General features: G+C 38.6%; 3 protein-coding genes and 1 pseudogene across 5 annotated transcripts; 2 read left to right on the forward strand and 2 right to left on the reverse strand.

Moving 5' to 3' along the window:
- Positions 1–32359: 32359 nt before the first annotated feature.
- CDK19 (cyclin dependent kinase 19) lies at positions 32360–210461 on the reverse strand. 2 transcript variants are annotated; one of them, XM_082669055.1, is made up of 13 exons: positions 210282–210461; positions 149036–149111; positions 82697–82807; positions 81094–81234; positions 56366–56423; positions 50703–50834; positions 46587–46730; positions 46349–46418; positions 42106–42178; positions 41614–41711; positions 40770–40848; positions 39890–40156; positions 32360–36679 (listed from the first exon to the last, which is right to left on the reverse strand). In XM_082669055.1, exons 1-13 carry the CDS (start codon positions 210407–210409, stop codon positions 36548–36550), a joined length of 1509 nt encoding a protein of 502 aa, XP_082525181.1. In that variant the 5' UTR covers positions 210410–210461; the 3' UTR covers positions 32360–36547. The 2 variants fall into 2 exon arrangements, with proteins under 2 accessions (XP_082525181.1, XP_082525182.1); XM_082669056.1 differs by lacking the exon at positions 39890–40156.
- Positions 68362–68835, forward strand: LOC309831794 (proteasome maturation protein-like; the record flags this gene model as incomplete). The annotated part of the gene is made up of 1 exon (XM_082669142.1): positions 68362–68835. The coding sequence occupies one exon, from the start codon at positions 68362–68364 to the stop codon at positions 68809–68811; it is 450 nt and encodes a 149-aa protein (XP_082525268.1). The 3' UTR covers positions 68812–68835.
- Positions 210462–226297: 15836 nt separating the features above from the next.
- LOC309831795 (small ribosomal subunit protein uS5-like) lies at positions 226298–227577 on the reverse strand (annotated as a pseudogene). Its single transcript has 2 exons — positions 226856–227577; positions 226298–226476 (listed from the first exon to the last, which is right to left on the reverse strand). The product of its transcript is annotated as a small ribosomal subunit protein uS5-like (transcript).
- A 28067-nt stretch (positions 227578–255644) lies between these two features.
- Positions 255645–282388, forward strand: AMD1 (adenosylmethionine decarboxylase 1). The gene is made up of 9 exons (XM_082668622.1): positions 255645–256063; positions 271954–272040; positions 273035–273161; positions 274988–275090; positions 276104–276146; positions 276245–276389; positions 276502–276594; positions 276675–276830; positions 277253–282388. Exons 1-9 carry the CDS (start codon positions 255954–255956, stop codon positions 277391–277393), a joined length of 1005 nt encoding a protein of 334 aa, XP_082524748.1. The 5' UTR covers positions 255645–255953; the 3' UTR covers positions 277394–282388.
- Positions 282389–288300: the final 5912 nt, after the last annotated feature.

Consider the following 288300-nt stretch of genomic DNA (forward strand, 5'->3'; position numbering starts at 1 on the left):
ATTGAATGATTAATAATGTAATTTAATGAAATTATTGATAGGATTGGATTACGTCTATCATTTTGCTCTTTAATTCCTATATATTGCAGATTTGTTTTGTTCTTCTGTTGCCCTTTTACTCTCTTCTTTTGTGTTAAATATTTTAAGTGTAACATCTTTATTGCTGATTTTTAAACTATTTTTAAAATGTATTTTATTAATGATTGCTCTAGGGATTAAAATATACCTCTTACCTTGTCACAATCTAGTTCAATCTTAATTCCAGTAAAATACAGCAACTTTGCTCCAATATAACTCCATTTCAACCCTTCCTTTATGCTACTATTGTTTATATATTATATATATGTATAATAAGCTTAAATATAGTGTTATAATTACAGCTTTACAAACCATTATGGTTTTTAAAGAAATTAAGAGAAGAAAATAAATATATTTATAAGAACTTTATATTTACTGACGTATTTACCATTTCCTGTGTTCTTCATTCCTTCTTTGGATTCAAGTTACGATCTGGTGTCAGTTCCTTTCAGCCTGAAGAACTTCCTTTAGTATTTCTTGTAAAGCTGGTCAGCTAGCAACAAATTCTCTCAGTTTTTATCTGGAAATATCTTTATTTCATTTTAATTATTAAAGAATAGTTTTACTAAATATAGAACTCTTGGTTGACAGGTGTTTTTCTTTCAGCAATTTGAATATGTGATTCTACTCTCTTTTGGCCTTCGTGGTTTCTGACAAGAAGTTGATCATTAATCATATTGTTCTCTTGTACATGATGAGTCATCTTCTCTAAGTGGTTTCAAGATTTTCTCTTGTCTTTGCCTTCCAGTAATTTGACTATGATGTGTCTAGATGTGGATCTCTTTTTATTTATTCTCCTTGGGGTTTGTTGAGTTTCTGTGGTCTGTAGATTGTTGTTTTCATCAAATCTGAGAAATTTTCAGCCATATGTCATTAAATATTTTTCTGCCACTTTCTCTTTTAGCCTTCAGGGACTCCAATGACATGTATGTTGATACGCTCATTGTTGTCCCACCAGTCTCTGAGGCTCAGTTTATTTTTCCTTAATCTTTTTCCTTTCTGTTCTTCAGATTGAATGATTTCTAATGAGCTACTGGGCTGGCCAAAGAGTTCGTTCGGGTTTGGTCTGTCAAATGTTATGGTAAAAGCCCGAACGAACTTTTTGGCCAACCCAATATGTTCAAGTTCACTGACTCTTCTATGACCTCCTCTCATAGATTATTAAATTTCGGCTATATATATTTCAACTCAATTTCCGTTAGCTTCTTCCTTTATAATGTCTGTTTCTTTGTTGAGATTCTGTTTGTTGAGTCATTGCCGTTACCCAGTGCTTTAATTCTTAAGCATGGTTTCCTTTAGTTCTTTGAACCTATTTATAATAGCTGCTTTAAAATCTTTACTTGCTAAATCTAAGTCCTGGGCCCTCTCAGAGTTAGTTTCTGTTGTTTGCTTTTTCCCCTGAGCATGGGCCATATTTATTTTGGAGTATGAATCAGATTTTGTTTCTTCACATCTCATAATTTTTGTTGAAATCCTGATATTTTAGATAATATACTGTAGCAACTCTGGACTCTGATTTATTTTCCTGAGGTGGTTATTATTGTTTTTATTAACTTGCTTGTACTTAATCAGCAGAATCTGTGTCTCTGCAGTGTGATGCTGAAAACTTGGCCTCTGTGAACTGGTGCCAAATTGAATCTTGGAGACAGAATTTTGGGTGAAGTAGAAAAGAACAGCTTTATTGCTTTGACAGGCAAATGGGGACACAGCAGGCTCGTGCCCTTAAAAACTGTGTGTCCTAACTTAGGGGGATTTGGTGAGGAGTTTTATAGCAATGGTTCAAGGGTGGGGTTGTTGATAAGGATCAGGGTGTGTGCAGGGCCTGCATCCCTTTAATTAGGCCTCAGGTGGTCTCCTGATGAGCTTCTGTGGTTCTCAAGATTATCAAACTGTGACCTTCTCTCTGGAATGAAGAATGCTTCATCAAGGAGTTAACATCTTCCATTTCTTGGGGGTTTTAGTTCTGCAGAAGAGCTCAAAGATATTGTTACGTGTGTCCCTTGAGGGGGAACCAGGATCCTGTCCCAAGGCTGCACTGTTGTTTCTTGACTGCTCCTCCCTTGTCTCTGCATCCCCTCCCTTCCCTGATTAACAACCATTTGAACCTGCCCTTTGGAACTCAGGGAAGGTCTAGAAAGGGGGACCCAGAAAGGCTTTCATGCCCAGGAGCCCCACAGGGTCCTGCTCGGTTTCAAGTGTATGGCCACTAATGTCTCTGCTCAGTTGTTTTGTTTGTTTGTTTTAAGTTCTTATATTTAATTTTTAGCCTGGCTGCCTAGGGGTTGTCCCCTGTGTCTGCATAGTTTAGTGGTCAGCCAATGATTAGGCAGAGATTGTGCTCAAACACCATAAGTTTATAAGATCCATCCTCTGCTGATGGACGTGTGTGTGGGTTAAGGAATTCATTCAGAGTTCAGTCAGTTTTCAAGGCTGCCTGACTTGTACTTTCTTCCAGGCTCTCTTGACTCTCCCTTGCATAGACACATGCATAGTTTCCTGGTCAGCCAGGGATGCATGGAGAGATTATATAGCTTTTCTATGGCTCTCTCATTTCTAGGATTTCCCCTTTACATTTCTGGCTCGTCAGAGGCTCACTTCAACCAGGACTGCAATTTCAGGCTAGGAGAGCTGTGCGTTTTCCTTTTCAATTCCTACTGAGTTTGCTACTTTTACTGACAACACTGCTGGTTGTGGGTTTTCACCTTCCATTCCAAATCAAATCCACTCCACCTCTGATAGTGAGGCTGCTGGTTTTCACAGCCAGTATTGCCCTGGTAAAATCATCAGGCTAAATGTGCTAGGGGCACAGGGGAGAAAGCAGCTCCAGGCAGGAAAGCCACAGACTCATCATTCTTTCATAAAATTTTATGCAGCTTTTCATGACAAAATGTTTCTCAATTTGTTATTTCCCTTTGGTTGATTTCCAAAGCCTTGAAATTGTTTCTTATAATTTTGTCCAGTTTTATATTTTATTTTTGGGGGTGAGAATTTGCCAACCTCTTCATTCTCCCACAGCCAGAAGTCTTACCCAATATATAGTTTTAAAATGCAACCACACTGCACATCCTGTTTTCTACACTGAAAAGTCTAACTATTCTAGATTTTTAGTTTGATTTGTGCATTTGATAATTTGGCTTCTTTTTATTGATTTTCTAAATTCCCAAATTGGACTTTTGGGATCATTCCCTCCTTTGACCCAGAATCCCTTTAAAAATTCAAAGAAATCTTAAATGATCATGTAGTCAGGAGATTCCTAACTTGGGCACCTTAAACCCTAAGGGTGGGAGAAAGTAGTAACAGAGACAGGGAGGAGCAATCAATACATTATTTTCAATGTTTGAAAAACTCCCCAGGGAAATTATACAATTATCAGAGATAAGGCTAAGCTAACCACAATGTCCCATTTCTAAGTTTTGGGCTGAAATTACTTCAACTCAAAATAAGAATTCTGGTAATCTTATGCTGATCAGAGGTTTTTGTTGGTAGTTATAAATAGCACCGGTTGTACCGGTTAACAAAAGTGGGATGGTAAGCCAATTATTACCTAATAAAGCAGTTTATTTTAAACTTGGGTGTGGGTCCAAGGGAACAAAGTAACAATCAAAGGGATCCTTGGAGATAAAATAGGTGGAAACCTATGATGTGGCCCAGACCCGCCCTGGTACAGATGAGGGAACCTGAAGCCAGTCCAGTAGGCAAGTTGATGGCAGGACCCAAACCTACATCTATGGGCAACTCAACTTACCCTTTAAGCCTGCAAACATATTACGGCACACAGTACCCGACCACTGTCAATTAAGTCCTATGATTTAAATAATATAAACCATAGACCAGTGCTGTCTAACAGAACTTTCTGCAATCATGGAAATGTTCATATTGTACTATCCAAAATAGTAGCCACTAGTCACACGTGGCTATTGAGTGCTTGAAATATGGCTAGTGAAATTGAGGAACAGAATTGAATTTCTAAATTTAATTTAATTACAGTGGCTAATGTTTTGGAGAATAAAGATATAGACATATGTGTCATTCGTAAAACTAAATTCCTCCTCTAAGCTATTCCAAGTATAAAGCAGTTATTTTCAAACTTTAAATCACAGAATACCTTCTTAAAAAAAAAAGTGTATATATATATATATATATATATGGGGGTGGGCACCTTGGGCACCTCCTCAGAACCCCCAAGACTGCACTGAGCACAGTGTGAAAATCAACAAAAAATGCAGGAGACTAGAGCAGCAGCAGGTATTTCCCTAACAAATATTTACTGAGCAGCAGCTGGCACCAGACACTGGTCTACAGGTTGTAGGAGGAACCTACACAGGAAATATGACCCCTGCCGTGAAGAAACCAAAAAGACAACAATGTTTATCAATAACATCTCAGCCAGGTGCTGACCACACCTTATCTCATTTGGTCATCATATCAGTCCTATGAAGTAAGTGTTATGATCCTCATTTCACAGCTTAGTACACAAGGCTCTGAGAGAGAAATTATTCACCCGAGGGCACACACACAACTGGTCAGGAGCGGTTGGGACCCACGTCGGCCTGACCCAACCCTGCGTTATGCCCCTCCAGAGCTCATCATCCAGGTGGGGAGGTTGTCTGTGCCTGGAGGCTCAAGTGAGCTCTCTTGGGAACTGGAAATGTGAGAAATAATATTACTCTATGGGGGTTAAACTGTCAATGGATCAAAGAGGAGATATTTACAAAATAGGTCCCAGGCCCAGAAGCTTCTGTGGAATATATTCAATGTCCAATAAATAAACTCAGGTGGGGCTAGGGGTGGGTCAGCCATGAAAGAACAGAAAAGGAGAGGCCAAGATAGATTAAAAAACAAGACAGACACAGGCATAGTCAGGGACCAGAACTTGGCCGAGGAGTTGAGTATTTCTAACCCAGACACAGGCTCCCAGGGCATCCAACTGTGAGATGAATACATCAGTGTGATATTGTGATGTAATAAATATATATTTGGTCTTCATTCTCAGTTCCTGGCACAGAGCTCCTAAAACCCTTGTAGTTTTCTGAGTGATAGGGGCAATAGTAACATCTTTTGTTATCATACTTGGTCTTAGTCCCTGGTTCCTGAAACAAGAGCTTCTGAGAACCTTGGAATCTCAAGAGTGATGAGTATCTTTTTGTATGGTGTGAGGTGACAGATGGCTGGGGGCCCTTAGATAGTTTCAGGTTAGGGGCTGTTCACCAGAAAGACCGAGGCATGATTTCTGCCCCACTCTCCAACTTCTGGGGAGGGGAAAGAGCCTGGAAATTGAGTTAATCACCAAATGTCAATGATTTAATCAATCGTGCCTACATAATGGAACCTTCATAAAAACTGAGCAGGAGGGGCTTCCCTGGTGGTGCAGTGGTTGAGAGTCCGCCTGCCGATGCAAGGGACACGGGTTCGTGCCCTGGTCTGGGAAGATCCCACATGCCGCGGAGCAGCTGGGCCCGTGAGCCATGGCCGCTGAGCCTGCGCGTCTGGAGCCTGTGCTCCACAACGAGAGAGGCCACAACAGTGAGAGGCCCGCGTACCGCAAAAAAAAAAAAAAAAAAAAACTCAGCAGGGTTTGGAGAGCTTCTGGGTTGGGGAACACACCAAGGTGTTGGGAAGATGAGGTGCTCAGAGAGGGCATAGAAGCTCCACAGCCACCACTGCTCCTGCGCCAACATACCTTGCTCAGTGCTTCTTTTCTGTTTGGCTGTTCCTGTGTTGTATCCTTTATAATAAACTGGTAGTAGTAAATAACAGTTCTGTGAGCTGTTCTATCATATTATCAAACCTGAGCCCAGACATTCAACCGGCCCTGAAGTGGGGACAGTCTTGTGGGACTGAGCCCTCAAACTGTGGGGACCTCACTAACTCTAGGTAGTTACTGTCAGAATTGAATTAAATTGTAGGACACCCAGTTTGTGTCTGCAGAAAATTGAAGAATGGCTTGGTGTCAAAAACCTCCCATTTGGTGTCAAAAGTGTTTTGAGTAGAAATGGATCATAGTTTCCAGCCTCTTGAGCTTGAAGTCAGGGAATCCTCTGTGTCCAGGCTCACTGTACCCTCTCTCATGGGTCCCCTGCGAGAGGAGGAAGTGCCAGAGAGGGGACACTTTCTTTCCTCCTTGGGGATGCTGTCATTGCAGTTCTTCCGGAAGACCCTGACGGCTGACTCAGGCTACTCAGCCGTGGTTCACACGTCCTTCTCCCTCTAGGGCCCTCTCTCCTTAGCCGTTCCAACCCCAGAGGAGAATGGGAATTGATAAGTAAGGCCTTAGCCTGAGAGGTTTCTATCCTTGGAGAGGGAGTTCTCATGGTGAATTTTAAAGGTAGCTACTTACAATGACATGGTTTCCCTTGAAGTTTTGACCACAAGGAGCAAATATCCTGATTGAACATTGAGATGTGAGATTCAGGTTTGGGTAGTTGCCAGAGCTCATTGACTCTGAGTGGGCCCAGAAGTTAGCAAAGACTTCAAAGCACCTATTACGAATATGTTCAAAGAATTAAAGGAAACTATGATGATAGCGATTCAGTACATAGTGAGTCTCAATAAAGCAGTAGAAATCATAAAAAAGAACCAAATGGGACATTCACTTATGGCATGGAGTGAGGAGGTCAACACATCTTCTCTCAGAAATTATAAATCTGGAAAAAAAACCTGTCAAAACATATATAACATTAACTTCCTAAAACTAAGGAACCCTTTGTTCAAACAGAAGAATACATGGAACTCACCTGGTAAATGGAACAAATGGAAAACACCTGAGAAAGAAGCAGACCGACCACCCTCGACTGCACCCCAGGCCCCGACTTGCTGCCTTCTTTGATGGGTCTGCAGCTCCCCCTTGAGAACCATGGGGTGAACCAGTAAACTGGCATCATGGGGTTAACTCAGGCTCTCAGGGCCTTTAAAGCTGAGGGTAAGATTCTGGATTATCCAATAATAATCCCATCTTCAGCTGGCCTTGGTTTAGCTCAGCAGATCTCACTAGAACCAATACCTCCCAGAGGGCTTTTGAGAAATTTGTGGGGATTTTAGGGGTTATCTAATGATTGGGGCTTATTGCTGGCCTGCAGTGGACAAGAGCCAGAGTTGTTGGGCCTGCTAAAATGTTCAGGACTGTGCCCCACAATGAAGAATTGTCCTGCATCCCTTGCAACTTTTGAATATCCTTTCAGTCATTCATAAGGTGAAAAACCTGTTTATAATTATTTGAACTTAGAACTAAACTTACTTTACATATAAACAGAAAGTATTTTTGCATAGTTTTAATACATGCTGAATTGCTAAGATTGAGCCTACCACATACATCAAGGTAGGTTGTGTTTTGGCTTTTTGTTTTTTAACTTCAGCAAATTTTGTTCATCCTTTCAGAAAGTCACATCACTAATAGCACCATGATGTGTGGTATTTGAGTTGTAAGACATCTTGTATCAGTCTGCATTTTCTCCATAATTCATTGTGGCTTCTAATGCAATGCAATCATGTCAGTCATTTACATATTGAAATAGATATTACTTTATCATAAGTTACTTTCCTATTCTCTTTTAAACTACAGCTAGGGCATTGTATTGATATATTTTGAAATTATATGTGTAGGTCAGTTACCTTATCTATGAATTTCATAGATAGATGGCATTACAAAAGTATTTCATATAAAAAGGGGGTGTTGGGTCTGACAGTTGAGAACCATCAACTTAGACAATATTCTTATCACTTCCACCTTCTCTCTATTACTTTTCATTCAACAGAGGGGCCCAGATAAAATATTAACTAATAAGAGAAACTATGGGGTGAGTACAATTAAATGCCAAAGTAAATGGTTCAGACTGGGCATCTAGGAATAATTCTTTGAGAAGGTTGCTTAGTGGAGGCTGCAGGAATTAGGGAGGTTTCACAGAAATGAGACTCAAATAGGACTTTCATGGGGGAGTAAGGCTTGGAGGACAGGGGAGGGGAACCTCACCCAGAGCTTTGCACACAGGGAGGACTCTACGCAAATGTGTTGAACACAAAGGGGAGAACAGTCTTAGCCCTCACGTGGTGCAGCACACACCAGGCCACCACAGAGAGACACGGGGCTGTTGTGCACGTTCTGCTCCCTAAGAGGCTCTGAGGGATTTCATCGGTTGGTTATGGATTTCGTTGTTGCAGCACTTCCATGATTAATTATCATCATAGCCCATTGCGGTTGCTAAGGAATAAATGTTTAATTTTCTAATTTAGTGACACTAAAAATGTTGATATTAGAGTCATTCATTTAAATATAAAGATTTCAAATCCCAGTAATAATGGTAGGAGATGCTTAATTTGAAATAAGCTACTGCTTTTCAACAATTAACATTTCCAAACACATATTTTGAATGTTCTGTACTTGTGCCAGTGGTATGAAGGTTCTGACTTAGGTTTAGACCCCCATACCTGGATGATTTTAACTGCAAGTATTTAAAACAAACAAACAAAGTGACTTTTAAAATAAGGACATTTATAATGTCCCAGAAGAGAATTCCAAAGATAGAACAGTTGCAGAGCTGGTAAAATCAGTGATTCGATCCACTCGAGGATTCTGGCTCTTTCCATCTTCTCAGTGATCTTGGGTGTTTCAGCGTGCCTCTGAAGCTGGCTCTCTCCATGGTCCCATTGGTGGTCACAGTTGCCAACTCATATACAGAAGTCCAGACAGAGAAAATGGAATGTTAGTGTCTTAGTTTTTGTTTTTTTTTTAGTTTGAAACAAATCCTCCTAGAAAACTCCCCAAAAGGTTTTCCCTCAAATTTTATCAGCCGGAATTGCATGACATGCTCATGCTTGAACCAAAGGGAATGAGATCAAATGTGTTGGTTTTGGTCTCATCACTGTCCATCCTCTGGAGCTGAGGAGGGACCCAGCCTCTATGGAAGGCTAGAATGAACCAAACAGGCTTCTGACAGCAAGGAGAAAGCAGGGGAAGGTTGTGGAGGAGGCCCGTAGTGTGTCACTACTAGGGATTTCCAAATTGTGTTCTATAGAGCATTCTTCGGAGGTGCAGGAAAAAGGAGTTCTTTGGTCAAATAAGCATGGAAAAGGGTGCACTATATCAGTTCCTGAAAATTCACAACGTCTTCAGCATATGAAAGCCTCTGAGAAAGCCTGTACTTTGTGTTTTTTTTTTTTCTTTTCTGCTGTTTCCCCAATATTTGGGCAACGAATTAAGTAACCTGTGTGTATGGTCAGGCTTCTCAAGATGGCTGTTCTCTTGCTCTCTGTACATCCCCTGCCTGACCAGTGCCTGTTTCACCTAAACCTTATACACAACTGATCTTCCTTTGTTCTTGTCCTGGGCCCCAGCTGGTGACTGTTCTTATCAAAGGGGCGGTGAGGGGCGTGCCATTCCACTGGTTTCCCTCGTAACTAATGAGCCCACCTGACATCAATTCCCCTATAACTGGTAATCTTCCCTCCCCCGCTCACCAAGCAAGACTGCCACCATGTCCTGCCCACCGTCAGCTGAACACAGTGGGGTGTCACTCCAGGACTTCGCTTCAGACATGTAAGATTCCTCTATCAAACCATTGATGTCTCTGCTTCTGACTCTGGCTCTTTCTTCAGTCTTAAAGCTGGACAAGTGCAGGCCTTGCAGGCCTGTGGCGTGCAGCCCAACAACGTGAGTAGGCATCAAGGGCCCCTTTCACAAAGAAGAAACACCTGGCCTCAGGTGGGTAAAGGGCCTTGACCTCAGCTGGTGATGGGAGGAGCCACGGTGTATCACCCACCACTCCACCATTCTCCTTCCTTTCCCCACTTACCCAAGGTTTTCCCTGTATACGTAGAATCAGGAGGCTGCAGGATGGCTGAGAGCCTTTCCTTTGGTGGCTAAAGGTGGGGCACCAGTGACTAAAGCCCTGAAATTGAACTCCAGGCGTGCACCCACGTTCAGCAAATCCAGGAGGTAAAAATTTAACTTTGCATTGGCTTTTAATGGCTTCGTTAACCCAGGATTTAACCAGGTCTGCTGCTTTTGTTTTTCAGTCTTTACTTTGGGTTTTTCCAGTGATTGTTTCCCTTTATGATGGGAGAACGGTAGAAAATAAGGATAACAATCCAGTTTATGAAAGAATCACATCAACAAGCGAATTTTCTAGCATCGCGTTTGCAATCACTCCTAAGAATGCATCTACCAGATGAAAGGCTAGCGGGCTGGGGTGGGCGCGGAGCAAAGCCTCGGCAGCATCTAGGTAACCCGGTCCATGGTCCTCTAGCGCTCTGCGCCGGGGGTTCCTCCCCTCCTCCCGCTGGTGCAGCACGGAGACGCGCCCCCGGGTAGCTCCGAGCGGCCGTGCCTGCCCCTGGGGGTTATGTAGACCCCCCCCCCGCAAGTGCTGCCTCAGCTGGGGAAGATGGGGTTAGGGGCTCCCGCGCAGCGCCAGGCGGAGAACCAGGTACTTAGGGGAGATAGGGAAGGGTGCTGTTGTTCAGGGAGAAGCACCCGAGTGTTTTCCAAGCATTTGGCCATCAGATCGTGCACTCAGCCAGCGTATAAAATCGTAACGTGGGGCGGCGCTTGTATCCCCGACTTGGCTGAGGATGTGGCGGCTGTCTAGGCGCTGTTGTTCAATGCAGGCCACTCCTCCCGCCCGGAGGCCCAGTGCCGGTATCCCAGCCCCGGCCTGGCTGGCCTAGCGCAGAAGCTGCTTGCAGAGGGCAGCGCCAGCTGTACTTCGTGTTTAACCTAGAATTTTTCAGGTGTATTTGACCACGTACGGACATGTTTTGTTTGTGAAAATGTACGAAGTAGTGTTCCATGAAACACTGTTTGTGAGACACTGAGTTGAATACTGGACCTTCATTTGGCTTTCGTAACTATTTTAAGTTAGGTGTCAGTAAGTTTTATGTGCAGGTACATTTAGAAGAAGAATTTTAGACAGCTTTAATTTGGAGCGTTTTGCTACTTTTTTTAAGAGCATAAAAACGTTGCAGAATTCATTTGTTCCCTTCTCTGAATTAGAAAGGGTTTGGCGACCAGGGCAGGCTGGAGACTGACTTGTTTGCTGAAACTAGATCTGGTGAAAAGATCTAGATTCTAGGTCCGTTGTTTTCATTCCTTAGCCTTTGGAGCAAACAAAAGTTAATTCTGTTGGCCAGGGTGAGTTCCAGATAAGATGTCCAGCCTTTCTATTATTTTGTTTTCCCACAGGACACAGGGACAGGAACAATCCGAAGAGACTATCCAAGTCATACGGATTAAACCACCCTAAGGGCAATGTAATGGTTAATAATGTCCAACAATAAGGGTGTGTGGCCTCACTTAGGTCACTAACCAATTTGAAAAGTTTCCACTTAGGAAGTTATTCCATGTGCCCAACCTGAATCTTCCATAGCTCACTAACAGTGAAATTGGACATTCCTTATATTGACAAGGCCCTGGGAGATTCAAAGATGAACAAAATCAGAAACGTGGTCCTTGCTTTAACAAGCGCTATTTAGCTGGTGTCAAGATACAAGTCCAAATGTTAAAATAATAGGAGAGCAAAATGATGTAGGGAAATTTTAGAAGAAAGTCACCAGATAGTATTAAGGCTACATGAGACAGACACACCCTGAATTTCTGCTTTTAAAAACTGATTTTTCTTTGTCCAACCCTCACTAGAAAAAAAGAACATGTTACAAACAATCATACAAGAACCATTCACGTAATTTAGTTGGCAGGAGCCCGTACTTAACTGGTGGTTCTCTTTTGGATTATCTTCTTCAATGAAAGTTCCTATGAATTGCAAATAAGTAATTATACACACACATATATTACAATCAAAGCTAAGCTCCTTGTTCATGACAAAAGAGCTTTTATATACATAGTGTGCGTGGAGAAGCAAATATAAATCTATTCCTTATACAGAAAAATGTATGGAACTTTTAAAACCAATGGTACATCAAGAAGGTGGGTATTTTAAAAAGATTTTTAGATACGTGAGTGGAATTGAAATGCTCATCGTTTAAAAAGCTTAAGTTTCGGGCTTCCCTGGTGGCGCAGTGGTTGAGAGTCCGCCTGCCGGTGCAGGGGACACGGGTTCGTGCCCCGGTCCGGGAAGATCCCACATGCCGCGGAGCGGCTGGACCCGTGAGCCATGGCCGCTGAGCCTGCGCGTCCGGAACCTGTGCTCCGCAACGGGAGAGGCCACAGCAGTGAGAGGCCCGCGTACCAAAAACAAAACAAAACAAAACAAAACTTAAGTTTCTACAAATAGGTTAGGGAAAAAAAATTACTTTGGATTTTCTGGACCCACCTCTCCTGCTCCCTCCCGTTTTCATTTGGACCTGCTCTTTCCTTTGGCCTTGCTGCCCCTGCCTTGTTCAGTTTGGATGATGCTTCCAGTAGTTCCTCCTAAGTGCAGGAGTTTTTGGAAGGGAACTTTGTTTTATTGGTTTGGAGCTTGGGCCCAGACTGCTCCAACTCCATCAGCCCTTTTCGCAATGGCACTCACTGGCAGGCTGGAGTTCTGGAATGGCCAGACTCACCCACTACGGGCTGCTCTTCTCAGAGGGACTCCTTGTGTGGTCACAAAGAGAGGATCTCTTTCTCTTTATTGCTCCCCTCCTCTCCCCTTAGTGGGCCGGACCTTCCAAACCTAGCCTATAGGGGCTAAAAGGCAAAACTTAGGAGTTATTTTTGTTCCTGGAGATGTTTCACATGTGAATGGTACGAAAGTATTGGTAGTTGAGTTTTGCCCATTTCTGGACCATGTCTTTATGAGATTTGATCACTCGGGAGTTGGAAGTACAGGTGCTAATTTATGAGAACCACAGTGGAGAAATGGAGGAATTATGTACTCTTTGGATCCAGACTGGGTGGGTGGCTTCTGATTCATGTTGCAATTGCTTGTCCAGAAATGAGAGTTGCTCTCATTGGTATAACTACAGCTATAAATGGTATGGAAACACAATTTAATGAACTTCTTGTTGAGGTAGAAAAAAAAAAAGAGGTGATGGGTGAAGTTACCAAAACACAAGGAAGGAGTCCCTCATTTTTTGATAGTTTCATTAAAGAAGCTAAACCCTGGTGCCCGTTACATAACCCTCTGCTTGTAAGAGCGCTCCTTGGCATGAAGGGTGGTGTCCTTCTTGACCTGCAAGTGGCCGACCTAGTAGTCTGCACAGACGTAGATGGCATCTCTCAAAAGAGAGATCATCAAAGGGTATTAAACATATCATTTACACTAGAAACACACATTCAAGCACAGAGAAATTGCAGAGGAAAGAGAAAACCAATGGCATCCATTTATTGAGTGTCTCCTATGGGCAAGGCACTCTGCTGGGCACAACACATATTATCTTATTTAATCCTTAAACTGTGAGATAGGTGCTATTTTTGGCACTTTATAGATAATAAAACAGGATCAAAGAGGTTCAGTAACTTATCCAAGGCCACACATCTCAGAGGCAGAAGGGCTGGGTTTCAAGCCTAAGTCTGTCTCCAAAATCCATGTTTTTTCTGTTATGCTGTGTTGATATGGCTGATGTGGAGGTGAATATTACAACTCAATAATTATTAGGGACCATAGTAGGATTAGCCCTGTGAGATTTAACCAGCTCAACGTCTATGTGCTTTTCTGCAATGTGGTGAAAATATAATGGGAAACACCATGAAATCAATTCATGGGAACCCTTGTTAACCAAGGGTTTTCTGCTCTTGGACATTAGAAAGGTATCCTCTCTCAAAAAAAATCTTGAGATTGGGGATTAGGTCCCCCAAACACTTTTGAAGCTATCACTTGGGGTGACTACAGATCTTTGCTGCTCCTGTATCATCCCCACTGCTGCTCAGCACACTGGCACCATGATGCAAAGTATTAATTTACTTCCTATTTGCTTCTCCCTACTCCCAAAGAATGAGATCGACTTAGGACTCAAGCTAAGCACCACATGGTTGCCTGGCAAGGTCAGAACTGTTAGGGTTGATAACCCCCCAAAATGGAAGGTCAGTAGAGCCAGAAGCCATGCAGAAGAAAGGAAGCCCAAGCAGAACAGGAGAAGGGGCAGAACCTGTCTCTCTCATTGGAAGGAGGATTGAAATACTTTTTTAAAGAGACAAGATACTACTCTTTGTCTATCAGACTGGTGTATAAAGATTGCTCACAGTGAGGTTGGTAAGGCCGAGGGATATGGACACTCTCATTCACTACTGGTAGAAATAAATTAATAGCCTTTTCGGAAGGTAATTTGGGAATATGTGTGAGAAGAGTATGGTATAAGTCAGTGGTTCTCAAACTTTTGCATGCGTCAGAATCACATGGAGGCTCATTAAAACACAAATTGCTGAGCACCACCCCCAGAGTTTCTGGTATTGTGATATGGGGTGGAGTCTGAGAATTTGCATTTCTAACAAGTTCCCAGAAGATGCTGATGATGCTGGTCCAGGGAGTACATTTTGAGAAGCACTGGTGTAAGTGGTTAGGAGCTTAGCTCTGATGTTTATCAGCTGTGTGACTCATACAAGTTACTTAACCTCTCTGTCTCACCTGATTTTCATTAATTAGAAATGGGGACAATAATAATACCCACCTCATACAGTTGTTGTGAGAATTAAATGAGTTAATATATGCAAAGTGTATATAGCAATGCTCACTAAATGTTAGCTCAATAAATGTTGTCATAATTTAAAACACTCATTCCTTTTGACTTGACAGTTCCATGTGTAAGTATACATCTTAAGAGAAATAGTTACAACTTAGATGAAATAAATTCATTGAAAAATACAACTTAAAACTGACTCAAGAAGAAATAGAAAATCTGCACAGCTCTGTATCCTTTGAAGTAATCAAACTTGGGATTTAGCTGGTGGTCCAATGGTTAAGACTTTGCCTTCCAATGCAGGGGGTGCGTTGTTTGATCTCTGGTCAGGGAGGTAAAGATCCCACATGCCTCACGGCCAAAAAACCAAAACATAAAACAGAAGCAATATTGTAACAAATTCAATAAAGACTTTCAAAAAATGATCCACATAAAAAAAAATCTTAAAAAAAAAAAGTAATCAAGTTTATACTTAAAATTCTTCTCATAAAGAAAATTCCAGGCCTCAGGCCTCACTAATTTCTTCTACCAAATACTTAAGGAAGAAATAATACAAATATTGTACAAAGTCTTTCAGATAACAGAGGAAGAGAGAACATTTCCTAAATAATTTTATGAGTCCTGCATAACCCTGATACCAAACCTGACAAAGACATCACAAGAAAATTATAGACCACTATCTTTCATAAATATAGATACCAAAATTCTTAACAAAATATTAGCAAATAAAACCCAGCAAATTATAAAAATGATAATACATCATGAACAAAATCTATAATAGTTTCCTATGATTGCTATAACAAATTATCACAAACTCAGTGGCTTAAAACAACAAGAATTTATTCTCTCTCAGTTCTGGAGGCCAGAAGTCTGAATTAAGATGTCAGCAAGGTCACATCCCCTCCAGATGCTCTAGAGGAAATTTTATTCCTTTCTTCTTCTAGTTTCTGGTGGCTGACAGCATTCCTTAGCTTGTGGCTGCATCACTCCAATCTCTGCCCTCATCTTCACATTGCCTTCTCTTCTGTGTGTATCCCAGAAGTGCAAGGTGGTTTTAACATCAAAAATCAATCAACGTAGGCCCCAATGTACACACCTTGTATAATTCCCTCACTTGAGCAGGACTTGTGAATATGATGGAATAATCATATCTGTGATTACATTATATAAAACTCCATTGTAGCAGACTAGAGAGAAATTTTCCTGATGGCCTTGAATAAGCCAACTACCATGTTGTTGAGAGGGCAAGATGGCAAGGTACAGTGGGCAGCCTCTAATAGCCCTCCACTCACTGCAAGCAATTCTACAACAACAGGAGCTGAATTATACCAACAATTAATGATCTTGGAAGAGGACCCCAAGCCTTAGACAAGACTGAAGTTCCAATTACTGCCTTGAGATCTGGTGAGACCCTGAACAGAGGATCCAGTCAACCCACATGACCACACTCTTGACCCACAGAAACTGTGAGATAATGAATTTGTGTTGCTTAAAGCCAAAACAACAACAACAACAATAACAAAAAACAATGTTACTCATTACATTAACAACACAAAGGGAATAAATCATATAATCATCTCATATACAGAAAAGTCATTTAACAAAATTCAGCACCTGTTCATGATTAAACTTGTCAAAATAGGAACAGAAGGAACCTTCTTCTATTTGATAAAGGGCAACTATGAAAAATTGTATCTAACACCTTTATCTAATACTTTCTCTCCAAGATTGAGAACGTTGTGAGGTATTCACTCACACCAGTTTTATTCAACATTGTATTGGAAGTGCTAATCCATGCATTTAGGCAAGAAAAAGAAATGAGAGTTAATCAGATTAGAAAGGAAGATGTTCAACTCTCTTATTCACAGATGACATGATTGTATATGTAGAAAATCTAAAGGAATCCTCCCCACCCCCTGCCCCAAACAAAAACTACTAGAACAGTGAATTTGGCAAGGTTGCAAAATATAAAGGCAATATGCAAAAACCAAGTGTATTTCTATATACTGGCAATGAATAATTAGAAAATGAAAAATTTAAGGTGCTATCTATACTAGCAAAAAAAAATTTAACAGAGATGTTCAGATTCTACACTGAAATTTGCAAAACATTGCTAAGAAATGTTAAGAAGAAAAAAAGACCTATAAGTGTAAAGGTATATCATGTTCATGGGCCAGAAGACTCAAGATACTGACTCATCCCAAATTGATTTATAGATTCAGTGCAATTACAATTAAACCCAGCAGGTTTTGTAGAAATTGACAAGCTAATTCTAAAATGTATATGGAAATGTATAGAATCTAGAGTAGCCAAAACAATCTTGCAAATAAGAACAAAGTTATAAGGTTTCTGCTACCTCATTTCAAGATTTATTATAAAACTCTAGGAATTAAGATAGTGTGGTATTGGCTAGGACAGACAATAGTTAAATGGAACAGAATGAGGAGTCCAGAAATAGATCCATATATGCACAGTCAATTGATTTTTTTGACTAAGACACAAATGCAGTTCAGTGAGGGCAAGAAATTTCCTTTTATCAGATGGTACCTGAATAACCAGATATTTTATTAAAAAAAAAAAAGATCCTTGACCTCTACCTCACATCTTACACAAAAATTATTTTGAGATGGATCACAGACCTAAAAATAAAAGCTAAAACTAAAATCTATTAGAAGAAAATAAAGGTGACTATCTTCACACCTTGGGGTAATCAAGGGTTTCTTAGGATATATATATATACACACACTAAAAATGGAAAAATTGGAGCTCATCAAAATTAAAAATTAAAACAAAAAGTATTTGTGATGCATATATCTGACAATGGATTTATATTCAGACTATATAAAGAAGGCATAAAACAACTTAAAAGTGGAAAGAAGTCTTAGACACTACACAAAAAGATGATACTAATGATCTTTCATGTATTAATAAGCACATGAAAAAATGTTCAACATCATTGGTTAGCTTGGAAATGCAAATGAAAGCCATAGTGAGATACCATTGCATATATATTAGAATTGCTAAAATTTTTTAAAAGATTGACAATATTTTAAATATATGTTAATTGAAGTATAGTTTATTTACAATGTTGTATTAATTATTGCTGTACAGCAAAGTGATTCAGTTATACATATATAATATATATGCATTCTTTTTTCTATAGTCTTTTCCATTATGGTTTATCATAGGATATTGAATATAGTTCTCGTTCTATAGAGTAGGACCTTGTTGTTTATCCATTCTGTATATAAAAGCTTATATCTGCTAACACCAACATCCCACTCCACTCCTCCCCCAACCCCCATCCCCCTTGGCAACCACCAGTCTATTCTCTATGTCCGTGTTTCTGTTTCATAGATAGGTTCATTTGTGTCATATTTTAGATTCCACATATAAGTGATATCACATAGTATTTGTCTTTCTCTTTCTGACTTACTTCACTTAGTATGATAATCTCTAGGTCCATCCATGTTGCTGCAAATGGCATCATTTCTTTTTTTTAATGACTGACTAGTAGTAGTCCATTGCATATATGTATCACATCTTCTCTATCCATTCATCTGTCAATGGACATTTTTATGTTGTTTCCATGTCTCGGCTATTGTGAACAGTACTGTTATGAACATAGGAGTGCATGTATCTTTTTGAATTATAGTTTTGTCTGGATATATTCCCAGGAGTGGGATTGCTGGATCATATGGTAATTCTATTTTTAGTTTTCTGAGAAACCTCCATACTGTTCTCCATAGTAGCTGCGCCAACTTACATTCCCACCAACAGTATAAGAGGGTTCCCTTTCCTCCACACCCTCTCCAGCATTTGTTAGTTGTAGACTTTTTAATGATGGCCATTCTGACTGGTGTGAGGTGGTACCTCATTGTAGTTCTGATTTGCATTTCTCTAATAATTAGTGATATTGAGCATCTTTTCATATGCATATCGGCCATCTGTATGTCTTCTTTGGAGAAATGTCTATTTAGGTCTTCTGCCCATTTTTTTTAAGCTAGTTAAGATTTATTTAAGCATTTCATGAGTAAAACAAATCAAATTTAGTCATACCTTGAGAAGAGGGCATGGTATTTGTTTTTGTTTTTTAAAATTTTTATTGGAGTATAGTTTATTTATAATGTTGTGTTAGTTTCAGGTGCACAGCAAAGTGAATCAGTTATACATATACATATATCCACTTTTTAAGATTCTTTTCCCATATAGGCCATTACAGAATATTGAGTAGACTTCCCTGTGCTATACAGTAGGTCCTTATTAGTTATTTGTTTTATTTATAGTAGTGTGTATATGTCAATCCCAATCTCCCAATTTATACCTCCTCCCCTTACCCCCTGGTAACCATAAGTTTGTTTTCTACATCTGTAACTCTATTTCTGTTTTGTAGATGAGTTCGTTTGTACACTTTTTTTAGATTCCACATATAAGTGGTATCATATATTTGTCTTTCTCTGTCTGACTTATTCACTCAGTATGACACTCTCTAGGTCCACCCATGTTGCTGCAAATGGCATTATTTCGTTCTTTTTTATGGCTGAGTAATATTGCATTGTATATATGTACCACAACTTCTTTATCCTTCTTCTGTTGATGGACATTTAGGTTGCTTCCATGTCCTGGCTATGGTAAATAGTGCTGCAGTGATCATTGGGGTGCATGTATCTTTTCGAATTATGGTTTTCTCCAGATATATGTACAGGAGTGGGATTGCTGGATCATATGGTAGCTCTATTTTTAGTTTTTTAAGGAACTTCCATACTGTTCTCCACAGTGGCTATACCGATTTACATTCCCCCCAACAGTGTAGGAGGGTTCCCTTTCCTCTACACCCTCTCCAGCATTTACTGTTGTAGATTTTTTGTTGATGGCCATTTTGACCAGTGTGATATCATATCTCATTGTAGTTTTAATTTGCATTTCTCTGATAATTAGTGCTGTTGAGCATCTTTTCACATGCCTATTGGACATCTGTAAGTCGTCTTTGGAGAAATGTCTATTTAGGACTTCTGTCCATTTTTTGATAGGGTTGTTTGTCTTTTTGTTGTTGAGTTGTGTGAACTGTTTGTATATTTTGGAAATTAATCCCTGTTGGTCTCATCATTTGCAAATATTTTCTCCCATTCTATATAGGTTGTCTTTTCGTTTTGTTTATGGTTTCCTTTGCTGTGTAAAAGCTTGTAAGTTTGATTAGGTCCCATTTGTTTATTTTTGTTCTAATTTTATTGACTTGGGAGGCTGACCTAAGAGAACATTGGTACAATTTATGAAAAGATTGACAATATTAAATGTTACTGAAAATGTAAAGCAACTGGAATTCTCATGCACTACTCACAGAGTAGAAAATGATACAAAATTAGAAGACTCTTCGGCAGTTTCTTTTAAAGAGAAAACCTATCCTATGACCTAATAATTCCATTTCTAAGTATACCCATGAGAAATGAAAATGTATGTCCACAACAAAACTTCTACAAAAATATGAGTAGCTTTACTCATAATAACCACAAAGAGAAAACCACCCAAATGTCCATCAACAGACAAATTACTAAATAAATTATGGTATATTTATACAGTGGAATATTATTCAGCAATAAAAAGAAACAAATTAGTGATATATCAAATATGGGTGATTCTTAAAAACATTATGTAGTGTCAAAGAATCCAGACACAAAAGAGTACAAACTGTATGATTCCATTTAAATGAAATTCTAAAAAGACAAAACTAATACTTGTTGATAGAACAGTGGTTGCCTCTGTGAGTGTGGGGTATTGACTGGAAAGGAGAATGAGGGAATTTTCTGTAGTGATGGAAATGTTCTGTTTCTTGATTTGGGTTTTGTTACATAGATACATACAGTTCTCAAAGTTCGTTGAACTATACACTTAAGATCTCTGCATTTTACTGCTTACAAATTATGCCAGTAGAGATTTAATCATGCATTTTCAACTCAGATATGGCACCTGCAGCTGAAGTCAGTCAAATCTTGAACATCTTGTTTATAATTTAAGATCTATAGGTTTCAATTAATTTAGGTTGATCTTGCAACCAAAAGAAAAAGCTTGGTACATGACAGCATTTTCTTGGAGGACCAGATCTTTCAAAGGTGGGTGACCAGGACCAACCAATGCATGTAAGAAAATGAATGCAGAGGACAAGACCAGAGGAAGACAAAAGTCTGAAAATTTTTTTTAATTTATTTATCTTATGCAGATTTTAATTTATAATATGTAATTAAGTTATAGAAATACAGTAACAAGTACACAGGCATAAATTGGTTCTGAAACAAGCATGACTTTCAGAGAGTATTCTCTACTTCCTTGGTCTGAGTTACGTGCCCTCCTCTATATTTATTTATTGTTGGTTGCGTCGGGTCTTGTGGCACACGGGATCTTTTGTGGTGGCACATGGGCTCCAGAGCGCATGGGCTGTGTAGTTGCGGCACATGGGCTCAGTTGCCCTGCAGCATGTGGGATCTTAGCTCCCCAACCAGGGATTGAACCTGTGTCCCGTGCCTTGGAAGGAGGATTCTTAACCACTGGGGAAGTCCCCGAAGTGTTTAAGGTGCGTCTTCTTCCGCCTCAGTATGCCTTGCAACATGCTTTCTGTGTGTTGGACCTACCCAGTCCATCTTCCCCACCACTGCAAGAGAGAGCTTTTTTTTTTTTTAACATCTTTATTGGAGTATAATTGCTTTACAATGGTGTGTTAGTTTCTGCTTTATAACAAAGCGAATCAGTTATACATATACATACGTTCCCATATCTCTTCCCTCTTGCGTCTCCCTCCCTCCCACCCTCCCTATCCCACCCCTCCAGGTGGTCACAAAGCACCGAGCTGATATCCTTGTGCTATGTGGCTGCTTCCCACTAGCTATCTACCTTACGTTTGGTAGTGTATATATGTCCATGCCTCTCTCTCGCTTTGTCACAGCTCACCCTTCCCCCCCACCTTATCCTCAAGTCTGTTCTCCAGTAGGTCTGTGTCTTTATTCCTGTCTTACCCCTAGGTTCTTCATGACATTTTTTCTTAAATTCCATATATATTTGTTAGCATACGGTATTTGTCTTTCTCTTTCTGACTTACTTCATTCTGTATGACAGACTCTAGGTCTATCCACCTCATTACAAATAGCTCAATTTCGTTTCCTTTTATGGCTGAGTAATATTCCATTGTATATATGTGCCACATCTTCTTTATCCATTCATCCGATGATGGGCACTTAGGTTCTTTCCATCTCCGGGCTATTGTAGATAGAGCTGCAATGAACATTTTGGTACATGACTCTTTTTGAATTATGGTTTTCTCAGGGTATATGCCCAGTAGTGGGATTGCTGGGTCATATGGTAGTTCTATTTGTAGTTTTTTAAGGAACCTCCATACTGTTCTCCATAGTGGCTGTACCAATTCACATTCCCACCAGCAGTGCAGGAGTGTTCCCTTTTCTCCACACCCTCTCCAGCATTTATTGTTTCTAGATTTTTTGATGATGGCCATTCTGACTGGTGTGAGATGATATCTCATTGTAGTTTTGATTTGCATTTCTCTAATGATTAATGATGTTGAGCATTCTTTCATGTGTTTGTTGGCAGTCTGTATATCTTCTTTGGAGAAATGTCTATTTAGGTCTTCTGCCCATTTTTGGATTGGGTTGTTTGTTTTTTTGTTATTGAGCTGCATGAGCTGCTTGTAAATTTTGTAGATTAATCCTTTGTCGGTTGCTTCATTTGCAAATATTTCTCCCATTCTGAGGGTTGTCTTTTGGTCTTGTTTATGGTTTCCTTTGCTGTGCAAAAGCTTTGAAGTTTCATTAGGTCCCATTTGTTTATTTTTGTTTTTATCTCCATTACTCTAGGAGGTGGGTCAGAAAGGATCTTGCTGTGATTTATGTCATAGAGTGTTCTGCCTATGTTTTCCTCTAAGAGTTTGATAGTTTCTGGCCTTATATTTAGGTCTTTAATCCATTTTGAGCTTATTTTTGTGTATGGTGTTAGGGAGTGATCTAATCTCATACTTTTACATGTACCTGTCCAGTTTTCCCAGCACCAGTTATTGAAGAGGCTGTCCTTTCTCCACTGTACATTCCTGCCACCTTTATCAAAGATAAGGTGTCCATATGTGCATGGGTTTATCTCTGGGCTTTCTATCCTGTTCCATTGATCTATCTTTCTGTTTTTGTGCCAGTACCATACCGTCTTGATAACTGTAGCTTTGTAGTATAGTCTGAAGTCAGGGAGCCTGATTCCTCCAGTTCCTTTTTTCGTTCTCAAGATTGCTTTGGCTATTCGGGGTCTTTTGTGTTTCCATACAAATTGCAAAATTTTTTGTTCTAGTTCTGTGAAAAATGCCAGTGGTAGTTTGATAGGGATTGCATTGAATCTATAGATTGCTTTGGGTAGTAGAGTCATTTTCACAATGTTGATTCTTCCAATCCAAGAACATGGTATATCTCTCCATCTATTTGTATCATCTTTAATTTCTTTTATCAGTGTCTTATAATTTTCTGCATACAGGTCTTTTGTCTCCTTAGGTAGGTTTATTCCTAGATATTTTATTCTTTTTGTTGCAATGGTAAATGGGAGTGTTTTCTTGATTTCACGTTCAGATTTTTCATCATTAGCATATAGGAATGCCAGAGATTTCTGTGCATTAATTTTGTATCCTGCCACTTTACCAAATTCATTGATTAGCTCTAGTAGTTTCCTGGTAGCATCTTTAGGATTCTCTATGTATAGTATCATGTCATCTACAAACAGTGACAGCTTTACTTCTTCTTTTCCGATTTGGATTCCTTTTATTTCCTTTTCTTCTGATTGCTGTGGCTAAAACTTCCAAAACTATGTTGAATAAGAGTGGTGAGAGTGGGCAACCTTGTCTTGTTCCTGATCTTAGTGGAAATGCTTTCAGTTTTTCACCATTGAGGATGATGTTTGCTGTGGGCTTGTCATATATGGCCTTTATTACATTGAGGAAAGTTCCCTCTATGCCTACTTTCTGCAGGATTTTTATCATAAATGGGTGTTGAATTTTGTCAAAAGCTTTCTCTGCATCTATTGAGATGATCATATGGTTTTTCTCCTTCAATTTGTTAATATGGTTTATCACATTGATAGATTTGCGTATATTGAAGAATCCTTGCATTCCTGGGATAAACCCCACTTGATCATGGTGTATGATCCTTTTAATGTGCTGTTGGATTCTGTTTGCTAGTATTTTGTTGAGGATTTTTGCATCTATGTTCATCAGTGATATTGGCCTGTAGTTTTCTTTCTTTGTGACATCCTTGTCTGGTTTTGGTATCAAGGTGATGGTGGCCTCGTAGAAGGAGTTTGGGAGTGTTCCTCCCTCTGCTATATTTTGGAAGGGTTTGAGAAGGATAGGTGTTAGCTCTTCTCTAAATGTTTGATAGAATTCGCCTGTGAAGCCATCTGGTCCTGGGCTTTTGTTTGTTGGAAGATTTTTAATCACAGTTTCAATTTCAGTGCTTGTGATTGGTCTGTTCATATTTTCTATTTCTTCCTGATTCAGTCTTGGCAGGTTGTGCATTTCTAAGAATTTGTCCATTTCTTCCAGATTGTCCATTTTATTGGCATAGAGTTGCTTGTAGTAATCTCTCATGATCTCTTTTATTTCTGCAGTGTCAGTTGTTACCTCTCCTTTTTCATTTCTAATTCTATTGATTTGAGTCTTCTCCCTTTTTTTCTTGATGAGTCTGGCTAGTGGTTTATCTATTTTGTTTATCTTCTCAAAGAACCAGCTTTTAGTTTTATTGATCTTTGCTATTGTTTCCTTCATTTCTTTTTCATTTATTTCTGATCTGATTTTTATGATTTCTTTCCTTCTGCTAGCTTTGGGGTTTTTTTGTTCTTCTTTCTCTAATTGCTTGAGGTGCAAGGTTAGGTTGTTTATTCTAGATGTTTCCTGCTTCTTAAGGTGGGCTTGTATTGCTATAAACTTCCCCCTTAGAACTGCTTTTGCTGCATCCCACAAGTTTTGGGTCGTTGTGTCTCCATTGTCATTTGTTTCTAGGTATTTTTTGATTTCCTCTTTGATTTCTTCAGTGATCACTTCATTATTAAGTAGTGTATTGTTTAGCCTCCATGTTTTGTATTTTTTACAGATCTTTTCCTGTAATTGATATCTAGTCTCATGGCATTGTGGTAGGAAAAGATACTTGATACAATTTCAATTTTCTTAAATTTACCAAGACTTGATTTGTGACCCAAGATATGATCTATCCTGGAGAATGTTCCATGAGCACTTGAGAAAAATGTGTATTCTGTTGTTTTTGGATGGAGTGTCCTATAAATATCAATTAAGTCCATCTTGTTTAATGTATCATTTAAAGCTTGTGTTTCCTTATTTATTTTCATTTTGGATGATCTGTCCATGGGTGAAAGTGGAGTGTTTAAGTCCCCTACTATGAATGTGTTACTGTCGATTTCCCCTTTTATGGCTGTTAGTATTTGCCTTATGTATTGAGGTGCTCCTATGTTGGGTGCATAAATATTTACAATTGTTATATCTTCTTCTTGGATCGATCCCTTGATCATTATGTAGTGTCCTTCTTTGTCTCTTTTAATAGTCCTTATTTTAAAGTCTATTTTGTCTGATATGAGAATTGCTACTCCAGCTTTCTTTTGGTTTCCATTTGCATGGAATATCTTTTTCCATCCCCTTACTTTCAGTCTGTATGTGTCTCTCGGTCTGAAGTGGGTCTCTTGTAGACAGCATATATAAGGGTCTTGTTTTTGTATCCATTCAGCTAATCTGTGTCTTTTGGTGGGAGCATTTAGTCCATTTACATTTAAGGTAATTATCGATATGTATGTTCCTATTCCCATTTTCTAAATTGTTTTGGGTTCGTTATTATAGGTCTTTTCCTTCTCTTGTGTTTCTTGTCTAGAGAAGACCCTTTAGCATTTGTTGTAAAGCTGGTTTGGTGCTGCTGAACTCTCTCAGCTTTTCCTTGTCTGTAAAGGTTTTAATTTCTCCATCAAATTTGAATGAGATCCTTGCTGGGTAGAGTAGTCTTGGCTGCAGGTTTTTCTCCTTCATCACTTTCAGTATGTCCTGCCACTCCCTTCTGGCTTGTAGGGTTTCTGCTGAGAGATCAGCTGTTAACCTTATGGGGATTCCCTTATGTGTTATTTGTTGTTTTTCCCTTGCTGCTTTTAATATGCTTTCTTTGTATTTAATTTTTGACAGTTTGATTAATATGTGTCTTGGCGTATTTCTCCTTGGATTTATCCTGTATGGGACTCTCTGTGCTTCCTGGACTTGATTAACTACTTCCTTTCCCATATTAGGGAAGTTTTCAACTATAATCTCTTCAAATATTTTCTCAGTCCCTTTCTTTTTCTCTTCTTCTTCTGGAACCCCTATGATTCGAATGTTGGTGCATTTAATGTTGTTCCAGAGGTCTCTGAGACTGTCCTCAGTTCTTTTCATTCTTTTTTCTTTATTCTGTTCTGCAGCGGTGAATTCCACCATTCTGTCTTCCAGGTCACTTATCCGTTCCTCTGCCTCAGTTATTCTGCTATTGTTCCCTTCTAGAGTTTTTAATTTCATTTATTGTGTTGTTCATTGTTGTTTGTTTCATCTTTAGTTCTTCTAGGTCCTTGTTAAATGTTTCTTGCATTTTGTCTATTCTGTTTCCAAGATTTTGGATCATCTAAAGATTTACTATCATTATTCTGAATTGTTTTTCAGTTAGACTGCCTATTTCCTCTTCATTTGTTAGGTCTGGTGCGTTTTTATCTTGCTCCTTCATCTGCTGTGTGTTTTTCTGTCTTCTCATTTTGCTAATCTTACTGTGTTTGGGGTCTCCTTTTTGTAGGCTGCAGGTTCGTAGTTCCTGTTGTTTTTGATGTCTGTCCCCAGTGGCTAAGGTTGGTTCAGTGGGTTGTGTAGGCTTTCTGGTGGAGGGGACTAGTGCCTGTGCTCTGGTCGATGAGGCTGGATCTTGTCTTTCTGGTGGGCAGGTCCACGTCTGGTGGTGTGTTTTGGGGTGTCTGTGGATTTATTATGATTTTAGGCAGCCTCTCTGCTAATGGGTGAGGTTGTGTTCCTGTCTTGCTAGTTGTTTGTCATAGGTTGTCCAGCACTGTAGCTTGCTGGTCGTTGAGTGAAGCTGGGTGCTGGTGTTGAGATGGAGATCGCTGGGAGATTTTCGCCGTTTGATATTATGTGGAGCTGGGAAGTCTCTTGTGGACCAGTGTCCTGAAGGTGGCTCTCCCACCTCAGAGGCACAGCACTGACTCCTGGCTGTAGCACCAAGAGCCTTTCATCCACACGGCTCTGAATAAATGGGAGACAAAGTAGAGAGAAAGAATTAGTAGAAGTAGGAATAAAGAAAGAAAGAAAGAAAGGGAAGGAAGGAAGGAAGAAAGAAAAAAGAAAAGAAGGAAAAGAAAGGAGGGAGGGAGGGAGGGATGGAGGGATGGTGGGAGGAAGGAAGGAAGGAAGAAAGGAGGGAAGGAAGGAAAAAAGAAAGAAAGGAGGAAGATAAAGTAAAATAAAATAAAATATAATAAAGTTACTAAATTAAAAATAGTTATTAAGAAAAAAATTTTTTAAAAAAACAAAAAAAAACGGACAGATAGAACCTTAGGACAAATGGTGGAAGCAATGCTATACAGACAAAATCTCACACAGAAGCATACACATACACACTCACAAAAAGAGGAAAAGGGGAAAAACTCATAAATCTTGTTCTCAAAGTCCACCTCCTCAATTTGGGATTATTCATTGTCTAAAGGAGGAAAGGAAGGAAAGAAAAAAAGAAAGAAAGAAGGAAAGTAAGATAAAGTAAAGTAAAATAAAGTTATTAAAATTATTAAGAAAAAAAATTTTAAAAAAAAGGACGGATAGAACCCTAGGACAAATGGTGGAAGCTAAGCTATACAGACAAAATCTGACACAGAAGCATACACATACACACTCACAAAAAGAGGAAAAGGGGAAAAAATCATAAATCTTGCTCTCAAAGTCCACCTCCTTAATTTGGGATGATTCGTTGTCTATTCATGTATTCCACAGATGCAGGGCACCTCAAGTTGATTGTGGAGCTTTAATCCGCTGCTTCTGAGGCTGCTGGGAGAGATTTCCCTTTCTCTTCTTTGTTCTCACAGCTCCCAGGGGCTCAGCTTTGGATTGGGCCCCGCCTCTGCGTGTAGGTCGCTGGAGGGCGTTTGTTCTTCGGTCAGACAGGACGGGGTTAAAAGAGCTGCTGATGCGGGGGCTCTGGCTCACTCAGGGCGGGGAGAGGGAGGGGCGCGGAGTACGGGGCGAGCCTGCGGTGGCAGAGGCCGGTGTGACGTCGCACCAGCCTGAGGCCCGCCGTGCGTTCTCCCGGGTAAGTTGTCCCTGGATCCCGGGAACCTGGCAGTGGCGGGCTGCACAGACTCCCCGGAAGAGGGGTGTGGATAGTGACCGGTGCTCGCATACAGGCCCCTTGGTGGTGGCAGCAGCAGCCTTAGCGTCTCCCGCCCGTCTCTGGGGTCCGCACTTTTAGCCGCGGCTCACGCCAGTCTCTGGCGCTCCTTTAAGCAGCGCTCTTAATCCCCTCTCCTCGTGCACCAGGAAACAAAGAGGGTAGAAAAAGTCTCTTGCCTCTTTGACAGCTCCAGACCTTTTCCCGGACTCCCTCCCGGCTAGCCGTGGTGCACTAACCCCTTCAGGCTGTGTTCTCGCAGCCAAACCCAGTCCTCTCCCTGCGCTCCCAAAGCCCAAGCCTCAGCTTGCAGCCCCGCCTGCCCTGGCGGGTGAGCAGACAAGCCTGTCGGAGTGCCGGTCGGCAACGATCCTCCGTGCGGGAATCTCTCCGCTTTGCCCCCCGCACCCATTGCTGTGCTCTCCTCCGCGGCCCGAAGCTCCCCCCTCCGCCACCCGCAGTCTCCCCCCACGAAGGGGCTTCCTAGTGTGTGGAAACGTTTCCTCCTTCACAGCTCCCTCCCACTGGTGCAGGTCCCGTCCCTATTCTTTTGTCTGTTTTTTCTTTTTTTTTTCTTTTGCCCTACCCAGGTACTTGGGGAGTTTCTTGCCTTTTGGGAGGTCTGAGGTCTTCTGCCAGCATTTAGTAGGTGTTCTGTAGGAGTTGTTCCACGTATAGATGTATTTCTGGTGTATCTGTGGGGAGGAAGGTGATCTCCGCGTCCTACTCTTCCGCCAACTTCCCCTCCGCCCAAAGAGAGATCTTTTAAGAGCAATTTCGTTGCTCAAAATTTCTACCTCCTACAAAACACTAGAGCACAGTTCAGCTAAGTTCTTTGCCACTTTGTAACAAGGATTGCCTTTTCTCCAGTTTCCAATGACCTGTTTCTCATTTTCATCTGAGAGCTCAGCAGAATGTCATTTAATGTCCATGTTTCTACCAACATTCTGTTCATGATTATTTATGTTCTTTATCCTAAGAAGATGGAAGTTTTCTCTCCAGCTGTCTTTTCTTTCTGAATTGCCTTTTTTTTGTTTTTTTTTTTTGCGGTATGCGGGCCTCTCACTGTTATGACCCCTCTCCCGTTGCGGAGCACAGGCTCCGGACGCGCAGGCCCAGCGGCCATGGCTCATGGGCCCAGCCGCTCCGTGGCACGTGGAATCCTCCCAGACCGGGGCACGAATCCACGTCCCCTGCATCGCCAGGCGGACTCCCAACCACTGCACCACCAGGGAAGCCCCCTGAATTGCCTTTAACACTTTATATTTCTAGCATGCACATCTTTCAGCTTCTACCCACTACCCAGTTCCCAGGCCCCTTCTACATTTTTAGGTGTTTGTTACTGCAGCACCCTACTTCTTAGTCCAAAATATGTATTAGTCTGCTCAGGTTCCTATAACAAAATACCATAGACTAGATGGCTTAAATAACAGAAATTTGTTTTCTCACAGTTCTGGAGGCTGTGAAGTCCAAGATCAGTCTGGCAGGGTTCAGTTTCTGGTGAAAACTCTTCCTGGCTTGCAGATGCCACCTTCTTAATGTGTCCTCACATGGTGGGGAGGGGTGGGGTTGGGGGGAGAGAGAGGGAGAGAGAGGAGGGAAGAAAAAGAAGGGGAGAGAGAAAGAGTAGGGAGAAGGGAGTGGGGAGAACGAAGGGAGAGCATGAGCGCATTCTCTTGTGTCTCCTCTTACTGGGATACTAATGTTATTGGATCAGGGCCCTACCCTTGTGACCTCAAACATGGACCTCATGTTTATGTCCATAAACATCCCATCTCCAAAATAGCCACACTGGGGATAAGGCCTTCAACGTAAGAATTGGGGGGAGGACACAAACATCTAGTCCTTAATAGCATCTTTGTGTGACAGAAATTCAGTAGTACCTTGCACAAGTCTGAAGAGCAGAAAGTGTGAAAAATCAGGAGGAATGTGCTAAATATATATTAATGTTTTAAGTCAGTATTTTCATTTCTTTCCCCTATATTCTCTCATTTAGATCAAATGAACAAACTTTCCTGTTATGTTTGTGTGTTGCTTGTCCAAGCTGGCTTTCCGCTGCCTGCTAGATAAATGCTATGCGAGGCTTTAAGATGCCCTCCTCTAGGAGGACCAAAGGAAAGATGGCATCTAAAGAAGATGGCAAATATGACTAACTTGGCCTAATCTTTTATTCAAATGCAGTTTGAATTGTTTGTTCCTCTGGGGTGATATTTTATTATGACTTTGCAGCCAAAAAATATAAAAAATGAACCTATTTTAAGAAAGTAATGCCCCTAGGGAACCCTGTACACTGTAAATTGGTGCAGCCACTGTGGAAAACAGTATGGAGGTCCCTCAAAAAGCTACAAAATAGAACTACCTTATGATCCAGCAATCCCACTCCTGTGTATATATCCAAAGAAAATAAAAATGCTAATTCAAAAAGATACATGCACCCCAATGTTCATAGCAGCATTATTTACAATAGTCAAGATATGGAAGCAACCTAAGTGTCCATCAACAGATGAATGGATAAAGAAGATGTGATATATATACACACACATATATATCCCATTTTATATATATATATATATATATATATATATATATATATATAATGGGATACTACTCAGCCATAGAAAAAGATGAAATTTTGCCATTTGCAGCAAAATGGATAGGCTTGGAGGGTATTATGCTTAGTGAGACAAGTCAGACAGAGAAAGACAAATTATGTTATCACTTATATGTGGACTCTAAAAAAATACAACAAACTAGTGAATATAACAAAAAAGGAAGAAACTGACTCACAGATATAGAGAACTAATGGTTACTAATGGGGAGAGGACAGGGAAGGGGAGAGGACAGGAAAGTGGCGAGGGGCAAGACAGAGGTAGGAGATTAAGAGGTACAAACTACTCTGTATAAAATAAATAAGCTACAAGGATATATTGTACAACACAGGGAATACAGCCAATATTTTGTAATAACTATAGAGTATAACCTTTAAAAATTATGAATCACTATGTGGTACATCTGAAACATATATTATACATCAACTATACCTCAACAATAAATAAATAAATTTTTAAAAAGAAAAAAAATAAAGTAATGCCTATTTCTAGCATTTTCATTATTCATGGAACAAAAATATATTGGTTCATCCCTGTCCATATACAAATACAGCATATCAAGGAATTCTGTGCCAATGTACAAAACTGATGCTAATGACTCGCCATGTTAATCGTCTGCTCTGTGCTGGGCATCATGCCAGGTGCTAGGAGTGCAGGAGGAATAAAATCCAGACCCTTCACAAAGAACTTACAGTTGGCTAGGGAGATAGACCCATACTTTCAAGCTATTTTCCCAGGAGTGGTAAGGGGTTTGTGCAGTCGTCTGCTCTCTCTTACCCAGGTGGCTGCTTAGAAAGGCAGCTGTGGTCAAAGAGGTCTTCCAAGAGAAGCTCTACCCTGTAAGTATCACAGTATTAAATATACAATCTGTGTCAAGCAGTGAAGCATTTGGACATGTGCAATATCTATTTTAAATAGAAATGAAGTTTTGTGTTTATGTCACTTAAACATTCTTCAGTTCACTCCATGATGCCTTTAACCATTGGAATAACCATAGAAGATTCATCAAGTAAGTTTTAAGAAGAGGCAGCCAGGTACAACAGAATGTCCTTATAAAAGGAGAAACTCCCATTGCCATTCTACCCACAAAATGCTGCCTACTTGTTTTTTCTAAAACATTCTAATTTTCTTTTTTTTTAATTAATTAATTAATTTTTGGCTGTGTTGGGTCTTCATTGCTGCACGTGGGCTTTCTCTAGTTGCGGCGAGCAGGGGCTACTCTTCATTGCCGTGTGTGGGCTTCTCATTGCTGTGGCTTCTCTTGTTGCGGAGCATGGGCTCTAGGCGCACGGGCTTCAGTAGTTGTGGCACACGGGCTTAGTTACTCTGCGGCATGTGGGATCTTCCTGGACCAGGGCTCAAACCCCTGTCCCCTGCATTGGCAGGCGGATTCTTAACCACTGCGCCACCAGGGAAGCCCCATTTTTTTTTTTTTAAAGGATATTTCCCCTAGAGATGTTTTAAAAAACTGTCATTTTGCTTCTGAGGTATTTGCAAGCCTTGCCTCTTTGGTTTTTTGATGTCATAAGCATCCTGACTAAAATAACATACTGTAGCTCACAGGGAGACTTTGCATCTCTGCAGGACAAGTGTAATCTGAAAAGCTTCGAGGCACACACATAAAAATTTAACATTAAAAGTTGTTGTAGCAAGAGTTTTTCCTATATTTAAAAAATTCACACTGAAACAAGTCAATTAAATTTTATTACAACCAAGAATATAAAATAAATGCAATGTAATTTATTTTTGTCTTAACAGTCATTTCAGGAAGGATGTCAGGACAACTCAAAAGCGGGAAACACTCGGCTGCAAAGCAGCAGCTCATCCTGCAGCCCGCGGAGCAAGCCTCGCTGGAAGGCAGGGTGCAGGGGCGGGGGGCAGCTGGCTCTGAGTGCACACCTCGCAGCAGTGTGTGGAAAGCACACACAGTCATGTCTATAATCGTATAAAGAGGGACGCGTGCAGAAAATGACTGAAAAAAGAGACGACGACAGGTACACTTCACAAATAGGAATCATGGGAAATACAAACTAGGCAGTTTAGAGAGGATATACTACATAACATATATAAAAAGTACTTTAAATTGTTAAAAAGGACATCTTCAGTCCAGATTTTGTGTAATACTTTTAGTGTCTACACAGACAAATCTTTAAAAAAATTAAATAGTATTAATTTACTAAATATTTAAGAGATAACAGTGCATTAAGGATTTTTTTTTTCATATAATACATACATATCACTCCTTTGCAGTGATAGCACAGAAGAGTAAGTATGGCCTTAGGTACAACACATTTTAAAAAAATCCTAAAACAATGAACTTTGCTTTATGATATTTGTGACTATTCTTGAAGATTAAGGAAACCTAAACAGCTATGTTTTATATAAAATATTATTTATACTTGAATCCTTCAAGCCTCCTTTAGTCTAACTGCCATTTCACTGCCTTTCTCCATTCCCCAGAAAGATAACACCATAGAGGTTAGGATTCATAATTTTCATAGAATATTCCTTCATTGTATAGTTTCTGTTACATACAATTATTCAAAGCAGATTAAGCTGCAAGTCTTATTGTCCAACTATTTTTTCTTTTATCTTTAGCAGAGAAAACAGCATCCTTTTAGAGGCATACAACTAGCAGTTGCTTCACCAGGAATGAGGCAGTGAACACGTAAGCAAATGCCATCCCTTTCCATTCTTAAATGTAAATTGCGTTTACAAGAGCAAAGAGTAGTGCAGAAGTTCAAAGTTCTAAGTACTAAAGTTTTAAAACCACACAGATATAAAAATATACATGTCCTTGGGTTTTGTATGTTACTGCATGATCTACTTCATCATAAGGATTGTTTCAGCCTCATAGTATCAGTCCTGCCACCAGGCTACCTTACCCTTGACTCAGCTGTCCTGAAACCCTAGAATCCCTTTTCCCAACCACACAACTTACCAGAAAGAGCTAACTCGGAAACTGATTTGTACTGTGGAGCGCAGAAGACCTTCACTTTGCTTGCTTCCTTCCTTCCCATAACCTCCCCTGGTTTGGAAGTCCACCCTGCATTCTCAGGGGACATTGACGGTAATAAATTTTTAAAGAGGAATGGGGTCATTTGGGGACCAAAAAGGTAAATTTTAACCTCAAAAAGCCTCACAGGTCTCCTTCGAGGTCCCCCAGTTTTAGGGCCCATAAGTATGTTAAAGGCTTTGTTCCCCTTTACAAGGAAAAGGAAATTATGAACCAAAATTATTTCAAAGGGTAATGAGCACCAGTGGGCATCACCAACTCTCAGGCAAGAGCACAGGAGGAAAGGGCCAGTACCAGGGCAGTGACCAGAAACCCAGTCACACGTGTAATTGGCGTATCTGGCTAGATCCTGTGTGGAGAACACCGGGAGCAACTGAAAACATCCCCTCACGGTTTCTGTATCAGTTCTGCCACTAAAATTCACTACATACAAGGAAAGCAGGGTAGTCCCATGATCATACAAGCGCATATCACAAGGATTTATATCAAAGTTGCTTATAAAGTATTAAGGGGCATGATATTTTGGTTCATGCACATATTTGGGTTCGTCTTTTACTAAATGTAAGCTCTCCTTGAGGGCAGGAACAGAGCTTCTATTTTCACTGTAATTTCCTACAAACACTTAGTTGTGTTCTGCCTACAAGGGCCACCCAACTATTGTTGAAAGGCTGCTGTGAACATTTCAAATATATGTTAATGCCTGTGGTGATATTAATTGCTGGCTTTCTTGAAGGCAGACAAACATAGAAACCTCTCCATGACACTTGTTTATTACAGAGCAAAATTTGGAATAATAACTCTCTCTAAGTGGGTTTAGAAGTAAACGAATAGACCTTCATGTTCTAAGATGGTTTCATTTATGAGCCTGTCATCCCAGGAAAGCGTCCTGTCATGGAATCAATCATAACCTCTTCAAGGACAGAAAGTAGGTCTTGCCCTTTGTGTCTCACCCCCCAGCATAATGCTGGGCACGAGGTAAGGGTGCAGTGAGCATCTGATGACAGTGAGGCTTCAGGTCACAGGACAGAACTTTACTTGGGTAGCTACGTTATGCAGAGGGCTACTAATTTCTCATTTGCAAAAATGGAAGGGGTAAATTACTATGGAGACAATCAGAAATTCCTTCCAGTGGAGCATGTCAACAGTTTCATCTTCAGTGTTGATGAGTGTCACTGTATAGTCTTTGTTATTAATAAGCATTATTATGCTGAGATCAGTAAGGTCCTTGCTGGCTACAGGATCACATCAATAGTGCAAAATGTATACTGGCTTCTGTCTAAAACTTATTTTACTTGTATATGGACCCAGAGTATCATAACCAGGTAGATAAGTTCACAAAGAAGAGTTAAAAAATGCATATAACTTGCATATACAATAATCAGCTATTTCTTCTAGCTCAAGAAAACATTAAAACGAGGCTGGTGCTGCTAGTAGCATTTAGAAGAACACAAGTTTCTTGCCCCTTACATTACAACGGGAGCTCTAAGTCTTTACATTTCCTTGTGACTCTGCTGAGCGTCCTTACGTTGGCTAAGAAAGAGCTCAGTCTCTAAGTCATAGATCATAGAAATGCAAATAGCACTTATCTAATAGGTCGTATACTATCTGCCCATAGTTTAGGCACAATTATTAAGTTTTCTCCTAGGGGCAAAAGAAAGCATTCAGTGCAATGAAAAGATTCTTGATAGAATTAAGTTTCAGTAATAACAGCAAAATTATGCATACATAATACATACTTTAAACATGAACAAAACCTAAATTTTTAACATGCTTTAAAAATAGTCACTCTATGTCTAATGCAAATACGAATGGAGAACACTGCTCTTTATTTTAAAAGCAGATTAATTTGCAGGCTTCTATTTGAGTACCCTTGATTATGTAAGAAAGTTACTCAAACTGACCCAGATGTGAAGAAACCAACAGTTCTTTAGAGAAGCCAACTTTATGTACAATACACACTAAAAGCTTTTCCTTCCCTTTGATCAACATTACTCCTTAAAGAAATCCTAGTGCAGTTAATACTCTCTTCAGTTTTCTGGTGTGGGTCACCAGAGGACTGTGTTTCATCAAAGCTCTTGAAACCCTTTTTAAAGTAGACGTAAGCTACATGAAGGTTAAAATTATAATTCTTAATTACTGGATACTATTCAGAATAAGATGATTCTGGGAACTAAGTTCCATATGAATGGTTATATAAAAATTACCACGTACTTTAGTTCTTCATAGCATAAAGCATAGTAACTGCAAAGATCTAGGCTGTTTTTGGTTGCAGGTTCCCTCTGTACCACCATTTGTCTTTTTATTAGACCTTCCCTGAAACTAGAGAAATAAAAACGTAATAGTAAAGTACTGTGGGACAGTAACAGTTCCCATTTAAGACTTCCATGAGCAAAAGAGTTATATTCTGTGAAAACAACATAGTGCTTTAAAAGGTGCATATTTACCTGTGTTGCTAGATCAGTTCATGAAGTACAAAACTATACACCACTGGAATCCTGTTTCTAAAACATTAAAATCCTAGTAAAAGAGCTTTGAAAAGATAAATCATAGAGATTGCTACAGCATGAGAAAGGTGCACCAGGAAATCCTCCCCCAAAATGCTGAAGGTTACAGAAGTTAAGTGCTGGGATTAGATCAGACGCTTTATCAGAGAAGTCACAATGGAACACATGCAGGGAAAGGGTGCTGGGGAAACCACAAAAATCTTCTTTAAGTCAATAAAGACATCAGTCAGTCCTGCAAAATGCTCAGTAAATAGTTTTCCTCCTAAGTGGATGAGTTTTAAACAGCATCAGAGTTTGCATTTTTGGTTCTCTTCAATGCAGACGTCATATTGCTGGAGTCTGTGCTCTGGCTGTAGCGGGTCAGTAGCGGTGGGCCTGGTGAGATGGGTGGTACTGTGCGCTCTGCTGAGATGAGGAGGAATAGCCTAGTGAGCTCTGCGACTGAGAGGATCCCTGAACACTGCTTTGGTAATTCAGGCGCGAACTGGAGTGCTAGGAGAAGGAAACGGGAAAAGGGAGTGACTGATGGAGGAAGGGAACAGCTCAAGATGCTAATCACAACAGGACGGAGAGATGAGCCATTCTCATCAGAGGCTCCCGGTTCTGACCCATCGTAGCGACAGTTAATTTAGTTTGTTATTACATTTTGCTGACTTGACATCACAGCCTGCCACCACTGTTCTGGCATGCACGAAAGTTGGCTGGATTTCTTTGGGAGATAAGCTACACTGGCAACGAAAGGCAGAGGAGAAACTTAGGCTAATTCTGATTAGTTTCTCTTTGCATAACTGAGATTTGCAAACAGGAATAATCAGTTTGGCATATTGAATCGGTGGTGTTCATAATGTATACTGATGTGCTGTTAGTTTTCTCATTATAAATAACAAAGTTGTTGTGATTAAGAAAAGAGTTTTCAGAGGGAGAGGCTAGAGTGGCTCCAGCAGCTTCACCTACATGACAGAGCCAGGCGAGGCTGGGTAGGGGTGGCAGCAATAAGTGCTTTTTATAAACTTCAGGTGACATTTATTTTTTTAAAATTAATTATTTATTTATTTGGCTGCACAGGGTCTTAGTTGCGGCACCCGGGATCTTTAGTTGTGGCATGAGGGATCTAGTTCCCTGACCAGGGATCGAACCCAGGCCCCCTGCATTGGGAGCGTGGAGTCTTAGCCACTGGACCACCAGAGAAGTCCTTCAGGTAACATTTAGAATTTTAAAAAATTTCATATGTGAAAATTCTCTCAAGAGAAGGCTGAGACAAATGTATTTCAGTTCAATGTATTTTTATTACCTTAAGTGAAACATTCATCTTCATAGTACCAAGGGCAAATATGAAAAAAAATATGTAAAAGAAAAATTCACCTATAGAATAAGAACAGGGTGCCTGGTTAAATATAAGCATAGCTGGAACCAGTGTCTTTGGCTATGCCCAGAAGGCTGGTTCTTCCTGTGAGCGAAGTGGGAAAGATCATATGTAATAAAGCTATTACTTGGAGTTAAAAATGTAAATGACCTTGAGGTGGCACTGGCGGTTTGCGGAAGGACAAATAAGCAAGCGTGCCCCACTCAGCGCACAAGAAGCAGCCAAGCTGGACTTGCAACATCGGGTCCAAGACAACAGAGCAATAAGATAGTCTTGGTTAAAAATAATCTCGCTTAACTCCTTCCTGTGTTACACAACTCTGACGAGTTGTGTTGTTGTAAGAAGCCTTTCCAGATTCTAACTATGTTTTATTGTCAGTTTATTATGGGAAAAAAAAATGTCCTTTCCATTCACAAGGCCTACAGTTGCTGAGCTGGCTACAACTGCTTTCACTTTAGCTGATTAGACTCAGCATAGTAGCTCCTCCGTACTGGATAAAGAACAAATGTGTCGATAATATGAGAGTTGCAGACAGGTGCAATGGGACTCCCTCACCCCTCATGCTAGTCTTTCCAACTAACTAGCTGAGAAAGCTACCCATTTCACAGATATGCTGTTTTATTTTTAAGTAGACAGCTCAGCATGGACAAAGAAAAGCATTTGAAGAACTCCTGGATTTGAAAGGAATAAATACAATAGCTAAGTAATCTGTCCATGATCGACTATAATCAGGTTAATATAACACAATCAGAGACACAAAGATGAGCCAGTATATAGTAAAGGTTTGTTGCTCATATAATAAGAATAAACTAATGTTAGGGGGAAAACTGACTTTATAGTAAAATTCAAATATGTTCATGACTACTACCCAAATAGCAAGCTGTTTTTAGCAGATCAAACTGATGCCTTGATTACTTTAATTGGAACCAATGGAAGTGCTATTATATACTCCTCTGCTTGCAGGGAATCTTCCAAGATAAATTCTCAAAGTAGTTGTGCTGAGATATTCAGAATGTAAAGCCAGTTAGACAGCTATTTATTATGTCTTTCTTGTTAATGTTTCTCTTGTTTCCAGTTCCTAATCAGTGAGTTTATGTCTTCCTTGCCCACGGTTTTGTTTTCTGTTATCTATCTCCTGTGTGCTTCTTCTCCACCAGTTCCCTGAGGGACTGTGGTTCTAAACCTTTTTTTTTTAAACCTTTAAATTCCTTTCCCTTCTTAGATCTTTTCTTACCTTGTTACTACCTTGAAAACTTTTTTTTCTCCCAAGAATCCCTACAGTTTTCACCAGTATTTTTACCTCTCTCTCCAAATACCAATCCTTAGACTTTTTTCCTTTAATTTCCTGAATTGGTAATACCTTTAATTTCCTGAATTGGTAATATAATTGTAGTTTTCTTTTAAATCTTAATAACAAAATGTATTTTCTAGCCTCAAAATTATTTCTAGTGAGATTTAACAGTTATTCCTGAGAAGTCTCAATCTTAGTCCCTTTCTCTTCTATGTTTATGTGGCTACTTACTGATTATTTCCTCCCAGTGATGGCAGATCCTTCTGAAGTATGCTGCTTACTTTTTTCAAAATAAGCCGCCATTCCTCTCCCTTTTCAATTGCTTATCTATCTAGGTATCTTTTTCTGACTCAAACCTGATAGGCAGCTGTAAGGGTAAAATGAGACATTTTCTTTGAGGAGGAGCTGCCTGCCTCACCTTCCCTCCTCAGGGTTTTAGGATAATCAAATCAAGAAACAAAATATCTTGCAATTACATGAAATGACAAAAATCTTCATTTTCATATAACGCCCTAGAAACAGGATTGTACAGTTTGTATAGTCAAACTTTAGAGTTAAGTACCACTTAATTCTAAAAGGATCTACTATTAAGTCTACTTCCCATTTTATAAAATGTATTGTTAAAAAAGAGACGACAGGCTCAAAATGGAGTCACTTGTGCTAAGCCCACATCACCAAACTGAGACAGTGCCTAACCTAACTGCAGTTTCAGCCCCTCCCAGGAATGTACTCCTCCCCAGTCAGTCTGGAATCTCCTAGTCAGCATTAGAGAAGTAATCTACTTGGTAGACTCCTGTAGTCCCCAAAGGAAGGTTCCCCGGGCCTGAAACAATCATCTCTCTGTTAGTGTCCTTGTCCCACCTCCTTCTGCCGATAAACGTCTTCCATTTTGTACAGCTCTTCAGAGCTTCTCTGTATTTGCTAGGGGAGATGCTACCTGACACATGAATCACTGAATATAGCCAATAAGACCTTTAAAATTTACTCAGTTGCATTTAGTTTTTTAACAGTATATGAAAATTAAAAAGTACAAAATTCAGGGGAGTACCTGATAATCTGACGGCATTACAGGCCCGCCTGAGTTTGTGCCTGAAGGCCCTAGCCGCGGTTTCTTGTTTGGAGGCACCTGATTAAGGCCGGAGTCCTGACTGTGCTGCAGCCCTGCTCCGGCGGCCCCGGGCCCCGCCCCGGCCCCTCCTGCAGTCCCGTTGGCCTGGGTGCTGTTCTGCTGCTGCGGGGCTGCCTGTGGAGGGGCTGCTGCCTGCTGCGGCGGGGCTGCGGGCTGCGGATGTTGGTTCTGCTGCTGTTGCTGATTCTTGTAGAGAGGGAAAAAAAGCAAGCTTGCTGTGGAACTAAATTACATCTTCCATGACACGATATGCACATGAGACTGCTGACCAACCTGGGGAGGGACCTCTGTGGGACACCAAAGTGACTGGAATGACCAGAGAATGGAGCAGCCAGGGAATACAGCAGCTCCAGAAGTCAAAGTACTGAGCCCCGAACAGGACCCGTTCTCTGAAGTTCATTTAGATTTGCACAGTAACCCTGCAAGTCAGTCACAGACATCCCACTGAAGAGCACAGGCACACAGGAAATAGCAACTCATTAAAACAGCTGTAATAGTCTTTTCAATCAATTTGGAAAAGTAGGGCTGTGTGGGGAGGAGTCAACTGCAATCAAAGAATAGAGCGATGCTTTAAAAGCAGCCTGCATAAAGTGACGGCAATGACATGAACAAACAGAAAGCAAGAATTAAGAATCAGGGAATAAAACAGGCAATAGAACGAATCAGGAAGTTCATTTATCTGTGATCGCATATTTCAAATCGCAAAGTACATCTACAATAAAGTAAGTACATAATTAAATAAAAGGCAGTTAAATATATGGGAATTATTAAATTATCCATTCCTAAGTGCAGTATATACCTTGTCACCTTTCTCTTCAGGTTCATCTTCATTAAGGAATTCTCGTTTGGGGTATGGAATCTGGCAGCCAGCAAACACACTAAAAACCATGAAAAGGAAAAAAAAAGAATTCATGTCATGACGTAAAACCTACAATATCACTGACCTTGTTCATTTAAAATTCCACTATTTTTTCTTAAAAAAAATTCCCCTTTTTTTCCCTACTCTTCATCTGTGGCTGGTTATGCCTCTCAACACAATTTAAGCAATAAGAAAAGAACAATCTGTCATCTAAGTTTTACATGAATTGCCACTTTCAATAACAAATCTTAACTGTGGTTATAGCTAGTTGACATATATGACATAGAAATTTCTCCACACAAACTTCATCAGCACTAAGAACAACTGAATGTGTGTTTGCTTCAACAGTGAAAATAATTTTCTCAAGAAAAGCTGCACCTCTAATAAATCCAAGCACAATTTATATATGTGGGTGTAACAAGGATGGGGAAGTGGAGGAGTCTGGTTGTACAGTAGACACACAGAATTTTAAAATCTCAGTTCCCTACTGATTTGGTGTGAACTGTTCTGGCTGACCGATCTATAAAAGTCTCCTCTGTTCTCAGCTTTAGTTTTCATCTGTAAAACGGATTAATGGTCATTCCTAAAATACTTGTTTTCATTCACACCTCTCTACAGCTTTACCTGTTTCAAAATACAGGACCTCCCTCTTGACTAGTTTTTCTCTGCAGCAGTATTAACAAAGAAAGTAAAATACTTCAGTAACAAGTGCTTCTCTTGCTTTCAGCCACCATCCAATGTCCTCAGCCTGGAGCTAAGCACACAGAAAAGGAAGGATACATACTCTAATGTCGGCAAGGGGTCCTCCTGAAAATAGGGATCCTGCAGAGCCTGCTCTGAGGTAATTCTCTTGGTTGGATCCATAGTAAGGAGTTTCTGAAGCTTGAATAACACATAAGAAATTGACAGCACATGAAAAGTTTGTTTCCAAGTCAATGTTTTGACTTTTGTGTTGATGTCTAATAGAATATCAAATGCCATTTTGTATAGCTCACCACAATATTAATACACTAGACACATTTATGTGAGACTAGCAGAAATCATTAGCATTAGAGCCCTTTTAGAATTTAAATTTTTTTCTGCTGATAAACCACTGGACAAGGCTAAAAGTCAAGGGTGACATCTCAAAAGAGAAAGATTTAATTTTGCCCCAGCATCCACCAATTTCCTTTCTTTCTAAAGAGGAGGAAGAGCTGGGACAATTCCGTGGTAAGCAGGGTGGGGTGAGGGCTGTGCTAAAGGATCCAAGTTCCCAGTCTGGGAGAGATGCACCTACCAAGAGGAACACTTTGCTGTCAGGCTTGACCTTGTGTTTCTCCATGTACTTTATGAGGCTACTGTTGGCGTACCTGTAGACATGAGAATCACACACTATTAAGAACACTCAAACAATTTACAATTTTTAATGGAAAGTTCCAAGATTGGTTTTCCTATATGGTATGTGTTAAGTTAAGCCATTGTTTTTTCTAATTAAAAAGGAACACATAACCAAATGTTGGTAAATGTGTGAAGAAATAAGAATTGTTACACACAGCATGTAGGAGTTTATATTGTTACAATTACTTTGTAAGATAATGACTCATGAACTATAAGAGTTGAAAATGTGAGTATCCTGTGACCCAGCAATTCCTTTCCTAGGTACATACTCTATATCAGGATATCAACCCCTCAGGCTGAAGGGTGAGTAAATGGGTATTATTCATTTTATTATCCTAAATAGACTACATATTTTCATCATATATATTGTTTCCTATATATGAAATACTTCAAATTAAAAAGGTCAAAAAATAGGTGATCTATGTTCATGGTAGAAAATTTAGAGAATATAGAAAAGCATAAAGAAAAAAATTGAAATCACTCATAATCAACCTAGCAGCAATAAAAAAACACTGTCATCAAGATTTTGATAATTTTCTTTTGTCCTTTTTCATGCATATATATGATACAAACACAGGCATTTTTGTCTTTATAAAATTAGAATCATACTATATAAATTGTGCTAACTTTTTTCACTTAATATTGTTTCATAAATATTTTTCCTTGCCAAATGCTCTTTAAACTTATTATTTGTACTGAATGTATATTTTCTACTGTTACTAACGATGTTTGTTTCACAACAGTTGTAAAATGCAGGTTCTTGAAGGTCAATCTAGTACACATGTAGGGAGACAATACTGCATGGCAGGTGAGAATCAGAGACCCCTACCAGACCCTGGCACAATCATTTACCAATTGTGTGATCTTGGGCAGTTAGTTAACCTCTAGGAAAGCCTTAGGTGCCTCATCTTAGCTATGTGTGGCTGCTTTGACTGCCTTCTCAGGATAAATTCTTAGAATTATTAGGTCAAAGGGTATGTACATTTCAAAGCCTTCTTGCTACACAAACCTGGCCCTCAGACCAGAAGCATGGGCACCAGAGAGCCTGCAGTAGGAATGCATGTACTCAGGCCCTATCCCAGATTCTGAATCACAATCCGCATTTTTAACAAGGTCTCCATGTGATTTGTAGGTACATTAAAGTTTGAGAAGCATTCATTCTCTCACCAGTAGCATATAAGTAAGCGTGCCCATTTATTATATTACCCTTGCCAACACTAGGTATTTTTATTTTAAAAAATCTTTGCCATGTATATTAATTTAACAATTATTTTCCTCCAATACCAGGAACATTTTTATTGGCAAGGTAGCCATTAAGTTTGGTAATGGAAAGAAACTTTAAAGTTTATGTAGAAATGGAGTCTGTCAACATGGCTTTAGTCTTTATGTTGAATCAACTGATTTCTTGGGTTAACTCCAGATTCTAGGTTATTTGTTTCTATCATAATATAAAAAGTCTTGAAGTTGAGAAATCCTATTGCTCAATTCCCATTGTGGTTTCTTATTTTTCCTAGTATTAAAGCTAAGATAAATTCTTTGTCATTTTCTGAATTATCCTCTTCCAGATTTGCTACAGTTTAAGAGCTGAACAGTTTTCAAAGTGACTCAAACTTTTTATACACATTATAAAGCATTTTATCAGACCATGTTTATTCAAACATTCAATTTTTAAAGTCAACTTACTTATTTCCTTTTAATTCTATTTTCACCTTGCCTTCTAATGAGCTAATGAGAGCTGACAGCTGACATTGGAAAGATTACAGCAACTTCTGTTATTATCCTTCACAATTCACTTTAAGGGTAATTTTTTTGGTTCTTTTTATCTAATATAAACAAGTTATTATTCGTTTACTTTTTATGTCATCTGATATAACATTTTCTGGAATTTTTTTCTTTATTATACTTTGACATGTATGTATTGTATTAGATTTAGCTAATTTTTAATAAATTCCTTCTTGTCTTATGCATCAGTAGCCTGATTTTATGTGGATAAAATTGTCTGCTTAGGAAGTATGGCTCTTATCTCTGAACTTTTCCTATTACCTTTCTAACTGAATTTCAGTTATCTTTTAAAATTTCTCTCCTTTTATCTCTGGTTATTGTAAATACTATCATTTTATGTAAAATTCTTCCTCTGGCCTTTAAATACTAAGATAAAATGTTAAGTGCCTTCATTAATTTTCTCTATCTTTTATATTACTAGTGTATCTTCAATTACTTGAACCACTTTCTCTTCTTTTTTTTTTTTTTGAGGTACGCGGGCCTCTCACTGTTGTGGCCTCTCCCGTTGCGGAGCACAGGCTCCGGACGCCCAGGCCCAGCCGCTCCGTGGCATGTGGGATCTTCCCGGACCGGGGCAGGAACCCGTGTCCCCTGCATCGGCAGGCGGACTCTCAACCACTGTGCCACCAGGGAAGCCCGAACCACTTTCATTTAATACCCATTTGACAAGTAACTAATGAGACTGCACTATGTACCAGGCCCTGGGGATACCTATAATGGTGTATAAAATAGGCATCATCCATATTCTAGAGGGAAAGATGGTAACTGTTCAAAAGCCAACTGCAGAGCAAAGTGATCAGTGCCAAGAGAAGCAGCACAGGATATGCTATGGGAGTACAGAGGGGAAGCACCTAACTCAGACTAGCAGGTCAAGGGGAAATCTCGTCAGGATAGAAAGGATAAATAAAGGAGTTAATCGGATGAAATAGGTGGGAGGAAAGTATATCCCAGACTGAAGGAACAGCATGTGTAAAAATCCAGAGGTCAAAGGAAACTTAGGGGTTTTGAGGCTCTTAAAGAAATTCATGATGTCTAGGCTATAGAGTACAAAGTGGACAGAGGTTTAGGAGATGAACTTGGTGATGTAGAAGCCAAGGCTCTGTAAGCTATATTAAGAAATTGAGAGCAATGGTGAATTAAGAGCAACTTGAAGACTGACATGATCAAATGTGCTTCTGGCAATGACTGCAGTACAGACAGTGAGGTGGAGTGAAGACTGAAGGTAGAAATCACTTAGGAGGCCGCTGCAGGATTCCAGGCGAGAGACAGTGGTGGTCTGGCCTACAACAGTGGAACGGTAGATGGAGAGAAATATAAAGATCCAAAGGATATTTAGAACAAAGAATTTACTGGATTTGCTAATTGTTTAGACACTGGGGGGTAAAATGGAAGACAGTGAGATAGAAGAAGGATCAGGGATTTGGCTTGAACAATCAGATGCATCATGGAGCTATTTCCTAAGATAAGAAATATAGTGGGAGGAGAGGTTTAGGAGGACAGATGATGAGTTCAGTTTTGGACATGTATTTTGAAGTGTTTATGGGACATTCAAGTTGGGATTCCATAAGGCAATTAGATAAATGGGTCTGAAACTTGGGAAAGAGATCTGAGTAGGATGTATAAACTGGGAGCTATCAGCATAACTGATGGTACATTGTGGCCATCAAAATCACGGAGACTGCCTGGGGAAATGTCTAGAGTGAGAAGAGAGCCCAATTCAGACCCTTGAGCAATGTCAGTGCTCTCTTTAAGGGATGAAAAGAGGCAAGGACCCTAGCAAGGACTGTGTAAAAGAGAGGCCCAAAATGATTAGTGCCATTCCCTGCTTCTCTTTATGATGTCTGCTTTTGTTCCTACAAGCCATCCAGTCCTGAAATTTTTCTGTTAAGTTGCCCAAGAGAGAACCTCTTCCATCTTTTCCTCTAGGTGTGCACATTTGTAACAAACTTCTCTCACTTCTACTCAGCATACATGTCCCCACCAGTTTGTTTTACTCAAATCCCAGGCCATGTGTTCTTCCTCCTGCCACCCTTCCTGGTTGCCTAGCCCAGCATTTCAGTCACCAGTCATTAGTTAGATAAAGACAAAATCATAGTTGTGGCCTTGAACTGAGCCTTTATCAAGCTAAAACAGAAGAGACATTTAAACTATCCACTGACCCTTAAATTCTTAAAAGTTTTTAAATACTACAGCCTAAGCCTGGCATATATGTTAACAACATCTGGAATATCTTCTTTAAATCATAAACATAATTAATACACTAAAATCTAAGTTTCTGGTTGAAATAATATCTTTTTAAAAAAGGATTAATTTAAATATTCCCATTGAATATTACTTATATGTAATATGGAATTACTTACGTTGTTCTTCTAAAGTCTTTTTGAAGTGTGGGGTATTCTGGCATCTTTCTAATATCTTCCCAGTCTTTATCTTACAAAAAATATTGAATATTGTTATAGGAAATAGTGTTACTTATCAAAAATCTAGTTATTTTAGCTTAAAAATATATATTAAAACTAAATATACATTAAAATATGCTTTTCAAAAAGAATGTTTTTGAAATATGACTCATTATTTTGAAATAAATAAATAAATTACCTGCAGGAAACCCCATGACACTAAATATCCGATCTAGTTGATCATGATGAAAAGGATTGCTTGTTTTTATATCTTCCTGACGACAGTGAAAAATAGGTTCTGAAGTCAACAATTCAGCAAATATGCAACCTATTGCCCATATGTCTATAAAGGAAGAAAAACAAGTTTTTGCACACATTTATTATATTTCTTTGGTTATAATTTCTGGGTATAATCACAACCTACATATAAAAATACTTTTGGGGGTAGGGGGATGGACGAAATAGGTAAAAGGGATTAAGAGGTACAAACTTCCAGCTATAAAAAAGTCAGAGGGATGTAATGTACACATAGGGAATACAGTCGATGATACTGTAACAACTTTGTATGGTGATAGATGGTAACTGGACTTATTGTGATTATTTTATAATGTATAAAAATATCAAATCACTATGTTGTACATGTTAAACTAATATAACATTGTATATCAAGTATAACTTTTATAAAGTAAAGTATCCCCAAAATAAAAAAAATTTTTTTAAACTTTTCAGTGAAGCAATACACAAAATACAATAAGTATATTAAGAAAACATATATATCACATGAAATAGCTGTATCATCACATAACATACTGAAAGCCAAATAAAATACATTTTCTTGTAAATTTCCTGATCAAGATAAGCTTGGGAAACTCAATTTAGCAAGCAATGCATTTACATTTAGGCAAAAGCCTTTCAAACCACTATTAATAATTTAATCGCCAAAGGAGTCAACTGATAACCTACTACAAGGCATAATACTCAAGATGTGACAGACTGAAATAATATCATCATCAGGTGCGGTGATACATTTCTTTAAAGCAATCAAATGCATAATGACAGAGCAGAATTTCTGAGCTGTCAGTCTAGACAGACAGTACAGATCGCACAAGATGATTTGGAAAAACTCAACTTTTGTCTGAAAGACACCAGCTTCAGTTTTTTCAACAAACAGTGAGCTCTAGAAGCTGATAAATACAAGTATATATAGACACTGTACGACACCAGTAGAGGTAGATGTGATCCGAACATATTCACTTAGATGGTGCCCCAACTCTCCAATGTGCCAAGATAAAATTAGGCATCTTTCAAAGTTTTATTAACTATTTCAAATAACCAGTTATGGATTATTCTATTTGGATTTTATACATTGAAAGACTATAATAGTTTTAATTTAGATTCTAAGAGTATAATGTTATATTCACAATGTTTTGCCAAATGTACATGTGAATTTTTGTAAGATGTATGTTCATACTCACCCACTTAAATAAATGCTGTTTAATAAGTATTTTAAGTATTTTATTTATTTTTTTAAATAAATGCTGTTTAATAAGTATTTTTTTTAAAAAACAACACACAGGACTTCCCTGGTGGCACGGTGGTTAAGAATCCACTTGCCACTGCAGGGGACACGGGTTCGATCCCTGGTCCGGGAAGATCCCACATGCCGCGAAGCAACTAAGCCCATGCACCACAACTACTGAGCCTGCGCTCTGGAGCCCGTGAGCCACAACTACGGAGCCCACGTGCCATAACTACTGACACTCGTGCGCCTAGAGCCCGTGCTCCGCAACAAGACAATCCACCACAATGAGAAGTCCTCGCACCACAACGAAGAGTAGCCCCTGCTCGCCACAACTAGAGAAAGCCCACGAGCAGCAATAAAGACCCAATGCAGCCATAAATAAATAAATTAATTAATTAATTAAAAAAAAAGAATGAGTGAATGTGTGTGTATTTATTACATCTGCTATGAATACACTTCAAGCCTAAAGATAACTAATGTGGGGATTACTCTTTTTCTATGTCTTAGCTTTTTTCTTAACTGCTATCCAGAATAAGTAATTGGGACTTGACTAAAATTAGAAATTAGCAATTATGTTTTTATCTTTAATTCGTAAATCTTATTTTTACTGAGCAAGTAAGTCGCAAGCTGGTTAAAATTCAATTTCAGTTCTCTTTACCCTGAGGAAATAAGAAATACAGTTGGTTTCCAATTCATACCCAATTACCTTTATTTCCAAAAAAACACATCTATTTTTTATTCCAACAGTAGAGCAGTTAATCAGAAAATATTCATAAAACTATGCTTCTGAAAGTGTGGGGACCACATACAACAGAATCACCAGTGGTACCTGTTAAACAGAGGCCTCACTACCATGGGTTTGCTAAGAATCTCAGAGTGAGACAGATTTTGGTGGGGCATCATTTAGTTGGTTTTTGGCTGAACCTGCCTTTTCTTCCTGGAAATCTCCCTTCTAGACATAGACTGCATAGTGCTTGGTAAGAGCCCAATGCACATGGGTGTCTGCTGTTGTCACATCCTGTACTCCCACCCTATGCCCTGGGTTATCTCATCATCAGTCCTGTTCTAAGGCACCCCCTGTTGCTTCCAACTGACACTCCCCTTCTCTCTGGCTTACATTTGGTTTCTTCCTATCCTCTGGTACCTTCTGAGATTGTCTAGATTTTACTGTTCTCAATAGAGAGACCTAATAACAGAAAAAGCAAACATAATTCTAAATGTCTCAAAAATATAGCCCCTCAGTAAAAGTCATTCATTGGAATGTAAATAGAGTCAGGGTCTGATTTTCACTCCTCATTCTAAGGACCGCTCCATCCCTTCCATTTGCTTTTTGTAGTTCTCCTTTATTCAAAGACAGCTGCCACTGTCCTTGGCAGACAGAGTGGCAGCCTCTGGTAAGGGGCCTTATTACTATAAGCTCAACTGCCAGGGGACAGGTCTAAGGTCAGTCTCACACTCCTCTACTATCAAACACAAACTGGTTTTCCTCACAGTGCTGTGGCTACTCATAGCCTTTTTCACTAATTTAACAAAATCCTTTAGCAGTATTTACGAAGAATTATAATATTCCGCACTGTGCTAGTGTCTCAATCCCTAGACAAAGAAAGTATAAATGTGTTCTGGGTATCTGAGTTTTGCAGAAATCAGACCTCCTGACGAATGAGGACATTACTATATTTTTGTTTCCCTTTTTACCCATGAATAGGTTAATTATGAGTCTAATCTTTTCAAACGTGAGAACTTCATTTATAGTTCTTTGGCTGCCAGCAGGTTTTTCATAAGCTTAACAGAAAAAGGATTGAGCTGACTTGTCTATTTTTAATAATTTTACAGCTTAAGTGCCTTTATCAAATAGAACTCAACAAAAGCGGCTAAATGTAGTCAAAACAGATATTAGTCTAATACAAGTAAACAGAAAATTCAAGAAAAGGAAAATTTAAAGAAACACACTTAGAGCAAATTTAAGTACCTTACAGAACTAGCCCTTCACATTAACAGTACTATTTACTCCCTCCCTCCCCTCTCTTTTTACCTCCTTTAAAGCAATATCTAGGTCTGAGGACAGCTCTCTCTTCCTGACTCCCTCAATTAGCAGCTGGGACCTCTGAGGACACTGTAATGACAGGTAGCAAAATCTCTGATGCCTCTGTTCTGAAGGAGACTTAAAATTTTACAGAGTATGTTTATAACAGGTTTTCTTACTCAGTTTTTTCACTTGGTGAGATGGCAAGATGCTGAGCACAGCTAATCTACCCAGGCTCTATTTCCTACCTTAATGGAGAAACTGCCATTCTGAAAACTGTAATGGCAAGAGAGAAAGATTAGTCATATTGTTTCTTGCTTAGGAAAGGACTGACTGACTAACTTTTCCCCAAATAGAAGGGGCTCTCTCCAATAACTACACTACTCCCGTTTTTCTGTTTTTTTCTTTTTGTGAAGAAAACAAGTCTAAACCTCTCTCCAGTTCTTCTGATTGATAGTAAGTAAAAAATAACATTTGCATGTTATTGTTTCTATAGCAACTCAACAAGATCAGATACTTCTATCCTCTGAAAGAAAATTTCTTTTTTTAAAGGAATCATATTCTCCTATACAGTTAAAAATCCAAATCTACCAGATTACAAAATCTGGGAATATAAACAACAGGACTTTTACAAAGAAATTTAAAGTGGTTTTTACAAAGCAGCTTTATTATTATACCATTTAGTATTTATGATAATGCAATATCATATGATAATGATATGATAATGTAATACTTACCAACTATAAGTAAATCATTTTAGACTAACTTACCAATGGCCTTTGTATAATGCCTTGCACCAAGCAAAAGTTCTGGAGCCCGATACCAAAAAGTCACAACTACTGGATCCAAATCTGCTAGTGGCTTTAGAGGAGAATTGAATAATCTGGCAAAACCCATGTCAGCTAAAAAATAAAATAATAAGAAATCAGGTTGGCATGCTCTTATAACCATGCAAGGTTGATGACAATAGCCCACTAACCTTATAAAGCAATCCTTTTTCCTCTCTTTTCAACCAGTGGTCTGTACCAGGCACCAAATCTCCCCTTCTGAGGTAGATACTACTATTGTGCCTATTTTACTGATGAAGAAACTGAGGCTTAGAGATATTCTGACTTGTCCAAGGTCATAGAACTAGTAACTACAGAGTCAGAATTAGAATCCAGGTCTGACTTCAGATTCCTGGCTTTCAGAGACAGAATAATATTCTTAAATATTTTAAAAATAGAAAATAGTCTAAAAGTTTCCATGATTGATTATGACTTCTGTATGCCTATATATCAAAAAAACCTGACTATATCTTAGTTCAGTGTGTGCTAGAGTTGGTTGGCTCTCATGGACCCAGCAGAGCCAATTCATACACATCTTTTGAACTCTGTTCAGTAACGTCATGTTTGTGGCTTGAAATTGGCTATGGTGGGAGTATTTACATCATGGAAAACAGCAAATGCTACAAATTGGGGTTTTCCCCCCCAGAGAGCCAGTTGTTGTACAGTTATCAGCACATCACATACATGGTTCCAAGAACATAGAACACATAAGAGAGAATGTTATAATTCAGCATTTAACAAAGGTCTATACCAAAGATAACTAAAATATTAGAGGTACACAAAAGTAGTAAGACTATTACTATAATAAGGTGTTGGTGACTAATTTTCTTAAGATTTCCTAAAGAATAAATACCTTATACCTATAAAGCACTTCAGAGTTTACAAATGGTTTTCACATACATCATACATCACTTCGTCTAATCCTCATAAGAATGCTGGTTTAATAAGTACTGCCCTTGCCACACTTCTGTGATGAAGAATCTAAGGCCCAAAGCAGTTCAATGACTTGCCCAAAGTCACAGGGATAGGAAGTGAAAATGCCAGTACAAACAAAAAGCATGTTATAATTTAGCAGCTACATTCTTAACCATGGAACTGATATCCAATAGATTACACATATGATAACTGCATGTCACAAAGGCAAAAATCACAAAAATGATAAACCTCTATAATATGAAATATATACACAGTATATTTTGACTGTATAAGGGTCCCTAGTGTACTATACAATGCACAAATAGTAAAGTTTCAGCTACAGAGTATCATTTAATCGAAAACCAATATACTATGATATACATTAAATTTTTAATTTACAGTGACTTTGTTTCTTTAGAGTTTGAATAATTTACAAGACTTTCTGAGAATGCTTTGGAGGACCCAGGTCTTAAAAAATAAAGCTACCCAAGGATGCCTATGCTGATGCCTACACTTTCTTAAGCAAATTTCCCTATAGCAAACGCAAATATTCAAAACCATTCTACCAATATTACACCTACCTCAAAGCACTGCTCTATATATTTAGTAGATGCTGATTGTTGTTGATGGCAAAGTAATATGATGGAATACTCTTTCATACATAGAAAAGCATGCTATTTTTAAGTAAAGGCTAAAGCCAGTATTTCTCCCCTTATTCTCCACCTTCTAAGTTTTATATAAGCCACATCTATTCACTGAAAAATGAAATCAAGGCCAGACGAAACAATAAATATTCTTAAAAACAATTCCCATCTATTGTATGAACTTTAAAGGAGTTTCAAACCATTTTTCAAATAATTACTAATTTAGACAAAAGGTAATTAGCCTAAACATTCCTAACACCTATTTTCCTAATAGGTGTTTCCTAATAGATATGAGTGAGTTTATGATATAAACACCTAATAGGTGTTTCCTAATAGATATGAGTGAAATTGTTCAATTCAACAGACAGGGGTAGTAAAATTCTGGTGTGGGTGCTAATTAGACAGTATCAAATGATAGAAAAGCAGCAGAAGGCAGTGTCTACTGCCAAGGAGCTTACATGAAGGTGAGATGACAAAATACATGGAGTAGATAAAAATAAAAAGGATAAGTACTGTAAGACTAAAGGAGAGTTGCTGCTGGTTTCTACTAGACTTGAAGTCCCTTGAGGGAAGGGGTTATGTCTCCCTCACAGTTTTATCTGGAACAATGTCTGATAAACATTTGTAGGAGTGGACTAAATCGAAAGTGGAACTTGAGCTGGATTCTGAAGGATGGATCACTGTGAACAGTAAAGGCGGCGATAAGCATTTTAGGTAAGACCTGGAAGTCTTCAGGTTGCTGGGGAGGGGAAGCCTCAGATACAGGAAAGGGCACAGTATGTTTTCCATTTGACTATGCTTTCTTTCCCTTTCAGTCAAAAAAGAACTGTTATAAAGTGTGAAGCATAGACATCAGAGCATTACTGATTTTTTTAAAAAATAATGTGCTATTAAAACAAAATTTAAAAACAATTTAATCAACTAGATTAATCGTTCACTAGACCTTTAATACCAATTATTGCTTACTTTTAACCCTGATTTTATCTTTAATCTTGGATAGAATTATAATCCTAAAACTCTTAACAATAAGGCAATTAACTGGCCTGGCTAGAATACAGAATTTATGTTGAGGAGTAGTAGGGCTATTTGGGAGAATAAGGAGAAGACATTAAGTTTGGTGACTGGCATAAATGTGATGACTGGTACAGCATGCGAAAGTATAAGATGATGATGATGAATTTGGTTTGGAATTAATGCAATATAGGTTGCCAGCAGAACATCCAAATAGAGATAAACATTTCATCTAGGGTAAGAGAATAGAATCTGAGATGCAGATCTCAGAATCATTTTCATAGAACCCAAGCTTTTGAGGCCACAACGTATCAATTCCCTAAAGAAGTCATTGTGGAGGGAGGCCATGTCCCAAGCCAGTACCTAGGCTGTCTTGAAACAAAAAGGTAATAGGAATAAGAGGCAAAAATGAATAAAATACAGAAGTAACAGCAAAAGTAGTAGATAGAAAAATAGAATTACATGATGTCATATAGACTAAAGGAAAAGACGGTCACAAGGCCAGACTAGCCAGAAGAACAAATAACAAGACAGTAAAGGAAAACAACAATTAAACACAGGCCATTAGATTTGGTAAGACAGAGATCATAGATGGCCTTTTAGAGAGCAGTTTCAATAGAGGGGCAGAATTAAGACATCAGATAATAACAAATTAGGGTAAGTGAAAACAATGCGTAAACATCATGTATTTTAGAAGTAGAGGAACAAGGGGAAAAATTGAACAAATTGTAAAGAAAACAAAATGGATATGAGAAAATTTATGTTAAACTGGGGTGAGGACTATGGAGAACAGTATGGAGGTTCCTTAAAAAACTAAAAGTAGAACTACCATACGACCCAGCAATCCCACTACTGGGCACAGACCCTGAGAAAACCATAATTCAAAAAGAGACATGTACCACAGTGTTCATTACGGCACTATTTACAATAGCCAGGACATGGAAGCAACCTAAGTGTCCATCGACAGATGAATGGATAAAGAAGATGTGGCACATATATACAATGGAATATTACTCAGCCATAAAAAGAAACGAAATTGAGTTATTTGTAGTGAGGTGGATGGACCTAGAGACTGTCATGTAGAGTGATGTAAGTCAGAAAAACAAATACTGTATGCTAACATATATATATATAGAATCTAAAAAAAAAAAGGTTCTGAAGAACCTAGGGGCAGGACCGGAATAAAGACGCAGACATAGAGAATGGACTTGAGGACGGGGAGGGGGAAGGGTAAGCTGGGACGAAGTGAGAGAGTAGCACTGACACACACACACTACCAAATGTAAAATAGATAGCTAGTGGGAAGCAGCTGCATAGCACAGGGAGATCAGCTCGGTGCTTTGTGACCACCTAGAGGGGTGGGATGGGGAGGATGGGAGGGGATGCAAGAGGGAGGGGATATGGGGATATATGTACACGTATAGCTGATTCACTTTGTTATACAGCAGAAACTAACACAACAATGTGAAGCAATTATACTCCAATAAAGATGTTAAAAAAAATTGGGGTGAGGATTATGAATGTTTAAAGGTGAAGAGGAGAAACTTGAGAAGGAGAGAATGGAGATACTGTAATAAGAAGGGCTCAAGTACAGCAGGAGATATTTAGAAGCTAGGAAGGACATCAGATAGGACTTAGGAGAAAGAGACACTCTTTCTCTGAGACTGTTTCAAAGGCAGAGCTGTGCTGACAAAAAGTGGTCAGTGAGGTCATACCAGATAACTCCGATATCACTAGGCAGCAGTGTTTGGAGGGAAAGAGACCCCAGACTTGGAATTCAAGTCCTTCCTTTGAAAGGCTGAGTAAGCTACAGTCTCTCTAAATCCAGCTTTCCTTATCTGCAGTATCTACCATAGAGGGTGGTTGTGTAAAGCAAATGAGATAACATTTGAAAGTATCTATCTTAGTGTCCCCCATAGAAGAACCATCCTTTATTTCCCTTTCACGAGGGTCTAGAAAAACTAGGTACTCAATAAATGCCTCCAAGTAAAAGTGTGAGAGTGAAACAGAAAAGTGAGGAGCGGTAGAAAGGGGATGGGAGGGAGGAGGAAGGAAAGTGGAAAGGGAAGGAAAGCAGCCACCTGGTTCTTAACTAACAACAACAGAATTTTTTTATGACTCAATCTCAGTAAAGTCAGAGTAGAGGTTTAAAGAAAGAAAAGTTGGTTTAGAACAGCTTCTTCAGGAACTGGGCTAGTGAATTAATTGAAGAAGTAGAAAACCAAGCAGCAGGGCACACTTGGTTGAAGCAGGACAGAATGAATTTGTAGTATGTCAAGTTAGCACAATTCCGCACCACTTCGACCATGATATATTCTAACAGCAAAGAAAGCAGGTTGCTGAAACAAAATTTACTTTAAGATCTTTCTAAAAAGCATTGGACATCAATAAATGTTAAGTTCTATTGTAAGAAATTAGAACAAAGCATTTCTTAGCTCATTTTCTCCCCAAATATGTCATAGGTATAAATGATGCCAATTTCTTTCAGAACTTTCAAGTTGCAAAGAAATTTTTAATACAGAGACAAGACTTCTGCCAGTGCCTTAATCTAAGACTGGCAAGCAAGAGAGTCTATAAATATATACATTCATTTGGAAAAGATATGTTGGTACCTGGCACAGGACATGTGGTGGAGGGAGGGGAGGGCGGGGGGAGGTATCTGTGAAGATCTGTATGTACTAGGTCAGGGTGAGAGGGATGTATTCCGGGAAACATTTGGTAAAGCTGAGACAAAAGTAAGATTCAGAGATTATGTTTAGGGTGACTGTGCAGGACGGTAATAGTAGCATAAACGCACACTTGGGGTATTGTATGGGAATGAATTTTTTGCTTGCTTCAGCTTAGAATTATAGAACCTTATTTTGGGAATAAATCTGAGGGATTTTACAAACTATCTACATTTCCCAACATCTTTTCTACAAATATTATGAGGAATTAATTTTTAAATTAACTACTTAAATAAGAGTATTAAAAAGGGAAACCATCTTTGCAGTCACTTCAGTTTCTTAGTAAATTATTTTAGAAATAATTACCTACCTATTTTGACTCTCCCCCTCTCAGGACCTTCTCCCATTACTAGGATATTTGCTGGTTTCTAGAAATAAAAATAGAGCATTCAAATTACTATATTTATTCTTTTGACATGCTCTAAAATGGAAAAAAGTTCTTATAATATGAAAATATCACTTTTGGATTTTCATCAAAACTATAATTGAATATCAAGTACCCTCTATATAGTTAAAGCATTTGACATACTTGAAGTTAGCACTAACTTTCCAAAAACATCCTTGCTATAGAAACATCTTATTTTCAAAATCATATCATACAAAAAATCACAAAGGAATTAAAGCTATCATTTCTATTTACCCCACAAAAGTAATGAGTAAGAATAATTCTTAAACCTGCACAAATTATAAGCTGTCCTATTGCTGCCCACAATAAAGGGCTTTTGTGGTTGAAAATTTTTACATAAAATTTCCAGCCACAATATAACTACCTTCATTTAAATGAATCAAGTGGAATATTCCTTGCTAAATATTTCTAAGCTACTACTATAGGAAAACATGGTCAACATTCAGCAGACTCCATTAAAATTCATACACATTTTCAGCCATAGTTCATGTAAAAGTGAGAAATTCCAAATATAATTTCAAGATGTAGGAAAATAAAAGCCAAGGCTAATACAGAGCTATATAAAGAAAAGAGTAGGCTGCAAATGTATCCAGCGTCTTTTAAGTCATCCTTTTTTGTAGACATTTGGAAACAGAGAAACTGTGAAGATACACACTTTTGGGCAAGTAAGTCTCCTCTGTAAACTCTTTGGAGAGAAAAATTTATGATTCACTTATTTAATCAATGAATATATTTTTAGTGTCTTCTAGGGAGAAAGAACCAACCATACTAACCATACAAAGAATTAAGAGGAAAAATAAAGGCACAGTAAACCAAGTTCCTAACCTCCAGATGCTCACTACATAAGTAGAAAGAAATATCAGAAGTTTTGTATAATTCTAGAAGGTAATGCTAATTATGAGTTATGGAGAGGACTGAGATCTTGGGTTAGAGGCTAAACTAGATTACTTTTAAGATCTCTTCCAATTTTCCAGCTCTTTTTAAAGTTTCAATGAAAACAATAAGCATTAAAGAAAAAAAAAGTTCAAAGAAGGAACTGATTAACAAGAGCTTCCATTGTTAAGGGAAATGTTCACTGGAGGTGGGGCAGCGGCTATGTCCATCATCCAGATCCTGAAAAATGAACAGAAGCTAGAATGGCAGAGCAGAAGAAAGGTAAGGGCTGGGTTTCCCTGGTGGCGCAGTGGTTGAGAGTCCGCCTGCCGATGCAGGGGACACGGGTTCGTGTCCGGTCCGGGAAGATCCCACATGCCGCGGAGTGGCTGGGCCCGTGAGCCATGGCCGCTGGGCCTGCGCGTCCGGAGCCTGTGCTCCGCAACGGGAGAGGCTGCAACACTGAGAGTCACGCGTACCAAAAAAAAAAAAAAAAAGAAAGGTAAGGGCTATGCACGAAGCAAGCTTAGGAGAGAGTAATAAGTCTGACTTGACAGAAGGCAGAGGACTCATGTTGGAGGTGGTAAAATGAACCTAGACCCTGCAGAGTCTTAACTGCCAGGTGAAGTAATCGGACCTTTGTACACATTACAGGCAGTGAGATTACAGGAAAGAGGGAGGTATCAGAACTGGGTGTAAGGTGATAAGCGCTTCATCCAAGGACTTCTCAGCTGAAATGACGAGGGAGTTATGGAGCTGAGGAACATTTTAAAGGAGAAATTAACAGGACTTTGTGACTAGTTGAAGGCAGAAGATTAAGACAAAGGGTGATAAAGATTTCATTAAGGTTTTGAGTTTATGTGACTGGAAGAATGGTGCCCTTGTGATAGAAAATTTATGAGAGGTACTGATTTGGGAGGGGGAACAACAAAGAGAAGGAGACGGCACATTGAGTTTGAGTGATATGAGAGGCCTAGTTGTACTAGCCAGGGGAGTGGAAATAGGAAAATTTAGATTTTTTTAAAAAATAAATTTATATTTTATTTATTTATTTTTGGCTGCGCTGGGTCTTTACTGCTGCATGCGGGCATTCTCTAGTTGCGGTGCGGGGGCTACTCTTCATTGCAGTGCGCAGCCTTCTCATTGTCGTGGCTTCTCTTATTGCAGAGCACGGGCCCTAGGTGCATGGGCTTCAGTAGTTGCAGCACGCAGGCTCAGTAGTTGTGGCTCGTGGGCTCCAGAGCGCAGGATCAGTAGTTGTGGCGCATGGGCTTAGTTGCTCCATAGCATGTGGGATCTTCCTGGACCAGGGCTCAAACCTGTGTCTCCTGCATTGGCAGGCAGATTCTTAACCACTGTGCCACCAGGGAAACCCAAAGATTTAGATTTGAAAGTAATTGTCACTGGAGTGTGATAATTGAAGACATGAGACAAGATTAGTTTACTGTAGCAGAAAGAGAAAAATGCATCAGACAAAAAACCAAACCTTCAAAATTCAAGTTTAACAACTATTTATCAAAGATCCATTATGTATAAAACACTGTCCTGCAGACTTTCAGGAAACAAAGAGAAATAAAACATGAAGCCCTTGACTTCAAGGAGTTTAATATCTAGTAGGGAAAGACAGACAGATTACTTTTTAGAGTACAAGGCAGATTACAGAAAGTACCAAAACAGCAAAATAAATTGCCAGGAATAGATGATTCTTCTCAGTGAATATCAGGATAGTCTTTAGGAACGAGATGACTTTTGATGAATTTAAGAGTGCCTAAGATTTTGATAAGCATAAACAGAAGAATGACTTTTCAGGCTTAGAGAACCCTAAAAGTAAGAGCCTGGTCACAAAGAAAACCCAGGGACATGACATACTGGGAGAGCCTACAAGTATTTTGATTTTGACTAGAGCATAGAATGCTCAGTGTAGAGCATTCCTAAGGCTAGGAACTATGTTGGAAATTAAACGTCACATTAAAGAAACTACAATTTATGCTATAGGCTAAGCCGACACAAGACAGTGAGACAATCAGATCTATATTTAGGAAAAAACTCTGGTAGCACTGTGAAGGATGAACTGAGAAGGGAAGGTGGACCACAAAGTAGAGACAGAGACCAGTTGGAAGTGGTTACAATAGTCAAGGGAAAAGTAAGGGGTCCCTAACTTGTGACAATGGTCATGGAGCAACACATAAGAGCATTTCAAGGGAAAAGTTCAAGATTTGGCATTGCTTTTTTGCACCACCTTCACTTCCCTCCATAGTCACTCATTCAACAAATACTGATTGAGTATCTAGCAGTGATTTAGATGCTAGAGATACAGTAGTAAACAAAACCAGGCAAGATCCTTGACCTCATGGAGCTTACATTCTAGTGGGAAGAGAAGGGCAATAAATAACAAATGTACAGTACATCAGTATTGATAAGTACTGTGGATAAAAATTAAATAAGGAGAACACAAAGAGATTTCCGCATCTGGTATTATGGCTGAGTAGGTGCTCTAGGAGACCCTGCCATTACAGAACAACAATATATATGCTGCCTAAGAAACGTTCCTTGAAGGATCCTTGATCTCACAAGAGATAAGGCAGGGGTCCCCAGCCCCCGGGCCGCAAACCAGTACCAGTCCGGCTGCACAGCAAGGAGGTGAGCGGCAGGCAAGTGAGCGAAGCTTCATCTGCCGCTCCCCATCGACCCCCATCGCTCGCATTACCGCCTGCACCATCCTCCCCACTCCAATTCAAGGAAAAACTGTCTTCCATGAAACTGGTCCCTGGTGCCAAAACGTCTCGGGAACCACTGAGATAAGGATATCTACAACAACCCCAGCCCCACCCCCAAATAAGGGCTGGAGAAGGAAGGAAAGGCAGGATGGACCTGGGAGCAGATGCCAGTAACACACTTCACTGGGGACACTGAACCCTGGACCACCAGCAAGGTGAAGAAACTGAGCCTGTTCCCTGACAATCAGTCAAGACTCCCATGGGGACTAAAGTAAACCAGAAGAAGCAAAAGGAAACCCTTTCTGTAGGAAAAACTTCCTAGCTTAGGCCTAAGGACTAAAACAATACATTTTCCTGCTAAAAACATACTTTAATCCATTCACATACTATTTACAAGAGATCCATCTGAGTGGAAGGACCATAAAAGCTGAAAGTAAAAGCCTATTAAAAGAGCAGGCAAACTGCTAAAAGAATCAACTATAGTAATGTCAGACAAAATAGCTTTTAAGACAAAAGCATTATTAGGAGTAGAGATGGTCACCACGTAATGATACAAGATTCAATTCACCAGGAAGAGAGAACACTCCTAACACTCATTATGTACTTGAAATATATATGTATTTGATATAATTTCAGGGAGGGAAAAGACCAAGGATAACAAACGTTTCTCAATAATTGATATGTCAAGCAGACAAAAGATTAGTAAGATATAGACCATCCAAAGGACACAATTAACAAAGTTGATCTAACAGGCATATACACAACTTTTTAATTAGAGAGTACACATTTTTTTTTTCAATCATACATGGAACATTTACAAATGTTGTTAGTGTACTAGCGGGTCTCAAGAAATTTCAAGGAATTGTTATCAAACAGACTATGTTCTCTGACCACAATGAAATTAAGTTAAAAGTCAATTACAGGGACTTCCCTGGTGGTGCAGTGGTTAAGAATCAGCCTGCCAATGCAGGGGACACAGGTTCGATCCCTGGTCCTAGAAGATCCCACTTGCCGTGGAGCAACTAAGTCTGTGCGCCACAACTGCTGAGCCTGCGCTCTACAACTACTGAAGCCCATGTGCTGCAACTACTGAAGCTCACACGCCTAGAACCCATGCTCCACAACAAGAGAAGCCACCGCAATGAAAAGCCCACACTCGTCGCAACTAGAGAAAGCCCACGCACAGCAATGAAGACCCAATGCAGCCCCCCCTCAAAAGTCAATTACAAAAGTATAAATCTAAAACTCCATATATTTGGAAATGTAAAAATACCTCTAAATTATTCAAAGGTAAAAGGAGAAAGTATGAAGAAATTTAAAATACTCAGAAATGGAATAATGATAGTATGACCTATCAAAACCTGTGGAACTTACAAGGGAAATGTATAGCCTTAAATATTTACGTTAGGAAGAAAGGCTCAAAATAATTATGTGCCTAAGTTAAGAAGTTAAAACAAAACAAAATTCAACAGACTAAAACAAAAGAAAGTAGAAGTATAAAGGTAAGGACAGGAATTTATGAACAAGAGAGGATTTATGAAGCCTTTAGGACAACTACATCAAAAGGAGAGAAAGTGCAAATAGATGATATTACAAATTTTAAAAAGAAACATAACTATAGATTCAGTGGAGGTTAGAAAGATAAAAGAACCCTATTAAAAAACTATATCTGTTAATTTAAAAATATATACAAAATAGGCAAATTCAAGAAACTGTAACCTACAAATTGACTCAAAATGAATTAGAAAACCTGAAGAAACCAAGAAGTAGTAAATAAAGTAAAACTGGACTTAAAAATCTTGCTACCAAAGGGTAAGCTGGGACGAAGTGAGAGAGTGGTATGGACTTATATACACTACCAAATGTAAAACAGATAGCTAGTGGGAAGCAGCCGCATAGCACAGGGAGATCAGCTCGGTGCTCTGTGACCACCTAGAGGGGTGGGATAGGGAAGGTGGGAGGGAGATGCAAGAGGGAGGAGATATGGGGATGTATGTATATGTATAGCTGATTCACTTTGTTTAAAGCAAAAACTAACACACCATTGTAAAGCAATTATACTCCAATAAAGATGTTAAAAAGAAAAATCTTGCTACCAAGAAAACAGATGATCACAGAGGCAAGTTCTCCAAATTTTCAATGAACAGATTGTTTCAATTTTATTCAAACGTTTTCAGAGAATAGAAGAAGAGGGAATACTCCCAACACATTCTAGAAAGCCAGTATAACCTTGACAGAAAAACCAAAAAAGGATAAGAAAGAAAAACTTCAGGCCAACTCCACTCAAAAATATTAAACAAAATAGTAATAAGCCAAATCCAGAAAAAGGAATGCCAGGATGGCTTAATATAAGAAAATCTATATAAGTCCATCACCACAGTGACAGATTAAAGAAGAAAGATGATTTAATTATCTTGATAGAGGCTGAAAAAGCAGCTCATAAAATTTAACACCCAGTCATGATAAAAACTCACAGCAAGTTAGACTAGAAAAAACTTCCTTAACCTGATAATGGGTATATATCAAAAACTAAGAAAGAAACATTGAAATCATTTCCTTTAAAATCAGGAATAATGTAAGAATACCCACTATTAACACTTCTAAAATCAACACTGTACTATAAGTCTATTACTATAAAACAATAATTAAAGACATATATATTAGAAAGGCAAAAATAAAACTATTGTTATTTTCAGATAATATAATTATCTACATAGAAAGCCCAGAGTATTTACAGGCAAATTATTAGCAAAAGTAAGAGAGTTTAGACCGTCTGGCTACTTGAACAATATGAACAAGTCAACTGTATTTCTGTATATCAGGAAAAAAAAGCTAGGAAATATAATTTTTCAAAGACAGCATTTCTATAGCAACAACAACAAAAAAGTATAAGGTGCCTAGGAATAAATATATCAAAAGATTTATAAGATTTTTATACAGAACACCTTGAAACCTTGTTTTAAACGATATTAAGAAGTTCTAAATAAATTAAGAGCTCATGTTAATAGATAAGAAGACTCAATATAGTAAAGACATCAATTCTCCCAATACTTCTCTGTATATTCAATGCAATTTCAATCAAAATTCCATCAGAGTTTCCTTGTGGAACTTGAAAAGCTGATTTTAAAATGTATGTGAAAGAGCAAAGAGCTAAGAATAGCCAAGATATTCACAAAGTGTTAGGGGTAGGGGATGAGGAGAGGAATCTGGCTCAAAACATTATATCAAGATTTATTTTAAAGCTATAGTGATTAAACAGTGTGGTTCTAGTACAGGGATAGACAAACTGATCAATGGGAGAGAATGGAGAACCCAGATGGAACCAAAATACTGAGAGAGAACTTCAGATCAGTGGAGAAAGGAAGAACTAATCAATAAGTGGTGCTGGCACAACAGGTTATCTAAGTGGGAAAAAAATAAGTAAAATGAATCCTCACCTCATATCATATAAACAACAATTTCAGGAGGATTAAGGAATTAAATGTGAAAAGCAAAACTTTAAAACTTTGGAGGAAATAAAAACTGGAGAATATCTTTCTGAGGTGAGGAAGAATTTCTTAAACAAGATACAAAGAATAACCATAAGAGAAAAGACATAAATTTGTCTATTAAAATAACTTCCAATCATCAAAGATAAGGAAAATAAAAAGACAAAGCACAGACAGGCAGAAGTATTTGCAACACTTATCAGTAACAAAGGTTTAGTATCCAGAATAAAGAACTCCTACAAATCAATATGAAAAACAAGCTAACAGAAAAATGGACAAAACGTCCAAACAGGGATTTAACAAAAAGAAGAAAATGTTTAACCACTAAGCATATGAAAAGATGATGCTATACCTCATCAATAATGGGGAAAATGCAAATTAAAATCACAGTGAGATACCATTTTACACCTAGTAAATTGGTTAAAAATTAAGAACAGTTGAGTAGGAAGTACCTCAGGGGAGCTCCAATACATTGCTGGTGGGAGAATAAATTGGTACAACTTTTTTGGAAAACAATTTGGCATCATCTTGCAAAACTGAACAATTGCATACCCTTTGACTCAGTAATTCCATTTTTAGAAACACCAAAGAATGTTCATAGCAGCACAGTTTGTAATAAAAAAAAAAAATCTGGACGCAACCCAAATTTCTAGCCAATAGGAAAATGGAGAAATTAATCGTGGTAGAGTCACACAATGAATTTTAAAACAGCAGTGAAAATCACTGAATTACAGACAAAAGTAAAAAATGTTCAGATCTTGGAAGCATTATGTTGAGAGAAAAAAAGCAAGTTTTAGAAGACTATATACACAGGATGCCATTTTCATAAAACTTAAAACCGAGCAAAGCTAAAAAATGTTCTGTTCAGGCATATATACAAATGTGATAAACCTATTTTTTAAAAGGAGTGAATAATAGGTTCAAAATTCAGGATATTTGTTACCTCTTGGGAGGAGACAAGAGGACAGGATGAGGGAAAAAACATAAATAGAAGCAAGCTATTGGTAATATTCCAGTTATTGAGTTAAGGGATAGGCTCTTGACTGTTATGCCTTTTAAGATAATATATAAAGCAAGGAATGGGGATAGGTACTGTTGGGAGTGGGATGACAGGGTGTTATTTCCAACATCATTTAAGCATAATTTTAAATTACTTACATAATGCCTCTCTGAGAAGGTAACATCTGGGATAAGACGTGAAGAAAGTGCAGTAATAAGGGAAGAGCAACTTGAAAGGCTTGAGGCACAGGTAAAGCAGAGACACGTTACGGAGAACAGTGGGCATCGGGGAGAACAGAGTGGTAAGGCACTGATGATTCTAAAGAGAAGGAAACCCTAGGTAGTGCTCGCTTGCTGTTTGCAGTGGTTCTGCTTTTGGCACAAGTCATTTGGGTAGCAGAACTGGATGGGTTTGTGTGTGTGTGTGTGTGTGTGTGTGTGTGTGTGTGGTACGCGGGCCTCTCACCATTGTGGTGTCTCCCGCCGCGGAGCACAGGCTCCGGACGCGCAGGCTCAGCGGCCATGGCTCACGGTCCCAGCCGCTCCGCGGCATGTGGGATATTCCCGGACCGGGGCACGAACCCGTGTCCCCTGCATCGGCAGGCAGACTCTCAACCACTGCGCTACCAGGGAAGCCCCTGGATGGGTTCTTGAGCACTGTCTAGCCTGTGCTCTGAGAGTTGATGAGGGCTACCACGAGATCTGCAGCAGAGCAAGATCATGGTGTTCGGAGCAGTGAGGAAAAACCTTGGTGAGCTGGCAGGGTGACTCACTGGAGAAAGAGCAAGGAGGTCAGTGCGGTTGCAGTCAACGTGAGAGGAGGGGAGTTTGCCCAGGGGCAGCAGAGGAGGGGTGGGGCAAAGGTTAGGGAGGGGTGCCGGTCAGACAGAATGACGTGGGGGCTCGGAAAGACTAGGTTTTTCATGACTAGAATTAGCATCGTTTTGTTATATTATCCATCTTACCCATAATTTTTACAAATTGCATAATTTATTTTATATATATCCTGCCTGATCTCTGATAGCAGGGTTTGGAGAGATTACCATTTTCTACTATATTATATATTTCCATAATGTTTGATTTTGTATATTTTGGTATTGTTTACAAGTAGATAAATGGTATTTTAAAAATATAAGAAAAAAATAATGCTGAGAGGAATAAAGGGTAGAAGAACAAGAGCCAGTGAAAGAACTGGTGAAAGAGCATCCAAGGTAAGAAAACGGTCAGCATAGGGTTCTAGAAGCTAAGAGTTTAAAAAGGAAGAGGTAGCCTTCAGCTGCAACAGAATGAAAGCTGAGAAGAGGCAACCTTGGGACAATGAGAAGGTCACTGGTGACACAGAAAAAATAATTTCTGTGCATTTACAGAAGCTAGACACAATAAATGAGACCCACATAAGTGGAAAAAAGGTAAAGGCAGATTTAGAGTACATTTTTCAAGGCCTTAGTGAGAATGGGAATCTCTGGGATACAACAATTTTTGAAATTGTAAAATCATCAAATAAACCATTTTATGTACCATTTGTTACACTGTTCGCAATTCCTAAATTTTGGATTTAGGAATTAAATCCTTTTAAAATAAATATATAAGATAAAAACACAAAGCATGATATAAGGGAACAAAAATTGCTTCGTATAAGAAATGAAAATAGATTATGAGCTGCTGAATGGGAGAAAAGCAGGAAGTTCATCTTGGACCACTGTTAGCTCTTATTAGAAGTTCCTGCAGTCACACCATATGGAAACAGAGAATATGAATATGAGCACAACCACAATGGAATGAGGAGAGAGAGAGAGAGAGAAAAGAGGATCTAGCTAGTTCTGAAGACAGTAGAGAATACCTTTGACGTGATCTACTTGAAGCCCATGGAAGCTCTAAGAGTGAGGCCTGAGATGAGGGCAGAAGTGGTGACATGGTTTAGGGGAGCAGCGACTGTGAGCTCTTTTGTACAGTCTGAGAAAGGAACCTAGAGCTTGGGCAGTATCCATAGAGAAGGGTTCCTGTAGTCAAGTAAAAATCTTGAATCACAGAGGGAATCTTTTTTTTTTTTTTTTGCGGTACGCGGGCCTCTCACTGTTGTGGCCTCTCCCGTTGCGGAGCACAGGCTCCGGACACGCAGGCTCAGCGGCCATGGCTCACGGGCCCAGCCGCTCCGCGGCACGTGGGATCTTCCCTGACCGGGGCATGAACCCGTGTCCCCTGCATCGGCAGGCGGACTCTAAACCACTGCGCCACCAGGGAAGCCCGGGAATCATTTTTTAATGCACACCTCTTAACTGGGATTTATCTGTCCCCTTCAGGACGAGTGAATGTGTTATGGTCATAAGATACTTGATGTTTCAAAATAACAACAATAACAGCAAAATAAATAACATGATCACCATGAAAATGCATTTAACTTAGGGAACTATATTCAATATCCTGTAATAAATCATAATGGAAAATAAAATAAATAAAATGCATTTAACTTTTCAAAGCATTTTCACATCGATTTTCTTCTTCTTAAGGGAAATACTCAAGGACCTACAGGGCTAGGGGCAAGTCTCTGAACAACTCCATATAACCCTCAAGATTCCACACTGAGTTGTGTTTACAGATATTATGCTGAATTTTCAAAAGACTAACTTTGACAGTGATTAATTAAGTGAAGGTATATGCTATTAAAAAACAAAGGAAACTGCAGCTCATGCACACACACCCACACACACACGTACAAACCTAAAAGAATGAAAAAAGGATACCAAAATTGTTCTGACCTAGTTACATCCCAGTTAACACAGACTATGCTTTACTAAAACCCCTCTTCTTACTGTGAACACAAAATGCCAGCTGTGAAAGAAAGTGATACTGCTGGGTTTGCACACTTTAGTTACCATAGAAACAGTAGAAATGGCAGGAGTTGGATGTCTCATATTCAAGTTATCAGCAATAAAATTGGACAGACAAATCAAGGCTGCAGGGTTCGTTTTAGTTAAATTGTATTTTAAAGGCAAAAGTCAGGGAATTAATGTGATAAACAGTATGGTTACTCAGAAATTATTCTTGAAATATCTATATTTTAGCAGAATTTAGTTAATTCTTGAATGTACATTCATGATGTTTTGCATGTATTCTAGATTTGCTTTTTCCTTTTATAGAATCAATTTTTTTCACAGGGTTAAATTTATTTCAGTTAATTGGCACATCATAAATAGAACAGCCTAAAGATATACAATTATCCTACTACATTTGCTTTACATTTCCTACACCAGGACATTTGGAACAAAAATATGAAACCCACAAGATGACTCTCATCAGCACCAGTAAAGAAGACAGAAAAACAAACACAACTGTCTACAATCCTGAATAATAGGAAAAAACCAATCAGACATCAACTGGACTAGTTTCTGAACAATGAACAGTGCTAGCCTAATATTAATGGCTACAATTATTCTTTTCTTTAAATACAGCAGTGGCATGACTCTCGTCACATTTCATACAGAAGTACATTCCCAGGAGAAAATTTTCAGTTTATGTTCCTTTCTTTACACTGTTCTCCATTGTTCACCTTGAACAAATAAGATTCTGTATTGTAACAAACAGGACAAAGAACTAAGAGTGAGAGACATGCTTTTTTTCTTAAGCACAATAGTCATTTGCTAGTAGCATCAGTCTATCATAATTTTACCTCTTAAAATAACTTCATTGACAGTAAAGGATTTAAAAATATAGAGAATCTGATTATTGTGACTGCAACCTCCTAAAGGACAGGGAAGATATTTCTATCACCACTTTATGTATCTGCTGAAATCCAGGCATACAGCATTTAATAAATATTTGTTGAATGGGTTCGCAGAGCGAGTTGAAGGTGAATGCCAGAGGACTTGGATCTCAGCTAAAGGACAGTATTCCAGTTACTGAACTTTCAGCAAGTGGACCTTTTGAAAGTCATGATCTTCTTCGAAAAGATTTTTCTTGTGTGAAAAATGAACTTTTGCCCAGTCATCCTCTCGAATTAACAGAAAAAAATTTCCAGCTCAACCAAGATAAAATGAACTTTTCCACACTGAGAAACATCCAGGGTCTATTTGCTCCACTAAAACTACAAATGGAATTCAAGGCAGTGCAGCAGGTTCAGTGTCTTCCATTTCTTCCCAGCTCAAACCTTTCATTGGATATCTTGAGGGGTAATGATGAGACTATTGGACTTGAAGATATTCTTAATGACCCGTCACAAAATGAAATAATGGGAGAACCACATTTGATGGTTGAATATAAGCTCGGTTTACTGTAATGCAGTGTGCTGTTCATGGAAATAGAGGGGCTGCATCTTTATAGTCATTTTTTACTATAATTTGATGTGCACAACATTAAAAGTACTGACACATGAGAATTTTTGCCTAAATAGTATCTGTGATCATTTGAAATTATTTGGGTCTTTGGTTTATGTGATAATTGAAAGCACTAAAGGGAGATGGTTTTAAAACTTCTAATTTATATTAAAACAATAGCTTTCTATATCTTTAAAAAAATGTTGCTAATTAATATCATAAAACTATCCACAGGTTCCAATTCAGTCTGTTTTCTAGTTATTCCATAAATTTACTTTTACGTAACGATTATCAGTATTTGAGTCTGCAAACTTCATAGTAGCATCTTTCAGAATAAACATCTGTTCAGTGGCAGCATTTCAAAGTAAGTACAAAATAAGAGTATTATATTTTACCTTCTTTCAGTATAGTCCCTTAACACTCATAAGAATAACACTTGCTTTATTGATGCTGCTTTAGAATTATAACTATATTCTTTGATTCTTTCAGGTTGAAAAGTATAAGTTCAGAGGTTTTGATTTTGGTCTTGTTTTTAAAGTGAAAAATTAAATAAAACAATCAGCAGATGTCAATTAAAAAAACAGATTTGTTGAATGAATGAACAATTAAATGAATGAATGAAAATTGCCAATGCTCAGTATTCATCGTCCTTTGGTAGGCAAGTTCTCAATTTTGAAAGAAATTGTTAAGAAACCAGAGTGAGCACTTACCATGAAATATGCCAGGCTCACTTCTGAATATAGATTTTTTAAAGACCTAATTTTAATTCAGTCCAGGGTTTCAACAATCCCTCATATGCCAATGACTCCAAAATCTATACCTCTAGGTCTCTAAGCTTCTATATATCTAGAGATATGTCAACTGTATGCTGGCTATCTCCACAATCATCTCAAATTCAACTTGTTCAAACTGAATCTTCACTGTCTCTCTTTCTGATAGTATTCCCTTCTCAGTCACTCAATCAACAAAAGCAGAAGTCTGAACACCTGTCCTTTATTCCTAAAATCTAACCAATCCTCAGGCCTGATTATCTTACCTCCTAAAGATTTATCTGCTATCTCCCCCCCCATCTTGATTACCTCTGACCTGATTCAGGCCTTCATCATTTCTCAACCAGCTCATTACAACAGCCTGAGAAAGCTGCTATCCCTGCACCCTCAAACCAATTCTCCACATCCCTGTCTCAGTAGTGTTTCTCAAGCAAAAACCTGACCAGCTCAGCTCTGACTGACCACAGGAAAAACCCATGCTTCTAAACGTGACAATTAAGATCCACTGTAATCTGGTCCCTACTTCTTTCTTCTTCCTCTTCTTTCACTACTTTTTTGCTTTGCCCCAGTAATATCAAAGCGCTCACAGTTTCTTACCCCATTCCCTTATTCATGCTGTCCCCTCTGCCTGGAATGTTCTCCCCACCCACGTCCCCCAAGTCATTCTTATAAATTTCTACTCATCCTTTCAGATTCAGCTCAGTCCTCCAAGAGAGCCCCATCCCAACTGGTTAGGTATGCTTCTGTACTCTCAGTACCTTATGCATAGCTAATCCCGGAACATACTTTACAGTTTCTCTTTTGAACCTTACTATTTTATGATTATCAATTTATGTGTATCTTCCCCACCACGCATTCATTAGGAAAGGGACTGTATTTTACCCATCCCTGTATTTCCAGTGCCTAGCATACTGTCTGGAACACCTTAGAAGGACGAAATATGTTTATAAAGCAAACATTCTAGGTCTAAAAACCAGTACTTCCCCCACAGAAATCCAGAAAAATGGACATTAGGTTCCATAGTTCTATTAGTGTCATACTTTAGGTGTACTGTGGGTTAAATAGGCCTTTGTATTCAGAGAACCTAACCACTATTTAAAGTGCTCTTTCTCAGCGAAAATTCCTTCCCAGTTAGAAATTATGTATCAATAACTAGATGTAGGCTGTCTTAAAATGAGCAGTCTATAATACTAAAGGCTGTGATTAATTTCATTTTACCTTAAAATGGTCTAGAGGTATCTGTAACGGGTACTTATGTTAATTAAACCTCGGTATTCATGGTAAACAGCTGCCAGCCCAGCTCTGCACAACAGTTAACAATGCACTTCTTTGTCTTTGCCTTTTAGGAGTGGTTACAGGCCTGAACAGCAGAGATAAGGTTTTCTTTTCTCTAACAAGAACCAATAAAAAGCAGCCTTTATAAAAAGCTTTATGCAAGACAAACACATGTATCTAGAAGGCAATTTACCTAACAAACTTCAAGGTCACCAACAGTATAATCAAGATATATTCCACACTGACAGCAAGGCCAGGAAACAAGGCTACAAAGGTATTCACAGATGCTATCCTGTTCATTAACTAGTACAATCCATCTGCAGAGAAGCAACACTGGTAGAAAGTAGTTTTCCATTTACATTTGTGACAGTCACATTCAAATCAAATAATTCATTCTTATTATCATGAGAAATTAAGAATGCCAGAGGTAGAAGTTATCAAACAGCCCTCTCATTTTACTCATGAAGAAACACAAAAAACCTATAACCTCAACTAAGTCCACTGTCCACAGTGGCAGACCCAGGCTTAGAACCTAAGTCTCTCAGAGATGCACCCCAGGCCAGGGTTATGAGAACAAAAGCACACTTGGCAAATAAACAATACTTAATTGACTTATAGTCCTCACCAACAGAAGACTTCTACCCAGATGTGTGCTTAGTTGAAAATATGATCACACAAAATAACCATCATAAATAATCTCCCAGTGAAACGAATCATCAGCCCTTAAATGCAAGATCCCCTCTTGACGAAGATACCATCATTCTCAGTAAGGGATCTTGAATCATCCTACGGTGTTGGTCACATAGAATGCCTGTGGTAGCATACACATTTGTCCTAATTCATCAATTTGTAATTAAAATGGGTATATTTTATTGTACATAAATTCTACTTCAATAAAATTAATTTAATAAAATAGGATGTCTGAATTGATTCTTCAGTTCTAAACATAGGCCTCAAAGTACTGGGGCTCCTTCTGTAAGTCTTCACTCCTAACCAGTTTCTGCCATTGCTGTCACTGTGGAATATATCTTGACTATATACCCTTTTAGGGACTATGAAGTTAACTTGGCAAATAGCCTTCTAGAAATGTGTTTGTCAGTACAGGCTAAGAGAACTATACTAAAGTCAGGATCATCAAAAGAGCCCTGTCGCCGAGCTGAACCTTCAGAGGCCTCATAAGCCACTGTGAGTCAAACCACGTCCCCTTTGAAGCTGGCCCTCTTAGAAGTATGATTCTTAGTGTGTATCACCTGCTTGTCAAACAGATGGTAGAGCACTATGCTCTAACTCAAACCAGCAGATGTGCAGGGCTCTGCTGCAAGCTCCGGTTACTGGGCTATGGTGTGGATGATGGAAAAGCTGACATGCCAGAAAGAATCACAGCCCCGTATCTAGAACACACCTCAATAATACCTTCTTACATTTGTAAGCTGTGTGTCACAGTATCCAGAGCATTGTAAGAAACACTACCATACCTATCTTTACAAGGCCTTGTATAGAAGCAGTAGAAGCATCTGTACACAGATGACACGACTACCATCAAAGGTCTTCAGGCTGCCATCATGAGCAGCTGAGCCACAGACTGTGGAGGACCAGCTCTAAGGAACTAGTTAGGAACAAAAGGTCACCAGCAAAAGCCCTAGTGTGATTCAATTACAAGATCTGTAATTGTCCAAAATCACCTAAAATTGAAGGTTAGATGATAACCAGGCCATACTTAACTTTTTTCATTGTTAGCTCTGCATTCTGAAAGAAATTAGGGTGACTAAATCATACTGAAATAAATGCTGCTTTCTGTCACAATTTGTCAAGTGAAACGTTAATAAATCAAATGAAAAATAAGTCATTTGATTAGCATGGAATTGTTAGAATGAAAAATTAAGTGAAACACTAACTTTGATCTATTTAAGCCAGTTTTTTAAAACTTTTTAAAATATAAAATATTTAGCAATATTTAAATATAAACTAGATGAAACATGGGCTACTTTTTTTTTTTTAAACACCAAGAAGCATGTTTCACATATTTACAGTAGGGCTCTACTCTGTAAAGCATAAGTGGCTAGGAGGAATATCAGGCTACAGGAATTCTGGGGAAGCAAGTGGTTAAAAGAAAGGGCATCGCTGCACTGCTGATGATATTCAGAAGAATGGACAGAAGCTTCTACAGAAAGGAAATCAGGAAGAATTCAGGAACTCTGGAGCTAAGACAATGGAATCAACAACAATATAAAGCACTTATCATTATTGCCATTTTACAAATGAGTAAACTGAGGCTTAAGTAGCAAGATTAACTATCTTGGAAATATTTTTTTTATTTTTTTTTGGCTGTGTTGGGTTTTTGTTGCTGCACGTGGGCTTTCTCTAGTTGCGGCGAGCGGGGGCTACTCTTCGTTGCGGTGCGCGGGCTTCTCATTGCAGTGCTTCTCTTGTTGCGGAGCACAGGCTCTAGGTGCGTGGGCTTCAGTAGCTGTGGCCCGTGGGCTCAGTAGTTGTAGCTCGCAGGCTCTAGAGTGCAGGCTCAGTAGTTGTGGCGCACGGGCTTAGTTGCTCCGTGGCATGTGGGATCTTCCCGGACCAGGGCTCGAACCCGTGTCCCTTGCATTGGCAGGTGGATTCTTAACCACTGCACCACCAGAGAAGTCCAGAAATAATTTTTTTTTAATCTAGAATCTCAAAGCTCCCATATCATAAGAACTAAGCAAAGCTAAAACTCTAAAACATTATGAAAATGCTTGCAAAATGCTGCCATGATGGCTACAGTAAGATTTTAAGGGTTTCTTTGAATTATAAACATTTGCCTTATCAGGCCCTGTTTAGCATAGACAAAATTAAAGACTTGATGCATCTCCTTGTCACACAAGTTATGAAGAGAAGCTGTGAGGCAAAGAGAGATTTCTAGACAATTCTCCAACAACCAAGCATTTATTTTAATCAAACTTTCACAAAGAAGAACAGCACAGCACTTTTTTTCCAGCTGAGTAGAAAACAGAGGGCCATCTTTGACTTCACATATTGGATTTTCATACTGTGCTGTTCCTAAAAAGTCTTCAAATGCTCTTTTTGGCTAAAGGACTATATTTCATGCTGTCCTTTCACTGCTTGTCAGCTAGCTGTTACAACTCAGCAGCATTACCAAACTTGGAAAACAAAGGTTTTGCTATCATTTAAAGTTTCCTTTGCATTTTTACTTTTGCTTTACACAAGTGTGTGAAAAAGAAAAATAGAAATAAAAAAGTACTAATATTAGTGATAAGCATATGCCTCAGACTGCATAACAAAGAAAGAATCTCTAGGTATGTTCAAAGTGAAAAATCCTGGATCTCAATTGAACACACCCTCCAGATTTAAGTGGATTAAACTTGTGGTTCAATGCAGGGTGGGAAAGGAGGGAGGGAAGAGAAGAGGAGGGGAAAAGTAAGGAACATATACCAAATTCTGGGAATAAATCACTGAAGAACGTAAAAGGGAAGGAATAATTGGTACATTATAATGTTTTTTCACTCTCTAGAACTATCCCGAAACTCTTACTACACAAGCAATTTTTATACATGGAAAAAATTATATATGAAAGCAGGGGGCTTCCTGCATTTTCTATACCATATTATAACTAACTTAAAAGGACAATAACAGGATCCAAACATCATTTAAAAGCCTCTCAGACTCTATGGTACGCAGCTTCAGACACGGTTTCCAATCATCCCCACCCCCAGTATACACACTCTTACGTAACTACTCCTCTTGAGTGTAGGCTATACCTAGTGACTTCTAATGAACAGAATACAGCAAAAGTAATGAGGCGTCACTTCCATGATTAACTTACAGAAGACTGTGACTTCCATCTTGCTAACACACATTCTCTCTCTCTCGCCCTCAAGTTTGCCACTCTGGTAAAGAAAACTGCCATGTTTTGAGATGCTCTATGGAGAGGTCAACGTAACAAGGAAACAAGGAGGCCTCCACCCATCAGCCTGTGAATCCTGTAAATAACCACGTGAGTGAACTAGAAGTGGACTCTTCCCAATCAAGACTTGAGTTGACTGCAACCTTTCAAAGAGACTCTGAAACAGAGAATCCAAGTAAGCCACACCTAGATTCCTGACCCATAGAATCTGTGAGATGATAAATGTTGTTTAAACTTGGGACTTGCTGATTAACTAAAATGAAGCAACAGACATTCTAGCTCCAGAGAAATGTGTAATAAATGACTCTGGGTGATTTTGGCATATTAACTGGCAAAACTACATAGTTTTGGTTTGGCAATATTTTTTTTTCTTCCTTATGACACACCGTTGGTTCAGGCAGAATTTTTACTGGATTTTCAACAGCGCTGTAGGCTGTTTATGACATGTTGGCTATGTATATTTTACGTGTCTATTAATAACAAATTGCCCCCACATGTAGTATCTTTATTTTTTAATTAATTAATTAATTAATTGTTTATTTTTGGCTGTGTTGGGTCTTTGTTGCTGTGCACGGGTTTTCTCTAGTTGAGGCGAGCGGGGGCTACTCTTTGTTTCAGTGGGTGGGCTTCTCATTGTGGTGGATTCTCTTGTTGCAGAGCACGGGCTCTAGGCATGCGGGCTTCAGTAGTCGTGGAACGCGGGCTCAGTAGTTGTGGCTCACGGGCTCTAGAGTTCAGGCTCAGTAGTTGTGGCGCACTGGCTTAGTTGCTCCGAGGCATGTGGGCTCTTCCCGGACCAGGGCTCTAACCCGTGTCCCCAGCATTGGCAGGCGGATTCTTAACCACTGCACCACCAGAGAAGCCCAAGAAGCTCATAATTTTGAAAAAGAGATAAACTATATCTTGGCATTCTTCCAACCTACCAGAATAGTAATCCCATAAAAATGAGTCATCCTGTATTTCATCTTCTTACTCTTAGCTATATCCTGCTGTAAAATTAAAATACATCTTTCCTCCCTTGGTGTTTACAAGTTCCAAATATTTATAAACTTATGTCTCAACTGTCTCTCTGCTAAGATGAATATATTTAGCTCCTTTTCTCCTTTCCTTTTAAAGCAATTCCTCAATATAAGTCATCTTTTTGGTGACTTTATTTAAATTCTCTATTTCTGTATTAAATTCTAGTATTCAAATGACATAATTAAAACACTGTTCTAGATATGAAATCAATCACAATGAAAAACACCAACCTCACTGATGATGTAATGCTTCTTTGTGTGAAGTCCAAAACACTGGTTTTTATTTACTTTTTAAATTTGTTAGGTTATACTATTACTGCAAATTTATATTTACTCTAACACCTTTAATTGTATGGATTTTCTAGGTTTCTCACACCAAATTAAAATTTAAAGATGGCATGCACTCTGAAACAGTTGTGACTAACAAATTCCCTATCATAATAAGAAATGAAGCATTTAAAAACCCTAACTCATTGACTAAAAATGCAACTCTACTCTTCAGCTCACATACAAAATAATAATTTTTCAAATGTCTCCAACATATCCCTTTTAACCATATTCATACTTGATATACTCTATCTTTCTGTATCTACCACTGAATATATCTATAAAGTAAACATACACTTTAAATCTTCTACTCCTGAAAATACTTTGGCAAAACCATGACAATATGACAATATGGTCCAGATAGCAGACCTCATGATCAGAGAAAGAATTGAGTAGGCTATCACAGACTATATTCCTACTGGCTTAAAGTTTCAAATCTTATTAGAGTTACTTAAGCAGTAGAGGCACTAGGGGAATGTATAGGTAAAATACAAACAAGTGTTATACTAGGTCAGAACCACCTTCAGAACACATCTTCGATATTGTGTCCATGCTAATACAGACGGCCAATAGGCACATGAAAAGAGGCTCCACCTTCCCTGTTGGCACAGTGGTTAAGAATCCTCCAATGCAGGGGACACGGGTTCAAGCCCTGGTCCGGGAAGATCCCACGTGCCGCGGAGCAACTAAACCTGTGCGCCACAACTACTGAGCCTGCATTCTAGAGCCCGCGAGCCACAACTACTGAGCCCACACGCCACAACTACTGAAGCCCACATGCCACAACTACTGAAGCCCACATGCCTAGAGCTCATGCTCTGCAACAAGAGAAGCCACCACAATGAGAAGCCCACATACCACAATGAAAAGTAGCCCCCGCTTGCCACAACTAGAGAAAGCCCAAACGCATCAACGAAGACCCAACACAGCCAAAAATTAATTAATTATTTTAAAAAAGAGTCTCCACATCACTAATTATTAGAGAAATGCAAATCAAAACTACAATGAGGTGCCACCAGTCAGAATGGCCATCATTAAAAAGTCTACAACTGGGGCTTGCCTGGTGGCGCAGTGGTTGAGAGTCCACCTGCTGATGCAGGGGACACGGGTTCGTGCCCCGGTCTGGGAAGATCCCACATGCCGCGGAGCGGCTGGGCCTGTGGGTCATGGCCGCTGAGCCTGTGTGACCGGAGCCTGTGCTCCGCAACGGGAGGGGCCACAACAGTGAGAGGCCCGCATACCGCAAAAAAAAAAAAAAAAAAAGTCTACAACTAACAAATGCTGGAGAGGGTGTGGAGGAAAGGGAACACTCTTATACTGTTGGTGGGAATGTAAGTTGATGCAGCTACTATGGAAAACAGTATGGCGTTTCCTTAAAAAATTAATAATAGAGTTACCATATGATCCAGCAATCCCACTCCTGGGAACATATCCAGACAAAACCATAATTCACAAAGATACGTTCACCCTTACATTCATAGCAACACTATTCACAACAGCCAAGACGTGGAAACAACCTAAATGTCCATCAACAGATGAATGGATAAAGATGTGGTACGTATATAAAATAGAATACTACTCAGCCATAAAAAAGAATGAAGTAATGCCATTTGCAGCAACACAGATGCAACTAGAGATTATCATACCAAGTGAAGCAAGTCAGAAAGAGAAAGACAAATACCATATGATATCACTTATATGTGGAATCTAAAGTATGACACAAATGAACCTATCTATGAAACAGAAACAGAATCACAGACATAGGGAACAGACTGGTGGTTGCCAAGGGGGAGGGGGTTGGCGGAGGGATGGAGTGGGAGGTTGAGGTTAGCAGATGTAAGCTATTATATATAGAATGGATAAACAACAAGGTCCTACTATATAACACAGGGAACTATATTCAATATCCTATGAGAAACCATAACGGAAAAGAATATTTTTAAAAAGAATGTGTGTGTGCGTGCGTGTGTGTGTGTGTATAAATAAATATAACTGAATCACTTTGCTGTACAGCAGAAATTAACACAACGTTGTAAATCAACTATACTTCAATTAAAAACATACATATTGTGTCCATGCTATGGATGAAGTAATAATAATCAATGGTGGCTTCTTTAATGGAGAAAAATAATTTCATTTGGGAAAAAAAAACTTCATTCTGTTGCTCACAAACTTTTAGCACTTAAAAACAAACAAACTCCCTAGCCTGATATTAGGGCCTTCCTCGATCAGGCTCCAACCCATATCTTCCTAGTCTTACTTGATACTACCCTAATTCAGCTTATCCATTTTTGAGCCAGACAGAACTACACACTCTTTCTGGGATAATTCAAGTGCTTTCTCACCTCAGAAATGTTACATCCAACACTTCATTAGGTTACCCTCATCTCTCAAATCTCTATTTAAATTCTACTCATCCTTCAAAGTCCAGCTCAAATGGCACCTCTCTGAAGCTTGTCCTTATTCCCCCACTCAGAACCTCTTCTAACCCTGAATAGCATTTAGTCTGTACTTCTCACATTGCCATGTTCACATTCTCTCTCGTCTATCGGATAGTAAAATTGTTTGTGTACATGTCATTATTTCTTCTCTCAGACTAAACTCCTGAGAAGGTCTTGATACAGTCATGTTTGTACTGTCCTCACCCTTTCATGCTTTGCACATACAAGGAAATAATAAAAATTTATTTGAGAAGTGTGCTGAATACATATGTTACCTGATCCAAAAACATTCTGTAGTAATTAATATTCTTACTGATATTCATTCACTAAGGAAATATTTACTCAGTATCTATTGTGTACTGGAGCAGTAGTGTACCAAAATGAGTCATAGACCCCACTCTCTCCATAAGTTTATGGTCTAGAACATCTTCTAGGCATCTATATAAATTACTATAGTACTAATAGGCAAATGCCAGAAGAGAAGTAAAGATGAAGTACAACAGCAACCAACAAGGAGGAGAGATTATTTCTAAGTAATGATGGATATGAGGATAAGTTTTAACATTTGTGCAGGTCCTGAAAGACAGGTAATATTTGAATATGTAGAGATGGGGTAAGGAGTTTTAGCAGGAGAAATAAAGGCCACTGAGGCAGGAACTCTCAGGAGGATCCAGGGAACAATCAATAGTTAAACAGTACAGTGTAAGTAAAAGATTACAGGGATACAGAAGAAAATTTTTAAAGGCAGTTGGAGCTATACCTGAGAAGACCTCAAAAGCCAAAAAAGGAACTATAGCTTTAGTCTGTAAGCGATGAGGAACTGTTTCAAAGTTCTTAAGCAGGGGCTGAGTAATTATTCAGAAGATCTAAAGTGGACTGGAAGGGAAAGAGATTGTTGATAAGGAGGCAATTTAAGAGGCTAGCACCATACTACAAGAAAAAGATAATAAAGGCCTGAACTAGGAATGAGGCACTAGGAATGGAAACAGATGAATGGAAGAGATATTTTAGAGGTGAAACTGACAGGATTAGGCAAGTTCTGGATGTGGAGTACAAGGGTCTGCAAGTGGTAAAAGAAGTTTCTAGGCTAGGAGGCGGGTGCTGCCATAACCAAAATAGAGGACACTAAAGCAGCAGCAAGTTTGGATGGGAGAAAACTGAATCCTGCTTATATTAGGTTTTAGTACCACTGGATATTCAGGCAGTGACATCACAAATAAAATGTGTTAATCTATGCTATGTAGAACAAAATATACAATTTTGTCACAAAAAGAGAAGAGTTGAGATCAGTTAATCTTCAGTAAAGGATTCTGATCAATGATTCAAACATGAATATGACCTCAAAAATATAACTCACATAGGCTATGTTATATACAGCAAATTAAAATCTAAAACCATTTATGAAGGAAGGTTTGACCTAGAACAACTTCAGGTACCCAAGGATCATTTTAAAACATGCTGATTCATGGTTAATAGTAACGTGGATAAGTGGAAGGCTTTGAGAACCTTAGTTTAAAATTATGAGGTGAAATGCTTCTATTGAAATGGTAAATGCATTTTTGTGGTTCCTGTCATTTGGCCCCAATGTAACTTCAATGCCACATCAAGAGATGCTCAAGCCAGAAGACTAGGCCTGACTGACAAGGTAGCAAGGGGTACTATCTAGATCCCCTTATGTATTCATTCCTTTCTATAATAAATACTTCTCCTCAATTAAAAAAATTGAGTCGACCTAGATCTATCCCTACTATATCCCTAGAATCTGCAAAAGCCTAAGCAAAATAAAACTTGCAACTATAAACTCAGTGGTATTACAGCTATTAAGTACCCATATTTCTTAAGAACAAAAAATCTCATCAACATAAACTAAAATGATAACAATGAAAAGATGAATAAAATAACTTGACATTAATAAATGTTTGTTATATGTGTACTGAGTAAAAAAGTAAAACCAAACATCAAACATTTGAATTATGGATAATATGCCTAATAAGTATTGATATATTTCCCCTGTTAGTTACTTATTTACTTATTGTTAATACTAATAACATTCTATTTACTGGAGGCAGTGTCATTATTTCAGTTTAGCTTTGAAAACAATGTGAACTCAGTCTTTAATTATTAAACTGTTTACTAATGGTGAGCAAAATTACGAAAAACAAAATGAATCAAAAGGTACTTGTTTCGCATATGGCCATCCCATTAAGATTACGCTCATCGTAAATCAACTATACTCCAGTAAAAATTAAAAAACAAAAAAGATTATGCCAATCATTTGTTGAAAATCACAATGACATTTTATAGCTGTGCGTAAATGTAAGAATATACACCAAAAGTTAATAATGGTAATCTTTTGATCATAGGCTTATGGTGATTTTTATTTCCTTCTTTTTTGCTTATGTGTATTTTCAAATTTTTCTATAATTCATGTTCATCGTAACTGTACCAAGAAGAAAGATATTTCTGAAAAGAGAAAGACACATATTGAGCGATTTAAAAGAAACATACTTACCAGATCTCTGTGAAGCACCCAATTTGCATGGAGGTAATGGATACCATCAAGAATCTGGTAAAGTAATGATTTAACCATAGATCTTGGCAACTGCATGGGCTTTTTATTTGCTTTTGATGCACGATGAAACTTAATAATATGCTAAAAATTAAAATATATATATTATAATAACATAGTCTTTGCCTGTGTCAATAAAACACAATCAAGGCTGCAATAAATTCTCTACATTTTAAGATTACTTATTAAAGGCCAATAATGACACAAAGAAAAATAATTTGAATAATAAGATCAAACCAAAACAATCTATATTGAGGGTAAATATGACAGTATTAATGTGGTTATAATGACTACATTTACTGAAACCATTAAGATTTTCATTAAATAAAACCAAGAAGTAAAAAGCGTTGGTATTTAAAAACCTGCCTAAAAAATTGTATTAGTTGTATTCCCTACTGACAGAAAGAGTAAACAAAAGGAAAAAAACCCTGTAAATCTTTCCTATTCTATAAAAAGTTGGTGCATTTGGGTAACATCACTGGCTATATGTATTATTAGAATTATTGGAAAGTTCACCTTCTTTGGCACATAATGAAATTAGGATATATTCTTAGTAGTCAATATTAAATAGCAAATCACTACTAGAAAGGAGCAGGGAGAGAAAAAAGAATTCAGTCCCATTGAAATAAATACATCCAGATCATCATATTCAAATTTTTATGTACACATGTTACATTGTGGGTTATAAAACTTTGTAATGAAGGGGAAGAAATTCTACCTGCGCCCACCCCTCACATCCACCTCTATCTCCACTCCACCCTTGTCCAAAACATGCCAAAATGGGTACTAAATATCCATGGCAGAGGAGATTGTTGTCAATACCTGCTATAAGAGCATAAACTGAAATCTCCTTCAAGACCTATGAGTTTGCTAAAGTTATTCCTAAAAAGATTTATAATTTTTATAGATGACAAACCACACTATATTGAATCAAAATTTAATTATCCAAAATTTGAACTTACTGCCAAATTGGAATTTTTTTACTTTTGGCAACTCCTGGGATAAAATGTTTAAATGCCCTGATTCCTAACTTTAAACATTTGGAATTAAAAATTTTGGCTTCTTTTATATATTGATAAAAACAACCCTAATATTTGCAAAACCGTAGGTACTCTTCCATCTGGTGGAGTCCATTTTAAATGGCAAAATGCTGCAAGATTGACCTTAATTTAGAGAGAGAAACTATTCACAGGTACATAACTGGTTAAATTTGAACTACCGTGTGGACCACAAAAGAAAGCAATTTTCACTACACATATTAGTAAACTGCCATTAATTACCTGGCTAAAATTACAATTTCCCACTCAGTAAGATTTTTGGAAGTGAAATTTCTGAATGTTACAAATACTATCTTCTCAGTAAAACAGGATGCTAATGTTTATTGCTCTAATTCTTTTAAATCAAAATTTACATTTAGTATATTTATTTTGAACTATGGTCAACAGAGCAAGTTTTCCTTTCTGTGCATTAGCAGTATGGAACACATACATTTATTTCTTCATACCTATATAAAAGTACCCTAAAAACAAAGTGAGTTTAGACTTACCCATAAATCATGCTCAGCATAATCAAACAGCAGCCACACCTTCCTGTCACTGTGAGAAAGGAACACCTTCTGCAGGGCGATCACATTAGGGTGCTTCAATTCTCGCAAAAGCTGAATGCAAGAGGAAGAGAGGGGTCACTATCCTGTTAGCAAGGGGAGGGGGGATGATGCATACTGGCATGCTAGTTTTGCCTTAACTCCCATAACTTCAAAATGAAATTTTTGAAAATTTAGACAATCCAGATAAGCAACATTAAACACACACACACACACACACACACACGCACGCACGCACGCACGCACGCACACCCAAATACCGCTACTCAGAGATAAGCTTTGTTAACATCTTGGTGCATTTCTTTCCAATCTTTTTTCTATGTGTATGTGTGTGTTTTTAAAATGGGATCCTTTTACATGGTAAAATGTAAAATAGTAAAAGCAAAAGTAATATCATATTGCTAAATAATTAAATATATTTTACATGTGCGTATTTTTTTTTTTAACTAGAGGAAAAACTTGGGAAGCAGAAATACTGTTTGTATCCACTCCAGCACAGTATGTGCTCAATAAATATTAGACAAAAGAAGGAAAGATATTTAACAATCCCTAACTTATCCATGCCTAGAGCATGAGACTGAGGTTTTTTAGAAGAGTAATGAGCATAAGGCAATGATTCTCAAACCCACTGATAAAAATTGGTGTGGAGAAGAGGTCCTGTAAATAGGGAAAAGAATAGGCCTACACAAAGCAGAAAGCTTCAAGCTGGACTCTGATAATAAGAAGGAAAGATAGACCAGATCAGCAAGTGAAAACTTAGTACTTGGCACATAACAGGCAGTTGCTTGATAAAATATTTAGCAACAATAACGTTAGCTGCTCAAGGTGAAAGCCTTATAAATATGCCTGCCTCATGCTGTCCTTAACCAGGGTTCAGACTTAATAGGTAGAAACATACTCAGTTTGATAAATATTTCAAATGCCTTTTAAATGTAAAGCTCTGTGGAAGATACAAAAAGGGAGAGTTTATAAATTGTTTTTCTCACACTTAATCCTCCTAACAACACTATGATGCACACAGAAGCTGAGGTTCAGTGTAATAAAAATAACTTGAGCAAAGTTCAACATTAGAAAGAGAAGAGGTTTGGATTTAAATAGATCTGCCTGATTCCAAAGTCCATGCTTTTTCCAGTTCAGTTAAAGTCCTTGTCTTCAATTCCTACCATGTGGTAGGGAAGACAGACATACAAATAGATCAATGAGGCAGAGAGAAATAAATCACTTAGCCATCTTAATAACTTTAAATGAGTAGCGCATACCTTGAATGCTTGTGCTGGAATCATGTCAAAGTCATCTGAACTCCACCTCTGCAACTTTTATAGGCCACTTCCCAGTTGTGTATTTCTTCACTACTTTCAATGACAGATTTCTCAATTCTCTCATTTTGCCTCTGTCACTCAGCTCTTTCTCTTCACCTACACCTTGACAACCTTGCTGGAAAGTGCTCTACCAGCTATAACTTGGGCATGATTCCCAGATGTGACTCCCTGGGTTCTCCCTCCAAACCATATGCCCTGGAACACAGCTAAGAAATAAAAGTAGGATGGGCTGAGCTGCCCCTAGCAGGTCTTTACTTCTCACAGCCTGCCTCAGGATTCTACCTGTATTTCCTGTTGGATGTAGGTGGGAAAGAAGGAGCTGGAAGAAAAATGACCAGAGAAGATACAACAGTCCTACTCCTTTGCTGAGGGGTAGGGTTGGGGGTGCAGAATTAGGTGGGTGCTCAGCTATCAGCTACTGTCTCTGCTCCCATGGCCTAAGAAACCTTAAGCAGTCCTGCTTCTGGCTTCAGATGCAAATGTTACACATCATATGTTCCTAATTAATGATGGAATCAGAGAAAGCAGCATTTTAGATTAATGCAGAGCTATATTCAGACAGTTTCCTGCTTTTTGAATGCTTTAGGCTCCTAGACTCAGTCAAATAATGTGTTTAATGATGACCTCACTTGCCATGGTCAACCTTGCTACTGATGAACTTAGAGAATTTGATTTTATTAAGTGTCTACCCAGAATATATGTTCTCTTTCCTGCTTGCAGGGGAAGAAAAGGTGAAACTCACTTCTGCATCTAAACCAGGCTCTTGAAACACCAAACACTGGCACAGACTCCTGAACCCTGGACCCCACTTGTCTGGGAGAGGGCACGTCACATGTAGCAATATTTAATCAATACCTCTAAAAAAATTATGTTTTTTGTGACTACAAATTACTGATCACTCTACAATGAATCTACCTTAAGTCCTATGTTATTTTGTTTTTGTTTGTTTGTTTGTTTTTTGCAGTACGCGGGCCTCTCACTGTTGTGGCCTCTCCCATTGCGGAGCACAGGCTCCGGACACGCAGGCTTAGCTAGCGGTCATGGCTCATGGGCCCAGCCGCTCCGCGGCATGTGGGATCTTCCTGGACCGAGGCACGAACCCATGTCCCCTGCATTGGCAGGCGGACTCTCAACCACTGCGCCACCAGGGAAGCCCTTAAGTCCTATGTTTGAACATTATTTTGAACAGGTTATACATCTATATAGTTCAAAAATCAGAAGTACATAAAAGGAGATACATTGAGATGTCTCATTATCACTCCTGCTTCCAGTGACCACAGGCCCTCTTGCCTCCTAGAAGTAACAACTTTTATTAGTTACTTGTTAATCTTTCCAGTGTTTATTTATGCAAATAAAAGCAAATATGAATATTTACACAAAAGATAGCACCTATTTATTTTTAACTTTATCCTGTAAATCTCACATTACCAGTACAATATTAGTTTACAGAAATCCTTCTGTTCTTTCTTACAGCTCCACGGTATTTCCAGGTCACTTTTTTTGTGGTAAAATATATATAACATAAAATTTACCATTTTAACTATTTTTAAGTATGCAGTTCAGTGGCATTAAGTACATTCATATTGTTGTGTAAGAACCACCACTGTATCCTTTCTTCAGAATGTTTTCACAAACTGAAACTCTGTGCCAGTATGCATCTCCCATTCCCAGCCCCTGGTATCTGCTATTCCATTTTCTGTCTCTATGAATTTAACTATTCCAGGTACCTCATATAAATGGATCTGTTCAATATTTGTTCTTTTGTGTCTGGCTTTTTTCACTTAACATGTCTTCACGATTCATCCATGTTGTAGCATGTATCAGGATTTCCTTCCTTTTTAAGGCTAAGTAGTATTTCATCGTATGTACACACCACATTTGCTTATTCATTCATCCCTCCCATCATCCCATGGACATCTGGGTTGATTCTACCTTTTGGCTATTATGAATAATGCTGCCTTGAAGACTGATGTACAAATATCTGTTTGAGTCCTTGCTTTCAATTCTTTTATATACTCAGAAGTAGAATTGCTGGACCCTATAGTAATTCTATGTTTGATTTTTTTGAGGAATTGCCATTCATTCAGGTTACCTTCTAATATGACATACAGGAGGGAAGAGGGTAAAGTTTGCAACTGCATGCATTTACTAGAAAATTTCCCCTTATCTCCAAAATTGCATTATATAGAAACATACACTTTCCATTTCTGCATACCTACTATGCCTTTTCTACCCTACAGGTCTTTTTGCTTTTTGGCCACACCACACGGCATGTGGGATCTTAGTTCCCCAACCAGGAATCAAACCCGTGCCCCCTGCAGTGGAAATGCAGAGTACTGACCACTGGACCACCAGGGAATTCCAACCCTTCAAGTCTTTATAAGTCACTAAATATCAATGTGAAGGCAGGCTGAGGCTAATAAATAGCAAACTATGCCTGTTTCATTCCCTCTCCTAATTCATTTTTCACTCTATAGCCAGAGTGGTGTTTAAAAAATACAGAGTTGCAGCCATAAAAAAAGAAGGAAATTTTGCCATTTGCAGCAACATGGATGGACCTGGAGGGTATTATGCTAAGTGAAATAAGTCAGACAGAGAAAGACAAATACTGTCTTACATGTGGAATACACTTAACACGTGGAATCTAAAAAATACAACAAACTAGTGGCCACAACAAAAAAGAAGCAGACTCACAGATATAGAGAACAAACTAATGGTCACCAGTGCAGAGAAGTGGGGAGGGGCAATATAGGGATAGGGGATTAAGAGGTAGAAACTATTATGCATAACATAAGCTACAAAGACATATTGTACAACACAGGGAATATAGCCAATATTTTATAATAACTATAAATAGAGAATAACCTTTAAAACTGTGAAAGACTAATATTATACGTCTGTAACATATAATATTGTACATCAGCTATACTTCAATTAAACAAAAAGAAATCGATCACCTCTGTCACTAGGGACAGAACTGAGGAAGTAAAGCAAGAGATAAGGCAAAGGGCAAATAATAAGGAGGCTTGTAAGCCATGCAGAAGTGTCACCAGCGAGGTTCTCCAATATCACTAGAAACATGCTGGGTACAGTGGGTTAGTGGAGAAGTCAGCTGATATACAAGGTACCACGCTGTGACTTTCTTCCGTGAATGTCTCATGGTCGGGCCACTGAATGAGTGAGTTTGGGGGTGATGGAGTTTAGGATGACTCAGATTTGACTTCCCTGAATCATCTGTACTTGATATGTATTTATCTTAGTATACTTGATATGTATTTGTATTAGTATACTTTTATACAGTATTAACTGTTTACATCCACCTCCTCTAGCAGACCATAGGCTTTTTGAGGACAAACACAATTTTAAATATATCTCTACAGGGACTAGCACAATGTGTGGCATGTAGAAGTGATCTCATCCAGTTTGGAGGCTTTAAATGTCACCTGTACATATTAACTCCCAAATGTTTATTTCTAGCCCACACAGATTCCCTGAAGTGCAGCTACGCATGTATATATAACTGCCTCAACATCTCTACTTGAATGGCTAAAAGCCGATACTGAGGTTGTGATCTCCACCTCCCCTGCCCTCTTCTCCAACTGCTCTTCCCCAATCTCAGTTAGAAGCAACTCCATCATTCCAGTTACTCAGGCAAAAAAAATCTCATCTACTTTAGCTCAATCCTCAATATCACCTCCTCAAGTCTTCTACAGTCCTTCTATTTAAAATGATAACCACCCCTCTGCATCTTTATTTTTCTGCAAAGTACTATCACTATCAAATATACTATAGTTCTATATCCCTTATCTATAATTCTAGAGAGCTCAGAAAACCAAAAGCTTTCTAGTAACTCAAGTAAGAGAAAAAATTTACACTTCAGTGGAAAAATGCATTGTCAAAGGCACATCATTTCAGGTTATCTGATTCTGATTCTATGGAAGCTATTTTACAACTCTGTACATTATAGATAACTGACAATGATGCAGAATAAGTCATGTCTATCTACACGCAAATTCTGTCCTGTCCAGTAGATGTTCGTTGACTTCCCTCTCCCATTGTGGGAGATGCTAGTTTTGCCTTAATTTGCACATCATTTCAATATTCCTGATCTATAAATGTGTCTGTCCTATGAATTCTTCTTTGAATGGGTTATAACATCTACTTGGTTCCTTCATTTAAAAAGTTAAATAAAATCTTTAAAATGTGTTCATTTTACATCTGGATCACAGTCATAATTTTACCTATTTTGAAAACTCCCCTCTAATACTCATTTTATAGAAGTATCTCATTTGCACTAACATGAAGTGGCTATAGTCTTTATTTAGTCCATTGAGTGTGAACCCTCACACTTTTATTATAAAAGAAATAATAATAGGTTTGGTTACTGCATCAGAATTCCCCCTGGGTGTTAGGTAATACATAATATATATACCACATTATCTTCCTAACAATAATTTACTTTATGTTGTTTATTGTCTGTTTCTCTCCATTAACATATAAACTCCATGAAGGCAAAGTTTCCACTGGTTTTATAACCCCAGTGCTTAAAATGGTACCTAGCACACAGTAAGTACTCAATAAATATTTGTCAAAAGAATTAAATATACTGAACTTACCTGGTTCTTACAAAATCAACCAGTAAATAGCTTGGAATATTATAAAACGTTGCTATCCTTTCAAAAGGCGTTTTGAGAGATTTTGTTTTTAATAAATTGAATAGACTGTGTTTAAAATAGTTCTTCTAGGGACTCTAACTTTCCACAAGCTCCATTTACTTTAGGCTTAAAAAGGAATTTTTCTCTCAACTAGCACCCACTCTAGCAAAAGTATGAGTGCTGGCTTGATGTAAAGAGCAGAAACATAGCTCTTAATAGCTCAGGGTGAGATATTTAACCTGGTACAGAACCGAAAGAGCCCCTAAGGGGTACTATGAGGGTGTTCCTTGAAAGGACTGTGAATGCAATAAATGCTACAAAATCCTGAAGAAAATGATACATAGGGGGCTTCCCTGGTGGCGCAGTGGTTGAGAGTCTGCCTGCCGATGCAGGGGACACGGGTTCGTGCCTCGGTCCGGGAAGATCCCACATGCCGCGGAGCGGCTGGGCCCGTGAGCCATGACCGCTAAGCCTGCGCATCTGGAGCCTGTCTTCCGCAATGGGAGAGGCCACAACAGTGAGGGGCCCGCATACCGCAAAAAAAAAAAGATACATAGGAACAGAGAACAAAGGGAGACACACTGAGGAACTAATAAAGCACAGATTAATCAAATCACTGTTTACTTTCAACGCTAGCAAAAATAAATATGCTAGGTCCTAGACAAGCGCCACATGAAAGTGTATTCTGTCTCTATTTACTGAAACAAACAAAAAAGTAAATTTCTCTACTGCTATTTACTGAAGAAACAAATGAGCAAAAACAGTAAACAACACAAATGGCCAGCCAATAGTCAGAAAACTGATAATTATGGTATATCCACGTATCACAGTCTCAAATATATATGCCAAAAGTTTTTAAATACATGAGAAAAGACTTCTGCTCTAATGTTATAATAAAAGGCTGTGTGGTGATCGTTTTGTAATGTACAGAAATATCGAATTACTATGTTGTGTACCTGGAACAAAGATAGTATTGTAGGTCAATTATACTTCAATTTTTAAAAATCAGAGAAAGGGAAAAAATGTGTTTTTTTCCCTAGCCAGGCACACTGGTACAGAGTTTCCCATTTATTTGCCTTCATCAGATTTAAATTTCATCTTTTATTTTGGAGGAGGGTGAAGGGGATCAGAATATGCCACTCCAAAATATGACACTTTGGCATAAGAATGATTTTGAGCTGAAGGCATTTGACATTCAACAGATGCAGAAAGGAGCCTTCCTGCAGCTTCCCTTATCTGACTAAAAGTAGAAACTCTAAGAATTGAGGACTGCCATAAATCCCCTCTCCCAGGGAAGTTTTATGACCATGAAGAAGACATAAAGTCAGCATTGCCTTGGACCAGCACAAACAAGCCATGCTAAGACAGCCCTTATCTTCCATTGGTTTCCCCTATACATTTACCTTCCCACAGTTTGCAGCCCCTAGAAGTCTAAAAACCCTTTCCTTTGTCTTGTAATGTCTCTGAAATTTATTGCTCTTTGTTAAAAATGACATCAGGTCTCAGGCCTACCCATTTCTTGGCATCTTCATTTCTTTTCTAGGAAAGCCCCTGTGTCACACAAAACTTAACATCAAATAAAATTTGTATGCTTTTCTCTTGTTAAAAAATAAATTAAAATAAATAAAGGCTGCAAAATATAAAATATGTTTATAAACCAGGAAATATATCAAAACGTCAACATAGTTATCTCTGGGTAGTGGGATTATGTGTGATTTTTCTTTCTTCCTATTTTTCTACAAGTTTTCTAAATGAGCGTTACTCTTATAATGTACACATACACGTGAGCGCGCGCGCATACACACCCACACACACACACACAGAAAAGACAGCTCTTTCTCTCCAGAAATCTACCTGCTAAGATATCAATACTATCATGCTAGCTAAGCTTCTTACACAGTTGATCTGAGAAGGGATAAAAGAAAGGAGATGATCATGCTTGTACTTTCCTGAATTCTTGGCAAAATCAGATTTTACCAACGGAGTTTAATCTCTTGTCACACAAATATTTGTTCAACGTGACATCATGCAACTACAAATATGCTTTAATCACATAAAGAGCAGTTAAGTATAGCATGATTTTCCTGTGAAAATCCCACACTAAGTGATAACATCCCGTGCCAGACACTTACAGAGTACTAATGTGATCCAAAAGGAGCCTAATGAAGAATGTGCAGTGGGCATGCCAAGACTTTTATCTGATCCCCCTTCCAGGGCATCTAAGTGACTATTTAAAGTGTCTACTCTTCACTATCCTAAACATAAAACAATCTAAAGCTATAATCCTAAACTTTTTTCTCTAAAGCACTATTTAGGATCCTGACTCCATTGAGCCTTGTGCTAAATTAACATTTACAGAATCCATTTGTATTTTTATCCACACATCTTTCTTCCTCTTTCATCCGTACTTTCTGTTCTCCAAGTCTCTGATGCCCCCAGGGCTTCTAGATTTTTCTTTTTCAGGGTATCTCATTGGAAAGGGTCCTCTTATACTTCAATAACTCACTTATCTCAAAGTAAATCCAATTTTTTATTCTTATTTGATCTGTTATAAGTAATGGTATGATTCATTTGACCATTGATCTTTATTTTTAGAAAACTTTATTTTAGAGACTTCCCTGGGGACGCAGTGGTTAAGAATCCGCCTGCCAATGCAGGCGACACAGGTTGGATCCCTCGTCCAGGAAGATCTCACATGCCGCGGAGCAACTAAGCCCACGTGCCACAATGACTGAGCCTGCGCTCTAGAGCCCATGTGCCACAACTACTGAAGCCCGCGCGCCTAGAGCCCGTGCTCCTTAACAACAGAAGCCACCGCAATGAGAAGCCCGCGCACCGTAACAAAGAGCAGCCCCTGCTCGCCGCAACTAGAGAAAAGCCCGCGCGCAGCAACAAAGACCCAACACAGCCATAAATAAATAAATAATATTTTTTTAAAGAAAACTTTATTTTAGAAAGCACTCATGGAGTGTATCTTTTTTTTTTAATGTGTAACCCTCCACTCTCTGCAAAAAAAAAAAATGACGATAAATGAGGCAACGTACTTTATGGCAAATAGGAGATTCACCTAAATTCAAAATGCCCCAGCATTCCTAAACTGACATTTAAAAACTTACATTTTGAAACCTGACACTTTCACACCTGTGACCACCTTTTTGGAAGGACTTTACAAGCACGTAGATACATTATAACCTTCCAGCAGGTGGCACTCATATGCTGAAGAGGGGTCTATAAAACAGTTAACCAGCCCTGGTTCAAGGCGGCCCTAAATTTTCTGCTTTATTTTACTCTAGTGACACTGCTCAGGTACCAGTCAGAAGCTTCAAGGAGGTCAATGTTCCCCATCGCCACTCGACAGAAGTAATAGTGAGGTAGCAGGTATAATGCAAAAAGTACAGATTTTAGAATTCAGAGACCTGAGTTTAAGCCCTGACCCAGCTCTATGACATAAAGCAAGTTGCTTAACCCCTCTAAGCGTTATGGAGGAATAAAAATATCTACTGACAAACATACAGTTTCTGTAAGGATTTAAAAAAATGTACATTAACTACATAACACAATGCTTAGAAAATATTAAATACTTGACAAATTATAGTTATTACTCTTCTACCTACCACTATTGGCAAGAACGTTGTGAGGACTAAATGAGATAACAGATGTAGAATGCCTGGCATGCTACAAGTTCTTGACAAACAATAGCTGTTACTTATGCTGTACATAAGTGAGAAAGGTTAAGCACTCCAGGCAGTCAGAGATACTTGTTTGAGAGATGCTGCAATGGGAAATGCCATCTCATCTCCTTCCCAAAGTGCCTAAAACACTCCTCTAGTAGATTCTATAATAATAGTATAGCTATAGGAAAGTTATTTCGCTTTCCATTTGCAACAAACAATCTAGTTTCCTCTTCTCTGACTTCAAGTACTACATGTACTTGGTCTGAGAAAGATATTTGAAACCAAGTGCAGTCTGTAAGAAATAAGTTTACATCCCCTTGACTACAAGAGCATATATGTTCTTTTAAAATATGAGTATTTAATCTTTTATGTAACATATTCCATATGAGAAAATTGGATACACTTCTTGGATACAGGAAACTGGTTGAATAAATTAAGGTCCATCCCTACAGTAGAATATTATATAGCCATTAAAAAGAATGCAGTAAGAATAAGACAGACCTGTATTTTTGGTTTGGAATGATTAGTAAGATATAGTACTAAGTGATAAAGATGGAACAGAATATATAGCATCCCTTGGTATTTTTAAAAGATATACATACATGCTGGTATATGCTTAAAAAGCACTGGTAAGGCCAGAGGTCAGCTACAGTAGTTACTTTTCAATGGGACTCTGAGTATATAAACTTTAAATACAAAAAATAAAACAGACACAAATCAAAATAAAGAGTTTACAAAGTAAAACCTAAATTACCTGGAATTCTCAGGGGCATTTTGATTCATTGAGGGGTAATAAGAAAATCTTTCCTTGCTTCAATGATCCTTGCTGTAAACCTTCCCTACCTTCACAATTATCAAAACTAAATTTATCTTTGACTTTAGGCATATTTTTAGTGTTTTGGGGTTTCAGTAAATATGAACTCCTAACAAATGTTTATTTCCTCCTCATTTATCCTTTTTTCTCCTTGAAGTAAAATGAGGAGAAAAAAAAACTAACTTAAAACTCCTTATTTAGATTCTGCCTTCAAAAGAAAAAAAGTATTTTCTTATTCCCCTCTGTCTCTAGTCCTCTTTTCCTTCTCCTCTATTCTGCAGTCTCTTTTGATACCTAACCCATGTGTCCAAGGTTTAGCTACTACTTCTATTGAGAATCTCAAACCTCAATCTTTACCCCTAATCTCACCCCTAAACTCTGACATCAGTTTCCAACTGTGCATTCTATACATCCATATGGAAATCCCACTGTACCTCAAAACCCACAGATCCAAAACTGAACATCACTTGCCCACCTCCACCCAAGAATAGTGGGTCCACTATTCTTGCAATCACACCAGTATGTCCCAATCACCAAGGCACATTCAAAACCTTAAAACCAATCAGTGTTCAGTTACTGAAGAAGTGCTATATACTCCACCTTTTAAATATCACTCATGAATTCTCACCTTGACAATTAAAATAAACCTTTAACTGGTATTTATACATGTGCTCTTGTCTCTGCCTGGAAACATCTTCCCTACCCTCTTCACCTGATTAACGCCTACTTGCTTTTTAGAAAGGACTAATTTATCACTGCCTCTAAAAAGCCTTCCCTGAAACTCCTAGTCCAAGTGGGTGCCTCTCTCCTGTGTTTCCTTCCATCCTGTATTTCTCTTAACATGCCACTAATTAAATAAAATTATAATGTAGTTTAATTATCTATCTCCCCTAATAGATTGTAAGGTTCTAGAATGCAGGAACTATGTCTTCCATCTCTACATTTCCATTGTCTACAAGCCTGACACAGGGTTGGTATTCAACAAATGGTGGCTGAATTAATGAGTGATGATCTATCGCCTATCTTTTCACGCATTGACATGCATATCGCCTACATTTCATGCACTGACATCAAGATATCTTCCTAAAATGAAGAGTCTAATAATGTTAATTCTCCCATCCTAAAATCTTAAATGGCTTCAAAGGTAAAACTCCCAAATAAAACATTCAAAACCATCCACTCCAAAGGCTAAATCTATTTTTCCTACAAATAATTTATTGGTGGGGGGAGACTGAGATTCAAGATAAAACTGCACTGTAAAGATTTTAACCAGGGCTTCCCTGGTGGCACAGTGGTTGAGAGTCTGCCTGCCGATGCAGGGGATACGGGTTCGTGCCCTGGTCCGGGAAGATCCCACATACCGCGGAGCGGCTGGGCCCGTGAGCCATGGCCCCTGAGCCTGCGCATCCGGAGCCTGTGCTCCGCAACGGGAGAGGTCACAACAGTGAGAGGCCCATGTACCGCAAAAAAAAGAAAAAATTTAACCAGCAATGAGGCAGGTAGATAAGATCCAACTTAAGGACCAGTGAGCTTTGCCCTGATAAAGGGAATGTCATAACTGGCATAAGTTGTGGCCTTCACCTTTGGGATACTCCCTTTACAATCATCATGAATGGGCTCCCAAGGTCTCCACTGCACAGAATTCTACCCATTACCTATTGTCTCTTGTAAAGCCTTGCCCTGGGACATGGGGATGAGGCAGAAACATGATGGAAAGTACCCATCAGGTAGCAATGACTTAAAAAAGTCAAAATTCATTAATAAATATTTAAGTGCCCAGCAAATTCCAGGCACAGGGAGCCTCAGGGAGTTTATGGCCTAATAGAGACCAAAGAGAAGGCAGATAAAGCAAATAATTTTAAAACTATAATTATGATGAGGCTATTAAGAAAAATACAGAATATGCATATACAGCAAACATAACCTAGTCTGGAAAGTCAGAGAAGGTACTCCTAATGAAGTATGCTTGTTGGAAAGAGGGAACTGAGAATTACAGAGACTCAACCAGCAAGAAAAGTGTACTAGCAGATATTCTCATCATGTCATGAATATACTGAATCTAAGAACTCCTTCATTACTCATCTTCTAGGAGTAAATATTAAATGAAATCCCTACTTTATTCTAAATTTGCTATGGCAGACTTCTATCATATGTAATAGAGCATAGCTCTCTTCTTTCCAGATGAATATTTATAAAACCACTTATAGCACAGAACCTGGAACAAAGTAGGCATTCAACAAGTTTTCTTGAATAAGAAAATGAAAGCAATGGTACATGAATTGGTTTTTGAACACGTTGGTTGACATTTATCCCACAATGACATTTATCCCACAATGCGAGAATATTGTTTTCAAAACTGCCATTATCAATAAGAAACTGACAAACAGAATTAAGAATGTTCAAAAAAGTTAATGGCTGAAAAATAACTTGAAATTGGTAATTAATTAATTCAGCAAAATAATATAGTAATAGTTTTATCTTAGATGCCCATAATAAACCTTATTTTTATCTCAGTGCACTCTCAAGCTATCTGGTTTTATATCTAACCCATATCTTTATAACTTGGTTGGCCAAAAAGTTCGTTCGGGTTTTCCATTAAGATGTTATAGAAAAACCTGAATGGACTTTTTGGCCAACCCAATACATTTCTAAAATGCACAGTTTACATTTTCTTGAGTAAAAACAGGCAGCCAAGTAGCCCTGGAATTCATCTCTTCCCCCCCACCGCCCCCCAGTTCCTAGACAGTACTGGCTGAGGATGTATAGGGAGAGGGTAAGGCTTTTGCTTTCTGAAGGAACTTGTCTAATGTGTGTTAGATGTTTCACTTTTCAGAATGACTGGTCTGACAACCCACCCCAGATGCTACAACAAAATGTACTAACATTTACAATTTATAGCTAAGGGTTTTAATTAAGTATTAATGGCTAAATTATCAGTACCAATAATCCAATGTATTTCATATCACTGTGCTTCTAGAGAAGATAAATGCAGTGAAGTCAAGGCTCAAATAAATTAATCATTTGTAGTTCCTGAAGACCTCACAGGAATTTTAACAGTAGTAATAAGGAAAGCTACTAAATGATCTAACCAAAATATAATCCAGGAAATGTCTACTGTATTGTTTCCATTAAATAGAAAATCTACTTCCTTCCTACTCTGCTAAGAAATCTTTATACGTATTATGAGAAAACACAGAGGGGGATGAGTTTCCACAATGAAATAAATTACTTCTTTCTTTTAAAATTATTTCTTTTATTATTTTCTTTTAAACATCTATTAGATTTAATCAATAAATTCTATTTCTACTGAGTGTTAACTTTAATTTTTTTTAAATAACTACAATGTGACATATGTGGTTTTTATGAAAATATGTTAAACACTGTTTAGGAAAACACTAGAAATCACCATAATAATTAGAATAGTTCAGGGCTTCCCTGGTGGCTCAGTGGTTAGGAATCCGCCTGCCAGTGCAGGGGACACTGGTCCGGGAAGATCCCACATGCCGCGGAGCAGCTAAGCCTGTGTGCCAGAATTACTGAAGCCCACGTGCCTGGAGCCCGTGCTCCGCAACAAGAGAAGCCACCACCACGAGAAGCCCATGCACTGCAACGAAGACCCAACGCAGCCAAAAACAAAAACAAAAAAAATAGTTCACAATACTATAACTTTCCATAATTTTGTGTTTATCAGAGCACATATGCAAAAAGGACAACATTAAAGTAAGCTTTCTGTGAATGATTTTGGAGCTTTGAAATTTAATATCTACTCAAGGCTGCTTGCAATGTACATATAAAATGTCAAATCTCACTAGACTGTCCTCTTTGAAATGTTCTTCTCCAACATAAGTTCTGATCACACTCTTTAAACTTAAAAGAAACAAACATCCACTCTGGGGAAAGCTCCTTTTAAATAAAATCCACAGGGAAAAGGTGGATTAATTTGACTACAAAACTATCTTTCACAGAAAATATATTCTAAACAAAGGCTAACAACAAACTTGGAGAACATCACCAAATTGTAAGACATTAGAGGGAATTTGCTTGATTTATAGAGCTTATAAAAAATCATTAAAAAAAAGAAAAACACTTCAACAGTGGGTAGGGAATACGAATAGACATTTCAAAAAATAGATATAAATTTAAATAGTCAAAAATTATATGATAATATGGCTATCTCACTTAATTTAAGAATACAAATTGAAGCAATGGAGACATATTTTTCATCAGACTGGGGAATTTTTTAAAAGCTTAATAATATCTAAGTGGTATCGACAGGAAACTGATTGAATAAATTAAGGTCATTCCCTACAGTAGAATATTAAATAGCCATTAAAAAGAATGCAGTAAGAATAAGATAGATCTGTATTTTTGGTGATATTAAGTGATAAAGATGGAACAGAATGTATAGCATCCCTTGCTGTTTTTAAAAGACATACATGTGCTAGCATATGCATAAAAAGCATTGGTAAGGCCAGAAGAAGTCATCTATAGTAGTTACTTTTGTGCAGGAGGACTAGGTTGAGGAAAGTAGAAGTGTAAAATTTTTCATTTTAAGTCTTTCTATATCTTTTGAATTCTTATTATGTTTATATATTCTTATCACTCATATTTTTCTTTAATATTTCTGAAATGTCAACAGGAGTTACCTAGAGGAACAAATTATGAATAATTTTGATTTGCTACCCTATAATGTTCTACAATTTTTAAAAATTAATTTTTAGAAAAATCTACTCTAAGATATTGTCAAACTGCAACTTATAACCCATTAGTGGATTATGAAATCAGTTTAGTGAGTTGCAAACAGCATTCCCCACCCCGACTCCCAAAGTGAAATCATTGAACTGGACTGGAGTAGAAAATAATTGAAAACACCAGTGCACATCATAGGTTATGAGCAAGAGAGAGCGCCAGAGCAAGAGTGGATCACAGTCAAAAAGTTTGAAAACCACTGCTCCAGGATATTATGTTAAAAAGTATTTTGAATAGAGCATTCAGGAAAAATCTTAACAACCTTATAATTTCTATTTCAAAACCAAGAATTGTTTTATATTAAACTGAGTTTTTATGTGTCAATTCTTACTTTTAGTACGACCAACTTGAAAAACAGTACTAGTTGAAATGGTAATGAAGAAAAAATATAATTTTCAAAAGTCACAGAGAAAACTCTAAAAAGAGGAAAAAGATGTATTAATAAGACAGATGACATATGCTAAGACTTGAATGATTTCTAAGAAATGAACGTATATACATATATTTGGAATGCCCCCCATTGTAACTTATACATATTAATAATCGCTGGAATTGACAAGATTGAAATTAAAAGTTTAGTTAAGATTGTTTATAAAGAGATCACCAAAATAACAGATTTTTGAAAATGCTAGGCTATCTCAGAATTTTAGAATACTGACAAAAGACCACATAGCTCAGATACACGTACAACGGATCTTGAGGGCATGTATTTTAAGTTGTTTTTCTGGTGTCAAAGGATGTGTTGGTTCTGGTTACAAACACAATCTATTGCCTAATTGCGTGTTTGATAAGAGCAGATAACTACAAAATGACTAGCCAGGATTAGGAACATAGTCCAGTCCCTAAATTAAAGGACTACAGGGCAATGAAATCAAAAGACTTTGGTTACCAAAGGGGAAAGGTGGGGGGGGGGAGGATAAATTAGGAGTTTGGGATTAACATATAAACACTATTACCTATAAAACAGATGATCAATAAGGACCTACTGTATAGCATGGGGAACTCTATTCAATACTCTGTAATAACCTATATGGGAAAAGAATCTGAAAAAGGATGGATATAATGTATATGTATAACTGAATCACTCTGCTGTACACCTGAAACTAACACAACATTGGAAATCAAGTATACTCCAATATAAAATAAAAATTAAATTAAAAAAAAAGATTTTGTTTTCACTAACATGGCAACCACACCATGTATTTTAGGCAGCCAGAGCATCCACAGAAAGCTTGTTTTTTAATTTTACTAACTTCCGTTTCATGTATCTTTATGACTTACCTTACGTTATCTTTTGCTCCCTTTTATCCACTCCCGATCCTTCACTAGCCTTGCCAGCTGTCTACTTCCTTTGTTCCTTTCCATTCATTAAGGACTTTACTATTAACAATCTCATGCCCTTCAAAACCCCTATGGCAATTATATGTACCACTCATTTGGAATTTAACAAATGGCCTCTTGAATTATTTATATTTTTATACATATCCTAATGTTTTTATATATAGATATATACCTATATTAACTACTTGGTAAACTCTATGGTCATTCCATATATGAGTATAGTCAGTATCAGTAAATCCTTTTAGTTATATTTTTAAGTTCTCATATAACCTAGAAGTCAAAAGTTGTTCAAGGCATAGGTTCCATGACTAAATAAATTTAGATAATTTATATATGCCCCAGGAGTGTGGAAGTAGGAGTAGAAGAAAAACAAATCAAGGGCTCCCCTGGTGGCACAGTGGTTAAGAATCCGCCTGCCAATGTAGGGGACACAGGTTCGAACCCTGGTCCGGGAAGATCCCACATGACGCAGAGCAACTAAGCCCGTGCACCACAGCCACTGAGCTTATGCTCTAGAGCCTGCGAGCCACAACTACTGAGCCCACGTGCTGCAACTACTGAAGCCCGCATGCCTAGAGCCCGTGCTCCGCAACAAGAGAAGCCACTGCAACGAGAAGCCTGCGCACTGCAACAAAGAGTAGTGCCCGCTCACTGCAACTAGAGAAAGCCCGCGCACAGCAACGAAGACCCAACGCAGACAAAAATAAATAAATAAAATAAATTTTTTTAAAAAATCAAGCAACATAGGATTATGATACAGAACAGCCTCCTTATGAGCGAGTGAGTATGGTGAAATCAACTACTAAACCACTATATCTTTTCCCAGCTTCCTCCCTTCCTTTACTTGTAAACTCACAAATTCTTTAAAGATGTCCCTGTAACAGTGGCAACAAGACCTTGTAAAAGTCATTGGTTGGTAAGGCTGAGGTGGTGAGGAGGGGGCAGAACTAAGGGAAAAGGGAAGGAAGAAGAAGGAGCTGAAAAATCCTTCGGCAAGGATATTCTTAAGTCAGGAACTACTACTAACATAGTCTCAGTTGTCAATATAGTGATATGGTAAGATCCACACCATATAAAAAACAAAAAACATGATCTCACATAAACTCCCATGGTTCAGAACACCTCAATTTTAAATCTATGCAATCTATTAAATGTGAGCACTTTCTTGAAAAATCTGATCAAACAAAATAATGCTACTTTGTCAGCAGTTGCTCTTATCCTAAAAATATTCCTGAAAATATCAACACTGAAGCCCCTTGACAATCCTGATTCGCCCGCTTTCTCACTGACTGGCCTCTTGCTTGCATCCTACCTTGACCACACCAAACCGCCTCTAGGCTACCTGATGCACCATGCTGCCTCATACCACAGCTCCTTCCTTGCCAGAAAGTAATTTACCCCAACCTGCAAACACTCAGACACTCACTTTCAAGAGTCAACTCAAGCATCCTTTTTTTAAAAAATTTTATTTATTTATTTACACAGCATGTTCTTATTAGTCATCAATTTTATACACATCAGTGTATACATGTCAATCCCAATCTCCCAATCCATCACACCACCACCTCCACCCCCCCGCGGCTTTCCCCCCTTGGTGTCCATACGCTTGTTCTCTACATCTGTGTCTCAATTTCTGCCCTGAAAACTGGTTCATCTGTACCATTTTTCTAGGTTCCACATATATGTGTTAATATACAATATTTCTTTTTCTCTTTCTGACTTACTTCACTCTGTATGACACTCTCTAGATCCATCCATGTCTCTCAACAAATGACCCAATTCCATTCCTTTATATGGCTGAGTAATATTCCATTGTATATATGTACCACAACTTCTTTATCCATTTATCTGTTGATGGGCATTTAGGTTGCTTCCATGACCTGACTATTGTAAATAGTGCTGCAGTAAACACTGGGGTGCATGCGTCTTTTTGAATTATGGCTTTCTCGGGTATATGCCCAGTAGTAGGATTGCTGGAGCATATGGTAATTCTATTTTTAGTTTCTTAAGGAACCTCCATACTGTTCTCCATAGTGGCTGTATCAATTTACATTCCCACCAACAGTGCAAGAGGGTTCCCTTTTCTCCACACCCTCTCCAGCATTTGTTGTTTGTAGATTTTCTGATGATGCACATTCTAACTGATGTGAGATGATACCTCATTGTAGTTTTCATTTGCATTTCTCTAATAATTAGTGATGTTGAGCAGCCTTTCATGTGCTTCTTGGCCATCTGTATGTCTTCTCTGGAGAAATGTCTATTTAAGTCTTCTGCCCATTTTTGGATTGGGTTCTTTGTTTTTTTAATATTGAGCTGCATGAGCTGTTTATATATTTTGGAGATTGATCCTTTGTCCGTTGATTCGTTTGTAAATATTTTCTCCCATTCTGAGTGTTGTCTTTTCTTCTTGTTTATGGTTTCCTTTGCTGTGCAAAAGCTTTTAAGTTTCATTAGGTCCCATTTGTTTGTTTTTATTTCCATTACTGTAGGAGGTGGATCAAAAAAGATCTTGCTGCAATTTAAGTCAAAGAGTGTTCTTCCTATGTTTTCCTCTAACAGTTTTATAGTGTCCGGTCTTACATTTAGGTCTCGAATCCATTTTGAGTTTATTTTTGTGTACGGTGTTAGGGAGTGTTCTAATTTCATTCTTTTACATGTAGCTGTCCAGTTTCCCCAGCACGACTTATTGAAGAGACTGTCTTTTCTCCATTGTATATCCTTGCCTCCTTTGTCATAGATTAATTGACCATAGGTGTGTGGGTTTATCTCTGGGCTTTCTATCTTGTTCCCATGATCTATGTTTCTGATTTTGTGCCAGTACCATATTGTCTTGATTACTGTAGCTTTGTAGTATAGTCTGAACTCAGCGAGTCTGATTCCTCCAGCTCCATTTTTTTCCCTTAAGACTGCTTTGGCTATTTGGGGTCTTTTGTATCTCCATACAAATTTTAAGATTTTTTGTTCTAGTTCTGTGAAAACTGCCATTGGTAATTTGATAGGGATTGCATTGAATCTGTAGATTGCTTTGGGTAGTATAGTCATTTTCACAATAGTGATTCTTCCAATCCAAGAACATGGTATATCTCTCCATCTGTTTGTGTCATCTTTAAGTTCTTTCATCAGTCTTATAGTTTTCTGCATACAGGTCTTTTGTCTCCCTAGGTAGGTTACTTCCTAGGTACTTTATTCTTTTTGTTGCAATGGTAAATGTAAGTGTTTCCTTAATTTCTCTTTCAGATTTTTCATCATTAGTGTATAGGAATGCAAGAGATTTCTGTGCATTAATTGTGTATCCTGCAACTTTACCAAATTCATTAATTAGCTCTAGTAGTTTTCTGGTGACATCTTTAGAATTCTCTATGTATAGTATCATGTCATCTGCAAACAGTGACAGCTTTACTTCTTCTTTTCCAAATTGTATTCCTTTTATTTCTTTTTCTTCTCTGATTGCCATGGCTAGGCCTTCCAAAACTATGTTGAATAATAGTGGTGAGAGTGGACATCCTTGTCTTGTTCCTGATCTGAGAGGAAATGCTTTCAGTTTTTCACCATTGAGAATGATATTTGCTGTGGGTCTGTCATATATATGGCCTTTATTATGTTGAGGTAGGTTCCCTCTATGCTGACTTTCTGGAGAGTTTTTATCATAAATGGGTGTTGAATTTTGTCAAAAGCTTTTTCTGCATCTATTGAGATGATCATATGGTTTTTATTCTTCAATTTGTTAATATGGTGTATCACACTGATTAATTTGCATATAATGAAGAATCCTTGCATCCCTGGGATAAATCCCACTTGACCATGGTGTATGATCCTTTTAATGTGTTGTTGGATTCTGTTTCCTAGTATTTTGTTGAGGAGTTTTGCATTTTTATTCATCAGTGATACTGGTCTGTAATTTCCTTTTTTTGTAGTATCTTTGTTTGATTTCAGTATCAGGGTGATAATGGCCTCATAGAATGAGTTTGGGAGTGTTCCTTCCTCTGCAATTTTTTGGAAGAGTTTGAGAAGGATGGGTGTTAGCTCTTCTCTAAATGTTTGATAGAATTCACCTGTGAAGCCATCTGGTCCTTGACTTTTGTTCGCTGGAAGATTTTTAATCACAGTTTCAATTTCATCACTTGTGATTGGTCTGTTCATATTTTCTATTTCTTCCTGGTTCAGTCTTGGAAGGTTATACCTTTCTAAGAATTTGTCCATTTCTTCCAGGTTGTCCATTTTATAGGCACAGAGTTGCTTGTAGTAGTCTCTTAGGATGCTTTGTAATTCTGGGGTGTCTGTTGTAACTTCTCCTTTTTCATTTCTTATTATATTGATTTGAGTTCTCTCCCTCTTTTTCTTGATGAATCTGGCTATTGGTTTATCAATTTTGTTTATCTTCTCAAAGAACCAGCTTTTAGTTTTATTGATCTTTGCTATTGTTTTCTTTGTTTCTATTTCATTTATTTCTGCTCTGATCTTTATGATTTCTTTCCTTCTGGTAACTTTGGGTTTTGTTTGTTCTTCTTTTTCTAGTTCCTTTAGGTGTAAGGTTAGATTGTTTATTTGAGATGTTTCTTGTTTCTTGAGGTAGGCTTTTATTGCTATAAACTTATCTCTTAGAAATGCTTTTGCTGCATCCCATAAGTTTTGGACCATTGTGTTTTCATTGTCATTTGTCTCTAGGTATTTTTTGATTTCGCCTTTGATTTCTTCAGTGATCTCTTGGTTATTTAGTAACATAGTGTTTAGCCTCCATGTGTTTGTGTTTTTTACCTTTCTTCCTCTGTAATTCATTTCTAATCTCACAGCATTGTGGTCAGAAAAGATGCTTGATATGATTTCAGTTTTCTTAAATTTACCGAGGCTTGATTTGTGACCCAAGATGTGATCTATCCTGGAGAATGTTCTGTGTGCACTTGAGAATAAAGTGTAATCTGCTGTTTTTGGATGGAATGTCCTATAAAGATCAATTAAATCTAGCTGGTCTATTCTGTCATTTAAAGCTTGTGTTTCCTTATTTATTTTCATTTTGGAAGATCTGTCCATTGGTGTAAGTGAGGTGTTAAAGTCCCTCACTATTATTGTGTTACTGTCGATTTCCTCTTTTACAGCTGTTAGCAGTTGCCTTATGTATTGAGGTGCTCCTATGCTGGGCGCATATATATTTAAAATGGTTATATCTTCTTCTTGGATTGATCCCTTGATCATTATGTAGTGTCCTTCCTTGTCTCTTGTAACATTCTTTATTTTAAAGTCTATTTTATCTAATATAAGTATTGCTACTCCAGCTTTCTTTTGATTTCCATTTGCATGGAATATCTTTTTCCGTCCCCTCACTTTCAGTCTGTATGTGTCCCTAGGTCTGAAGTGGGTCTCTTGTAGACAGCATATATATGGGTCTTGTTTTTGTATCCATTCAGCAAGCCTGTGTCTTTTGGTTGGAACATTTAATCCATTCATGTTTAAGGTAATTATCGATATGTATGTTCCTATGACCATTTTCTTAATTGTTTTGGGTTTGTTTTTGTAGGTCCTTTTCTTCTCTTGTGTTTCCCACTTAGAGAAGTTCCTTTAGCATTTGTTGTAGAGCTGGTTTCGTGGTGCTGAATTCTCTTAGCTTGTGCTTGTCTGTAAAGCTTTTGATTTCTCCATCGAATCTGAATGAGATCCTTGCCGGGTACAGTAATCTTGGTTGTAGGTTCTTCCCTTTCATCACTTTAAATATGTCATGCCACTCCATTCTGGCTTGTAGAGTTTCTGCTGAGAAATCAGCTGTTAACCTTATGGGAGTTCCCTTGTATGTTATTTGTCGTTTTCTCCTTGCTGCTTTCAATAATTTTTCTTTGTCTTTAATTTTTGCCAGTTTGATTACTATGTGTCTCGGCGTGTTTCTCCTTGGGTTTACCCTGTATGGGACTTGCTGTGCTTTCTGGACTTGGGTGGCTATTTCCTTTCCCATGTTAGGGAAGTTTTCGACTATATTTCTTCAAATATTTTCTTGGGTCCTTCCGCTCTCTCTTCTCCTTCTGGGACCCCTATAATGCGAATGTTGTTGCGTTTAATGTTGTCCCAGAGGTCTCTTAGGCTGTCTTCATTTCTGTTCATTCATTTTTCTTTATTCTGTTCCACAGCAGTGAATTCCACCATTCTGTCTTCCAGGTCACTTAACCGTTCTTCTGCCTCAGTTATTCTGCTATTGATTCCTTCTACTGTAGCTTTCATTTCAGTTATTGTATTGTTCATCTCTGTTTGTTTGTTTTTTAATTCTCCTAGGTCTTTGTTAAACATGTCTTGCGTCTTCTCGATCTTTGCCTCCACTGTTTTTCCGAGGTCCTGGATCATCTTCACTATCATTATTCTGAATTCTTTCTCTGGAAGGCTGCCTATCTCCACTTCATTTAGTTGTTTCTCTGGGGTGCTATCTTGTTCTTTCATCTGGTACATAGCCCTCTGCCTTTTCATCTTGTCTATCTTTCTGTGAATGCGGTTTTTGTTCCACAGGCTGCAGGATTGTAGTTCTTCTTGCTTCTTCTGTCTGCCCTCTGGTGGATGAGGCTATCTCATCCTGTCCTTTTTGAAGCCTTTTCCTGATGGCCCCTTTTTATCTTTCTCTGCCCACCACCCACCCTCTCTCAAAATACAACTGGACACGCTTCACTGGTACCAAACTGAAACAGAGTCACTTATGTCAGGGATAAACTGGAGATGGTCAACCCAGGTGCATAAAGGAAACTAACCTAATCTTACAGGAATTTAGAGCTCCTATCAGAAATCAACGGAGGACACCAGCCAATCCCCAAATGCCAAGTCTTTCATGTCACCTCTGGACTTCCTTGTTCACATGACTCAGGCAACCATCCAAAGTCAAGAAAGAAGACCACTAGGCAATCAATCAGCTGAAAAAGCCAAATAACTGCCATATCTATCCCATAAAAATTCCTTAGTCTGTGAGCGACTCAGAACTCATTGCTCCTGTAGCCTTGAGTTTCCCAGCTTACAAGTTGAAGCCTCCCAATAAACTCATCTTTCTGCTTTGTTTTATTGAGTATGCAGAGTTTGTCTTTTGACATATCCCATTATTCTCACTTACCTCTATCATACCACTTATAACATCTGATTGTTTTATAGCACCTGACCGTCTAGACAGTCACCTGCCACTGGAACAATCCTTTTTCATTCATCTTATTCCCCAAAGCCTATGACAGAACTTGACATATAACATGGCTAGGCAAAGTGAAATACAAAAGATTACTGCCCAAAGCTTTTTTAATACAAAATTCAAGACTATCCACCAAAGCAACACCCTAACTAGATATCTATAGCTTTGCCAACAATCCACATCACCATTAGACCTACTGAATTTGAGCCCTAGAAATAAGCAATAACAAAACAGAATCATTTCCAAATAGAAATAAATGTACTATTTTTGCCCTGATTATGAAGGATGTAAGTTAAAACATAACTCAGTGTACACTATATTTCTTCCCAGATGTAAATGGGATTAAAACTATAATTCTACATGCAGAAATGTGTTTCAATTATATTGCTATGTTTCCATCGGCCTTAATTTTACAGATTTTCTATAGTCACAAAAATGGCTGTTGCAGTTCTGAAAAGAGTGATGAAATCTATATTAGAAGTCATAAATCTTTCATTCATCTACCATGAGTCATTTTTGCTTAACTGGTATATCTTATGTTAATAACTTAGGGTAGGGACATAGAGAGTTTTAAACATTTTTACATTGTAAAAGTAATACATGCTCAATTGCAAAATCTGAATCAGAAGACATAGAAAAGCACAAAGAAGAAAATGTACATCATTGGTAATCCTACCAACCAAAGACAACTTGTTAATATTTTGATATGTATCTCCTAAACTTTCTCCTATGCACATATACATATGATAATAATAACAATCACCATGACCATGAAAAGGCTGCCATTTTTTATGATCACAGAATAATACAGGAACCATACTAAGCAATTCAGCCACATTATTTCATTTAATCTTCAAAAAAACCCAATGAGATAGGTACTGTTTCTAGCTCTCTTTCAGAGCAGAAAAACTAAGGAGGCTTAGAGGCTGAACAACTTGGCACAAAGTCACAAAGTTAATAAATGGCAGAATAAGAATTAAGATAAATCTTTTGATGCCTAGGTTCCAGATCCTATCTGTCTATCTATGTACATGTGTATGTACACTCACATACACACACATAATATTTTCAAATATGTACACCAAAATATAGGAACACACTAACCACAGTTCTGTAACCAGCCTTTTTTCACTTAACATATTGGAAACAACTTTTCTGTCAATAAATGTCTGTATCAGCAGTTTTGATGGCTGCATAGCATTCCACTGTCTGGTTACGAAATAGACTGCTTTAAATAGTACATTTGTGTTATTCCAATATTATATATGCTTTTAATAGTATAAATATTAATATTATAAAAATTATGATAATTATTAAAACTATAATTTATAAAAATTATAAATATAAATAAGCATTTATCAATGCTGTGATAAATAGCTTTGTACATTTGTCTAATTAACTCCTTAAGATAAAAATAACCAAAAGAGAAAAGCTCTTTTTTAAGGCTTTTGGTACTTATTCAGTTCCTACCTACATTTCAAGTGCTCAGAAGTCCTACAACTAGTGGCTACAGTATTGAACAGCACAGCTACTTCCCTCATTGCAGAGTTCCATTTGACAGCGCTGGTCTAGATTGTTCTAGATCATGCAGATCATTGTTCAATTTCTAAATAGTGCACAGCTTCCCCTCTCGACGTGAAGCTGGTTAGGGTAGGAAGCCCCTCTATATACACATACTCCTGGAGACCACCCTCTGCTCTGACCCTACAGCTGCATCACATAGGATGTGCTCTAGAGCAGCGGTCCCCAACCTTTTTGGCACAAAGGACCGGTTTCGTGGAAGACAATTTTTCCATGGACCAGGGGTGGGGGGGTGGGGGGGGGTCAGGGATGATTCAAGTGCACATTTATTGTGCACTTTATTTCTATTATTATTACATTGTAATATATAATGAAATAATTATACAACTCACCACACTGCAGAATCAGTGGGAGCCCTGAGCTTGTTTTCACTTGCCACTCACTGATAGGGTTTTGATATGAGTCTGCAAGCAATTGACTTATTATGGTCTCTGTGAAGTCAAACCTCTCTGCTAATGATAGTCTGTATTTGCAGCCGCTCCCCAGCGCTAGCATCACTGACTCAGCTCCACCTCAGATCATCAGGCTTTAGAGTCTCATAAGGAGCGCGCAACCTAGATCCCTCGCGTGCGTAGTTCACTGTAGGGTTCGCGCTCCTATGAGACTCTAATGCCACCGCTGATCTGACAGGAGGCGGAGCTCAGGCGGTAATGCGAGGAACAGGGAGCAGCTGTAAATACAGATGAAGCTTTGCTCCCTCGACTGCTGCGCACCTCCTGCTGTGCAGCCTGGTTCCTAACAGGTCACAGACTGGTACCAGTCCGTGGCCCAGGGGCTGGGGCCCCCCGCTCTAGAGTGTCAGCTCCCTCCTCCTGCAGCTCCACCGAGGCTAGGAGATCGAGATTTTACCTACTGATATTACTGTTCCTATTCTTGTCTCCAGCCCTGGCTCCCAGCCTGAACATGTTACTAGATTTACACGGAGGAGCAGGCTTTCTGACCAACCTTAGTAAGTTTCCCTTGAACGTGCTGGCTGGCAACTGGCAAGTGTGCCCTCACTCTACTCTTACCTTTACTGTTTCCTACCAAAGCTCTTCAATATGATGACACTGGGAATGAGACCCTTTTTTAATTTTCCAAGAGTGAAATAAATTCTTCTGAATTCTACCATTTGGGTTCTTTCAACAGAAAACTGGTAAGAGGGTGAAAGGTGAATCACTACCTTGAACTCAGAAATTAACGCTTTTAAAATACATAGATATTAAAACAGTTTTCAATAACAACTTGATATCTAAACTGGCTCTCTTTACTCTTCCATTTAAAATCTACTTAAGAAATCAGTACCTGGAAAAGGTTTCCCTTAGTAAAGTGTCAGAATATAATAAGCAAGAAACAGCAAATTGTCACAAATTTATTTTGTAAACAGCAACTGGACTCTACATAGTATCATTACTCATGGAAATGCAATTTCCTTGAGGTAGAAAGGAAAGAGGTATTGTCCAATTTTCTACATAAGAAAATAAATATCAGCTCCCATGTAATTACAGAATGAAAGAGCAAAGACAAAAAAATAGAAATTCTGGGAATGTAAATTGATACAGCCACTATGGAAAAGAGTATGGAGGTTCCTTAAAAAACTAAAAATAGAACTACCATATGACCCAGCAATCCCACTACTGGGCATATACCCTGAGGAGACCATAATTCAAAAAAACACATGAACCCCAATGTTCACAGCAGCACTATTCACAGTACCCAGGACATGGAAGCAATCTAAATGTCCATCAACAGAGGAATAGATAAAGAAGATGTGGTACATATATACAGTGGAATATTACTCAGCCATAAAAAGGAATGAAATTGGGTCATTTGTAGAGACGTGGATGGACCTAGAGCATGTCATACAGAGTGCAGTAAGTCAGAAAGACAAAAGCAAATATCGTATAATAACACATATATATGGAATCTAGGAAAATGGTGTAGATGATCTTATTTGCAAAGCAGAAATAGAGACACAGAGAACAAATGTATGGATACCAAGGGGGAAAGGGGTGGGGTGGGAGGAATTGGGAGGCTGGTATTGACACATATACATTATTGATACTATGTATAAAATAGACAACTGATGGGACCATACTGTATAGCACAGGGAACTCTACCTAATGCACTGTGATAAGCTAGGAGGGAGGGGATATCTGTATACGTGTGGCTGATTCATTTTGTTGTGCAGTGGGGGCTAACACAACATTGTAAAGCAACCATGCTCCAATAAAATTTTTTTAAAAAACAGAAATTCTAATTCAAATTCTAATTCACAATCATACCAGGAAGCCCATTTTAAGAAGCTGTATTATTCTTGAAAACTTTATACACCATCAAAAATATATATGAGTACAATCTGACCAAAATTAATATTAAAGATAAAACCTCTTATGCGCAATCACGTTATTTGTTAGCGATATACAACTGTACTGCATGACGTTACTGTTTTGCGAAGCAGACAAATAGGATTTTGACTTAAGGAATTCATCATCACAAAAAAGATTACAGTATCAATTCTTACTTCATGCTCAAACTCACTCTAATTCAGAGTACAGAGCTGAAAATATTATGACATACAAAGTAGATCACATATAACAATGCAAAGTACATACTAGACACCATTTAAGAAGAAAGGATGCTTGTGACCAGAAAAAGCAAAAAACAATAGAAAGAAATTAATTTCTAAACAAAAAAACAAAACTAGTCTTCAAGCCAACTCAAACAAAAACAGTTTTGTTATATAAGCTTTCACTTCATGCTTTGTCTAAGTGCCAAGACTGTCTTGTGAGGGAAGATCTGTTCTGTCTCCTCAGCAACTCACCTGGGAGTCATTTTATCTCATCTGGGAGAAGCTCTGAAACCACCATGTTCTATGACTGCCAGACCTGGCTGACTTGTACATAGGATCAGGAGCCAACCACATAGAAACAACTCTGAACAGTACCCTGGGGCAACAGTCAAAAGATAGAGCAGGTCTGAATAGAAATAAAACACACCCCTAAAACACACAAGAGGAATCTAATCCTCAATGCTACAGACTTCACTTCCCATTAGATTCAAGTACTACATCCAAAAAACAAAAAAGAGGCAAGCCACAACTGATCTAATCTTATCCTGTCTATATAATAAGAGCTTCAAAATAATTTACAGCTATTAGGGGTGCCCCTTATAAAGTTCTCAAAAGCAAGAAAGGCAATGTAAGAAATGAGAGCCATTTTATACAGAAAAGAAATTCAAGTACATGAAAAAGCTAATGCTTTTTCAACCTAAAATCCGACACCAATTAAACCTGATGAAAAGAGAAAAAATGACACCTACTATAGGTTTCTTAGGGATATACTGTGATACATAATATTAGTGTCTACATATTTATATGTTAATAATAGATAAACACTGAATGCCAGCTATTTGCTGTAGGGAAGTATTAACAAAGTAATGAATTGTGCCTATTTATTAATTATACTTCTACATCCAAGGCTAATTAGTTTTTTAAGGAAGGGCTTGTCTTTTTTTTTTTTTTTTTTTTTTTTTTGGTACGCCAGCCTCTCACCGCCGTGGCCTCTCCCGTTGCGGAGCACAGGCTCCGGATGCGCAGGCCCAGCAGCCATGGCTCACGGGCCCAGCCACTCTGCGGCATGTGGGATCTTCCCGCACCGGGGCACGAACCCGTGTCCCCTGCATTGGCAGGCGGACTCCCAACCACTGCGCCACCAGGGAAGCCCAAGGAAGGGCTTGTCTTGACAAAAGTGCTTAGTAAATGAAAACATGATTTGGATTTCAAAAGGGTGTTTGAATTATACAAGTCTTACATTTTATACCGGGCTCAACAGACTTTTTATGTACTACAGCTTTAACAGAGGTAAGCAAATTTCATCATCAATTAAAACTGGGAAAGTCCTAGTGCTTTATCCATCCCTCAAAAAAAGATTTTGGTATGATTAAGTAAGAAGGAGCAAGAAAATCACTGAAAGACAACAATCTGACACTTGGAAGTAAAAGGAAAGAAAGTGAGATTTATCTTAATGGAGAATTTATAGGCTAACTAAATACATATATTGGATTACCCAAATAGTTTGCTCGTGTTTTTCTGTAACATCTTAACAGGAAAACCCGAATGAACGTTTTGGCCAATAGAAGACAATAAGTTTATTAAATAGATCATATGAACCGCAGGTATTTTTTGGTCCTAGCTGGTAAGAGTAGCTACCTTTTCCTTTTCTTTTTTTTTCTTTTTTACTGCAGTTGTACAAATTCGCCATGCTCTGAGATAGTGTCTCCTCGACTGATGTTATGTAAGACTTCAATAGCTGTGCTCCCCTCTCTCCCCTGCCAAAAAAGTTCTGGGCTCAAGTAAGTTTGGAAATCCTGAGTTGAACAGGTTTCTTGATTACATCTCAGAGCCCTTAGCATGCTAAGGTATGCTATGGCCCTCCAGCAACCTTTCCTAAATATATTTGACCATGGAATCCTCCCCCTTCCAAAGCAGAGCTTCCAGTAATATTTGCAGGTACCAGTATTCTGTGCAACATGATTTGGGAAAGAAATACTACTCTCAAGACAGCCTACATGTTCTATGTTGAACAGACACATACATTTACTAGATAAGCTGTACAATAAACATTAAACAACATTGGATCTTTTGAAATAGCAGGCTTATATGGAACCATAGTGCTAACGTCTATGGACGATTTCTCTTCTAACAGATTTCACAAAGAAGACAGGGCCTTTGCTTTATTAGCTCTCATTCTCCCCTCCTCCTTATCCCTGTCTTTACGGTCCTTGCTATCCAGGTTTCCTTGGTAAGGCAGAGGAAGCAAGGATGATGAAACATAAAAGGATCTATGTAAGTGAACAGGACCATGGGGAAGCAGGATAAACAAGATGTTTATCCACAGTGGCTGGAAACTGTCACTAGAGGAGTAGGTTAGTTAAAGAAAGGGAGCTAGGGCTTCCCTGGTGGCGCAGTGGTTGAGAGTCCGCCTGCCGATGCAGGGGACACGGGTTCGTACCCTGGTCCGGGAAGATCCCACATGCCGCAGAGCGGCTAGGCCTGTGAGCCATGGCCGCTGAGCCTGCGCGTCCAGAGCCTGTGCTCCGAAACGGGAGAGGCGACAACAGTGAGAGGCCCGCATACCGCCAAAAAAAAAAAAAAAAAAAAGGGAGCTAGATTAGTGCTAATCAAGGAGAATATAGTTTCACCTCAGAAAGGCATGCATGAAGCTCACAACAGCAGGAAGTCAAGCAGATCTAGAGTAAGATAGCAAGGGAAAGTGTAAAAGGTCGCGAGACACTGTTCATGACTGAAAAGAGAGCCGGCTAGTTAAAAAGCAACGTACTAGCCACAATACGCTGCATGAGACTGCCTTGTAGTGCTTTATTCTAAGGTTCTTTGTACCTAACAAAATTCCTTTGAATGAGGCCTAAAACAGACATATCTTTAATCAAAACCTCTAAAGAATGTTAATTTGACTTCATATATATTTTCACCAAACAATGTTTTATAATTTTTATAAGTACAAAATAACAATGTTGAAATAAAGTTTCCTTTGATTTTAAAATTTTTACTTTGGTAATATTTTACTAAGAAAAGGATTATAATCATACTGCATATTCTTTTTTTTACTGGGATAAAATTTATATAACACAAACTTTACCATTTTAAAGAATATAATTCGGTGACTTCAAGTACATTCATTCATAATGTTGTGCAACCATCACCACTATCTAATTCCAGAATATTTTCATCATCCCCAAAGAAATCCCATACCCAGTAAGCAGTTACTCCCCACTCCTCCCTCATCCCAGCCCCTGGCAACCATTAACCTGCTTTCTGTCTCTATGGATTTGCCTACTCTGGACTTTTCATAAAATGGAATCACCTAATATGTGGCTTTTTGTGTCTGGCTTCTTTCACTTAATGTTATTAAGGTTCAGCCATACTGCAGCAAGTATCAGTACTTTACTCATTCTCATAGGTGAATAATATTCAATATATAGATACACCACATTTTGTTTATCCATTAATCAGCTGGTAGACATGTGAGTTGTTTCCACATTTTGGCTATTATGAATAATGCTACTATAAACATTTGTGTACAAGTTTTTGTTTGAACACCTGTTTTCAGTCCTCTTGGGTATATACATAGGAGTGGAATTGCTGGGTTGTACGGTAATTCTATGTTTAACTTTTTGAAGAACCACCAAAATATTTTCCACAGCATCTACACTATTTTACATTCCCACCAGCAGTGTATGAGGGTTCCAACCTCCACATCTTCACCAACAGTTATTATTTTCCTTTTATTATTATTGTTGTTGTTGTTGTTGTTATCATTCTAGTGGATATGAAATGGTATCTCACTGCGGCTTTGATTTCATAATATCTAACTTATCAAATAGTAGCTTACTAAGTGAGACTCAACATTATGTTAGTAGGTTAACGGGGTCAAAATTAACTTGGTCATTTAAACTCAGCCAATATTTTTTGAACATTCTTATATACAAGACACAGTGTAAGCTTTAAGTACTTAATTAATTAAAAGTCTAACGAATCTTTAATGTCTTTACAATGGTGCTATCATTCATTTTGTGTGTTCAGCTCCTTGGCAAAAACTTTATTTAAATGATCATCAAATCTCTGAACCTTGAAATGTCATGCAATTTGCTTTTCATAGCATTTTTATATGATTAAGTAATAAACCAAAAACAATGGAACATCTTTCTTTCATAAGAATAATTTTAAAGTATTTTTGGATTGTAAATATTTTTATATTAGCATCCTAAAATAGTTGGCACTACTCAGTGACATTCTTCATGAACAAAAGCATATTACATTTATTAAGAAAGCATACATTTTCTCTATGGAAGGAAGTGTAACAATACTAATTGTGTTTTTAATCCATGGGGACCATTAAGTTGAGTTACATAAATAATATTGTAACTTCTCTTCTGAGCTTGGGATAGGCAGATAATGAAAAATATATATAACGTAATTAATTTACAGATGTAAAATGTTTCCTTAATTCCACATCTAACACTTAACTTTTAAGAATTTTTTAAAAATTTAAATAATACTAAAGTAAATTTGTGATTACAAATTTACCAACATATTTATCATGTTTATCAGAGTATTTAACATATTACACCATAGAATTAATAAGCACTCTCTCTGTATAAAAAAATAAGCCAAGCCATAAAACTCATACTTCATCTATTTATAAAAAGTATCCATCACTGGGCCATTTGCGAGTTCAAGCATTTTATTAAACTTTAATTTGAAAATCATGACAAAGAAGAATATCTAATGAATGACATGGGAACAGTGTGCACTGTGTAATCCCAGGTAATGCTGGTGCTGAGGATTCAGTAAACACACTGTGAGAACCACTACCTTAGATCACTGCAAAGAGTCTTCCTACAGAAAGATCCATTTAGAGAAGTATAAAATAATCTTTCTAGAATATTTAGTCAGACATGCCTAGGATAGTCGCAGGCTTTGACAGACTCCTCAAGATAAACAGGAAACAGGGGCTCAAGTGTATCACTCCACAAAGTCTACATATTTCTCAAAACAACACTTTAAATCCTTTGGTGGAATAAAGCAGACAATCAATCAATAAGAACTTAGAGCTCTGTACATATTATACACTTCAACTAACATTTACAACAGCACTCTGGAAATCTGAGATGGAGAAATAAATCTTGTTTCAAGTCTTTGATTCCATTAGAAAGTCACTCTTGTTTTCAAGACTCTCATTTTTTGATTCTTCCTGTTGAACACATTTTAAACATTGAATATGAAGAGACAAAAAAGGAAGATTCCCAGGTGCCAGGAACAAAGAGAGAAACTGAATCAGAGCCAAAAGAAGGAGCTGATATGAAAAGCCTATGGGGATTTGAGACCTGGAAACAGGTCCTAGAAGCTGGGGTTCTAAATTCGTACTCAAAAACAGAAGATGATGTCTTAGTTGTGTATGTTTGAGGCACTGGAACGAGCCTCCTCCACAGAGCCCAGAGCCTATGAAGAACAACAGTGAGAAGTTGGTGAAAAGAGGACTAGAAAAACTCTATCCAATGGCCTAGTGAAGCAGTAAGAAGTGTGCTGCATGTCCTGGGCCTTGTGTTGTGCAGTATGTAGAACACATGCAAGGCAAAGAGAAACCTTAAAATCAGAGAGAAAACAGATTTCCTAGAAAGGCAAGGCTATTACACTGACAGCAGACATCACATCAGCAGAAAACAAGGCCAGAGGACCATGAATCTTCAAAGTGCTGAAAAAACTAACTTCTAATTCTATATCCAGCTAAATTCTATTTCAAAAATGAGGGCAAAATAGACATTTTTGGTCAAAGTCCCCCCAAAAAATTGTCGTTAAACAAGGCCTTGATGAAAAAAACACTAAAAATATACCTCAATAAGGAGTGTGCACAAAAAAGAATTATGTAAGTAAATCTAAATAAGCCCTGACTGTAAAGAAACTAAAAATATACAAAGTTGGGGGGGGGGCGGTAGTTAAATTAAAAAACGGTAGAACTAAAATAATAGAGAGAAATAACAGGAGGGAGAGAGCTAAGTTAAAGAGTTCTAAAGTTCTTGTACTACTTGGAGGAAGCTAGAAAAACTTGAGAATTTAAGTCAAATATGTATGTAAAAATGCAAGAGTAATTATAATTACTAAATCAGAAAGAATATGTTATTTCCAAATCAGAAGTCTAGAAAAAAAGGAAACAAGGAAAACTCGATCCATACTTCAGAAGTCAGAAAAGAAGGGGGAAAAAAATCAAAGCATGGGACATAGAAAACATGAGAATAAGACAGAAATAAATCTAAATATACAAATAAGCACATTAATGTAAACAGATTAAATTCTCCCAACTCAAAAAGGATGCCTAGATTAGAAAGGATATTAAATTTAAAAGAGAATTAAAAATAATTCCACTTTAAAATTCGTGAATCACTATATTATATACCTGAAATTTATATAATATTGTACATCAACTCTACCTCAATAAAAAAATAAACAATTTTTTAAAATTATAGTTCCACAAAAATCAATTTCAATTAGAAGGGTGTTACTGTTTCTCAGGAATAAAGAGCTAGAATAGTAAGCAGAATGGTTTTTTAACATGCCAGTGGTTTAACAATCTGATAGATTACAAGTGTTCTGAAAATCCTGATTCATGAAGCTATGTAGCAGCAAATGGAATCAGCATCCCCCAGTGCTTTGAGACTTGTACTTTGGAGAATCAATGAACTTCTCTGCAATAGAAAACAACCTTACATTGCACTGCCATTTCAAAAGAAGCTTTTGACAAGGCAGTGATTCAGGGCCCTGACTGGGATAAAGTGTGACTTTCAAGACACTGGACAAGACTTCTTTCAGGATCTTTGGCAGAGTCTCTGATGCTAATGTAAAAGCAATGATTCATAGAGACCTATGGAGCGTCTTCCTTCACCAAAACAGCAAAACCAGATGTGTTACCAGGTACCCCATCAGCTTTGATGGCAAGCCACTTTTCACTGTTTTATCTCTCAATGGTCTTTCCAGTTCCCAAAATGAGTTTACAAAACAAGAATTCTTGATGGCATCAGCATGCTCTTAAAGGACAAAAAAGAGAAACTAGCTTCACTAAGTATCATCAGAACTCATTCGGTTACATGCTGAAAGAAAATAGCATAAGTGCTGACTCTTTTAAAAGCTTGTTTGAGGGACTACCAGGAAAAAAATGTCCATGATTCTAGAAGAGGCCCTCGTTGTTCTACTCTTGCCCACAAACCATCCAGAGTTCAGAGGGCTTCACCCAGGCCTCCCCAATCTTACTGCTACTTTAGCTTACAAGATTTTTAAGATAAGGCTTTTGTGTTGGGGCAAATCCCAATTTAGGTAAGGTTCCAACCTTTTCAAATTAAGCCACCTTCTTGTCAAAACAATTTCACACTGTCCAGTAAGCTTTCTATCTGGGCAGACATAGGGGCCTCTTCAGCTTTGCAGGCTTCCGGCTTCCATTAGCAAGAACCTTGCCAGATGAGAGAAAGCTCAGCTCTGTATCCCTGCACCCTCAATCTTTTAGAGTAAGACCAAAAGACACACAAGTTTTGCCCTACTTTCTTTTTCTTTTCTCTACTTTTTCCCTTTTTTTACTGTAGTTATTTTTTTTCCATTTAAACTAGACTCTGCATAAATACAGATGACATAGTAAAATACAGATGACATAGTAAAGTTTCATTGATTCTTATCAATGGGAAACTGTTCAATATAGTCGCCTATACATGAAGCAACAATGAAAACTACACATAATCTAAATGGAAACACTAATGATCCATGAACCTTGTACTTGTGTAAAGTAAGGGAAGGTAAAAAAATACCTATACAGTTTTGACTTGAGGAGAAAAAAAGCTTTAAAAAGGCAATTTTCAAAGTAACAGAAAAATGTATTTTTAAAACCCTTTTTTTGTTTGTTTTCAACCTTCAGTTCACAAACTCCTAAAGTCCTAAAATCCATTCATGGATAAAGAATTCCTGATCTCTTACCTTTAAAGTCATAAAATATGGATTTGCAACCAAACAAAATACTGGCAAATATTGGACTTGACTACAATAGGCAGAATGTATTTTCCAAAGATGGCCACAACAGTAACTCTGGTACTACATGCTCTTCTAGAACTTGCCACTCTCCCAGCAAGAGATGACATCTATCTGGGTATGCATATGATCACTTGTAACCACCAATGCAGTGAGTGAAAGTGACAATGCATAGTTTTTGAGGTTACCATGTTGTGCAGAAGCAAGGCCACATGTAGGCACTGTGGTCAACAGTCCTAGCCTCTTCAAGTGCTCCCAGACCAAGTGCCAGACATGGTGGTGAACAAACCTTCAAATTATCAAATAATTTTTCAAATTATTCCAGCCCGGGACTTCCCTGGTGGTCCAATGGTTAAGACTCTGTGCTTCCACTGCAGGGGGCTCGGGTTTGATCCCTGGTCAGGGAACTAAGAGCCTGCATGCCTCGCAGCCAAAAAAAACAAAAAACAAATTATTCCAGCCCCAGCAGTTGATCCCAACCTTCAAGTCTTCCCAACTGAAACCCCAGACATCATACAACTGAGAAAACCATCCCTACTGCGCCCTTTTGGAGTCCCCAACTCACAGAATCCATGTACATAATAAAAACGGTTTTTATGCCACTAAGTTTTGGAATGGGTGTTAAGTAGCAATACTAACTGGAATAGCTATCTCAGGGGGGAAAAGTTAATCCAATCTCTAAAACTGCATGTTTTTTTAGCCTAAACAAAGTTAGTCTCCCTGTCTTCCAACAAAAGATTGATAAAATTATATATGGGCTTTCTCTTGGGTCTACCACCCCAAATTTTTAAATAACTAAATCAAACTTATACTAGCGACTCCTGATTTTCACAACTGACATTAAAGGCCTTTTATACTCTTTTTTTATACTTTTTTTTTTGGCTGCGCTGCACAGCTTGTGGGATCTTAGTTCCCCGACCAGGGATTGAACCCAGGCCCTTGGCAGGGAAAGCGCCGAGTCCTAACCACTGCACCGCCAGGGAATTCCTATACTTCAACTCTTAAATAAGTCCCACAGAAATTATATGAACAAAGTCATGGCCACTGGCTCATGCTAGCTAAATTGCTCATATAAATTGTGATACTTCCCCCTGCTGAGTATTAGAGAAATATTATCTCCCCATTATTTAGAAATGATTAACAAAGTCCAATAACTCCTAATATGTCTTTTTTACATAGTCAACATTTGATGGTAATCATTTCTTGCAAAAGCTAAGCGACTAGAAAATATACAAACATTCTGAACAAACCAATTTTAAAAGGAAATAATAAAAAACTAGCCATTATAAATGCAACAAAGTACATGAAATCTTACTTAAGTGCAATCATTGACTCAAGGCAATAGAAACTGGTTCTGAAATACCCTCTCTAGCACTATGATTCAGAAGACCCCTTTTGTCTATTCCAGTATCTGGAAAAAGAGAAGAAAAAACACATATCAACAAAACAAGTACATAACCTTGTGAGAGGTGAAAATGTATGACTGACCACTGCCCACTGATCCATCCTCCAAGGGACAACAAGGTTGGGTAGCCTAGCACCACTTCCTTACCAAATCTTAGTGTAATGGTTCTCATTCTAGCTGGAAACATTCTGGAGCAGAGGAGTGATACAATCATATTTATAGTTTAAGAAGATTAATTCAGTGGCTATATTTAGAATAGGGTGGTAGAAAGGCAAGAACAGACTACTACTGCTAAAGTTTAGGCACAGAGAGATAAGGGCTTAGATAAAGGCAGTAAAAGTAAAATTGGAAAAACTAAGGATGAAATACTTCTTGAACAAAAAATTAACAAGATTTGGAAATCAAGTTGGGTAAATCTGGAACTATTACATAAAAGACTCCTTTCAATAGATGAGAGAAGATATATAGGTAGATAAGATTAATTTTTAGTTTCTGTGCCTGAATTAAATATGAAACTATAGTGCAACATCAGGAAATATTAATATACAGGCCCTTTCCTAGCTGGAAAATAAAATATACACAATCACCTAGACTTCTAAATTATACAGAATGAGGATGGTATCAGCCAGCGGAGTCTTTGAAAATGGCACTGTGAATATAGAGATGAATAGAGTCAAGTAAGCAAATGCAAAGGGTCTTGACAAAAGCATCCAAAACAGTTAAATCTCCAGCTGATATCCATCCACTAAGTAAGCTACATTAGGACAGAATTATTATTGTCTGTGTTTTTTTCACTACTGTATCTCCAGCATCTGGAATTTATTGAATGAGCCAGTAATTAAAGTACATTAAATACAACCTCCATAAAATATAATCTATGATAGCTTCAAAGGATTTCTTATGGATCGGTAGCTTTCAAAAATTCCAGCAAGAGAATGGAAACGAAAGAGAATGGTGGCCAAACTAGAACATATGGAATTAGTTCATGCTTTTAGAACCTTGAAAAAGCCAACAAGTCTGAGTTAACAGAAAATTAAACCAAATTTAGCGGGAGAAAACTAAAGTAAATAGAAGAGGAAAACATAGGATTAATAAGCTTACTTATAATGTCTTTCCCAAACCCTCTTGAAAAAATAATGAAGTAAATGCTGAGATGAAACGTAATATTACTAAAGATCAATAGTATTGTAATAGTGATAGTAAGAAGAGCTTAAAATGGATAATGTAATTTATACAATTTAAATGTAAAAAGATTTAAAATACCTTGACATTGATTTTACAAAATTGGTAGACCAAATAAATAAATAAATCAGAGGAACAGATCCTGAACAAAATCCATCATGCAGCCTAAGAGCTTAGAACATCATTATAAGAGTATTATGAGCTTGCTCTAACAGTCTCATAAGCAGCCTATAAACTTCGGAATACAGGTATTATATTTAAATAGAACTTAAGAATTATTTAACTGAAATCTGGCAGGATTTAAATTTTCTATTTAAACTGTTCAAGTTTAATTAAAAGGGGAAAAATATTGATTTAATACAAATTCAAAAATGAACTTCTACATAAGCAAGAAACTCACTGGGAAGCTCACTTTACATCAACGTGTAAAATCCTTGGTTACAGTCTGCTTAAAAATGCTTTTTAAAAAATAAACTGTTGGGCTTCCCTGGTGGCGCAGTGGTTGAGAGTCCGCCTGCCGATGCAGGGGACACGGGTTCGTGCCCCGGTCCGGGAAGATCCCACATGCCGTGGAGCGGCTAGGCCCGTGAGCCATGGCCGCTGAGCCTGCGCGTCCGGAGCCTGTGCTCCGCAACGGGAGAGGCCACAACAGTGAGAGGCCCGCGTACCGCAAAAAAATTAAAAATAAACTGTTAAGTTCCATTGGCTTGATTTTATAAATAAACTCTTTCAGGAAGCATTTCTCTTTTTCAACCCAACTTGTAAAAGATGTAGTTTTTGCCATAAGAAATCGGTAGGGTGTTGCTATGGGAACAATATTTTAATATCATTTTAAAACACCAGTAGCTTCAAAGAACAATGAGGTAAAGAAAAGAGAGGGGGAGAAGTATTTCACAATACTATTGTATTCCTAGTATTTCACAATACAACCATTATAATCATGCTGCAACAGAGCTTCAAATACTTTTTTCATTCTGTACTTTAGAGAGAAAGTATTAGGAGATACTTTAGGAGCTAACAGGAGAGTATTAGCAAAGGCAAATTAACACCAGCTGTTTTGAGACAGAATAAAGAATAAACAGATGTAATGAGGTCCTTCTCTCAAAAGTTAAAGAAAGGAAAGGATTCTGATGTGAGGTAGAACTACTGAAGGACTACCCCACTGATAATCCTGGAAAGCCCTCAGAATCAAAAAATGTGTTCTTTCAACTCAAGCCTGGAGAAAATGGGGAAGGGGGAATTGACTAAAGGAGGTAAGGCCCGAAAATGTTTCCCACTTATTGTTATAATGGTTTCCTCTCCCCTCCTCACTTACTTATCCTTTAAAGCCCACCTTAACTATTTTCTTACCTATGAAACTTTGAGAACACCTGTCCAAAGTGGCCTCACTCCACTTACTGTACTACTCTTTCAGAATGTATTCAATCACATCACCATAGTACTAATCACACTTGAAAATGTGTCTTAGCTCTCTGATCAACATATACGCTCTGTGATGGCGCTTCCCTGGTGGTGCAGTGGTTAAGAATCCACCTGCCAATGCAGGGGAACATGGGTTTGAGCCCTGGTCCGGGAAGATCCCACATGCCACGGAGCAACTAAGCCCATGCACCACAACTACTGAGGCTGCGCTCTAGAGCCCGCGAGCCACAACTACTGAGACCATGCACCACAACTATTGAAGCCTGCGCACCTAGAGCCCATGCTCCACAACAAGAGAAGCCACTGCGATGAGAGGCCCGTGCACTGCAACGAGGGGTGGCCCCTGCTCGCCACAACTAGAGAAAGCCCGCACGCACAGAAACAAAGACCCAACGCAGCCAAAAATAAAATAAATAAATTTTTTAAAAAAAGCTCTGTGAGGGAAAGAACTATATTATTTGCACAATCTGTTGTACATCATTTTCACCATCCAGATCATCATTGTCTCCTCTCCCTCCTCCTCCTCTTAGATGTCTCTAGGCATCTCAAATTCAACATGTTGAAAAAGAAAAATCCATCCCTCTGCTCTCCAACCTAGCTCTCTGCTAGGATTCCCCTCTCAAAAAGAGGCATCACCATCTACTAAACTAGCTGCCAGAGCCAGAGAAATCTAGAAATTCTTGCCACCTACCTCTTCCTCACTACCCATAGGCAATTCAACAATTTCTATCAGTTTGACCTCAGAAATATCTCTCAATTTTTTCCACTTCTTTCTATCTCTCCTAGGCTGAATTTCTGCAATAATTTTCTAACTACCCTCCCTATATTTTCTTCCTCATCTCCACTCTCATCTATTGACACTAGATGAGAGTAGTAATTTAAAAAAACAATCTGGGAATCCCTGGTGGTCCAGTGGGTAAGATTCCATGCTCCCACTGCACGGGATCTGGGTTCAATCCCTAGTCAGGGAACTAGATCCCGCATGCTGTAACTAAGACCCGGCACAGCCAAATAAATAAATAAATATTAAAAAAAAAAAATCTGATCATGCCCCAAATCTTTCCTACAGCCTACACAGTTCCAAGTGCTGGCCCTGTTTTTTTCTCTTAGGTCATTTTCATCCTCACTTGTCATTCCAGACACACTGGCATCCTCTGTACCCTCAAATGTGCCATGCTACCTCATACTTCTACACAATGTTCCCTCTACTCTGCCTAGTCAGTGCTTATTCATCCTTCAAATCCCTGCACAAGCATTACTTCCTTGGGGAAATCCTCCTTGATGCCCTAACTTCAGCTGATATTCTCTTGTTATTCTGCCATGTACTTTTCCTTAGCTCTTGTCAAACTGCACAAATACTTGTTTATGTAAACATTTGCTTATTAACTATGTTCCCCAACAGGCTTACAGGGCCTAGCACATAGAATAGCCAAAATATACTTACTAAACGAATAATAATAATAGAATCAAATATTGAATGAACCCTATATACCAGACACTATGCTAAATCTTCCATAAATTAGCTCATTTCATCTTCCAAATCCTTATTAGATAAATAATATTATTATCCCTATTTTTTACAGACAAAGAGAGATTAGTAATTTATCCAAGATCACAGGGCCATTAAGTATTAAAAGCTAAGACGGGAACCTCAATCTCTCAAATACAAAAACTCATCCTTTTTACCATTAATTGAATTTGCCTCCCTCAAACCACTGCCTATAGGACTAAATAAATACTTGTTGATTATTTTAAATGTCTACTCAAAATAAACAGATAGATATTAAGATACTTTCACACTAAGATAAAGAGTAATGGCAAAAAATATTTAATCAGAATTTCTTTTAATTTGGAGATATTAATCCACTGAGTTAACCAACATAGCAGGGTTACTAGCTGGGTCCCAGAAATAAAGAGGTAGTTGTCCTGGAACTAAATAGCTGGGGAGACAGGCCTCTGCTGATGTGGAGCAAGGCTCTGTGCTAGTGTAACATGAGCCTTGCTATGGGCAACTCAGCCCCTACTTCTGACTTCACTAGGAGTCAACAACCAAATCCAAGGACCCTTCATGGGATTTATTATACCCCAATTAACTGGAGATTAGGGAAGAATCTTAATGAATTCTCAAAATGTTTTTCTGTGTTCAGCTTAACCAGGCTAACTTACCAAAGGAGGTAGCAATCATGGTTGTTTTACTTCCTGGCAAACCTAGTCAACCCAAAGACAGTACAAGGAAACCCAGGTCTACCCAGAACTGGATGGACAGAGAACTTGATTTGAGTTTGTCAATAATCTACTAATATGAAATTTGTAAGAAAGCTTCTTTCAGAAAGAAGTCAGAGCTGAGTATTGGAAAATGTTTAAACAAGAACAGAGTCATACTTACAGAACAAGCTATAATTCAGCTTTCTTAACTTTGATTTCATTAACCTAATTATGGGTACAAATAGGGCCATAATTAAGCGGCCTCATACATGCAAACAGTCAGGATGTACAGAGAAATCACTTTCAAAGATAACTGACAAAGAAACACTACTAAGTAAACTCAGTATATTAGAATATTTCCCCTAGATTCGAGCCAGCTGCTATTTAATAATTCACTTACATTTAGAGTTCAATTTCTTCTGACTGAGACATCTTTGAGCCTTACTACTCAAAGTGACATCTTTGGACCAGCAATATAAGGATTCTTTGAGAGCTTGTTAGAAATTCAGAACATCCGGTTCCATCCTAGACTTACTGAATGAGAATCTGCATTTTAACAAGATCCCCAGGTGATATGTAGGCTCATGAAGTTTGAGAATCTCTGGATTACAGAATGACCAGCTGTGATAATGCTGTAGACAGCTAATATAAAAAGAATATAGGAAAAAAAAAAGAATATAGGATAACCGATTCATTTGCTGTACATCTGAAACTAACACAACATTGTAAATCAACTAAATGCCAATAAAAATTTTAAAAAAAGAATATAGGATGATCGATTCACTTTGCTGTACATCTGAAACTAACACAACATTGTAAATCAACTAAATCAACACAATAAAAATTTAAAAAAAAAAGAATATAGGAAAATCCATAAAGACAGAAGGCAGATTACTGGCAGCCAGGGGCTGAGGGGAAGGGGGAAAGGGAAATGTGTCACTACTCGGTACAAAGTTTCTTTCTGGGGTGATGAAAATGTTCTAGAATTAGACAGTAGTGACCATTGCACAACTGTGTGAACCAATGAACTGTATACTATAAAAGGATGAATTTTATGGTATATGAATTATATCTCAATTTTTAGAAAAGAAGAATATAATAGCACTGGGCCCTTTGCAGTCTCCCCCCATGAAGGAGTCTAACTGGTTATTTCAATACTTAATGGTTGGCTGGTTTCAATACTAGCTGTTGGCTATTAAAATTAAATATGGAGGGGGGACCTTCAAGATGGCAGAGGAGTAAGACGTGGAGATCACCTTCCTCCCCACAAATACATCAAAAATACATCTACATGTGGAACAACTCCTACAGAACACCTACTGAATGCTGGCAGAAGACCTCAGACTTCCCAAAAGGCTAGAAAATCCCCACGTACCTGGGTGGGGCAAAAGAAGAAAGAAATAACAGAGACAAAATAACACGGTGGACCTGCACCTCTGGGACGGAGCTGTGAAGGAGGAAACGTTTCCACACACTAGGAAGACCCTTCACTGGCGGAGGCGGGGGGTGGATGGGGGGAAGCTTCGGAGCCACGGAGCAGAGCGCAGCAACAGGGGTGCGGAGGGCAAAGCGGAGAGATTCCCGCGCAGAGGATCGGAGCCGACCAGCGCTCACCAGCCCGAGAGGCTTGTCTGCTCACCTGCCGGAGTGGGCGGGGGCTGGGAGCTGAGGCTTGGGCTTCGGTCGGATCCCAGGGAGAGGACTGGGGTTGGCTGCGTGAACACAGCCTGAAAGGGGCTAGTGCGCCACAGCTAGCCGGGAGGCAGTACAAGAAAAATTCTGGACCTGCCTAAGAGGCAAGAGACCATTGTTTCAGGGTGCACGAGGAGAGGGGATTCAGAGCACCGCCTAAATGAGCTCCAGAGATGGGCGCGAGTGGCGGCTATCAGCGCGGACCCCAGAGACGGGCATGAAACGCTAAGGCTGCTGCTACAGCCACCAAGAAGCCTGTGTGCAAGCACAGGTCACTGTCCATACCTCCCCTCCCGGGAGCCTGTGCAGCCCGCCACTGTCAGGGTCCCAAGATCCAGGGACAACTTCCCCGGGAGAACACACGGCGCGCCTCAGGCTTCTGCAGCATCACGCCAGCCTCTGCCACCGCAGGCTCGCCCCGCATTCCAATTATAACTACCGTACCCCTCCCTGCCCCCGGCCTGAATGAGCAAGAGTCCCCTAATCAGTTGCTGCTTTAACCCCATCCAGTCTGGGCGTGGAACAGACGCCTTCAGGCAACCTACATGCAGAGGTGGGGCCAAATCCAAAGCTGAACCCCAGCAGCTGTACGAACAAAGAAGAGAAAGGGAAATCTCTCCCAGCAGTCTCAGGAGCAGTGGATTAAATCTCCACAATCAACTTGATGTACCCTGCATCTGTGGAATACCTGAATAGATAATGAATCATCCCAAAATTGAGGCAGTGGACTTTGGGAGCAACTGTAGACTTGGGGTTTGCTGTCTGAGACTGATTTCTGATTTTTATGTTTATCTTAGTATAGTTCTCAGTACTTGTTATTGGTGGATTTGTTTATTGGTTTGGTTGTGCTCTTACTTTTTTATTTTATTTAATAATTTTTTTTCTTTCTTTTTTTTCTCCCTTTTCTTCTGAGCTGTGTGGCTGACAGGGTCTTCGTGCTCTGGCCTGCTGTCAGGCCTGAGCCTCTGAGGTGGGAGAGCTCAGTTCAGGACATCGGTGCCCAAGAGACCTCCTGGCCCTACATGATATCCATCGGCGAGAGCTCTCCCAGAGATCTCCTTCTGAACGCTAAGACCCAGCTCCACCCAACAGCCAGCAAGCTCCAGTGCTGCAGGTCCCATGCCAAACAACTAGCAACACAGGAACACAACCCCACCCATTAGCAGAGAGGCTGCCTAAAATCATACTAAGTTCACAGACAGCCCAAAACACACCACCAGACCCGGCCCACCCAGCAAAACGACAAGATACAGCCCCACCCACCAGAACACAGGCACCAGTCCCCTCCACCAGGAAGCCTACATAAGCCACTGAACCAACCTCACCCACTGGGGGCAAACACCAAAAACAATGGGAACTACAAACCTGCAGCCTGCGAAAGGGGGCCCCCAAACACAGTAAGTTTAACAAAATGAGAAGACAGAGAAATATGCAGCAGATGAAGGAACAAGGTAAAAACCCACCAAATGAAACATATGAAGAGGAAGGAGTCAGTCTACCTGAAAAAGAATTCAGAGTCATGATAGTAAAGATGATCCAAAATCTTAGAAACAGAATGGAGAAAACATAAGAAACATTTAACAAGGATCTAGAAGAACTAAAGAGCAAACAATGATGAACAACACAATAAATGTAATTAAAAACTCTCTAGAAGGAATCAATAGCAGAATAACTGAGGCAGAAGAACAGATACGTGACCTGGAAAATAAAATAGTGGAAATAACTATCACAGAGCAGAATAAAGAAAAAAGAATGAAAAGAATTGAGGACAGTCTCAGAGACCTCTGGGACAACATTAAACGCACCAACATTCGAATTATAGGAGTCCCAGAAGAAAAAGAGAAAAAGAAAGGGTCTGAGAAAATATTTGAAGACATTATATTGCAAACTTCCCTAACATGGGAAGGGAAATAGTCAATCAAGTCCAAGAAGCACGGAGAGACCCATACAAAATAAATCCAGGGAGAAATATGCCAAGACACATATTAATCAAACTATCAAAAATAAAATACAAAGAAAAAATACTAAAAGCAGCAAATGAAAAGCAACAAATAACATACAAGGGAATCCCCATAAGGTTAACAGCTGATCTTTCAGCAGAAACTCTACAAGCCAGAAGGGAGTGGCAGGACATATTTAAAGTCCTGCTTTAAAGATGAAAGGGAAAAACCTACAACCAAGACTACTCTACCCAGCAAGGATCTCAGTCAGATTCGATGGAGAAATTAAAAACTTTACAGACAAGCAGAAGTTAAGAGAATTCAGCACCACCAAACCAGTTTTACAACAAATGCTAAAAGAACTTCTCTAGGCAGGAAACACTAGAGAAGAAAAAGACCTACAATAACAAACCCAAAACAATTAAGAAAATGGTAATAGCAACATACATATCAATAATTACCTTAAATGTAAATGGATTAAATGCTCCAACCAAAAGACACAGACTGGCTGAATGGTTACAAAAACAAGACCCTTATATTTGCCATCTACAACAGACCCACTCCAGACCTAGGGACACATACAGACTGAAAGTGTGGGGATGGACAAAGATACTCCATGCAAATGGAAATCAAAAGAAAGCTGGAGTAGCAATTCTCATATCAGACAAAACAGACTTTAAGATAAAAGACTATTAGGAGAGACAAAGAAGGACACTACATAATGATCAAGAGGTGATTCCAAGAAGATATGAGATAGACCATATCTTGGGTCACAAATCAAGCCTTGGTAAATTTAAGAAAATTGAAATCGTTATCAAGTATCTTTTCCGACCACAATGCTATGAGACTAGATATCAATTACAAGAAAAAATCTGTAAAAAATACAAACACATGGAGGCTAACAATATGCTACTAAAAAACGAAGAGAGCATTGAAGAAATCAAAGAGCAAATCAAAAAATACCTAGAGACAAATGACAATGAAAACACGATGATCCAAAACCTATGGGATGCAGCAAAAGCAGTTCTAAGAGGGAAGTTTATACCAATACAACCCTACGTCAAGAAACAAGAAAAATCTCAAATAAACAACCTAACCTTACATGTAAAGCAATTAGAGAAAGAAGAACAAAAAAACCCCAAGATTAGCAGAAGGAAAGAAATCATAAAGGTCAGATCAGAAATAAATGAAAAAGAAATGAAGGAAATGATAGCAAAGATCAATAAAACTAAAAGCTGGTCCTTTGAGAAGATAAACAAAATTGATAAACCATTAGCCAGACTCATCAAGAAAAAAAGGGAGAAGACGCAAATCAACAGAATTAGAAATGAAAAAGGAGAAGTAACAACTGACACTGCAGAAATACAAAGGATCATGAGAGATTACTACAAGCAGCTATAAAATAGACAACCTGGAAGAAATGGACAAATTCTTATAAAGGTATAACTTTCCAAGACTGAACCAGGAAGAAATAGAAAATAGAAACAGACCAATCACAAGTAATGAAATTGAAACTGTGATTAAAAATCTTCCAACAAACAAAAGCCCAGGACCAGATGGCTTCACAGGCGAATTCTATCAAACATTTAGAGAAGAGCTAAGGCCTAACCTTCTCAAATTCTTCCAAAATATAGCAGAAGGAGGAACTCTCCCAAACTCATTCTATGAGTCCACAATCACCCTTATACCAAAACCAGACAAAGATGTCACAAAAAAAGAAAACTACAGGCCAATAGATGCAAAAATCCTCAACAAAATAGTAGCAAACAGAATCCAACAACACATTCAAAGGATCATACACCATGATCAAGTGGGGTTTACCGTAGTAAGGTAGATAGCTAGTGGGAAGCAGCCGCATGGCACAGGGATATTGGCTCGGTGCTTTTTGACCGCCTAGAGGGGTGGGATAGGGAGGGTGGGAGGCAGGGAGACGCAGGAGGGAAGACATATGGGAACATATGTATATGTATAACTGATTCACTTTGTTATAAAACAGAAATTAACACACCATTGTAAAGCAATTATACCCCAATAAAGATGTTAAAAAAAAAAAAAAAGAGGACTTGTTCTAGGGCTTCCCTGGTGGCGCAGTGGTTGAGAGTCCGCCTGCTGATGCAGGGGACACAGGTTCGTGCCCCGGTCCGGGAGGATCCCACATGCCACGGAGCGGCTGGGCCCGTGAGCCATGGCCGCTGAGCCTGCACGTCCGGAGCCTGTGCTCCGCAACAGGAGAGGCCACAACAGTGAGAGGCCCGCGTACCGCAAAAAAAAAAAAAAGTCCACAAACAATAAATGCTGGAGAGGGTGTGGAGAAAAGGGAACCCTCTTGCACTGTTGGTGGGAATGTAAATTTATATAGCCACTATGGAGAACAATATGGAGGTTGCTTAAAAAACTGAAAATAGAACTACCATACGACCCAGCAATCCCACTACTGGGCATATACCCTGAGAAAACCATAATTCAAAAGAGTCATGTACCACAATGTTCATTGCAGCACTACTTACAATAGGCAGAACATGGGAGCAACCTAAGTGTCCATCGACAGATGAACGGATAAAGAAGATGTGGCACACATATACAATGGAATATTACTCAGCCATAAAAAGATATGAAAGTTATTTGTAGTGAGGTGGATGGACCTAGAGTCTGTCATACAGAGTGAAGTAAGTCAGAAAGAGAAAAACAAATACCATATGCTAACACATATATATGGAATCTAAAAAAAAAAGAAGGTTCTGACGAACCTAGGGGCAGGACAGGAATAAAGATTCATACGTAGAGAATGGACTTGAGGACACAGGGAGGGGAAAGGGTAAGCTGGGACGAAGTGAGAGAGTAGCATGGACATATATACACTACCAAATGTAAAATAGATAGCTAGTGGGAAGCAGCTGCATAGCACAGGGAGATCAGCTTGGTGCTTTGCAACCACCTAGAGGGGTGGGACAAGGAGGGTGGGAGGGAGATGCAAGAGGGAGGGGATATGGGGATATATGTATACATATAGCTGATTTACTTTGTTATACAGAAGAAACTGACATAACATTGTAAAGCAATTATACTCCAATAAAGATGTTAAAAAAAATTAAATATGGAGAGTTACAATGTAAACCACTCTCAAATAAAATCACCCAACTTTCTCTTTCCTACTGTGTAAACTATCCAGTGTTCAGTAGCTGTACTATGCATAGCCTATGAACGGCAAATCATCTAGCTCTTCATAAAGACAGAAGAAGAGGTAATGAATAGTTTGAACAGAAATAAATATATAATGATTATATTGTAAAAAATCCTTGAAATTTTACAGTATTATATTTCTTATTATAATATTACTCTTATACGATATTCTACATATTTCCCCAAACAATTAAGCAATCAAGTCTGAAATTCAGTTCACCATCCTCACCTAACTACCCCCTCGTGCCCAACTCTCCTCTTTTGCTCAGTAAACTGGACCATCATCTACCTAGCTGATCAAGAGAGAAACATTGTGTTCAACCTTATCTTCTCTCTCATTCACCATCACTAAATGTCTCCTTCCTCCAACCTCTCTGCTACGATCTAATACAAACCACTATCATCTTTCATTTTGGCTTCAGCAAAAACTTTTTAACAGGTCTTCCTACATCCATTCTTGCCCCTCTCCAATCCACTCAGAAGGCAAAGATGGTTTTAAAATTCAAACTTAACATTATCCCTCTTAAAAATCTGCAATGGCTTCCTGATGTTCTTAGGATAATCCTTGGTAATTTACGAAGTCATTCAAGATGGCTCCAGCCTATCACTTCACATTTCTACTTCCAACTCTTCTTCTCAAGCCAACCATATTAGAGTTCTTTCATTCCTTTGATGCACCAAGCTCTCTAGTTTTTACTTTGTATTTTTTATACCACTAGTACTTTATTAAGTTACAATTTATATACAGTAAAATGCATAAATCTTAAGTGATTAGCTTGAATTTCGACAAACTTATACACCTATGTAACCACCAACCAGATGAAGGCTTAACATTTCCATCATCCCTTTAAGTTCCTATGTGCCCCTTTCCACTCAACCCTTCCCCCCACTCCAGGAAACTATTCTGATTTCTATCATAGTAGAGATTCTGTTGTTCTTGAATTTCATATAAGTGAGATCATGCCCATATGTATTCTTTGGAGTCCAGCTTCTTTTGCTCAACTTAATGTTTCTGAGATGCATCCATGTTAGTGTACGTATCAGTTTTCTTTTTTAGAGTTGAGTAGTAATTTTTCTTATAGGTATACCATGAATTGTTCATCCATTCTATTGATGGCCATTTGGATTGCTTCCTGTTTGGGGTTATGAATAAAGCTGCTATGAACATTCTTTACAAGTTTTCTGTGGGCATATGTGTTAATTTTTCTTGGATAAATGTACATAGAAATTGAATTGCTGGATCATACAACAGATATGTGTATAAATTCATCAGAAACTGCCAAACTTTTTGAAAAAGTAGCTGTACATTTTTATGCTTCCACCAGCACGTTACTCCATACCCTTACCAACAATGGTGTAATCAGTCTTCTTAATTTTAGCCATTCTAGTGGATATACAGTATTTTTAAATTTAGTTTAATTTTTTATTAAAATAATATATTTATACTGTTAAAAAATAACATAGCAGAGATTATACAGTAAGTCCCCTACATACGAACGAGTTCCATTTGGAGAGAGCATTCGTAAGTCCAATTTGGTCGTAAGTCCAACAAAGTTACCCTAGGTACCCAACTAACACAATATGTACTGTATTGTAGTAGGTTTATAATACTTTTCACACAAATAATACATAAAAAAACAAACACAAACTAAAGAAAACATTTTTAATCCTACAGTACAGTACCTTGAAAAGTACAGTAGTACCATACAACAACTGGCGTAGAGGGGCTGGCACTGAGTGAACAGGCAAGAAGAGTTACTGACTGGAGGAGGGAGAGGAGGTTGGATATGGTAGAAATGAAGGATCGTCAGCAATAGGAGACAGAAGGCAAGCTGTAATTTCACTCACGCCTGACACTGATGGCACAGGTTTTGGTTACTTGCTGGAACCAGATGCATGTTCGCATCTTTGAAAGTTCACAATTTGAAGGTTCGTGTGTAGAGGACTTACTATAATTAAATAATCCTCTGGTCCATCCTTCCCCTTCCCTATATACAACTACTTTAAACTTTACTGTTTTTGGTTCCTCTGATTATTTCATATCTCTAAGTAAATATTTATATCACTATTCTTGACTCACCAACTTTAAACATTATTGATTTTCTGATATAATAGATGCAACTATAGCTCATTCACCAACCCCCATCTCCATCTTCTTATATTCATATGATCATTTTCAGTTTATCTACTGTTTACTTTAAAAATTATTCTTAACACCAATTTTTTGTTTCAACTTTGGACAATGCCTCTATTATTCACACATTAGTGAAGGTAATCCTAGCTGCTGCAGTAAATAAATACCCAATTTCAGTTGCTTAACACAACAGAAATTTACATATTGTTGCCGTAATAACTAAATAATTTGGTAAGCTTGAAAGGACTTAAACCAGCACACTCCTCCATAGTTGTTCATAAAACTAAGAGTACCCATGCTCTCTCTCACTTCTGGGCCTTCCTACATGTGTTTCCTCGGGCCACATGCTCTCCCTCACTTCCTTCCTTCTCCTTCACCCAGCCAACTCCTATTTGTCTTTCAGACTTGTAGTACCTCAAAACGCCCAAGGAGTCCTCCCAGACTCCCAGGAATGGGCTAGCTGCTCCTCTAGCACTCTGTGCTTATCTCGTCTTGGCCTTGATTATAGTGTTGAAATTGGTGTTTTCTTCTATGTCTCCTCCAAAACTATAAACTTCTTCAGGGAAAAATTTTGTTCACTACTGTATCCTTAGCATTTAACACAATGCCTGGATTATAACAGATACTCAAATATTTCATGAAAAAATCAACTTCTTTGAATAATTATTCATATAAATATTATTTCCACCAGTTATTCATTAAATCATACATGGTTATGGGAATCAGAACGGATCCAAAATTTTAGATAATGAAAACAGTTCACAAAGTTTAATATTAGATTTCAAATAATAATTTGCCCAAACAAAGTTTAAAATCTAGTATTGAAAAAACTTCAGCCTTTAATTGTTAATATTGTTAAAATAACAAATTCAAATAAACTGTTGCATTTATTCAATAATTAATTAAGAGCCCACTTTGTTCCAAGCACAGTATTAGACAGATTCCAAGGATTCAAGAGTGAATATATCAGACACAATCCCTGACCTAAATTTTATGAAGGCAGAGTGAATCCACACTAAAAATATTTTTTACATGCTAATGTATGAACAAAAACAAAAAACCTACAACAATGGAAATCTCAATTCCATAAAGCCCACTGGACTGTTAACTTTTGTTTTAGAGAAAAATGAAAGCATTTCAAATTGTGAATTAATAACTTAGTTGAGCAATTTTTTATGTAATAAAAAATTTCCTTATGCTTCTGGGGAAATTCTGCTATAAAGCTACCTACCATCTGAGTATGAACCTACATACCATGCATAACTGAATAGATAGGAAGACAGTCCCAGATAAGAAGAAAAACAGATAACACAAGTACAGACATTCTTTGTGGAATTACAAACAGCTACAGTGATGGAACAGACCTACTTTTGGCAAATGGTAGAAAAAAAAGACAGAAAATACATAAGACATAAGAAACAAGAAGAGAAACAACAAACAGGATAAGCAATTAGAGAAAAAGAAGTGAAATGAAAAATCAAACAACGAGATAAAGATATTAGTTAGCATACTAATAAGCTTCACACTGTTTTGAATTCAAGGTAAGAATTTGGGGAACAATTAGAATTTCTTTTCCAAATCTCCCACTGACTTGTGAAGCCCACAAGCTCATCAATTCACCTATACCACAGTACAGATTTAGCACAACACACACAAAAAAATGATAATGCAACACTACCCAAACCACACACTGAGTGTCAACTCGATTACATGTTCCACAATTGGGTATGCATCTATGACCTGATTAGCATTTAGATATTATAATTAAAATGTCTGATTCTTACATATTTAAACATGTTATTTCATTATAAATTATTACCTTTTTATTTTTTATAATATATTAAGGGATTATGGTGATTTTTTAAATTAGGCATATCATCTATGAATTTCAGTTCAGGATAATAAAGGCGACTAGGGATTAATTATTATAAAATGGGAGATTGGGTCCATTGGGGCTGAGAAGCACTGCTACAGCATAGATATCTAGGAATGAAGTTGTTCGGTAAAAAGGTATGTGTATCTTAACTTTGCTAGACAAACAAACTGTTTTCCTCAGTGTTGCAATATAATAATTTACAATTCCACTAATACTACATGCCAGTTCCAGTATTCTACATCATTGCAAATACTTGATACTGTTTACCAATCTGGAGGGCAAAAAAGTATATCTTACTATGGTTTTATATTTCTCTGATCATTAATATAATTGAGCATCTTTTTTATTTATTGGCTATTAATGTTTCAATTTTTTAAAAGTTCCTGTTTAACTCTTTAGCCTGTTTTTCTACTGGATTAAAACAACCTAACTTTAAGAATTCTTTCTGAGGAGAATTAAAGTATAAATACCATGCCAGCAACATCCAAAGACCAAAACCACAAATAAAGTTAAGCTTATTAATCAGATTAATTTAACATAAGGTGGCAAAATTCAGAAAGGCTGGCAATCCAGAAGAAAAAAAAAAGCTTCTTTTTAAAATTAGAATTTACTTACAGAGAAAAAAGGTGACAAAACAGCTTGTACCCATAAATCAACTATACTTCAATAAAATAAATTTTTTAAAAAACAGCTTGTACCTAAACCTTAGTTACTTACTACTCTGCAAATAAGATTTTCAAATATCTTTTTCTTTTCTAATATTATTTTACTATATAAATACCAGGCGGACTTCCCTGGTGGCAGAGTGGTTGGGAATCCGCCTGCCAATGCAGGGGACAGGGGATAGGGGTTCAAGCCGTGGTCCAGGAGGTTCCCACACACCGCGGAGCAATGAAGCCCGTGCACCACAACTGCTGAGCCTGCGCTCCAGAGCCCGCGAGCCACAACTACGGACGCCCGCATGCCTAGAGCCCGTGCTCCGCAACAGGAGAAGCCACCGCAGTGGGAGGCCCGTGCACCGCAGCGAAGAGTAGCCCCCACTTGCCACAGCTGGAGAGGGCACGCACACAGCGAGAAAGACCCAGCACAGTCAAAAATAAATAAATAAAATTAATTAATTAATTAAAAAAAAAGAATACCTAACATTATCTTAAGCAAACTGTAATCTGCTGGCAGTCATTTTGTTTTAAATGCTGATTTTCTTCAACTATTTGAACGCTATATTATCTAATAACATCACTACAATCTAAAAACTGTAAAATTTCCAATTAATTAGAACAATCTTCTAAGAAAAATAGCCCATTCAAGCTTTGAAATTACTGAGCTGCTGAGTATACTAAGAAGCTTGTAAACCAATACAGTAAGTCCTTCTACATACAAACAAGTTACATTCTGAGAGCGCATTTTTAAGTCCAATTTGTTAGTAAGTTCAACAAAGTTAGCCCAGGTACCCAACTAATACAATCGGCTATATGGTACTGAACTGTAATAGGTTTATAATACTTTTCACACAAATAATACATAAAAAACAAACAAACATAAAAAATAAAGAAAACATTTTTAATCTTACAGTACAGTACCTTGAAACGTACAGCAGTACCAGCTACATCACCGCTGCTTTTACACTTGGTTCCGGACATCCTGGGCTTGAAATAAAGATACTGTACTACTGTACTCTATACAGTACTGTACAGTAAAGTACACAAAAGCACAACACTTGGGCTTCCCTGGTGGCACAGTGGTTGAGAGTCTGCCTGCCGATGCAGGGGACGCGGGTTCATGCCCCGGTCCGGGAAGATCCCACATGCCGCGGAGCGGCTGGGCCTGTGAGCCATGGCCGCTGAGCCTGCGCGTCCGGAGCCTGTGCTCTGCAGCGGGAGAGGCCGCAACAGTGAGACGCCCGCGTACCGCAAAAACAAACAAAAAAAAAGCACAACACTTGTAGAGGATGCATGCATGTCAGACCCGTGAACTAACTTAACGTGATTGGACACGCGAACACAGGTTCACATCTTTGAAAGTCTGCAACTTGAAGGTTCATATGTAGGGAACTTACTGTATCTATGTTTTATCAGTTTATCTCATTCCCATTATAATAATATATAACTGTCCATTATAATAAAATACAATTATCTGGTTTTGAACTATAATCTTCATCCTTTCCAAATGCAGTCTATTAACTCTAGTTTGTATCTGTTAAAGTTCTACTTCATCTTGACTTTGCACTGTTCTGATTGGTTACTGTTTGTTTGTTCGTTATTTTATTTATTTATTTATTATTTGTTTGGCTGTGTTGGGTCTTCGTTGCTGCATGCGGGCTTTCTCTAGTTACGGCGAGCAGGGGCTACTCTTCGTTGTGGTGCATGGGCTTCTCATAGCAGTGGATTCTCTTGTTTCGCAACATGGGCTCTAGGTGCGTGGGCTTCAGTAGTTGTGGCACGCAGGCTCAGTAGTTGTGGCTTGCAGGCTCTAGAGTGCAGGCTCAGATGTTGTGGCACACGGGCTTAGCTGCTCCATGGCATGTGGGATCTTCCCGGACCAGGGATCGAACCCATGTCCCCTGCACTGGCAGGCGGATTCTTAACCACTGCACCACCCGTTTGTTCATTATTTAAGTCAAAGATCTATATTAAAAATGTGAACAGCTTATATCACCAGAAGTCATATAAGGCCAAAGTAAGAGAAGAATAATATGTGAGACTATGTCATTATGATAATCTACTGGTACCTGAAGTAACTAAACTCCTTTTCCCAAATAATCTAAATTTTTTGTTAAAATGTGTTATTGTACCAAAATCCTAATTACGGCCTTTCCCTATTTGTGATCCCTATCACTTTAGACTTCCCTGTCCACTAGCTCTCTCCACTGACTCAAGATGGCTACTGATCGGCCAAGTGCCTCCATTCCTCGTTTTCCTGGTTACTACCTGAAACCCTACCAGCTGCCTAACAGGTCCCCCAGCCTGCCTTAACTCCCTCATTATCTACTCCCTACTCTTTTTCTCCCAGGTGAAGAACTATCCCCCAAACCCGCTGCTTGGATAATACAATTTCCATTCCATACTTCTGGGTGCCATAAAACCACCTATCCTCTGACACTATGGCTTATCTCCCCCAATCCCTACTCTAATTTCTAATGCCTTGAATTCTTGGCCAGTGACCTGAACCTGAAGAACCTGTTCCCATTTAAAAAACTATGACAAGGCAAGATGTATCCTGGCATGTAAGATTTTAATTCTGAATGTGTTCTCCATAGAAACAATGTTATAGGTAGCCCTCAAGTACTACAGTACTAGAGTACCATAATTCAGCTACCCATAGGCCAAACAGGTTTTGGTGGCAGAGACCAGTAACCTGGGCATCATTTATGTCAATGTTTCCTGAGGGAAAAGACATTTCACATTCCCAAAAACTGATTTAAAAAGACTGCCACCTTCCTGAAAATACTGCTCTGTATTCTCTCAGCAAGCAACACTATGTGTTCCAAAGAGCAGTGATCAATATCTGTTAACTGACTGATATATTTGAGGAAGGGGCACAACTGTATCTGCCACTGAAGTACATTTTAAATATAACTTAGCATTCAGAGACCACAACAAAGTGACTGAATTTTTAAAAGACATTTACCGGCCCCCTATTTATTATTACTGATCTAAGCTAAGGCCACCCACAATTTACTTTTCCATCACACTAACAAATTCAACTTAAAAGAAAATGGGAAAGCTAACCTTCACTGGGAACTGAAGGTTATGAGCCAAAAGGCTTACATACTTTAATTTATCCTTAGTACAATTCTGTGAGATTAGGTACTATTAATCTAATTTTAGACATGAAGAAACTAAGGTTAACAGAAATCAGATATGTTGATAGTTGGTTTATAGGATTAATAATTTTTATTAGGCCAAAAAAAGAAAAAAAGAGACTGCACAGACTGAGAAAGATGTTTAATTCCAAATCCAGATAAATCAAAGTAGTCTGAAAGATGAACTAGAAATAAGAGTGGAAATTAGCCATATTTTAACCCAAAAACTTAGATGCAGTATGTACCACTAACATATATGCAAGGCTCAGACTCTCTCCTCTCACATGCAACTCCTCCCTCCTAAGAACTTACATGATTCTTGAACATATTTGAAAAGAAGTGTTTTGTCAAAATATTTATGAGATTTAGTTGATAGTCTGGTTATAAGGTGAAGCTGAGGATGATCTGGAACATCAGCAAGTTAAGAGGCTCAGGGATTCTGACAATCCGAGCAACCTGTGGACTGCTGCATGGCCTGCTTCCTTGGCACTGCCAGCCCTCGAAGCAAATCAGGTACAACCTGATTCTCCCTGAAAACACCTTCATTTCTACAGCCACCTAGAAAATGGGTCCTTGCTCAAGATATAGAGAAGTAATGGTGAAGTCCAGATACAACCTCAAGTCTATCTGATACCAAAGTCCATATTCTCTCCCCCTTTACAATCTGAAACCTAAGGCATATTTTTTTTTCAAATAAATACTTTGTTTTCCCACTTCAGTCTCTTATTTTGAATGTAGAATTACCAAGTTTGTTAAATTTTATAATTCAGTATCTTCTATAATAATAAACTTTAAAAATTAAATGTGTAGTTCCTTAAAAATAATTTACTTTGACCACAGAAAACAATTTTAACTAAAAGTGATGTTTTTTTAGTCAGAGTTTAAATAGGAAAAAGTTACTATCAATAATAATAATAAAACAACCATTGACACACACACACGAGAAACTGGTGAGCAAGACCAGTATTATCTCTTCTCAAACTGTTCCTTCTCACATTTGTCACCTTTATACAAAACCCCAGAAACTTATATGGCCCACCTCTTTTCTACCACTGGCAACAATAGGTATTTAAATCTGCTGCTGAGAATACAAAGATTGGTCACTTAGTCTTCTCAGAGGAAACATAAAGCAGCTTGAAACATACTCCAAAAGGTGCATGCATGCACACACACGTACACGTACACACACACACACACACACACAAATAATAATAACTTTGAAGAGACTCATGACCTAATATCTACAATAAGGTAGACAGATACACGAAAGGACTGGAGAATCTATCTTGCTTGCTGACTCCTTCTACCCGCCCCCTTGCACTTTTTCAGCTTTTGAAAGGATTTATTTTCTATCCTATGATGGTTCCTCCCTTTGTGCTGACCCTATATCCATCTCCCAGACTCATCCTAAAATAATCCCAAACCCTACTCCCCAACTCATACAAGGCTTCATTTTTCATTACAAGAGTCAGCAAGAATATATTTATTTAAATGCCAAACAAACTAAATATATTATCTTCATGAGAAAAGTAGTAAATATCACTATCCAATGCAAGGGGAAAAAAAAAATCCCCACATTTTAAAGAAGAAAAAAATCTATGCTGAGTCTTCAATCCCAAAAGTAAACTTCTGTTTGTCTCTAAGGAGAACACAAAGATCATACCAAAGAACAGATTTTGCTCCAAGATGATTTCATACATGATTAATTTAGTTCTAGTCTCCCAAATCATGCCAAACTTTTTATGAAAATAATTATTACAGAAGACCATGTTAAAAGTCTACTGAAAAAAGAAAACTTTTTGTACCTTTAGTATTTTTCACAAAAATCTTAATACTATATTTTGATTTTGTCCCTTGCATAGAAAGGGTAAAGTACCTGAATCACAGATTTATTTCCACAAATCTATACTCTTAGAAAGTTGGACACATATTTAAGAAAAAATCTGCACTCAGTGCAACATAAAAGCAATTGAGATACAATTAAATAATCTTAATGAAAATAAACAGACATTTCTCAACTTTCAATTCATGAAATTTAACAAAACAGTTTTAAGATTGATAAAAATAAATGTATTAGTAAGAATTAGAGCTTTGAGACTTCCCTGGTGGCACAGTGGTTAAGAATCCACCTGTCAATGCAGGGGACACGGGTTCGAGCCCTGGTCCGGGAAGATCCCACATCCTGTGGAACAACTAAGCCCATGCACCACAACTACTGAGCTTGCACTCTAGAGCCCGCAAGCCACAACTACTGAGCCCACATGCCACAACTACTGAAGCCCACGTGCCTAGAGCCCATGCTCCACAACAAGGGAAGCCACCACAATGAGAAGCTCGTGCACCGCAGCAAAGAGAAGGCCCCGCTTGCCACAATTAGAGAAAGTCCGCGTGCAGCAACGAAGACCCAACAGAGCCAAAAATAAAATAAATAAAAATAAAAAAAGAATTAAAGTTCTCAAGGAATCCACAGCAAACACACATTTTACCATTTCCATTTCATTAAAAAAAAACAAAAAAAAAACAAGGGCTAATTCCTTGAAGACAAGGGAAAGTTCTAAGCATTCCACTTAAGTTCACATAGCGGCCTGCTACGCCACCAAGGTGGCAAGACAGGGAAAAAAAATAGTAGCAAATAATGTTTTAACTGCCACTCCACCCTGCCTGCTTTGTGCTATGCAGAAAAACGGCAAGCAACAATCCATTACAACTGATCCCACCTGTCACCATGGGAGCATCGATTCTGGGATGCTGGCAGATACATACACTGGGCAAAACTGAGCAGAGGTGACTGAGGAAGTGGCTTCTCAGCAACACAAGGCAAAACTGAGGAAGACGCAATCTGACATGAAGTCAGGTTTTCTCTATTCCTCTTCCCTCCTCAACCTATGCCCTCCATCCTTCTTCCCTTGACTAATTTTCCTTCCAGTCTGTCTTCACTTTCTTTGGGACCATCTCAATTTTTTGAAGAGTACTCCAGAGTTATAATTTTTCTTATATCCCACAGAACTAGCATAATTTTTTTTTTTTTTTTTGCGGTATGCGGGCCTCTCACTGTTGTGGCCTCTCCCGGACCGGGGCACGAACCCGCGTCCCCTGCATCGGCAGGTGGACTCTCAACCACTGCGCCGTCAGGCAAGCCCACAATTATTATTTTGATAGTTAAAATTTTACCTTTGTATTACCCCAGATGAAATTACATTTTATAAAAAATTGATGGACTCCTCACTCTTATGGGAAAAAAATCCTCTGTATTTTTGCAAAGAAAAAAGTCTAGAAGACTATACACAAAATATTAATACTGATTATTTCTAAGTGTTAGTGTTAACAGATGCTCTTAACATGATTCTTCCACACTCTCTGAGAATTTTTTTTTTTTTTTTTTTTTTGCGGTATGCGGGCCTCTCAGTGTTGTGGCCTCTCCCATTGCAGAGCACAGGCTCCGAACGCGCAGGCTCAGCGGCCATGGCTCACGGGCCCAGCCGCTCTGCAGCATGTGGGATCTTCCCGGACCGGGGCACGAACCCGTGTCCCCTGCATTGGCAGGTGGACTCTCAACCACTGTGCCAGCAGGGAAGCCCTCTGAGAATTTTATAATAAACACTTTTGAATTTCATAACCAGGAAACAAATTAATAGGATCTGAATTAATGGTGTTTATCACTTTTTCAACCTAGCAACCTTGTGATTACACAGGCCACAAAGGTAAAAAAAAACTTTACATTAGAACTCCCCTGTAACCTCAAGCTAAAAGGGCTCATGTTCACGTGTTCCTAGTATGTTCATCACCCAGAATTATTCCCTGTTACGGCATATTGTAAACTGTAAAGCACTGTACAAAGATATGGGGTTATAATTCACCTGTGATCAATAAGGTTCAAATGAAATTAAAATGTGATACGATTTTCTTTATTGGTGACACTTGAGGTAGTGATGCATCTTAGTTCTTAAACTTCTTCCCATCCTGTACACATTCTTCCAAGTTCACTCCATGGCTACAAGTTCTTTGACTTCTTTTCTCATCATTCAACCCTGCTCTCAGAAGGTGTCCTGCAGTCACAGTCCCATTCTTTTAGAGTAATGAGTGAAACTGTTCCTAATTTTCTCCAAATCAAAAGCCTCCTACCTATGTGTCTATATATGAACGAGAAAATGCCAGGAGGTAGATAATATTATGGGATACAGAAGGAAAAAGGCAAAGAACAAGTTCTATCTGCTTTTTCATTTATGATGTTGTCTACATTCTCCCCAACCTATCAGTCCCTCCTAACCTCTCTGACTCCCTACCACCTTACATTTCCTGTCCTACTGCATCAGTCAAAAAAAATTCGAATTCTCCCTTCTTACACTGGGCTTATAATGAAGAAAACAGTACAGTCATGCAGACTGGTGCCATGACTGGTCTCCTACTTTAGGTGGACTATAACACTTCTATAACCTTATTTTTGATCAGCACATTTTCACATAGCCTTCAATAACTTTAAACATTCACCACATTAACATTCATACACACACAAAAAGAGGCACACAAGAATGTAACTACCTCATCATCTCCCTAGCAAACTGACATATGTTGACACCATCCTTTCTTCCGTCACTGTAGGTTCACAGGATGAACTATCTGTTCCATTTCCTATTCAAGGCCAATCCCTCCAGTTTTGCTTGTGATCCATTGATTCTTACAAATTCCTCTTTCACAGACCCTTGATCCACTAATAATTCCATATGCCTTTACTGATTTCCCCCTGAATTTACTGAGCTATAAGTGCATACCATTTTCGAGTTTTACTGTTGATACAAACCCATGAAACCATCATGACAATCACAATGATGAAGACTTACATCATCCCCAAGAGACTCCTCATGCTCCTTTGTAATATATCCCTGTTTCTATTCCTATCCCCACACAGTCAATGATCTACTATCCACCACTACAGATTAGTTTTCATTTTCTAGAATTGAAACTAGGTAATAAAGACTGTAACCATGCCAATATGCAAAGCTGTGGGTATGTCCAGGAAATATCCGAACAGACTCTAATCTCACATCTCTTAATGCCATACAAGCAGGACTTAAAGGCTAAAGCAGAGTTTCATTAAACAACAAGATACCACTACACACCTATTAGAATGGCTAAATCCAGAACACTGACAACAACAAATATTGGTGAGGATGTGGAGCAACAGGAACTCTCATCCACTGGTAGTGAGAATGCAAAATGGCACAGCCACTTTGTAAGACAGTTTGGTGGTTTCTTACTAAACTAAACATACTCTTACCATGCAGTCCAGCAACTGTGCTGATATTTGCCCAAAGGAATTGAAAAGTTATGTCCACAAAAAACCCTACACACAATGTTTACAGCAGCTTTACTCATAATTACCAAAACTTGGAAGCAACCAAGATGTACTTTGGTAGATGAATGTGTAAACAAACTGTAATACATCCAGACGATGGAATATTATTCAGCACTAAAAAGAAATGAGCTATCAAGCCATGACAGATATGGAGGAATTTTAAATGCATATTATTAAGTGAAAGACGCCAATCTCAAAAGGCTACATACGGTATGATTCCATCTATATGACATTCTGGAAAAGGCAAAATTATGTAAACAGTAAAAAGATCTGTGATTATGGGGAAGGGGGGTGGGGAATGGGTTTAGGATGAACAGGTGGGGCACAGAAGATTTTTAGGGCAGTGGAACTACTCCGTATGATACCATAATGGTGGATACATGTCATTAGACATCTGTCCAAACCCATAAAATATACAACACCAAGAGTGAACCCTAATGTAAACTATGGTCTTTGAGTATCAGCATAGGTTCATCAGTTGTAACAAATGTACTACTCTGGTGGAGGATGTTGATAATAGGTTAGGCTATGCATGTGTGGGGGTAGGGAGTATATGGGAAATCTCTAGAACTTTCATTCAATTTTGCTGTAAACTTAATACTGCTCTAAAAAGTAAAGTCTATTTAAAAAAAGAAGAAGAACCATACAGCAATTTTGGAATCAAAAAGTAAAATAACTACAATGAAAATTTCACTAGAGGGGGGCTTAGCAGCAAATTCAAGCTGGCAGAAGAAAGAATCATTAAACTTGAAGATAGGCAATTGAAAACATCCTGTCTGAGCAATAAATAGAAAAAGAGAATTAGAAAAAAATCAACAGAGCCTCAGTGACCTTTGGGAGACCATCAAGCCTATAAATATACTCATAATGGCAGTCTCAGGAGGAGAGGAGAGAAAGAAAAGGGCAGAAAGAATATCTAAAGAAATGATGGCTGAAAACTTCCCAACTCTGATTAAAAAAAAAAAATTAATCTCTACATCCAAGAAACTCAACGAATTCAAAGTAGGTTCCACACCTACACATACAATCAAACTTTCAAAAGACAAAGACAAAGAGAGAATCTTGAAAGTAGCAAGAAAATAACTCCTAATGTTCAAGAGATTTTCATGCATTAACAGCTGACTTCTCATCAGAAACCATGGAGGCCAAAAGGCAGTGAGATAACATAGTCAAGGTGAAGAAAGAAAAAGACTGTCATTCAAGAATTCTATATCCGTCAAAACTATGCTGCAAAAAACAAAGGAGAAATAGGTGATAAAGGAAAAAAAGAAGAAATTAAGATAGTCCCAAATACAAAAACTGAGAAAATTCATTCCTAGAAGATCTGCTCTACAAAAAAATACTAAAGGGAGACCTTCAGTTAAAATCAAAGAACTATATATATGACAGTAACCCATATCTACACAAAAAATAAAGAGCACTGGTAAAGGTAACAACATGGGTAAATAGAAAAGACAGCATAAATGTATTTTTGTTCTTAACTCTTTTTTCTTCTATGTGATTTAAAAGACAACTGCATAGCACATATATACAATGGAATATTACTCGGCCATAAAAAGAAAGGAAATTGAGCTATTTGTAATGAGGTGGATGGACCTAGAGTCTGTCATACAGAGTGAAGTAAGTCAGAAAGAGAAAGACAAACACTGTATGCTAACACATATATATGGAATTTAAGAAAAAAAAATGACATGAAGAACCTAGGGGTAAGACAGGAATAAAGACACAGACCTACTAGAGAATGGACTTAATGATATGGGGAGGGGGAAGTGTAAGCTGTGACAAAGCGAGAGAGTGGCATAGACATATACACTACCAAACGTAAAACAGATAGCTAGTGGGAAGCAGCCGCATAGCACAGGGAGATCAGCTCGGTGGTTTGTGACCACCTACAGGGGTGGGATAGGGAGGGTGGGAGGGAGGGAGATGCAAGAGGGAAGAGATATGGGAACATATGTATATGTATAACTGATTCACTTTGTTATAAAGCAGAAACTAACTAACCATTGTAAAGCAATTATACTCCAATAAAGATGTAAAAAAAAAAAAAAGACAACTGTATAAAGCAATAATTATAAAACTGTGCCCGTGAGCTTATAATTTACAAAGTATGCACTTAGCCACTATGCAATAACATACATGCTAACTCTCTGTCAAAATCCCTATCATGTTGCAGTTAAGTCATTCAGGAAATGATAAAAAAAATTACTCAATCCAGAAACTCTGCATACTTCCTAAAGTTCTATTAGGCAAACCCTCAATAAAAATATAGAGACTGTGAATGAGTTTTCCAGCTTCTGCACAACAAAAGAAGCAATCAACAAAATGAAAAGGCAACCTACAGAGTAGAAGATATTTGCAAACTATTTATCTGATAAGTGGTTAATATCTAAAATATATCAGGAAAGCATACAACTCAATTGCAAAAATCATCATCAACATCATCATCCAATTAAAAAATGGGCAGAGGGACTGAACAGATATTTTTCCAAAGAATAAAATATACAGATGGCCAGCAGGTCCATGAAAAGGTGCTCAACATGACTAATCATCAAGGAAATGCAAATCAAAACCACAGTAGGATATCACCTCACACCTGTTAAAATGGCTACTATCATAAAACAAGACATGACAAATGCTAGTCAGGATGCTGAGAAAACGGAACCCATGTATTCCTCAGAAGATGTCTCTGTTTCAAAAAGAACATCTAGAATTGGGTTTTCATTTCCTAATAATCAATATCTTAAATTGCAGCTATTAACCCAATTAACTCACGGAAGTTGAATTAATGCTATACTAAATTATGGTACTCTAAAATAGCAAAATTGCACACCAGTAATATTCATATTGATTGAAATAATAATGTTTATGACTTTCAGGGAGTTAAAAATCACATATCAAATGCTTATTCTGGTAGGGCATTATAAACACCAATTTACAGTTAATGGAAAACTGCCAAAATGAACATTTTAAATAATAAATTTATATTCTAAAGCAAACTTAGGATCATATAGAACTTTTTTGTTCTGTTTATTTATTGATTTATTCAAAAAACATTTATGGGGCACCTGCTATGTGCCAGGTAGTTATGCTAGGAACTAGGGATAAAAAGACAAGGTCCCTGCCCTTCAAACTGTGCACAGTCTACTGAGAAGCTCCCATTCTGAAATCAAAGAATTTATGACTAGAAAGGACCTTATAATTCCCTTATTTCACAAATAAGGAAACTGAGACTCATGGCTAGCTTAGCCACTAAGGCAGACACTCAGTTGTAAATAAATCCTGCCTCATGTGTTCTTTGCATCATTCTTTTTCTTATGATTAAGAGTGATGATGTAGTGCTTCCATGTGAGTGAAGTAGAAATATGGAACCGTGGGCAATATATGTAATAATTACCAAATGAGAGACAGAAATATCTAATGGATATGGACAATATATTTAATAATTTAGAGACAGAAATCCCTTATAGATGTGATATCATGATAAAGCCCCAATAAGAAACTAAAACACTAAAATAAGAAACTGAAGAACTATAATAAGGGAACATAATATTAAGACTTCTAAGCCATAATTATGATTTTGCCTCTGTTTACTGATCTGTAAAATGGGGATATTAAAAGTACTTATTTCATGATTGTGAAAATTAAATTAATTAATACTTTAAAGCACTTAGTAAGCCTGGTACCTGGTAAATACTCAGGAAATGTTAGGTATTCTTATGGACAATCATTTCTTAAATGTACAAGTATGCCATATAAAGACAAAAAAAAATGATCTTTCTTTAAGGAATTCTCCTATTATTATGATACTCTTATTTTTCTAGCAACTAGTAAAATGTAACACCAAAACACTTATTTCAGAAAAAGTATTTTATATGCATAGTATCTAACAGTATCACCCTCTTCTCTATAAAGACATATATCACTCCTAAAACTACAGAAAAGACAGATATTAATTAAATTACTAATTTAAATTAATAATTATACTCAATCATAATTCAAATTAATTAAATAATCATTTAGCTCAGTATTCCTAAGATTATAAATCCTAAATATCATTAAGAAAATGTTCAACGATGACTTTCAAGTAATCAAAAAGTTTATGCAACTTTTCTCATCTTATATAAAATATCCTTAAACTAATTAACATCTTTGAAATAATATGCATTCTATATATTAGTGAAGCTTTTATATTAATATTAATCACCATCCAATATCATAACAAAATAAATAATGTATTTATGTCCACTTACTGCAATCTCTCTACAAGCCGACATGGATATTCCTGTGCCTTCAATTTGCTTCAATGCATATTCCTTTTCATCTTTTCTGCATATGAACAAAAAAAATTATTTTTTTCTACAAGTTATTTTCAAATTCAAAACTGTAACTACAAAAACAATGAAATGCACAACTCTCAGTAATATGTAAACACCCTCACTATGCATGCATTGCTTATTATTTCTGATAATATTTCCATTACATTAATGTGAAATACCAAACAAATTCATGTCACAATGAAAACACTAGACAGAAGCAAAACACGAAGTACAAAATTGAAACAGAACAGGATACTAAACACAGCACTAGTTTCAAAAAGTAAACAAGCATAAATATAAACTCAAGCATATTGTAAGATAATTCTACTGTCTTAATTATCTGGAGTCCATGAAAGCATTCTGTTATAAACATTAATTACAAAAATAAATGACAGATGTAAACTTCTACATTTGTTTAAAGTAATTTCACAGTATAAGACCCACTTAATAAATGGGGGAGTTATAGAAGAATGTTTACCCACTAAGACACGCTAGTTTTCACCTAGGACGGGGGACATTCAAAATCCCTAAGACCTCAACCAAAAGCCTTGGAAACACTTCAAAATTGGCCACCAACACCTCATTCTCAAGATATCTAGGAAAAACTCAGTAGTTACAGTGAATTTTCCAATTAATGGAGGTAGAATTAAGGAATTCTGGGAAACCCCGCTAGTTACCAGGGTGCTTAACCAAGGGAAGACAACAGATCAATAATGGTGATAGGTCCATAAAAACAGTAATAGTATCAGATGAGTGTCTAGTGCAACACTGTATCCTCAGGGTACTGACACCAGAACCAGCCACAGCAAGGCCCCAGCTGAATGTCACAAATGTGATTCCTACCACTGGTTATTCTGACAAGAGGAGTATAATCCATGCCCTCTGAGTTTTGCCTTTTGACTATATTAGAGCCTCAACAGGGTATCACCATGTCATGAAGGTTTTGTCAAATGATAGTACCTAAGTAGTGCTGCATCTGTCCTACTTACCTATTCCTCATTTTCCCCATTCTGTGTTTACTAGCAGATAAAGCAGTTTAAGAGGTTACTCATAATATGCATTTTAAAACATCATTTTACGTGCATTTTGAAGATTTTCACAATCGTCTGTTTTGAGCAAATAATTGAGTTATGGTTACTTTTTCCCACAGTCTGAAAATTATATCCATCTTTCTTCCAATATATGACATTCAGGAAACAATTAAGCAGCATTTTGATAAACAGAAATTGTACCACGTATGTCAACAGGATAGACTGTTACGCAATTATTAAAATGATAATCATGGAGATCATTGGAAACATGGAAAATGTTTACCATATGTTGCTGAGAAAATATATAAATCATACCGTATAAAAATATGTACATTTAGACATATGTTGAAGGTGATATAAAAAAAGAAAAAGTTGTGTTAAGATGTAGAAAGTTATGTTAACTACCTTAATGCCAATATTACATTGTCTTTTAAATTAGAATTAGAGGGAAAAAGAAAAAATACAAAATAATTTGATACTCTGAAAACAGTCACCTATTAAAACAATTATTTTCAAAGTGATATCTTAGGCATGTTTTAAAGAGCAAAGTGTTCCTTTTTCTCCATCCTGTTTCCTCCAAACATAAAACTACACGTTTTTCAGACCACCCAGAGGCCACTAAGAAGTACAAGCAGCAGGTGAAGGTGACTGAATGTAATTAAAGCCAAATATCCCCCATACCTTGAAAGTATGTATGGGTATGTGTGTGAAAGCATTTGTGCCTGAGATGCTTAACACAATGCTTACAATGTAAATTTCATACAAGTAATAATTAAATTAACTACCAGGTATCTACTACTAAATGTTTAATTGAATAAATTCTTAAAGTTATACATGCTTTCTGACAAAACTTTCATATGGAATTATAATTTTCTTTTAAACAGAAATATTTCAATCCCCAGTTCCCCTAAATGAAGTGCTCCAAAAGCTCATGTAATTGCATAGTTTTATTTTTAATACTGTAAAGAATATTACACAATCTGGATAGGTTATTGTTGCTATGGAAACTATAAGATTTTTGCAGTAAGTCAAAAAGTGCAAAATTAACACATCACATTAATGACTTTTGAATTTCACATCCAGGCTGTCAAAAGAATTTGAAAGCCTGAGCAGAATAGACTGAAGCATAGGCCTCTTACTCTGAATTATATGGACAGGATCTAGGAACAAACCCAGTAATTATTTCACTTAATAAGTTTAAATATAACTTCCATCTGCTAAATTAATAAAATACTCAAAAATCTGCAAACTTAAGATTTATCTGCAGCTTTTGCATTGAGAATGAAATAAAGTGCATATATCATCACCAGTTCTCTTGTACATTAACTGTTGGATGATAAGCAATGATGTAGCACCTCTGAGGTTCACCATATGAAGAAGTGGCAGAATCCCAGCGGGCATACGGACTCACTTTCATCACTGTGCTATTTCAATGCTAATCTGTGGTCAGATGCCAATACCTTAGTTATGAAAACTAAAGATTTGTCCTTTCCCACAATGCCCACAAATATTTCAGTGACTGGCACATGGGGCAGAGAAGCCTTATTGCTCTCGTCCCATGTGAGAGCCCTTCTCCGGGAGCTCGTGTGAAAATTCATACCCCATGGCTTATATGTTTCAGGCACACATAATATTAAGTATCATAAAGGTATAATTTGTTCTTTTACCCGACAAGGCTAAAAAGGAGGTGAACCTGGCCTCCATGGCTGTGATAACCTGGCTTTTAGAGGCAGCCCAGTTCTTCCCTAAAACTATTTTATTTCTAAATTACTTTTATCTAAATAAAAGAAGTTTATTATTTACTGTAATAAAGACAGAGCAATTCCAAAGCCTTCAGGGAAACTGCTTTCTAAATTTTAGTGCGTATTAGATACTACCGTCAGAGCCAACTGCACATTGAAAATAATTAAAGGAGTTTACTAAATAAATCCAGGTGAATTAAAAATAAATTTATAGTATAAACATGGATTTATTTAATATAGAATGTTTTGAATTTAAAGACATTTCTCCTATACATCTGTAATATATATCAAAACCATGCCAGCTTCCCTCTCAGCATTCATCACAAAGAAAAACAAGTGTTCAATGGGAACATTATATAACTACAAAATAGAAAAATTAATTTGGCAGAGACTGGGATTCTATTACATTTTCCATCTGAGACACTATGTTCTGGAAAACTCTTGATGCAAGCAATTCTATAGATAGTACAAAAAATAAGAAGCACATATTTGTGCAAATTGTAGAAATCACTGCCTTAAAATGAAAGCATTATCTCAGGCAGAAAACTAGGCTCAGTGGTAGAATTTAAATGTAATTCAGGGAAGAATTTCTCAAGCCTAAAGATGCAGTTTCAGTAGGAACAACTTTTGAATGAACTATTAGGAACTGGTCTGATGAAAAAAATAGTCTTATACCTTTCAAAAATGTCCAAGTTTGATGACCAGCCTCCAGTCACGTTTAGCAAGGTGAAGCACCATTCAGCAGCTCGTATGCACAAGTGTAGTTAAGGTATGGTCAAACCCCACTCGTTACAATCATAATTAGACAGGTCCAAGGCTTTTTGGCTCCTATTAATAATACTACCAGGTGTCCAGATCAGCCCTGGGCCATCTTTGGTCCCAAGGACCTATGACAGACAAAAAATTTAGAAGAATCTTTTAAGAAAAGATGAAGGAATTCAAGCTCAAGCAAAATCAAGGGAAAAATTTTAGTCTTCAAACTAACAGGGTTAAAATCCTTTTTTGTTTCTAAGGAAAACAGAGGCTCCTTACTGTTTTATTTTACATCAAGCAACAAACAAACACAGAGTCAATATTCTGTGTTCCAATACTGTGCCAAACTCTGAGGATGAACAAAATTAAAGACTAGCTACCCTAGATATCAGAGTTCACAATCCACCTGGAAAGAGGTTCTGAGTGGGAAATATAAACAGATAACTCTGATATGACCCCCTCTGCCTCCAAGACGTATGCATAACAGGCACAGAGAGAATGAGATTAGTATTTCTTCTCAGAGCTTTAAGGAAGATAACTACATAGTGATGCCTTTGAGGGAGGAGTTTCCCAGGCAGAAAAGGATGAGAGGGTCAGAGAACTCCAGGTAGAAGTAGAGCGTGAAAGAAATAAACAGGAAACCGCTGGTATTCAGTATGGCTGGAAGCTGGGGGCATGATGACAAGGTGCAAGAGATGAGGTTAGGTCAGAAAAGTAAAGGGAAGGGACCAAATGAGTTCTGCAAAGAAACTTGTACTTCATATATAAACAGTGTGGAGCAAAAGGTTTTGAGAACAGAGAAGATATGTAACAGATCTTTGCTCAGAGAGATAAATCTGGTAACTACAAACTGGTGGCAGAGCAAACATCTGGGAGGTTGCTCAAACGTCCAAAGAGAAGATGAGGACTAGATTAGAATAGGCAGAGGAGAACAAATATGGACTCAAAAGACATTTCTAAAAAAAAAAAAAAAAAGACATTCCTGCGTCAGAAGTGATATAATTTAGTAACCAATTTGATTCTGTAGGTGAAGGAAAGGAAGGCTGTGAAGATGGGTGAAGCTTCCACTTTGCCTAATCGAGCCAATGATAATGATTAAGCAGAGAAATGATGACATGAATAAATGGAGACCCGGAAATATAAGATTTTATCCTAAAGGCAATGAAAGTTACATATGAAGACTCATTTTATTAGGAAGGACTGAGATTAGAGGTGTGAAAAACAATTAGGAGTCACTGCAATGAAAGGGTGAGAAGGAAAGACCCTGGATTAGTATAACAGAATGTTAGCTTCCAAAAGGGGCTCGCGACAATCCTGTTACAACCTCCTCATGAAGATGAAGAAGTTAGGCCATCAGCCAGAAGCAGAGCTCAGATGAAATCTTCCAAATGCAACATTCTCCATAACAGAATAGTAACTAACAATAAGACTGGAGAAAAGAAGAAATACTTGTGACAGTCATTTTTAAAGAGGAATTGGCAGGACCAAATGAACAAATGAGGAAAATCAAGAAGGCTGAATCAAAGATAAGTCTGGGGTTCTGGCTTGGTTGATGGGGAGGATGATACTATTGAGAACAAAACTCAGGTCACATCTCAGAAGGTTCTTCAGCTTGTAAATGATTCCTTCAGATAGAAAGAAACTCCAACCAAAAATATCTGAGAAGTTCAAAAAGAAGATGCCCTGAAGATGTTACCAGGTTTATTGTGGTGATCATTTCACAATACATACAAATATTGAATCATTACAATTTTTTACACCTGAAACTAATATAATATTATATGTCAATTACACCTTGATTTAAAAAAAAAAAAAGATGTTTACTGAGGGCCTGCCATAGGAGTTTCAGATTTAAAGGACTTGAGCTTACAAACATGATATTGGATTGGAGGAAGTAGCACGTAGATAAATAACTTTTTTGGTGCCCAGGAAAGAAGTTGAGGCAACATGGGAAGGAGGAAAGGAGAACAAGAGAGAGGGAAGAAAAGAAGAAAGACAGAACAATTTCTGAACACTTCTCTCTCACATCCCTTAGGAAGACAAACAATTCTATGAATTCGTCCTTTAAGTTTTCTTTTCCAAACCTTAAGACTAGAATTCAAATTAATGGAATCATCAGAAATATAGTACTCAAGATGGCACAGTATGACCATCTACAGATTTTATAACCAGGTGTTACCAATAAGACTTTATTCAAACAATATGACACCTGAGTCTTGCCAACTTTTTTTTTTTTGCAGTTTTTTAAAATTGAAGTACAGCTGATTTACAGTGTGTCAGGTGTACAGCAAAGAGATACAGTTATGCACATATATAATCTTTTTCAGATTCTTTTCCCTTATAGGTTATTACAAGATACTGAATATAGTTCCCTGTGCTATAACAGTAGGTCCTTGTTCTTTATCAATTTTATATATAGTAGTATCTGTTACTCCCAAATCCCTAACTTATCCGTCCCCCCTTTATGTCTGTGAGTCTATCTCTGTTTTGTAATCGTATGGTATTTGTCTTTCTCTGACATACTTCACTTAGTATGATAATCTCTAGGTACATTCATTTTGTTGCAAATGGCATTATTTCATTCTTTTTTATGGCTGAGTAATATTCCACTGTGTATATATACATCTTCTTTATCCATTCACCTGTTGATGGACATTTAGGTTGCTTCCATGTCTTGGCTACTGTAAATAGTGCTATGAATATTGGGGTACATATATCTTTTCAAATTAGAGTTTTCTCCAGATATATGCCCAAGAGAGGGACTGCAGGATCATGTGCCAACTCTATTTTTAGTTTTTCAAGGAACCTCCATACTGTTCTCCACAGTGGCTGCACCAATTTACATTCCCACACCAACAGTGTACGAGGTTTCCTTTTTCTCCACACCCTCTCCAGCATTTGTTATTTATAGACATTTTATTTTTTTTTGGCTATGCTGCACAGCATGTAAGATCTTAGCTCCCCAATCAGGGATCGAACCCATGGCCCCTGCAGTGAGTGGAAGCATGGAGTCCTAACCACTGGACTGCCAGGGAATTCCTGTAGGCTTTTTAATGACAGCCATTCTGCCCAGTGTGAGATGATACCTCATTATAGTTTCAACTTGCATTTCTCTAATAATTAGTGATATTGAGCATCTTTTCATGTGCCTGTTGGCCATCTGTATGTCTTCTTTGCAGAAATGTCTATTTAGGATTTCTGCCCATTTTTTTATTGAGTTGCTTCTATTTTTTTTATATTAAGTTGCATGAGCTATTTGTATATTTCGGAAATTAATCCCTTGTCAGTATCACTGTTTGCAAATATTTTCTCTCAGTCTGAAGGCTGTCTTTTCATTTTGTTTATGGTTTCTTTTGCTTTGCAAATGCTTTTAAGTTTAACTAGGTCCCATTTGTTTATTTTTTGGGTTTGTTTTCCATTACTCTCAGAGATGGATCTAAAAAAATATTGCTGTGGTTTACATCAAAGAGTGTTCTGCCTTTGTTTTCCTCTAGGAGTTTTATAGTGTCCAGTCTTACATTGAAGTCTATAATCCATTTTGAGTTTATTTTGGTATATGGTATTAGAGAATGCTTTAATTTTATTCTTTTACATCTAGCTGTCCAGTTTTCCCAGCACCACTTACTGAAGAGACTGTCTTTTCTCCATTCTATGTTCTTGCCTCCTTTGTCATAGATTAATTGACCACAAGTGCGTGGGTTTATTTCTGTTCTTTCTATCCCGTTCCATTGAGCTATGTATCTGCTTTTGTGCCAGTACCATCCTGATTTGATTACTGCAGCTTTGTAGTACAGTCTGAAGTCAGGGAACGTGATTCCTCCAGCTCTGTTCTTTCTTCTAAAGATTGTTTTTGCTATTCGGGGTCTTTTGTGTTTCCACACAAATTTAAAAAATTTTTGTTCCAGTTCTGTGAAAAATGTCACTGGTAATTTGAAAGAGACTGCATTGAATCCGTAGATTGCTTTGGGTAGTATAGTCATTTTCACAATACTGATTCTTCTAATCTAAGAACATGGTATATCTCTCCATCTGTTTGTGTCATCTTCAATTTCTTTCATCAGTGTCTTACAGTTTTCAGAGTACAGGTCTTTTGCTTCCTTAGGTAGGTTTACTCCTAGGTATTTTATTCTTTTTGATGTGATAGTAAATGGGATTGTTTCCTTAATTTCTCTTTCTGATATGTTGTTGTTAGTGTATAGAAATGCAACAGATTTTTTGTGTATTAATTTTGTATCCAGCAACGTGACTGAATTCATTGATGAGCTCAAGTCGTTTTCTGGTGGCATCTTTAGGATTTTCTATGTCTAGTATCATGTCATCTGCAAACAGTGACAGTTTTACTTCTTCCTTTCCAACTTGGATTTCTTTTATTTCTTCTTCTTTTCAGATTGCTGCGCTTAGGACTTCCAAAACCATGTTGAGTAAACATGGCGACAGTGGGCATCCTTGTCTTATTCCTGATCTTAGAGGGAATGCTTTCAGCTTTTCACCACTGAGTATGATGTTAGCTGTGGGTTTGTCAATAATTGTTTTCTTCAAGAAGAATGCTGCCATAATTCAATGTTATATCACTTTTGCTTAATATATGATTTCCCTTAGCAGATTAAGAGGCTTCCATATCACATAGAAAATAAGAATAAAACATTCTTGGGGGTGGGGCTAATGGCGGACTCTGGGAAAGCTCACCCCAAGGAGTACTTCCAGGAGCTTCTGCTGCCAGTGTTCTTGTTCTCACAGTAAGCCACAGCCAACCCCCCCTCCCGCCTCTGCAGGAGACCCTCCAATACTAGCAGTTTTTCAGGGGAGAAAAAGCTCATATTTGAAAATGAAGCACAGATATCTTCAGCTTCTCCAGTGAACAGAGCAACTGAAATCAGATATTCTAATAAGAGTACTCTTAAAATCATAACAGGTATTCTGATAGAGGTAAAAAGATAAAAATAGCCTGGGTCAGAATATCTTTGTAAAATTTAAACAATTCTTCCACAAATGTTCTTCATACCAAAAGAAAAGAAATTTTCCGACCAGATAACAGACAGCAGAAGCAAGAAGAACTACAATCCTGCAGCCTGTGGAACAAAAACCACATTAACAGGAAGAGAGACAAGATGAAAAGGCAGAGGGCTATGTACCAGATGAAAGAACAAGATAGAACCCCAGAGAAACAACTAAATGCAGATAGGCAACCTTCCAGAAAAAGAATTCAGAATATGATAGTGAAGATGATCCAGGACCTCAGAAAAAGAATGGAGGCAAAGATCGAGAAGATGCAAGAAATGTTTAACAAAGACCTAGAAGAATTAAAGAACAAACAAACAGAGAGGAATGATACAATAACTGAAATGAAAAGTACACAAGAAAGAATCAATAGCAAAATAACTGAGGCAGAAGAACGGATAAGTGACCTGGAAGACAGAATGGTGGAATTCACTGCTGTGGAACAGAATAAAGAAAAATGAATGAACAGAAATGAAGACAGCCTAAGAGACCTCTGGGACAACATTAAACACAAAAACATTCGCATTATAGGGGTCCCAGAAGGAGAAGAGAGAGCAGAAGGACCCAAGAAAATATTTGAAGAAATATAGTCGTAAACTTCCCTAACATGGGAAAGGAAATAGCCACCCAAGTCCAGGAAGCGCAGAGATTCCCATACAGGATAAACCCAAGGAGAAACATATCAAGACACATAGTAACCAAATTGGCAAAAATTAAAGACAAAGAAAAATTATTGAAAGCAGCAAGGCAAAAACAAAAAATAACATACAAGGGAACTCCCATAAGGTTAACAGCTGATTTCTCAGCAGAAACTCTACAAGCCAGAATGGAGTGGCATGACATATTTAAAGTGATGAAAGGTAAGAACCTAAAACCAAGATTACTCTACCCGGCAAGGATCTCATTCAGATTCGATGGAGAAATCAAAAGCTTCACAGACAAGCACAAGCTAAGAGAATTCAGCACCACCAAATCAGCTCTACAACAAATGCTAAAGGAACTTCTCTAAGTGGGAAACACAAGAGAAGAAAAGGACCTACAAAAACAAACCCAAAACAATTAAGAAAATGGTCATAGGAACATACATATCGATAATTACCTTAAACGTGAATGGATTAAATGCTCCAACCAAAAGACACAGGCTTGCTGAATGGATACAAAAACAAGACCCATATACATGCTGTCTACAAGAGACCCACTTCAGACCTAGGGACACATACAGACTGAAAGTGAGGGGATGGAAAAAGATATTCCATGCAAATGGAAATCAAAAGAAAGCTGGAGTAGGAATACTCAAATCAGATAAAATGACTTTAAAATAAAGAATGTTACAAGAGACAAGGAAGGACACTACATAATGATCAAGGGATCAATCCAAGAAGAAGATATAACAATTTTAAATATATATGCACCCAACATAGGACCACCTCAATACATAAGGCAACTGCTAACAGCTATAAAAGAGGAAATCGATAGCAACACATTAATAGTGGGGGACTTTAACACCTCACTTACACCAATAAACAGATCATCCAAAATGAAAATAAATAAGGAAAGAGAAGTTTTAAATGACACAATAGACCGGATAGATTTAATTCATCTTTACAGCACATACTATCCAAAAACAGCAGATTACACTTTCTTCTCAAGTACGCATAGAACATTCTCCAGGATAGATCACATCTTGGGTCACAAATCAAACCTCAGTAAATTTAAGAAAACTGAAATCATATCAAGCATCTTTTCTGACCACAACGCTATGAGATTAGAAATGAATTACAGGGGAAAAAACATAAAAAACACAAACACATGGCGGCTAAACAATGTTACTAAATAACCAAGAGATCACAGAAGAAATCAAAGAGGAAATCAAAAAATACCTAGAGACAAATGACAATGAAAACACAACGATCCAAAACCTATGGGACGTGGCAAAAGCAGTTCTAAGAGGGAAGTTTATAGCAATAAAAGCCTACCTCAAGAAACAAGAAACATCTCAAATAAACAAACTAATCTTACACCTAAAGGAACTACAGAAAGCAGAACAAACAAAACCCAAAGTTAGCAGAAGGAAAGATATCATAAAGATCACAGCAAAAATAAATGAAATAGAAACAAAGAAAACAATAACAAAGATCAATAAAACTAAAACCTGGTTCTTTGGGAAAATAAACAAAATTGATAAACCAATAGCCAGACTCATCAAGAAAAAGAGGGAGAGAACTCAAATCAATATAATTAGAAATGAAAAAGGAGAAGTTACAACAGACACCCCAGAATTACAAAGCATCCTAAGAGACTACTACAAGCAACTTTGTGCCAATAAAATGGACAACCTGGAAGAAATGGACAAATTCTTAGAAAGGTATAACTTTCCAAGACTGAACCAGGAAGAAATAGAAAACATGAACAGACCAATCACAAGGAATGAAATTGAAACTGTGATTAAAAATCTTCCAACAAACAAAAGTCCAGGACCAGATGGCTTCACAGGTGAATTCTATCAAACATTTAGAGAAGAGCTAACACCCATCCTCCTCAAACTCTTCCAAAGAATTGCAGAGAAAGGAATATTCCCAAACTCATTCTATGAGGCCACCATCACCCTGATACCAAAAGACAAAGATACTACAAAAAAAGAAAATTACAGACCAATATCACTGATGAACATAGATGCAAAAATCCTCAACAAAATGCTAGGAAACAGAATCCAACAACACATTAAAAGGATCATACACCATGATCAAGTGGGATTTACCCCACGGATGCAAGGATTCTTTAATATACGCAAATTAATCAACGTGAGACACCATATTAACAAATTGAAGAATAAAAACCATATGATCATCTCAATAGATGCAGAAAAAGCTTCTGACAAAATTCGACACCCATTTATGAAAAAAGAACTCCAGAAAGTGGGCGTAGAGGGAACCTACCCCAACATAATAAAGGCCATATACGACAAACCCACAGCAAACATCATTCTCAATGGTGAAACTGAAAGCATTTCCTCTAAGATCAAGAACTAGACAAGGATGTCCACTCTCACCACTACTGTTCAACATAGTTTTGGAAGGCCTAGCCACGGCAATCAGAGAAGAAAAAGAAATAAAAGGAATATAATTTGGAAAAGAAGATGTAACACTGTCACTGTTTGCAGATGACATGATACTATACATAGAGAATCCTAAAGATGCCACCAGAAAACTACTAGAGCTAATCAATGAATTTGGTAAAGTTGCAGGATACAAAATTAATGCACAGATATCTCTTGCATTCCTAAACACTAGTGATGAAAAATCTGAAAGAGAAATTAAGGAAACACTCCCATTTACCACTGCAACAAAAAGAATAAAATACCTAGGAATAAACCTACCTAGGGAGACAAAAGACCTGTATGCAGAAAACTTATTATAAGACACTGATGAAAGAAATTAAAGATGATACCAACAGATGGAGAGATATACAATGTTCTTGGATTGGAAGAATCAATATTGTGAAAATGACTATACTACCCAAAGCAATCTACAGATTCAATGCAATCCCTATCAAACTACCAATGGCATTTCTTACAGAACTAGAACAAAAATCTTAAACTTTGTATGGAGACACAAAAGCCCCCAAATAGCCAAAGCTGTCTTGAGGGAAAAAAACGGAGCTGGAGGAATCAGACTCGCTGAGTTCAGACTATACTACAAAGCTACAGTAATCAAGACAATATGGTACTGGCACAAAATCAGAAACATAGATCAATGGAACAGGATAGAAAGCCCAGAGATAAACCCACACACCTATGGTCAACTAATCTATGACAAAGGAGGCAAGGATATACAATGGAGAAAAGACAGCCTCTTCATTAAGTGGTGCTGGGAAAACTGGACAGCTACATGTAAAAGAATGAAATTAGAACACTCCCTAACACTATACACAAAAATAAACTCAAAATGGATTCGAGATCTAAATGTAAGACCGGACACGATAAAGCTCTTAGAGGAAACCACAGGAAGAACACTCTTTGACAGAAATCACAGCAAGATCTTTTTTGATCCACCTCCTACAGTAACGGAAATAAAAATAAACAAATGGGACCTAATGAAACTTAAAAGCTTTTGCACAGCAAAGGAAACCATAAACAAGATGAAAAGACAACACTCAGATGGGAGAAAATATTTGCAAACGAATCAACTGACAAAGGATTAATCTCCAAAATATATAAACAGCTAATGAAGCTCAATATTAGAAAAACAAACAACCCAATCCAAAAATGGGCAGAAGACCTAAATAGACATTTCTCCAAAGAAGACATACAGATGGCCAAGAAGCACATGAAAAGCTGCTCAACATCACTAATTATTAGAGAAATGCAAATTAAAACTACAATGAGGTATCACCTCACACCAGTTACAATGTGCATCACCAGAAAACCTACAAACAACAAATGCTGGAGAGGGTGTGGAGAAAAGGGAACCCTCTTGCACTGTTGGTGGGAATGCAAATTGATACAGCCACTATGGAGAGCCGTATGGAGGTTACTTAAAAAACTGAAAATAGAATTACCATATGACCCAGCAATCCCACTACTGGGCATATACCCAGAGAAAACCATAATTCAAAAAGACACATGCACCCCAATGTTCATTGCTGCACTGTTTACAATAGCCAGGTCATGGAAGCAACCTAAATGCCCATCGATAGACGAATGGATAAAGAAGTTGTGGTACATATATACAATGGAATATTACTCAGCCATAAAAAGGAATGAAATTGGGTCATTTGTAGAGACATGGATGAATCTAGAGACTGTAATACAGAGTGAAGTAAGTCAGAAAGAGAAAAACAAATATTGTATATTAACGCATATACGTGGAACCTAGAAAAATGGTACAGATGAACCAGCCTGCAGGGCAGAAATTGAGACATAGATGTAAAGAACAAACGCATAGACACCAAGGGGGGAAAGTGGCAGGGGGTGTGATGAATCGGGAGATTGGGATTGACATATATACACTAATATGTATAAAATGGATAATAAGAACCTGCTGTATAAAAAAATAAATTCAAAAATCCAAATTTCTAAAAAAAGGAAAAAAAAGAATAAAATATGGAATAAAATTTTTGAAAAACAAAAACCAAAAATATCATTTAGTTTTACATTGGTAATTCTGAATTATTCAATATCATGAACTCTATATTCACTCAGCCTAGCAGCAATGATTCCTTATTTGGGGACTCTTTCCTTTATTATACAATACCATAATGTTTTTTAATTTATCATGAAATTTTCCAAAAATGAACAAACAAAAAATCAAAATAAATGACAGTGATACTCTATGTAACTCTCACACAGCTTCAACAATTATCAATACGTGGCCAATCTTATTTCTACTGCCTCCACTTTTCTTGATTATTTTGAAACAAAACCCAGACATCCTATCATTTGCCATAACAATTCAATACCATAGCATTTTTAATAAGCAGGATTTTTTCATTTAAATGACAATAGTCCTTTAAAAATAATTCTGAAATATTGAAAATCTTGTACCAGAGGATACTGTTATTATTTTGTATTCCCCTTATTAACGAATAATGTCAAATAACACTAGCACCTTCTTTATGCTTTCATGTACCATATATTTCATCTACTCGTTCTCTAAGTATCACCAAAGTACAGTAATAGTCTCTCTTATTCAAGTTCAGTATTTCCCTGCAACATGGAAATCTGACAGTTTATCTTTTTGCCTTCATTCTTTAGAAAGACTGCTTTTTATTTAGTCTCTTTTCTTAAAAACTAATTTATTAATATATCTCTCTTTCTCTAAAAAACAATCTTCATTTTATAATATTTCTTTTATTCAGAATTCTAATTCAGATAAACATTTACTGTTTTAAAAGCTCTAAAATAATAAAATTCCAGAAACTCCTATTATGGCAAATTCTTATTGCTCAGAAGTGATTTTAATTAAAACAAACATATCCGCAGTAATGCTTTAAGAATTCAGGTATCAAAAGTGTTAAGTTTAGGGCTTCCCTGGTGGCGCAGTGGTTGAGAGTCCGCCTGCCGATGCAGGGGACACGGGTTCGTGCCCTGGTCTGGGAGGATCCCACATGCCGCGGAGCGGCTGCGCCCGTGAGCCATGGCCGCTGAGCCTGCGCGTCCGGAGCCTGTTGCTCCGCAGCGGGAGAGGCCACAGCAGTGAGAGGCCCGCGTACCGCAAAAAAAAAAAAAAAAAAAAAAAATCCATGCTACATTCAAGAAATTAGCAGAAGACAAGTATAGCTAGAACACAGAGATGAAGTAATACATAAAAAGAGTAAAGAAGATGGAATTACCATAGTCTTGTATGGTATGCTAAAAAAGCTGGCATTTTTCCTGTATAATGGGAAGCCATCAGAGGTTTTCAAGCAAGAGAAATATATGATCAAACAAGTATTCTCAATTAGCAGATAGTATGCAGGGTGAATCAGAAGGTTTAAAGCCAGAGGTAGACAGACCATTGTAAAAGTTCTGGGAAGGACTGCGGAAGGCCAAAATTAGAGTAAATAAGGTAAGAATGGAGGGAATGCATTCAAGAGGCCATCCAGATATAGACTTATCTACTGTGGTCAAATATATATATAGAAACACTGTAGGCATTAAAGATGTATTTGATGAATAAATGTGTATGCACATATGTGTACATGTAAATAAGAGAGTGCTAAGCAGACAGCCAGAGAAACAGCTGAAGATGACTGAGGTTTCCAGTGAGTGAAAGCAAGGCTATTTACACCACACCTTCTACTACCCCTGCCCAAGAAAAGAATAATACTGACAATGAGCCAGCTAGCAAGTAAAGAATAAATTCATTCTGGATGTGTAGATTTTGAAGTGACTACTGGATAGCCAGGAGAAGATGAACAAAAGGAAATAAAGTGCAATTTAGAAAAGAAAACATCACTACACAGGCAACTGTTAAAGTCACAGAAGTAAACGTGATCACAAAGAGAGCACAGAAGAAAAGAGCTGAAGATGGTAGCCTAGGCTCTTTCACATCATGGCACCTACCTAATGTTAACATTTATATTGCTTACCAGAGTCAACTGACAGTGCTCATGGGCTGCCACTGCCCCAAACTCCACCAGTGGCTGAAGAACTTAGAGGATTAATAATAGGACCCATAACTTATTCACAGTAGCCATGCCACAGGGATTGGGAAGCCCTTCTCTGCTGCATGCCACTACCTTCAACAGGCTGCAGGAGAAACATTTAAAGGTCCTTGATAATAGGTAAATCTAGATGTGAGACACTACAAGAAAATTGGTCTGACTTCTAAAAAAAAAAAAGAAAAGACTCCTAAAAAAGGTAGGGTTGGGGGAGAGTCTACTCAAGACATGTAACAACTAAATATTATGCACAAAAACCTTATAGATTGTAGTTTATAAAAAAACAGCTACAGGGCTTCCCTGGTGGCGCGGTGGTTGAGAGTCCACCTGCCGATGCAGGGGACACGGGTTCATGCCCCGGTCCGGGAAGACCCCACATGCCACGGAGCGGCTGGGCCCGTGACCCATGGCCGCTGAGCCTGCGCGTCCAGAGCCTGTGCTCCACAACGGGAAAGGCCACAACAGTGAGAGGCCCGCATACCGCAAAAAAAAAAAAAGTTCACCAGAAAGCAACGATCTCCTTCTAGGAGGGAAGGAGAAAAATATAAATATTTTGTCATTCTCTAGTCTAGCACTATCAAATCAGATAGAACTAGATCATCAACCTGCTCCTTTAGGTACACTTTCAGATTTCAGTCTTCATGAAATCATCTCAAATCATAAGTATCAATGAGAAAACAAACACTCAAAAAAGAAATCCACAAGTCAAGATATCAAAATCAACACTTAAAATTTAAATATATACTAGTTTTTCACCATACTCCTGAAAGTTCAGCCAAACTGCTGTGGCCTCTCCCGTTGCGGAGCACAGGCTCCAGACGCACAGGCTCAGCGGCCATGGCTCACGGGCGCAGCCGCTCCCCAGCATGTGGGATCTTCCCGGACTGGGGCATGAACCCGCGTCCCCTGCATCCCCCTGCATTGGCAGGCGGACTCTCAACCACTGCGCCACCAGGGAAGCCCAGGAATCTTCTTTCGATAACGTTTAAGCTATTACATGTTTTTCTTGGCTGATCTTAAGTACTATGATAACAGAGAATGTGATACTGTGATATAATAAGAAAACATATCGTGGGGTCTTCCTCAGGGGTTCCTCGCTCACAACTCCTAAAATCCTTGTAATTTCCTAAGTGATTAGAGCATATGAGCATCTTTTCTTATAATATTTGGTTTTTATTCCTGGAATAGCTTCAGAAGGATAAAAATAAAAGAAGCTCTTTTGTTATTCATAACAAGCCCCTTTCAACCACACCTGAGTTTATGTTAATGAAGTGACTTTTGGAAAGTCCTTAGAGAACCACTTGATGGGGACTGGTTGCCTGGGGAACAAACCAAGTAATCAGAACTTTGAGCATGCCCACCGCCACCCCAACCCCAAATGGGGCCCTGGGGATTTAATTATTCACCAATGGTCAAGGATTTAATCAATCACACCTACATAATGAAGCCTCCATAAAAATCCCTAAAGTACAGAATTCAGAGAGCTTCTGGGCTGGTGAACAAGAACACATCCACTTGCTGGGATGGTGGTACACCCCAAAACTCCACAGGGACAGAAGCTCTTGTGCTTGGGACCCTTCTGGACATAGACCTAGCCCTATATATTCTTCATCTGACTGTTCATTTGTATCCTTTAATATATCCTTTGTAATAAACCAGTAATCTAGTAAGTAAACTGTTTTCCTGAGTTCTATGAGCCATTCTAGTAAATGACTGAACCTGAGGAAGGGGTCGTGGGGACCTTCAATTTGTAGCTGAGTCAGAGGTTGTGGGCAACCTGGGGGACCCAACACTTGCCACTGGCATCTGAAGTGAGGGGCAGTCTTGTGGGACTGAGCCTTTAACCTGTGGGGTCGAAACTGAGTTAAATTGTAGGATACCCAGCTGGTGTCGGAGAATTGGCCAGTATGGGGAAAAAACCTGCACATCTCTGGTGTCAGAAGTAATTTGGGAAGTGTTGGGTGTAAGGGGAGTTGTGAATAGAGAGATAAACAGAGTTTTTCCTTTCAGATAGTCTATTTCCTAATACAGTAAGTATCCGTGCTAGAATCCGAACCATTTGAACCATTATAATCCACAATCACTGAAATACACTTGAAAAAGCAAATTCCTTTAAATGACTTTACTTGAAACTTTAATCAACATGACATATATCATAAAGTAAAAAGTCAGCTATTAGCTATAAAGAATTAATTTTTTTTAGAAGTTTCCATATAGGTTAACCTGGATTAGTCTGTATAAAAATTCAGGTAAACCTAATGTTGTCAGATGATCCATTTCATAGGAATATCAACCTAAGATCAAATTCTAGTCACTAAAAAGCTAAAAAACAAAACAAGAAGTTAGGAAAATAAAGCTGTTGCCCAGACAAGAACAAAGATAAATACCAATAATAGGGACTTCCCTGGTGGCACAGTGGTTAAGAATCCGCCTGCCAATGCAGGGGACACAGGTTTGAGCCCTGGTCCGGGAAGATCCCACATGCTGCCGAGCAACTAAGCCCGTGCACCACAACTACTGAGCCTGCGCTCTAGAGCCCGCGGTACAACTACTGAGGCTGCACTCTAGAGCCTGTATGCCACAACTACTGAAGCCCGTGTGCCTACAGCCCGTGCTCCGCAACAAGAGAAGCCACTGCAATGAGAAGCTCGCACACCGCAACAAAGAGTAGCCCCTGCTCGCCGCAACTAGAGAAAGCCCGCATGCAGCAATGAAGACCCAATGAAGCCAAAAATAAATAAAATAAATTTATTAAAAAACAATAATAATGAATCAAGTCATAATTTGAGAAAAAAAGCATTTTTCTTTTATCATTAAATCACCTTTAAAACATAAAAATTTATGCTATCCAGTACCACAACACATTTATAATAAGAGTTATAAAAATAGCTACATTTATATAGTACTTAGTATAAGGTAGGTATCGTTCTTTGAGCCTCAACCACATTAACTCTTTTAATCCTCACAACGTGCTAGGAAGCAAGTACTATACTCTCTCCATTGTACAGATGAGGACACTAAAAGCAGAGAGGTTAGATCACTCTAGGTCACACAGCTAGTTAAGGGGCAGATCCAAGATTCACCAGGATCTAGGAAGCCTGGCTCCAGAGTCTGTGCTTTTGGTCACTACAGCTTCACTTCTTCTTATCCCCCTTCTGCAAAAGGGAATAGCACGTGTCAAGGCTCAGAGGCAAAAAAGAACGATGAATTTGAAGTTTGGTAAAGCTGGTTTAGAATAGGGGAAAGCAAGTTAAAGCTGAATGAAAAGAAGGCAGGGCCAGTTCAAACAGGAACAGGTAAGCCACATTAAGGAAACTGGACTTCATCCCAAGCAGAAAAGGATTTTAATCAATCTGTGTTTTTGTGAATAGTTTGGAGGTGAAGAGGGAACAAGGAGACTAACATTAAAAGGCCTTTGCAGTAATTTAAGAGATGACTACAGTCTAAATTAGAATGGTGGCAGAAGAAATAAAAAGTAGATGGAACTGAAAGATAATTAGGAAACAGTATCAACAGAACATGCGGTTAAGAAACAAGAGAAAGTAAAGCAAAAATGATTCTCACTTTTTGACTTGGACAACTGGGTGACAGTGGTGCCATTCACTGAGCTAAAAAGAACAGACTGGGGAAGTTTTTGTAAATTGAAGTTGAGAGAACTTGTTTAAATGGAGATGTCGAAAAGGCATTTGGATAAACCTAGAGCTTAGAAGGAAGATGTGGGCTAGAGACAGAGAGTGAAAAAATTTAGAAATGAAACTCATGACAATAGCAGAGAGGACAGAACCCTGAAGAACATCATTTAAGGAGAAGAACCTCCACAGTATTAACAGTGTATACTACACTACATGATGCTTAACACTGCTCAGTGGTTTCTAATTATGTTACTTTACTCTGGTCTTCCCAACTAACACAAACGTCACTGAAAGCAAGGACTCGTTCTATTAGGGCTTTGCAACTCCCCAGCTTTTAACATATCAATGGCTAGTTGTGGGGTACTTAACCAACTGAGATATGCGAAAGGGATACATAAAATATAATTGACTTTAGGAAGCTCCTTTTTTTAGGGTTCCTCTGATCTTTCAATTTGCCCCAGGCTTTTGCTCCCCTCCACACTTGCTGCACTGATTGCTCTAACTCAGCAAAGAAGTTGTTGGTAATTGATGATGTGGGACTTACACAATGGTTCTGTGGTAGACTCTCTCGTTCTCAACACCTATAAGCAAATCCAGTTGAAATTAAGAGAAAAATGGAGGCGTTCTTATTTAAGATAATAGACACAGTTTGTTCTATTGCATTTTACTACAACAGTAGAAATGTTTATATTTTTATATTATACTGTCAAATCACAAAATACTTGTTGTGTTTGGCCCTCGGTCTTTTCCACACTGATTGATCTTCCTGATCTCTCTTTCCTTTATTCTTCTCTACATCAGACAAGGTTGACCTTTCCAGAAATTTTGTGAACACTCTACTCTAGCCTGAGGTCAAAGCTCTCTACTCTGCATTCACCAAGCACATTTCTGTACTATACACATGACATGAGGTCAAAGCTGAGGTCAAAGCTCTCTGCTCTGCATTCACCAAGCACATTTCTGTACTATACACGTGACATGCATCATATACCACTTCGTAAGGTAACTTTTCCATAGTATGTGATTTAAAGAGCTTAGATGATGGAATTATACACCTATTATATTGATGCTAAGTCACACAGCTAAGAAATTACTTATACCCTCATAGTACCAGTTTTTGCACCTGTTAATTAAGAATAATACTAACATTGCACAATTTTCAAGATAAATGAGATCACATATGTAAAATACCTAGCACAGTGTTATAGCTGAGATATAGTCTTTGCCCTAAAGAAGTTCACCAGAGAGTAGAGGAAGTAAGTAATGTGCACAGTTACTAAATATAAGGTATTATGTGAAAAAGTGCCTGAATCCCATCATTTAAAATATTTTTACAACCATCAATTTAATCCTATCTTTCTCAAAGAAGTTTAGGTGAGGGAAAGGGACTGCAGGGTGGGAGAAGAGTCCTCTTATGACCTGATATGAGCAATACTTCACATCTTTTATATCACTAATTAGGATAATCTATTGAGATTATCATAGGTCATGAAAAGAAACTAGATGGTTTCCCCGATAAGATCAGGAACAAGGCAAGAATATCTGCTCACTCTACTCCTGTTGAAAATCATACTGGAAGTCCTAGCCAATACAATAAAATGTGGAAAGGAAATAAAAAGTACACAGATTAAGAAATAAAATTGTATTTGTATAACTGTCTGGAGAAAATCCAAAGAACAAGAGAACTCCTGGAACAAATAAGCAATGATAGCAAGGTTGCAGGATACAAGGTTAATATACAAAAGCAATTGCTTTCTTATATACCAGCAATGAAAAGTTGGAATTGAAAATTAAATACACAATAATATTTACAATAGCACCCAAAAAAATGAATTACTTAGGTATAAACCTAACAAAACATGTGTAAGATCTATACAAGGAAAACTATAAAACTGAAGAATCAAAAAATATCTAAATGAAGGGAGAGATATTCCATGTACATGACTAAGAAAACCTAATATTGTCAAGATGTAAATTCTTCTCAATTTGATCTATAGATTCAACATAATCCCAATCAAAATCCCAGCCAGTTATTTTGTGGACACTGACAAACTGACACTCAAGTTGATATGGTATAATCACATTGGAAGACAGTTTGGCAGCTTCTTACAAAACTAAACATACTCTTATCATACAATCCAGCAGCTGCACTCCTTGATATTTATCAAAATGAACTGAAAACTTCAGTCCCCACAAAAATCTGCACACAAATGTTTATAGCAACTTTATTCATAACTGCCAAAACTTAGAAGCAGCCAAGATATCTTTCAGTAGGTGAATGAATAGATTAACTGTGGTATATCCAGATGGTGCGATATAATTCAACACTAAAAAGAAATGAGCTATCAAGCCATGAAAAGGCATGGAGGAAGCTTAATGCTTATTACTAAGTGAAAAAGGCTCAACTGGGGCTTCCCTGGTGGCGCAGTGGTTGAGAGTCCGCCTGCCGATGCAGGGGACACGGGTTCGTGCCCTGGTCCAGGAAGATCCCACATGCCGCGGAGCGGCTGGGCCCGGGAGCCACGGCCACTGAGCCTGTACATCCGGAGCCTGTGCTCAGCAACGGGAGAGGCCACAAGAGTGAGAGGCCCGCGTACAGCAAAAAAAAAAAAAAAAACCTAACCTGAAAAGGTTACGTACTGTATGATTACAATTATGACATTCTGGAAAGAGAAAACTATATAGACAAAAAAAGATCTGTGCTTGCCAGGGGCTCAAAGGAAGGGAGGCAGGGATAAATGGATGGAGCACAGGTGAGAGACAGGAGGGAAGGGAGCAGGGCAGAACCATTAAAAGAATAACACAGCTGTTGAGGATATGGCAAATACTGGTTAGAACAAACTAGGCTCAAGATGGAGGAAGAATCTACTTCCAGTAGATCCTGAGCCTCAATATACGCTCATTGTAATACACCCACAGGTGCCATGACAGTTCCAAGGCTGACCCTAAAAGGCCAAAAAGTGGGCAGTGGCCCAATTCCTAGAAATCCCCACCCCTTCTCCAAGATAGTTAGAATATTCTTCCCACTTGTTAGCCTATGAAATTACCCAGCCCATAAAAACTAACCACCCCACAGCACGGGGCCACTCTTGCCTTTGGAGACATCTGCATTGTGCCTATGGAATGTGTATCTCTCTAAATAAACTTGCTTTCACTTTACTATGGCTTGCTCTTGAATTTTGCCCTGCACGAAGCCAAGAACCCTCACTTGGCTGCCCGTCCCAGGAACTCGCCCAAGACCTGTGACATGACCAACCTCTTGTGCCCCATTCTCCTGCAACAGGGGATATGTTTAGAGCAGTAAAATTATTCTGTATGATACTGTAATGGTGGATACATGTGATTACGCATTTTGTCAAACCCACAGAATATACAACACAAAGAGTGACCCTTAAGGTAAACTACGGATTTAGTTAATAACAATGAATAATAATGGCTCATCAATTGTAGCAAACATACCACTAAAGCAAGATGTTAATCATAGGGAGATGGGGGTGGGGAGGATAGGGTTGAGGCAGTAAAAGGGTATATAGGAACTCTCTGTACCTTCCACTCAATTTTTCTGTAAACCTAAAGCTGCTCTAGGGACTTCCCTGATGGCGCAGTGGTTAAGAATCCGCCTGCCAACGCAGGGGACATGGTTCAAGCCCTGGTCCGGGAAGATCCTACATGCCGCGGAGCAACTAAGCCCATGCGCCCCAACTACTGAGCCTGCACTCTAGAGCCTGCGAGCTACAACTACTGAGCCCACGGGCCACAGCTACTGAAGCCCGTGCGCCTAGAGCCTGTGCTCTGCGACAAGAGAAGCCACCACAATGAAAAGCCTGCACACCTCAACGAAGAGCAGGCCCCGCTCGCCAGAACTAGAGAAAGCCCACGCGCAGCAACAAAGACCCAACGCAGCCAAAATAAATTAATTAATTAAAGAAAGAAAGAAAGAAATTACTTCCAATCTATTGTTGGTAAATAGAAAATATCCTCCAACTGGCCAGTGAAAAAACCAAAAGAGGGACTTCCCTGGCAGTCCAGTGGTTAAGACTCCGTACTTCCAATGCAGGGGGGTGCAGGTTCGATCCCTGCTTGGGGAACTAAGATCCCACAGCCTGCGTAGCGTGGCCAAAAAATTTTAAAAAAAAGAAAAAAGAGAGAAAGGAGAAAGGGCGTAGGAGGTAAAATTGCAGCTAACTCAATAAAAAGCCTGAAACTCCTCTAGTTAAGAAGAGCAGCTCCTCTGAATAGAAGGAAAGTGAAAGAAATAGTGAAATTGGGTTGATCGTAAAATGGAGTGATCCTGTGCAGGGCACAGAGTAGAAACTTAATAAATATATACTCCCCTAACTTCACATAGGTGTATATCCTTAATATACAGTATAATATGCAGTCACTTGATATCAATACAAATATAATTTCCAGAAGACATAAGAAAACCATTCCTCTACTTCCCATTCAGAATCTATCTGAAAACTAGCCATGTTATTAACTTTAAGAATACAACACTGTTAGCTGCTATAGGTCTTAAAAAAAAAAAAAACCCTACTCAAGTATCATCTGAAGAAAGTTCATAAATGGTTTCATAAATTCAAAGAAAGTAATATCTGTGATATCTGACACCTAAATGGCAACATATTTGTATTTTTTTAAAAAATCAAAGAAGTATTACCCAGGAAAGTTATGTCATATTATTTTCTGAAAAATAACTCATTAAGAAAGTCTCTATAAAAACATATTTTACAAATGTGTGGGATCTGTCTGTTTCTCTACTGAAACAAGAACTAACTTGAGAGAAGAGCATATTAACAAGTTCTGAAGAGAGAGGTAATTAGCATATTGGAAACTCAAGATTTTTGGCACATGGGTCTGTCCTCCAGTCATGAGTCATGGACTAGGCTGCCTATTTATTGTGAAGCAATCTTTCAGTAAAAAGGGCAGCAAGGAAGAATACAACATGAATAATGACTTGGATAACTTCTGAGGAAGAAATCATAGTGAAATTAGGTCTGAGAAAGTTAGATAGCATATACTATACATTATGCTAATGCTCTTTTCCTTTTACTCTTACTGTTTAGTTAACAGCAGAGAAACTGAAATTTAGTCCTTAGTTCTATTTAACGTTTTCCATTTTTTATGGATTTTAGTAATACTGAATAAAATTATTCAAGTATTAGCTTGGCTTTACGTTTTGTGAAATGCACCATTATAAATTATTTTGTGATAACATTTGTGAAAACCTCTCACCTGTCACATACCCACCCCAGCACACACACACAATGACACCAGAAGGCAACACTCTGCTTTACCTTCTGCTGAAAAGTCTGCTACCTCCAACGCTTGAGGTCCATACACGAAGCCCTCCTGGAATCTATGAACACAGCAGAGGCAAAAGGCAGAGAAGTTTATGTAGATTTAAAGTTACACTGCCCAAAACATAAAATGCCAAACGCCTACCACAAGTCTACATATCTGCCAAGGATATCAGATTCTGGATTTGACAATGAGTAAATCAACACTATACTGATATCATTCAGAGTTCATTATACATTATGCAGCTAATTACCTGAAAAAAAACAAAAGTTGAGCCTTAACTAATATATATTCTCACCAATATAGGTGATTTACACTATCAAAAATGTTAATAACAAATTTTTAAAATCATGTGAGAGAGCCAATACATATATAAGGAATATATAAGAAATTAAGTACAAAAATATACTTCACATAATGAAGTGTGATAGACTCTACAGCTCAAGGTACATTCTTTCTTAGGACCGGAGACTGCTGGGAATATAGGAGAAAAACAATTAGAAACAGACATGCATAGGGGAAAGGGAAAAGTAGAACTGTAAAGATATTCTAATGCCAAGATTTAATTTAAGTCTGACAGCAATGTTGAAATGAGTCAGATATTACATATGCTAAGCAGTATAGGGGAAATCTACCTTGTTCGAATCATATAAAATATAAACATGAAATGCTTTTCAGAAAACATTCATGTAAAAAAATTAAGAATTTAGGGACTTCCCTGGCAGTCCAGTTAAACTCTGCGCTCCCAATGCACAGTTAAAACTGCATTTTTAAACTCTGCACAGTTAAAACTCTGCGCAGGTTAAAACTCTGCGCTCCCAATGCAGGGGGGCAAGTGTTCAATCCCTGGTCAGGGAACTAAGATCCCGCATGCCCCACAGTGCAGAAAAAAAAAAAAATTAAGAATTTCATCAGGTGTATAGCTGATTCACTTTGTTATAAAGCAGAAACTAACACACCATTGTAAAGCAATTATACTCCAATAAAGATGTTAAAAAAAAAAGAATGAGATACAAATAAATTACACTATATAGCAAAAAAAAAGAATTTAATCAGGTAAAACATTTAGATCTCAGATTTCATTTCATTCTTTGCTGATGTTGGGCTTAAAGACTACAAAATGCAGCTAGTATATGAGAAAAGGAGTCAGATAAATTTTACTAGCTATTAAATTTAAAAGAGGGAGGCATGCTATCTTTATGTAATATCGAGAAATCCTCAAAAATACCATCAAACAATGAGGAAAGAAAGAACGAAGCATTGTCTTAAAACATGATGATATGTCGGGCTTCCCTGGTGGCGCAGTGGTTGAGAGTCCGCCTGCCAATGCAGGCGACACGGGTTCGTGCCCCGGTCGGGGAAGATCCCACATGCCGCGGAGCGGCTGGGCCCGTGAGCCATGGCCACTGAGCCTGCGCGTCCGGAGCCTGTGCTCCGCAACGGGAGAGGCCACAACAGTGAGAGACCCGCGTACCGCAAGAAAAAAAAAAAAAAATCCGCCTGCCAATGCAGGGGACTCGGGTTCGAGCCCTGGTCTGGGAAGATCCCACATGCCCGTGCGCCACAACTACGGAGCCTGCACTCTAGAGCCTGCAAGCCACAACTACTGAGCCCACGCACCACAACTACTGAAGCCCTCACACCTAGAGCCCGTGCTCCGCAACAAGGAGAAGCCACCGCAACGAGAAACCCACGCACCACAACGAAGAATAGCCCCTGCTCACCACAACTAGAGAAAGCCTGCGCTCAGCTATGAGGGTCCAACACAGCCAAAAATAAACTTATTTTAAAAATAGTAATAATCACAGAATGTTATATTTTGCAAAAATTTAAATCAGTGCATTTGACATAAATTAACAATTTAATAAAAGTTGTTAACTAAGAAACACAGGGAATATAGAGTGCCAAGCCAAAAAATTTGGGGAGGAAACCCAAAGAAGCAAAGCAAAAGGCTGAGCTGGTCAAAAGAGCCTAGAGTAACAGACAGGGCTAAATGGCAGCCAGTAGGTCACAGTCTCCAAGAGATGGTTGTATCGTGTTACTAATTTAGCAGTTTGCCCAGTACTCTCTGCCTTGGGTGTATCTTAATTCCCAAAACAACCTTATAGACTACACCCTCCTCTAACACAGTGCTTGTGACATTTTAAGCTAAGGACCTGATACACAGTAACTACTTTCATATTGCATATATTTTTAAAAACCTGAGATAAGATCCCACCTAATAAAACAATAATGGAGCAAAAGCTTATCTAGTATGTATGATGTGCCAGGCACAGTTCTAAAGCTCTACAAGTACTAGCTCACTTGGTCTTTACAACTCTGAGATAAGTTCTGTTATTATCCTCACTTTACAGATGAAAAACTGAGACACAGGGAGCTTAAGAAACTTGCCTAGGGACTCCCCTGGTGGTCCAGTGGGTGAGACTCCACGTTGCCAAAGCAGGGGTCCCGGGTTCGATCCGTGGTCAGAGAACTAGTTGCATGCTGCAACTAAGTTCGCATGCCACAACTAAAAGATCCCGCGTGCTGCAACAAAGATCCCACATGCTGCAACTAAGACCCGGTGCAGCCTAAATAATTAATTAATTAATTTAAAAGGAAAAAAAAAACTTGCCTAAACGCACAAAGCCTTAAACCCAGACTGTCTACTTCTAGACCACACTCTTAGTCACTGTATCATCCAGACTATGGAATTAAAATCACACAAACCAAGCACTTAACTATAGGTAAAAAGTTAAACAATTAAAAACTGTTCTTAAGTATTCAATCATGTTATATATATTCCTCAGCATTTGCGACATTTCCTTGGAAAATTAAAATTCAAATGATTGTTGTACAAAATACGTTAAAAAATGAGAAATGCTTACAATACAAAACCAAAAGAAAAAATTTAAAAACAAAAAAAGGCCTAAAAAAGACTAAAGAACATATATCCAAATAACATTCAAATAATATTGGTGTTAGAGTAGCAAAATTGAGTGATTCCATTTCCATTTATTAAAACGTGTTGTCATATGATTACACAACTAAGACATTTTTAAACCTTCAAAAAAATTCAACACAATGGATACTACCACATACCAATTAGGATGGCTACTATCAAAAAAAAATTTTTTTAAGGAAAAAAACAACAAGCGTTGGCAAGGCTGTGGAAAAGTTGGGACCCCTATATACTGTTGGTGAGAATGTAAAATGGTGCAGTTGCTATAGAAAATACTATGACAGTTCTTCAAAAGATTAATAATAGAATTACTACATTATTCAGCAATTCCACTTCTGGGTATATAGCCAAAGGAGTTCAAAGCAGGGATTCTCAAAGAAATATCTGTACACCCATGTTCACAACAGCCTTATTCATAACAGCCAAAAGGTGGAAGCCACCCAAGTCTCCATCAATGGATGAATGGATAAACAAAATGTGCTATATACATACGATGGAATAGTATTCAGCCTTGAAAAAGAAGAAAATGCCTGCACATACTACAACATGGCCTAACCTTGAGGACATTACGCTAGATAAAATAAATAAGTCCCAAAAGGACAAATACTGATGATTCTTCTTATATGAGGTACCAGAGTCATCAAATTCATAGAGATAAAAAGTAGGATGGTGGTTGCCAGGGGCTGGGAGAAGGGGAAAAATGGGAAGTTATTCTTTAATAGGTACAGGGTATCAGTTTTACAAAATGAAAAGGATTTTGTGAATAGATGGTGGTGATGGTGGCACAAAAACATTAATGTATTCGATGTCGCTGAACTGTACATTTAAAAATGATTAAAATGGTAAATTTTATTTTATGTGTACATATGTTGTCACAATTCTTTAAAAAAGTAATAGGTGTTAAGTGTATAACATACAAAAAGGTATGTATAAAAAAAGATAAAGAAAATTATGTTATTTCATCTTCCAGAAAAAGTACTATAAATCCTTTTTTTAAAATGTATTTCTTTTATTTATTTATTTTTGGCTGCATTGGGTCTTCGTTGCTGTGCACGGGCTTTCTCTAATTGTGGTGAGTAGGGGCTACTCTTCGTTGCAGTGCGCGGGCTTCTCATTGCAGTGGCTTCTCTTGCTGCAGAGCACGAGCTCTGGGCTCGTGGGCTCTAAAGCGCAGGCTCAGTAGTTATGGCGCTTGGGCTTAGTTGCTCCGCAGCATGTGGAATTTTCCCAGACCAGGGCTCGAACCTGTGTCCCCTGCATTGGCACGCGGATTCTTAACCACTGCACCACCAGGGAAGCCCTATAAATCTCTTTTTAATGTATATTGTTACATGGTTGAAACAAGTATACTATACACTTTTTTTAAAAAAGTAATTACTATCAATGCTATGCTTACCAATGTCAATCCTCCTTAGTACTGAAATAATTTTACTAAACATTTAATTGGAAAAAAAATTTTTTTAACTCAAAAGTTAAAATAATTAAAGCATTAATTTTGCACCAAGAACTTAAAGAGTATAATATCAAAATAATAGTTTAAATTTTCTAGGTTTCCCAGCAGAACAGCTTCTCTACTCAGAGTTACCAAAGTTACATTCTTGTATTTTAAGACTTTCAATCAAATCTCTTTTGTAAGAGATTACACATGTATTATTACTACTTAGGCTATATTGGTCTCCCTACCTCCATTCTCAATCCCTTTTGTAGCAGACATACTGGCGGCCTACCATATACCCATTCTCCCTTTCTTGCTTAGTAACAGACCCTAGTTTTACTCTGGGCAGCATACCCACATAAGAGTGTACACTTCCTAGCCTTCCTTGCTGCTAGGACTGGTGAATGAGCTAGAAGTGGAAGTCATTGGATGGGACTTCCAGGAAAGCTACTGAAAGGGGATGATTTGGTTGTGTGTCTGTCTGCAACTTGGACAGGATGAATTGCACTCCAGCAGTCATTTTGGACCATGAGGTAACAGAATTTATGCCAAAGGACAGTGAGGCAGACAGAAGGAACTCAGGTCCTTGATGAACTCAGATCCTAGAGTCGCCATACAAAGCTTCAGTGTGAGAAATATACCTCTATCTTGTTGAGACCACTTGTTTTGTATCTAGGTAAACCAGAATCTAATTAAATAACTCACTTTTATGCTGCTATTAGTGATCTTTCTAAAATGTAAATCATAATTATCAAAATCCTTATCTTGCCACATAGGCCCTTCCATGACTTCTTTGGCCTCTGCTTATTTCTGCAGCCTTACCTTAACCTTAAGCTCCAGCCATAAAGAACCACATGTAGGATGGTGACCGCAGTTAACAATACTGTATTGCATGTTTGAAAGTTGCTAAGGGAATAGATCTTAAAAGTTCTCATCACAAGAAAAAAGAATTTTGTAACTACGTATGGTGACATACTAAAAAGAAATAGGGAGAGAATATGTATTCTGCACCCAGGATATGGTGTACAATCTATGCCATTAGGTCAATTTTATTAACTGTGTTACCTAAATTGTCAAAATCCTAAAGATTCCTAACTGTACTGTTGTATCATTTACTATGAAACGTATATTTAAACTTTTACTCTGGAAAAAATAAAAGAAATTCAAATGTGATTCATTTCAAATCACAAAAATTCTGATATTAAGGAATATATTAGAAGACATCAGGATTCTAAGCCAGTTGATAATACTTAATTTCGTTAACTATAAAATATCATTTCTCTTCCCAAACAAACCAAGTATCCTGAGTGGATAAATAAATTTTTTTTTTTTTCAGTACAACTTTTGAGGTCTTGAGGAGAAAAAGGCAACAGAGAACATTTTCTCTCTTGCAAGACATCCTTACAACAAATATTCACTGAGTATCATTTATGTGCCAAGCATTGTACTAGGCAGTTAAATACAGAATAATGAGCTCTTTGAAAAAGCACCAAGGTACTAAGAGTGTATTTATCCTCATCTACGTGAGATGAGAAAGCTTAGAGGAGATGGCATTTAAATTGTTTTAACGGGAAAATGAAACTTAAGAAAAAGAGGGATTTAATTTTCCATATTTTATGAGCTCCATTTGTTTTTAGGTAAAATAGGAGGAGCCAGTGTCTTTTTAGTGCCCACTATGTAGCCCTGTACCAGGTTCTTTACATTTAATTATCTCAATTAAGCCTCATAAAATTTCTGTGAGATACTTCTTAACCTCATTTTAAAGGCTAAGAAATATAATACATAATTTGTTAAACAGCTAGGATCTGAGCTCGGAAATCTCTGCCTCTAACAACTGATACTCATTACACATTAGCTCTTAAAGTTTTAGATATAAACATAAAATATAGGGGCCAAGAGAAAGTTATCAATAAATAACTCACCAATTAACTTAGCTTCCATATGCTTCATCACTAACTACAACAGTTTAGCTGGGTATAAGGAAGCCACTTTTTAAGTGACGAGGAAAAAACTGACTTTAAAGAGCACAACTGATAGAATCAAAATTCAAACTTTCTGAAGTAAGCTTTAAAGCATAAATAAAAACCAACAGCAAAACTTCAGAATAAATCTTTCTCATTACAATCGTCTTTCATTCCCTCCAGTATTAAGTAGGAGAATACATTGCAAGAGATAACGTCTCTCCTAAATTCTATGTATGTTTTACAATCCCAATCGATGACCCTGAGAGAAAGCCTATTTCTCACCACATAATACTGATATTTAGAATAATACCGCAGATGAGTAACTACATCCATTAAAAGTTTAGTAAAAATACTAATAATAATAGAGTCCAAACAAGAAAATAACTCTAGGGAAAAAATTAATTTAATGCTATGACTGTTGTGATTCAACAATCCTTACCCAGATCTCCTCAAGCCTCAAAAGAAATGTATTGTTACAACAGTGCATGTATCCAGGCAACTCTTTATAAGAGGTTCAGGAAAGGATATAACCTAAAACTAAATAAGAAGTCCCCGGAAATGGTGGCACAAGACATTTCAGATAGGTAGAATAAAGTGTCCCAACAGTGAGGATGGTTCAATGCAATGGTGAATAACCAAAAAAGCTTTAAATTTTCTCCTATGGGAATATTTTAAAATTCAGAAAATTTTATCTATATGAAAGTTCATGTTTAATCCTATCTGAAAACAAAAGAGGTTGGCATCAGCAACCTAAGTCTTTCTCACCCAGGAACAAATGCCTTAGCCCCATAACCCCCAGCCATTAACCAACCAATCATATTTTAGTCACCTGGTTACTGAGGATCTTCCACTGGGTCCCAGAACTCAGAGTCCACATCAATAATGCCTTGTTATGCATATTTTTACACAACATAGAACAGAGGTTTCACACTGCGAACTTTACAGCCATGTTCCCCATGGTGAGAAACACAGCAGAACCTGATGAAAGTAAGATCCTACTCAGAGACCCAAATAACCCTTAATTCAGAGTCAAAGAACCTCTGCCAACAACTTGCCCAGGTGCCTCTCCCACTGCACTCTGATCCCAATTCCTCAGAATAAAAATTTAAAGATTCCAACAGGAAAGTTGTGAAATATAAAAACTAATGCTGGGACTTCCCTGGTGGTGCAGTGGTTAAGAATCCATCTGCCAACGCAGGGGACACGGGTTCAAGCCCTGGTCCGGGAAGATCCCACATGCCATGGAGCAACTAAGCCTGTGCGCCACAACTACTGAGCCTGCGCTCTAGAGCCCACGAGCCACAACTACTGAGCCCACGTGCCACAACTACTGAGCCTGTGCTCTAGAGCCCACAAGCCACAACTACTGAGTCCGCATGCCACAACTACTGAGCCTGCGCTCTAGAGCCCGTGAGCCACAACTACTGAGCCCGCGTGCCACAACTACTGAAGCCCGCACGCCTAGAGTCCGTGCTCTGCAACAAGAGAAGCCACCGCAATGAGAAGCCCGCGCACCACAACAAAGAGCAGCCCCTGCTTGCCACGAGAGAAAGCCTGCATGCAGCAACAAAGGCCCAACGCAGCCAAAAATAAATTAATTATTTTTTAAAAACCACTAATGCTACAGTTACACACCAAAACAGAAGCAGCTTCTCAAAGGAACCTGCTATCCTCAACTAATTCAAGGGAGAAACACAATTAGTAAGAGAAAAGGACATGATATAACAGTTCTTACCTGTCAAAACAGAACTGAATTCTTACTTTTATACTACCTGTCTAAATAAACCTGGAAATACAGGAAGAAAATAAGAACAAAGGATACACTTTCCACTCTGTAATTATGCAGTTGGTAAAACTGCTATTTTTCCTTTTATGCCACCTCACTGACCCCACAATTTGGACCCAGGTTCTGGGCAACCCACTCAGCTACCTTCCTGGCCTTTTTCAGAGCTGCAAGAGCGGGCTCTTCACCCCACTCATCCAACTGGTCACTGAATCCCACTTATCTCCTAAATATCTTTTGACCTTCCTCCCAGCTTTGCCCCTTTTCTTTCTTTTTAAAAAATTTTCAGTTTATATCGGACTATAATTGATTTACAATGTTGTGTTAGTTTCAGGTGTACAGCAAAGTAATTCAGTTATACATATACATATATCTATTCTTTTTCAAATTCTTTTCCCATTTACGTTATTACAGAATATTGAGCCGAGTTCCCTGTGCTATACAGGAGGTCCTTGTTGGTTATCTATTTTAAATATAGTAGTGTGTATATGTCAATCCCAAACTCCCAATTTATCCCTCCCCCCCACCCCCGCAACCTTTCCCCTTTGGTAACCATATATTTGTTTTCTAAGTCTGTGAGCCTGTTTCTGTTTTGCAAATAAGTTCATTTGTATCATTTTTTAGATTCCACATATAGGTGATATCACATGGTATTTGTCTTTCTCTGTCTGTCTGACTCACTTCACTTAGTATGATAATCTCCAGGTCCATCCATGTTGCTACAAATGTAGCTTTGCCCCTTTTCTACCCCCACAGCTGCCACTAAGAAACAGGTCCTCCTCATTTCTCACCTGGACCTCTCTAACAGCCGCCTGCTCCACTCTCCTCCCTCTCTGGTCCACTCCACCATCCACACTGCTGCAAAACTGATCATGAAATTCCACTCTGTGAGGTTACACACCCAACTGTTAGCAGTAGTTATCTCTAGTGAATGCCTACATTTCTGGTGTTACTTGTTTGCACTTTATAACAAGCATGTGTCCCTTTTACAATCAGAAAAGAATGTTTACTATTTCCATTTTGGGAACTATTAGAATCTATTCCATTTGAAATCTATTACCCCACTTCATCAGGTTAAAGGTCACATTCTTTATCCAGGCACACGATGATCATGCTCTGCCTTTCTCAGACATATTTCTAATCTCCATCCCCAGTACTTACCTTAGCCATACTGAATTACCTGCTATTGTGTTTCTTGATATCCTAATTTTATTTTTTAACATCTTTATTGGAATATAATTGCTTTACAATGGTGTGTCAGTTTCTGCTGTATAACAAAGTGAATCAGCTATATGTATACATATATCCCCATATCCCCTCCCTCTTGCATCTCCCTCCCTATCCCACCCCTCTAGGTGGTCACAAAGCACCGAGCTGATCTCCCTGTGCTATGCGGCTGCTTCCCACTAGCTAGTTATTTCACGTTTGGTAGTGTATATATGTCCATGCCATTCTCTCACTTTGTTCCAGCTTACCCTTCCCCCTCCCCATGTCCTCAAGTCCATTCTCTACATCTGCATCTTTATTCCTGTCCTGTCCCTAGGTTCTTCAGAACCATTTACTTTTTTTAGATTCTATATATATGTTAGCATACAGTATTTGTTTTTCTTTCTGACTTACTTCACTCTGTATAACAGACTCTAGGTCCATCGGCCTCACTGCAAATAACTCAATTTTGTTTCTTTTTATGGCTGAGTAATATTCCATTGTATATATGTGCCACATCTTCTTTATCCATTCATCTGTCTATGGACACTTAGGTTGCTTCCATGTCCTGGCTATTGTAAATAGTGCTGCAATGAACATTGTGGTACATGACTCTTTTTGAATCATGGTATTGTCTGGGTATATGCCCAGTAGTGGGATTGCTGGGTCGTATGGTAGTTCTATTTGTACTTTTTTAAGGAACCTCCATACTGTTCTCCATAGTGGCTGTATCAATTTACATTCCCACCAACAGTGCAAGAGGGTTCCCTTTTCTCCACACCCTCTCCAACATTTATTGTTTCTAGATTTTTTGATGATGGCCATCCTGACGGGTGTGAGATGATATCTCATTGTAGTTTTGATTTGCATTTCTCTAATGATTAGTGATTTTGAGCATCCTTTCATGTGTTTGCTGGCAATCTGTATATCTTCTTTGGAGAAATGTTTATTTAGGTCTTCTGCCCATTTTTGGATTGGGTTGTTTGTTTCTTTAATACTGAGCTGCTTGTAAATTTTGCAGATTAATCCTTTGTCAGTTGCTTCGTTTGCAAATATTTTCTCCCATTCTGAGGGTTGTCTTTCATCTTGTTTATGGTTTCCTTTGCTGTGCAAAAGCTTTTAAGTTTCATTAGGTCCCATTTGTTTATTTTTGGTTTTATTTCCATTTCTCTAGGAGGTGGATCAAAAAGGATCTTGCTGTGATTTATGTCATAGAGTGTTCTGCCCATGTTTTCCTCTAAGAGTTTGATAGTGTCTGGCCTTACATTTAGGTCTTTAATCCATTTTGAGTTTATATTTGTGTATGGTGTTAGGGAGGTTCTAATTTCATTCTTTTTACATGTAGCTGTCCAGTTTTCCCAGCACCACTTACTGAAGAGGCTGTCCTTTCTCCATTGTATATTCTTGCCTTCTTTATCAAAGATAAGGTGACCATATGTGCGTGGGTTTATCTCTGGGCTTTCTATCGATATCCTAATTTTATACATTTTGCTTCCCCTGTGTAGAACACAGAAATGTAACAATAATCTTGAGTCTGTTCCTAATAATCAATCTACCTCCCACTAATAGCTATGTCATTAATCTAAGAAAAATAGACTTATCTCACCTAGCAGCACATTATGTCTAATTGTAGCCCACAGTACCACAGTGGTACCAACATACTAAATTCTTTCCTTCTAACCAGGGAGGAACTGGCGTTTTTAAAAGGATAAATTAAGAAGGCACTCTGCATCCATAGCCAAAGAGATGATATGGGAAGAGGCACAATGCAGAGCGCTCAATTTGGGTAGGGGATCGAAGAGTAGAGAAAAATAGGGCAAGTACCCTGGATACATTTGCAGCACAACTTCTCACTGAGTGGAACAGCTTTATCTGAAGTGTTACAAATTTTCATCAAGTAAAAGCATAATAAAGTTAAACTGGAAATAGTACGAATATTTATATTATTTTCCCTTCTTTTAGCATGAAAATTTAAAAGTTGGCCACTTTTTCAAAGCACATCATTGGTTTCACCTTCCTTCAGTTTCTTCTACTACGTAAACAAGTACAAACAACCATATGGAAATTACAGAGACTATGTGTAACTTAATGAAATCTCTTCTTCTGATTATAAATTACACACAATTCTCTCTTTCAAACCATGTTAAATACAGAAGCAAAACAAAGATCTTTACAACTACAAACCAAACACATGAAAATAAGTCAAAACATTCCTTTCATTTGATTGTGTAACTGGGTAAAATAAAACCAGCAAATTGCATTGCCCAATACAGATTTCTACCTAAAGAAATAAATCAAGAAAAAGATAGGGCTTCTCTGGTGGCGCAGTGGTTGGGGGTCCGCCTGCCGGTGCAGGGGACACGGATTTGTGCCCTGGTCCCGGAGGATCCCACATGCCGCGGAGCGGCTGGGCCCGTGAGCCATGGCCGCTGAGCCTGCGCGTCCGAAGTCTGTGCTCCGCAACGGGAGAGGCCACAACAGTGAGAGGCCCGCGTACCGCAAAAAAATAAAAACAATCCGCCTGCCAATGCAGGGGACACAGATTCAAGCCCTGGTCTGGGAAGATCCCACATGCCGCGGAGCAACTAAGCCCGTGCACCACAACTACTAAGCCTGCGCTCTACAGCCCGCGAGCCACAACTACTGAGCCCGTGTGCCACAACTACTGAAGCCCACGCACCTATAGCCCGTGCTCTGCAACGAGAAGCCACTGCAATGAGAAGCCCGTGCACCACAACAAAGAGTAGCCCCTACTCGCCACAACTAGAGAAAGCCTGCACACAGCAACGAAGACCCAATGCAGCAAAACATAAATAAATAAATTTATTTTTTTAAAAAAAGAAAAAAAAAGATAGGGAAAGAGGGATGGGGACAAGGACAGTTCAATAGGTTACAATGGCTGAGAAGCAAATCTAAGGATTTTCATACTTTTTGTGCTACATTATATAATCTTCATTCTATTAAAAGAACAAAATTACCATGTTCTTACCTGTAATAATGGTATTATGGTTACGCAGGAGAATGTGTTTATTTTTAGGAGAGGCATGCTGAAATATTAAAGGCTATAGTGCCATGATGATTGCAACTTAGTTTCAAGTGGCTCAGAAAATATATATACGTATGTACAAACATATTTACAGACAAAGCAAATATAGCAATCTGTTAACTATTTAATCTGGACCTGAGGATGGCAAACTACACCCCAAGCCAAATCCAGCTGAGCCTGTTTTTGTAAATAAACTTTTACTAGAACACTGCCATGCCCTTTCATTAACCTGTTGTCTACAGCTGCTTTCTCTCTACAACTCCAGAAGTAATAGTTGTAACAGAGACCATATGGCCTCCAAAGCCTAAAATATTTACTGGCCCTTTACGTAAGTACAGAAAATATCTGGCCCTTTACGGAAGAAATTTTGCTAACTCCTATGTAGACAGTGGATATATAGGTGATCATAGAACCAAGTCTTTAAGACTTTCTGTATGTTTGAATTTTTTTACAATAAAAAGTTGGAAATACATACACTTTTATACACAAATCTTTTGATTTCTTCAGAATACAGACAAATACAGAAACAGATCATTGAAAAAGAGAGCTTGGACACAATCATAATACTGGTATGATACTAAAAAGAGTTATGCAGTTTTTAGTGCAAATGGAACAACTTTTTAGGACAGCAATTTGGAGATATCTAATTTTAAACACTCCTACCCTATACCTATCCTACAAAAATACACAAGTGTGAAAAGATTAGTAGCAGTGCTTGTTATCTGTCAGACCCTTCACATGTCATGCAATCCTCACAACAACCCTATGAGGTAAGTAAGGACCACTATTCTCCCCATTTTACATACGAGGAAACTAAGACATAGAGTTAATTTGCCCAAGTCACACAGCTAATGGTATCACTGGGATTATGAATTCAGATAAAACTTCAAAGCTCAATCGTAATTACCATATAACACTGCCTGTTGAAAAAAAGGACAAAGGAAGTAAATGCAAAATAACCAAAAGATGAATACATAGAACCAATACACAATGCAGACATTCAACCTCCCTGGTAATAAAATAATAATAACATAAATGAAAGCAAAATATCATCTGCCTGTCAGCTTAGATAAGCAGAAAAAATCTAATGTGGGCAAGAGTAAGGAGAAAGAAGCAGCACCGTGCCCTTTTGATAGACGTGTAAGTAAAGTCAACCTACTTGGAGAAAAGAGTGTGGCAATATGTTCCTAAATTCTAAATGGGCATATCCTGTGATCCAACAATTCTGCTTCTAAGAATTTATTCTAAAGGGATAATCAGACAAGTGGGCAAACATAATAAGCATTATTTGCTACAGTAAAACAAAAATAAAAACCCAGAAACAACATAAATGTTTATTAATAATAGAAAAATACAGACAATGGAATACCATAAAGCAGTTCAAAATGATTATATAAATCTCTTACTAACAGAAAGATACCAACATATAGCATTTAGATATTTAAAAAGAACAGATTAAAACCACATACGGAGGATGATCCTACTTCTGTAATTTTTTTTTTAAAGGTGAGTATGTTTGTTTGTATACAGACCACAAATGGATGAAAAGATGTCAGGAAGGAAATGCACCAAAATATTAAGTAATTATCTCTAGATGGTGGGATTTTGAGTGTTTCTTACTTCCTCCCTTATTTCTTTCCTTATTATCTAATTACTTTTGCACATTGTATAACTTTTATAATTATTTTTAAAAACCAATTTTAAATATTTGCTTTTTACAGCTCAATAATTACTATTTCCTTATTTATAACATGTAGTATATATTAAGGAGTTCAGAACAATTTGTTAAGGACTTAATGACACTCTAGAAATAAAGAGATACTGAATAGCCAATGATCACCAAAATTTCATGTTAAAAAATTAATGGTAATAGGATTAACACTTTTTTTTTTTTTTTTTTGGCCTCTCACTGTTGTGGCCTCTCCCCTTGCAGAGCACAGGCTCCGGATGCGCAGGCTCAGCGGCCATGGCTCACGGGCCCAGCCACTCCACGGCATGTGGGATCGTCCTGGACCGGGGCACGAACCCATGTCCCCTGCATCAGCAGGCGGATTCTCAACCACTGCGCCACCAGGGAAGCCTCATATATTTTTGATAGTATAAAAGCATCATCTCCTTTATTCCTCACAACTCATTCCCCATTTTTACATACTACTCTTTTCAGACCCTAATCCTTTCCAGTTCTTCCCAAGGTATTAAAAACACTTTTTATACACGTTTAGAATTTATCTTGCCCAAACACCTCCAGATCTCTGAGTTTATTATTTCTTTTACCTCTACACTATGTATTTACCACTCATCCTACTAAACTAAAAATCACTTCTCTGTCTGGCTCACTCTTCATCCTTCAAAACTCAGCTCTCATAGGCTTTCCCTGCTCTTGGAAGCTTTCCAAATCACCCGCACAGTCCTGGGTCAGTTCAGTGTCCCTCCTGGTTACCCCCACAGCATCCTGTGCACACCTGTAAAACAGAATTTATAGCCCTGTATTGTAATCTATTTCATTCTCTCACTAGATTGTAAGAAAAGGAACTGTCTTCTATCCTTACACTCCTAATTCCTGCATAGGGTTATTCAGTGAGTCAAATAAATGAGTGAATGATATTGCTTGTTATCTTTTTTCACTGTATATTTTTAATTTAGCCCAATATACTATAAATCCTTAAAGGATGGAACTTTGTCACATGTGTCTTTGCTTTAAAAAAAAGTTTTTAATTGGAAAAAAAATACTATCAGACTTAAATGTAAGACCTAAAACTACAGAACTCTTAGAAGAAAACAAAAAAGTAAATCTTTGCAACCTTAGATCAAGCAGCAGTTTCCTAGTACAAGCAACAAAAGAAAAAAAGACATAAAGTGGACATCATCAAAATTAAAACCTTTTGTGCTTCAAAGGACACCATCAAGAAAGTGAAAAGGCAATCCACAAAATGAGAGAAAATATTTGCAAATCATAAATCAGATAAGGGCCTAGCATCCAGAATACATAAAGAACTCTTACAATTCAACAACAACAAAGAATAAAAAGACAGCCCAATTAAAAAAATGGGAAAGGGATTTGAACAGACATTTCTCCAAAGACTATACACAAATGGCCAAAAAGCACGTGAAAAGATGCTCAATATCATTAGTTATTAGGGAAATACAAATCAAAACCACGATGAGATACCATTTCATACTCACTAGGATGGCTAAAATAGAAAAGACAGACAATACCAAATGCTAACAAAGGAATTGGAACCCTCACACATTGCATTTCGGAATGTAAGATGGTACAGCGGCTTTGCAAAACAGTCTGGTAGTTCATCAAAAGGTTAAATATAGAGTTTACATACAACCTTAGGTTCCACTCTTAGCAATTCCACTCTTAGGTATAGGCCCAACGATTTAAAACATATGGTCAAAAAAACATTCTACATAAATGTTCATAGCAGCATTATTTACAATAGCCAAAAAGTGGAAGCAACCCAAATAACCATCAACTGATGAATGCATAAACAAAATATGGTATATCCACACAATGGGAATATCTTCGGCCACTTACAAGACTGAGGTACTCATAAATTCTACAACATGAATGAACTCTGAAAACATTATGCTAAGTGAAAGAAGTCAGAAATAAATCACATACAGTATGATTTCAATTATATGAAATGTCCAGATTAGACAAATCCATAGAGAGAGAAGTAGATTAATGGTTGCCAGGAGCTAGGAGAATGGGGAAATAGGGAATATTGCTAATTGGTAAAGGGCTTCTTTTGGGGGTGATGAAATGTTCTAAAATTAGATACTGATAATGATTACACAACTCTGTGAATATACTAAAACCACTAGGTTGTCAAAAAATAAATTAAAGCTTCTGCTATGATGGACCTAAATAAATATTTTACTGATGAAAAATACAATAACTTATCAATCAATCAATCAGTATCTTAGAAAGTTTATGGAAAAGTGCTCCCTGACAACTGACAATAAATAATTTGCCTTCATCAATCTCTTCAATAATCATCATGGATGCTCCATAGGCAAATAGTTCTCATTACATTTATATTAGACATCTTGTTACAGATAAGAATGTTGGGGTGGGAATTAGAAAAGGACACCAATATATTAGAAACTGAAACATACTTATGTGATCTTAAGGGAGTTATTTAGTGTTTCTGGACTTCTTTTAAGGCAAGCGATTTAACAAGATATAAGATTCCATGATTTTTTTTTTTTTTTTTTTTTTTGACCGTGCAACATGTGGGATCTTAGTTCCCCAACCAGGGCTTGAACCTGCGCCCCTGCACTGGAAGCACAGAGTCTTAACTGCAATCACTACCTTTAAGTACATCTGGAAAGAGATTTTTAAGTTTTTAATTAAATTATGTTCTTAAAACACCAACTTTGGGCTTCCCTGGTGGCGCAGGGGTTGAGAGTCCGCCTGCCGATGCGGGGGACGCGGGTTTGTGCCCCGGTCCGGAAAGATCCCACATGCCGTGGAGCGGCTAGGCCCGTGAGCCATGGCCGCTGAGCCTGCGCGTCCGGAGCCTGTGCTCCGCGACGGGAGAGGCCACAGCAGTGAGAGGCCCGCGTAACGCAAAAAAAAAAAGAAAGAAAAACACCAACTTTATGCAGATCAATATAGTAATACTAGGCAATACTAGGAAACACCAGTTCACTTTGAAGCTCCTAATCATAATCTCCACTTTAAAGTCAAATATTGTTGAGCATAGTTTGATTTATGTACTCTCTCTTTTCACTTTATATTTTTCACTTTAGAAATTCCCTCTCTCAGGGACTTCCCTGGTGGCGCAGTGGTTAAGAGTCCACCTGCCAATGCAGGGAACACGGGTTCAAGCCCTGGTGTGGGAAGATCCCACATGCCACAGAGCAACTAAGCCCGTGTGCCACAACTACTGAGCCTACGAGCCACAACTACCGAAGCCTGCAGGCCTAGAGCCTGTGCTCCGCAACAAATAGAAGCCACCACAATGAGAAGCCCGCACACTGCAACGAAGAGTAGCCCCTGCTCTCACAACTAGAGAAAGCCCATGCATAGCAACAAAGACCCAATGCAGCCAAAAATTAATTAATTAATTAATTTTTAAAAAAGAAATTCCCTCTCTCAGAAAAACAAAGTTTTAACTAAATATCTGTTGATCACGGTGCTACATGTAATAATAAAAAGTTACAACCTAAGCATCAATCAACAAAGTAAACTGGTTAAACAAATAATGGCACATGTATATGGAGAAAGTCATTAAAAACATAGAACAGTGACTTTCTGAGGAAAGAAGGTCAGAAAACAGACTTTTAACCCAAACCCTCAAGAGTAACTGCATATAATTGATGCTATTATTGATGGAAGGTTTGTATATGGGAATGGTATAGATTTTCTTGAAAAGAAAACCACTGCTGAAAAAGAACATTTCATGAATTGAGACAATATCCATTACATATTGTTAAACAGAAAACACAAGTTACCAAAAATCATGTAGAATATGATCACATTCTTGAGAAAATAAAAGCATATATTTGCTCAGAAAAACATGTATAAAAATATATACTACACCATTCATAGTGTTCATCTATGAATTATTTGAATCCTTTTGCTTATCTTTATTTTTTTCCAGCTTTGAGAATTATATAAATTTAAGGTGTACAATGTGATGATTTATGTGTATATACTGCTGATTATCACAATAGGGTAGTTAACACATCCATCATCTCACAGTTAACAATTTGTGTGTGTGTACTTATCTTTAATTTTTCTTAAACATGTTCTATTTATAAGAAGAAAATTTTAATTAAAAAAAATAAGACTCTCCTCTTTCATTTACAGGCTTAAAGTAAAATAGCCCATCATGGAATCCATTTTTCTTTCCTAATATAATAAAGTTTCTTATAATAATTAATTGTAGATGGGGAAAAAAAATTCTATCTTCCTACTGAACCTAATAAGGTTAATCCTCATTTTCAAAACTACAAGGTGACTATAATTTTTACTCAATACCTACCCTTTCTTTTTATTTGCTAATTTAAGCCTCAGGGAAATTTACTGAGGAAACCCCCTTATATTTTTGGAGAAAAAATAAACCAATACTTTGGTGGGGACTTTTATACTCCTCATAGCAACCACATGAGATGGTAATTTATCATCATATAAATTTTACAGGTGGAGAAACTGAGATTGAGATATATTTTACCAAAATACCACAGCTAGAGAGTATTAGCCCAGATTTGAAATAAGTTTCCAGTTCCAAGGTTTCCTTATACCACAAGTGTATCTTTATATTTTTATCTTTAATTGAGAATCAGAAGTAAAAATCCCTCTCTGAGAAAGGAAAATTCAAGTGGTTCTTTAAGAAGGAATAAACTTTATTTAAATCATTTGAACCCAAAAGTACTTTGTTTATTTAAAGGCCTTTGTGACTGGAAAATGTCTTTCTGATAAAGGCACTGAATTTACCACCTCAATAAACTGGACCAAAAAGCTTAGTCAGTTGGTGTGGAGCAAGGGTCACATGTAAAATTTAATATGTCTAACTCCTGTTCTCTTACAAGCACCAAATTTCTCTGTTGTGTTTTCCTTTCATTTGTACAAAACAGACAAGAAGCCCCATAATGCAATATGGCTTTATTTAAAAGCCCATCTTTACCCATCTAAATTTTAAACCTTTATATTTACATGGATTTAAAGGTCTACAAAATTTGTATTGGTTAATTATGTAAAGTCTTTACATAGTGTGAGAGACAGTGATACTTCATTAACTGTATTTATCATTAAGCACTTTGGTAATAAGGCCCAAAATAGAGTCACTTATGCTAAGCCCCACACTAACAAACCTTGACTTAATTACAATTTTGCCCCCCCCAACCCAGAAATGGAATCTTAAAATGAGTCAATCAGGAATCACCTGATCGGCACTAGTTAGGTAATCTGCCTGAGAGACCCCTGCCATTCCCTAAAGGAAAGCGACCTTGCCATAACCAATCTGCTTATGTGCCTAGTATAACGTCCTTGTTCCTGCTGCCTTCTGCTTATAAAAGTCTTTCATTTTGTACAGCTCCTTAGAGCTCCTTTCTGTTAAGATTGAATGCTGTCCAATTCATGAATCATTGAATAAATCCAGTAAGATTTTTTAAATATACTCAGTTGAATTTTGTTTTTAAACAAGTTTGGTGGCAGTGATGGGATCCAAAGGAGACTTCTGATGACTTCGTGGATGAGAAACACAGGCATTGGTACTGTGAACCCTTTGAGTTCCGTGTCTTTCCAAGAGCCATCGGTAAGCTCCTCTTGGTTCTGAGCTCTTTTCTCTGTGTTGAGCTCCCAATCTAACTGGCTTCCCAGTCCAAGGCTTAGAGGGTCAGCTTGAGCTGCCAGACAGTTCCACCTGGAACCCGAGTCCCTAGCCCTTGGTTAGTCCACAGTGCCCATTTGTTGGGATCTACTGGTTCAGTCCAAAATTCTACTTTAGAAACTACCGACAGTTGCACTTAGAAACATCTAAGGCCTTCTCTTGGCAAGTCCACAATACCATCTCTTTGGTTACTGCTGGTGTCCACAGTTCCATTTCCTTGGTTACTGTTGGGTTCTGTTACTATGCACATGAGGTAAAGGAATAATAGATCTACTGTGAATGGGAATCTCAGAAGCCAAAGTGACAACACTGATGGGTACAGGTCAGGTACTTAAAAGTTGTTAGAGTACTCACTGCTCTAAGACACCCATGCTAGAATAAGTTGGTCATGGAACAGGTTAGATTTAACACTAGGTCACCCACCAACCTCAAGAAAATTTCTGTGCAACAAGATACACTGTAAAACATCACAAAATCCCCAACCAAGCAGCACATCCCTATCAGGTATTAATTTGCTCCAAGAGACCCAAAGTATAGGTAAAGAAATAGGATCCTCAAGTTTCAAAGGATTGAGCACATCACCTTCTGATACAACTGCTTATTTTAATTCTAAGAACTATGGTCCTGGAAGCTGTTGATATCTATAAAAATGGCAAAATCTTACTAAGACAACCTAGAATTATAATGGTCATTAAGGGGAACATTCCAACTAAACAAGATCAATCATTTAAAAAGTGCAGGGGCTTCCCTGGTGGCGCAGTGATTGAGAGTCCGCCTGCCGATGCAGGGGACATGAGTTCGTGCCCCAGTCCGGGAAGATCCCACATGCCGCGGAGCGGCTGGGCCCGTGAGCCATGGCCGCACTAAGCCTGCGCGTCTGGAGCCTGTGCTCCGCAACAGGAGAGGCCACAACAGTGAGAGGCCCGCGTACAGCCAAAAAAAAAAAAAAAAAAGTACAGTTGAAAGCAAGGACTCCAAAGCAAACAAACAGAATGGGATACCTATTTTAATTAACATGCAGAAGCTTCCAAAAGGCTTCAAGATTCTAAAATAGCTTGGGACTTCCCTGATGGTCCAGTGGCTAAGACTCCACACTCCCAATGCAGGAAGCCCTGGGTTCAATCCCTGGTCAGGGAACTAGATCCCCCATGCTGCAACTAAGGAGCTTGCAGGCCACAACTAAAAAATCCCGTGTGCTGCAACTAAAGATCCTGCAGGCCACAACTAAGACCCAATGCAGCCAAATAAACAAATACATAAATGAATAAATATTTTAAAATAAATAAGTAAAATAGCTTCATTGAAAGACTTATAGTAAAATGCTAATGAAAAATTAAAGACACAAGAGGTACCTAAAACAGGACTACAAGACCTACGTGAGTCCTACTACTCCCCTCTATCCTACTTTACTTGAGCACTTATTCTACTAATCCTCTGTATGAATCATCTTTCCACTCTGAAGAGACTACAAGACCATAAACAAAAGTCTCCCAATTAGTGGCCTTACAGACACCCCCATATTTACCCTCAAAGGTGGGCCCCCATGTGGGCCTCTCTCAGGGTTGACAAGATTCTGGGGGATTTTCTGGTTATTCCCTTAAACAACCAATGGGAAACTAAAATTAAAATTAATGGAAAATCTTGCCAAATTCTGGTAGATACCAAAGGTACACTCTCTACTTTAACCCCCACTCTGAAGTCTGCAGATGGGATCCTGGGAAAATCGTCAGAACCTGGCAAAGGATGAGAATCTTACCAGAGTCAGCTCTCCTGAATATATGCTTGTAGTGCCAGAGAGAGAAAGGTAAAATTTCATGTTGTCCCTTCCTTTCCAAATCCACACTGCTTATCCACGCTGGTTATTAATCCTTTCTCTCCTAGAGACACCTATTGCCTTCTTGTGTGTCTCTTTTTTGTCCTGAGAATTGTCTAAGTCTTTCTTTCTTTCTTCCGGGTATCTTTGAGAGTGACTCAGGCTCTTGAAAAGGTAGTATATTTTGCACCCTCTTTGGAGATGCCTCTTGAGTCCAAGGGGTTGTCCAACACTGCCAGGAATATTTACTGTTAGTCCCAATTGAAACCTGATAAGATATTTGAAAGGATTTTTTTAAAGTAGCTCTGGGTCAGAAGTTGGCCAAATTGTAAGCGATATTCAAAGCCTGACAGGAACTTTCTTTTAGGCCTTCTCCCCTAAGCTGAAATGAAAGGAAACTATGTCCCCAGAGTGGGGAAAACTACTCCAAAGACAAATAGGTCTAGATCTAGAACACAGGAATCTTTTGATTTCTATCTTAGTTGAAGATCTTCTCCCTGACATAAAGAAGCAAACTGAAAATAATGCAGTCAGATGGGAGGGTCAGCCCTTTGAAGTCATTTTGGTTGCAACTCAATTCTTCAAGGAATTAAAAATAACTGTCCTCGTCTTATAAATGCAGCTCTAGAAGAAATTCAAAACCTACCTATCCTTTTTAACCAATCCCAAAACCTCCCCTATTCATCTCAAAAGGTTTATAGGTATTATTAACATTCTGGCCTTAGGAAACAAAAGTCCTTCTAGGAGGAACTTTCATTCTTTCTCTGTGCCTTCAAGATATAAATGTTCTGCCTGGTCTTCCCTAGAAACTGAAGGCCCTATCTTTGAAATGCAAACTTCAGGGAGGTAGTTCTTATCAGAAGGAAAGAAAAAAAGGGGGTGAAATGTTATCTGGAAACTAGGTGAATGAAAAATCATAAGTGTCTTCTCCACAAATATTAGTGAAAAGTTCAAGCATCTGAGCAGGTAACCTTAACTTATTCCATCTGCCAGAAACACAATTTGGACCCAACTGTTCTTTTATAATCTACTGATTTTTGCATATCATACCTATCTCATAGCTAAAATGTTGGAATGGAAGCTACAAGATCTGTTTGCAGTCTGAATGTTTATGAATGTCCACGCATGTATGTTATAGATGGGTGATATTTTCCTACCTTCAGATGATACTGCCAGAATTAATTTGTAAAAAGCTCTATTTAATTGGCTTAAAAACAAACAAGTGCTATGCAAATCAAGTATGCGTTCAGAAATTTAAAAACCCACTTTTTTCAAGTTCATGTGATCTAGAATAAATCTTTAGTAAATAAAAGCCAGTGTAAGTTTGTTGGTTTAATTAGAATAGGCAAGTCCTTAAGAGTTATCAACATTAAATATAAAACTTACTCTACCAAAAAAAAAAAAAAAAACTTACTCTACAAAGGTGTACCAAAAGTCAAGCTCACGTTATCTGTTACAGAATTTGTCAGCAAGAAAGGTAACTTAAGATGATAGTTAGCTGTTAATGTCTCATGAAATTCTCATGAGTAATCTAAACTTAATTGTTAAGAACAAGTGACATAAATAGATGTAAGTTTGTAAATAAACTTCAAAAATAATTGTGCTTTATGGTATATGTACTTAAAAATAGTTTCCAAAATCTTTTCAGTAACTAACACATTGTAAAGCAACTATACTTCAATAAAAATTAATATAAATAAATAAATAAAAATCTCTTTGGTTACTTGAAATCTTAAAGATATACTGAGATAAGTTAAATGATGGAGATTCATTGAATAGCTAGACCATTTCCAAATAAGATAAAATACTAAAACATCAGTTATTGAACATAGGTTTACCAAATTTGGGCTTCCTTTCATAGAGGAACTAAAAATATTTGGGTCTTTTATTAAAAATATTTTGTGTTACATTGTAAAATTTAATATGAGGAGGAATATGCTTAAGAAATTATGAAATGTATTCATAAATTTGCCAGTAACAGTTCACAATTGTTTACTTCTTAATTTTCACTGGAAATCAGGTTTTTAAGGATTAAAAATTCTAATATAAGTAATTAAAATGACTAGAAATAATAAGGGAAACATCTCTGTATGCAAGGAAAGTAGGATGTGTGTTTTCAAAAAGAAAATGTATGAGAAAAGGAGATGTATTTTGGTTAAAAGAAGTTAATGTTGTCCTAAAGTATAGATGGTTATTTCAGAATGGGAAAGAAAAGAAAAAGGGACAAATTATGGACACAAAAAGTTGAGGAGAGAGGGAGACAGACAAAGAGAGAGAAAAGGAATCTTGTGTGGTCAAACTGGCTAAAAATTGAATTATTATTATAACAGTTTTTAAAATAAGCTTTAATACCTATACTGTACTTATATAAAACGAAAACTTAATTTTCTTTCATCTGCTAAAAAGAGAAAGCTTCATTGGACTAATGGTCTGCTCTTGATAAGCTACTGTGAAAGGTTTCCATTTTTAAGTAATCTGCCTAGAAAGTAACAATTTTGTGTTTTATCAAAATAATTTCCTGTGCTTCGTGTATCTTTATCACCAGGTCTTTGATTACTTGAAAAAACCTAGTTTTCTCAATATTAAAGTTTTGCTCAGAACTATGTAGTCTTCTGTATTTGCCTTTGAAATCCTTAATTGTCACTTTGGTTAAATGGATAATTAATTATTGTTTCATAATGATCTGTGATCTTTTTTAGTCAAGTGTTCAAAACCTTTTGATATTTTGACAAACTTCCCAATATTGAATTCTAAATGAAGTCTTTCTGACCTCCAACTAACTTTGGGATTTTCCAGAGGGCCCCTGGAAATTTGTTCTCTCTCCTCATAAAAAGAGAGATATTAAACTAGTTAGGCTTATTTGGTATGTTAAATTACATGGGAAGCATTGTCAAGTAAGAAGTAATGCTGAACTTTGTATCAAGATACATGTTCTAGAAATTGTATGAAATTCCTAGAAACCTGATATGCCCTGGTAGAATATTATTAGTCGTAAGATTATAATTCTAGTTATAATCTTAAAATGTTTTGTGTCACAGAAATAACCAAATTTCCTTGTCAATAATGAACTCTCATCAGATCTTTAGCAATGGACATTTTTAAGTCTTTTGTCATTTACAGACAGTTATTGTTTTACTCTTATGCTTTTGCAAAAGTGAGACTCACGGAAAGGATGCTACCAAGAATTCTTTACCACTGACACCACTGTAAATTATAAGGTGTAAAACCTTGGGTACATATTTTACAACTGAAGAAGGTTCCACTTGACACCTTGTCCTGTGCAAATGCTGGAGGCTTCGAAATCAAAATGACTAGGGAACGACGAAGTAGCCAACATCTATGTAGACTGCTTCCTCCTAAAATGTCAGATCAGGAAAGTTTCTTTCCATTCCTCCTTCCCTCTCTAACCATACTTTTCCTAATTCTTACACCATGAAGGTATTTATGATTTTTTTGTACACTTCTTACCATGCTCTGGCCTGGAAATAAAATGCCATTGTCTACATACCCCAGGCCACTGCAATCCAACTTCCAAATGACTGTTGAATTTGCCATGATTCTGGTGATCCTATAGTTCTGCCTGTCACAAAATTCTCCCTGATGTCCAATGCCTCACTTTCTTGGAACAAACTCAGTCCCCCTCTATGATGTCATACTCCCTAAATTTGGGGGTTTATTTCCCTGTCTCTGGTTAAACCCCCTCTTTGTAAAGAGCCTAATTACAGGGAAACCTGTATTTAGGCTCTTTACAAAGAAAGGGACACAAGGGAAGGTAACCAGAATAAAAATGCCTGTGTGGTCTACAGAAACCTTAAATTTTAAATTATCAGGAGGCATTCATGATTCAAATTCGCTTCCTTTGGCAGATCCCTCCTCCCTTGGCTAGGGAGTAAGTGCAAATGAGGCTATGATCAAGAACCTCTCCTTAACTGTTAAAGATACTGCAAAAACTACTGCTAAAAAAAAAAAAAAACTACTGCTAAAGCAACAGCGGCCCAACAAAAATCTCTAGACTCTCTGGCCAGGTTGTTCCTGATAACAGGATAACCCTTGATTATCTTTTAACTGAGGAAGGAGGTATCTATGACATGGCCAAACACCACTTACTGGACTTGGATTGACACTTCTGGGAAAATTGAGACCCAGCTACATAAGGTCACTAAACAAGCCAGTTGTCTTAAGAAAGTTACTTATTTAACAGAGTCTTTCTTTGACTTATTTGATTCTGATTGGTTTGGGTCTTGGGGACCATGGGTCTGAAGTACACTCCAGACATTAGGAATTATCCTGCTTATATAAATAACTATAGTAGTCTCCCTGGAACACTGTATTCTCTCAAAAGTTTTAAATACATGTTTCCAGCCACTACAGCAAGTAAATGATCTCCTTAGCTAAGACCAGAATGTCAGAAAAGGAACAAAGAGGGAATTCCCTGGTGGTCCAGTGGTTAGGACTCCGCACTTTCACTGCTGAGGGCCTGGGTTCAATCCCTGGTGAAGGAACTAAGATCCCACGAGCCGCAAGGCACGGCCATGGAAAAAGAAAAGTGTTAGTCTTTGCTAACTGACATTTCTAATGGTCCCTTTCCCCTTTCAGCGATCCCTTATACTAGTGCATCTGCCTATCATGACTGACCTCTGTTGTGCCCTTCTTGATAGCTGTTTGAGTAAGAACATTTTTAAAGAATTATAACCAGCTTTTACAAATTTAGGAAAGTGTAAACCAGAGATTTTGTTTCAATCCTTCCAACTATATTATAAACACAGGGGCCTCAAATTTGCAGCTAGCACAGGATCAGACACAAAGTAGAATTCAGTAAGTTATTATATTGATTATAATTCCCTACACATTGATAAGTAAAATATAATTTCTCTATGAGTGAAAACAGAAAATGTTCCCATTGTCTTGGTCTAGCACTCAGATTATAAGAAAAAGAAGGAAAAGCTAAAAATAGCAAAAAGAACCAAAAAATCACTAAAGAACTGCTTATAATGGTGAAACATCAGAAACAACCTAAATATAAATAGGGAATTTATTTATTTTATTAAAACAATGCCTTGTTGAATTCAGGCAGACTCCTGAATCCAGTTCTTGCTGAATAAAAGAATAGCAACCCCAACTGAAGACCAAATTGGTAATCTAGAAAATTAAATAAAAGAAATCGTCCAGAATGGAGATGGGAAGGAGTTGAACATTTTGAGAATGAATTTGAGACAGGGAATATAGTGCATAAAAAGGTCAACATTTCTTAATAAGCAACCTGAAGAAGAGAACAAAAGAGGTAACAGAAGAACTAAATAACAGGAGATAAAAATTGCCCTAAACCAAAGACAAAAGAAAGGGCCCACTTAAAAGATCCATAAGAAACTGGCAGGATTGGAAATGGGAAGTGAAGGCATGAAGGTAGGAGGAATGCTACTAAAGCTATTGAATACCACCTTTTAACTTTTGAAGTTGAAGTTATGTTCATAGATCATCTATTCAAAAAATAAATAATGTATAAAAGACACAAGAAACAAAGCTAGATAAATGAAGGGAAAAAAAAAAAAAAAGACTTACACTTTCAAGACAGACTTTGGTGAAACTTTAGAATGCACGGATCAAGTGAAAACTCCTAAGAGTTCCACAGAGGAAAAAAACAAGTTTCCAGAAAGAAACTTCCAATGAGCAACAAGAAATGCCAGAAGCCATGAAGCAATAGTTTTGGGTTCTGAGAAAAAATATATTCTTAATATAGAATTCTATATTCAGCCCAACTATCAATCAAGTATGAGGACAAAAAACACTATCAGACATGCAAGAACTCAGAAAATCTACACATCCTATATGAAAAAGCTACTTAAAAAGATATCCTCAACTAACCAACGAGAATAAAAAAGAATCCAAGTAAAACCAGCCATGGGATATAAAGAAATTTGCTAGCTGAGTATGACCCAGAAGACTTGAAAAAAGGGCAAAATAAAGAAAATCCATTGGGCATTACTACCTGGAGGACTGTTTCAAGCAGCACTTATTTGGTACACAAGCCTACATTTCCTTCTCTATGGGTCTCGATATACTAATTCATTCAGCAATAAATAATTTCATAATCGTAATATTTTAAAGCTGCTGAATGGCTTCCAGTGTTCACTTTTTTAAATCAACCCATAGACAAAAAGCAATGGATAAACTAGAAAGCTATAAAAATTATACTTTAAAAATCAGGAGATAGAGAAAAAGAACAGGAAAAAACTTTGTTACCTTCCTTAACATTCACACGAGGAAGACCACAGATAATATCTGAATTGACAAACCAAGAAAAAGAAATTTAAGTTTATAGCTTAAAGTCATAAAAGTAATCACCACCAAAAAAATTTAAATAACAAAGATAAAAAATTTGAAGGTTGAGATGGGAAAACGGAAAACAGGGGATAGTGAAATCTCTCAAAATTGCTCAGCTCTTCTAATGGAAAGTCAACAGAAACTGCCTAAAGTTGATAAGACAGAAGTATACGTATGCTACTTAAAGTTATAATGGTAAGCAGCAGCAAAACTTAAAACGGAAACAGTTAACACTGGTTATCTCTGAGAAGTGAAGGGGGCTTGGGAGTGGGCAGTGAGAAGGAAGTACTGTTGGAGTTCTTTAATCATGTGCAACTATTATTTGATAAATTTTTATTTATTTATTTATTTTTGGCTGCATTGGGTCTTCATTGCTGCATGCAGGCTTTCTCTAGTTATGGCGAGCAGGAGCTACTCTTCATTGCAGTGGCTTCTCTTGTGGCGGAGCACGGGCTCTGGGAGCACAGACTTCAGCAGTTGTGGCACGACGGCTCAGTAGTTGTGGCTCGCGGGTTCTAGAGTACAGGCTCATTAGTTGTAGTGCACGGACTTAGTTGGTCTGCGGCATGTGGGCTCTTCCTGGACCAGGGATCAAACCCATGTCCCCTGCCTTGGCAGGTGGATTCTTAACCACTGCACCACCAGGGAGTCCAATTTGATAAATATTAATAGCATAAAAATAAAAATATTTCCACTTTGATACAAATTATAAAGATGAAAAGATTGCTGAGAACTTAGTTAATAGAACTTTGGATTTCTAAATTACACAAGCTCAAATTACATATAAATTTCCAGAAGAAAGGAAGGTCACAAACAGTTTTATAATTTGCACCAAAATCCAAAACAATAGGATTCACTCAGGTTTAAGTCACTCTTAAAATGCAAATATAATTAGGGACTTCCCTGGTGGCGCAGTGGTTAAGAATCCACCTGCCAATACAGGGGACACGGGTTCGATCCTGGTCCAGGAAGATCCCACATGCCGTGGAGCAAATAAGCCCATGTGCCACAACTACTGAGCCTGTGCTCTAAAACCCGCGAGCTACAACTGCTAAGCCAGCATGTCACAACTGAAGCCTGCATGCCTAGAGCTCATGCTCTGCAACAAGAGAAGTCACCGCAGTGTGAAGCCCACGCATCACAAGGAAGAGTAGCCCCCGCTCGCTGCAACTAGAGAAAGCCTGCACGCAGCAACAAAGACCCAATGCAGCCAAAAATAAGTTACTTAATTAATTTTTTTAATGCAAATATAATTGTAAAAGGGAAAGGGGAAAAGGAAACTAACTTTTGTAAAAAGCAACAATAGTTTGTGCCTCAAACTGCTTAGGTCTCTCACCAATGAGCTTATTTAACAATCATAACTAAAATAACTTTTCTACAGAAAGATGCAACTAACCCACCTATGAGGTGAAAGTTTTACCTTATTTTTCCAGCAGCCATAGACTTACCTTTCTGTCCAAATGTAAATATCTATAGATATCTGCAAAAGTTTGCCATGACAGGGCTTTGGTCTGTGATCACAGAACAAAACAAAGTTAGCTGGCCTACCTAGTAATTAAATCCATATGCTGATCACGTTCATCTTAGTAACTGAGATCAACCACAAAGTCTCACTGAAATAATATTTTTAAATAGAAAATATACAAGTTCAAAGCCTCTGTAAGGAGGGTATATTTTTCCTTTAGAAAGGCTGACTCAATTAGAAATTAAAAGTATTTTATAAGGACATAAATTATTTGAGGACTTTACAGGTTATTTCTCTTCGATCCATCACCCACTTCTGTATAAGAACTCACACCCTCAATAAAAAACTACTGCTGCACACTTGTATCTTGAATTACATCCTGTCCTCTCTCTCGAGATTCTTTTATCCTGCACAATGCATGCTCAAAATGGCTATTACAGGAAGTGTTGGACTATCAGCTATTTATAAATGGACAAAAATCTTTAAATAGCTCTGTTAGCTACCTCTTTATGGTTCTAGACCTTAAAAACTACCTGTTTTCAAAGACATAGTCATGCTGGTAATTCAAAGTGTTCAAAGTGTCCTTTTATTTTGGAATCCAAAGCTGCACTAAATTATATAGTCACAATATCACAAGATAACAAACAAGCTGATCTTTAAAAACACATTAGTCGAATACTCTTAGTCTAATCATTTACCACCAAGAAAATTCCAAATTGCAATATATTGCCTTCAAGCCTTCTATATTGATGTCTAACCCACACTACACTACTTCAGAATTTTGCAAAAGACACAATTTAACACCACATATTAACTTTTTATCCAGTATATCCAGTTCAAAAATATAGTACACAAAAGTAAAAATTCTTAATTCATCAATATTGATATCCATTGTACTGAAAAAAAAACCCTTTCCATTGATCTACTTTTTTCCTATCTAAAACTGACATGTCTTTCCCATGCTGCTAAAACAGTAACTTGCATTTCCTATGCAAACTAATAATTTAGAACTCATTTTGTATGTATTAATAATTATTATTTTTAAAGTCTTAACATTTCTCTTCCTTATTCTCAGCCCTCCTGTCTCCAGTCTTTAGAGATTTATATCGGGTACATCATCATATTTACAGATCATTTCAAGGCATTACTTCCAAAAGTAAGCAGCTTTTAGAAACTTAACTTACAGGGATACTAATATGCACAAAATACTGTACCTACTAAGGATATTCACCACAGTGTACTTGCAAAAGACTGGAGACAGCCTAAATGTCCATCAAGAGGGATAGTTAAATGTATGTAAGTCAATACAATGTAATATAATGAAACTATTATAAGGAACTAGGCATCTCTGTACATAACATATGTAATGATCTTCAAGGTTATATACAAGGTTAAAAAATATACAGCAGGAACAGTACAGCACACTACCATTTATCATTAAACACACACACCTCCGAGAAAATCTCTCTAAAAAGGAAAACCAAGAATGGTTGCCTCTAGAAAGGGAAAAGGGTGACTGGGAAAGGGAAGGCTTACAGTATGTTGTATAATCTTTTTTTTTTTTTTTTTTTTTGCCATTGAAGAATTTATTGAAGCATCAGAATACTCAGAACAAACACATTGAATGTATTACAAATTACAGATTTGGCAAAACATGGAGGGTGGCAACCAGATTATATAAGCTTTTTTATGCACACACATTTACTACTTACTAAACACATATGCTCTTTTTATAAAATGAAATACTTTTTTTTGAATAGTAATCAAATATCCTTGATAGATTCCATTCACAAATTGACAGCTTTTCAGTTCAAGTATTAGCAAACTAATACTCAAATTTTCTATTACTTGAAAGAAAAAATACAAACTTTCCTATTTCATTTGTCCACACCATCAGTTATACGTTTTTATTAAAAGGTCACTTCATGGATTTACGAATTGTGTTGCTAAGCCGCTTGTTCCAAAAAACTCTAAACCTGAGAAGTCCAATATCACAGCTACTAGCCAGTTTCTCGGTCACACTAACTGCATTCCTTGAGCCACACGTGGCTAGTGGCTGCCATACTGGACAGCACAGATGCATTTTCATCATTGCAGAAAGTCCTACTGGACATCACTGCACTAGACTAAGGGCTGGCAAACTAAAGCCTGTGAGCCAAGTACAGCCCACCACCTTTTTTTTTTTTTTCCTCCTGGAACACATTCTAATTTGTATTCATTTATACATTGTCTGTGGATACTTTGGCACTACTATGACAGATTCAAGTAATTGTGACATAGATGGTAGGTATGGCCCACAAAACCTGAAATATTTTGTTTCTGCCTCTTTACAGAAAAAGTTTGTCAGCCAGTGCTCTAGACAATCAGATTTCATTGAAAAGAACATTCCCCTGGGCTCCAAAAACAAAGTTCTGAAGGCTTGCAGTGCATAAAGAACCAATTAAACAAGCTGATGTCCACTTGATTTACTAAGTGATAAAAGTATTTAGTTTTTTTAACATGAATCCATAATACCAGAAAATTTCCTAAAATATGTTTGAATGCTGACGTTTTCTAAGCATCTCTATAACATCGCTAGTAAAGCACAGAAGACAGATTACTATAGTCTAGCAATTTTAGAAGAACTGGCCTAAGAAGAAAAAAAAGTGCTTAATAATTCAAAAAATTACCCGTTACTTATCAAACTATTACAAGAAGTGTTATCAACTGTCTTGAAAAGCAGCACATTATTTCTTACAGAAAAAATTACACTAGACCTAGTTAATGTTACATAAATATTTACATTGAACTGCTTATCTCATATAGCATCCCCATATTTCAGGCTTTCAAAACAATTACTGAAAACACCAGTTAAGTATGTTTACCAGAACAAATATATATATGTTTTCCAATTTAGGGCATTTTTTTTTTAATTTAATACAATTTTTGAGTGTGCTTACATACCCAACCCTGTACAAGTTGCTGGAAACAGGATGATGATGATCCATTTGTAGTTAATAGTTTATGGAGCAGACTAGTATCACAGTGATATTATACACATAAGAACAAGAGGGGCAGACGCACAGATAATGAGTACACTGGGTAACTAAGGGAAGACTTCTAGAAGAAAAGCTATTTGAATTGGATATTGAAGTGGGAGCAGGACTTCCCCAGGTTTGTGGGAGGGGGAAGGAAGAAAGGAATGGCAGAGCAACACCATTCTGGTTTGAGTGCAGAAAAAGAAAATGAGACATGAAAAGGACTTAGCAAATCCTAGGGAAAAAATGAGCAGTTGAATGCTACAGAAGCATATGGCTTGAACACACTGGGAAAAAAGGAGGGAGGTGGTGGCAGGCGTAAAGGCTGTAAAGACTAAAGACTTTAAGATCCAAATGCAAATGGCTTTACACGCCAAACTAGGGAATTAAGATCTGATGTAACCGTATGAGCCACAGAGAATATACAGCTTTACAAGAAGAGATATGACATGATTGATTTTATTTTGTTAACACTGGCAGCAACTTGGATCTTGGACTTCAGTGAGGGAAGACTAATGGCAGAGACCAATTCGGCTATTATGCAAATCAGAGATGATGGCCAAAAGTAATGAGACTGAAGATGAAGAGAAACCAGATAAAGAGAAGCAACTGCATGTGGTAGAATCTCCAGGCCTGAACTCCTACATTTTTAAAATGCCCCTGATATGTGATACTTTCCCTTTTCCATATTTTTCGGTACAGATGTAGTACCCTTTGCATGGAAGAAGTTTATACAATAAGATTGTCAAAAGTGGAAGCAATGTGGTCTTTTTTGTTTTTTCTCCCAAGGTATTAGGAGGGAAAACACATTAGGAAGTACAAGAGCTCAAGAGATCTGGATTACAGGCTTGTCTTTGCCAAGACTATGGGCATGACAACCTCTAAAAGCTCTGGTTTTCTAATTTGTAAAAAGAAGAAATTAGACTAGATGATCTGAAACTCTTGAAAGCTCTAAAATACTATGATCACAGTGATACATCTTTAATCTTTGGGAGGTCTCCAAAAAAATGCAAATACAATTATCTATTTTAACTACGAACAAAATGTGAAAAACCTGTTAAAATCATACTACACTTATTGTGAAGGATTCATGACAGACATTAAAACATGTAGTTACCAACGACTTCTCATCTGAAACCCTAAGGCAAAACTGAAACTCAGATAACTCTGTCAGCCATTTCACTTTCAATTACTATATTTCAAAATAACTCCAAAAAGCAGCATTCTTTTATTGGAGTGGTTCAAAAGACTAAATGAATGTCTGCAAAGTTGAATGGTAGTATTGTTGGGTACAACAGTTTTCAGACATAACACTAGTCTATGGAATCATGTTTGCTTGAACCTCTTATTCACAAAAGAACTTTTTAACAATATTCCTTTATCAATCAAAACAAGAAGTGTTTCAAACTTGATAAATATGGTCTTGAGATTTGTAACCACACTGTTATGTGACTTTTTCCTAATGTTGAAAACTGTATTACAAATTCTTGCTCATAAAAAGTCTAGAAATATTCTAAACTGGTTTCTCTTCAAGAATAACTTCTAAGCCTGATTTTTTATTTTAAAAAAAAGGATAGCTGGGTCAAAAGACCCCCTTCCTTCAAAACAAAAAGATGGAACAAATAACATTGCTATTAAAGGTGAAAAACCCAGATGTAAATCTTGCATTTCCAGTCCATTATAAATTTATGTAGCATAATTAATACAGCCTAAGTTAAAGTCATATTTCAAGGGAAACAATATTCTAAGGTTCTATGAACTCTAGTATTAAACTATAAGCAGAGGCTTTTCTAATGATGTTTTATGTTACATTACTTCTTCCAGTGTTTCTTCTAGAGACCTGAACAATTTTGGGATTATATGCTACATTACATACACCAGAATAGTTCCTCTTTAAGGTACTCACGTGATTTCTCTCTTGCTCCCTAAAATAGCATTATACATCTGAGTTAACCAAAATAAATTCTGGAAAGAGCTATACTGTAATTTACTATGATCTGAGTGTAAAATCCTTTACTATGCGAATCTGTATCAGTTTAGAACCATCACTAAAAACTTTCTGTTCTTTCAAATCACTGGTATCAATGAACATAACACTAATCCTGCTACCAACCCACAAGAGACGTGGGTGTTTACTATAAAGCCTTAAATCTCAACTAGACTCTTGGTTCAAGAAAAAAAACTTTATACTGATTTTTCTTACATGTAATTTAGTGATTTAAAGTAATGCTTTCAGATCCTGAAAGTTTTTTTTAAAAGCATATATTTTGAAGATATACAAACTGATCTTACTCTACTAAAGAAGCTTTATTAATTCTAATTAAACAAATTTCACTCAAGAAGGAAGTGTATTCAAATCAAGAATTTTATAAGAGGGGAAAATATTCAAAGAACAAATATAAGCGGGAATTAAATTATCTGTTCTTTGTTGTAGCCCGTGCTATCCAAATACAATTCAGAAGCAGAAGTTAGCTTTTCTTAAAAGCTGCTTGCTAAAAAACAAAAAACTTTTTTTAAAAACAGAATTAAAATACATTTTTAAAATTCCAGTCCAAATATATTATAAATTTAGCATGAGGAGTATGAAAAACACCGCCCCTGATTGGTTTTGTAATGCCAGTGCCGAAATAGGAAAGCTAGATGTGCTTTCTCCAAATATATCTGATAAGATTCCCACAGGAACACCAATATAACAAGTAGAGTGGATATTCCAAAGACAAAACACAAGTTAATTACAGTACTTCACATTCCAAGACACTCATCCAAGGACACCTGGCAATTAACTAAGGAATTATGAGAAAAGTTTACAAACAACTGAGTACTATGGTGTCCGTTCACTTACAACGAGAAGAAATTATTTGCAATAATAATAATCCTTTACACTTGTAAAGTACCTTGTAGTTTTCACCATGCGCGCGCACGCGCGCGCGCACACATACACAAACCCCCCTACCTACTTTGGTCCTAGAGTTCATCAATCAACCCAGAGAGTGTGCAGAACGATAAGCAGCACTTCAGGTCTTACTAATATCACTGTGGCTGATATTCAATTCATTCAGAAATGTTTCGCTATGATCCTAAAAACTCATCCACATAGTTTGATCGTCTTTAAAGTTTAAGCGGGATACGCAGATGTTCCCGGGCTCCCTAACTCTGGGGAAGGGGAACTCCTGCCAAGATGGGCCCTGAGGTGACAAATGGTTTTAACCCACCCTTCGCAGGCAGAGAACTGGTTCCACCTGTCCTGGAGTACGAGCCGTGTGCCCTCCAGTACGAAGGATAGGCATTCTCAATACAACGTCCAGCTCTCCTTCTCCTATGAGAACAATCAGTAAGGGCTTCCTAAGGGGTTCCTACGATTCTCCCTCAACTCCCAGGAAGACAAAGGTTCAGACCCACTGTGTTACTCGAATTCCGTTCTGGATAATCTAGGTGCCCCATAAACCTCAGCACGCAGTCATTTGGCAGAGGATGGAGGGGAGGACCTAAGAATACCCAAGGTGCGGGGAAAGGAGCTACCAGAGCAAACTCTGAAGTTCTGCGAGCAAAACGCGGTTAACCTCTCAGAAGGTCCTACATTCGAGGGAAGGTGCGGAACTGAGAACGTGAGAAATCGAAATCGGAGGCAGGCGAAGTGGCGTGGAGAAGTGGCCGGGTATACGACTGGGACTGAGGGACTGCGCGGAGGGGCCATCGGGTTGGCTGGCCCCAAGGGCGAAGGTGCCCAACAGCTCAGATCCGTGAGGCTGGCGAGGACCCAGACGCACGGCCGGCCGACGGACTCCTCGGCTAGGTTTCAAACCGCCGCCCCCGGGAGGCGCTCAGCCGATTGGAAGTTCCACCACGACCGTCACCAGCCCAAGGCCGGAGCGGCAACTCCTCGGCGGAGCTCTTCCAGCCCTCCGCGTCTCCCCTGGAGACCAGACACCCACAAACTCCACCTCCCACCGAGGTCCCAACTCGAGTCCCGCCGCCAGCTCCATGCACGCAGAGGGCGCCCCGCAGGACCGGACCTACGCCCCCCGACCGGGCTGCGCCGCGGGAGTTCAAGGGGTGCGACGGGGCCGCGCGGGGGGCGAGCAGAACCCACGTCCCTCAGAGTCTGCCCCGGGACGCGGCCCCGCGACCACCTCCGCCTCGCCCCCCGGGCACGGCCCGACCCGGCTCCGACCCACCCATCCCGCGCGGTCGCGGGCAGAGCTAGGACCCGAGCAAGCCTACTCCCCCCCGCCCCTGCTCTTACCCATCTTTTCGCCTCGCCTTGTAGACGTGCCCGTAGGTGCCGCGTCCCACTTTGCACCCTTCGTACTCAAACAAATCCTCCACCCGCTCCCGCTCCGCCGCCAGCTTCGCCTTGAAATCATAATCCATTGTCTGCTTTCCCCATAGAGGCACCGGAACGCGGGGGCCGCCGCCGCTCAGTCCCTCCTCCTCCTCCCCCCGCGACCGCCGCTCCACTTCTCGGGCCACCTCTCGGGCGCGCGCGCGCGCGCCGCCCGCCGCCCTGCAATCCGCCTTCAGCAAGGGACTCCTCGGCGGCCGCGGCAACCACCTCCTCCACCTCCTCCTCCTCCGCGGCAGCGGCGGCGGCAGCTCCCGCAGGAACCCCCAGTCCCGCCTCCCCCCTTCATTTCCTTGTTTTGGAACCTGGTGGGCCGCGCCGCGGCTTCCTCGAGCTCATTAACGAACCAGCCCGCCCGCCCCGAGATCGCGGAGACTCCTGGGAAATGTAGTTCCTCGGGCCTCAGGAATGGCTTGAGTTTTGCGGCTGAAGGAAATACAACTCCCAGGCTGCCGTGGGCCACTACAGCCCCACCTTCACAAGGCGTGCACGCCTGCGCACTGAGACCGCCCCCCCTCAGGTAGCGTTGGACTACCACCAGTTCTTGTTAAGGTAGAAAGCGCAAAGTTGTGGTGTGCTTTCTGCGAGTTTGTGGGAGCTGGTGGAAAGAAGGCGCTTGTTCTGGTGCAAGGAAGATACTCTATTATAATTGCCCCCGTGCGAGAAGGAGAGTGGAAAGTGTTTAACAAGCGCCTTGCCCAGGAGCTTGCTCCAGTGGTTTACGAGGGAAGGACTGTGGTTAGGGCAGTTGTACTGAAGATTGTTGTTTGTTTTTTTGTAGCAATTGTCCCGCCTCTTACCCCGCCCCCATCCAGCCGCTCATTGGCGGAGAAGAGAGAATGACGTCCTCGTTGGTGCGTGGGTATCCCCAGGCTTTGGCTTCTTTCCGACTCTTGATTGGTAATTGGATGTGCTAGGTTCTTCCTGATAGGATAATCTTTTTTCTTTACGATGCAAAAACCGTATTTCAAAAGCTGAACATTCAGCGGTTTCCTACTTCTAGCATCGGCCAGAGAACATTAACTTCTGCGCCCTAGTCAGCCAATCATCCTTTTCTTGGCGCTCTAGTCATGGTCTCCTCTTACCATATGTGATTCCCACAGCCAAGCTTTTGGCCATCTGTCTAAGGACAATTAAGGTGCCTGCGGAACGCAGCGTTTTGAAAACAATCATTTGGGTTGGATTGTAAACGGATTTTTTACGGTTTATGCATAATGGTGTCGTTGTCCTAGAATGTTTAAGAAAGTCTCCTTTATCAAGGTGAACGTTGATTCATTATTGCATGCATAAAACGTAGCAAATGTTTGGGATGCAATCTTAAACATGGTGCTAGGATGGGACTTACACACCACATTCAGTGGGAGCATAGAGCAGGAAATAGTCAATTCTACCTGAAGTGGTAAGGAAAGTTAATAGTAGTGACCCGCCTGCTAGGTTTTGGAAGAAACCTGGAAAACTAGAGAGAGGCGTGGGGGTGGGGTGGGGGGAATTGTTTACTTACTACAACAATGTTTCCTGGGAAACTTCCTCAGATCTTGAAATAAATCATGAAGTATCTGAGTTTCTGTTATTTCCAAGCACTATGATAAGTGCTGGAGATACCAGATGAAAATTGGTCTTTTCCATCAGGGACTAAAATGTATTGAAAAAATAAACATGCAAACAAATTAAAAACTATGTGGGTACAAAGAGCAATAGTAGAATAGGAGGGCTTCCAGAAGAGTCAGGGTAGGCATCATTAAGGGGGTAGTTTTCAGCCAAAATTTAAATAGTCTTATTTGAAGGACAAGTGGGGAAGTAGAAAAGAATTATTTCTGGCAGAATGGCATGTGTATATATCATTGACAGAACCTGATATATTCTGACAAATGCAAATAGCTTGAACATTACAGATTAAGACAGGAAAAGATGATGGCTAAGAAGAGACTGGAGAGATAAGCAGAGGTCAGAATATGAAGACCTATATATGTCAAGCAGAAGCTTTAGATTTCCTCATTCTATAGGCAATAAAAAGCCGTTGAAGACTTTTGAGCCAAGAAGTAATCAATATTGTGTATTCAAAAAAATACTTCTGGACTTCCCTGGTGGCACAGTGGTTAACAATCCGCCCGTCAATGCAGGGGACGCGGGTTCAATCCCTGGTCCAGGAAGATACCACATGCCGCGGAGCAACTAAGCATGTGTGCCACGACTACTGAGCATGCATGCCACAACTATGAAGCCTGCGCACCTAGAGCCCGTGCTCTGCAACAAGAGAAGCCACCACAGTGAGAAGCCTGCACACCGCAAGGAAGAGTAGTCCCCTCTCGCTGCAACTAGAGAAAGCCCGCACACCCCAACGAAGAGCGATGCAGCCAAAAATAAATAGAATTAAATCTTTAAAAAAAAAAAAAAAAGAATTTGACCACACCGTTGTTACCAAGGATGGGGGAAACAGACATTCTCCTGCATTGCCAGTGGAAGTATATATTCACAAAATATGTACCAATACATACATTAGATTTTGGTTTGGCAATATCTATCAAAATTACATAACAGTATCCTACAATTATACTCCTTGTGGCAGATGCTCTGATAAGCCTTCCTAGACACACACCCCTTCAGGACTAAAGGATGTACTATTCCCCCAAGCTGCTGGGAGTGCTGCCGCAGCCTTCAGCTCTCAGCCCTCTTCAGGAATTGCCTTGTCTAAAGAGCCACCTCATCTCACCTCACCTCACCATTTTCCTGGAACACCCTACATCCAATGACTGATTAATGCAGGGATATAAAGGCCCAGACCTCTCACCCCACTTCGGGACAACCCTGATCCTATCTTCAGAACTCCCTGTTGGGCTGACTCAGACCGTCACTGAGAATGCATTGCAGACCAACTTCTCAATCTCCCCCATCCTGCTTTCTTCCTTTTCCTTCCACAAGATTGATCCCATCAACATTCTGTAATAAACTGATTACATGTTAATCTCCATATCAAGGTCTGCTTCCCCAGGAGCCCAGTTTGTGGAATTCCCCATGTGTGCAATATGATACAACTTAAGGTTATTCATTGAGCATTGTTTCTACTAGGAAAGGACTGGGAAACAACAAAAGTGTTCATTAGAAAAGGACTGAATAAATAAATTATGGCACATGCACCAATGGATTATTATGCAGCCCTAAAAATAATTCAAAAGCTATGAAATATGCCCCTCAAATCTCCTCCTTGCAAGAAAGCCCCAGTTGCTAAGCTCTGGATCTACCACTGCATTTGCAATGAGGCCACAGTCCCCAATGGTTGCTCCTAGCCTATGACTGACCATAGCAGGATACTATGCTGGGAGTGCTGCATAGGCAGGTCCATTCCTGCAAGATGCAGAGTTCCTCTGACAGGTGAGTTGAGCCTAAGGACTCCCCAGGCATAAGCCTGTCTGACACTTCCTTTGAACTCTGTTGCAGTCTGAGTCACTGCCTACCCAACCCTCCTTCCTTCCCTCTCTCCTTCACAGGGGCAGATTAGCCTCACGATCTGACAGCTCCTTCAGCTCCCCCCCCGTCCCCCCCCACCCCGTTCTCACAGGCATTTCCTCCAATAAGTGTCTTACAGGTCTAATCCCATCTTGGCATCTACTTTTCAGAAGACCTGATCAATGAGGAAATTGTTTGGGTATTGAAATGGAAAGACCTCCAAGATATCAATATATTTTTAAGTGAAAAAAAAAGCAAGAATCAGGAGAGTGTCCATAATATGCTAACATTTTTATACAAAAGAAAAAATACATACTTTCTTGTGTATGCATGACTTATCTGTAAAAGGACCACAAGAAACTGCTCAGGGAAGGAAAACTGTGCTTGAGAATCAGAGGTAGGAGGGAGAATTTGTACTGTATACCTTTCTGAATTCTGATCCATGAAATACTGCCTTTTCAAAAGGTAAGTAAATAAAATTTAAATGAAAAAAAGTAGAAACTTGGCTAAAAAGGAAGGCGAAAGATAGATAGGATTGTAGCTACCATGGTCAAGGGAGGTTCAGAGTTTTGTTATTAGTTTGTGTTTAATAAGGGGAAGGAACTTTTCATATATATTTTTTATTGGAATATATTTGCTTTACAGTGTTGTGTTAGTTTCTGCTGTACAGCAAAGTGAATCAGCTATATGTATACATATATCCCCTCTTTTATGGATTTCCTTCCCATATAGGTCACAACAGAGCATTGAGGAGAGTTCCCTGTGCTATACAGTCAGTTCTCATTAGTTATCTATTTTATACATAGTAGTGTATATATATCAATCCCAATCTCCCAATCCATACCACCCCCCTTCCCCCCTTGGTATCCATACATTTGTTCTCTACATCTGTGTCTCTATTTCCACTTTGCAAATAAGTTCATCTATACCATTTTTCTAGATTCCACATATAAGCGTTAATATACGATATTTGTTTTTCTCTTTCTGACTTACTTCACTCTGTGTAACAGTCTCTAGGTCCATCCACATCTCTGCAAATGGCACAATTTCATTCCTTTTTATGGCTGAATAATATTCCATTGTATATATTTACCACATCTTCTTTATCCATTCCTCTGTTGATGGACATTAAGGTTGCTTCCATGTCCTGGCTATTGTAAATAGCTGCAATGAACATTGTGGTGCATGTGTCTTTTTGAATTATGGTTTTCTCCAGGTATATGCCCAGGAGTGGGATTGCTGGATCATATGGTAGTTCTCTTTTTAGTTTTTTAAGGAATCTCCATACTGTTCTCCATAGTGGCTGTATCAATTTACATTCCCACCAACAGTGCAAGAGGGTTCCCTTTTCTCCACACCCTCTCCAGCATTTATTGTTTGTAGATTTTTTGATGATGGCCATTCTGACCAGTGTGAGGTGATACTCATTATAGGAACTTTTCATATATTGAAGGAAAAGAGCTGGTGGAAAAAGAAAAGGCGAAACCAATACTCTTCAGTACGGTGTTCAATAAATTACATGAGATTTTGAACACTTTATTAAAATAGGCTTTGCGTTAGATGATTTTGCCCAACTCTAGGCAAATGTAAGTGTTCTGAGCATATTTAAGGTAGGCCAGGCTAAGCTATGATGTCCAGTAGGATAGGTGTATTAAACCCATTTTCAACTTAACAATATTTTCCATTTAACGATGGGCTTAACGGGACATAACTCCATCGTAAATCAAGGAAGATCTGTAATAACTTTTCATTTCTATATGACATGGGAAGCATGATCAAATGCAGAGAAAAAAAGCGGTGGCAGTAAGGGCAGGGGGCTTGAAGAAGGAATGATGATTTTGGCAAGTAAGTGGAGTGAGAATGAGAGCTAACATTTACTGAATCCTAGGCATTTTATATAAGCTAGCTAAATATATAATCCTTACAACCACCATGGGAGGAAGGTATGCATTATCTCCATTTTACAGATAAAAATACTGAGGCTCCAGGAGGATAGTTTGTGTAGTCAGTCAATGATAGGATTTAATCCCCAGTCTCTAAGACAATAGAGAACAAAGACTGCACTGCCAAGTATCAGTGTCATTTATCAAGATCAAAGTATCCCAATGAGACATTTATCCTTTTGTCGCACTCTATTTTATATGTTGAAATTACCGCCTCTGCTTTTTTTCTTCATATTTGGTTGATATCAGTCACTAGTTCCCCTTTCTCAGTGCATGGAAGAGTCATAGAGCTTATGAAATACAGAAAATTTATAGTTGCCACTGCCACTGAGATGTTCATTGTCTCAGTATGTATAAGAGGGCTTCCTTGCCTTTGCTCTTTCCACTCAACCAGCAACAGTTCTCTGGCCAATCAGATTTTACATGTAAATACCTGTTATGCTTCTGGGAGCCATATTCAGTACTTGTGGCACACGGGCTTAGTCGCTCTGCAACATGTGGGATCTTCGCGGACCAGGGCTCGAACCCGTGTCCCCTGCACTAGCAGGCAGATTCTTAACCACTGTGCCACCAGGGAAGTCCCTATCCTTTCATTCTTTAAATTTCTTAGCCCCACTATAGCATGAATTGTTCCCTGACACCAGAATGCAGCCTGCCCTAGGTGTTAAACAAAAAAACAAATAAATGATAACCACCCAGAAATTAATAGGGCCTAATCACATGCCAGTAAGGAATTTGAAAAGTTTGATCTAAACATTTAAAAAATGAGTTTATTTGACATAGGTAGAGAATGAAAGAATAAAGTGATGGTTTCAACAGTTTGTTCAAGTCAAAAGGAAAGGTTGGATTTCCCTGGTGGTGCAGTGGTTAAGAATCTGCCTGCCAATGCAGGGGACACGGGTTCAAGCTCTGGTCTGGGAAGATCCCACGTACTGCGGAACAACTAAACCCGTGCACCACAACGACTGAGCCTGTGTTCTAGAGACCACGAGCCACAACTACTGAGCCCACGTGCTGCAACTACTGAAGCCCTCGCACCTAGAGCCTGTGCTCCGCAACAAGAGAAGCCACTGCAATGAGAAGCCCCCGCACCACAACAAAGAGTAGCCCCCACTCGACGCAACCAGAGAAAACCCGCGCGCAACAACGAAGACCCAATGCAGCCAAAAATAAATAAATAAATAAATTTATTTTTTAAAAAAGGAAAGATCGGTGTGCCCAGCTTCCAATGGGTTAGTCGTGAGGAGAACTGAGCTGCAGATCTTGCATATCAGGTTCACTGCATATGTGATGGAATTAGTAAGCAAAGTCATGAATTTTTTAATGCTTATGCCCTTAGTCATGACCAGTTTATAAGCTATGTGGAAGTCAAATTTGAATATGGATAAAATTTCTCTTAACAGTCGTATCTAAGTCAAGGAAATTTATTGAAGTGATTTACTAAGTTGTTTCCTCATGGTTTAAGGCTCAACTCGCGATCATCTCTTTCAGGAAGTCTTCTCTTCCCTCCCCCAGACTAGGTTGGGTGCCCCTCATCCGTACTGGTAACAGCCTGTGAGACCTCTCTGCACTTTGCTTATCTTATGCATACCATGTTTATCTGTCTTTCTTCCCAGATAGTCTATGACCTCCTCAATGAGCAAGGATTAGATTGGTTGCTTTCCACATTCTTATATTTGATTATTTTTTTGTCTGGGTATACAATTCCAAGTTAAAAATGAATTTTTCTCAGAACCATGAAGGCATTACCCCCACTACTTTCTAACATTCAGTGGTTCAGATGTGTTATAAGACTGTTTTACTCCTTTTTAAGTGTCCTATTTTTTCCATAGAAATGTTTAGCATCTGTTCTGTAATCTTGAAGATATAATCTTTCACAGGGATGTGTCTGGTTGTGGGTATTTTTCATGCATTTTGCTCTGTCATTTCCTCTGGTATTTTCCTTCCTCTTCTCCAATGCTGTCACGTCACTACCCCTTTTTGCACCCTTTTCCTGTAAACTGAATCACTGTGCTGTACACCTGAAACTAAGACAATATTTAAATCAACTATACTTCAATTTAAAAAAAATCAGGCGAGCTAGTGTCTTTGGCAGGTGATTAATATATGTTAGCAATGATACTAATCAGTCTTAACACTTCTGAAATGTTAATTCTTTATTAGCTGAACCTAAAATAAATCAATAAGAGTATTGAAACATAATAAGGATGAAATCCAAAATTTGTTGAACAGGAACAATATCAATGGTATGTCCTATATGAAGATTATTGTGTGTGATCATTTGGTTTTATGATTATGATATGTTTTAGTAAATGCACTAGTTATATCCTTGCTGATGTATTTTTGCTAATCTTTCATAAAGTGAAAGTTTTGTTGTGATGATACATATCAGACGGTATTCAGTGTTACAGAATCAGTATTCTACAGAGAATGAAGAAATAAAGCACTAACTTAACTGGAAAAAAAAGAAAAGAATCAGGCAAGTGTGCAGTTATATGTACAAAGATGAACGTGACTATGGTTTTTATGATAAAAGTTAGAAACAGTTTAAATAATGGTTAAATAAATAATAGCATATCCCTTCAGTGGATTACACTGCAGCCATTTAAAAGAATGGTATAGGGCTTCCCTGGTGGTGCAGTGGTTGAGAATCTGCCTGCTAATGCAGGGGACATGGGTTCGAGCCCTGGTCTGGGAAGTATACCACATGCCGCAGAGCAACTGGGCCCGTGAGCCACAACTACTGAGCCTGCGTGTCTGGAGCCTGTGCTCCGCAACGAGAGGCCGCGACAGTGAGAGGCCTGCGCACCGCGATGAAGAGTGGCCCCCGCTCACCGCAACTAGAGAAAGCCCTCGCACAGAAACGAAGACCCAACACAGCCAAAAATAAATAAATTAATAAAATTAAAAAACAAAAGAATGGTATAGATCTAATTTGTATTAATAAAAAGGAATATCCATTTATAGTGTGGAGTAAACAACAAACAAACAAAAAACCTCACAATAGTTTATAAACTATGGATAATTTGCCATACTATTTTTCATATAGGGTATCTCCCAAACATTTCTGATCATGCATTTTTGTTTTAAACTGTTAGGAAATTCATAGGAATTCTATGCTAATATTTTCATATTTAAATCATAATAAAACATAAGATATCAAATGGCTTAAGTTGGGAGGTTTTAAATATCTATATACACCTTCATTTATTTTACTGAGAGTGAACCTCATGGGAAGAGCAAGTTAATAATATTTATAAGCTGATGAAGGGTTGGTCCCTATTGGTAGGTACAAAAGGATATTTTCTTCCAGTTGTCTACATGCCTTCTATAGAGATTAGAAGAATTCTGCCTGAAGTTTTAGCATCCCCGTCTGTACCTGATACATAAAATATTCCTCTGATTGTGTAAATTAAGTCTTCCAAGAATTAGAGATAATCCATTTCTAAAAAGCTTATTAAGAATTTTTTTCAGCCTCTGCTGGGTTTTAGTAATTAAGGAAGAAGAAAAAATTCAGTCTATATTCCATCTGTATTTAGTCTGCAAGTATAAAGAACCATAGACCCCGTAAAAGTCACATTTTCATTTTCTTAACAACTACTTTCTAATTGCACCCTTGAAATATATCCCATTAAATTGTTTGATGCTCCTTGGAAAAGGATCTATGTTATGTGATACATTCCTTTTGGACCTTAATACCAAGGAAATTGTCTCTGGAATAATTTCCTTATGTAATTTACTGAGTTTTCCTTTTTGATTTGGTGATTAGGAAGCTCAGTGTTAATATTTCAAACTCGCCTATAGTAACTGTGTTAGGCTATGTGGTAGGTGTTTTCCTATTCTACTTTCACTGATTCTAATTTGTTTTAATTTAAACTTTTCTGTATGTGTCTCATAAACTATTTCATTCTTTATGGAAACTTTTATAATTTATATCTTACCTATTCATGAACAACTGGTCATTATTTTAATACCTATCATTTCTTATGGATTTATAAAAATGGTGTCTCCTACACACTTGAGTGATACAGGGAAAAGTTATTTTATTCTCTCCAGGCAAGACATGAAAAAGGAAAGTAAATAAACTAGCATTACTGCATACCTACCATGTGATAGGCACTGTCATAGGCAGTTTTTAGCATACATTATCTTTTTATCCCTTTAACAATCTTGTGAAATAAGATCCTACATTTAGATATGTTAAGTGATTTGCTGTCACACTGTTATTTAGGAGTGGACCTCAAATTCTGATTCTTTAAATCATGCTTTCTCCATTGTATTATAACCACCTCCAAATTTTATTACTGCTAGAGTCATCAGCAACTGCACCTTTAAAGCATTTTTCTAGGGCAGTACCTCTCAAACATTAATGTACAGATGAACCACCTGAAGATCTGGTTAAAATGCAGATTCTGATTCAGTAGGGCTGGGGAAGGGCCTGAGCGTCTGCACTTCTAACTGCATGCAGTTGGTGCTGATGCTGATTCTGTTGATCCTGGGCCACACTGAGTAGCAAATTTTCAGAGTGTGTTAACACCACCGTTATCTAAGTAGTTACTATGTCAAAGGTATGAAATTGAACAGATGCAGCATTTCTAAAATTGCCAACAGGGCTTCCCTGGTGGCGCAGTGGTTGAGAGTCCGCCTGCCGATTCAGGGGACACGGATTCGTGCCCCGGTCCGGGAAGATCCCACATGCCGCGGAGCGGCTGGGCCCGTGAGCCATGGCCGCTGAGCCTGCGCGTCCGGAGCCTGTGCTCCGCAACGGGAGAGGCCACAACAGTGAGAGGCCCGCATACTGCAAAATAAATAAATAAATAAAATAAAATAAAATTGCCAACAAAATAATCAACGAATGCAGCTGAAACCTCACACCTAGTCTCACAATGGGACTCAAACCCAATCACACCTCACATGGGATTCGAATGTAGCCGAAAGTCAGATTGGGACTTGAGCCCACGGGCCGGGACTGAAACCCACGTCTTTTAATTAAAATCACTCACGTGGTATCCGGACCTACTGAAGCTCAGATTCTTTTATATATATATATATATATATATATAGGCTGCATTGGGTCTTCCTTGCTGTGTGCAGGCTTTCTCTAGTTGTGGCGAGCAGGGGCTACTCTTTTTTGGGGTGCACGTGGTTCTCTTTGCGGTGGCTTCTCTTGTTGTGGAGCATGGGCTGTAGGCACGCGGGCTTCAGTAGTTGTGGCACATGGGCTCAGTAGTTGTGGCTCACGGGCTCTAGAGCGCAGGCTCAGTAGTTGGGGCGCACGGGCTTAGTTGCTCCGCAGCACATGGGATCTTCCCAGACCAGGGATCGAACCCATGTCCCCTGCACTGGCAGGCGAATTCTTAACTACTGCACCACCAGGGAAGTCCTGAAGCTCAGGTTCCTTATGTCTTGGCACAGAAGGAATTCAGTGAGAGGCAAAGTGACAGGCAAGTAGATTTATTAATATAGGACTCTTGTGAGGGATACAAGCAGGCAGCCAAGGGGACTCTGCCCTGAGGACTAAGTGGGAAAGCAGGTTTATTCAGGGAGATACACACTCCATAGACAGAGTGTGGGCCATTTTTATGGCCTGGGTAATTTCATAGGCTAACAAGTGCGAGGATTATTCCAACTATTTTGGAGAAGGCACAGAGATTTCCAGGTATTGGGCCACCGCCCACTTTTTGGTCTTTTATGGTCGGCCTTGTAACTGTCATGGCACCTGTAGCATGCTAATGTATTACAATGAGCATATAATGAGGCTCAAGGTCTACTGAAAGTCGAATCTTCTGCCATCTTGGGCCAAATCAGTTCTAACCAGTTTATGTCTTATCCTCAATGGCTGTGTCATTCTTTTAAAGGTAGTGCCCTGCCCCCTTCCTTCCTGTTTCACAACTGTGTGCAGTGACTATATACAACTTAGAGAATCCTGAGGCTTTGCTTCCTGTGTATAACAGCCTTATGTGGGGTGGTATTACTCCCAAAGCAGACAATTCTTCAGATAACTAGAGGAAAAATCTAGTCAACTGAAAAAACCTCATTTCCTAATCATGTTGGTTAAGTATATTCTTTTCCAAGCTTGCCAGATTTCTGGATGAATCCAGCATTCATACAGATGACTCATGATACCCTAAGCTCCAATCTTTATTATCTTCCCTCCATTTCAGCCACCCTAGCAGTATGGGAGATTAGAGACACAGAATAACCCTCTCTCTCTCTCTCACACACACACACACACACACAAACACACACACACACAAACCTTCATAGAACATGAGAAACATCTGTTCAAATACATTATTGAGCTAGCAAAAAGTTAGGAACACTCAGAGGCCAAAGCCAAGTGAAAGCAGGAATTTGGAGAGGAAAAGAAGCACAAAAGGAAGATTTTATAGGGGATGGAGGGTATCTTCTAAATTCTGGTGACCTTGAACTAGAGTTCTAATGGTCATGAAGGATATGGGAACAGGAAACAAGGCCAAGACCCCAGCCAAGGTAGCGAGTCTAATAGGAGATCCTCACAAACAAACTAGGACACCTTACCTGTCTTGACCTTGGCTTTAGATAGAAGGGAAGGAAAAGCTACCCAAATAATTTGCAAATACAAGCAAAGATTCGTGGCCCAATTCAAACTACCTTTTTTATTTTTTTGCGGTACGTTGGCCTCTCGCTGTTGTGGCCTCTCCCGTTGCGGAGCACAGGCTCCGGATGCGCAGGCTCAGCGGCCATGGCTCACGGGCCCAGCCGCTCCGCGGCATGTGGGATCTTCCCAGACTGGGGCACGAACCCACGTCCCCTGCATCGGCAGGTGGACTCTCAACCACTGCGCCACCAGGGAAGCCCTCAAACTACCTCTTGTTAGGAGATAATTCTTCATGACTCTGTCAAGTTTCTGCACATCTTGTGAGCAGAGGTACTGTCTTTTCAACAGTTTATATAATGAGCAGTCTTGGAGGATAATGATGGCACCTCCTTCTGGAGACAGATTTGCTTACAACCTTGGAAAATAGCCATAACGTCTACCTCTGGGAAAAAAGGCAGTCATGCTTACTGCCCATTATAAAATATCCATGTTCTATAAGTTCTGTGTTCCTTTCCGGTAGTGAGACCTACTGCATGTATAGATGTCACCTAGCCCACTTTGTGTGCCCTGTGGGAATTGGGACTTGGGGAGCCAACACAAATGCTGACACTCTGTTATTGGTTTGAGTAATAACCTGCCCTTAGTCTCTGTCACAAGAGTGGCATGTCTTCTGCTAAAATCCATGCAACTATGGCAGGCTAACTGTGGCAGGTAAAATCTCAGACCTTTCACAGTTCTTAATGTCTAGGTGGCCCCAAACACTTTATGCTGAAATTTTATTTTAAATTGGTCCTAGATTGGTAGTACCCATAGACAGCTAGTATAAGCAAAAGAAAATCCTCTCTAGAGAACACCTTTCAACTCAGGCCTCAAACATTTCCCACAGATAATGTAAAGGAGCCATGAGCTTTTAGTCAATTTATAAAACACACAAGAAAAAAAGGCATGATGAGTTAGAAGCAATTTCAGAAAAGCTTCAGATATTAGAATTGCTACAGAATATAAAATAAGTGTGTTTAACATCTTTAAAGAAATAAAAGATAAGGTTGAAAATTTGAGTAAGAAACAAGAGGTTGTTAAAAAATGACTAGTCAATTTGCAAAGGAACCAAATAAGACCTCTAGAAATGAAATATATAATTGTTGAAGTGAAAATTTTAATGAACGGGTTAAACATCATTAGAAATGTAGCTGAAAAGAGAATTAGTACACTGGAAAATAGATCTATAGAAATTACCCAGAATGTAATGGAGAGCAAATAGGAAATGTAAGATTACAAGCCATGAAAGATAGAGTAAAAAGGTTGATATATGTTGAATCAGAGTCCAGAAGAAAAGAATGAAGAGGCAATATTAAAATGATAATGGCTGAAATTTTTCCAGAATTGGTGAAAGAAACTGTTAGTTTCCTACCACAATGTAACAAATTACCATAATTTAATGGCTTAAGGCAACACAAATTTATTATCTTACAATTCTGTAGGTGAAAAGTCCAATTCAAGTCTCACTGGGCTAAAATCAAGATGTTGGCAGGTCTGTGTTCCTTTTTGGAGTCTCTAGTAGAACATCTATTTGCTTGACCTTTGCAATTTCTAGAAGCTGCCTATATTCCTTGGTTCCTGGCCCTCTTCCTCCATCTTCAAAACCAGCAACAGCAGGTCAAGTTTTTCTCATATCACATCATTTCTGACCCTTCCTTTTCTGCCTCCCTTTTCCATAATGAAGGACCTTTGTGATTATATTAGGCTCACCTGGATAATCTAAGATCATCTCTCTATTTTAAAGTCATCTAATTAGCAATCTTATTTTCATCTGCAACCTTAATCCATCTTTGTCAGGTAACCTAACATATTCATAGGTTCTGAAGATTAGGACATGGACATCTTTGAGGGTTTATTAATCTGCCTACCATAGACATTAATCTACATGTCCAAGAATCCCAATAAATTTTAAGTAGAATAAAAAGAACCTATGCCTAGTCAAAATCCATAGTCATGTCATAAGGAAACTTCAGAATGCCAAAGACAAAGAGAATATATGAAAACAGCCAGGGAGAAGAGAGATTTCCTACAAGTGGACAATAATTATACTAATAGTTGACCTAATGCAACAACTCAAGTCAAAGGCAAAAGAATATCTTTATTCTTTTAAGAACAAATAATAGTCAACTTACACTTATTTACCCAAAAATTATATTTTAAGAACAAGTGATGGGGAGGGGATAAACTGAGAGATTGGGATTGACATATGTACACTAATATGTATAAAATAGAAAAGTAATAAGAACCTGCTGTATAAAAAATAAATAAAATTCAAAAAACAAAAACGCTTTGGGTGACTTTGATTGTTTGCTGATTTTCAGAAGTGTTTTGTGTGTGTTTTATGGGGGAAAGAGAAGGAACTCTTAAATAAATCTAAAAGAAAAAAACCACGTGATTAACAATTTTCTAACCAAGTGTAAACTCAGAGAATTTTCCACTCAAAGACACTCAAGATCTTCTAAAGGGCACACTAGGCTGCAATTAAGCACACATGGATCTGAGATGCAAAAAAGAATGATGAAAAAAGAAACTGCAGAATATGCATTAGCCAGACTTTTACTACAATGTGCTGCATAATAAACCACACCATAAATTTACCAACAATAAGCATTTATTCCCATGCTTACTGGTCTGCAGGCCCACTATGGTTTAGCTGATCTAGGTTGCCTCAGCTCTGCATCAAGCTTCAGGCTGCAGGTTGGGCTCAGGCTTGCTCTTCTTGTCTTACTCTGGGTGCAAGGGCTGAAGGGGAAGTAACTATTGTTGACCAGTGTGTGCATCTCCCACTAGATTGCAAGTACTTTGGGGAATGGCGAGGAGCATACTTTATTCACTATGGAATTCCTGGTAGCTTGTACTTTGCCTAATACCAAGTGGGAATTCAAGAAGTTTTTGCTAAAGAGATGCATAAATCAACCATAATTGCCATTATGAATTGTAAGTATGTTACAGTTATGGATTGCATTCATAATTGCCAAAGAGCCCAGCAAGTGTTAGTACTTAGTACATGTCCAATAATATATTTCAGCACTTTAAAGGAAAGAGAGAGGCACTTCCCTGGTGTTCCAGTGGCTAAGACTCTGTGCTCCCAATGCAGGGGGCCTGGGTTCGATCCCTAGTCAGGGAACTAGATCCCAAGCACTGTAGCAAAAAAGATCCCGTGTGCCGCAACTGAGACCCAGCGCAGCCATATAAGTAAGTATTTTAAAAAAAAAAAAAAAGGAAGGAGAGAGGGAGGGAAGAAAGGAGGTAAAAAGAAAGGAGAGAATTTGATAGATTTTTAAAGTAAATGTATCTAAAATGACCTGTGCTTACCTACTAAACCTTTCAATCACTTGGCCTGTTGATAACAAAATAATTTTCTATTGTTAACATGGCCTTTTGAAGATAGGTCTCCAAAATACAGAGACAATGTTTAAGTTGAAGTATAGTTGATTTACAATGTTGTGTTAATTTCTGCATTACAGCAAAGTAATTCAGTTATACATATATATATATTCTTTTCCATTATGGCTTATTACAGGATATTGAATATAGTTCCCTGTGCTATACAGTAGGTCTGTATCTGCTTTATATATAGCAGTTTGTATCTATTAATTCCAAACTCCTAATTTATCCCTCTTCCATTCCCTTTCTCCTTTGGTAACCGTAAGTTTATTTTCTATATCTTTGAGTCTGTTTCTGTTTTGTAAATAGTTTCATTTGTGTAATATTTTAGATCCCACATGTAAGTGATATCATATGGCATTTATCTTTCTGATTTACTTCACTTAGTATGACAATCTCTAGGTCCATTCATGTTGCTGCAAGTGGCATTATTTCATACTTTTATATGGCTGAGTAGTATTCCATTGTGTATATATATCTCACATCTTATTTATTTTTTAAACCAGCTTCATTCACTTTATTTTTCTCATATAAAACTATGTGGTGGCTCCAGCTGGAGCCTGGGTCCTCTGCAGGGAAGCTCTGGTGTGGGTCTCTACAAGGTGGTCAGTGAATCGCTGACATGGAGACTTGGTGAACACCGTCTCTTTCCAGAGATCAGGAGTGAGATAACTGTAGGTCTTGGAATGGCATCAAAAGTGGTCTTGGGGGCTTCCCTGGTGGTGCAGTGGTTGGGAATCTGCCTGCCAATGCAGGGGACACGGGTTTGAGCCCTAGTCTGGGAAGATCCCACATGCTGTGGAGCAACTAGGCCCATGCGCCACAACTACTGAGCCTGTACTCTAGAGCCCGTGAGGCACAACTACTGAGCCCACATGCTACAACTGCTGGAGCCCTCGCACCTGGGGCCTGTGCTCCGCAGCAGGAGAAGCCACCACAATGAGAGGCCCGTGCACCACAATGAAGGGTGGCCCCCACTCGCCGCAACTAGAGAAGGCCCGCACGCAGCAGCAAAGACCCAATGCAGCCAAAGATAAATAAATTAAATAAATAAATTTTTTAAAAATTAAAAAAAAAGTGGCCTTAGTGAAGTTGCCTAGTGTGGTGGTGCAGCTCCTGGGAGAGGTGTAGCAGTCATTGATTCTGGCCATCTTCAGTAGCTCCTTGGGCACAGGGGCTGAGATGATGCCAGTGCCCCTGGGAGCAGGGATGAGGCACACCAGCACAGAGCCACAGTGGCCAGTCACCCTGCAAGGGACGGTATGGGGCTTGGCTGATCTTGTTCCCTCAGTAGCATCACCACACATGGACGATGGAGAGCTTGGCCAGAATGATGGCCTCATGGGTGGCAGTGGCTACCTCCTTACAGCGCTCGACACCCAAACCAACATGTCCATTGTAATTCCCAATGGCGACAAATGCCTTGAACCTGGTCCACTAGCCAGCACGGGTGTGATTTTACACAGGCATAATCTTCAAAACCTCGTCCTTGAGGGATGCCCCCAAGAAAAAAACCAATGATCTCAGATTCCTTGATGGACAGAGAGAAGAGATAGATCTTCAGGGACTTGATCTTCATGTCCTTGACCAGGCAGCCCAGCTTGGTGTTGGGGAGCCACTCCTTGTGGCTCCTTGTCCTCAGCCTTGCCTCCGTGAGCTCTGCCGTCTCTGCCCCCACCGAGACCCGGGCCAAAACCCCGGACCCAGACGCTGCTACCAAAGCCTCTGCAGAAGACACTGGGGCCTCCCATTCCAGGGCCCCGGGGCCTCTGGGTCCTCCCGCAGCACTGCCGTCATCCACCATTTGGTGTTTTTACAGCGAAGAAGCTATACCACATCTTCTTTATCCATTCATCTGAATATGGACATTTAGATTGCTTCCATGTCTTGGCTATTGCAAATAGTGCTACTATGAACATTGGGGTGCATGTGTCTTTTCGAGTTAGAGTTTTCTCCAGATACATGCCCAGGGGTAGGATTGCACGATCACATGGCAACTCTGTTTTCAGATTTTTAAGGAACTTCCATAATATTTTCCATAGTGGCTGCACCAGTTTACATCCCCACCAACAGTGTAGGAGGGTTCCCTTTTCTCCACACCCTGTCCAGCATATTCTACTTGTAGACTTTTCTTTTTTTTTTTTTTTTTTTTGGCGGTACGCGGACCTTTCACTGTTGTGGCCTCTCGCGTTGCGGAGCAACAGGCTCCGGACGCGCAGGCTCAGCGGCCATGGCTCACGGGCCCAGCCGCTCCGCGGCATGTGGGATCTTCCCAGACCGGGGCACGAACCCGTGTCCCCTGCATCGGCAGGCAGACTCTCAACCACTGTGCCACCAGGTAAGCCCTATTTGTAGACTTTTTAATGATGGCCATTCTGACCAGTGTGAGGTGGTACCTCATTGTAGTTCTGATTTGCATTTCTCTGTTAGTGATATTGAGCATCTTTTCATGTGCCTTGTGGCCATCTGTATGTCTTCTTTGGACAAATGTCTTTTTAGTTCTTCTGCCCATTTTTTGATTGGGTTGGTTTTTTTTGTTGTTGTTATTGAGTTGTATGATCTGTTTGTATATTTTGGAAATTAAACCCTTGTCAGCTGCATCATTTGCAAATATTTTCTCCCAGTCTGAAGGTTATCTTTTCATTTTTGTTTATGGTTTCCTTTGCTGTGCAAAAGCCTATAAGTTTGATTAGGTCCCATTTTGTTTATTTTTGCTTTCATTTCTGTTGCCTTGGCAGACTAACCTAAGAAAACATTGGTACAATTCATGTCAGAGAATGTTTTGCCTATGTTCTCTTCTAGGAGATTTATGGTGTCATGTCTCATACTTAAGTCTTTAAGCCATTTTGAGTTTATTTTTGTGTATGGTGTGAGGGTGTGTTTTAACTTCTTTGATTTACATCAGCTGTCCAGCTTTCCCAATACTACTTGCTGAAGAGACTGTCTTTTCTCCATTGTATATTCTTGCAGAGGTATTTTTTTAATTCATAAGTTATCTATCTGCTTTTATATTTGAACTTAAAATGTTTTTTAAACTTTTATGAGAAGTTCTGAAATGAATTTTATAAATTTACATTGAAACATGACTGTTTATGCCTGAAAGTTCTTTTGAAATTAAAAGATTAGAAAACCTTATTTTAATTTTCTTTAATTAAGGGTTTTTTAAAATTTTTTAGTTTAATATTTTTATAATATCTAGATTAAGGCTACTTTATTTCTAAAGGAATCACTGGGTCTGAAGGTTTTCCCTGTCTACTCCTGTTCCCCCTCCTTTTATCTTTCACAGACATTACCCTCAATAAATCTATTGTGCTCCTAATTCCTTCTTGACATCTATTTCCTACAAGACCCAGTCTTCATAAACACTGACCATATATTCATTTTTCAGTAAACAGACTCTCAAGAAGAGAATTTGGGGATTGGATTGTTTACCTAGCATAGCATAAATGAAGTGAAATTGGAACACTAGTAAAACATGCAGGGCTGCTTCATGGGCCTCTGGGCCTCACTCTCAGAAAGGCCTCATACTTAATTTTATCTTTGAACTTGTGTTTTGTAAGTGAAGTTCAACGGGACAATAAAGTAGTCCTTTGGGTAAGGGAGATACACTTGGGGAGAAAGGAGGCAGCACATGCAGACACATGTTCAGACCTGTGGGCATAGCAGACAAGCCTGGGTGTTCAGCAATTGGTCTGACAGCCCAGCACACTTGCCTATAGCTGGGGCAGGGTCTGGGTCCAGACTGGTATTGGTGATGGTGGTAGCAGCAGCACAGAAAACAGAGGTGGCACCCCCTTCTTCCTATAAAAGCCTTTCATTTTGTACAGCTCTTCAGAGGGAGCTCCTTTCTATTTGCTAGATGGAATGCAGTCCAATTCATGAATCATTGAATAAAGTCAGTTAGACCTTTAAATTTACTTAGTTGTATTTTGGTTTTTTAACAATTCCAAGAGTTTACAAATAAAAACTGAATTTAAACATTGTCACATTTAACAGAAAAGAATACTGTTTTCATACAAAGCTTCAGGTGAACAAATTATTAAGAATGATGACAATTTTAAATTAATTTTTCCTTTTAATTGAAGAATGCATAGACAGCCATCTTGAATTTATACAAATCAGAAAACCACTTTCAATTTCTTATATGACTGTTACAATTACAGGAAATGTCAGAGGAAACATTAAATTTTCATTTACAATGAAATTCAGACTTAAATGAAACTGATGTATATGCAGAGTTGTCTTTTTAGAAAAATTATTCCATCTGAATTATTAGATCTATACAAATTAAAAGATATATTTCAAAATAATTTATCAGAAACTTAGCCCAATATTATCATAGTCTGTATAATGCCTTTTTTTCTATAAAATACTCTTAATAGCTCCAGTAACAGTTGCATCAGCAGAAAAGTCCTTTTCAAATTTTAAAATTATCAAAAATTATTTGCCATCTGGCATTTACCAAGACCACCTGGTGTAGCTTTCAATTACACTAATTGAAAATGAAGTTGCTAAAAGTATCATGATGGCCTATTATAATGAATTTGCAGACAAGCAAGCCAGAAAAATCTTATGATCAATCAAGATATCACATTAATAAAGTATTATTTATTAAACATTATGACACAAAAATCAGTTTTTAGTAATTTTATGTTGTGACTCACCTCTGTATGTTTTATAAATAATAAAAAATTTTTAAAGGAAAATGTTTTATATTTTAGTACCTTTGATAGCACTTGTTTCCTGCTTTTTGAACAAGGGTTCTCATGTTTTCATTTTGTACTGGGCCAGGCAAATTATGTAGCTGGCCCTGAATCCATGACATGTGTATCAGTCAGGGTTCTACCATACAAACAGAACCCATCATATATATAACATATACATACATGTACTGTTTCTCTCATACACACACATATATATATATATATATGTATATTGCAAGAACTGTTACCTTAAGCAATCTTGGGGGCTGGCTAGGCAAGACTGAAGTCTTGAGGGCAGGCCCTCAAGCTAGGAACTCAGGCAGAAACTGAAGCTACTGCCCATTAGATGCAATGTCTTCCTTGGGTGTTTTCTTAAGGCCATTGAACTGACTGGATGAGAATAATCATCTAATTAATAACAATAATAGAGGATAATCTCCTTAAAGTCAAAGACAACAGAAATTAATCCCATCCCACCTACAAAATTCCTAATAGCAACATCTGGGTTAGTGTTTGATTGAATAACTAGGTGCTATAACCTAGCCAAATTAACACATAAAACTAAGCATTACAGGATGGGACAACAACATGATTCCTTAAAATGTAATCTGTTTGGGAGGAAGTGTCCAAAAAAACAAGGCTTTGAGAATTCAAGTATGGGCTAGTCTAGTATAGTAATAAAGATGACCACAAGGTGAGATTTCTTTTAGTTGTACTGGAGAATAAAAGAATATTCAGGACTTTCCTGGTGGCGCAGTGGTTAAGAATGCAGGGGACATGGGTTCGATCCCTGGTCCAGGAAGATCCCACATGCCGCAGGGCAACTAAGCCCTGTGCCACAACTACTGAGCCCTCGTGCTGCAACCACTGAAGCCGATGTGCCTAGAGCCTGTGTTTTGCAACCAGAGAAGCCACCGCAATAAGAAGCCCAAGCACCGCAATGAAGAGTAGGCCCTGCTCGCCGCAACTAAAGAAAGCCCACGTGCAGCAACGAAGACCCAACACAGCCAAAAATAAAAAAGAATATTCAGTAAGAACATGAAAATGTCAGGGTGTTGAGCTCTGAGCTGAAGGAATAGGTAGAGAACCAGAGAAATTCTATGATAACCTTAAAAGAATTGATCTCGCAACTGCCTGGCAGACAAGGCCCCAAATTTAATTTTGCAGATAGAATTACAACAGAATACACAACCTCACCAAGTCTTTTCTGTTAAGATTAGGATATTAGTTGGGAAGGAGGGAAATTCTTGAGACTTGAGTTAGGGATATTTGGATGGACTCAGACAAAACTGGGAATCTTGTACCTTCAAATTTCCCTGCACCTGCCTTGCTGGTGAAGATAGAACCTCCTTGCCTACCTGAGTTTAAGGATCTATCAAACCTTGCCTTAAAGCAGTAATCTTGCTCTAGGGCAGCAGTCCCCAACCTTTTTGGCACCAGGGACTGGTTTCATGGAAGACAGTTTTTCCATGGACGGGGTGGGGGTGGGGGTGGTTTCAGGATGATTCAAGTGCATTACATTTATTGAGCACTTTATTTCTACTATCATTACATTGTAATATATAATGAAATAATTATACAACTCACCATAATGCTAACAGGAGGCACAGCTCAGAAGGTAATGAGAGCTATGGGAGCAGCTGTAAATACAGATGAAGCTTCCATAGCTTTCCCACCACTCACCTCCTACTGTGCAGCCCAGTTCCTAGCAGGCCAAGGACTGCTACGGGTCTGTGGCCCGTGGGTTGGGGCCCCCTGCTCTAGGGGATGCCTAATCTCCTGAAGACCCACCCCCACCTTCCTTTCTGCCTCCAGAAGCCAGTTAGCTCCCAGGATGCCCTAAGGGGGAAAGCGCACTGTTCCGAAGAGATATGCAAATGTGTGTTAATAGGAAACTGGGAAACTTGTGAGAATGGATTCTAAGAGTTTTAGAGCAAGGAAGATGGAACATAACACCAAGTTGGGCAAAATTTATCAATCTAAAGGTTCTGACTTGTGAGTCTGAATTCAACATTCAAACTGGAGCAGCTGAGATTAGTTTGCTTGATGAGCAACTAACAGCTTGCTTGATTAGTTGACTGAAACCTAGACTGAGCAGTGATTATTTGAAAAGAAGATATCCTGGTTTAAGTTCTATTTGTGATTGATTTTTCAAATATTCAAAGTAGTGTTTGAAATGCAGAAGAAACATATGATCATTGTAAAACCATTTATCTAGTAAAAAGGTATATAATATAAAAAATTAGTACCCAGACTGGTGATTTCATTCCCCAGAAGTAACCACTGTTAACTGGTGTGCATCTTCCAAATCTTTTTCTTTTAATGTGTATGTAAATATGTTTATTCTTTTTTTATATTGTATGTGAATATAAAGACATACTTTTTAAGGACTGAGAGTAGGAATAAATCACATTACTACCAGGAATGCAGGAAAGAATGCAAGGAGTGTTGAAACCCTGCAACTCAGATAGGGACTTGAACCTGGTCTTTTAATTGAGATCACACACCTGGTCTCAGGAATTAATGAAGCTCAGGTTCTTGATGTCTTGTCGCAGAGAGAATTCAGTGAGAGACAAAGTGATAGGTAAGAAGTTGGATTTATTTAGAGAGAAACACACTTCACAGAGTTTGGGCCATCTCAGAAGGAGAGAAGCCCCGAAATATGGCGTGGTTAGTTTTTATGGGCTGGGTAATTTCATAGGCTAATGAGTGGGAGGATTATTCCAACTATTGGTGGGAAGGGGCAGATATCTCCAGGAATTGGGCCACCACCCACTTTTTGGCCTTTTATGGTTAGCCTCGGAACTGTCATGGCGCTGGCGGGTGTGTCATTGAGCATGCTAATGTATTATAATGAGCATATGATGAGGTTCAGGGTGCACTGGAAGTCGAGTATTCCGCCATCTTGGACCTAGTTCTAACCAGTTTTTGTCATGTCCTATGGCTATGTCATTCTTTTAAAGGTTGTACCCTGCCCCCTTCCCTCCTGTTTCAGTGTCATCACTACAAGGATTCTACATCCTAAATTTTCTAAGCTGAAACAGATTTCAATATTCTACCCCCTTATTGGACTATCAATCAAATCAAAAACTAGATACCTCAGAAACTAGATACAAAAGCCCTGTACTTGATTTATTTTTGATTTGGATTTGGAACTGTTACAGATCTGACAAAGGATGTATCCTGCAAACAGTTATGAAATATTCCCTGTGCCCTGGCCCTCATATGACAAACAGATCCACCTCATGAAATCCTGCAAATTCAGCCTTCTAATTAGGGCTCAACTAATACATTGTGAAGTGTCTTTTTTTTTTTTTGGCCACGGGATTTTATTTCTCTGACCAGGGATCAAACCAATGCCCCCTGCATTGGGAGAGCAGAGTCTTAACCACTGGACCACCAGGGAAAACTTCCCCACTGTGAAGTTTTGAGTAAATTTTTCACCTCTCTAAGCCTCAATTTCCTCCTTAATAAAAAAGGGCTGGGGCTTCCCTGGTGGCGCAGTGGTTGAGAGTCCGCCTGCCGATGCAGGGGACACGGGTTCGTGCCCCGGTCCGGGAAGATCCCACATGCCGGAGCGGCTGGGCCAGTGAGCCATGGCCGCTGATCCTGCACGTCCGGAGCCTGTGCTCCGCAACGGGAGAGGCCACACCAGTGAGAGGCCCGTGTACCGCAAAAAAAAAAAAAAAAAAGGGCTAATAACACCTACCTCACAGGATTAATGGAAGGAACAAATGAAAGGATATTTATATGAAGATGGATTTAAAACATAAATCATCATAGAAATAAAGGTCATTATTATCTCAATATTACTTTATGTAATAATAACTTACTATGTGCAGGCACCCTTCTAAGGGCTTTACGTGTATTAACTATTTCAATTAATTAAAACAAGGTTTAATAAGATGCATAACAAATAATTATTCATTTTATGTACTGTGAAGACTTTAATTATTTCATTTAATCTTCAAAACGACTCTGTAGGAAGTTACTACTAACACAATCTCCATTTTGCTGATGAGGAAGCTGAGGAATACAGAGCTTAAGTAACTCGCATGAGGTCACTTACCTGGAAAGTGGCAGTGCTGGGATTTGAATTCAAATGCTACTGTACCTATCATTTTGTGTGCAAATTATGTGAGCCAGAAATCTTGATAATTTTTTCTTTATTTTATATTGTGCTTAATTTTGTAATATTTCTCTTAAGTAATCTATTTAGAAGTATTAGGAAAACAAGCCCAAATTTCTTTTCCTTTTTTTGGCCATGCCATGCGGGGATTTTAGTTCCCTGACCAGGGATCAAACCCAAGCCCTGGTAATGAGAGTGCAGAGTCCTAACCACTGGACAGCCAGGGAATTCCCCAAGCCCAAATTTATTTATTGGATGTCATAATACAAAGCTAAATTTCATCCTAAATTTTCATGCACAGCTATAATAAAACATGTTTTCTTCATTTCTGGTGAAGACAATGTTTTTCCAGTTCCCCAAATGGTGAGGCATATCAAAGACATTGTTAGCAACAGATTCCTGGGCCCCAGTCAAGACTCAATGAATCAGGATGTCCAGGGTAGAGACCTGATAATCTACAAATTTGATAAGTGGCCCAGATTCTAGGGATGTTTGGGAAACTAAAGTGTAGAGGAAATGGGCTCCTGAATCCTAATAGCCCTTAGCTTTGCTTAAGATTTTTTGACCATCCCTTTCATAGAAATATGTTATCTTATCACTCCTTAGAAATTTAAAAAATTATTTCACGATTTTATTATGGTCTGTGATGAAGAGCTGATTTTAAATATAAAATACTTTAGAATTATTATTAAAAATAATGTCAGTTCATTTTAATATGTTGTTTAATAATATCGATCACACACATGTTTGTGTCTGAGGGAACCCAGTAAGCATTATCTCTCTTCCCCACCTGCGATCTGAACTAATTGAGAGATAAGACAGGGTAGGTATGTGAAGAACCAAGTTATCCTCTTTATTAATATTAAAAGCGGATATTAGAGAATATGGCTTACATCTGTGGGCATGAGGGCTTCCTAACTCTGAACTCCTATGCAGGCATATTTGCCTGTCTTGTCACAGGTAATGCTGAAAAACCACAGGCTACACTTGAAGAGACCAGCCCCTTTCCCCATATGACATTAGTCAGGACACACCTAGAGGCTGCCAGCTATCAGGAGGATGGAACTGAGTGGGATACACATACCTGGTTTCTTCCCCCAAATTCATTAATCAAATTACTTACCTTAGCTAAGAGGCATAGGGGAAAGTAGCTTGGATTGTTAGGCTAGTGAATCCCTCTTCACAGAAAAGGAAACATTTCCCATTTCACAAGAGAAATATGCTGTTTAATTTACTTTAAATTCATCGTGTTAAAAAAAAAAAGCATAGTTTGTTGATTTTTAAAAATCTTTAGCATGTTCTTGGTTTTGTTGTTGTTGTTGTTGTTTTTTGCGGTATGCGGGCCTCTCACTGCTGTGGCCCCTCCCGCCATGGAGCACAGGCCATGGACGCGCAGCTCATGGGCCCAGCCGCTCCACAGCATGTGGGATCTTCCCGGACCAGGGCACGAACCCGTGTCCCCTGCATCGGCAGGCGGACTCTCAACCACTGCGCCACCAGGGAAGCCCCATGTTCTTGTTTTTAAGACAAAATGCGTGGGCTTCCCCGGTGGTGCAGTGATTAAGAATCTGCCTGCCAATACAGGGGACACAGGTTCGATCTCTGGTGGGGGAAGATCCCACATGCTGCGGAGCAAATAAGCCCGCGCGCCACAACTACTGAGGCTGCATGCCGCAACTACTACAGCCCGCGTGCGTAGAGCCCATGCTCCACAACAAGAGAAGCCATGACAATGAGAAGCCCGCGCACCGCAATGAAGAGTAGCCCCCGCCCACCCACCGCAACCAGAGAAAGCCCACGTGCAGCAAAAAAGACCCAACACAGCCAAAAATAAATAAAATAAATTAAAAAAAAAATTTTTTTTTTAATTGCTGTACGCGGGCCGCTCACTATTGTGGCCTTTCCCGCTGCGGAGCACAGGCTCCAGACGCGCAAGCTCAGCGGCCATGGCTCACGGGCCCAGCCGCTCCGCGGCATGTGGGATCCTCCCGGACTAGGGCACGAACCCGTGTCCCCTGCATCGACAAGCAGACTCGGAGCCACTGCGCCACCAGGGAAGACCCCTAGTTCAACACTTTTAAGTGTTAGAAACATCTTGATGTACCATATGAAATTTTTTTTTTCTTTTTTAGTTGCATTGGGTCTTCGTTGCTGCGCGCAGGCTTTCTCTAGTTGCAGCGAGCCCCCTCTTTGTTACGGTGCAGGGCTTCTCACTGCGGTGGCTTTTCTTATTGTAGAGCACGGGCCCTAGAGCGTGCGGGCTTCAGTAGTTGCTGCGCATGGGCTCTAGGGTGCACTTGGGTTTCAGTAGCTGTGGTTCGCAGGCTCTAGAGCGCAGGCTCAGTAGTTGTGGAGCACAGACTTAGTTGCTCCATGGCATGTGGGTACTTCCCGGACCAGGAATCAAACCCATGTCCCCTGCATTGGCAGGTGGATTCTTAACCACTGCGCCACCAGGGAAGTCCCTACCATATGAAATTTTGATCAGGAAATGCAATGAAGCTCATGGGGAGTTGTATAGCATAGTGATTAATGGGGAGGGTTCTGGAGACAAACTGCTCAGATTTGATTCTGTAGTTCAAGCTGTATGACTTTGGGCAGCTTACTTAACCTTAGTTTTACTATCTATAAAGTGGCGATAATGACAGTATCTACTTAGAATGTAAAGGAGATGAAGCATGCAGAATTAACATCTCTCCAACCTGTATAAATTAGGTGCTCAATATTAGCAGTGTTTATATATTTTAGGCATATTAAGTTTGCCAGAAAAAAAAGGAAAGTTATCCTAGACATAGAATAGGGGATGAATATGCAAAAGTAAATAACAAGCACAGGTCACTTTAGACAATAATATGCTTTTATTTAAAAATGTGTGTAGGGCTTCCCTGGTGGCGCAGTGGTTGAGAGTCTGTCTGCCAATGCAGGGGACACGGGTTCGAGCCCTGGTCTGGAAAGATCCCACATGCCGCGGAGCAACTAGCCCCGTGAGCCACAATTGCTGAGCCTGCGCGTCTGGAGCCTGTGCTCCGCAACAGGAGAGGCCGCGATGGTGAGAGGCCCGCACACCGCGATGAAGAGTGGCCCCCACTTGCCGCAACTAGAGAAAGCCCTCGCACGGAAACGAAGAGCCAACACAGCCACAAATAAATAAATAAATAAATAAATAAATAAAATTTTAAAAAAATAAAAATAAAAATGTGTGTAAACTGGATTAGAGTCAAACCAAGAGCTTCTTGTTTAAAAGGGAACTCTGGTAAATTCTTCTGTAACAATATATTTTCTAATGTGTATTATGTAGCTATTGATGTTTGGATTTCCTCTCCACCTTCCATAATAATTGGGAAATATCTGTTCTGTAACCCATAGCCATATCAAATAAAAGCATATATTCTAGCCTTATCTTAAAAGTAAATAATAAATGTTATTGCAACGATAATAAATATTTTAAGGAATTGCTGATTTTGATCTTTATGCTTTTTCATTTTGATAACAAACTTCTGATGGAAACCTCATGATATCAATATATGAGTCTCAGTTTTAGTACTTAAGATGTAACAATGCCATAATAGGTACTCGATGGATAGTTGTTGAATGAATAAATGATTGAACTAATTCATGAGTTCATGAATACAAAAAGATGATACCTGACCCTAAAAGTGTCCGGGGAAAAACAAGACTAACAAGAAAAATTCAAAGGTATAAGTAACCATATCATTCTTAAACTACCTGATCTTTTAGAACTAACAATTGAGGTTAGGAATTCTCTGTTTTGCCTCTCTGTATCTATATAATATTGCAGCTCTTTTATTATATTGTGGAAAGATTGTGAACCAGCAGAAGGCTCGAGGTTGTGTCATCTGATAGGCCCACTACAGAACTGTACCCCGTGTGTTACTTAGCAACATTTCCCTGCCCCTCCTCTCTCATCTCCTGTTGGGAAACCTGCTCGGAGGCTGTGGAGCTTGGCAGGGATGAAGGAAAATCCAATGACTGATATAGATGACTTTTGGTTTGGGGATGGTGTTTTTTCTTTTTTCTTTCTAGCTTTTTCCCTTTATTTAAGGATTAGAACATATATATCAGAGAGTTTACTGCACAGTGGAAGATGAGGAGCAGGAACATGTTTGACTGGAATTGGGTTATTTGGTACCGGTGGTGCCACGCCTTAATTGCTAAAGACGTTGCTGTTGGGAAATGCTGACACTTCCCTTCTCACACTTCGGGTTACAACCCTGTTGAATTAAGCAATACCCTGCTTCACACTGGAGACTTGAATTGAAATAAGTGACAACTAACTTTTTTGTTGTTTGTCTTAATTTTTGAATTTTATTTTATTTATTTTTTTATACAGCAGGTTCTTATTAGTCATCAATTTTATACACATCAGTGTATACATGTCAATCCCAATCGCCCAATTCATCACACCACTATCCCCACACCCCTGCGGCTTTCCCCCCTTGGTGTCCATACGTTTGTTCTCTACATCTGTGTCTCAACTTCTGCCCTGGAAACCAGTTCATCTGTACCATTTTTCTAGGTTTCACATACATGCATTAATATACGATATTTGTTTTTCTCTTTCTGACTTACTTCACTCTGTATGACAGTCTCTAGATCCATCCACGTCTCAACAAATAACCCAATTTCGTTCCTTTTTATGGCTGAGTAATATTCTGTTGTATATATGTACCACAACTTCTTTATCCATTCGTCTGTTGATGGGCATTTAGGTTGCTTCCATGACCTGGCTATTGTAAATAGTGCTGCAATGAACATTGGGGTGCATGTGTCTTTTTGAATTATGGTTTTCTCTGGGTATATGCCCAGTAGTGGGATTGCTGGATCATATGGTAATTCTATTTTTAGTTTTTTAAGGAACCTCCATACTGTTCTCCATAGTGGCTGTATCAATTTACATTCCCACCAACAGTGCAAGAGGGTTCCCTTTTCTCCACACCCTCTCCAGCATTTGTTGTTGGTAGATTTTCTGATGATGCCCATTCTAACTGGTGTGAGATGATACCTCATTGTGGTTTTGATTTGCATTTCTCTAATAATTAGTGATGTTGAGCAGCTTTTCATGTGCTTCTTGGCCATCTGTATGTCTTCTTTGGAGAAATGTCTATTTAGGTCTTCTGCCCATTTTTGGATTGGGTTGTTTGTTTCTTTAATACTGAGCTGCATGAGCTGTTTATATATTTTGGAGATTAATCCTTTGTCTGTTGATTCATTTGCAAATATTTTCTCCCATTCTGAGGGTTGTCTTTTCGTCTTGTTTATGGTTTCCTTTGCTGTGCAAAAGCTTTGAAGTTTCATTAGGTCCCATTTGTTTATTTTTGTTTTTACTTCCATTACTCTAGGAGGTGGATCAAAAAAGATCTAGCTGTGATTTATGTCAAAGAGTGTTCTTCCTATGTTTTCCTCTAAGAGTTTTATAGTGTCTGGTCTTACATTTAGGTCTCGAATCCACTTTGAGTTTATTTTTGTGTATGGTGTTAGGGACTGTTCTAATTTCAACCTTTTACATGTAGCTGAGTGACAACTAATTTTATGTAGGAAAATAAAAGAGTACAAAGGAGAAAGGAATCACTCCTTTTTATGTAACTCCTTAGACAGAAGTATAAATCTGAGTGGATAAAGTAAATATTCCTTGAGTGTAATTAGAATTCTGAGTGGATAAACTATATACAGTTGACCCTTGAACAACACAGGTATGAACTGCACGGGTCCACTTATACACAGACTTTTTTCACTAAGTACACACTTCAGTACTATGTGATCTGCAGTTGACTGAATCTGTGGATGCAGAACTGCAGATATGGAGGGCTGACTGCTCAAGGGTCAACCGTACATCGACACCCGCCTATTTGGACAGAGCTAGGCTAAATTTACTGCAAGAGAGTTTGGGGGTTTTGAGCATGAACCACCCATTCTCCTTGCTTGGCCCTGCAATAAAACTTCCTCTGCTCCGAAAAATAGAATAGAATAGAATAGAATAGAAAGAATAGAATAACTGCAACACTTTGTTCACAAAATTGTTCTTTAAAAAAAATTAAGCTTTAAAATATCTAATGGAAAGTTAAAGTAATAATTAGGTAAATTGAATACTGAATCACTATGTTGTACACCTGAAAATAATATAATACTGTGAATCAACTATACTTAAATTTTTAAAATTAGATAAATTTGGGACTCCGCTGGCAGTCCAGTGGTTAAGACTGCCCTTCCAATGCAAGGGATGAGGGTTCCATCCCCATTCAGGGAACTAAGATCCCACATGCCACATGGCATGGGCAAAAAATTAAAAAATAAAATAAAAATAAAAAATTAGATGAATTGAAGTGATTACCTCCTTAAATATTGTTTTTCTTAGGAAAAGCTTATACCCTTTATTTATTTATTTATTTTTGGCTGCGTTGGGTCTTCTTTGCTGTGTGTGGGCTTTCTCTAGTTGTGGTGAGTGGGGGCTACTCTTTGTTGCAGTGCACGGGCTTCTCATTGTCGTGGCTTCTCTCGTCATGGAGCACAGGCTCTAGGTGCGTGGGCTTCAGTAGTTGTGGCTCACGGGCTCAAGAGCACAGACTCAGTAGTTGTGGCGCATGGGTTTAGCTGCTCCACGGCATGTGGGATCTTCCCGGACCAGGGCTCGAACGCGTGTCCCCTGCATTGGCGGGTGGATTCTTAACCACTGCACCACCAGGGAAGTCCCACTTATACTCTTTTTAAGGTTAAGTGAAAATAATGCTAGATATAAAGTAGGTTGTAGAAATATCAAGGTGAATGGGAAAGTTTCACGTTTCCTTTAGGTATGAAACTAAATAAACAGTATCGTGACTTCACTATTCAGAGTAGATAAGAATTGTCATATATAGTTAAACATATAAAATATTCTACTTTTTAATTAACTAAGGATAAAAATAACTTATTTCCTTTCATCCATAATTATGATGATTTTCATTTTTGGTCTTCCCTACTGTCATAAGAATTTAATGAGTGTAAATAGTGTGACCAACTTATAAATAAACATATGGTTTTTATTATCTCAGAATTTGAAAGTCATTTAAAGAGGAAGCTGCTTTAAAAGTGCAACTTTGTGATATGACCTCATACAAAAGTCTACATAATTATCTGATGTTTACCCATACATGCTTTACACACTTTACTACTCATAACAGTGGCATCTCCCCTACTTCAAATTTTTGTAATTCTTACACTCTGTGGAATAAAATTCATTAGTTGAGTTTATACTGAAATGTATAAATTCCTAGTTTCATGCATTTCATGTATAGTCCTTTGAAGGGTCCTGATCTTTGCTTTCACATAGTACAAAGCACACAGGAGACAAAACAAAGTTTTGCTAAGTTGAGAACTACGGTTGTGGATTTTGAATGAGTAATACCAAACTGGTTCTGTAAAAATTATGAAGGTTAGGTTTGTTCATGAATATCAGAGAATGTTCTCTCCACATGCTCTGAATACATGACTGAAAATTGATAATTTCTCAGCAGAGGCTTTCTCAAATAGAGATATCAATACCACATAGTTTGTTAAAATAAAGATTCAACAAGGAACCAAGAAGGAAACTGCATCCCCACCAGAAAAAAAATGTGATTTTATTTTTTTAATTTTTTGGCCACACCATGCGGCTTGCAGGATCTTAGTTCCCTGACCAGGAGTCAAACCCATGCCCTTGGCAGTGAAATAGCCGAGTCCTAACCACTGGACCACCAGGGAATTCCCCTCCACAAAATGTAATTTTACATTTTTTAAAACAACAAAAAAGGGACTTCCCTGGTGGTCCAGTGGCTAAGATTCTGCACTCCCATTGCGGGGGGCCCAGGTTCGATCCCTGGTCAGGGAACTAGATCCCACATGCTGCAACTAAGAGTTGGCATGCTGCAACTAAAAGATCCCACATGCCACAACTAAGACCCAGCACAGCCAAATAAATAGATAAATATATTTTTTAAAAAGTAACTATCTTGCCTGATGTGGAGCAGTGTTTTCAACGTCTGGTGGTGAGGAGCTCGGAGTATTTTTGTCCAGCAAAGCATTGTCAGTTCCATTAATTATGTCAGTGTATAAAGGAGAGTTTTTAGATTTTAATTTACTGAGTGTCTTAAGGTTATAATTTTAAATAATAACTTTCTCTATTGTTTTAGAATCTGCTCTCTCTAGCAGATAAAATCTATCTTGGATGATAGTTTAATCAAATTCATTTTGGTTTTTGCAAAATTCCTTTTTTTTTCAGATTTTTAAGAATCCCGAGGTCAAGGAAATAAATGAAAAATTTCTAAAAATGTTCATGTATACTTAAAATACTGTAACTATATGTATTAAATCTACAGAAAAACTGATGGAAGGAAACTGCAACTAAGGTTTAATAGCTTTATTTTACAAACCATAATAAATTTAATAACTTTATTACAACATTTACTTATAAATTACAGTTTGACATAATTATAAATTAATAAATGGCATCAAATTATATGGATTATTAATCCAGTGGCTGATCATCTGGCTGCTTCTAGCATCTACCAGAACTACTGAAGAGCAGGCTGAGTCTTGAAGAAGGTGATCCTTTAAGCACCTATGAATCCCTGTGACTAGAAGGATCCAGGCATCTCTTCTGTAGGACAATGCAAAGGAAATGTCTTCTCCTCTCCGATATTTCCCTGCCCCCAACCAACATAAAATATATTACAAGAGAGGTATGAAAACGTAGAAGTGTGGGGTTCCAAACATGCACTTTATTTTTCATTTATTTACTTATTTGGTTGCACAGGGTCTTAGTTGTGGCAGGCGGACTCCTTAGTTGCGGCTCAAGGACTCCTTAGTTGTGGCATTCGAACTCTTAGTTGCGGCATGCATGTAGGATCTAGTTCTCTGACTAGGGACCGAACCCGGGCCCATTGCTTTGGGAGCGCAGAGTCTTATCCACTGCACCACCAGGGAAGTCCTGCAAAAATGCACTTTAAAAAACTGTTGGGTCAAGGATTCTTTGGTTATAAGCAAAATGAAGCTATCCAGGGCTTCCCTGGTGGCGCAGTGGTTGAGAGTCCGCCTGCTGATGCAGGGAACACGGGTTCATGCCCCGGTCCGGGAGGATCCCACATGCCGCGGAGCGGATGGGCCCGTGTGCCATGGCTGCTGAGCCTGGGCGTCCGGAGCCTGTGCTCCGCAACGGGAGAGGCCACAACAGTGAGAGGCCCGCGTACCGCAAAAAAAAAAAAAAAAAAGAAGCTATCCAAATTAACTCAAGTAAAAAGCATGAGGTTAGAAATCCATAGGGAAATCTCGTGGATCCCAAATACAAGTATAGGAATCATCAAAGCTATCAGACCACTGTTCTCTCAGTCCTTCACTAGGGCTGTATGATTTCTGCTTCCTTTAGCACATCTAGGTTATGGCTTATTTCTGAACGGTTTTCTCAGTTTATTTGTACGCACACATCAAAAAATGGCGCCTGTTCTGAGTCTACCTGACCTTACAGCTCTACAGCCTCTATGGAGTTACTGACTCAGTATCTAGGTCTCTGGTTAAATAATCAAACAGAAGAATCTGTTTGGGCTAGGTTTCTCCCCTGGTCCCATCAGCTGTGGGTCTGGAGACAAAGTCTAATGCCAGTAGGGCTGCCGCTACCAGGAACTGTGGGTGGGGCAGATTCTCTGAGAAGGGCATGCAGGTGGGAATGAAACAATTACTATTTCAAGTTCCCAGATACAGGATATGTTGAAGTTGGACTTTCTCAGTTGGTTTCTCCCTCTCTCCCTCCCTCCCCTCCTTCTTCCCCCTCTTCCTCCCTCCTTCCCTCCCTCTTCCTTCCTTCCTTCCTTCCTTTTTCTTTCTTTTCTTGCTTTCTTTTTTGTTGGAAGTTCAGGCTATGGAAGACAGAAGCATATTCTCCTTAGAGAATATCAGCATATTCTCCTTATTTCAAAAAAAGGCAGGGTTTTGGTATGTGGCAGGTATACCTTACTCTATTAAAAATGGGAGAGGACGGACTTCTCCGGTGGTCCAGTGGTTAAGATTCTGCACTTCCACTTCAGGGGACACGGGTTTGACCCCTGGCTGGGGAAATAAGATCCCACATGCCAGCGGTACGCGGCCAAAAAAAAAGGGAAAGGGGTATACTAAGGCTACTGGTTTCCCAAGTAATTTTCTAGTGTCCAGGTTGAGAGGAAGCTTTGAGTAACCAACTAAAACCTGTTTCCATTTGCCAGAATAGTTTTTGTTCTAAAGCTCCAAATAAAGATATCCTAAGAGACTGGCATCTCCCTCGTGGTCCAGTGGTTAAGAATCCGTCCTGCAATGCAGAGGACACCGGTTTGATCCCTGGTGGGGGAACTAAGATCCCACATACTGAGGGGGAACTAAGCCTGGGTGCTGCAACTACTGAGCCTACACACCACAACTAGAGAGACAGTGTGCCTCAACTAGAGAGCCCACATGCCACAAACTACACAGCCCATGTGCTCTGGAACCTGTGCGCCACAACTAGGGAGAAGCCCCCACACCGCAAGGAAAGATCCCACGTGCCGCAATTAAGACCCGACACAGCCAAGAATTAATTAATTATTTATTTATTTTTTAAAAAAGACATCCTAAGAGAGATAACATATTGATACTGATAGTTTATTGATCCAATTATTCCTTTAATTAACTTTCTCAAACAGGAAGATTACAAGAGAATAAGCCACGAACAGAACTTAATTCTTTAATATTTTGATTCCATTGCCCTAATTGTAATACCATTCTATGTGTGATGAAAACAGAAAAATCACATTTTACTTCTGATTTTTAATAGTTTGAGGGATCACTTCCTTTTATTAATTAATTGTTAATAGGTTATAATAAGTTGTAGTGACAATTTGCTCTTGCTAGTGCTTTGCATAAAACATGATACATTCAGTTTAGCACAGTGCCTATCCAGAAACCAAGGTACTAATGTACAGCATGGTGACTGTAGTTAATAACACTGTATTCCATATTTGAAAGTTGCTAAGAGAGTAGATCTTAAAAGTCCTGATCACAAGAAAAAGAAAAAGAAAAAAATTTTTTGTAACTATTTATGGTAGCAGATGGTAACTGGACTTATTGTGGTGATCGTTTTGCAATGTATACAAATATCGAATTATTATACTGTTCACCTGAAACTAATATAATGTTATATGTCAATTATACCTCAACAAAAAAATAAATAATTGACAAAGAAAGAAAGAAAGCCTAGGTATAGAGTTCTCAGGTAAAAATACTTTTTTCTCAAAATTTTGAAGATATTGCTCCCTTGTCTTTAAGCTTCCAGTGTTGCTGCTGAAAAGTTCAGTGCTCTCTGATTCTTTATTCTTTGACCTTTTTTTCCCCCCCACTTGGAAGCTTTCAAAATCTTTACCCAATGTGTTCTGAAATTTCAGTTATATGCCTTGCTTTGGGTCTTTTTTTTCTTTCTTTCTTTCTTTCATTGTGTGGGGTACTGAGTGAGTCCTTTCAATCAATATCCTTTGTTCTGAAATTTTTTATTATATTATTTTTTTGATAATCACCTCCTCTCTCTTCTTTCTTTCTCTTATTATTTGGGTATGGGGACTCTTGGACTGATCAACTAATTTTCCTAATCTTTTCTATCTTTCATCTCTGGCTTACCCTGCTTTCTCAGAGATTTCTTTAAATTTATCTGCCACCTTTTTTTTTTTTTTTTTTTTTTTTTGCCGTACACGGGCCTCTCACTGTTGTGGCCTCTCCCGTTGCGGAGCACAGGCTCCGGACACACAGGTCCAGCGGCCATGGCTCACGGGCCCATCCGCTCCGTGGCATGTGGGATCTTCCCGGACCGGGACACAAACCCGCATCCACTGCATCGGCAGGCGGACCCCCCAACCACTGCGCCACCAGGGAAGCCCCCACCTTTTTTTTTTTTAATCACTCTCAGCTATCCTATTTTTAATTTCCAAGTACTCTTGCTTGTTCTTTGAACGTTTCTTGTTTATATATTTTATGTAGTATTCTATTTTTGTTTGTTTTGTTTAGTTTTTATGGATAGACTCTCTTCTCTTATCCCTATGGAGTATAATTATGGTCTTTTTTTCTTAGAAGTTTACTTCTACTTCCTATTATTATTTGTTTTTTCTGGCTTCTTTTTTTTCCTATTTTCTTTGATCTCCCGTCAAACACTGAAGGCTTCCTTCAATCTGATACTTGGCTATTAGTATTTAAGCGTGAAGCACAACAGAACAGATTGTAAGCTGTTGGATTCTGGACCTCACCATAAGAAGACCAGGTTGCATTTTCTTTTATTGAAATGAGCCTCAAATGTCAGTATGTAGATAGAGCTCTTTCATTTGGAGCTACTCAGTGTCTACTGAGTAGAAGCCTCCAAACTCTGGGATATAAACTTGATTCTGCTTTCTGATATTAAACATTAGCACTGGGGGTAGGGGGAGAATAGGGCTAATTTTCTCTAAGACTTATAAATAAATACTCAAAAGAACTTACTTCCTGTAGTACTTGACTTAAATATTTACCATAAGCAATAGACACAATAACTAAATTTCTCTAAATATTTGTCCTTAGAGAATGCGGACTTTTAAATTTCAATCTGACAGGTTTTTTAAGATGGAATGGACAGTGGGACCCAAAAGATTAAAAACCTCTACTCTAAGAAAACTTTATGTTTACCAGCGGCATTGGAAGACTAGAAGAGAACTGGGGGTTTGGGGCTTTAAGCCACAGTTATAAAAGGCTTTTAGAAGCAGCAATCTAGAAATAACAATTCTGTGAACTTTCTGGAACCAGTACCTGAGACCCAGGTGGAAGAGCCCTGCCCTGGACCCCACATGTCACAAACATACCTAAAATGAACTTATTAAATAACACACAGGCACCTCTGATACTTGGAATCCAGTGCATATTGCTGGCACAATTGTGACTCATAAACGTCCATTCCTGGAAATAACACCATTTAGTCCCCAAGGAAATAACTCTCCACATCTTTTGCCCTACGTCCACAATACAAAAGGCAACTGAATACAAATACCATGGAATACAGTTTATGGTGCGGTTGACATAGGAGAAAGAACTTGCTTTGGAATGTGGGGAGGATTTGAGTAGCAGAGACAGATAAGAGAAAAGACAAAATAATTAACTTGTCAAATTCTTCCTCTCATTGTGAATGCAATAGCTTTTGGCCTAATGAAGTATCTTCCCTAGTGCCAAGTATCCATTTCCTTGCTTCTCTCAGGACACCAGAGATACTCTCAAATTAAAGTAAAATTTCAAACATTTGAACATAGTAGCTGAGGAACATTTTACAATACTGAACACTTTTATATTATTTTTCAAATTGTGTGTATGTAGGTGTAGACATAGCATACACGAAGTGTGATACAAACTCTACATTAGCAAAATGGACGTGTTATACTAGAATTGCAGATAGTTTGATTTTCATAAAAATATGTAATAAGGTTTCATTAAATTTTCAAAAATTAAATTTAAAAACTTTATAATTGTGACTTTGAGTTGTTAATATTAAATAAAATTCATATATTTATTTTTTTAATTTTAATGGGTAATTATACATTTGGTAGGAAAATAGCTTTTTGAGTTATCTGAAAATAATTTTAATTTGTGATTTTTTTTACATTTACTTTAATTTATATTTTATACACATTCAAAATAATCACTTTTTTAATCCTTTGGATGACAGAATGAGTACAAGTTGAGATCATGACAGAAAAAGAAGATAGAAGAGTGGAGCTCAAAAACAGTAAAAAAAAAAAAAAAAAAATCTCAAAAGGAAAAATAAATTTAAAAACCTTCAAAGAGGCTACCGGCTCGAATATTTAAAAACTGAAACAATGAAAGTGTTCATGAACCACATGAAATTTGCAAACAGCACATTACAAATTCTTTGCTTACTGAATATTTAATTACTGATGAAAGTGACTAAGAAACTTATGCTAACATATTTGGCCAGGACACTGGTCAACTACACTGTTTATAAATGACTTTGTCCTTTTACATTAAGGTCATTGTATATCTTTTCTTATTTTCAACTTTACATCTACTGTTAAATATTTAATTTGGCTTAGGAAACACCATCATCACTAAATTTGTTATATTCTGAGTTTCTTATTCTCGCTTAGTAGTTTCACTTTCTTCTGTTACCTGTCTTTCCCCTGTGTCTGATAAGTTGAATACAATACAGAAGATGAAGGGGAGTCATTCCAAACAAAACTGCTTTTCGACTTTTGGCATATCTCCTCTTATCCATGTTAGTCACAGCCAAGAAGTCAAATAGCTTCTGGGACAGATTATATCTGGGCACTTTTGTTTCACGATTTAATGTAAAACATCTCAGGCATTGCAATAGTGTTCCTTTCTTCGGTACTTTTGCTTCTGTATTTTGTAGTAATAATACCATACCTTATCTACAGTTTCCAAATCACTTTTATTACTTGTAATGCCAGTGAAGCCCCACAACAGCCATGGGTGGTAGAACTCACATTTACAACAGAGCAAACCATGTTTTTAACACCATCAAAGTGACAGATTTGTGACAACCAGTGATATACTGGTAAATGTTTAACAACTGTCTCTTGGAGGATATGGAGAGCCCTGCTTGTAGAGTTTACCAATTTCCTTGAAGTGACTACTCCCAGCATGGCCAATGTCAAGCTACCTATGTGATGTCAACTGGCTCCTAAAAGTTCTGAAAAGTTAACAAAGGGCTCTTGCAAACAAGAGGAAGTGAGCTCCAGCACACCAACAGTCACTTTAAATTGAATCCAAAGTATATGAAACATATACATGCATATGTGCCTTGTTTTGAGATTAGGATTATCAAAATAAAAAAAAATTGGATATGCCAATGTAGTTGGTGGATTAAACCAACAATTAAGCTATTAAGTGGTAAATTATCAATATATGTGGTCTCAATTACAAATGCTTTTGGAGTTCTCAGAGGGTAGTGAGTTGATGGACAGTTTCTAAACTGGCCTTCAATGACGTCCAATTCATGGTACTCATGCCCTTGTGGAATCCACTCCCTTCAGTGTGGGCAGAACTTGTTACTTTCTTCTAACCTCCTTAACCAACAGAATATGGCAAAGGTGATGGGATGCCATTTGTGTGATTATGTTATGTTAGACTGTAACTTTTGTCTTACTAGCAGACTCTGTTTCTGGCTTTGATGAAGCAAGCTGTCATGTTGTGAGCTGATCTATGGAGAGGTCCACGTGGCAAGGAACTGAGGTCCTCAGTCCAACAGCTTGTAAGGAACTGAATTCTGCCAACAACCGTGTGAGCTTGGAAGCAGATCCTTTCCTATTAGAACTTGAGATGAGACTGCAGCATGGACGGATACCTTGCTTGCAGCTTTGTGAGATACCATGAAGCAGAAGACCAGCTAAGCCATGTGCAAACTCCTGACCCCACAAATAACGAGATAATAAATGTGTGTTGTTTTAAGCCACTAAGTTTGTGTAATTTGTTATGCAGCAATAGATAACTAATATAGTCAGTGTGTACTGGAGTATTGTCCTAGAGAATGTTATATGGGATTGTAGTATTAGAAATTTAAAATTTAATGAGTTTTGATAGTGCAGGGATTGGAGGGGGCTTTGAGGGAACGTTGGAAGATAAGCTTAGTTTGAAAGAGTAGGGTCTATTAAGAAGGCACTTAAGGGTTCGTGACCTGGTCCGGGAAGATCCCACATGCCACGGAGCGGCTGGGCCCGTGAGCCATGGCCGCTGAGCCTGCGCATCCGGAGCCTGTGCTCCGCAACGGGAGAGGCCACAACAGTGAGAGGCCCGCGTACCGCAAAAAAAAAAAAAGAAAAAGAAAAAAGAAGGCACTTAAAAATTCATTTATGGGGCTTCCCTGGTGGCGCAGTGGCTGAGAGTCCGCCTGCCGATGCGGGGGACACGGGTTCATGCCCCGGTTCGGGAAGATCCCACATGCCGCGGAGCGGCTGGGCCCGTGAACCACGGCCGCTGGGCCTGCGCGTCCGGAGCCTGTGCTCTGCAACGGGAGAGGCCACAACAGTGAGAGGCCCGCGTACCGCAAAAAAAAAAAAAAAAAAAAATTCATTTATGGGAATTCCCTGGCAGTCCAGTGGTTAGGACTCAGCGCTTTCACTGCTGGAGCCTGGGTTCAATCCCTGGTCATGGAACTAAGAGCCCTCAAGCTGTGCGGCATGGCTGAAAACAAAAATATAAATAATTTTTTTTAAATAAAATAAAAATTCATTTATTCAACTAATAATGATTTAATACCAACCTTATGCCAAATACTTTTGGAGGGCAATGCTATACAGTATTGAGAAAAGACAAACAAGATTTATGGAGCTTAAAATTTAATTGCAGGTAAGAGGGAGCTGGCAATCAACAAACAAGTAAATACAAGAGAACAATAAGGATTATGCAGAGAATTAAAGCAGAATGGCGTGTTAGGGAGTGACTAGCTGGCTACTGTAGATTAGGTGGTAAGAAAAGGTGTGGCAGGCCTGTAAATTGTCCCATGCATCCATTTTCTCCCTCTTTCCTTCTAGTAACAGAATCCCCCAAGTTTTCACCAGGCAACTTGAAATGTAGACAGGTATGGACCAGCTTCAATCATGTGAACAAAGATTGAACCTTCTGAACAATCTAGAACAGGCTAGAAGGAACCTGGGTCCCTGAATGATTTCATGGAGCAGAGCTGCCCACTCACGCTTTACCAACTGCCTACCTCTGGACTGTTATGTCAGAGAAATAAACTTTAATATTTTTGAGTTACTATATTTCAGGACCTCTTCGTTATAGTACTGAGCCTATGCCCTGCTACTACAGGTGACCTCTCAAAAGAGGCAACATTTAAGCTAAGACCTAAGTGACAAGAATGAACACACCATACAAAGAAGAGGAGAAAGAGCATTTCAGACAAATGTAAAGGACCTAAAAGGAGAAAGGTCGGTATGGCTGGGGCACAGGGAGTGAATGGCAGAGATAAGCTTGGAGAATTAGCCTGGGACCAGATCACATAGGGGTTTCAAGGCTACGGTAGGGAATTTTTAGTTTAAATGTTATGGAAAACCATTCGAGAATTTTAAAATATTCAAATAAGAGAAGTGTCATAAATGGATTTTAAAAAAATCTCTCTGCCTGCTCAGTGGTAAGTCATCTGAGGGGGCAAAGTGAAGGCACAGAGATTTTTTTTAAAATCTTTATTTATTTATTTGGCTGTGTTGGGTCTTAGTTGTGGCACGTGGCATCTTTCATTGCGTTGCGCGGGCTTCTCTCTAGTTGCAGCGCATGGGCTCCAGAGCGCACAGGTGCGGTTGCCCCGCAGCACGTGGGAGGGATGTTAGTTCCCCAACCAGGGATCGAACCCTCGTCCTCTGCATTAGAAGGCGGATTCTTAACCACCGGACCGCCAGGGAAGTTCCAGAGAAATTGTTTAGAAAGCTACTGCAGTAGTCCAGGGGAACAAATTTTAGTGCTCTAAACTAAGGTAGCAATGAAGATAGAGGATAAATCCTTGAAATGTTTTAGAAGTATCAACAAGAAAGCTAATGATAGATTGGATTGGTAGGAGGAGTGCAGGAAAGAGTGGAATGAAGGATGACTTTGGGCTTGAGCAACTGCTATTATTATTTTTTATTTTTTTGCGGTACGCGGGTCTCTCTCACTGTTGTGGCCTCTCCCGTTGCGGAGCACAGGCTCCGGACGCGCAGGCTCAGCGGCCATGGCTCACGGGCCCAGCCGCTCCGCAGCATGTGGGATCTTCCCGGACCGGGGCACGAACCCGTGTCCCCTGCATCGGCAGGCGGACTCTCAACCACTGCGCCACCAGGGAAGCCCAAGTAACTGCTATTTAATGAGATAGCTGCTACGTGAAGGATGGACCATAAGGATGCAAGAGCAGAGCAGAAAGGTCAGCCAGGGAGCTTGAATTTAAGACAGCTGGATTTTTTGTTTTTGTTTTTGTGGGGAGGGGGCAAGTTTTGCTGTGAAAAGGAATAGCTCTCTTAGCCACTTTAGCTTCAATATGCTTATTAGACATTCAATCTGAAATGCCAGGTAGGCAAGTGTCCCAAAGGTCTGGAATTCAAAGGAGATGTCTGGGTTGGAGATATAGATTTGAAAGTCACTAGTATATGGATGTGTTATAAAGCCATGGACTGGGTGAAGTAGGTCACTCAGGGAGAAAGTGCACATGGAGAAGAGGGCGGAGGAGAAGCCAAGGGCACTGCAGTGTTGGATAGTATAGATGTCAAAGGAAAACCGAAAAAGAGAGGTGTCACAAAAGCCTGGAGAATTGTTTCAAGAAGGAAGGTGTAGTTAATTGTGTCAACAGTTATTGAAAGACAGTTAAATGAGGACTGACATCATTCTTTGAACCACTGGCTTTGACAAGATGTGGGCCTTGAGAAATATCCATTTCAAGGGTGAAGAAGAGATGAGGAGGTGAAGACCAGAAGTATAGACATGTCTTTTAGGGAGTTTTGCTGTTGAAGGAGAGCAGAAAAATTGGGTGCTAGCTGAAGGCAGAAGTGGGGTCAAGTAAGGATTTTTTTAAATTTGGGTAAGATTTCAATAGGAAGGATTACTAAAGAGAATGAGGGGTGAGGGGTACAGTTAGAGGTGTCTTAAGAAGGTCTAGGGGATGGGAATCCTTTAAGTCCTTTAGGCAATCGTTTATGTGCAAAGCAAAAAATGTTCAATAAGAATTTCTTTTTTAAACTCGTAAAGTGGGAAAAATCATCAGTGATAAAAATAGGGCAGATGGGGCTTCCCTGGTGGCGCAGTGGTTGAGAGTCCGCCTGCCGATGCAGGGGACACGGGTTCGTGCCCCGGTCCGGGAAGATCCCACATGCCGCAGAGCGGCTGGGCCCGTGAGCCATGGCCGCTGAGCCTGCGCATCCGGAACCTGTGCTCCGCAACAGGAGAGGCCACAACAGTGAGAGGCCCGCGTACCGCAAAAAAAAAAAAAAAAAAATAGGGCAGATGATAAAGGAGTGACAGATATGTTTTGGACATATTAAGTTCAGTGAAATATTTAAATAAGATTAACTGACCAACTTAGTACAAGAGACTTTGAGCTTCAAGATAGTAATAATCCTTAAGAAAAACAATATATTTTACAAAGGATCAGTCCAGTTGGCAGACACCATTTAAATTATCCTAGGAACTTCCCTGGTGGTCCAGTGGAACTAAGATCCCACATGCTGCAAGGCATGGCCAAAAAAAAAAAAAAAATTATCCTATATAAAATTAACAAGGACTTACCTTGCCAAGATTCTCGGCACTTTTATATTCATTTAAATTGCATTGGGAAAAAGCATAACAGTAATTGAAAAGCAACTACTTATAAGCAATTACAAGCCAAATTATGTTTATACCAAAATTAGTGTTTGAGGTGGTTTAGTAGACTGATTCTTCATTTCAATAAGCAACTATCAAATAATTGAATAGCTTGTAAAACACATAAATACTTCTTTTATCTTTATTCCGAGTGTAACCACCGCATTCTCTTTGAATTATTATAATAAAATAAGCAACATTCATTATTTTTTGTCCCAATCCCCAGTTTGAGTTGGGTGCTTTTAAAAACAAGGCAAGAGTAGCATATGTACCTAGTGCACAACATAGCTTCTTTCAACAGGTTTGACATAGAAATGCGAACAAATTCATGCTCCTGTAAAGACAACTACTATCCTGCAGGGAATCTAGAGTACAAACTCAAAGCACTTGACGCTTACAACATTGTCTTATTTCACTTGTAGTTGAGGTAAGTCTTTCTCTAAGGATGATAAGGAAAGGTCTTTTGTCTTGTGACTGCTGATTTTTACATCAGGTTGGTTTTTTTCTCCCATATTTCTGAGTAAAAGTCACAACTTTGTTACCACAATTTTGCCACCTCAGGTTAAACTGCTTGACTACGACTCGACAACTTTTACAGTTTACTTGATTACTGAAATTACAGATTCATGACTCTAAATCACGACTAGTGATAGCTCTGAATCCCTGTTACGTTCATTTCCCTGCAAACAATTTCAGATTATATTTATTTTTGGTTCATTTTTATTGAATGAAGGAGTCTTTAAACTCTATAGTGCTTCACAATTTTCAAGTCTCACACAGATGATTTCATACAATCCCAAAATAACCCCCCCTTTCCCTCCTACCCCTTTATGTCCCACTTTCAAATTATACTTAATAAATCAGGTTCTAGAAACAGTTTTGCAGAATAAAGTCCCACCAGTTGACCTAATTGAGCGCGGAGTTGCCAGTGCTTCACTGCAGCTACTGCGCTGGGCCAACTCGGAGGCTTGGCGAGCCACATGCTGGGAGGTAGGTAGAGCCGGAGCCCTTCGAGGCTGGGCGCCACGTTGCTTCTCCCTTTTTGAATAGGGAGACAACGCTTCTGGCTATTGTGTAAACCGGTCGAGAACTGCGTTCATTCGCACATAAGCTAAAGCGAGAGCAGCATTAAAGCGCCTTCTAATCCGACCCCTGGTAACATGTGCGTCACGGACCAATGTTGAGTTTTAATGCCTGGCTTCGTTCGCCTTGGGGAAGCTTACTTGAGAGAATGGCCGAGTACCTCGACAATCGCGACGAAGTGCACAGGATCAAAACCCCCACGCCAGCCCAGCAGTGGCCACCGCCCCCGCCGAACCCCGCCAACCCTCCAGAGGATCCACCCATGTTCCCCGATAACCAGTTGTTTTACGCAGCGCTACACAGCCTTTCCTCACTCCGTCCCCGCTCTCCCACCCACTCCGCATTCGACCCCAGGTTTGTAGTCCCCAGCCGAACAACAGACCGCCGTCTCCCGCCCAGCTGCCAGCCCGAACCCGCACCGCAGCGAGGGAGCCAGCTCCCCGCGCTCCTCGCAGGCGGGCGGCCAGCCAGCCGCAACTGGGTGGTTGGTGATTGACAGGAGGCTGGAGCAATGAGCCGCAGGGGCGGGACGCTGCGTCACTTCCTGGCTTTTCGGGTAGACGGGGTATATAATTTCGGTGCTCACGCAGCGGCCTCGCTCCCACAGTATGGCCGGCGACATTAGCTAGCGCTCGCTCTACTCTCTCTAACGGGGAAACAGCGGACTACAAGAGACTGAGCTGTATCTGCCTCTATTTCCAACAGACTCACGTTCAACTTTCGCTCACACACACACAAAAAAAAAGCCGGGAAAATTTTATTAACCCTTTTTTTAAAAAAGTTAATATAAAATTATAGCAAAAAAGGAACCTGAACTTTAGTAACACAGCTGGAACAATCCGCAGCGGCGGCGGCAGCGGCGGGAGAAGAAATTTAATTTAGTTGATTTTCTGTGGTTGTTGGTTGTTCGCTAGTCTCACGGTGATGGAAGCTGCACATTTTTTCGAAGGGACCGAGAAGCTGCTGGAGGTTTGGTTCTCCAGGCAGCAACCCGACGCAAACCAAGGATCTGGGGATCTTCGCACCATCCCAAGGTGGGTGCTCGGGGCTCTCGCCCACAGTCGGGTCTGGGGGCTGTCGCCGCCTGGGAGGCACCAGCCCCAGGCTGGGGGGCGGGGGCTGGCTTCCCGCAGCCTTCAGGTGAGGGCAGGTTCGCGGGCGGGGGTCGTTTGGGCGGCCGTGGAGGGCGGCCCCGGCGCTATCGGGAGAGGCCAGGTCCACGCGCGGCCCGAGCCGGCTTCTCCCGCCACCGTTGCAGGGCCGGGCGCTGCCCGGGGGGAGGGGAGAAGGCCGGCGCCGCCGCGTGCTCAGGTAACGTCCCCCGCGCGGCGTGCGGTGCAGCGGGCGGCGACGCTCGGGGTGGTTTGGCGGCCCTCGCCTCCCAAACTTACCTCCTCCTCCACGGGAGTTGGCGGTTCGGGGCCCTGGGTGAGGTGCCCGGGGGTGGGGGCCGCGCGGGCTCCCTCCCAGCAGGTGTGGCTCGGCGGGCTTAGTCAGGCGCTAATTCGGGCGTGTCTGCCTCGGGAATGGAGGAGGGAGGGAGCGGGACAGGAGTCCGACTCGTTCTCTCCGCGTGCTGCGGGAGGAGGGGGCCCACCCGGGGCCGGGCCGAGGGGCTGACGAGCAGGCCTCCCGCCCGCGGTCGGCGCTGGCAGCATGTGGCGCCCGGGCGGCGGGGATTGGGCGGGAGCAGCTGTGTCGCAGTGGCTGGGCCCCACCGCCGCCCTAACGTGCTCTGCACCAAAGCCTTTTCGGGGCGGCCCAGGGAGCCCACCGAGGCTCGCTCCCGACTCTCTTGACCTTGGGTTGTGTAACCTGTTACCGAGTCGGCGGGGTCCGGGCGAGGTGCGGGGTAGAGTGACGCTTGCCTATATTCACGGGCTAGAGGCCCGTCCGAGCTCGGACATAATACCTTTAATGCCTAATCCAGCAAAGGAATCTGGGGCCCCAGCCTCCCACCCCGGGCAGTCACGCGAGAGAGCTGGGCGATCGCGCAGAAAAGGAGAGGTCTCGTAGTGGCCTTGATCCAATCGCAGACGAGGGCGCAGGCGACCCCTGGGGTGGCTGGGCCGGCTCCCCCCGGCTGGGCTCGCTAAGCACCCCTTGGCTTTCTAGGCTTCTCCGCGCACAAGTGCAGCTAGCTAGAGTGGCCGTGCGGCGGCGGCGGAGCCGGCGCGGCCGCTTCATTGAGAGGCGACGACCAATGAGCTCGTTGGCCCGACCGGGAGCCTGGCCCCGGGGTGTGGGCCAATGGGCGTTTCAGGAATGTTGGCTGTGCTCGCCGCCTTCTCTGACAAAAAGCAACTGGAGAAGGGAATCCAGGCGGACACGTGCTGCCGGGACTTTAAGGCGATCTATGTTGAAGGAATCTCCTGTAGAAGAGCATCGCGTTAGCTAAAGTGTGACCGGTTTCATTTTTCAAGCTTTGTGCGACACTTAAAAATGTCTTAATATATCCCTTTACTCTAAGCACTTTATGTTTATAGGAAGCAGTTACTTACAAAATATGGGGAAGCTTAGTATTTCCTCCATTTCACAGATGGGGAAGCTCCCTGGTGTTGTTAATGCGCCTTTGGTAAAACGATTGTGATGGGATTATCTAGAAAATGTTGTCAGGAAGAACTAATGAGTAAGAACAGTCTTATAAAATGAATAACAAAATTTTCTGCTCTGGCTCTTTAAATGGGTTGAAGCTTTATTTGTAAGCACGCGTTCTTAATAAAGGGAAGGGAGTGTTTCCTCCCCGAGTTCTTGGGCAAAAATGCCAGAATTTAAGCTTGGGCTTTTTTGGTTAAGAGTTCCCTGAATCAAGGAGGAGAAAGGCTTATAAATGGGCAACTTGCTTTCTTTAAATGTTTGAGAACCGCTTTTGTACTTTAATCAGCTGAAATTGTTTTACTGCTTCAGTGTGGATCTTAAAATGATGGCAAAAGTTATACCTTCAAGGACAGGATGTTCAGTTTTGTTGAATTCGTGATTTAGTGCCATACGTTTTGTAGACACTTAAAATTTGTTACGTCACTGTTGTGAGAGTTTAGCACATTTCAGCTGTTGAAACATCTATTGGATTTAACAGAGATGTCCGTTGGTAACCTTCGAGGAACATTTTTCAGTGACCTCTCAGGCAGAGATCAACTGGTTAGGTTATTTATTCAGAAGTTTAAAAAAAAGTACCTGAAAAACAATACATGCTTGATACATCACCTAAAACCAATGGCCTGGCCAGAGAAAATCACTGGCTTTTGGTCTCCGAGGAGGTGGGGTGCAGGCCCCAGAGACCACAGAGGAGTTATCAGTCATCCAGAAGAGTAATGCATAATGAGATGGTTTGTGGATGACCTATGGCATGTCTAGATTTGAATTCAAATATCATCTAATAGCTAGCTGTTCGATATTTCCATGTCTCTAAAATGGAGAAAATAATGGTACCTACCTCATAGGGTAATTGTGAGGATTAAGTGGGTTAATACATATATAGTACTTAAAAACTGACTGACAAATTGTAACCATAAGTGTTAACATCTTTATATTTGATTCTTTGCCCTTAAGGACAGAATCTTTTTTTCTTTTCCTTTCTTTAAGCAAACCAGGCTGGAGGAGAAAGTATATCAGATACTTAACATTAAAGGGTGCTCTACCAAGTTCATGTATTTTTATTCAAGTAGAGGAGATATGGTGAGTTTTGGATTGCTTAATGCAGTTAAACCTTAATTCTTCCACAGAATAATCAGTCTTTAGTAGCTTTGTTCTTTTTTTAATGATATAAAAGTTTGGAAGCCAGAAAATCCTTCCTTGTCCTTAACCTCACATCTCCAACCTCAGTAATACTGCCAAAATGCAAATAGACAAAAGTCATAGTCAAAAGACATTAACTAACAGACTGGAATAAAGTTAACAACTTAACTACACTGTTTATAAAACATAAAACTTAAGGTTATGGAAAGGGTTAAGAGGTCCTAAGAGGGCATCACTATCCATTAAAAGATAACAAGGATATTATGGGGAAATTCCTAGAAAAATACTTTTCCACACTGATGCAAGAAGAAACAGAAAATCTTAATAGTCCTATTACCATTGCATGAATTGAATTAATCAGTAATCATCCCATGAATATAAATCTAGGCCCAGATGGTTATACTGGAGTGTTCTAACATTCAAGGAAGAAATAATTCCAATCTTCTTCATACATTCTAATAGTTAACAGAAAGGGAATACACATCACAGTTCCTTTTGTGGTTTGTATAATTTTGATATCAGACCCCTGACAAGCTGTGAAGGAATCAGAATTTTCATGCACTGCAGATGGGAATGGAAAACAGTATATCCACTTTGGAAAATGGTTTGGCAGTTTCTTAATAAGTTAATACATCTGTCATATGATCCAACCAGTCTAGTCCACTCATGTATCTGTCCAAGTGAACCGGAAATGTGTCCATACAAAGACTTTTACATGAATGTATTCATAACAGCTTTATTTTCCAATAGCCCCCAAACTGGAAACAGGTCTCTATTAACAAGCAAATAGATAAACAAATTATGATTATTCATACGATAGAATACTACTCAGTAATAAAAAAAAGAGATGAACTGTTATTGATACATGCAACAAATAATTGTGCTGGAGAAAAAATAATAAGCCTCACAAGAAGTACTATACTGTAAGATTTCATGTCTATAAAACCAGAAAATTCTAAGAATCTGACAGGCCAGATCAGTGGTTGCCTGAGGATGGAGTTAAGGGGGAAGGGTGGATTACGGAGAGGCATGAGGGACCTTTTAGGGGTGATGCATGTGGTCAGTGTTTTGTGATAGTTTCCAGGTATACATGTATGTCAAGAATCTTGTAGATTTAATGTAAACGAAAAGATTCAAATGAATTTGAAGTTTAGAGTACTATATGTCCCCAAATTCTTTGTACAGTAACAACGATGAATATGAATTTGGAGAATTTGAAAAGCTGCTGAAATAGTTTTATAGAAAAGATTCTGCTATCATCAGGTATAAGGATCCAAAAAAATACTTAGTTGGAAGCAGTGTGGGGTTTGAAGAATTTGTGACATGAAAATTATTCCACAGACATCAACCAAGAGAAAAAAAACCGTAGGGCCATTTTGAAGGAAATATTCCAGCAGAGCTGGAGAAAGTGGTAATCTGCCAAAATAAAACAATATGATTTGAAAAATCTGACTAATAGTAAAACAGCATATCTTCTGAATACAGATATTTTGGGTTTTTTGAGCTTTTTGTTGAAGCATAACACAAAAGTTAAGAGAATCATGGGCTTCTCTGGTGGTCCAGTGGGTAAGAGTCCATGCTCCCAATGCAGAGGGCCCAAGTTCAGTCCCTGGTTGGGGAACTGCAGCGAAAAGACCCCGCATGAAGATGCCAAGTGCCGCAACTGAGACCCGGCACAGCCTAAATAAATAAATACTCATAAGTACATCTCTGATTTTCACAAATTGATCACATTCATGTAACCAGCGCTCAAATCTGAAGAATGTAACTAGCCAGAAATCCCCCGTACCTCCTTCCAATTATAACCTATTCCCCTCTCCACCTAAGGGAACCACTATCCTGATTTCTAACACACCATAGATTAGTTTTCCCCATTTTATATATAACATGGAGTCATTTAGTATGCTTTATGCCTCCTTTGGTCAGCATTATGTTTGAGGTTTTTTAGTTCATTCTCAATGTTGTATTTTGTGTCCATATGCCACAGTTTATCAAATCTATTGTTAACATGGGTATTTGAGTGATTTCCAGTTTGCTAATACAAATTATGGCTATGAACACTAGTGTGTCTTTTAGTAAGCAATATGTATGCTTTCCTGTTAAATATACACATACCTAGGAATGGAATTGCTAAGTCATAGGGTGTGCATATAGTCAGCATAAGAGTGCTGGTTGCTCCATATCTTCATCCAACACTTGTATTGTTTTTTTAATTTTAGTTATTATTGTGGGTATATAGTGGTCTACGTATTTCCCTTCAGACTAATGGAGTTGAGCATCCTTTCATATCTTTATTCACCATTTGGCTATCTTTTTTGAAATGCTTGTTCAAGTCAGCCTGTTTTTCTTTTGGGATGATTTTTCAGTTTGCAGGAGTTCTTTATATATTATGGATGAATTATCCGTCCAGTATGTGTATTACAGATATTTTATACACTCTGGTTTCCTTTTTCGTTTTATTAATGATAGCTTTAGAAACAAAAGTTCATAATTTTAATGTAGTCCCATTTATCAGTGTTTTCACCTTTAATGGTTAGTGGTTTTGTATCCTATTTAAGATATCTTTGCTCATCCTGAGGTAACGAAGATGTTATTTTTTCCCTCTAAACTTTGCTTTACTTTTCATATTTAGATCTGCAATCCATCTGGAATTGATTTTTTAATATGGTATGAGGGAATAGAAAGCACATGAAGCAAAGTTGGCCCATCTTTCCAAGCTTTAACTCCAAGTCAAGCTGGAACCCACTCTTTCTTTTTTTGTGGGGGGGTGGGTGGCAGCACTGCACAGCTTGTGGGTTCTTAGTTCCCCAACCAGGGATGGAACCCAGTGCCATTGGCAGTGAGAGAGTGTAGTCCTAACCACTGGACTGCCGGGGAGTTAATTCCCTGGAACCCACTTTCTGTTAAACATTTCCCACTCTCCTGTAGGCCATTTAGTAGAATTGCAGCATTTACCTTCAGTGTAATCTGAACAAATGACATAATACTGAGAATCTTTTTTTTTTTTTTACTAATTTCTCAAGGGAGTCAAAAGGGGCACATTATATAGATTTTGTTTTATTTTTTTAAGAAAGAAAATCTTTTTTGGTATGGCTTGGGTTAAATAATACTGGTTAACAATATGTTGGAGAAAAGCAGTAGTCCAGACATCCAAATGAATAAGGAACAGATGATGTGTTCTAAAACTGACTTATTTCACACAGTAATTAAAGTTGAAATATAAAAAGAGGGAGTAGTATATTAGGTTTAACCTGCAGTTTTCTCTACTGAATTTTTAAGATTTCAAATGATGTTGAATAGAAATAGACCATTTATGTCTATTTCCATAATGTCTTAGAATTGCCGGACTAAAATCCTGGACCAAACAAAAGCCTTTTTATAAGAAATGGCAGCTATGGGGAGGAAGTATGTTAGAAGATAAGAAATTTTGGTGAGGAAAGATAGTTTAATCTGATCTTTCAGGACTCTAAAATTGGCTTTCCTTTTTGCTTTAGAATTCATCTCAGACCTGAGCTATATATATTCTTAGTAATGAGGTAGGTTCACATGGGAAATTGTAGTGGATGGAGGTGAAGAGAATATTTTACTAATTGTGGGAAGGTTAGAGGTGTTAGACGTGTTACTAATTGTGGGAAGGTTAGATGAAAACTACCATCTATAATTTTAATATTGGAAAAGACATTTAGGACTAGTGGCATGTTCTGCTCTTCTTTCTTTCCTTCACTCAAATTTGTAAGCTAAAATAAAATCTTCAGTAAAGGACTGGGGGCAGTTGCAAAAATAGTAAATTACACCTCAGCATTAACTTTCCCAGAACTCATGCCTTACTTGACTAAATGACTGCACCATATTGCAATATCAATAATTCACATTTAAGGAATTTACAACCCCTTGCCAAGAAACCTTTTAGCCTAAATGTTTAGGAGTGAAAAGCTTCTTATTGAGTTAAGCTTCTCATTACACTCCTCACAGCAGTTTCAGAAAAGTTTGAACTGTTCTCTTTAAACCACCTTTCTGGGCTTCCCTGGTGGCGCAGTGGTTGAGAGTCCGCCTGCCGATGCAGGGGACACGGGTTCGTGCCCGGGTCCGGGAGGATCCCACGTGCCGCAGAGCGGCTGGGCCCGTGAGCCATGGTCGCTGAGCCTGCGCGTCTGGAGCCTGTGCTCCGCAACGGGAGAGGCCACAGCAGTGAGAGGCCCGCGTACCGCAAAAAAAAAAAAAAAGTTAAACCACCTTTCTTTGAGAGGTACACATTGAAAGTAATAATCAAATGAAAGTAGCAGTAATTATACTCATTTAATTTTTAGGTAAAGTTTGAGATGGAGAATTTAGTACTCTGATTATAATTAACAGTGCATTCTGGGTTGATTTCTTTGAACAAAAGATAAAAGCTTATTTCTCTGGATAATCTGAATTAAATTCTGGTCAGTCTAGACGTTGCTAAAGAATAATCTCATGTTCTAGGATAGGTTTGACTCAGACTGCTATTACTAGTACTACTACTTTGGGTATGGTGTTGAGGCCTGAATGTAATGGGATAAGGAGAGTCTCTGAAACAGATAGGTCAAGCTAATAGCTAAGGTCACAGTTCAGGGAAGCTTCAAATAGTTCAGTTGGGTGGCTTTTTGGGTAAATTACTTGATAGTCCTGAAACCAGTGATTTTTGCTTAAAGGAAGAAAACCATTAGAGGAATCTAATCACATGGAGCCCTTTTAAGTAAATGTAGGTTTCGAGGCACCATCTGCAGAGTATCTGACCTACAGTATCTATGGGTAGAATCTAAGTGATAAGAGTGAAATGAAACTCTGCTCTAAAGGGTTTCTTCCACCTGCTTGCAGCATTTTGTTCCCTCCATCATTTACTTCTTTTAATTGATGTTTTAAAAAGTCTAACAAAGTGTACAATTAAGCAGTATTCAGTGTGTGTGTTTACATTGTTGTGCAGATCTGTAGAACTTTTCATTTTGCAAAACAAACTACCCATTAAACACTAATTTCCCCTCCCCTCTTCCCCCAGCCCTTAGCAATCACCTTTCTTTATGATTTTGACTACTTTAGATACTTCATATGAATGTATTGATTACCTCATTTAAGTGGAAACCTACAGTATTCATCCTTTTGTGACTGGTGTATTTCACTTAGCATAAAATTCTTAGATTCATCCACGTTGAAGCATGTGATAGGATTTCCTTTAAGACCACATAATCCATTTTATGTATTATACCATATTGTCTTTATCCATTAATCCCTTGATGGACATTTGGGTTGCCTCCTTCTCTTGACAATTGTGAGTAACAGTGAACATGGATGTGCAAATATTTCTTCCAGATCCTGTTTTGTATTATTTGTGTATATACCCAGAAGTAGAATTGCTGGATCATGTGGTAAATTCTATTTTTAAATTTTTGAGGAATGTCCATACTGTTTTCCATAATGGCTGCACCATTTTACATTTTCACCAACAGTGCATAAGTGTTAAAATTTCTCCACATTCTTGCCAACACTTGTTCTTTCATTTTTCCTTTTAAATAGCAGACATCCTAATGGGTGTGAGGTGGTATCAAGAATGTGATTGGCGTTTCTCTTATGAATGGTGGTGTTGAGCATCTTTTTACATGCTTGTGGGCCATTTGTATATCTTGGAGAATTGTCTATTTAAGTCTTTGCCTACTTTTAAATTGGGTTATTTTTGTTGTTGGAGTTCTTTGTTTATTCTGGATATTAATCTCTTATAAGATATATGATATTTTTCCAATTCTGCTTTTTCACTCTATTGAATGTTTTCCTATGATACATAAAAGTTAAGTTTTATGTAGATCCATATGCCTATTTTTGCTTTTGTTGCCTGTGCTTTTTGTGTAACATCCAAGAAAGCTTTGCCAAATCCAATGTCCTAAAGTTTTTCCCTATGTTTTCTTATAGGTGTTTTGTGTCTTGATTTAGGTGTTTAACATTTATATATATATATATATATATATATATATATAATATTTATTTATTTGGCTGCACTGGGTCTTAGTTGCGGCACGGGGGATCTTCATTGCGGTATGTTGGATCTTTAGTTGCAGCAGCATGCGAACTCTTAGTTGTGGCATGTGGGATCTAGTTCCCTGACCTGGGATCGAACCCCCTGCATTGGGAGCGAGGAGTCTTAGCCACTGGACCACCAGGGAAGTCTGTTAATGTAGGTGTTTAAGTCCATTTTGAATTATATGGTGTAAGGTAAGTATCTAATTTCATTCTTTTGTGTGCAGATCCAGTTTTCTCAACACCATTTGCTCAAGAGACTCTTTGCCCAATTAGTCTTGTACTTTTGTTAAAGGTCATTTGACCTGAGGTGTTTACTTCTTAAATTTTTACATTAAAGAGTGTAGCCAGGGAATTCCCTAGCGGTCCAGTGGTTGGGACTAGAAGCTTTCACTGCGGTTGCCCAGTTCAATCCCTGGTCGGGGAACTAAGATCCCACAAGCCATGTGGTGTGGCAAAAAAAAAAAAAAGTACTCAGTTAGCCATTACAAGTGTTATTGAATCAGATGACGTAGAAGTCTCTTGTCATTTTAATTGCCTCTCTTACTGTGTTAACACCCCAGTTTGTTCTATTTTTATTAGACCACAGACTCTTTAAGAAAACTTATAAAATATGGCATGCCATTAATGTTTTACTTTTCTGGCATAGTGACTAAGATCATTCAATCCATGTACTGTCATTTGTAAAGAGCATACTATTTGGGATATTTATCATGATCTGGGTGTGGTTAGGATCCAAAAAAAGCTTTATTTACAAAAGGAGGCTTATTTTCCCCTCAGAAATGTGATATTAATAATTTGCTGAAATTCTCAGCTGTTTGGTTTTCTCCTTCTTCTTTGTGTTCATGTATGGCATTGTATTAACTTCTTCAATTCTGTATCTCTGTTGCATCTTTCCTGCCCTTTGATTTATTATTTTTTTGAGCCAACAGTGCTCCTAAGATTGTGTTTTTATAATCACTTGGTTGATAGACTGTTCAACTGTGTTTGGCTTAGGGTGTTTTAAAGCAATTCCTTTCATACTGTGACTTTGAAAAATCCTACTTGAAGGTTTCTATTAGGTGAGGAAGAGTTTGGTTGTAGAATTAACAGTGATGAATGAGTGCAAGAGCATTCTTGTTCCATCAAGATGGAATAAGCACACTCTATTCTCACTAAATGCAACTAAAAAACCTGGACAGAATGCATGGAGCAGCTATCTGAGAACTCTGAAAAGTAAATGTTAGGTGAATTGGAGAAGGAAGCCAAAACTCAAAATATCACTGAAATAGTCGGGAGTTTGTTTCTTTTTTTCTCTGGTATCTCCTGGGGTGGTCTCAAAAGCTGCCAGAAACCTGGAACTGCACACAAACTGAGCTCTGAGAGAGGTCTTTTTCTGGAATGCAAAGAAGGAAGGGAAGGGGGGCCCCTTTGGGTTAGAGAGAGTGGGGAAAATCCCTTTTTTATTTTCGTATTGCTTTGCTTTTTTTCTGTTCTCTCCTGCCACAGCTCAGGCAGTCCTGTAGCAGACTGCTGCAGAGTGGGGAAACTAAATTGGCTTTCTAGCCAGAGGACCAAGAAGCAGGCCATCTTCACTACCACCCCAGTCCGCCCCCCAAACCCCCCCCCCACCGCCTTGAGCCAGAAGTTGTTGTGGAGATTATGGAGAGAAAGAGGTGAAGAAGGTGATCCCTTAATGATTTATATGAACACTCCTTAGCTGATCATATGTGGATCTGACCCTAAACAGTGTATCAAAGGCTTTGAAAACTGACAGATTGGCCACTGGGTGGCACATATGCAGGGCAGCTCAGAATTCCATAGCAATGGCTTTCATAACTCTGAAATCGTAACATAACCCATAGAAGTTGGATAAGAACAAGACTGAACTTAACCATTTCAACTGTCTGCTAGCACAATTTTTTTTTTTTTTTTTTTTTTTGGCTGCGTTGGGTCCTCTATGTGGTGCATGGGCTTCTCATTGGTGGCTTCTCTTGTTACAGAGCATGGACTAGGCGCACGGGCTTAAGTGGTTGTGGCTCGCGGGCTCTAGAGCGCAGGCTCAGTAGTTGTGGTTCATAGGCTTAGTTGCTCCATGGCATGTGGGATCTTCCCGGACCAGGGATCAAACCTATGTCCCCTGCATTGGCAGGCGGATTCTTAACCACTGCATCACCAGGGAAGTCCCCTAACACAGTTCTTTAAAATCAGCATGCTCCATAGGATTTAAAGGAGATGTAAAATCGTATAGTGTGATGTCCAGGATGCGATCATAAATTACTCGACATACAAATAAATGACCAGGAAATTCTTTCAAAGGAAGACAATCAATAGACTCCAGCCTCTAGGTGATGCAGATCAAAATTTAAAAGCATCTATCATAACCATTCTACAAGAAATAAGGAGAACACTTAGAAGTCTTAGCAGAGAAATAGAAGATGGAACTAAAAAATAACTACTGGAATAAAAAGTTTACTGAATGGGCTTTATTTAGTAGGATGGAGATGACAGAGAGTGAGTGAACTTGAAAACAGATCAGTAGGAATTGCCCAGTGTGAACAACAGAGAAAATATTGAGACTGAAAATGAACAGATCCTGGTGGGACAAACCAAAAGTTTTAACATTTTGTGTCAGATTCACAGAAAGAGGAGTGTGATGCAGAGAAAATAGTCCATGTCTAGGTTCATTATAATGAATGGGTTCTATAACAGCTAAGATATTAGACAGTGAAATGACTAAGCTTCATTTATGCAGGTTAAGATAGCATTTCAAGTGGAAGATATATGTGTAGCTCATTAACAGAATAATTCTGTTAAATGAATCTTTCATTTTTTTCTTTTTAAGAACTCACCCTCTAAATACCTGAATTATTATGGTGACAAATTTAAAAAACTGAATGGGATCATGTAGCAGTTTAGATTTTTTAAATTTAAGGCTCTTTGATTTTTTAGTAAGTTTGTAAGATCTAATCAAAATTATTGCCAGATGCAACAAATATTTTAGGACCTGCTGTGAACTGGGCTAGGCACTGAGGATGGAAACAGTAAATTACACATTCAATCCCTAACTACGTGGAATGATTCTGGTGGGATTAACATGAATACCAAAATAGCCACACAACTAAAGCACTTAGGTAAGCCTTCTGAGTTTTAAAACATTTTAATGGCAGACTTGATCTGGTGGGGGTAGTGGGGTGGCTTGAGCTGGAGGAAGGGAGGTGGGGACAGAGGTTCTAGGTAGAGTGAAATCCATTCAGCAGTATCCAGAACAGTCAAAGTTTGCACCTGTTGTCTCAGCATAATTATAAGGATCTAGTTCACTCTCAGGTGGCTTGATTTGGGTGAATTAGTTATCTATATGTCTGTCAATGTACACTTTATTTGCTTTAATTATTCTTCTCATTGTCTTTTGTGTGTGGGTGGCTACTTGGGTCTTTGTTGCTGCCCGCGGGCTTTCTCTAATTGCAACGAGCTGCGGGGCTACTCTTCATTGCAGTGTGCGGGCTTCTCATTGCGGTGGCTTCTCTTGTTGCAGAGCACAGGCTCTAGGCACGAGGGCTTCAGTAGTTGTGGCGCACAGGCTTAGTTGCTCTGCGGCATGTGGGATCTTACCAGACCAGGGCTCAAACCCGTGTCCCCTGCGTTGGCAGGCAGATTCTTAACCACTGCGCCACCAGGGAAGTCCCTCGTTGTGTCTTTATCATATAATGTGTCAGATGAGAAGGGGGGATCCCAGGAGATCTGAAGATTAGATAATAGTTTACTCTTTGGAGAGAGTAAAACAGGATCTTTCTGAAGTAAGGGAAGCAGGTACAGTTGAGGGGTAGAGTCACTACACGGAAAACAGAATAAAAAGTTTATACTGAGTGTGAGATCCGTAGCCCTTTATCAGCTCTTTTACCTACCAGAAATCTTAATATGCTCCAGGCAAGACAACCGAATATTTGGGTAATCTGACCTACCCAGGAAAGAACAACAGCAAAAAAACACGGAGTTCCCAAGTGAAACAGCCTAGATAGAGAGAGGTCCACTAAACAAGCATAGAACTTCTGACTAGCTAAGTCTTAGCACCCTATTCTTGGCCAAGAACCACTTAAAAGAAACGTTGAAAGAGGAGACATTTGGGGGAACATCTGAGGATAAATTTGGATAAGTGTGTAGAAAACAGAAGCAAATGAAAAAGCAAGACAGCTTTGAAAAGCAAATGAAAAGCAAGTCCAGGAAAAAAACCTATACAAGCGAGGAAAAGTTCTTGTTATACTATATCTAGCTCAGCCACAGAACACATTTAAAAGTCTTAACATCCTATAGTTAACACTGCTGTATGATATGTGAGGAAAATGTTAAGAGAATAAACCCTGAGTTCTCATCACACCGAAAAAAATTTTTTTCTTTTAATGCCTTTTTTTAATTGTATTTATGTGAGGTGATGAAAGCTAACTAAACTTATTGCAGTAGTCATTTTGCAGTATACATAAGTGAAATCACTATGATGATGGGCACCTGAAACGTACACAGTGCTGTATGTCAACTATATCTGAATAAAACTGGGGGAGGGTAGTTAACTTTAATCACCGCTTTTCAGTTCTATTCACTATTTATGTTATGTCCCGTGGATAGAAGAGAATATTTGCAGGAGTGCTTAATTCTAGTGGGAAGTCAGTATGTAATGACATTAGCCAGTAGCATTATTGGAAGATCTGAATTAGATCTCTAAAGAGATCCCTGTGCTCCAGAATTTTACTTAAATGCTTCTAATGTTTATAGTGGGTATTTTTATTATTTACCTTCATATTCAGTATTTGAATTCTAGTAGGTAAATTTTGTATGCATTATGTAATTTATTATCAGTCATGTGAGGTAGGTTTTATTAAACCAAGCCCAGGGGTAATTGTAAGAAATGTCACAAAGCAGAAAAGCAATAGCTTCAATAAGAGCCTCATGTTTTCCTTTAGTTCTGGTTATTTCTTTTTGCATGAAGGCATATTCTTTGTGGAATTGAAATACTGTGGGTTCTGGAATGTTGTTTGCACATTTAGTGACCTTTGAATCTTAGAAATATGAAACTGAAAGCTACTACTTCAGTACCTAAGACAATCTATAAATTTGTGTTAACTCAGAACTGGGTCTTAATTGCAACTGTTTTTCCTTCCCTAAACAAATTGAACCGTTTTTAAAATTTGAAACAAACTGCAAAAACATGGCCAAGTCTAATACGTATTTTCTTCTTTATATAAACAATCAGTAGCACCTCTTAAAAAGAGTAATTGTTAGCTCTTTTTAAAAGTTGCTTTGTAAAAAAAAAAAAGTTGCTTGATAAAGTTATGGGCAAATAGGCTTTATAATTAATCATTAGCAAGGCTAAATCATTTAAGTTTTCAGATGGGTCTGAGTAATGTTCAATTTAATCTACCAGTGGGAGGAATTACTACTGCCTTGTGGCTGGTCATCCAATAGCCCATTGGGCCAATAACATTCATTCCCCCCCCCCGCCCCGGTACGCGGGCCTCTCACTGCTGTGGCCTCTCCCGTTGCGGAGCACAGGCTCCAGACGCGCAGGCTCAGCGGCCATGGCTCACGGGCCCAGCCGCTCCGCGGCATGTGGGATCTTCCCGGATCGGGGCATGAACCCGTGTCCCCTGCATCGGCAGGTGGACTCTCAACCACTGCGCCACCAGGGAAGCCCCCAATAACATTCTTTTAGAAAAATGATGAAACAGGCACAAAATTCTAGCAGGATTGATTGGTATTATGTTTGCCTTTAATACAAAAGAATAAGCATACCTATTTCTGTGCTGGCTGTGCTGTTGAGGATTTCTCTCACAAGGTCTTAACTGGAAAAGAAAACTTTAATGTGCCATTTTCTTGGGTATACAAGAATGGGTTGCCAAATATTAAGAGGCTTAAAACATATTTCTAGCCTTTAATCTGGTTATTTTAAGCTGTCCTGTGGGAATATTTTATGTTAACTTTCTGTTTATAGTGGGCACACTGAAGAGGAAGCACTACCTTAGGTCTCAATTGGGTAGATTAAGACTAGCCCATGACTTCCTTTTTGCTGTCTACTGCCTTACTGCATTTCAGCTTTGTTGAAATGGGCATTTTGTCATCCCATTAGAGTGTAACAGTATTCCCAAGATCTTATGGGTATGCTTGTACTATTGAATTGTCAGCCAAAGGCATTTTTTGGTTTTTTTTGACAATGCTTCTAGACCTTTAAACAGCACTGGGCATTGTGATTAGCTGCCAATTTGATAGCAGAAAATAGTATCAAAACTGTGTGAGAGTACCAGCTTACTTTTGCTGTCAAACTTAAATCTCTTTGCCAATCTAATTGGTGAAGGAAATGATGCTTTTAAATTGTAATTCATATAGTAAGGTTAAAAATCAGAATTTGAGGGACTTCCCTGGCAGTCCAGTGGTTAAGAATCTGCACTACCAATGCAGGAGGCGCAGGTTTGATCCCTGGTCGGAGAACTAAGATCCCACATGCTGTGTGGTGCATCCCCCCCCCAAAAAAATCAGAATTTCATAGGGGAAAAAGTATCTCATTTTAACTTGTATTTCTTTAATCACTTAGTGAAAGGTAATGTTATCCCTTGGTTTATTGGCCTTTAGTATTTCCTCTGTACATGGCCTATTTACATTATTTTGTCCATTTGTCCACACCCCCCCATTTGTCTTTTTCTTAATAAATTGCAAATACGTAGTATAATTTCCTGGGTTTCGGTTTGCTTTTTTGTTTTTTACATGCTATAGCAAAATATATCCATCTTATTTGGTGGATATGTCTTTTTTTTTTTTTTTTTTTTTTTTTTTGTACGCGGGCCTCTCACTGTTGGGGCCCCTCCCGTTGCGGAGCACAGGCTTCAGATGCTCAGGCTCAGCGGCCACGGCTCAGGGCCCAGCTGCTCCGCGGTATGTGGGATCTTCCCTGACCGGGGCACGAACCCGTGTCCCCTGCATCGGCAGGCGGACTCTCAACCACTGCGCCACCAGGGAAGCCCCAATATAAATTATTTTGAAACAAAACTAAATGTTGGTATTCATAAGAGAAGCTGGAACAAGAATGTGACAACAAATATAAAATGTGGTCTTAAATCATTGGAAACCTTTGAGACCTTTGTAATTTTTATGAGTGTACTGTTATGAATTAATCATCCTCTTTTTGGTTAAATAATAGATCCGAGTGGGACATACTTTTGAAGGATGTGCAATGTTCAATCATAAGTGTGACAAAAACTGACAAGCAGGAAGCTTATGTACTCAGGTAAGTCCTGTGAAACAAGTGTTGGCTAACCAATTTCAGTCTGAATCATACTTTACATGGAATAGCAAATCATTTTTCTGGATCTTAGTTCTATAATTGTTTTCATCTTATTTTTTAAAATATGATGTAAAATAAAATGTTTACTTCTGATGTCCCTAGGCAGTAGGTTTTTGAAGTCCTACCTAATAGCTCTTCAAGATGGTTGCCATCTTTACTACCTCCTTGAGGTTAGCAGGAAATGTCTGTGAAGGAGGGGAGGGTAGAATGGCACTGTTCCTTTGCCCACAGTCCCTGATACAGGTCTTCCTTTTTAGTATATGCCTCTCTCTCTCAACTTCAGGCAAAGTGAAAATTAGCTTCATCATACAAATAGGATTGCTGTATGTAAGAGAAGAAAGCCATGCAACCTTTTTATAGGTATAAAGATACTATATTGAATTCTTATAATAATATTGTAACGGGCCTTGGGGCTATTGTATTGAACATGGTACCTGCTTTTTATGAAGCTTGTGCTTGGCATGTACAGATGTTTATCAAATGATTATTATGTGCCAGGCCCTAGGGATATAATGGTGAGTAAAAACAAACATTCCTTTCCTCATAGAGCTTATTATCTAATGAAAAGTAATGAGATGGTTACAGAAATACATGAGAGTGGGCAGTTCAAAATGAGGTAAAGTATGAATTTAGTGTCCTAGGTTAGGTTAGGTTAGGTGAGGAGGAAAGTTGACTACTAAAAGAGAGTTTGTGTAATGAGCTAATATGCTTTATACCTAATTTAAGTTCTGTTTCTGTGGGGTCCTATAACCTTACACTGATTTTTATATAATAGAAGAGGAAGAATACTATAGTACATTATTTGCCTCCTTGAGATCTTAACATTTAAAATTATTAGCCAAAAATTTACACTGTAAATGACAGTGCAATAATAGATTAAGCATCTCAGTAGTACATAAACATTGTTATAATATTGTGACTTTTTTTTAAACTGCAGTGAGAGTAGCATGTTTGTCTCCAAGAGACGTTTCATTTTGAAGACATGTGGTACCACCCTCTTGCTGAAAGCACTGGTTCCCCTGTTGAAACTTGCTAGGGATTACAGTGGGTTTGACTCAATTCAAGTAAGTAATCAAAAATCATTTATCCTTTTGCGGGGTGGGGCGTAAATGTTAGGGTTTGGTGATGTGCCTGGTAAATAAATTTGTATACTTGTTCAGTTTTAATGGGTAAGGACGTTCACAACATGGGGAGAAAGAGTGCCTGTTGCTCATTAATAGCAAAAAATATGGAGGAACCAGAGAATGGGTTGGGATAAAACTCAAATGGGAGAAAAGAAAACCAGACACTTTCAGTAGTTAATTCCTTAATATTATTACTATGAATGGTAGAGAAACTAAGAAAAAGAAAAGCAAGAAAAATCATCCAGTCTTCATAATAAAGAATTGATTATGTTAAAGAGCAATAGTCAGTTAATTCTTGAATGCTATCAGAATTTATACTTAGGGTATAATTGTTCTGATAAGCAAATGTTGAATTTTAATAATTAACTATGGCAAGGATAGCTGTCATTAGGACCTAAAACAGTTTTTGTTAATTATTGACCCTTTTAAGAAAATCTAAATTTAGCAATATGTTCTTAATTTTTGGATCAGTGACTCTTTTGAAACTAAATATACACATGTTCTGCCACAAAATTTTTGCTTACATGCCTGTTATAAAGCTCAGATTAGGGACTCTGGTGGCACAGTGGTTAAGAATCCACCTGCCAATGCAGGGGACACAGGTTCAAGCCCTGGTCCAGGAGGATCCCACATGCCACGAGCAACTAAGCCCGTGTGCCACAACTACTGGGCCTGCACTCTAGAGCCTGTGAGCCACAACTAGTGAGCCCACGTGCTGCAACTACTGAAGCCCGAGTGCCTAGAGCCTGTGCTCCGCAATAAGAAAAGCCACCGCAATGAGAAGACCGCGCACCACAATGAAGAGTAGCCCCCACTTGCTGCAACTAGAGAAAGCCCGCACACAGCCAAAATTAAATTTAAAAAAAAAAACGTATTAGAAACTCCTGCTCTAGGGCTCCCCTGGTGGCACAGTGGTTAAGAATCCGCCTGCCAATGCAGGGGACACAGGTTCGACCTCTGGTCCAGGAGGATCCCACATGCCGTGGAACACCTAAGCCCGTGCGCCACAACTACTGAGCCTGCGCTCTAGAGCCCATGCTCTGCAACAAGAGAAGCCACCGCAATGAGAAGCCTGCGCACTGCAATGAAGAGTAGCCCCCGCTTGCCACAACTAGAGAAAGCCCATGCACAGCAACGAAGACCCAACACAGCCAAAAAACTAAATAAAACAAAATAAATTAATTTAAAAAGAAAGAAAGAAAACTCCTGCTCTAGGGAATTCCCTGGCCATCAAGTGGATAGGACTCCGTGCTCACACTGTCAAGGTTCCAGGTTCAATTCCCTGGTTGGGGAACTAAGATCCCACATGCCACGTGATATGGCACAGAAAAAAACAAAGAAAGAAAAAGAAACTTCTGCTCTAGAAATAAATATTGTACCTTGTCTCTACAGTTGTTATGACCCATCATTAGTAGTTGGGCATTTTTTAGTTTCTAGAAATTCAGTGACACTATCTACATGGTTAATGTTCTATTTAGACTCTCTTCACAGCTGAAAAACAAAATTGCTCTGTATAACACTAACCCATGGGTATTGGTCTGAAACCTTGCTCTTTGACACAGTGGCCTTTGCCTTTGTTTGTCGGCCAGCAAAGTACTTATACATCTATTTAGCATATTAAAGGAAAAACACTATGTTAGGTGTCATTGGGGAAAATATTTGTGGATATAGTTTTGATTTTGATATGTATATGTAGAAAATAGTTGATTGGTTTAGGAAAGGTGATAGAATTCAGTGTATGAAGTTATCTGTCTGTCTTTTTATAGAGCTTCTTTTATTCTCGTAAGAATTTCATGAAGCCTTCTCACCAAGGGTACCCACACCGGAATTTCCAGGAAGAAATAGAGTTTCTGAATGCAATTTTCCCAAGTAAGTTTTAATAGAATTGAATCCTGCTTTCTTAAAGTTAGAAGATATATTCTCTCGAATGTGTGTGTGTGTGCGCGCGCGCCTATGTGTCAAATGCAGCACATTATATAGTTAAGATAAATATATCAGTGTAGCTGATTACAATTTTTGGAGTATGTTGTGTAAGTGTTGTTGAAATGATGGGGGGAAAATCAAGGAATTGATCGCCTGCCAGAGGGAGAGCTCATCTTCATCTAGCCAGTTGCCCTCATTTATATCTAACTTAGTGGTTATGAAGGCTGTAATCCCTTCATCCAGAAAAATGCCCAGTCACCTCATAAACCCAGGCTAAGGCACTGGTCCATGTTAAGAAACTCTGTCGCGCATTCTATATAGGAATCGTCCTAGCTTAAAAATGGTCAACTTAGTGAGAGCATAGTGTCACTTCAAGTAAATTGGCAAGATTTTTTCCATCCATTTGCTAAGGTTTTATTTATAGACCTTCCTTTTTGAGCTTCAAGGACAGGGAAGTAAAGTTTATCTAATCTAACACCCTCATATCCTAAAGGAGGCTGAAAACCTGGATGATTTTAGTAACATGGCACAAAGTTGTCCACAGGGATGATTTAAAAAGAAAATCAGATTTCTATCCTACTGTTCTTACCTCATCTACTAATATGAAATTGTACTAGTTATATAAATAAGAGTGCTGAGTATAATTTAGTTTAAATATCTACCAACTATTAATTTACTGTGTTTAATGAGGCTTTGAAACACTATGGACAGGAGGACGTATTACATAAAATAACTTTTTACTTGAGAGAGTAGATAAATGGGTGACCAAATTCCATTTCCTAATGGAGTTTTAGGGGAGAGTAAACCATAGTTTTCTCAGCACCATTTAGACTGACTCACTAGCTGAAGTGCATCTCTAAATGACAGCCAGTAAAGTTTTTTCTTAAAAGGTGAGGGGGATCCTGCCTACTTGCTATCGAATGGATCTGTTAAATTTATTTTATGTTCTCCTTCAACAGATGGAGCAGCATATTGTATGGGACGCATGAATTCTGATTGTTGGTATGTTGGACCCAATTTGATGGAAGTTTTGTTCTACATAAGATTTACTTTGAACTTGGAGTTGTCATTTTTAGAAACTATTTTGTACTTTTACATAGGTACTTGTATACTTTGGATTTCCCAGAGAGTCGGGTAATCAATCAGCCAGATCAAACCCTGGAAATTCTGATGAGTGAGCTTGACCCAGCAGTTATGGACCAGTTCTACATGAAAGATGGTGTTACTGCAAAGGATGTCACTCGTGTAAGCATTTTCAATAATAATTCTGTATTCTGCTTGGTGACTAAATATTTTAACTCATTCTCCATTTATTTTTCAGATTTGTTTTTAATTCAGTTTTTGGGCTTTTTTCCAGGAGAGTGGAATTCGTGACCTGATACCAGGTTCTGTCATTGATGCCACACTGTTCAATCCTTGTGGGTATTCAATGAATGGAATGAAATCGGATGTAAGTAAGAATATCTTGCTTAATAATTGAAATATTTAAGTGTGCCCTTTCCATTATTAACACAAAACTATTTCTCAAAGGGAACTTATTGGACTATTCACATCACTCCAGAACCAGAATTTTCTTATGTTAGCTTTGAAACAAACTTAAGTCAGACCTCCTATGATGACCTGATCAGGAAAGTTGTGGAAGTCTTCAAGCCAGGAAAATTTGTGACCACCCTGTTTGTAAATCAGGTAAAGTATTTTATTATCGACAATAAAATCTTACAGAAAATAAAGATAGTGAAGCATGTCATAAAATGTATTCTGAGATGGCACATAATCATTCAGCTATTCAGAGGTACTACTAATTGAGGTGTTTGGTAGATGAGAAGCTTTATGTGTTTCATTAGACTTCTGTTGGTCCTTGTTTTTATACCTAACCCAGTTCATGGGCTCCTCTTGTCCTATTTTCCCTGTTGATAGACCTTGGGGTGGGGGGTGCCAGGGGATATAAGGTACCCCACTTCATCCCACCCCTAAGAAGTCAGCTAAAATATTTCAGTGCCACAGTTTGACTAAAATAATAGTCTTAAATATTTATTGCATGACTGCTTTGTTCGAAAATACTTCTGCAGGTTGGAAGCACTCATGGTTAATTTAATTTTTTTCCCCAGAGTTCTAAATGTCGCACCGTGCTTTCTTCACCCCAGAAGATTGAAGGTTTTAAACGTCTTGATTGCCAGAGCGCTATGTTCAATGATTACAATTTTGTTTTTACCAGTTTTGCTAAGAAGCAGCAACAACAGCAGAGTTGATTAAGAAAAATGAAGAAGAAACGCAAAAAGAGAACACACATAGAAGAAGGTGGTGGCTGCTTTTTAGATATTGATACCAAGGGCCATGCTTTCCATAACCACCACCTTGTAGTTGCAGAAAGCCCTAGATGTAATGATAGTGTAATCATTTTGAATTGTATGCATTATTATATCAAGGAGTTAGATATCTTGCATGAATGCTCTCTTCTGTGTTTAGGTATCCTATGCCACTCTTGCTGTGAAATTGAAGTGCATGTAGAAAAAACCTTTTACTATATGAAACTTTACAACACTTGTGAAAACAACTCAATTTGGTTTATGCACAGTGTAGTATTTCTCCAGGTATCATCCAAAATTCCCCACAGACAAGGCTTTCGTCCTCATTAGGTGTTGGCCTCAGCCTAGCCATCTGGGACTGTTCTATTAAATTGCTACCAGGATTTTGCATCCAGTTACCTCCACTTTCTAGAACATATTCTCTACTAATGTTATTGAAACGAATTTCTACTTCATACAGATGTTTTTGCAGCACCAATCAAAGTTCTTCTTCCACGAGTCGAGTCCTCTACGAAAATGACTGCAGTTATCCATTTTGTGTATTACTATCTCACTGCTTCCTATACTTGTGTGACTTTGATTCATTCCTCACCATGGTGTCTCCCTCCCAACCACACCCCCTCCATAAAGCAATACACTGTTACACTGTGGGTTTACACTAACCTTATACCCCAGAGGGGGAACGGGGTTGGGGGTGGACCCTGGGCTTAATTTTCTTTTAAGGTCAAGGGAGTTTGGCATTTTTCGTTACCATGAGCTCTTTTGGAATAAGCTGGTGTTGATTAGTGAAGAAGGTGTAGATTGATACTAGGGAATATTGGCAGAACTGTATGCCATACTGTGCCCCCCATTAAATGAGATTAGCTTCTCATGGGTACCATGTCTTTATTAACTTGCTAAGTAGTAGTATAGGAAAATTATCACTAAATTTGTTAGCAAGGAGATTTAAGATAAAGGTTGTGTTGGATTCAACAAGTTGAGTCAGCTCAGATGATTCACCTCAACTTTTACTTTCATAGCCATTTCCACTAATTTCTATTAATGATATGCCATAAACTTTCGTTCAAAGCAGAATCGATGTCTTTGCCATCTTTGTGACTTAAAAAGTTCTGTGACTTTGTGATGCATGTGATAGTGTTCTGACGCTTCCTCTTACTGGTATTTCTTTCTCCATGGAGTAACATCAAGTGATGAATGAGAACTGTTCAGGTTATTCAGACATACTACACAGTGAAGCAGAGTGCTATCCATAAAACATAACATATAAAATTCCAAAATGGTCAATTGGAAATGACTAGAAATACAGGCTTAAAAGAGTTGGCATCTTTTAGCTGTATTTGCTAATATGGACATTTATTTAAGCAGCTGAGAAAAGAGCAAAGTTGACTCAATTTTGTATTTCTTCTTGTCCTCAAACAATTTTTGATTCATTCTGGATGATGCAGTGATGTTTTTGTTCCTTCCGTACTTATAAATGAAACACTTTTTTTTTAGTGTTTCTAAACATAAATTCTACTTGGTTTGAAATCAAGTGGTTGGAACACTTTTGACTTTTAAACATGTTGATTCAGAGCTTCATTGAAGAAGCTTTCAATCAATGGATCAGTCCAATTCTGTAATTAGTGCACAGTACCTAATGTTTTGGTGCTATTATGAGGACCAATGCTCAAAGTGGATTTTGTTCTTGAACAGTGTCCCAGTAGATTTGATGAACACTTATTGGCTTGAGGTCTGATCCCTGCCCCAGCCCAATAGATTTAAGATTTCTATTTAATGTTGAGAAACTGCACAAATTTGTATGGAACAAAGCCTAGAAAAATAAAAACTATAGATTGAATAGTAATCTAAATTAATCCTAGTGTGTATGATAGAGGAGGGAAAATTTTGGTGCCATAATTTCTCTCTTCATGGTGTTGGACTTAAATCAGTTGAAATGTATTTCTGTACCACAATTTAAGCTTCAATAAAGGTTTGCTTAATTCATTGTCTAGTGACATTCAGAAAGTTTTCTGTTGATGTATTTTTTTAAATAGTATACATGACCAAATACTAGACATCTAAAGTTTTTATAATTAATTGAGTAAATCAGTATTTAATGATCATTTTTTAAGATTTATGGGAGTTGTCATGAAGATAAGATCTCTAAGCTCCTGGGAGAACAGATTTAAACATTTTTTTGTTAGTGGCTTCATACCTGAAGCTCAAAGGAAATCATCCGGGCTATATACCAAGATATCAAAGAGTAGAAAGGGTGTAAGTAGTAAGAATAAGAATGCTAGAGTTTGGAGCTAGAAAAGTGAAAAGTTTGAAGGTGGAATAATCTAACATTTATTATGAAATAGGCTCTTGATGGTGGGGTGGGGGCAGAGTTTAACTCATGGTTATTTCTATTAACTAGAACAGAGTTATAAGCTTTTGATCATTGTGCCATGCGGGTACATATCTCATCTGAGTTTAAAAAGGTTGATCATAGAAAAGCAGGTTGTTACATATGTGTGCAATACTTACAGCACCAAATTCTTTTACATGAACAGGTAACTGAGTTTGGCAGACACTTGGTGTTAATCAGATTCAGGGACATAATCTGAAAAATATGGTAAATGTGATATCACACTATGAAAGATAAAAGGCTTTTATTGTCCTAGTCAGATAACTCACCATTTCCTGGCTACCCACCTTCAAACTTGACATTCTCATCTACCCTTTTTGTCATAATGGAAGAAGTATTGGTCCTTTGGATTCTATCCACCCATTCCTACTTTCAGAGACTTTATAACTGAGTTCACTGCAAGCATGTCCACTGTTGATCACCATCAGTTTGTTTTACTTTTCTGGTTTCTTCCCACTTATGTTTGCTCCTTAGGGTCTACTTTATTAGTCCTTTACAAGATGATAAGTGTCAATTCTTACCCCAAACTGAACCCTCTTCAGACTACTTCTTGCAATCTAGCATTTTCCTGAGTTGTTGAAACCAGAAACCTAGGATGAAATTGAGGCAGGGTCAGAGAGATCTGTTATGTGACTAAGTTTGGAAGAAAACCATTGGCAGTGTCAAGAGATGTCCAATATGCTGTTGGATATGTGAGCTAGGAGCCCATAAAAATAGGTTGAGATTTGTAATTAAACATCTTAATTGGATGTATATTTAAAAAAATTGTACCTTGAACCTTCACACCCTAGCTTCGATAGTCCTCAGTTCTGCTTTGGTACATTCATCTGTCCGCTATGCACACCTCTTACTAGGTAAGATTTATTAAAAAATTGAAATACGCAAATCTTAACTACAATTTTGAAAATGGATACTTTTAGCCCACAGCCATATCAGGACAAGGGAAGTTTCCCTTATACCCCTACCTAAGCAACAAAGCCACTACCCCTACTTTAGTTGGTAGTTTAACTACTATCCATATTTTTTCACCATAGATTAGGGTTTCCCTCCCCCCCCAGCTCTGAAACTAAATTGAATCACTTAATGCTTTCATTAGTATAAAGTTTTGAGAGGTTGAACCATGTATTTCTTTTTATTGCTGAGTAGTATTCCATTGTATGAATGTACCACAATTTGTTTAGCTATTCTCCTGTTAATGAACATTTTGTTTCCAATTTTGGGGAAATATGAATAAAGCTGCTATGAACATTTGCATATAAGCATTGTGGCTTCTGAGTATGTAATAGTATCTTGTATTAATCTACATTTCTCTAATGAACATGCTCTGTGTCAATTAGCCATTTACTATATTCTTTGAATGAAAATAAGCTTTGTATATTTTAAAATTAGGTTGGCTTTTTATTAATGAGATACAGGACTTTTATATATTTTGGATACAATTTTTTGGTCTAGTATTTTGCAGATATCTTCTAGTCTGTCTTCATTTTTCTAAGTGTTTTGATGAGTAGAAGTTCTTAATTTCAAGTCTTAATTTATCAACTTTTTTAATGGATCTTTTCTGTGGATAAATCTGCCTTCCTCCACATTGTGATGGTGTTGTTTTCTTGTAAAAGCTTTATAATTTTTGGCTTTTACATCTATGATCCATCTCAAATTTTTCTAAGTGATACAAGGTAGGGATCGAGGTTCATTTTTATCCATATGATCAGTTAATCCAGCACCATTTGTGCTTTTTCCATTTAATTAATTTGGTGCCTTTTAATAAATTAGGTTGACCATGTAAGTGTAGGTCTACTTATTGCTTTGACTATTTCGTGTACTTTGTATTTCTGTGTAAATATTAAAGTAAGCCTGTTGATTTCTATTTTTTAAAAGCCTGATGGGCATTATGATTAATTAGCATTGAGTTGAATCCATCTGTCATCTTTAATTTTTCTCAGCAATATTTTGTGTAATGTGTGATTTTGATTATGTCATAACTATTTTAGGTTTCTTGACGCTAAAAACCTATCAATGGGATTGTTTTTTTTCCAATTGCTAACTTACACAATTAAAAAAAATTTTTTTTCTTGTATCATGAGACCTTGCTTAAGCTCACTGGTTTTAAAAATTTTTTATTTTCTTCTCTATTGCCCTGTTAGGACCTCTAATACATGTTGAGTATAAGTGGTAAGAGCAGGCCTACTAAGATGAGGTTGGGAAGACAACCTAGGGAGCAGAATTCAAGGAGGTAGTGTCAGGGTGATGCAAGTGGGCATCTGGGAGTGAGTGCATCCTTGCATTTTGCTCCCTAGGGGCTTTCCTCGCCTCAGCCTTATCCTGGTCTTCTGTTAAGGCATGCTCATCCCAATTTTAGGAAGAAAAGAGCAGTCCGTCAAGAATGCTATTGGTAGCTAGCGGGAACCTGCTGTATAGCAGAGGGAGCTCAGCTCCGTGTGGCGGCTCTGTGACAACCTTAGATGGGTGGGATGGGGGGAGGTGGGAGGGAGGCCCAAGAGTGAGGGGATATAGGTATACATATAGCTGATTCACTTCATTGTACAGCAGAAACTAACACAACATTGTAAAGCAATTTTACTCCAATTAAATTTTTTAAATGTATTTGTATTAAATAAATATTTATTAAATAAGAAAAAATGCTATTGGTTTTATGTAGATGCCTAGATGGATACCTTTTACATAGTCTACTTCTGTTTAGTTTGCTCTGTTTTTCTCATGAATGGGTACTGAATTTTGGCAGACTCCTTCCCCCCCCATCCCCCCTCACCCACTTTTTGCATCCACTGAAATGACCATATGGTTTGTCTCCTTTATTCTGATAACATACTATTCCTGTCCTTGGGGAGGAGGATTTAGTTAATGGAAACTTAAGACTGAAACATCCCCCAAACTGTCCTGTTTAAAGTAACTTGCCCAAGGTTGCACAAGTAGAAATGTCTAGATTCAAAACTGGCTCATTTTCTTAATCACTGTGCAGTCTCAGCTAAACCTTTTCCAAATAAGTCTCCCTTTTATAGCTACCTAAAACTTGGGGATTCAGTTATTTCACCTACTTTATTTACAATTGAAGAATTCGTTCCCCATCCTTGATAGTACATTTGCTTCTTCTGACTTCAGTTTTAGCATTTTAGTAGTAAGGTTGAGTTGAACCCTGGAAGTTGGCCGCCTTCATTAACCCTGTGATGTCCTTTACCCTGATGCTCCACACAGGCTCATGGTATCTCCCAGTCAACATTTTCCCCAACCAGCCCTCAATATTTTGCAAGGATTAAAAGCCTGCAAAATAAGGAAAAATAATGAAATCTAATGCTGATGAAGCTTTTATGGAAATACATACCAATTCAATGATGGTACCCTGGAAAATAGTTCCTAGGAAGGATGATCTGGCAGTGCATTTTTAACTTGAGGGAATATGTAGGTAGATAGCCATATACGAAGTCACTTGTAGAAACAACCTAGATGGAAAAAATTAGGGTCCCAGTTAATCTGGTCATAATGTCTATGCAAGTACATTAAAATTTTAAAGGAAATGTGCTCACTATAATAACTAGGTAAAACTACATGAATAGTCGGTTAAAAATACTGGGTGTGAATTAAATGCAGAACATAGTGCTAGATGCTGAGAATATAGAAGTGAGTAAGACGTAATCACTGTCCCTCCTAGGATCTCATTCTAGTAGAGGAAGTAGATTATAAAAGGTGATCTGATGTAGAGAACAAACGTATGGACACCAAGGGGGGAAAGCGGGATGGGGGGGGGTGGGATGAACTGGGAGATTGGGATTGACACGTATACACTGATATGTATAAAATAGATAATAAGAACCTGCTGTATTTAAAAACAAAACAGTGATCTGATAGTGACGTGCTGCAAGAGCCTCTTACCCCGGGAGGTTAGGAAAGATTTAATGGAAGAAGGTCATCTTTGAGCTAAGAGCTGTGGGAATATACTAAGTAACAAGCAAGGATGTAGCCTTCTAAGCAGATCTTTTCTGAAAGAGTTCCAGGTGAATTGCTTGCTATAGAAATAGCAAGAATCTCCATTTAGGTGGAGGGACTGAGTGTGGAGGGAGGAGGGAAAGTGATTAAGATGGTGGAAAGATTGCCAGTGGGTACTTTGGTGCTAAATTTGGATTTCATTTCCCCCTTGGCTTGCCCCCCACCCCCACCCCAGTACTGGCTACTGGCGGCTCATAGCTGACTCTAGAAATTGTTCTCAGCTAAAGAGTTCTGTATCATAAGGAAAATTTTTTGAAGAAACTTAACTTGGGGGCAAAAAATCCTGGAGGGAGCTTCAAAATGGATTGCAGAAAGTTAGGCTGGGGAGTTCCCTGGTGGCCTAGTGGTTAGGATTCCGGGCTTTCACTGCCGCGACCCAGGTTCAATCCTGGTCAAGGAACTGAGATCCTGCAAGCCGCACAGTGCGGCCAAGGGGGGAGAGAAAAAACTGGATGTCAGGAGACCAGTTAGACTCCTTCAAGAGGAGAGGTAAGAAATGTTACCACTAATGCAGTGAAGTCACTGCAACAGAAAATGATAAACATGAGACACTAAAGAGGTAAGTAGAAGACCTAGTGTTCTCTAGCTTGGCTCTACTGACAGTTCGGGAAAGGGAAGAGGACTGGGGTAGGAGATAACAGGTCTGTTTTTGGACATGTTGAGTTTAATGAGCCAAAAGGTGGATAAAGGAGCCCAGATTTGCTCTGCTGAGATTGTGAGATTATGGGCACTTTCATAAAGAATAAACCTTTATGCAAACTTCTTCAATTTATTTACTTATAATTTGAAAGAATTGCTTAACAGGCCTGTGGGCCTGTAGGGAACTGGTTAAATAATCGTCCATTGAAATGTGTTGAAGCTATCAAAACTTATAGGTCTATGTTGGCATGATAACAATTTTGTAACATGTTAAGTGAGAAAAGTAAGTTACGGAGCTATAGTAAATAAGAGTATCTAACAGAAAAGTTCCTGCTGTTGCTCACACCTCCCCTTGAGCCACCTACCATACTCTATACCATGCAGGGACAGTAGTATGAATTTAGAAGACAGCTCCCTCTGGGCAGGCACAGCCCTGTGAAGACATGCTGGGCTGATTATATTGTGTTTCAGCCCAGATGCAAATATAGGATGGAGGCCAAGGTTGCAGTAAGGCCAGGTGGGTTCAGAGAGAGGCCAATGGAATTCACACATTCAAAAAGACAAGGCTGGATTGATGCAGGAATCACTAGGCCTTTTTTTCTGTTGGTATTTGGGCTAAAGGGTCACCTAGAACAGTGTTAACATTTTTGACATGAAGGACCAGTTTTTGTTTCCAATCTGTCATGGACGGATGACTGTGTAAACTGCTGTAAGTCAATAACTATGAAAATGAATTTTTAAAAAGATACAGCCTGATTTTTAAAAGTTCAACCGACAGAATTACTCTGCCAAGTATTATAAAAGCTCTTAAACGCTTGCCCTCAGTTTCTGTACTTATCTTGTTGCAAGCTGGTAACAGTTTGGGACTGACAGGAGTCAGCAGACGTTTTGTAGCGCTGATAAAGCTCTGTACTTTAGAATGTAGAAACTGGGGAACGGGAGGGGAGACATGACACGAGTGTCATTTTCCCATCTTTCTGGAAGCCGTGCCACCTGATAAAACAGGGATCCAAATGCATTTGGGGGCAGATGCTAACCCACCACACAGCTCACTCATTCATCATGATGTTCAAAAAACACTGAAGTTCTGGTACCGCCTGTCCTGAGGAGATGAACTCTATGCTAAGGCAGAATAATTCTGAGTAATTTTTTGAAGATTTTATTTATTAGGCATTTATAAAACATGTTATTAAAATACACATAAGCAAGTGTAACAACACTTCCTATAGAACATAAAGTTCTTACAGCTGAGAAGCAGGTCATCACATTTAAAATAATTATCATTGTAGAACCTAATTAAAGTGGTTGCTTCACAGTCTAACCTTTCTTGCACCTGACAATTATGACCAATAAGTCACTAATCTAGTAGCTAACTGTTCTATGCCCTGGAAGGAAATTTGATCAGATTCTTTCTTATTAAATTATCAGATCTTAACATTGTACTCTCCTTTTAAAAACACTACATTGTGACTCAGTGACACTATATTTGTGATGCACTGCTTGTGGTCATAGTATAAAACGCTATCATGTGTTGTCAGAGTAGACAAAGGGAAGCCGCCTTTATTTCCATTCAAAAGAATGAGACAATGGGACTGAAGACCTTTTTTTAAGTATGTAAATTATCTTAATGGTATTTCTAAATTATTTTTAGCTACGTGGTGTAGCCTGAAGGTTCCACTATGTTTTATCTGCCTCAAAACAACTCCCCTGATTCACTTTGTTATAAAGCAGAAACTAATACACCATTTTAAAGCAATTATGCCCCAATAAAGATGTTAAAAACAAAACAAAAAACAAACAAACAAAAAGAAAACTCCCCTTCTGGCTGCCCTAGGACTATCGGGCAGTCGTCACTATTAGTATGTAACTCTTAAGTCAGCATTTTCACATATGGCTCCCATTGAAATCAGTCCACAAATACTTACTGAACAGAAGTGCAAGACATAGTAAGAGGGAATGAAAAAAGTATAAAACCCTCTGCTCAGAATCTTCCAATAGTTCCCCATTTCACTCAATTTTATTCCCTCATCTCTAACCTCATCTACTGTACTTGCACACTCCACTCCAGGTATGCTGGCTCCTTGCTGCTCCTAGAACACATCAGGCATGGTTCTGTCTCAGGACCTTTGCACTGTGCCCTAGAATGCTCTTCCTTTAGATACCTACATAGCTCACTCCCTCCCCACCCAAAGTCTTTGTTTAAATATATCAGTACGACCTACTGTGAACATCTTATTTTAGAATTGCAAACTGACCCCAAAGCAATCCTAATACCACTTCATCTTTATTAAATAGTTTTTTTCCATTAGTTGCTGAGTAATTTATCATGTTATTATTTATTGTCCATCTGCTTCTACTAGGATGTAAACTTTGAGGGCAGGGAGTTCTGTCTGTTTTGTTTCTCTTTCTCAAGTGTGGAGGCCACCTTCCAAGATGGCCCCCAGTTATTCTCACATTGATAGGGCTGATTTAAGTAGCCAGTATGATAACGCAGAAATTATAGAGTATGGCTTCCAAAGAAAGGTCATAAAAGGCATCTTGGAAATAAATCCTCTAGACCCAGTCAAGCCGTTAGATAACTGCAGTCCTGGTCAACAACATCTTTTCTACAACCTCAGGAAACCCTGACCCAGAACCAATTAAGCTGCTCCCAGATTTCAGACTTATTGAAAGTTTATTGTTTTAAGCTGCTAAATTTGGGGCTATTTAACATAGTAAGAGCTAATGTACCAAGCACCTAGAACTATTTCCCTGGCACATAGTAGGCATTTAAGAAATAACAGAGGAAGGAAGGAACAAAACTGCCAGAAATAACCCAACTTTCATCAATAATAGCCAGGATTATTGTCACTTAGCAGAAAGTGACGTAGGCTTTGAGGTAAGCAGGTATACAGTAGGTAAATTTTAGGAAGAGAAGCTGAGTTTGAGATGTAACATGAAGTAGAAAGGAATGTTACTCTTCCCCAGAATTCCCTCCCATCTTTTATTGCCAATCATGTCTTACACCTAAGAGTTCATTAATTTTTGAGCATTAATAAAGTTGGCTAGGGTACCATCTCTGCCATTTTGCCTATGTAAATTATAAATTAACTATGGTATTATAAACCCATAATATTATTTCTGTAAAAGTTGGAGATAAACTTATGCTTCTGGCCAAGATGGACTAACAAGGAAAGGATTTACCCTCTCACCTGAAACAAGTAAAAAACTATGTACTTCACAGGACATTGGATAGGCTGAAGGCTTTTGCTTCCATAGTGAGCCCTTGACCAAGTGCTTCCTGCAAAGCAAGAACCAAAGGGATCTAATTGCTTCTAAGTATTGATAACTGGGTCCCAGAACAAAGCTCAAGAAATGCTATCATCCAATACGTTACCAGGCATGCAAAGAAGCAGGAAAATACAACCATACTGAGGAGAAAAAATCAATCAAAATGGACCTAGAAGTAATTCAGATGATCAAATTTTGAAGACATAGCAATAGAAAAGATCCAAAATGGAACAAAAAAGACTAGAAAAAAGAGATGGCATCAGTGAGCCATAGGACAACTCCAAGAGGCCAAATGTACATGTAATTGGAGTTCCTGAAGGGCGAAGATATTTGAAGGAAGACTGGCTAGAAGTTTCCCAAGTGTCATAAAAACTAAAATCTCACAGTTCCAAGAATTTTAATAACCCCCAAACACAGGAAACATGAAGAAACATCAAATTGCTTAAAATCAGTGATTAAAAAAGATCTTAAAAACAGCCAAGGGAAAAAAGAGATACATTACCTACAGAGGAACAAAGCTAAAGATGGGAACAAATATCTTGTCAGTGCAAGC

Source organism: Grampus griseus (genome assembly GCF_964374135.1).
Source record: "Grampus griseus genome assembly, chromosome: 13".
Lineage (NCBI taxonomy): Eukaryota > Metazoa > Chordata > Mammalia > Artiodactyla > Delphinidae > Grampus > Grampus griseus.

Coding starts and splice junctions, on each gene's coding strand:
- CDK19 (XM_082669055.1), bottom strand. CDS start 210,409: ATGGATTATGATTTCAAGGCGAAGCTGGCGGCGGAGCGGGAGCGGGTG. Junction 81,235..82,696: donor ATGCTGAGCATGATTTATGG/GTAAGTCTAAAC, acceptor TTTAATTTTTAG/CATATTATTAAGTTTCATCG. Junction 42,179..46,348: donor AAAGACTTTAGAAGAACAAC/GTAAGTAATTCC, acceptor TCATGTCTACAG/GTACGCCAACAGTAGCCTCA.
- AMD1 (XM_082668622.1), top strand. CDS start 255,954: ATGGAAGCTGCACATTTTTTCGAAGGGACCGAGAAGCTGCTGGAGGTT. Junction 256,064..271,953: donor GATCTTCGCACCATCCCAAG/GTGGGTGCTCGG, acceptor GTTAAATAATAG/ATCCGAGTGGGACATACTTT. Junction 276,831..277,252: donor CCACCCTGTTTGTAAATCAG/GTAAAGTATTTT, acceptor TTTTTTCCCCAG/AGTTCTAAATGTCGCACCGT.